Source organism: Sphaerodactylus townsendi, linkage group LG13 (genome assembly GCF_021028975.2).
Source record: "Sphaerodactylus townsendi isolate TG3544 linkage group LG13, MPM_Stown_v2.3, whole genome shotgun sequence".
NCBI lineage: Eukaryota > Metazoa > Chordata > Lepidosauria > Squamata > Sphaerodactylidae > Sphaerodactylus > Sphaerodactylus townsendi.
The window spans coordinates 36738043-36989341 of record NC_059437.1 but is presented as its reverse complement, the minus strand read 5'-3'; the positions used below and the strand labels follow the sequence as shown (position 1 = coordinate 36989341).

General features: G+C 46.0%; 8 protein-coding genes and 1 long non-coding RNA gene across 12 annotated transcripts; 6 read left to right on the top strand and 3 right to left on the bottom strand.

Moving 5' to 3' along the window:
- Positions 1-1046: 1046 nt before the first annotated feature.
- Positions 1047-9119, bottom strand: SELENOM (selenoprotein M). Its single transcript, XM_048514941.1, has 5 exons — positions 8612-9119; positions 6323-6358; positions 4714-4748; positions 3764-3842; positions 1047-2167 (listed from the first exon to the last, which is right to left on the bottom strand). Exons 1-5 carry the CDS (start codon positions 8732-8734, stop codon positions 1973-1975), a joined length of 468 nt encoding a protein of 155 aa, XP_048370898.1. The 5' UTR covers positions 8735-9119; the 3' UTR covers positions 1047-1972.
- Positions 9120-19704: 10585 nt separating this feature from the next.
- INPP5J (inositol polyphosphate-5-phosphatase J) lies at positions 19705-59488 on the top strand. 2 transcript variants are annotated; one of them, XM_048514653.1, is made up of 13 exons: positions 19705-20062; positions 25861-26711; positions 31819-31929; positions 37093-37201; positions 40598-40714; positions 41372-41547; positions 45862-45973; positions 50054-50163; positions 52081-52264; positions 52866-53003; positions 56223-56300; positions 57292-57396; positions 57664-59488. In XM_048514653.1, the coding sequence occupies exons 1-13, from the start codon at positions 19952-19954 to the stop codon at positions 58285-58287; spliced, it is 2826 nt and encodes a 941-aa protein (XP_048370610.1). In that variant the 5' UTR covers positions 19705-19951; the 3' UTR covers positions 58288-59488. The 2 variants fall into 2 exon arrangements, with proteins under 2 accessions (XP_048370610.1, XP_048370611.1); XM_048514654.1 differs by having other exon boundaries at positions 20005-20016.
- Positions 59489-59654: 166 nt separating this feature from the next.
- PLA2G3 (phospholipase A2 group III) lies at positions 59655-70646 on the bottom strand. Its single transcript, XM_048514655.1, has 7 exons — positions 70099-70646; positions 65674-65806; positions 63792-63926; positions 63020-63510; positions 61986-62115; positions 61698-61832; positions 59655-60633 (listed from the first exon to the last, which is right to left on the bottom strand). Exons 1-7 carry the CDS (start codon positions 70619-70621, stop codon positions 60447-60449), a joined length of 1734 nt encoding a protein of 577 aa, XP_048370612.1. The 5' UTR covers positions 70622-70646; the 3' UTR covers positions 59655-60446.
- A 753-nt stretch (positions 70647-71399) lies between these two features.
- On the top strand, positions 71400-80992 carry LOC125442878. Of its 2 annotated transcripts, none has more exons than XR_007246048.1 (3): positions 71400-71538; positions 72097-72184; positions 80667-80992. It is a non-coding gene; the product is annotated as an uncharacterized LOC125442878 (long non-coding RNA). The 2 variants fall into 2 exon arrangements; XR_007246049.1 differs by lacking the exon at positions 80667-80992 and adding an exon at positions 73661-73805.
- A 6192-nt stretch (positions 80993-87184) lies between these two features.
- On the top strand, positions 87185-104310 carry LOC125442469 (2'-5'-oligoadenylate synthase 3-like). Its single transcript, XM_048513836.1, has 14 exons — positions 87185-87519; positions 89229-89514; positions 89905-90077; positions 90484-90734; positions 92852-92978; positions 94270-94307; positions 95104-95174; positions 97654-97733; positions 98042-98251; positions 99348-99633; positions 100142-100323; positions 100746-100996; positions 102425-102551; positions 103526-104310. The coding sequence occupies exons 1-14, from the start codon at positions 87313-87315 to the stop codon at positions 103565-103567; spliced, it is 2331 nt and encodes a 776-aa protein (XP_048369793.1). The 5' UTR covers positions 87185-87312; the 3' UTR covers positions 103568-104310.
- Positions 104311-107839: 3529 nt separating this feature from the next.
- ISG15 (ISG15 ubiquitin like modifier) lies at positions 107840-113510 on the top strand. 2 transcript variants are annotated; one of them, XR_007246058.1, is made up of 3 exons: positions 107840-107964; positions 111337-112470; positions 112877-113510. XR_007246058.1 is itself a non-coding variant. In XM_048514831.1 (2 exons), the coding sequence occupies exons 1-2, from the start codon at positions 107962-107964 to the stop codon at positions 111856-111858; spliced, it is 525 nt and encodes a 174-aa protein (XP_048370788.1). In that variant the 5' UTR covers positions 107840-107961; the 3' UTR covers positions 111859-112566. The 2 variants fall into 2 exon arrangements, 1 of the variants encoding a protein (XP_048370788.1); XM_048514831.1 differs by lacking the exon at positions 112877-113510 and having other exon boundaries at positions 111337-112566.
- Positions 113511-116869: 3359 nt separating this feature from the next.
- Positions 116870-131416, top strand: P2RX2 (purinergic receptor P2X 2). The gene is made up of 12 exons (XM_048514570.1): positions 116870-117266; positions 118596-118731; positions 120684-120755; positions 121656-121731; positions 121963-122047; positions 123948-124028; positions 124361-124499; positions 128186-128316; positions 129141-129231; positions 129700-129765; positions 129857-129934; positions 131208-131416. Exons 1-12 carry the CDS (start codon positions 117136-117138, stop codon positions 131310-131312), a joined length of 1191 nt encoding a protein of 396 aa, XP_048370527.1. The 5' UTR covers positions 116870-117135; the 3' UTR covers positions 131313-131416.
- Positions 131417-136509: 5093 nt separating this feature from the next.
- On the bottom strand, positions 136510-190515 carry POLE (DNA polymerase epsilon, catalytic subunit). The gene is made up of 49 exons (XM_048514808.1): positions 190385-190515; positions 186048-186183; positions 184916-184996; positions 183831-183875; positions 182736-182828; positions 181628-181782; positions 180656-180797; positions 179556-179636; positions 178975-179082; positions 177531-177641; positions 177164-177249; positions 173480-173599; positions 172704-172836; positions 170924-171037; positions 169515-169727; positions 168918-169025; positions 167820-167948; positions 166631-166733; positions 166369-166515; positions 165998-166143; positions 165082-165230; positions 163652-163744; positions 162697-162841; positions 160724-160881; positions 159927-160122; positions 158953-159167; positions 158660-158762; positions 158425-158505; positions 157019-157141; positions 154876-155094; positions 154361-154570; positions 151857-152000; positions 151503-151643; positions 151030-151183; positions 150838-150944; positions 147327-147503; positions 146222-146445; positions 144580-144800; positions 143077-143278; positions 142733-142906; positions 141591-141716; positions 140778-140910; positions 139803-139983; positions 139335-139466; positions 138631-138824; positions 138325-138525; positions 137927-138052; positions 137089-137178; positions 136510-136969 (listed from the first exon to the last, which is right to left on the bottom strand). Exons 1-49 carry the CDS (start codon positions 190459-190461, stop codon positions 136859-136861), a joined length of 6858 nt encoding a protein of 2285 aa, XP_048370765.1. The 5' UTR covers positions 190462-190515; the 3' UTR covers positions 136510-136858.
- A 490-nt stretch (positions 190516-191005) lies between these two features.
- PXMP2 (peroxisomal membrane protein 2) lies at positions 191006-198891 on the top strand. Its single transcript, XM_048513637.1, has 5 exons — positions 191006-191247; positions 194561-194677; positions 195499-195661; positions 196878-196997; positions 198367-198891. The coding sequence occupies exons 1-5, from the start codon at positions 191099-191101 to the stop codon at positions 198433-198435; spliced, it is 618 nt and encodes a 205-aa protein (XP_048369594.1). The 5' UTR covers positions 191006-191098; the 3' UTR covers positions 198436-198891.
- Positions 198892-251299: the final 52408 nt, after the last annotated feature.

Below are 251299 nucleotides of genomic sequence, written 5' to 3'. Positions count from 1 at the left end.
GTGTTCCAGGTCAGGGGGGGCGGATGGGGGTGTGGCAGGGGCACAGGGTGTACGCGTGCCCCAGAAGTAGTTTCCACTTGCTCCACCCCTGGCACTCCGTCTCTAAAAGGTTTGCCATCACTGCTCTAGGGAAAGCTTTATCTGCTGATTCTGGTAAATCTGTAAATGTTGTTAATCCCTCCTCTAGCACTTCCACAATATGAAGGGCCTTTTTAAAGAAGACACTCTTGATTCTCTGGTCCACACAAGCTATCACTTGACAGCTTTCAGGACTGTGGCCCCTTCCACACATGCAGAATAATGCACTTTCAATCCCCTTTCAATGTGCTTTGAAGCTGGATTTTACTGTGCGGAATACCAAAATCCACTTTCAAAGAGTTGTGAAAGTGGATTGACAACTGTGGTAAGACATTATTCTTGGAATGTGGTGGAAGGGGCCACAGGAAGTGCTCCTGGTGGATTCAAGTAATTCCTTTTCCTATCTCCGTGCACACTTTGTACGGACAGAGCCACAATTCTACAGAGTCAGGGTATGGGGTGGTGATGGAATGTCGTGATATGGAGATTCATCACCCACTCTATCCCAAAGGCCTTGATGGAGTAAGCACCAAAAAGCAACCCACTCAGGGCAAAACTGTACAAGATTCATTTCCTGGTTGTTTCCTGATTTAGCCTTGAGCTCCAAAGGCTGGTGAAGAGGGTCAGGTGTCAGAAAGTGTTCAAATGATACTCAGGCTGAAAGGAAGTGGCCTTCCTTTACTGCTTGCACTTCACATATAAGTGACATTCAGAGGGCATGCTCAGTCACTCTGCAGGGTACAACGGAGCTAGCATGAGGAAATGGTTCCTAAATAACCTTGCAATTGAGTTGTCTAGAGCATTGAAGATTAATAGTGACTGGAATAGGGCCTGGAACGGAAAGTTGCTGCAAACCTCAAAATATGAGTGTAATGCCCACCCTACCCCACCCCCTGTGCCCAGCATACATTCATAGCTTGCAGTTGTCTTTAGCAAAGGAATAGCACCAAATCACACTTCCACACCAATGCAGACCAAAGAGGCTTTACTATTTTTAGGCACACCTGATGATGGGGTGTGTGATGCTGCCTATGTTTTCCAGCATGTTCCAAAGCCTGATGGGACGATGTTATCCGCCCTCGGCACCAAGAACTTTAAGCAGAGGGCTTCATCCTGTCCCATATAGCTACGGCACTGCTGCAGGAAAAACAACAACCCAAAACAAAGCAGCTCATTCTCTGCACCAGGAAGGAAAGGTGTTCCACACGCTGCAATTACAACAGAACAAAGAACAGGACTGCCATCTTGCGAAGACCGACAGAATGCTGGGCTGAGCATCTTTTGTGAGAAGAGGAACAGGATTGATACAAAGGTCTGGCTTGCCTCTAGGCTAGGTGCAGCGGTATGACCTACCCCCCACACCAGAAGGGAAGGGGCATTGCTTTTTCAGACAGCTCTTGTTACACTCTCCATAGACTACTAGACAACAGGCAGGAAGCCTGGGCTGTTTGTACTCTTCGCCCACATGCTAAAGATCCACAGTCTGCGACAAAAAAAGGCAGATTGTGGGACTTGTATAAATTAGGGAAGTGTGCGTTCACTCTCTCATTTGCACACAACCGTCTGCCGTTCTTACTGCTTGCAGGAAAAGAGCCAAGTATAATGCCCATGCTTTAAAAGTTGGGAAACTGATTGAGGAAGCTTCTGAAAGTTCAGCAGGTATCAACAGCATAGTCTGTTACCAAAAAGGGCTAGATACTTGAATCCTGTAGCAGTTTCACATTCTTGGACTTTTCTGTGTTCCCATAGAGTCAGCAGACATACAGCCTTGCAAATACTACAACAGCTTCCTGGCGCATTGCTCATCTACACATCTGCAATTTTGGCGCACTGGCAGTCTTCCAAGTGTTGCCATTGCCGACATCCACCCCTGAGGTTTTCTTAAGCAGTAGATCTAGAGGTCTTCTGCAACGCCTTTTCTTTTTGCCACAGGAACTTCCTTAGCCTCCTCCAAGGTGGGCAGGGGCTGGGCAGGGGCAAGCTGAAACTCCTCCGGTACTGGCGAGTCAGGCGACTCCTTCCGGTAGAACCGCAAGTCCAGCACAAGTTGGTTAATCTCTTCCCGGGTCATGTCGCTCAATGGAATTCTCTACAAAATAAACTCACATCAGAGGAATCACCTTTGATCCTTGTCTACACCCATAGTACTACTGGATCTACCTTCTGGTTTGGCCCAGCACTTCAGCTTATAAAATGCTGCCTCCCCAACTCTTTCTGTTTCTCAGAGAAGGTGACTAGACCCACCTTAGCAATGAACAAATTTACAATTCCTGGTTTATTTATTTTTACCAGCCTTCTGCCTAATCAAACAGGAGGAAGGACTTAGATAGGATACTGATGGTTTTAATTCAAAGCATTTTTAAAGTCTAAAAAGCAATCTTTTAAGTAAGTGATAAACACTGATTTGACTAGGCTGGGCCCCTCGCATTTGCAACATACATTTGCAACGTGGATGTCATTCCCCCCGCCCCTCCCCAACCCCCGGTCCAAAAAAAAATGAAAGCTAAGATTGGAAAGGAGCTGAAGCTTGCAACCAGCACAAGACAACCCAGCTCAGACCTAAATTTCGAAGGGTAACCAATTCTATCTCCCATTCACTATCAGTCTTTGTTTTCTAAACTTCAGCCTTGCTTTCCTTCAGGCATATTTTAAGCCAGGAAGTCCCATCTGTCATGTCCAGATCCCAACCATAATGAAATCGGGGTAGGTTGCTCAATGGTTAACCATCCAAAAAGCACCTATACGGCTAGTGCAGTGATGGCGAACCTATGGACGGGTGCCAGATGTGGCACTCGGAGCCCTCTCTGTGGGCACGCATACACAGAGTTCGTCATGTGGGGGGCGGAAAATTACCACCATCACCCCCCCCACACACACACACACAAACATCTAGGCTGGTCTGGGCCACTGAGCACGATGTGCGCGCACCATGGAGAGCAGGGAGGACTTGGCTGGCGGGCCTGGTGTCTGTCCTCAGGGTGGCTGTTGCCTGAGGTGGGGGGCGCAGAGGAGGCAGAGATGCTAGAGAGGCATAGAGTGGTGCATGCGGGACTTGCTGGAGGCTAGAGCAGGTTGGCCCCTGCTCAAGCGTGTGGGGCGGAGGAAGAGGGAGCCAACCGGTTTTTTTCTAAACTAAAACCTCAGCATTCAGGTTAAATTGCCGGGTTGGCACTTTGCGATAAATAAGTGGAGTTTGGGTTGCAATTTGGGCACTCAGTCTCAAAAAGGTTCACCATCACTGGGCTAGTGGTATTAATGTACCAATGTCTCCAATTCTCAATGTACACATACTTAAACAATTACCTCTACTACGTCTTATTTCCTGGGGATGTCTTATATTCGGGGAAACAGGGTAGTAACATAATTAACATATCAACATGGGCTGTCATTCCCCAGTTGTTGAATGACTTTGATGTATACTTTCACAATGGCCCGTTATCTCGCAATTTCCCAGAGCCCTTCGGGGGTAGGGCAGTATATAAAACTTAGAAATAAATAAATACATCCTTTTCCAAAAAATGCTACCAAAAAAATCCTTTTTTGGCTCAGCTGTATCAGAACTGGCTCTCTAGGATAGAGACTAGTAGCCTGTTTCTCCACTCTGGTCTCAATACCTTCCATGTTCCAGATCCCAGCATGATGAAGGCAGAGGATTCCTGGCCCCCACCCCACAGATGGTTCTCACCTCCAACTCTTCATATTTCAAGTTCAGCAGCACGAGTTCAGGGTCAGCTCCGGGGAGATGCTTCATGACAAGGTTGTGGCTGGAAGAGGCTGTTAAGGAGATTTCCTGCCAGGAGGTTGGCCTCCCAAAAGCACAAATGGGCACACCTGTGCCAATGCACACAGGTTTTGATTACCCAAATTTTTTGATGTACGATTTCCACATTCCTGGAGAAAGTTAGCCGAGATTTGCCCAAGGACAATACAGGCGTGTATTGCTTGAAGGAAGATCTACATATTCCTTCAGCCATCAAAGCCTGTGGCTCCTTCCTAACCCTGCATCTCAATTTACAAATCAGGTACAAAACAGAGTTAGAACGTGTCTATTTGAAGAGAGGGAGGACAATGTAGTGGTGTCAGGTTAGGTTCTGGAACATCCAGATTGGAATCCCCACTCTGCTATGGAAGCTCGCTGGATGGGATGGGGGGACTCGCTGGCCAGTCAGGCACTGTTTAACCTACTTCAATATTGCTGTGAAAAAAGGATGAAGGCTTACATGCTGTTTGGGGTCCCCACTGAGGATACGTCTACATAAATGCATGCACAACTTGTTATGTTTGTAGGCACAGAGTAATTTTCCTGCTTCTGATTTTACTGCAGTTATTCTTACAATTCAGGATGCAAGTTGCTAACCCATATCTCTCTTCCCCGTACCTCTCCTCCCTTGTCAATCTCTGTGACGCTGCCCCATCTATCCCACTCTCTCACGTACAAAAATGTGTGCTTACACAGAGAGAAAATACGTATAATTTGGTTCCTGAGTTAACACTGACCAAGTGGCTTCTCCCCTGTCACCAAATCGGCTCTCATATAACCTGAAACGCCATGGCAGTCAGCAAGAGTAGACCAGGGGTCTCCAGTGAAGAATGCAGTTCTCCATCCCTTACGAAAATGGAATTTGGGAAGGATACTAAAGAGGGAGATCTTCTGTGATGAAGGCCTTCACCTAGAAGAAAAGGATGAGCAAAAAAACACAGCCTGAAAGAGCACAGCTCCACTGGGGCCATCATGTTTTTTGGTATTCAAATAACCACTGTGTAAATGCTGTTGACAGAATTTCAAAAGCAAAGACTGATTTGTGCTCCAAAAGTGCGTACAGTACGAGTTTTAGCAGTGTCAGGAACAGGAAGGTCGTTAACACAAGGGCAGAATGAATAAGATCCAAGAAAACAGCAATGAATCAGGAAGAAGAAGAAGAGTTTGGATTTATACCCCACCTTTCTCTCCTGTATGGAGACTCAAGGTGGCTTACAAGCTCCTTTCCCTTCCTCTCCCCACAACAGACACCTTGCAAGAGAGTTCTGAGAGAACTGTGAGTAGCCCAAGGTCACCCAGCAGGAATGTATGAGTGCGGAAACACATCTGGTTCACCAGATAAGCTTCTGCCACTCAGGTGGAGGAGGGAGGAATCAAACCCGGTTCTCCAGATTAGAATCCACCTGCTCTTAACCACTACACCATGCAGAGAGTTGGGGGCAAGTGCGGGAGGAAAGCATTCAAAGAACAAAGGACCCCATGGGAAAAAGTATAGAGAAGGCAAGGTGGGGCAGTTATTGTGGGTAAGTGAAGACTGGCATCTGGATGCCAGAAGCGATACAGCGGCAGCATAGCGATGCAAAGGTGGGGGCATAATCCCATCCAGTCAGAAAGGGAAGTGGATTATTTTGGCGGCTGCGTTTGAACAGCAGTGAGATAACTGGAGACTGAAAAGAAAGGCAAGAGAAAAGAAATCCAAGGAGGGAATGACCGGAACCTCAATCAATAGTTTGGGCAAGGGACGCTCTAGGGAAGGGCCTGTGTTGCATACAGAAAAGTGCCTAGAATATGAGACATTGTTAAAAAGGAGATGGGGGGATTGAAGGCAGCTGTGGCTTCATGCTGGATCAGCAGGATGCAATGTTGGCAGCGGATAAGGAGATGGATGTTCAGAATGTGGCTGGGTGAAAAAGGCAGCAGCATTTTGGGCTGGACTTTTGGGGAAATGTTTCAGTTGCTCTATAAAGCACAATGTGCAGGCCATGGTATTAATCTTACTTCTAAGGAGGATCACATCACATTGCACCAAAATTTGGTACAAACTGAAGCGCATGCAGGCTTTTTCCTCCCCTGCTCTTCCACATGTGGAGAAATTGGGAGAATGAACAAAACTACCTCCCAATTAATAATATTGAGCATTTAAGCAACCATTTTGATTGCTCAGAGTACTTCTCTCTGCTTGCTGTGGGGATAAAATGTGGAATATGTATATGCCATTCTAAGCTCTCTACAGGAAGGGTGAGATAAAAATTGTGGTGAATTAATGGAATCATTAGTCCTCACAACAACCCAGTAAGGTAGGCCATCATTAACACCTCTATTGTGTGTGGGGGAAGGGAGAGGGGTGGCTACCTGGCCACTAGTGAATTCAAGGGCTGAGGAAAGTTCTGACCCAGGGAATTGTCCTGCTTATCCTCCTTCACCTAGCCGCTGGGTTGCACCTGCTGTCACATCAAACTACCATGACGCTTAGGCAATGCTTACCTCTTTCAAGCGGTTCAATCGTCATCCTCCACAAGACTGTGAAAGAGCAGAACACAGCATCAGAGTTAGGCACATGCATACCTCCTAACTCACAGACACACCAGAAGCCACCAGAAGTTCTGTGAAGAATGCAGCCCTTGAGTCATCCTAGTTTTCCCGTCTGATCTTCTAGCCCACCTGTGCCTTTCTCCCCTTCTGCTTTCAATTCTCACGTTGGACGCCATTTTAGTTGGATTCTTCACCCTCCCACCATATTGCACAGTTCACTAAATGTGACGTGTACTTTCCAAAGCACACATTTTTTCCTCTTCCAACTGTGCTGTCTGCCACGTAACCCTTCTGAGTACAGAAATGGATTCCTACTTGTCTTCCCCTCATATTGCAGCCCCCAGTTTCCTTTTTTCCTTTTAAGCATTTTAAATTAGAAGCTATGGCAGGGCATTTTTGAAGGGACAGGGCAGATTCCTGCCGTCGTGATTATTATAGTTCATTTCATTGTCAGTTTGAGTAACGAATATATGACACATTTTTATAATAGGCAGAGGTGGTTGGGAATTCTTATTTACTATATTGTAGTGGAGATAAGGGGGGGGGGTGGCCCAATCAGATCTATTGTACAAAGTCCACACCAATAGAAGGGCTTCTCTCGTCTGAGGGTGGGAACCATTGAGTAGTTGCCCATGATTTGAAAAATTGCTTCTACTTTGTACTTGTGTGCTGAACAAAGGAAGCAAGGGAGATGGTCAGCAACACTTTCCTCCAATCAGATCGCTAATCAGAGAGCGGGAAAACTGCCATGGCTCCACAGTGATATTTCCATATGAAGATATCTGCCCATATCTTCATATCTGCGCATATCTCCCCAGCCAGAGGATGCCATGCGGAACCAGACAAGAAAGAGCCTCTTTTAAAGACGTCCCCTGGACATCTTACAAAGAGTGTGTGGAGTGAAAATAGCAAGTCGCCTCCTGGCAAGACATCCCAGGGATGTCTCTTTTAGGCTTCACGTAATGGATCACAGAGCCTCATTTTCATGTGGGCAATGTACCCTCCTGTCCCAGTGCAGACTGCTGGCTCTGCCAGCCTGGTGTAGTGGTTAAGAGCAGGTGCGCTCTAATCTGGAGAACTGGGTTTGATTCCCCCTTCTGCCACTTGAGCTGTGGAGGCTTATCTGGTGAACCAGATTAGCCTGTGCACTCCAACACATGCCAGCTGGATGACCTTGGGCTAGTCACAGTTCTTTGGAGCTCTCTCAGCCCTATCCACCTCACAGGGTGTTTTGGGAGGGGGGGAAGGGCAAGGAGATTGTCAGCCCCTTTGAGTCTCCTTACAGGAGAGAAAGGGGGGATATAAATCCAAACCCTTCTTCTCTTCTTCTTTCAGGCATGGACTTCTGTATTTGCTTATGTTCCTCTTTACATGGAGGCCACCATATTAGCAGAAGCAGCAGTTGGTAAGGGAGGGGGGGAGGCAGGGGATGCTAAAATCACAGGAAAGAGACTGTCTGCTTATACTCCCAAGAAGGATTATTGATGACAAGTAAGAGCACCAAAAACACTTTAAAAAACAACAACCTTGTTCCATTTGGATACTGTTTTTCTAAAATGGGTCTAATCTATTTAAGCCGGAAGATGAAAAAAAATGTTATATAAGTGCCATTAATAAATCAATGGAGGGGTCTAATAAAACGAGAACCAGGGCAGGCCTCATCTCCTGAGCTTTCCCTATAATCCTGACCTAGTATTTCTATACTTCTCCATTAGTAAATACAACCATGCACACAAACAGTATCTCTCCGAGTGCCATATGGCAGATGTAGGCTCTAGCAGCGAGAGGTGACTTTCACTTCCCTGGTCGAAAAGCGGAGGGAGGGAGGGAGGGGGGAGCCTGAGGATCCGACCGGCCACTTTCGCCCTTCCCACGCGGCCCTCATCTGCGCTCTCTTGATCGCCCTTCGCCTCTCGCACAGGATCCGGGGGGGGGGGGGGGGGCGACTCGCCTCCTTTTCTCCATCTCCGCTCAGCCCTGAAAGGAGGCGCGCAGCAGGGACTCTGGCTCAAGCCTAGGATGAAGCGTCCCTCGTCCAAACCCAATCCCTGCACACCGCTCGAACCCGGGAGTTTTCCCCCAAATCAGGGGTGGGGGGTGGCCACATTGAGAGCGCAGGAAAGGCACTCTGTTCGCGCTCTTGAGTTGCTGCATCCTCTCCGGGGAGTCAATCCCGGGCCGCCTCCCTCCATTCATGGGTGTCTGCATTGCAAGAAGCGCTCCGGGAGGGGCTGGCCTTACCTCCACTTTGCCCCGCGCCAGGCCCTCCAGGCGGCTCCAGTTGAGTTCCAGGTTGCGCGTCGGCCGGGGCAGGAGGAGGAGGAGGAGCAGCGGCAGCAAGGACCCCCACCGCAGCCGCCCCATCGCAGCCGCCACAGGCAGGCCGATCTGGGCAGGCGATCAGACCTCCGTCCCTTCTGCTTCTTCCGAGGGCGGCTGCCACGTCAGATGGGGCGAGGCCCCCAAGAAGGAGGGCCGAGTCCGAGCCTCTCGCCAGCTCCGTGAAGGGAACGAGGCAGGATCCGGGAGGGGCGTCGCGCAGAAGGGAGGAAAGGGCCGGGAACTCCAGCTGCCTGGCTAGGCTGGTCCACGTGGGAACAGCCGAAGCCACGCGGGTGTGCCATCCCGACCCGTTGCAGGCGCATGTAGGCAGGCACTGGTTACTCCAGGTTCCACACATGCAGAATAATGCACTTTCAGTGCACTTTGCAGCTGGATTTTACTGTGTGAAATAGCAAAATCCACTTGCAAACAATGGTGAAAGTGGATTGAAAGTGCATTATTGTGCATGTGGGGAAGGTAACTCAGGGTGCAGACTTTTCTGCCCACGATCAGCGATGGAAGCGGAAGGGATAGGCTCAATTTTGCTGCTGGGCTTGTGTGCGCGGACGCGCCCAGCGCAGGATGTCTGGAGCGCCTGGGGACATTGAGCAAGCAGCCCTTTCGCTTTAATTCGGTGCATGGCCAGATGGTGTCCAGAGCGTCTTCGTTCTTGGGACTGAGGGAAAGTTATGCTGCACATAATCACATCTGTTCTTCCGGGTGACTTTTTTCATATATCCCCTTGGAATACAATATACATTGAACCCACTTGGGTGGGTTGCACTGCCAGGTGAGAGAGCAGGGAGAGCAGGTGACCCTTTTGCAATAATAACACCATCCACAAATTCTTGGGTGAAGTAGCAACACCTATGACAGCCAGCACCGTGTAGTGGTTAAAGAGTGGCAGTAATCTGGATAACAGGGTTTTGATTCCCCACTCCCCCAAATGAGTGGCGGTCTCTAATCTGGTGGACCAGATTTGTTTCCCTAGTCCTACACATGAAGCCTGCTAGGTGACCTTGAGTTCTCTCAGAGCTCTCTCAGCCCCATCTACCTCACAAGGTGTCTGTTGTTGGGAAAGGAAGGAAAGAGTTTATAAGCCACTTTGAGACTCCTTGTGGTTGTGAAGAGGGGGTATAAATCCAAACACTTCTTCACACACATCAGAGTTTCATTCATCAAGCAGCCATTTGGCTGTCCCTCTGTGTCCTGAATGGTACAGTAAATTCAGAACTGGGAATTCAGAACCTCAACAGGAATGCTAAACTTTCTGGAATTTTTCATTTTAAATTTTTTTTGAAGCTGTCCTCACTTAGCCATGCATAGTATTTGGGCAGAGAGAGACAGCTGGACAACATCCAAAATCATTCACAGGTGACTTCAAAGCACTGAGTGGAACACAGGTGTGCAAATCAAGCAAGAACAACAATCGTGGGAGGTTGAAAGAGTAACAGGTTTATCGCTGAAGAAGCTTTCATGACTCTTGAAAGCATTTGCTCAGTCAATCAGGCTTAAGATTTCATGTTGTTTTTGCAATAGCCTCTTTTATACTTAGAAGCCAAACTACGTCAACATTCAGAGCAAGAGATTAACAAAGAGCTGGTATAGGAAAGCCCTTTTGCAAAACTGGAAAATATGCAAACCTTTAACCAGAAGTGGTAATCTCGAGGGGACATGCCCAGTAAGGGTGGCATGGTTCAGGCATTTCCTAGATGTTCATGGGATCATTGCTCTTCATCAGCCCCTGCCAGCATGACCTTGGCCATGCTGGCAGGGGCTGGTGGGAATTGTAGTCCATGAACATCTGGAGCACCATAGGTTGGCCACCCCTATTATAAAGTACCTGGAGCCCAAGCATTGGCTGTTATGAATCCTTTGCTAGAAAAGTCTTCCACGTGAAACCTCCCACTTAAAAATGCAAATACACATGAGCACCTGCATTGCTGTTTTAGTGCCCAGGCATACCTCTGGGAATGGCTGGATTATTGTCACCAGTTCGCCTTATCCTTTACTTTATTGCAAGGCATCTTTAAGAAGCTCTTTTGTCCCATAAAGAACTGTGTCAGTCGTTCACTTCACATACTGGCTGTTTGTCCTAGCATCCTGCCTCCTCCTCCCCTGACTTAACTATCTTGGTTTCTTCTTCTTTTTAAGAATTATGTTTGTGCAATCTGTACTGAGCCACATTTGGCTCTGGAGGCAAAATCTGCAGCCCCTTGCTGTTTGGCATGTCTGCTTCTCATAGGCCCCTTCCGCACATGCAGAATAATGCACTTTCAATCCACTTTCACAATATATCGTCCAAGGCTTAGCCACGGTTGGATCAATGTGTTGAATTGTCCTGCAGTTAGAAGCTCGAGTTACAAGACAGCATTGTTCTCCTGATGTTTCTCATCGCAGGTTTGTGGCTGGCATCTTCAGAGGATCCTCTGAAGATGCCAGCCACAGATGCAGGCGAAACGTCAGGAGAGAATGCTGCTAGAACACGGCCATACAGCCCGGAAACCACACAGCACCCCACTTTCACAATTGTTTGCAAGTGGATTTCACTATTCTGCACAGTAAAATCCAGCTGCAAAGTGCATTGAAAGTGAATTGAAAGTGCATCATTCTGCATGTGCGGAAGGGGCCATACAGGCACATGGTGGTTCTGGCTGGCTGGCTGTTTCGCCAGTCCCACCCATTTTCTGTTCATCTTAATGAAATGAGCACAAGATTACCTGACCCCCTTCCTGCCTCTGGTCTCCATTTTAATGTGCAATTTATATAACTCAGAACAGGGTACACCTGTGTGCCATTTTGAAGTTTTGCTGGCACTAGGAAGGGAGGGAGAATCACCTCTCATGCTGCAGGGAACCATATTTGGAAGTACAGCTCTGTTCTGTGTCTGCCGTCCAGAGCAGCCCAGTTTGCAACTGAGTTTTTCCTTCTAGTGCTCTCCTCTGGGCCCATTCACCTGGTGCCAGGGGAACCCAGCAAGGCAGCACTAACAAGGCACACCTGTATGCATGAGAACAGCTGAGGTGTTTGCAGGTGCCATCAATGGAACAGAAGCACAAACAGCCAAATAAGACTATTGTTCTGGCTGGTCTCAGGAAGGCCATTTATTCCACCAGGACTTACTTTTCCCCAACACTGATTTGAAAAACAAAAACTGCCCATGGGTCAAGAGGAAAAACTGCCCAGGAGGAACACCCCTTTGGGAAACATTCATGAACCAAGTATTTCCACACCGCAGGTCTCAGTTTTACACCCCTTTCCAAGAACCCAGCACCACACAATTTTTTAAATGGTGTCTGTGTAAAAAAATTATGTGTAAAAAGTAAAAAAGAAAAGTAATGAGCTGGAATTATTCATGTCTTTTGTGGAGTGTTTCATCATAGCTGGAGATAATCAGATCTGGTGTAGTGGTTAAGAACAGGTGGTTTCCAATCTGGAGAACTGGGTTTGATTCCCCACTCCTCCACCTGAGTGGCAGGGGCTTATTTGGTGAACCAGATGTGTTTCCACACTCCTATATTCCTGCTGGGTGACCTTGGGCTAGTCACAGTTCTTTGGAACTCTCTCAGCCTCACCTATCTCACCAGGTGTCTATTGTGGGGAGAGGAAGGGAAAGGAGCTTGTAAGCCACCTTGAGTCTCCTTACAGAAGAGAAAGGTGGGGGTATAATAAATCCATCCATCCATCCATCCATCCATCCATCCATCCATCCATCCATCCATCCATCCATCCATCCATCCATCCATCCATCCATCCATCCATCCATCCATCCATCCATCCATCCATCCATCATCCATCCATCCATCCATCCATCCATCCCTCCTTCCTCCCTCCCTCCCTCCCCTCCTCCCCTCCTCCCCCCTCTCCTTCTTCCCTCCTTCCCTCCCCCCCTCCCTCCCTCCTCCTTCTCCTTCTCCTTCTCCTTCTCCTTCTCCTTCTCCTTCTCCTCCTGCTCCTCCTGCTCCTCCTCCTCCTCCTCCTCCTCCTCCTCCTCCTCCTCCTCCTTCTTCTTCTTCTTTACCAGCAATATTCTGAATTGGCTGAACATATCTGTCGTAATGTGGAAGCATATCTGCTTCAGAAATAGTGTGTGTGTGTGAAAGGGAACAGCTCTTCAGAAACCGGTTAGGCACCTTCTTTGCTGACAGGCTGTCCTCACAGAGAGAGCCCTTGAGCAAGCGAATATTTCATTTACTATACTATCCAAACCACCCCCCCTATATTGCTGCTGTGGGATTCTGCTGCAGCTTCTACTAGTATCTCCCCAGTTGTCTTTTCAAGCAACCTCCGGCCTCCTCTACATTTTTTTCTCTCTTTGGCCCGGCCACTCTGGCCCTTATACGCATCCCAGCCTCTCTCCTGGAGTTCTCCTCCTCCTAAACTCCACTTCTGATTCCCCTTGTGACCCTTCTCAAGTGGCCCTCAGCACCAGCAATCCAAAGTTGGCCGGCTGTTGCTTGCATTGCTTTGCTAAGAATAATGATATGGTTGGCCTTCATCTAGGAAGAACACTAAACTTCTAATAATAACAACGTAGATAATAATAAACAGGGACTCCGGGCTTTGCAGCAGCGAATGGATGAGTCACAGAAATTGTGGGTAAATTTAAAAGCAGGAAAGGAGTTGTGAGTCAGATAGAGTGTCGGGCCCAGTGAACGTTCTGTGCCAAATGGTGTCAAGTGAGGGTGTCTCAACAGGGGGCGCTCTCCCTTCTGAGTCACTGTTCATTCCTGCGCAGTGTGAAAGGACACTGCAAATCTACAGATGTGTGGGTGACTGTGCGGCTTTATCTTCTGATTAAGTCCCAATGAGCTGAAACGTGGGAGGTCTTCCAGTATAAGGGAATACATCGTAATGGCTGGTTTATACAAATCTAGTGCACAGGTTTTTCCTAACCTGTACTACTTCAGACCACAGGTGAGAGAGCTGGGTGCTTAAAATTTCTCTCTCTCTCTCTCTCTCTCTCTCTCTCTCTCTCTCTCTCTCTCTCTCACACACACACACACACACACACACACACACACACACACACACACACACACACACACACACACACACACACACACACCCCTTTGCAATCAGAAACAAACGGATCATTATCTTTCATGTATCTTTTAGGTACAAAACCGGTCTGATCTTCATGAATCAGTTTATATACATTTTCTCAGTCTGGTCGCCATGGAGAAGAATTTTTAAAATTGCATCCTTTAACTGCAACCTAGAGCACTACAATCCACACTACCAGCTGAGGATGATGCTACTTTGTTCTGCCGCCCTCGTGTTATATTGTACTCCAGATATAAATTGTGTTTTACCATCTGTTACAACAGCCATGCTGTTGCAATGCCACCAGGATCCACCAGAGGGCGGAAATTTCCATTAAAGCACGACCTCTTATCTGTGTAGGTAGGGAAAGCTGGAGATTTGGTCCTTCCTCCTTAGGGGCTTTACAAAAATATTGATGTTGTCTAAGATCTCGAGCGCTTGTGAATAAATGTGAGAGAGATACTTTGACTTTTTGGAGGCTGGCTCAATGGCTAAATAAGTAAGTAAGTAAATAAGTAAAGGCTAAATAAGTAAAGCTACTTGCTCAAGCCTCAGAAAATAACAGGCTGATATAGTAAAATTCTGTCCAGGGGCAGATTTGGGGATGGAGTCTCCATGCCCCAAATATTCAGGAATTTCCAATCCAGAGCTAGTAACCTTCAGCCCTGAAATTAGAAGGCCAGTCTGCCCCTGAATAGAGTCTGAAGATCAGTTGTAATAGTGGGAGATCTCCAGACCCTGCCTGGAGGCTGGCAACCCAAGCTAGGCTTGGGTGCCCCATCCCCCATTCTTTGCTAAGGAGATGGGGGCTACCCTTTTGAGGGTCCATAACTTTGGGCCCCCTGAACCAAACTGCACCAAGCTTGGGGGGGGGGGGGTGCCATCAGGACAGTCTCCAGATGATACCCTGAAATTTTGGTGTTGATAAGTTCCAAAATGTGCCTCCTGCAGGAACATCCCAGAAATTTGCCCAAGAATCTTTGTTCTGCATTGAGTTTTCTGCATTCCTGTCAATGGGGGTTGCAGGTTGCGGGGAGCACATTTCTGAAGGCACAGACTCAAAACTTTCAGGGTCTCATCAGGAGACTGCCCTAATAATACCCCCCAGGTTTGGTGCAGTTTGGTTCAGGGGGGCCAAAGTTATGGACCCTCAAAACTGTAGCCCCATCTCCTATTTTCTCCCATTGGAAACAATGGGGGATGGGGCACCCCCTTTGGGAGTCCATAACTTTGGACTCCCTGAACCAAACCACACCAAACCTGGGTGGTATCATCAGTAGGGTCTCATGAAGATGCTCTGAAATTTTGGTGCCGATAGCCTAAAAACTGCGCCCCTTGCAGGCCAAAAACAGAAAACCACTAAAAATACCCCAAAACGAACCCTGCCTTTTTGGTGCCCACCACAAGGTGGCGCCCTGGGCAGCTGCCCACCTTGCCCAATGGGCATTATGCCCCTTCAGCCCAGCTTGTTCCTGAACTATTTGCTGCCCAGTCCTCTCCTGGCTGTATCTTACAGGGGTTTTGAACAAATGATAAAAACAATACTGGACATGAAGTCCTTTGAGTACTCTGTATCTCTGTGTAAAATATCAGAGGATACAGGCCAAAGCAAAACTCCCAAACACAAAATACCTTTTAAGACTAGGCTTCATGACAATAGACTGTGCAAGCTTTCGACTTCTCACAAATTCTTTATGAGCCTGGATGTTTAAACAAGAGGAAGGGGAGATGTCTCAGGGCTGTCTGCACAGTATGCCAGTCACATCTCAGTAGATAAACAATGACTGTATGGTATCAGGTAGCCAATATATACAAATGCTAAGGAATACCCCCCAAATAATCCCTGATCACCCATTCACACATGAGTGAAAGCATAGCCAGACTTTCATGGCTCCTCTCCAAAGAGATTCTGGGAAATGTAGTTTGGAGAGGCTAAAGTTTCTCCTGTTGAGGCGCCCTCCTGAAACTATAGTTCCCAGGGTTCCCTGGGATAAAAGAACGAGTATGAAGCTGATTTAAGTGAATGACACAGATATGTCATAAGCCTCTTTTTTTTGCATCAACAGGTTTTTTTAGCACCATATGCTCGCATTCATTTCCTGTTTGCTTTGTACTGTCCAGACAGCTCCAGCCTATGTTCACTTGCTTGTCAAGCAGTCCCTGCTGTTGTATCTTGCACGGCATTTTAAACTGCTAATGATAGCAGAAGAAGCTTTTCATGGCTTGAAGAGAAATGTTATCTATTGTCTGCTAATTTCTGCAAAGCCAGCACAGCAGCGGGGACTGATTAAAGAGGTGGCAGCTCTAGGCTGTAGAGGAGAAAGATGCCTGCATCATGGACAATTGCATTTAGTCTGGGGCCAGGTGCTGGTATAGTGGCTAAGACTGTGATAGCGGAGACTTGGGTTCAGATCACACCTTTGCCACCCTGTGCTTAAGTCAGCCACATTATTCCACCTCCTTGCCAATGCTGACCTACCTTACAGCCTTATTCTAAGGAATGCAGGAAAAACAGTATGTAAAATGCTATATAAATGCTAAGTGTCCTAATGGTGTGACTGTTGTGAGGAATTTGCCTGCAGAAACGGCAGAGCCCCTATGTGGGAGATTTACTGGGATGCAGTTACGTGACAGTCTGCCATGCTGTCACGCTGCTGCCGCTCTCATCAGCGCAGGGGCGGAGAGCTTCTCTGTGGATTGGACCCTGCAGGTGAGATCTTTCTGTCTCTCCACCTGTCACCTCACTTTACCCCTGGCATTGGATTTCCCAAGATAGGCAGGCATTATGACCAGCCAAACAGGTGCAGGTAGGCTCAGGTTTCAGCAACAATATTGAGGACACATCCGGAACTGATCCATCCAGATAGTTTTCTTGTGTGTGCGTTGGGAAGGCACAATATGTGTGCAGTCTCTTTAGTTTTGCACAGCCCGGACACCTCTGCCCCAGCCTACTTTGGCCTGCTTGTCAAGCAGCCCCTGCAAAAAGTATCAGGTGAAGTTTTTCTTGGCGGGGAGATAAATGTTATCACCTGCAAACTGTTGCCGTTTGCACGCGGCACAAAAACAGGTAAGCTGTCTATTGAATAGGCGTCGGTGGATGCAGTTGGGTTTGCTGTCAGGCTGTGGGCCCGAGGTGGGATGTGTGCCAGATCCAAGAAAATTATTCCAGAGGGAATTGGAATTTGGTTCCATCATGGCTGTTCTTTCATATTCTAATCAGCATGTGAAACTTTAGGTGGGTTTGATGATTCTGCTTATACTGGTAGAACCTCCATGTTCAGAAGCAATAGCACCAAGCCCCAGATCCTGGTTGCAAACCATGGGTAGACAGTTGCTTCCTAATCTTCTGGAGAAAAAGTTTCTAGCAGCATTTGACTGAATGATTTTATGAAGCAGAATGCTGAGCGTTATGGCTCTTGGTCTGATGATCTATCCAAGACACTAGGGACAATATCTTCCTATTTTATCCTCATTCTTGAGACTGTTTTACACCAGGCCACTCTTGCAAAGCACACAGGAGAACAGAATATCTGCTTACACAGGACAATTTTATATTTCCTTGCTGCTTACAGATACCAAACCTGACAAAACATGCAATGCTGCCAGGTTTTGTGTAACAGCTATTGAGATACATCACAGGGTGGTTTGTGTTACTTAGCAGGCTTAATGACCAGATAGTTATAGCCTTGTATTTACCAGTTTTATTGCTCCCCTATGCCTATCCCCATTTTATGGTTTTTATAGTCCTTTTAATATTTTAGAGCTTTTGTTCCCTTAGCCAGGAGCCAGCGTGGTGTGGTGGTTAAGAACAGGTGTACTCTAATCTGGAGAACCGGGTTTGATTCCCCACTCTGCCACTTGAGCTATGGATGCTTACCTGGGGAACCATATTAGCTTGTGCACTCCAACATATGCCAGCTGGGTGACCTTGGGCTAATCACAGTTCTTCGGAGCTCTCTCAGCCCCACCCACCTCACTGGGTGTTTGTTGGGGGTGGGGAGGGAAAGGAGATTGTAAGCCGCTTTGAGTCTCCTTACAGGAGAGAAAGGGGGGATATAAATCCAAACTCTTCTTATAATAATAATAATACTTATATTGTCAAAGGCTTTCACGGCCGGAATCACTGGAGTGCTGTATGGTTTCCGGGCTGTATGGCTATGTTGTAGCAGTATTCTCTCCTGACGTTTTGCCTGCACCTGTGGCTGGCATCTCCTCTGAAGATGCCAGCCACAGATGCAGGTGAAACGTCAGGAGAAAATGCTGCTAGAACATGGCCATACAGCCCGGAAACCACACAGCACCCCAATAATACTTATGCTTTTATCCAATTGTTTCATGTTTCCACAATTAATGTCTCCAATTTCTTATCAGTAGATTTTTTTTGGATATATACAATTTTAAAACATTGCATCCTTTATGTTGGTCTATGACCAGAATAGAGATTGATTGATTGATTGATTGGTTGACTGCTCACTCAGGCATAAAATTACAAAAGTTGTGATGCAGTGCAACCACGAGTAAAACCAGCAGGCATAAAAAAAATCCCTGTGGTTTGCAACAAAGGTGAGCAATTGGCAAGTTTGATGGCACACCAATGCAGCTTGGAAATCCAATGCTTGAGGTCAGGGAAAAGAAGGCGAACAGGGACTTTCACCTGCCTGTTTTGCATAAACCTGTTTCTCAGGGAAGCAAATCAAAGGGGCGTGCTGGGAGACAGCAGGCCAATGAGTCTGACCTGGGAAGGGCACTGGGAGTGCAGGCCGGGTGAGAACAGATGTGGGGAAGAGTGACTGGAGAACGTAGCGCTCAGGAGCTGAGGCAACAGGCAGGATTCCTCCCTCCTGCTCTTCTCCAACAGTGACCTAATTTGGAGTATGAATTAGAAAAAAAGAAGAGGGAAGAGGGGGGGGGGTGTCATGGAACTCTGTAAAGTTCTGGGGTACAGGGTTTCAGACTGGGGTCTGTTACAGGCAATCCCCCCCAGTCCTTGGGATAAATTGGTATTTTTCAGAAACCGATGGGTGAATGTCTTCCCTCCCTGCATCTAAGGCAGTCAGTGCAGAATACCAGGGGATTGTCCTGTTCTATTTCCACAACAACCTTGTTTGTTCAGACGGTAGGAAAACAATGCATAGGTTCTGCAAAGTCTCCTGGCAAGTTTCAGCACTAGCATTTTTAAACACCTCTTCTGGATATTTTTTTTTTAAAAAACAGTAACTGCAAACTTTACTCTCATTTTCCTTGCAGTTCTCAAATCTGTACTTAACACACACAAAGCTATCTTGTATTGCCCTCATAACAACCCTGCAGTGTAGGTCATTGCCATTTTATACTTCAGGAGGGCTCCTGTACTTTTAATAGTGTGTTGGTCAGAGTAATGTAGGGGACAGTGCTGGAGTGGAATTTGGGACACCAAGAGTCCATTCCTCACTCTTCCATACACCTTGGGGCTGTCATTCTTTTTGAACTTAACCCACCTTATAGTGTTGTGATGATAAAACGGAGGGAGGGAGACTGCTGTGAGCCACTTCGGGTCCCCATTGGGTGAGGAACAGGAGTTTTTAAATGTCTAAAGAAAGAAACAGGACAGAGAACTTTGGCAAGGGCAGCTTGTCCTGCTCCAGGTTGTACCACCTCTTACGCCAGTCTTAAAGGGATAGCAGTCCGGTCTTTCTTTGGTGGCTCCTCACCCAAACTACAAGGTCAGGTGGACCCCACGCTACACGTGTTGTTTTTTTTAAACTCCCATATCATAAGGGAATCTGGCAACACGAACAGCTCAACCGACCAGCCTGCCTGCAAACTTGATTTTTTTTTTTTTTGGTGTGTGCCTAGTTTATTCAGCTCTTGCATAATTCCGTCTGTTTCTGCTGCTCCCGAAGCTCCACCCCCACTGTCTGTCAACCCCCTTCTGCTTCTGGTTCTGCAATTTCACAGCCAGTATTGCCCACACAGTCCCCGAACATCTTCCTGGCCATGCGGGCTGAGAACTCGCTTTTGGACAAACAAAGACGAGCTTCCCAAGAGAGCTAGGAGGAGGGACCACCTTGCGGGGCTGTTCCTGCACGTGGAGCGCAGCCCGGCCCAGCAAGCCCCTCTGCCGGTCCCGTGATGGGCAGGCTCCTGCGCCTTTAAATCCCCCGGCAGGTTGGAGGGCTCCTGACGTCACTGCTCCCCTGGGCTGCAGGAGGGAGCTGAGCATCCTCGCGAAGGATGGAGCCCGCGCCGCCGCCGCCGCCAAGCAGCAGCACCCGGAGGCAGGGGCTACCCAGGGCCAGGTCAGCCTCGCAGGCGGGGGCGGTGGAGCTCAGCAGCCGCCACCAGGTAATGAGCCGGCCGGGCAGGGCCCGCCTCCCTCCCTGCGGGTGGGCAGCCGGATCCCATGAAGGGCAGGTGGCGGTGCCCGGAGGTCCGATGCCCCCCTGAAGGAGAAGGCGTCCGGGCAGCATGGAGGCGACCTCCCATTCTCCTGACTCCTCCCAGAGGAGGCGATCAGGCTGAGGTTTCTCGCCGGCTTGGGGGTGGCAGGCAGGGGACGTTCGCACAGGGACGGTCGCACAGGGCACTGCCCGAGCACGCTGGGGTTCTTGAAAGTCCCAGAAGAGACGCTGCCGGCGGGCAAAGGGGCACAGCCTGCTTCTGGGGAAAGGGAAGGGAGCAGTTTGCCCACCAGGAGGGAGCAGCGTGGCTGGCGTGCTCTGGTTGGTGCATGGTGGTCTTGAGCACTTCCATACATCCCTGCATCTGTGCATCTGTGGTGTGAGCGTGCAACCGCAGAGGGTGTGGTGATGATGCTCAGGGACCCTTCCTATTTCCCCGACAAGCTTGTAGAAGCGACCCCCCCCCCCCTTGCTTAGCCACCACGAGGGAGATCCCAGTAATTTCAGCAGGCTTGCAGGTTTAAATGTCTCTGGTGTCAATCAGGAAAGACTGGGGCTTCAACATGTTTGCTTCTTGGGATCGGGACACCGAGGGTTGGGAGCCAGCTCTGGTGTTCCTTTGAGAAGTACTACTCAGTTCTCTGCTGTGGTCCAATTATCTTTCCTGATGGGACAGACAGACTTGTAGCCAGAGAACCACTCCCTCCTCTGTGCAGCCATCATCTGCAACGCTGTCTTCCCGCTTGTCTTGGATAGTAATGCTGGTGTTATGTAGTGCCATCCATATATATGAAGCTCCACGGAAGGACTTGTAATTAATACTTCATTTCAGGATTTATCCCCTGCTCTTTTCCTGAATGGAGACCTAAAACTGCTTGCAACAAAATTCTCCCCTCTTCCCTTTCATTTATTTATTTACTTGATTTATACCCACCTTTCTGCTGGGGGGGGGGGGGGACCCAGAGTGGCTTTCATCATTCTCCTCTCTGTTTTATCCTCACAACAACCCTGCAAGGTGGGTTAGGCTGAAAGTGTGCAATTGACTTGAGGTCACCCAGTAAGCGTCCATGGCAAGAATGGGGGATTCATCCAAGGGCCTCTCTGATGATCCCAGGCAACTTTCTGGCTCTCAGATTTCCAAAGGGCTGTGAGTGGGGTGTGTGGGGAGATTGAAGGCGGAAGTCACAGGATTGCTGTGTCCCTGGTATAAGTGATGTGCGCCCCCACTGAATCCCGCCTGGCCTGTGGTCTAAGTGGTGGCTTGCAAGAAAAGCTTTTAAGGAAATGAAATGGAGAAATGACTTCCTGTAGGTGTTCTGGGAGGCAGACTCTCTGACCTCGCCTCTCCCCAGTTGCCACCAGACCAGCTGCTTGGTCTTGCCTGCCTTTGTCTCCTCCATCGCCCTTCTCTCACGGTGAGTTGCTTTCTTCCTTGTGATCCTTGCATTGCCCTTCTCTCCCCATGCCCTTCTCCCTAACCCTGGTAGTGCCAGCTGGGCTGCCAGCAAAGGCTGTGGACTGTTTCTCTGAGTTGCAGCTGGCGCTGTTGAGCCAACACCTCCCTCTGCCTGCTGGTGGCAATGGCAGCCTGCTGCAGGCTCTGTGCCACTGGCCCGCCTCTTTGGAAGGATGCAAAACAATAAGGCCGAGATGAGCATCTACCTGGCCGGAAAGCAAACAAAGAAGGCGGGGCCAGGCAGGCGAGAGGGGAGAGGAGGGGAGGTCCCCTTCTGCAACGGAAGGCTGAAGGAATGTCCTCTAGTTTGCTGCTGTCAGCAACTTAGAGTCCCACTTCCACACTGACACTGTGTGGGAAAGAGGGGAAATGAAGGGCACAGAGAAGAGCTGAGAAATGGGGACTGGGGAGGGGAAACGGTGCCCGCTGGCCTCTCCATTCGGATATGCCTGGCACAGAGGAGGAAAGTGAGGCATGAGACCGAGGTTGCTTTTGCTTACAAGCCTGATATTTTGCTTCATTGAGAAGGCATTTTCTGGAGGGATTAATGAGTCCCCTAAGGATGTATTCTATGCGGTGTCAGGGCAGGACTTTTCAGCCCCAGAACTTGTGTTTGCTGCCAGCTTTTGGGACAAGGAAAAATTGTGATCTGCAGGGGAGTACTTCAGAGCATGTGCAGAGGTGCATTTCCTTTGTCTCGTACAGTCACAATTCAAAGTGAGGAACTCCAGTTCAGAAACTGCCTCTTCTAAGAAGGCTTTGTTTTATTACATTTCAAAGGGGTCAGAGTACATTGTTCTCCCTTCCTCTGTTCTACCATCACAACAACCTTGTGAGGTCAGGTAGGTTGAGAGACAGTGACTGGGCCAAGGTCAGCTAGTTAGCTTTGTGGTAGGGTGGGGACTTGAATCTGGGTCTCTCTCAGCTCAGTGTGGCACCTGGACTCCAACATCATGCAAGCTGAACCTCTGTACCTTCCTATTAAAAAATAAATGTCTGCATCTGGAAAGACTTTTCGCTATGAATGTTCTAAGCTTAATTCATGTACATACTGCTTAGAGAGTAGTACAAGAAACAGAAATGTTCCTGCCCAATGTAGTGTACCGCCTGAATTTAGACTAGTTGCAAGACTCCAGTGGAAAAGTACCTCGTGAGGTAGGTGGGGCTGAGAGAGTTCCGAAGAACTGTGAACTAGCCAAAGGTCACCCAGCAGGAATGTAGGAGTGCGGAAACACATCTGGCTCACCAGATAAGCCTCTGCCACTCAGGTGAAGGAGTGGGGAATCAAACCCAGTTCTCCAGATTAGAACCCACCTGCTCTTAACCACTACACCACACTGGCTTTTTAGAGTGGAGAACTGCTGAGTGTTCATACCCCAATCACCCAGCTATAAACGCTTACAAAATAACTGGAATGATCATTTGTCATATTTTTTACCTCGTGGGAGTAATGGGCAGCATATAAGTGTATCCCTTCTCCCATATTTTCCTCACAGCAACACCATGAGGCTGTTAAACAGAGAAAGAATGATTGTCCCAAGGTCACCCAACAAGTTTGTTGGCAGGTCAAAGGTGTGAGCGTTGGCTTCTCTGGCCTTCTGAACTACTAAAATGGCTGCCAGGGGCTGTGGGCAGGAGCAACCATGCCATGAGGTATGGTGAGCTGATGGGTTTGTGGTGGCAGAGTGGGAGTCAGACCAGACTATTGTGAGGCACAATCTCCTGGCAATGTCTTCTGCTGATATATATTGTTGAAATGAAACCAGTTGAACGATGCCTGTGCAGGAGACCTTTCAGTTGTGACCCCTGTTACTGTGGAAGGTTTTCCCACCTGTTATCTTGTGCCAGCCCTGCCAGGGAAGGTGTGGTGCATTTGTCCTGGCATGGATGAGTTCGCCAATGAAAGATCAAGGCTTTTCTTAGGGTGTGTAGCAAATTATGGCATGTTAAGATAACTTGGTATCCGTTAGCTATTAATATCCTTGAACCTCCCCCTACCACCACCACTCCGGTCTCAGAAATCCAGGCAACTACATTACTAGTAAGAAGATAAGATTATTTTTAATGCACAGATTAAAAAAAAACACAAGTAGAACCAGAGGGTGGCATTTATTCTGCCATAAAAGAGGTGTGTGATATGCGCTTAACCATCTGTTTCCAGGCTGTCAGGCATATTCTGCCCTGCATGGTGTATTTTCCAAACGAAATGCTCAGACTAGAAAAGAATCATTCCATTTAACAGTCCTGCAAGGTAGGTAATTGTTAGCCCAGTTTTCACAAATAGGAAACTGAGGCTGGAGGGGAGAAAGTGAGCCAAGCTTACCTTGTGAACTTACTCAGAGCCTACCACCAGTTTTTGTTTCACAGGCCCAAGATGCTGAACAGTTATCTTGATCATACCAATACATATCTGAAGGCATATTTTACGTGCACCCTGAGGGGAGTCCATGGGGCCCTGGCATTTTGAGAGAGAGGTGACTTTTCTGGTGTGGCTATTTTGAATATTAAGAAGCCTGCAGACTCTCCTGCCCCCCACCCTCCTCTTCTGGCCCTGCCATTGCATGTTGCAGGGAGAATTAGAGAAGAGAGAACCCCCCCAGCTCCAAGGTTCCATGGCTGTTGAGCAGAGCAAGGGAAGCCAACTCCCAGCTCCCAGGAGAAGTTGAACATGGGGGCATGGAAAGTGAAACACCTCTGACAAAGAGAGACCAAGAAAAGGAGTGTTCAGGATGGCTTCAGGTACCACCAGAACTGACATTTTGAAACTCAAGATGCATTTCCTTCCCTATGAAAGTGGGAACCTTTGAATAAGTCAGTTCCCTAGACTATCCAGAGACTTTGGCCATACATGGGGAGGAATTGAATTAACTTGGAGTCTTCCTTTAGGTAGCAGGAAGTTGCCAAAATACCATTGGTCTTATGGCAGGACCTCAGTGGTTTTGAAAGGTTACAACTGCTTAGAATGGCAGCAAGTCCCAGCAAGCTCCCCTTCTAATTGAAAACTGACAAAAAGTAGACAAAATGGAAGGAATTCATGCAAGGCACAATTATCCCACAGTACTCACCGTCGTTGGATGTGATAGCCATCAACCGGCAGAGCTTCTGAAAAAATGCTTGAACTTCTTATAGCTTATGAATTGGAGGCATCCATCCAGTGGTGGGATCCAAAAATTTTAGTAACAGGTTCCCACGGTGGTGGGATTCAAACTGTGGCTTAGCGCCAATGGGGCTGGGCGGGGCATGACAGGGGCGTGGCCTGGCATTCCAGGGGTGGGGCATTCCTGGGCGGGGCTGTGGCAAGGACGCAGCCACTGTGCCAGTCCTTGGGTGGGAAACGAATGTACGCAGGCGTAGGCTGCCACGCACGCCGGTGCACCTCCTGCTAGACTGCTTCAAGTTCTGCGCACTACTGCTGAGGAGTGGAGGAGGGACGTAACTAAGGCAAAAATCACGTGGCAAAATCACCAATTAGTAACCCCCTCTCGGCACACACAAATAATTAGTAACCTACTCTTGGGAACCTGTGAGAACCTGCTGGATCCTACCTCTGCATCCATCCATGCCTCCAGGCCAAGTCAGCTACAACTCCGGACATCAGATTCTGAGCACCATTAATGGTGGTAAGAGTAGAAGACACATGTGAGTTCAGGCACATTATCTGCCAGGAAATTCTCTTGTACAAACGCCATTTCAGTGAGTGGGAGCTGGGAAAAAGTATGACAGCTGATTTCAGTGGGGCATTCACAGGATAATGTCCAAGTGGGTTGGGGCTTGTGCCAGTTAGTGAGGGAGGGGTGTTTTAAACTTGCTCTGGGCAATTGCAGTTGGCCTTAACCAGTCACAGAAGCTCATGTAAACTACTGGTTTTTTGCTCTGTCCCTTTACCACTCAGTCTGAACTGTAGGAAGTGCAACAACTCATTTAGTTGTGTCCTTGAATAAGTTAATTCCAGGGCCATATGAAAGGCCACAAAGGTTTCTGTTCTTTCAGGGCTACATAAATGGGGCAGGAAGCATTTGGGGAAATCTGCAGCTATCCTAAGGAGGAAAATGAAGGTGAGGGAAGGTAACTTTTTCTGGGAAAGGGAAATAGCAAAGGATTTGAAGTAGGCCCTTGTTCAGGTTGTGTAGCTCCTACTGGAGGAGGGTAGGGTTGTCTCCTGTGCTGAATTAAAGAGCGCTTTAGTGCCACCAAAGGGCATGCAGGTCTTTATTGAAGAAAGGGTGCCAGACAATACTTTGTGGCTCACTTTATCTAACAAGCTGTCTCTGTTTTCCTTCTTCAAGATGGAGCCAAATCATCACGGCAACCTGGACCAAGGCCCGTCCTCCCCGGTTGGAACTCAGCCTGTGTCGCCCCGGGGCAGCATTGTGGGATTGGTATCACCTGGTTTGTTCCCCAACCAGCTCAGCTCAGACGGAACTATTCGGTATCAGCCTGAAGGATCCAGTGGCTCCATCAATACTGTGTACAGTGGAGGGAATGTTCCTCGTGGGACTAGGCCTGACTCCCTCTTTGACCCTTCCCATGTGCGGTCACAACCTGAAGGATCTCGCCACTCAGGGCTTGAGGAGAGGGCTGGTGGCAGGCAAATCCAGCCTCTCTCCTTGGATACTAGCCGAGCTCCGCCAGAGGGCTCTGGGGGGACCCAGATGTTTAACACACCAAGTTTACGATCTCCAGTAGAACTGCGTCCACTTTCTCCAGCCTCTGGCAGTTCCTCTTCCCATTCCAGCGTGTCCCCGTCTATGAAACTTAGCCAGTCACCCAGTCGTGGCATTATGCCTGGACTCTGCGCCTTGGACCCGATGACCTCTGCCATCTTGGCCACCGTGGAACTAAAAGACAGCCTCACCAAGGCCGAATCTAGTGATCACATCTGCCTGAACCGGACTGGCTCATCCCACAGACCTATGTCTCTCCCCAAAGCTGTCTCTAGTGAGTACATTTCAGGTGGAAGGGTTGCCCCTTCAAAGTCATCTATGCTGTCCAAGGCTGAGTCAGAGGAATTCATCTCATATGGGAGGACAGGGCACACCTCCAAATCGCTGGATGTGAGCAGCAGCAACATTAATGCCAAAGAAAGTCTTCTGGGAAGATGGAACAAGCCCCAAACCAAGGCAGTCAATGAGTTTCGGTGAGGCAGACTTTGGTGGGCTGTGGGGCAGGGGAAGGGAAAGGCTGCATGGTGGAGAAAATGGGTATGTCCAAGCTAAAGCAACTAAGGCCCTGTCGACGATTTGGGTAGGTTTCACATCAATTTAACTGGGTCTTTCCCCAGCCTCCATTTTATGGAAAAAGTGCTTTCGTGAGGATGCAGAGAACTCTCTGTTAGTATCCTTAACTCCTTCACAAAACTACAGTTCAGAGTCCTTCCCTGTGAGCAGGGAATGTATATTACACTTGATTGTAAGTTATGTAAGCTCCAACCTGTGCATGCAGCAGAATGAGATAGCAGACAAAATAGAATAAATTGCTTCAGAACGCAGAGGATGTGTCTGTTGCATTTTAAATATTATTCCCATGCAAATGCTCCCTGTAAATAAAGCAAAAGCCCAGGGCATCAAGGAGTAAGGTTCTAGACTATCCCTGTAAATATTGTTAAGGTAGCAGTACTGGGAAAAACATGTTCCCTAACCTGCAGTTTGAATTGGTGCAGTCCACTCACTACCTCAGCTGCCTTCTGCTTCACATATAGATGAGGCTGTAGATATGCACTGATCCACTAGTCGATGTGGTTTAAGTTTGAGTAACCTGAAAGGCGTTTGAGTAACTTGAAAGACTTTCTTTTGATGCAATTATGTGGGTGAATGGGTAGGAATTATTTTCTGTGTCTGCAAGTGTCAGTTTTGCATCGGGGTTAGAGTTGCCTGCTCCAGCTTGGGAGATTCCTGGAGATTTTGGTGGGTGGAATTTGGGAAAGGTAGGATTGGGGGGCGGGGTGTGTGTGTACTCCAGTGGGGCATAATGCCATAGAGTCCATCTTCCAAAAGAGCTATTTTTTTCAAGTGAACTGATCTTTGTTGCCTGGAGATCAGTTGTCATAGTAGGAGATCATGTCCAGCTAACATCTGGAGCCTGGCAAACCTAATTTAGACAAGTAGTTAGTTATTCAGAGCAAATTAATCTGGAGTGAAAGAGTAAAAACTCAAACAAAGTGTCCTAGTAAATCATAGAAAAGTGTTCTTCACTCTTGGAGAATGGGCTTATATTATTGTTTATAGTAATTCACTGTGAAAAATCTGGTGTCACAAATATCCTGTGGGGTAGTGGTTAAAATGTCGGACTAGGATCTGGGAAACCCAAGTAGAAAACCCCACTCTGCCATGAAAACTTGGCCCAGTGACACATTCTTAGCCTAGCCTACATCACAGGGTTGTTGTGAGGGTAAACCAAAGAAGAGTAGAACATTTAGAGTCACCACTGGACAGCAAGGCAGGAGATAAATTGAGATAAAAAGTTTCATTATTTTTAAGGGTCTCTTAACTCAGGCAGCAGTTGAAGATGCAGCGTTTGGGAGAAAATCTTTGTGCATGTGTCTATACATGCCCAAGCTTCTTAGCTGTGACCTTGTGTAATTTACCACATGAAATCCACCCCCCCCCTACTTTTACCCCTACTGGGCTCCTCAAACAACACTCTAACTCTTCCACACCATTCTTGCTTCAATGTTAAGGAGCCCCCTTTTTCCACCAGTCGTCTCAGTTTTGCATTGACATCAAAGATTAAAAATAAGTACCTATCATGTATTGTTCTGCTCCAGGCTGAAATGGGAAAGGAGGTGTAATTTGCTCGAGTAGTGCTCTGGGGCATCCAGACTGGCAAGGGGTTGTTCTACCATGCAGACTGGCAAGGGGTCCATTCAGGTAGTGCCCAAAGGGCCATTGCCACATAGGAATCGGTGGTCTGGCATTGGCATATCTGATCCCTGCCAAGGAATACTTCCTCTCAGTGTAGCGAGTATGCTTTAGATGTCGAAGCAAAAGGCTTTTTCCTTCAATCTTGCAGTCTGTCATTTTGCAAGATCCAGAGGCTAGAAACCAGCCAGACTCCCTTTCCAGCTCACCATTTAATTGTGCTAATGTCCCAGCATTTATTGCCATGCTGTGCCAGCAAGCACAGGACAGCCAAGGTCAAATTGTCAGTTGAGCATCCCACTGCTGATCACTGTAACACTTTGCCTTTGTAGGGCACTATTCAAATGTCCAAAGCACTTTACATATATTATGGCTACAGTCCTGACTATGCCCTTGTGAGGTGTGCTGGTACTGTTAGCCTTCTGCTGGGGATTGGGCTAAGTTGTGAAGAATAGCTTGCTCCCAATAAGTTCTGGGCTTGTAAGCTTCTGTTTTCTGACTATAGTACTAAGATGCATTGGTGCCAGTGTTGCTAGGATGGCATGGTGTAAATGGGGCAGAGTCCATGAGGGAGCCTGGATGAAGAAATACAAAATGAATCTAGACCACCATTTGTTTCCAAAGTATGTGGGCACCTAATCACATTGAACTCTGGCTGGATGTGGAATCTGCTACTGTGCTGGGTGGAGGGTGAGACTAAGATCTGGGAGACTCAGATTTGAATACCGACTCTGCCGCAGGAACTTGCAAGGTGACGTTGGCCCAGTGACACATTCTCAGCCCAACCTACCTGTCAGGATTGTTGTGAGGATAAAATGGCAGCAAAGAGACTTATGCAAGCTGCTGTATGGTCCCACTGGGGAGAAAGATGGGATATGAATTAAAACCAATAAATAAAATACCTCTCCTCCAACGACACTGCCTTATACAGCCAGACCATTCAGAATACTTGATTTGCAGCGGCTCTGCAAAGTCTCATGCATAGTTGGGTCTTTCCCAAGACTTGCAACCTGACAACCTGTTACTGGGGTACCAGAGACTGAACTTGGGATCTTCTGCTTCCCCAAATGTTAAATTCACAGCCTCTTCCTTATGGTATGATTCCATAGGGGAAATGCCACTCAATGTAGCATTGGATGCTACTGCTCAGATAGTGCTATATACTAATAATTATGGTTACCAGCATGATGCGGTCCAAATTGTAGGAAAGGTTATGGAGGTCCATAAACAAAGATTATAACTGAAGGGGAGAAGAGATTTCAGCCCCAACTTCCTTCCCTGCTAGCTTTGCCTCACAAGTCTTGTACCTGGTCTCTGCTTCCTCCTCCTCTTCTCCAGATTTTTGCTGACCCTGCTGTGTTTTCCTTAAGCCCCTTTTCCCAAAACACATGTACAGACTGGCGAAGTTCATTTGGAAATACTGTGGTTGCACTGAGTATAAACACGATTATTCCTCCCCAGGAGTGAGAGCTGGAAAAACAAAACATCTCCCCTGATGCACCAGTTTCTTGAAGCCAGTTATGCACACATGCTGAAGTAGTTGTTTGCCCCTGGGGGAGAGGGGAGCACATTCAGTAACTGGAAATAGAAGTTGGGATAATTAGAAATTGGTAAGGAAATGGGTAATTAAGGTTTGAAAAATGGGATGAGTGAAAGATTAAACCTCCCTTCATCACATTGAAGCCCTAATCTGGATCAGTGCAGTGTTTATATTTTCACCAAGAGGCAGAAAAAGCAGTACCTGGTTTATTGATCCCAGAGCTTTTTTGATATGTGGCATGATTTAAATGTCTTTGAAATGTCAGATGAACAGAAGAAAGAAAAATTAAATGCTGCAGATGGAAATGTCATCTGGGTTGAGGGGGTGGGCTCTGAAACAACAAAATGCAAACTTCCCTGCAGTGAAATCTGAGAAGTCCTTGTTACTGATATGTATGTATGTGCCTAGCTGATGAATACTCTTATCAAGCCATGATAAAGAAAGGAAAGATAGCATCTTTTGGGAACAGGTGTTTTATCAGACAGAGGTTAATTAATTGCAACTGGCACTGTGAACTAGGATTTCTACTCTCTTAAAGCTTGTATACTGAAAGTAAAGTTTGCAAAGCAATGCTATCATTAAAAAAATGCTCCAAGGTATGACAGAGGGACAATTATGTAATTAGTCAACTTGAGAGCCAGAATTTAACTAAAGGGACACAAATGAATAAATTTGTGTGTGCTGCATCAAAGCAAAAGGAAGTCGACCTAGCTTTAGCAAGCAGGCTGGCACAGGCCAGACACAGTGCCCCCTAAAGCTAATACACAGTGATATTTGTGGTTCAATGAAAACTCAAACCCCTAGCGGGAATTACTATGCTCTAACCTTCATTGATGACTACTATGCACTAACCTTCATTGATGACTACTCAAGATACACTGTGAGTTACCTAATTAAAGAGAAAAGTCAAGTGCTGGAAAAATGTAAAGCATATGTGGCAATGGTCAGTAACAGATTACAAAGAATGCCACTAGCAGTTCGTACTGATAATAGAGGGGAATACATGGAATATAAATGAGGAATCATTTGACTGAATAAGAAATAGAACATCAGCCTACAGTCTGAGAAAAGTTTGAAAGTCTGTATAAGAAGATAACTCTTGTGGACTTTCTACTGTGGCTTGTGAAGGGATATTGAAATAAGCAATGCCTGGGGGCAGCAAGTGGGCAGTTGGGATAGTGATGTTAGTTCCTTTTCTCCTTTTAAGTGTCATTTTTTGTCTGTCTCCATATTGAAACTTTTCTTGGAGGTTCCACTCCATTTGTTTCTATGTGCACGTTCCCCCCATTCTTCTTGCCCTAGTCCCTGTGGTGGCCATTCTCTTCCCATGGCTGACTTGGGGAGGAGCTTTTTGGAGTGTTTTTGAAGTCAGTAATGGATGCATCAATATACTATCACACTGATATGAACTACACTTTTTAAAAAAGAGTTGAAAAGCCCCTAGTGGTTTGAGGGAGAAGGGTGAGGATCTTTGGTGAGGACTGAGACAGAGAAAATGGCACTGTTATGGCTGAAACCCAGAAAGACCTGGACTTTTCTTATCCACATGGCAGCCGTGTTGGCTCCACTGTGCTCTTTCCTCCAACATCACAGCAAAACAGTTTTAGGAAAGATCACAGGAATGATGGGGGAAAGCTAGGAGGTGCAAGAAAGCATCACAAACATCCTTGTCAGGACTAAAAACTCATGGCCATGGATTCTCTATGCAGTCCTGCATAAAAGGGGCTGCATGGCATAAACCAGCAGAAGGAAGGCCCTGTTGTGCATTAGCTTATAGGTCTATGTTGGCAGTCAAGTGCACCTGTTTCAATTTCTTATTGCTTGTTTCCTGCTGTTTCCTCTTTTAGCATCACTGTGGTAACCTGGAATGTTGGCACAGCCATGCCTCCAAATGATGTGACATCCCTCCTGCACCTCAACACAGGGGATTCCAATGACACCGACATGATTGCCATTGGGTAAGAAAAAAACCTGGGCAGCCAAAGGCTGTTCCTCTCTGGGTAGTGGGAACCCCTTCCAGTTCAGCATCAATGATAGTGGTGTGGTTTAGGAACATGTATAGGGTTATTAGGGCAGCATGAACAGAACCACAAATCTGGGACGATCAAGGGAAAAAATATTTTGTGCACAGGTGTTAAATGTTCCTCTATTTTTAATCCAGAAAAAAATACAACAGTGTTTGGGAAACACTGTAGCATGACAGGTTCCACCCCCACCCCCACCCCCGAGGTTCATTTAGACTTTGATTCCTGGCAAAAAACCATTAGGATTTCAGCCAATAGAGCATCCCTTAAGGCACTGTTGGTATAGTCTTTTTCCCTGGGCCTGCTGGTTCACTTCTTTGCTAGACAGCTTTATTTCTCTTGAAAACACACTGAGGGAGCCTCTTCATCCCCAGAGATCAATTGCTGCTCTTTACCAAAATGCTCTTGCTGTTCGTAACATCAATTAACAGTACCACAAATTCCAGTCAGTTCAGCAGAGAAACCCTGCCTAGATGATGGAGGGAGGGAAAGAGACATCTCTCTCCTCAGGGTATTTCGTGGAGACAGGAAGATGCAAACAGGCTGAGCTGATGGAAACAATTGTATTATGGAAAAGAAGGCAGGCGTCTGTCAAATGAAGAATGCATCAGAAAAAAAAACACCTAGTCAGTGGAGAGAAAAAACACCCGCTTTGTGAATGTTAACATTGAATATTCTCCAAATATTCTCTGAAACCTCAACCATGTGTAGAATATTCACTGAACATTTGCTACAGAACACCAGCCCCCATCTCCTTGTACATCTGAAACTTAAAAACAACAGGATTTGGAAATTTCAAAAATGTTAAATGGAAAGCTTCAAGATTATTTTAAAGCAGAGAAACTTACAGAATATATTGCACATAGCAAGCAGGGATTGAAACCAGGAATCCTTGTTGCTTACTGCTGGCTCCTTCATTTGGCACAAAGTGATCACCTCCAATGCTTTTTTTTTTGCTAGGTTTTGGGTTTGAGGCCTGATCAAATCAAAGCCATCAATCAATGCCACAAACCTACGCTGCAATCTTGTGCATGCCTAAACACTTTGATTTCAGTGGGCTGAGGTATCCCAGGTATATTCATGATATGCATAACGATATAATATGCAGGATATAATATCTCTACTACCTAGGCAGCAATTGTGATTTATGGATATGACACATTGATTTTAAGCGTACATTGATTGAGACTCTGGAGTCTAATGGCCATCAGCCAACTTTTAAAGATTAGATCTGGTTCCCATTTGGTGTGGTCCACTTTTTATGGTCCTGGAGAAGAAATTTAGGATCTAGGCTTTTATGCTCAGCCAGGACAGCGTGGACGGTAGAAAACACTCTCCTCTGCTGGCTGTCAAAGGCTGTCCCATAGCTGTGAATGCCATTTCAGAGAAAAATCTGAGCAATTTTAAATGCCTAGATTCTTTTCTAAAATGGTGTCTGCAGCCACAAGTGGTGGCAGCAACAGGTGTATTCCATGTCTGCCGATTGCATTTTAGAGAAAAATCTGGGCATTGTTAAATGGCCCTCTGTTTGGGCCACTGACATTCTGATTTCCCACCAAATCTAGGCCCTCTGTTTACCCACTGACATTCTGATTTCCCATCAAGATTTGTAGGAGCAGCAGTGGCGTAGGAGGTTAAGAGTTCGTGTATCTAATCTGGAGGAACCGGGTTTGATTCCCCGCTCTGCCACCTGAGCTGTGGAGGCTTATCTGGGGAATTCAGATTAGCCTGCACACTCCCACACACGCCAGCTGGGTGACCTTGGGCTAGTCACAGCTTCTCGGAGCTCTCTCAGCCCCACCTACCTCTCAGGGTGTTTGTTGTGAGGGGGGAAGGGAAAGGAGATTGTAAGCCCCTTTGAGTCTCCTACAGGAGAGAAAGGGGGGATATAAATCCAAACTCTTCTTCTTCTTCTCCTAGATTGCCATCTGGTGGGCAATAAAAATAGCTGCTAAATGCTAAGATTTTTTAAAGGCACTGTCAATGACTGAATGGCACACTGAGAGACTGTTGTCAAGATCAAAAAGGAAAGCAAAACTGGCTAAAGGATGCTTTAACAACACTTCTTTATGCTGTGGATTAATACAATTTACAAACAATCAACAGGCTGTTGTGGGTTTTCTGGGCAGTGTAGCCGCGGTCTAGTAGTTTTACTCTTAATGATTTGCTCACATCATGGTGACATACCTCTGAAGATGCCAGTCATAGATATGGGCAAAATGTTAGGAGCAAAAACTACCAGACCACAGCCACACAGCCCGAAAAACTCACAACAGCCAGTGGATTCCAACTGTAAAAGCCTTCAGCAGCATAAACAATTAACAATAACAATAACAAATAATCAGAGCCACAAATTAATGCATTCATGTCCTGCTACATAGCTATGTGGTCAATTGTCTGTCACTGTCTCTGTCACAGAATGGGACTTGTGGTTTTGCTGTTCCACGCCTGCCTTTCCCCTTTTGCCCAAATGTCCTCTGTCCTTCTTCTTTTTCTTCCTGTTATCTCTCAGGTCTTTCTTCACCTTCTCCTTATGCCATCAGTCAGCTCCTTTCTCACCCGGTTGCTCGCTCTCTCTCTGGCTATTTTTGTGTTCCTCTCTCCTCACCTGCTTCTCAAAGTGAATGACCTAAACAAACTTATATTAGATGCAAAGGAGGAAAAGGCACCTCTAAGACCAGAGCAGAAGAGGACATTTCAGCAGATGCTGCTCTTTCTTCACCATGTGACAAATCTGTACCTCCCCAAATTCCTAAACTCTGCACCAGACTGAAAAATATGGGAGCAGGTGTAGCCTTTAGCCAGATGCTTCTGGTAGCCCTCAGTGAAAATGTCTTTGAAGGGTCTAGGGCAGTGATGGTGAACCTTTTTGAGACAGAGTGCCCAAATGGCAACCCAAGACCCACTTATTTATCGCAAAGTGCGAACACGGCAATTTAACCTGAATACTGAGGTTTTGGTTTAGAAAAAACTGTTGGCTCCAAGGCATTACTCAGGAGTAAGCTTGGTGGTAGTCGGTGGCTTTGCTTTGAAGCAACCGTGCAACTCTTCCAATGGGTGAATCACGACCCTAGGAGGGTTTACTCAGAAGCAAGCCCCATTGCCAGCAACCGAGCTTACTCCCAGGTAAAGGATCGCGCTTTAGTTCTTTGAATGAAAATCAGTGGGGTCTAACAGTGCTTAACAGGGTTACCTACACTGCTTCCCCAAAACTAGGTCTTAGGTCTAATACTAATAATCGAGCTCAGCAGCCCAGGCCAGCTTAGATGTTTGCGTGTGCCCACAGAAAGGGCTCTGAGTGCCACCTCTGGCACCCGTGCCATAGGTTCGCCACCACTGGTCAAGGGCCATGGTGGCGAACCTTTGGCACTCCAGATGTCATGGACTACAATTCCCATCAGCCCCTGCCAGCATGGCCAATTGGCTGTGAAGGCTTATCTGGGGAATTCAGATTAGCCTGTACACTCCAACACATGCCAGCTGGGTGACCTTGGGCTAGTCACAGCTTCTCGGAGCTCTCTCAGCCCCACCTACCTCACAGGGTGTTTGTTGTGAGGGGGGAAGGGCGAGGAGATTGTAAGCCCCTTTTGAGTCTCCTGCAGGAGAGAAAGGGGGGATATAAATCCAAACTCTTCTTCTTCTACAACCTCCATTTTGTGACTGGTGATCTCCAGCTATTTCAGCTGATCTCCAAGCAACAGAGATCATGTTGGATCTCTGGAGAAAATGGCTGCTTTAAAAGGTGGGCTCTCTGGACCTCCCTTCACTACACCCTGCCCTTCTCAGGCTCCACCCCCAAAAATCCAGGTATTTTCCACCCAGAGCTGGCAACCCCATCAAGGGTAGGAGCCCGGCGGGTGAGCGGTATATACCTGGTGGCTCAGGAATGATGGGGAACCTGGGGACAGTTCCAAAACTCTAAGGCCTGGCAGTAAGTATCCTGCCCCTTCTGTTCTACCAGATTTTAGCTTTTTCTTTTGGATACCATGCAAAGGTGGCCAAATTCTCCCAGGAATTTCTTGCCATGGCGACTCTAGTCAGAAAATTGGGCTGGAGACCCTGAGAAGTTCATAAATGCAGCCTCATCTTTCTCCTGACATTGGCCCAGTTCTTCCAAGTTGTTTACTAGCTATGATTTTAAAAGCTGTTTGTTTCTTTACTAGTAAAAATGCTCTCCTTAAAATTAAAGTTATACATTAAAAGCCAGGCCCAGGCACTGCAGGACTGAGATCCAGCTTGGCGGCCTCCTGGCCTTCTTTTGCCTTTAATTGCTCGCGATTTATGCTGGCTGAAGAAGCAGCAGCCTTCGTTTTTTCTCTTTTCTTTGTGGCAGAGGCTGAGCCAGCACATGTGATCAAGGGTTTTCGCACAGAGAGAGAGAGCTGTGGAAGCTTATCTGGGGAATTCAGATTAGCCTGTACACTCCAACACACTGAGCTCTCTCAGCCCCACCTACCTCACAGGGTGTTTGTTGTGAGGGGGGGAAGGGAAATGAGATTGTAAACCCCTTTGAGTCTCCTTGCAGGAGAGAAAGGGGGGATATAAATCCAAACTCTTCTTTTTCTTCTCTGCATGGAGCAAGAGAATTCTGAAAGACCAGGGATTGGACATGGTTCTATATTTATTTTTATTTTATTCAAACTTAATATCCCTCCCTTTCCCAACTCAAAGGCAGGCTCAGGGCTAGATTAGTACCTGCTCTTAGCCACTACAAAATGCTGGCTCTCTCTGTAATGTACATGCATGAAATTTAGCACATGATCACTGGGGCCCTGTGGAGAAAAGCTGCTCACACAAGGAAGTGTGTTTTGAGCTATCACGGGGCCATTTATGTAAAGTTTTCACAAATCTTTAGCCAGAAAAAAACAAAATCATTCCCTTTAAATCGGACTCAAACAAACTGTTGCGGAATAATCTAATGCAGAGCGCAGGGGGCAGGGGAGAATATTCAGCAGTGTGCAGGGGAGTATCGGCACCCTCAAGCAGTGGAGTGAGCATTGAGGGGCCACCACGAAATTTGCTCTCCTTTTTTCGGAATGAAGTGCACAGTGTGCTCTCAGTGTACCAACTGGCTGGTGATTCTGAACTTCTTTGCAGGCTGCAGGAGGTAAATTCCATGATCAACAAGCGACTGAAGGATGCCCTCTTCACCGACCAGTGGAGCGAACTGTTCATGGACGTGCTGAGCCCATTTAATTTTGTACTGGTAAGCACTAATCAAGATCTGGCAGGCTCTGGTGGAAAATGATATGGTGTTTTTTCAAAAATAGAGATAATCCTATTTAGCACTGTCAGCATCCAAAGCCCTCTGTGAACAACAGCAATCCTTAACGAGAGCCTGCAAGGACAGGTGCGATAGGGTTGTTGCCCCAAAATAGCAAATGGAGGGTTGAGAGGTCACCTGGGAGAGGCCCCCTAGTTCATCTCTCAGCCGTAAGTTCCCCAGCTGGGGGCTCATCCACAGATCATTCTCACAATGCTGGAGAACACTGGGGCCATCTTCAGCTGGTTCTTTTCATACAGCTGTGAGAACGTGAAAAGACCTCAGCTGGATTAGACCAGTGGTCCATCTAGTTCAGCATCCCATTTCACACTGTGGCCAACCAATTGACCCTGGGAGGCAAACAGGGCACAGAGCCCGAGGCTATCCCCTGATTTGGCTTCCTGGCACTGGCATTCAGAGATTGACTGCCTCTGGATTTGGTTGGTGCCTCTGGGAATATGTTTTGAGTTTCCAGGGGTCTTTTGTGTGCATTAAGCTCTGGGTGTTGCAGCGCCTACACGGTAGTCTTTAGGGACTGTTCGCAAATGGCGAAATGAAAAAAAGTAGTTCCCTTCTGAATTGATATTGTGAGGGCACATTGAGATCATTGGGAAGACTGAATCATCAAGGGGAAGAAACATCATGGGCCCCTGAATCAGTCTCGGGTCACACAAATTGGGTTGCCAGCTCCTGGCTGGGAAATACCTTAGGGACTGTCTCTCCCCTTATGTCCCTACCAGACTTTTGCGTTCAGCGGAGGCCAATTTACTGGTGGTTCCCGGCCCCTCAATGATGCCGCTGGCCTTTTCTCGAGCCAGGGCTTTTTTGGCCTTGGCCCCTGCCTGGTAGAACGCTCTTCCTTTGACCATCAGGGCCCTGCAGGACCTTGGACAGTTCCACAGGGCCTGTAAAACAGAGTTGTTCCACCAGACTTTTGGGGAGGCTAGTTGCTGATTTGTTTTACCCTGCCATCTCCTGTATGCCATCTTCACTGGTTGCCATTATTGGTATACCTGACCCCTCCCAGGAGGGTGGGAGGTCCTTTCCTCTGAGTTGCCATCTGTGGTTTGGTTCTTATTGTCATAATATGCTAATTATTCTGAATTTAATTATTATGATAACATTTTAATGGTTTTTTTATCTTTGTGCACCTCCCAGAGCCCTTAGGCAGTGGGTGGTATATTAAATGCAATAAATAAATAAATAAATACCTGGAGGAGGTATAATAAATACTAAGGAGGGCACAGTCTAAGGTGGTGAGGGACTTCAATATAATCCACCTTCCCAAGTGGCCATTTTCTCCAGGTGAATTGACCTCTATAGTCTGAAGACCAGTTGTAAGCTACCACCTGAAGAATGAAGACCCTAAGGACCCCTTCTAGAGACTCCCCAGCTGACTCAGGTTTACAGCCTCCTTCTTTCTTCATCCTTATACATAATTGTCTAAGGGATGAAAAGTCTGACAGCGAATGCCCAGCCAATGGGCATGCCTCATTCCATCCTGTGCCAGCCCACCTTCCCCCAACCCAGGAGCCTCCCTCCTGCTGCAGTCAACAAACAGTCAACAGCGGGTTTCCACTCATTGCCCTGCCAAGCCTGCCACTGGCCTCCACATTGCACCCTTCCTCCACCCCAAAAAGCAACCCGGACTGGAGTGGCCGTGCATTGTCCCTCCACCCTCTCCCTGCCACCCCAAAGAAACAGCAGGACCTACCTCACAAGGATGATGAGCCCCGGCCTTGAGTAAGTCCGGCTGGGGCTGGTCTGGGGCTGCTCCCCTGGGGGGAAGAGGGGAGGGGAGGGGTCCCCCTCCCTCTTCCCTGTCTACAGCCTATTTTGTTTTAATTTAAAATGGTCCTTAGTGCTAGTCTCCTTAAAACGAGATCATCAGCTGCTCACGTCCAACAACTAATCTAGTTTAAAGGAGTGCAGGACACCCCCTTTCTTTGCTCTCTTGAAGCTGTCCTCTTCCTTTTCCATTCTGCCAGCCACAAGGAAGCAACCTGAACCTCATTTTGTGCAACAGTCCAGTAACAAGCAAGAAGCAGATCCAAGGAGGCAGGCGCAGGAGGCTCGGCCTTCTCCAGCACATTCTCCCCACTGCTGATGCCGTTTAGAGACTTTCACTCATCACAGGCCCCACTAGGAATTGCTACCATTCCATCTCCCCCACAAATGAAGTTCCAAAGTTAATGCTGCCCTGAGTATGCTTGCATACTTGTTTGCAAGAGTGCAGAAGGTCTTGGAACACTTTGGGCACCCTATATGCACTAATAAAATTTTTCACAATTTTCTTTGGACTTTCCCACCCCTTGGCAGGAGCACCTGTTGTACAGCCAAGCTGCTTTGGATTGGGGTGGGGGGCTCCCTCATCACACCCCTTGCTGCTATTTGCTGCTATAAGCCATCCTGCAAGACCCCTGGAACTAGAGCAGAAGACATGGCCTTTGCTCACCCCCTCCATGAAAATACAGTCATCCGCATACGATGTATCCCACCAGGGTCAAATCCCACCTTAGCTCTCTGGCAGTAGCAAAAGATATAGCCTTTCTCTCATCCCAGGGAAACTGTGGGGGCTTCTCAGAGGGATCACACAACTACAGTTCCCAGGATACTGGGGGAAGCAGAAGCTGCAATGGTCAAAATAGCTGTAATGTCTGTAGCATAGATCAGGCCGATAGCCTGCCTCAGGCTACCCAGTAAAGTTTCGAGCTGTGGTGAGGGTTGAATAGGCTGTTAACAGACTCTGAATCCTTGTGTGCAACAGAATGATTAGGAAAGGAAGTGGTAGACATCTGAGGGGGCAGTGTGAGTGTTGAGTGTTAAAACAACCACACAGCTGCCCTGCAATTTTAAAACCTAGCCTATAATTTAATTTAGAGTGGACTGAACCATGCAGGAGGCATTGGTTCAGTCCACTCTAAAACCTCATCCTGCTGTATTTGGGGTCCAGACCTCAGTCAGGAGGGAGAACTAGTTCTCTGCAGCTCCTTTCAGACCCTCCATACTGGCGTACAAAACTAGGAATTCTTCTTCTGCAGTGTAAAGACAAAACGGCTGCCGTGATAATTTCACCAGAGCCGTGATCTTTGTTTTTCTGGGCCCCATTCCTTGGCATATCTTTCATAATGCAGTAAAAATTTTTTGTGAGGGTCAGCTGCCCCAATGTTGGCAAGAACATGGGAAATGGGGGTGGAATAGTTGCTCTTATCTGTTGCAGGAATTCCAGCAGGGGAGGAAAGCCCCCCTCCCAAGAGTTCTGGGCATAGGGGGGAGCTTGGGTTTGAACTCATTGCTTGACATCCTTAAAAAATGCCTTTTGACCTCCTGCCATTCCAGGTGAGTACGGTGCGGATGCAAGGGGTCATCCTAATGGTCTTCTCCAAATATTACCACCTGCCCTTTCTACAGGACATCCAGACAGACTGCACAAGGACAGGACTGGGTGGCTATTGGGTGAGTGTTTATAAGAACATAAGAACATAAGAACAAGCCAGCTGGATCAGACCAGAGTCCATCTAGTCCAGCTCTCTGCTACTCGCAGTGGCCCACCAGGTGCCTTTGGGAGCTCACATTTATGATGGAGAACCGATACAGCTGTTGCCTCTTCTCTGCAGTTCTTCTTTCCTGTTAGCCTTGGGGCACAGAAGACATTGGAAAATGTCGATAGGTCAGAACAGTTTCCAAACTGGAGGATGTGATGGTGCCACGAGAGGGGGTACTGAATATCCTGGAAAAAAATGGGAAATGCCTCTGATCACATACAGAGGGCCTTTTCCTCTGAACCGAACAGCCAAAGAGATCCAGGGATCCCTTCTTGGGGCAGATGGTGGGTTTTTACACAGAGGGCTGTGGTGTGGCACTTCTGATATTAGAAAGTAATGGACCTCTTTTGTCTCTGTTCTGAGAACGCAGTTCAAACAAGTTTATTTGGGGGCAGGATGGAGATACAAGTTAGCTTTTAGAAGTCCCCTGTACCAGCACTATACTGAGCTCTAGTGATCCCCTGCCCACCTTGCTCATTTTTGCCACTGAATGGAGGAGTCTTGAGCAGTTCCTTCTGCCCCCACCTCTGTCCTTTCAAATCCACCCTTCACCTTTCTCTCCGTGCAGGGCAACAAGGGAGGAGTGAGCGTGCGCCTCTCCACCTTTGGTCATATGATCTGCTTCCTGAACTGCCACCTGCCGGCACACATGGAAAAAGCGGAGCAGCGCAAGGAAGATTTTACCACCATCCTCAACTTGCAACAGTTTGAAGGGCCATCAGCCAGTGGAATTCTTGACCATGAGTAAGTATCCTTTTGCATTCTCCCAAACTTGACTTTGTTGGGGGGAAAATATGTTGGGTAGACCTTGAGCCCCACTTCTCTTCCCCTCCAAGGAGCTTTAGGGCTCTGGGTCCACCCAGTCTTTTGGATGATTAATGAAGGGGATGACAAGGGATGGCACTTACTGAGGTCCAATTAAACCTAAGTGCTAATATTTACCTGTATAATCCACCAACATACAAATTGTCCCAACAACAGACCCTCAACCGATGGACTTGTAGGATTGTCCGGCGCGCCCATTGGTTAAGGGTTCATTGTGGCACTCAAAAACTGCACTGGCCCCAACACAGCGGGGAAGCGACATCTTGTGACCTGCTGCCACGCCTCCCCCCAACACCCTCCCCGTTGCCCTCCCTGTCATCCAACACACACCCCACAGTTGCCGCAGTAGAGAACTGGTGCCTGGCAGCCCACTACCTCACCGCCCCCAGCCCTCCAACCAAGCTGCTGCAGTGGGGAAACAGCACCTGCAGCCAGCTCCTCCCCCACAGCCTCCTCGTTGGCCCGGCCACCCTCAAACCACTTCCTAAGCTGCCGTGGAGGTACCACTGCCCCCAACAGCCTTCCTGTTGCCCTGCATGCCCTCCAACCACCCAGTGGTGGGATCCAAAAATTTTAGTAACAGGTTCCCATGGTGGTGGAATTCAAACTGTGGCGTAGCGCCAATGGGGCTGGGCAGGGCATGACGGGGGCAGGGGCAGGCATTCCAGGGGCGGGGCATTCCTGGGCAGGGCTGTGGCAAGGACGCAGCCGCTGCGCCAGTCCTTGGGCGGGAAACGAATGCACACAGGTGCAGGCTGCCATGCACGCTGGTGTACCTCCTGCTAGACTGCTTCAAGTTCTGTGTGCTACTGCTGAGAAGAGGGGCGTAACTAAGGCAAAAATCACGTGGCAAAATCACCAATTAGTAATCCCCTCTCGGCACACACAAATAATTAGTAACCTACTCTCGGGAACCTGTGAGAACCTGCTGGATCCCACCTCTGAAACCACCCCACCACCCAAGCTGCTGCTGCTGCAGGGAAGTGGTGCCTTACAGCCACTGTACCACTGCCCCCCACCCCACCCCACTGTGTCTTGCTTTATAGAGTACTTACTAAAGCTCAGACACTGTCAGTAATGAACTGTCTGTATTACTGCCTCAGTGGCAGCCTCTGGGCCTGTTTTTTCATTTAAGAAAAGGAACAAAAGAAGTGCAGAACACTGTGATTTTTGCACACAGGGTTTGTTTCCGGCTTTGTTCATGCAGACCCTTCCAGCTGGAGAAGGAGCTGAGAACCTTCTGTAGTCTGTCCCTGAAATATGATGGGTCTGAAATTTATTGGAGTTCTGCATTGCTTTTCTAGAAATTCATTTATTTACAAGTTAAAAAGTGATAGTAGAGCAACGGCATCCATATATTCACCTTTTTCATTTTGATGAGGATAGTTTCAAGCTAGGCTCCATAGATTTTGTTAGCAAACCAGCTCCAAAGCAGAATCCCAGAGCTAAATAGATTTTGCCACACTTTTTTCGTGCTGCTTCAAAAATCATTGCTTTCGGAGAGGCTTGTGGAGAAGGGCAATCCCCCCCCCCCCCCAACCCAGCACATTTGTTTTGTTATCTGATTTGAGCATCTGCCTGTTGGTGTCAATTTTTGCACACATGCAATGACATTTGAGGTCTGGATCTTTAGTAGCTAATGATACCTGAAACTTCTCCCCCAGGCGTGCAGCAGTGGAGCAGGTTGGAAGCGAGCCAGGATTGATAGCAAGGCCGTACTGACCTACATTGCCTCTGAGGGAATAGATCACAAGCACAAATGCTGCATTTCCCCAACGTGCATTCTTGCGTGGCAGTTCTTTGATCCCTTCCCGGGCATGCATCTGCACTACTTGTGTGAACACACATAAAGCCAGATTTTACAAACTGGTTGGGCTGATGTTTCCCCATGCCTCTCTATCCAAGGCCTGGCTCTGCCACCTTTAGCACGATTAACACCAGCAGGAACACGTCCCTCCACCCCTACAACTCCTCTGTTTCCATCAGGTCCTTTCTGTCTCTACCTTCATCCTTCCTTGGGAAGACCTCAAAAGAGAAGACCTGCTTAGATCATCTTGAGCCCCATCTTGTGGCTTCCTGAGTGTCACCAAATCCCAGCAGGACAGTCTCTACTATCTAGGCTAGGGGTGGCCAACCTATGGTGCTCCAGATGTTCATGGACTACAATTCCCATCAGCCCCTGCCAGCATGATCTAAGCAGTAATTCGCTTGAGAAGAGGACCACTATCTAAAGGGCAACACATTTTCAGTAGCTTAGTGGCATTAGATATTCATTAGTTTAGTGGTGCTAGAAAATCAAGGTTGGGGAGAAGATTTTACCATTTGGATCTTCTGCATTGAATCACAGGCTGCAGACTTCCACAGTCCTGGCCATTGGGTTGGAGTGGGAGGATGTCATAAGTGCAGTGCCGGTTCTGCCTCTGAGCCTTTTGCACGCTTACTTTCTCACACTTGCTTTTTCTCCTGGAATTCCAACCCCAGAGCAGTTGCATGTCGGCTGTTGACAAAATGCACCCTTGTGCAGCCTTTCAAAGTAACCCATAAATGGTGAGGAGCAGTGTTGTGCAGTTGCTTAGCAACCACACTTTCTTCCTCATGGTGCAGTGGTAAAGAGCAGCAGACTGGATTTCTCACCCCCACCCCCATGAAGTCTGTTGGGGGCTCTTGGGCTAGTTACAGTTCTCTCAGCCCTATCTACTTCATGAAGTCCCTATTGTGGGGTGGGGGTGGGGTTGTAAGCCACTTTGAGGTTCCTGTTGGCAGAGAAAAAACAAAGTGTAAAAACCAACATGTCTTCTCTCAGATGAGGTAAAATGGCTGACCTAGGAAGAAGAAGAAGAGGAAGAAGAGGAAGAGTAGTAGTAGTAGTAGTAGTAGTAGTAGTAGTAGTAGTAGTAGTAGTAGTAGTTTGGATTTATATCCCCCCTTTTTCTCCTGCAGGAGACTCAAAAGAGGCTTACAATCTCCTTGCCCTTCCCCCCTCACAACAAACACCCTGTGAGGTGGGTGGGGCTGAGAGTGCTCGGAGAAGCTGTGACTAGCCCAAGGTCACCCAGCTGGCGTGTGTGGGAGTGTACAGGCTAATCTGAATTCCCCAGTTAAGCCTCCACAGCTCAGGCGGCAGAGCTGGGAATCAAACCCGGTTCCTCCAGATTAGATACACAAGCTCTTAACCTCCTACGCCTCTGCTGTTCCTTGCTACATTGGTGGACCTGCCTAGAAACATAAGCCAGAAGAAATGTAGCTTTATGTGCCTGGTGTTGTTTCCTTGGCTTCATTGAAACAGAAACTCCTAGCCCTTTCAGTGGCAAACGTATAAGGCAAAATGCTTCAGCAGTGGCTCTCACCCAAACTGCCTTTCAAGAGATAGGTATGGGGACATTGGTGCTGACTGTTGGGTTGTTTCGACAACAGCACCTTAATGGGGAATATTCATCTCTTCATTCACTCAGTTTTAAAAGAGAATCCAGATAATGTGACTGCAAACCGGTGACATTCCAGTGTTTTTCTGCCACTTCAGACCTGATTTAGAGCTTTTAAGAAAAAATAAATAAAGTGCAGTCAAACCTTCAGCCTCTCCAGCGTGGACAGCAGAAATGCTGTTGATGTTTCTCAAGGCTACTGTCCCATTACATTCTGATACTTTGTTTTATAGCCATTTCACCTTAATTAGTTACTTTTAACTTAGATTTGTGCTGCTTAAGTAGTTACTTTTTGTTTGCTTGCATTTTCCATTGATTTACAAGTTGTCCTTCCCTTCCAATAAAGCATTTCTGGTTATGGGCCTATTTGTTCCCATCAACTGGGTCTTCTGGCAGGCTTTGGCTAGCTTACAGCCTCAGTAATAAAGATCCTTTGTGGATCTTCTCACGAAATTTCTGGATCAGGCCAGCTCCTGCTTCCAGCTGCCATCAGCTGGATACCTCCAAGGCATACCAGCAACAGACTTCTCTCTCAGTATTTGTTGTCAGAGGTGTGCTGCATTTGAATATGGAGTCTCCATTTAGCTAAATTGCCTACAAACAGGACTTGACGTTCCCAACTCCTCTTGTTTATACAGCCCCAACACCTGGTGTGCTAAGATGTACTGCTATTGAACATGGAGACTCCAGTTAACCTTTCATGGCTTTGAGGAGTTTACCTTTCTTCCCTTCTGACGACTGCAGTCGCGCTAACAGGTTGTAAAACAGGGATCCAGTGAGCATCACCTTGTCTTCTCTGTCTCCTGAATAGCATTGTTTTCTGGTTTGGGGACCTCAACTTCCGCATTGAGACCTTGGACATCCGCTTTGTGAAATATGCTATTGACAACAACATCCTTCACCAGCTCTGGGAGAAAGACCAGGTAGGGCTTTGTGTGTGTATGCATGTGTGAGAGAGAGTAGTAGATTAATAACAGGTGTGGTGCTTGTGGAAGACTGTGATGGACAGGAGACTGCCCTGCCTCTGAGAAGTAAAGCATCACACCTGCATCAATAAGAGTACTACTCCAGGATCCAGTCCCTTTCCAGCAGGGAGCTGAGGACTTTCTGAGGGAGAATACAGACAGGAAAGTGGTATTGTCTCAGACAATGCTGTCTGTAGCTCTGCCTGGTCGTGTGGCAAAGTGGTTCCACCCTACCTCTGGGAGGGGATAGAATTGTAAGGCCTGGTTCTGGTGACGAGCAGACCAGCTAACTACAAGCATTAGAGAAAATTCACTGCATAATCTCTACATAAATAAATCCCCTTTGTTTTATTAACCTCCTGCTTCAGTGATCTCAGTAGTCCTCCTGTACAATACAAAACTTGCCTCATAGCAGCAACTAAAAGCCCTAAAGACATCTTGTAACTGAAGGGAAGGTTTATATCTCAAAATCAATCCCCCAATTTCATCAGAGAGGCAGCGTGGGTCCCTTCAGCTTCAACAAAGAACCACCCCCACCCTCATCTCAACCATAGCTGGTGTTTCAGAATGACCTGAATTAATAGCATTCTTCTCCATCCAGATTTTGTCCAGACCAGAGGTCTGCAACCTGCGGCTCTCCAGATGTTCATGGACTACAAATTGGCCATGCTGGCAGGGGATGATGGGATTTGTAGTCCATTAACATCTGGAGAGCCGCAGGTTGCAGGCCCCTGGTCCAGACTGAGAATGGAAAGACTCTGCAGGGAGGGCCTGCAGGAGGTGGTTTTATTCTACAAATGAATGGAACTGAAGGTATTAAATTGTGTAGTTTGGTCTCTTATCCATCAAGCCCCTTATTTTTAAAGCTTTCAGTACATCAAGCGCCAACACTGGCAGCAAGTAAGGAATTAGTATTAATAGGTTGTCATCTTCCCCTCCCTCTGACAGAAGCTCTGCATCTTTAATAGTTCATGCAAAAGAGAGGGGGGAGCTCATACATCTTCCCTTTAGTGAGATGGGGGCAAAGATGCCTGATTTGTCTTTTTGGCCTATTACACCAGAAGCATGAAAACATGGCATGTCAATGTCTTGCACACCTCCAGTTTCTGCTTTTTTGTAATGTGGAAAGCCACTCTGTGCCACTATTGGCAAATAATTTGAACTCATCCCCTCCGTCAGCCTGACACACACATAATGAAGGATTCTGAAGAACTCAAAAGCATGTACGATGTGTCATGTTATTTTGGTTGATGCAACAAAAAGGCATTATATAGCTCTTGTTTTTGGATTGGAACATGTCAGGTCTGGATCCAAATCTCCACTGAGCCGTGAAGTCTACCAGCTGACCTTGAGCTAGTTATGCCCAATATTGCCCAATATTGGTCGGCATTGAGAGTGTGGGGGTGCTTTGGAGATCCTGCTTTGGGTGCCAAAAAATCTTGTCACTGTCCTCCCTGAAGCAAGGACCCAGAGGTGTCTGAGTCCATGATGGAGAAAGTACAGCTGGCACTACCTATAAGTGGTCTTTATGGAGCAAGCTGGGGCCACAGCTCCTGGGCTGAAGTCACACTCTGTGTCCAGCTACAGATGTAGCATTAAGTTTTCTCATGTCTGCACCATCTTTTCTGCAAGTGCATGAAAAACCACAAGGGCATAGGTTGACTGAAATAAGGTGTGTTGCATAAATGGTCCACTTTTTACCTGCATCAGAAAACAGGACCCTTATTCGAAGCTTAGTTGGGCATGTTGTCATTTCCTCCCCAGCTGATCTTGCATTTTGCAAGGTTTCACTCCAGCATTTTTGCTCACAGGTGTCTGGAAATCTAACAGAAGTATATAACACCAGTCTCAAGTCTGCTCCCAGGAGCAGTTCAGGTCTTTCCCAAAAGTTGCCTTCACAGCCCTGCTTTATTGTGTGATTTTGTCATCTCGGGACACTAGCTCTGGACCAGTTTCCTGGGGAGCAGTGAACAGGTTTCCATGGCCACCTGCTTTAGTGGGCAGGGAAGACCTGAATGTGACCCCCTTCCCTTAGGAAGGTAATGATTAACCAGTGCTTTAAAATCATTGGGGCATGAAGGGCAGCCCCGGCTCTAGTACACCATGTGGTTATTACTTCTATGTCCTGTTCTCAGAGAATGGGAGGAGAGAGGTGGAGGCGGGGATTGTAGCAAAGAGAAGCAACATTCCAAGTTTTACCCTTCCACCTGAAGAAGAAAAGTAAGAGTTGCTATTCTCTACGGCCGTTTCCGCACGAATGCGGAAGCGGCCGGGTCGGCGTACTTGACACCGACCCGACGACGCTAGGACCGTCCGCACGGACGGTCCTAGAAAGAGCCGGGCAGCCGGCGCCACGGAGCGCCAGCGCACGGCCGACCCGGCGTGTCCCTGGGCCTCCGGAGCGTTGCCGAGGCCTGGGGACATGCCCCCCCGGCCCTGCGCGCCTGCTCCAGCGGCGCAGGGCAGGGGGGCGTGTCCCCAGGCCTCGGCGACGGGCCAGAGGCCTGGGGACAAGGTAAGTACAGGGAACGAGGGGGGGGGGGGAAGCGCCGGGAAGCGAACGGCGGCCTGGGGACGGCATTTTTGCGGTCCCCAAGCCGCCGTTAATGGCCCGTGCGGAAAGGGCCTACCTTTTAAGGAGAGTCAAAGTGACATACAAACTCCTTCCCCTCCCCTCAACAGTCATCTTGTGGGGTAGATGGCACTGAGAGAGTTCTGAGAGAACCGTAATTAGTCCAAGGTCACCCAGCAGGCTTCACATATAGGCGTTGGGCATTGAATCCAGTTCTGCAGATTAGAGTCCACTACTCTTAACCACTACACCACTCTGGCTTCACAAGTGCCCTATGATATTCATCCCAAGCAAAGCCCCACTATCCCCAATATTTATCAGGTTCACCATCTCATTGTTCTTGATAGTTTCTACACTTATTGTGGAAGGACTGAGTTCCTAAGTTAGTGATGTGGGAACAGGGAACGTGAGCATCTTTCTCATGACAGCCCACAAGAACTGCCCCAACTAGGTAAAATCAGTAGTTTCTCTCTCTAAAGCAGCAGCCTTTCATCACACAAATAACATACATGGGTAAAGAGTTATCCAGGATGTATCCCATCAAAGCACTGACTATATTTGTTTCCACTAAAAGATCCAAGTGCGGTCATGCAATCTTTGGTGGAGGTTAAAGCAGCATGTTTCTGCATTTTTAAAAAATTCAGATTCTCTTTCTTTCCCAATGGGGAAAGAAAATGGCAGGCACAACTGTAGAAAAAGGCAAATCTTGCTAATAGCCATCGGAAGCAATATAAATGCTCTTTTATCAAAGCTCTATGTTTAACAGTGCAGAGAATAATGGTTTTAATGCAGGTGGCACTTAAATAAGATCCTTAAATACTAAAAGAGAATTGGAAGGTGTGGGGGAGGACAGAATTGGGCAGGTACTAGGACCCCGGCGGAGCATTCCACTACCAAGAAGATTCAGGAAGATGTGGTGGATAAATTCACACATCTCCTGAGATCTTTTTGTGGAAGGTGTAGAACTGGGCCAGCTTAGGTTTATCATGGTTGATGGCTTGTTCTTTCAACCATATCCTAGGATACGGAAAGCTGACTCCTCCCCATGTTTTGAGACTCTGCACCTGGCAATTCTGGAGTATACTGCTTTTGTACATGGAGGTGGTATTTAACTGTCATGGCTACTATCTGCTGAAAGACCTTCATAAAATGTGGAAATCTTTTCTCTGTCTTGTATCTCTAATATAGCAAGCAAGCCAACTTCTGTGTCCTGTACGGCACACAACACACTGCCTATGTTCAACATTAGACGGGGCAGGACAGACTCTAAGGGCCTGTTCTCACAGCCTTTTCATTACTCCACAGCCGTAAGATACTCAGTTTGCAGTGACCATGATAGGTCATTTATCTGCTATCACTCCCCCATCCCCGGCCCCTGGAACTTGAGATGGTTGTGAGATAGATTGCCCCCCTAAGTATTCTGCGACCAAACCTTAATTCTCCCTCTTTCTCTTTTGCCTATACAGCTGAACATTGCAAAGAGCACATGGCCCATTCTGAAAGGTTTCCAAGAAGGATCCTTGAACTTCCCTCCAACCTTTAAGTTTGATGTGGGAACCAACATGTATGACACCAGGTATGGAGGGGAAGGCCATGCGAGATAACTGTTTTCAGACTTCCCACGGGCTGTTCGTATGCATGTATGCGTGAATGAATGCACTTGTCACTAGACGCTGAAATTAAATCAATATATTCTTTTATGTTCACCTCAAATGCATGCTGACTGCAAAGCAGAGGCGTAGCAAGGGGGGAAAGCGTCCGGTGCACTGGTGCATCCTCCACCCCCGCCCCACCCTGGAATGCCCCCATCATGCCCCTGGAACGTCCTCCCCAGACCCCCACAGGGACATGCTCCCGGTGCATCGCGCGCCCCCTGTCCCCTTGGAGCGATGCCTCTGCTGCAAAGGCCTTCTCCCCTTCCATACAAAAATCTGGACAAAGATCAGAGCAGAGTTGGTTGGGCAGTTCTGGACTTCCCTCTGGAGTGCCTCTGAGGTTGCCAACAAGTGTGCAGAAAAATGCCCTGACCCTTTAATAGAAGCTTAATGGGATGTTATTCACTAGGTGATGTCATCACCTTAGATAGTTTTGTGTTTCTTTCCTATTGGATATTTTGTGCTGTCTTGATTGAATTCTTTTCTAGATGTCATAATCTGTTTTGAGACTTAGCAAGAAACACGGTGTATCAACTAAGCAAATACATTTACCTCCATGCTCCACGGACCACAGGACATTTCTCCAGACCTGTCAGCAGCCTGAAGTACCCCTGACCCCAACACTGCCCATGGTCTTCTGTGCTGCTTCCAGAAGTGTTATTTTTGCAGTATTCTGATTTAGTGCTATGGTGCAAATGTTAGCATGTGTGGGGCTGACCTGAGGCAGTTGTTTCCAAACTGTGAGTCGTGCAAGATTAAAATGCCATGAAAAACACAGTAATTAAATAAGCAACTGTTCTTAAGGAGTCCAAAGCACCCACCCACAAAGAAGGCTGCATTTCTGTATGATTCTGTGCTCTGGCTTCTCCCTCCTTCCAATCAATCTCTGCTGGGGGTAATTTTGATAAGTCTCTCTGTAAGAAATGGTTGGATTGTCAAATCACTCTTACTACAGAGATGGAACAGAATCACTTTCCCTCTAGGGAGGCTGCCTGTTGCATTTATGGATGAGTCAATGTGATGGATTGTTGCCTTCCGCTTTGGAGGCACACTCAAGAAAGACAGCGACTCTCACAGAAACAGAGGTGTGGCTCTCCTGAGGGAGGCTAATTTCCTCAACTAAATATTCTAATTCAGTGATTCTCATTTTGTGGCTCACGGAGAGCCGTAGTCACAATTACCATCAACCAGAGGATTCATACTTATTTCCACCTCCTAGCCTTGCAATTTTCCTCTTCCTGTGATGGCAGATGTTTCATGGTGGGAACCAATTGCCAACCGGGAGCCCCACAGGAGCCTTGCCCACGTCCCTGAAACTTGTGGCATGTCAAAGAGCCACATGTGGCTCCTGGGATATCACTGCTTTAATTAAACATTATTGGTAGTAACCATGAAATGTGCCCCAAACTTAAAAAAAAAATTTCTGAGCTCTCAGGAATTCAGGGAGCACTCCCTTTTAATATGTGTGCTATAACAGGAGCAGCAGTGGCGTAGTGGTTAAGAGCAGGTGCATTCTAATCTGGAGGAACTGGGTTTGATTCCCCGCTCTGCTGCTTGAGCTGTGGAGGCTTATCTGGGGAATTCAGATTAGCCTGTGCACTCCAACACATGCCAGCTAGGTGACCTTGAGCTAGTCACAGTTCTTCTCTCAGCCCCACCTACCTCACAGGGTGTTTGTTGTGAGGGGTGAAGGGAAAGGAGTTTGTAAGCTCCTTTGAGTCTCCTACAGGAGAGAAAGGGGGATATAAATCCAAACTCTTCCTCTTCTTCTTAATCAGCCCTGTTTGGAGGATCTCAGACTGTTGACGATCGACCTGTTCCCTTTGTGTGTCTTACAGTGCCAAAAAACGGAAGCCAGCTTGGACGGACCGCATCCTGTGGAAGATTAAAGGCTTCAGCAACCCAACACATTCTGGAAGGACCAGCTGTGGTGTCCCGTCTGTGTCCCAGCTGTGCTACTGCAGTCACATGGAGTACACAGTGAGTGACCACAAGCCCGTGGTCTCCATCTTTGCTGTGCAAGTAAGTCTGGAACTAAGTACGGTGTGTATGAAACGCCATCAAGTTGTTTCTGACTTTTGGCGACCCGATGAATTAATGACCTCCAAACCTGTTATAATTAATAACCTTGCTCCAGTCTTGCAAAATGAGAGCTGTGGTTTCCTTTAAAGAGTCAATCTACCTCATGTTGATGGACCGTCTTAGGTGTGCCAATTAGGAGAGGGAACATAGCTCAGAGAAAGTTGGATGCTCAGGCAAACTGAATTACAGTTAAGGGCCTTGAATAATTTGTTGCCTCTAAATATACCCCCAAATTGCTAAATTGCCAATTATTGGTAATGCCGTGGTGCCTCTTGAACTTGACTTCAGGTTCTTGAAATGGTTTACAATGTTGAAAAATACAATTTTAGCATCTCACTTCCCGCCCCCTCATTCCTAACATCACTTCCTTTCTTAGGGGGGCTGGTTCTGCCATAGCCCATTCCACGCTGACATTTTCTCACCTGTCCGAAAAGACCAACAGTATTAGCCTCATGCCCAAACGGCTGCATGTTGTCTGAATGGGCAAAGGCCGTGATCTCTCATTTTTATCACCTCCTTATTTTGCCTCTCTCTTGGGCAGTTTGGTTCTAGGATTGATGTGCCCTTGGTGGAGATTCAGGTCTCGGATGAGTGGACAAAGCCAGATCAAGCCGTCATCTGGTATAAGACCTCTCCGACTTACCACCGCAGCTCCTGGGACTGGGTTGCTCTGTATCGGGTAAGAAATCTGTTCAGGGTGGCCAGTTTTGATTTGGGAAATCCTGGAGATAGGGAGGTATAGTTTGGGAAGGGGAGGGAACTCAGGGATGGGGTGTCAGAGGAGGCTTCCCTCCACAGCTGCTATTTCCTCCTTCTTTCTTTCCTTCTTCTGTGGTCAGAGAGCTGGTATTTCCTTTCCTTTATCCTCTTTTGTCCTCAGCTGGTATGACTGGAGTTGTGGGTACTGTTTTATCATCCCTCCCCTCAGGATGCTGCACTGTAAATGCGAATTTTATGATTTTTATGTATTCATTATATTTTTATGTTGTACGATGCCTTGAGCCCCTAGTTTGTTATACATTCAACAAATAAATAAATAAATAAATAAATAAATAATAAATAAATAAATAATAAATAACGTCATAGATGTTCCAAAATGGCCATTTTCTCCAGGAAAACTGGTGTTTTGTAATAGTTGTAATGATCTCCAGCTACCACCTGGACAATGGCAACCATAGTTATTGTTGTGAGGGAATTGCGGAAGGAAGAGCAGCGTTCTAAGCTGCTTTGAGTCCCAACCGGGGGAATGAAAAGTAGGATATAAATAAATGCAATTGCATGAAATTTGGAAAGCTATTCTGGGAGAACTCTTGGTCCCCCTGCAGCTGGCTTCGCTAAGACCTGGGAGACAGAACAGGCTGGTTGCTTCTGACTTCCCCTTTGAGGAATTTTGGCCTGATAACGTTGGCAAGCCAATCCTGTTTGCTTATGGTCCTGCAGTGTTGGGAAAACTGGATGTGTTACTCATGGGGGCACGTCAGAGATACGGGAAGCATCTGCCACGGAGCTGCAGTTTCTAAAATGAGATGAACTGGGGTTAAGCGTGCCTGGGAGGGATCTGTATGCTCAGTAATTAAAATTAAATTCTGACCTAAGGCACTGGGCAATTTCACACCAAGCACAAGTTGAATTCTGTGACCTGGATACATTATGCAGGCTTTGCATCATCCTGGCATTTTTATTGTTTTGTGTAAAAAGTGCTTGCTTTGTTGGCGATAGGGAAACAAACTTTGTGGGAAAATGAAGTGCCCACCAATGCTAGCAGTCACATTCAGTGATTCTACTGGCTTCTTTCAGCAGCCTCTACCCATGTACTGGCCAAACTGTTCACAACTGCAGGGGCTAGATTTTGTTTCTAAATGTGAGATGTTCAGGAATCCAAATGTTGGGCTGTTTTTCTAAACCCCTGAATATCCCCCCCGCCCCATTTACATAGCCTTCTGATTTGCTAGCGCAGCCTTTTAACGTCAGTGGCTTGGGGCTAATTCCGCAAGAGACCAGGTTTATGTCTGTTCTACTGATATGACTTGGAATTAAACTGCTGTTACCTGATTAACTTCACAGTACATTTGCAGTTTCATACTAGGGGTGTTTCAGTCTCTATGCTTTTTATGCCTATGTAATTGGTGGCATTAATTGCTAATCATTATGCTAGCATGCTGGCAGCTGCTACTAGCGCATGTTCAGAATTTATCTGATTGCTAGCAAAATTGCATATGCAGGGGATGCAACATTCTCCAGTAATTTGCCTTCAGTTTTCTCCCTGACCCAGTCTCCCATTTCTGGATATTGTAACATTTTAGGGACTTGTTTCCCAGCTTCTGATCTGTTGAAACCTCTGAAGCACAGTAAAAGTTTTACCGTTTTAATTATTTCCCATATTTTATTAACCAATTACTTTCCTGGGATATACGAAGATTTCCAAAAACATGCAGATGCTATTCTGGTAGCAATGAACAGTTTCCATAACATTTCCTGGTTTAAGGTTTGCACCATTGCTACAGGGCTGTAGCATTTGTAGTGTGCACTGGTAAACATTTGGACTAAAGAAAAGGCATATCCCCTCATTTAATTTTAAGAGGGAGAAACCTGAAGATTTGACAGGTGTAGTATCTCACAATAACAGAACTTACTAAAAAATTCTCCCAGATCTCCACAAAGAGCAAAATCTGCCAAAAAGTAGGATTTCTTCCTGATAAACAGGGACATTGATGTGTATGCTAAAGGAATAATAACATCATTACCCAACTCTCTATGTAATGAGGGAGAGTTGCTAAAACCCTGGGGGAGGAGGGTAGAGATCTCTTGGAATTACAGCTGATCTCCAGACTACAGAAATCAGCTGCCTTGGAGAAAATGACTGCTTTGAAGGGTAGACTCTTTGACATTATACCCCATTAAGGTCTCTCCCCTCCCCAAACACCAACCTCCCCAAGATTCACCCCCACATCTTCAGGAATAACCGAATCTATAGTTAGCATTCCTTGCATGAAAGCTGTCTGAATAAAGAATGCCAATTGAGGTCTGGACCTTTGCCTTTCTGTCCAATGGATTGAAAATATAGTAAAAGTCCAGTGACAGAATAAACAGAATTAAAAGATTGTTTTTTCCATTTCTGGTGGGCTGGCAACTCTGTTAGAACCACTCTGCCTCTCTCCCTGTCATGCCTGAATCTTATATGCTGTTTGCTGAATAATTTAGTTTGCATACTCCAGGGCTGCGCTAAAATAAACTCCTTTTGGAAAGAAATATGTAATTGCCTTAACATAGTTCTTTCATCCAAGCAGCCTCTTGCTTTCAGGAACCATCTTTCAGAACATCTGCCATTTCCCTGTCTTCCTTCCACAGTGGAGAAAAAGACTGTAGACATGTTGTGAGGTTTTAAAACCTTCCATTACATTGTAATGCCTACTGTAGCTGTAGTTGGGGAAAAAAAGAACCCTTTGTGTGTGTATTTAATATGTAATAACAATATCAATGCAACAGCGGAACACCCATCATGATGAAGTGATTAGGCATATACCTGGGAGACCCAGTTTGGAATCCCTGCTGTGCTGTGCCATGGAAGCTCACGGAGTCATTCACTGTCAGCCTAACCTACTTCACAGGGATGCTGTTACAAAGATACAACAGGGGGAGGATGATGTTGCAAGTTGCTTTTGTTCTCCATTGAAAGAAAAAACAGGGTTTATATAAATTCATATTTTGCTCTGCCCCCCCAAAGCAACAGGGCTGTGCTCCCACTCTGGGCCCTCCAGGATGGGTCTAGCCTATTTGGAACAAAAAAGCTGGCAGACCTCAATTCTAAGTAGCCCCCAAGAAGCACATCTATTAGCGGAGCTGATGGGAAACGGGGTATTTGCTGGAGAAGCCTTTTCTTGATTTCTCTTTCCTTCAGGTGGGCTTTCGACATTATAAGGACTACATTGCCTATGTGTGGGCAAAGCAGGAGGACACCGAGACTAACATTTACCAGGTATGGGGATGCCAGAGTCACAGGAACGCTAATGAATGAAGATTGTTTTATTTACTTATTTGTTTGGTTGGTTGATTCAATATCCTGGCTCAGAACAGCTCACAATATGCTTATACAGTACAATTACTCAAAATGCCATATAAAATAATAAAATAGATAATCCAATAAACAATATACAGATGTCGCTAAAAACTTAACCAAAGGTGAAACAATTTACCACCCCCCTCTTGATTGAATAAAGAAGAAGGAGCAAGAGGGAAGGGAAGAAAGGAGGACCTATTACTCCCAGTTGCTGTCCTCAGCTGTAGGCCTGGTGAAACAGCTCTGTCTTGAAAGCCCTGTTGAATTGGGGTACGTCCTGCAGGGCCTTATTTCAATACTGGAAGAAGGATGCACGTTCCTTCTTTAAATGGAAGTGCCCCCTCCCACCCTGTTCTAAATCTGAGCTTCAAAAGACAGCAGATCCCCCGGTCCCCAGGCAGATGTGCAGCTTGGCTTGCTGTCTGTTGGAACGTTGTGATGAAGTAAACTTCATGCCCCAAGTTTTGACTGCCAGATGTAACAACACCCCCCTTTCACAATGTTTTAATCATCTGCATAGCTTGGGTGATGGCTAAGCTATCTGGTGGCTTGGAAGTATCTTTTTTTTGGGGGGGGGACACATTGTTAACAATCCAAATATAAGAATGTAAGAAGAGCCCTGCTGGGTCAGAGCAAGGATCCATCCAGTCCAGCCCATCATCCAGTTTTCAACAGTCGCCAGCTTGATAAATCACTTATTATTAGTTATAAATGAGATACATTAACATTTGACTCCCCATGTTCCTATGGCAGATACGCCACTGCTTCACATGTGTTTTATGCAAGTGGCCACCAGGGTGAGGTGTTATTTCACTGCTCAGTCATGTTAATTCTTCTTGCTGTTGACTGGATTTATGCTGCTGCTCTGTACCCATTGTCTACTCTCTGTCTCTCTCTTTCAAAATCTTAGTTAATGTTTCCAGAGGAGTCTTTGCCTAAAGGAAAAGGGGAATATATCTTGGGCTACTATAGCAACAACTACAGCAGTATGGTGGGTGTGACAGAGCCCTTCCAGGTGAGCATCAAGGAAAGAGTTGACTGGATGGTTTATATGTAGTGCTGATAGTGGGGTTGACGAGGTACCTTTAGCTTATATAGCTACCATTAACACCCAGAGCACTGCACATGTACGTGGGGGGTGATTGTGACATTGCCAAAGAAAGAATAACCTTTGCAGAGCCTGACCTCCACTGACCCATGGAGGAAGGTGTGTGCAATTTAGGGTCCCCGAGGTCTCTGCAAAACTTCCCATTACAATTTTACTCTTATCCTTGGCATTTAGATTTCACTGCCCACCTTGGAGCAGGTCAGCAGTGCCACTGATAGTTCAACCGCGACTTCTGAAGAGGAGGATGACAGCACCCTGGTGCTTCTCGGTCCTAAGTCCCGCAGCCCCAGTCCTGGGAAGATGAAACGCCACCGTAGCCGCAGCCCCAGCCTGGCCAAGTTTCAGGAAATGATCCTGGGGACATCCAGCCGTGACCAGGGTGCCAGCCGCAGCCCATCCCCCCAGGGTCGCCGCTTCAGCAGCATCTTGAAGGCAGACATTCCCAGCATCCAATTCTCTAAGGACAGCTCCAGGCAACGTTCAAAGTCACGGGAGATGGCGCCAAACACGGAGAGCAGTTCAGGTTCTGGGCTTCAGGCGGCCTGGCGCTTTGATGACAACCCCCTGGCGAGGGCCGACCCCCGCAACCTGGGCCTGCTACCAGCTGTGCGCTTGGAGACTATTGACCAAGTCATGGCTCACCGTCGGGAGAGCGCTGACCAGGGCCCACCTTCCCGCAGAATGAGCCCCACTAGTCCCACGGCAGCTCTGTCTAATCTTTTTAGTACCTCCCCAAGTGAGGAGGAATTCCTGGATCCCCAAGATCCCAACAACCACTGTAGAGATGTGGGACTCTGAGAGGACAGAACCAGACCAGCCATTGTGAGTCCACTGTAAAACCATCCTGTGTAGCGAGCTTGCAGTATTACTTCCTCGTGTCCTCGCCAGCCAGTGCTCCACTGTGTGTGATCTGTGTCCCCTGGTGTGATGCAAGGCCCTTCCAGTCTGGGAGGCGCTGCCACTTGTGAGGCTCTGCCTCCTGACTCCGTTCGCCTGATAGTCACCCTGCCCTTCATAAGGGGCTGTACGTTGTGAACAAAAGGCCTCTTCCTTTCGGTTCTTTACCGTCTATCAGTCATGCAGCCTTAAATCCCCACACGATGTTCTCCTTTGGCAAGTCCCCACCCAGTGAAGACCTAGTTTAGCTTTGAGACAAGACCTATCCTCCCAGAGGACTATTTTCTACTCTCAAACCACATCAATGTGCGGATGAGGGTGACAGCTTTTCTCTGAAAGCCTAGAGCAAGTGTTAATCAGTTTGGCTGGAGATAGTTGTTACAACACAAGCTGCAGCTATAGAGAGGGGCTGACTAGAACCCACTCCACAGCTTCATTTGGGAGGAAGTGCTTGAAGAGGGGGTGCTGCTTTCAACTGGGTGAAAAAGATTTGGGGGGCTTGACAGCCAAAGCTGGTGCCACTCAGGGTTATGGCACAGCTTGCTTCCAGAGAGCTGCAGGATCAAACCGACAGGGTGCAGCAAGAGTGAGAGCTGAAAGCAGGCAGAAGCAGGAGAGGCCTACACTGATGAACAGGAAGCAGGCCGCTTTACTGTTGCCAAGGCAACAGTTGCGCTGGCTATACAGCCAGTTTGGGCAGGAATGGTGGTGGTGGTGGTATTCTTATGAGTTTGGTGCTGAGTACCCAATGGGCAGTTTTTGGTGGAGGAGATGAGGTGGATGCAATGTAGAGTGGACCCCATGGGGGCTGTAGGAGCAAAAAGAGTGGCTCTCTTTGTCTACTGTTTTGGACCAAATATGGCTTTGGGGGTTCAGAAGCTTAAAGGAACCGGGGCCAGTTTGATTCTCTGGGCATTGCTAGGCCAATGATGCCATGTACCCAAGGACAAAGAAAGCTGCCCAGGAAACTGGGGGGAGGAAGGGGGGGCTGGTCTCCCCATAGGCAGATCTATGACCTTCGCTGGGACGAATTCAGAGCTGATGCAATCTGTCCTACCTCTTTCTCCCTCCTTTCCAATAAATCATCTACGAACTCACACAAGGGCCCCTGTGTTGTCTGCTTGCTGGGCGCATGGCTGCCACATGTACGTGTTTGTGCATATGCACATGTGAAAAGATCAGAGCATGTGGGCATGATGTATACCCAGCTCTTCATAGTCTGCTTTGTTCCAAATATTTCTAAACAGAGGATTGGCCTGCTACCCAACTCATGAAAATGCTTTATTGCCACACTATTTACATGCCACACTTCTAACCCCTAGCCAGGTCCTCCTCCTAATAAATTATATGGAAGATGCAGAGTTCCTGCCCCTGCCTTCTGCACCAGGGAACTGTTGGGTGAGTTTAGTAGTAAATAACAAAGCTGCAGCATCCAGCAAGACCTTTTCTGCCTCTAAAAAAGGCTTTGATGTGCCAAGAGCTAGGCGTAGCATCACATACAGTACCACCAGGAGGACCCAGGTTTCCTGACTCGCTAAGTACCAGTACGGGCCTCTCCTGATTCAAGTCAAATTGGATTCGTTGACCTCCAGAGATGCCACAATGTTCCAGGCCCAGACATGTGTCCTAGATCGGTCGAAGGCCAGCCTTTGCTGAAAATGGACAAACCCAACAGCCACTGACCAAGTGCTTGGAATCCTACAGTAACCACATCTTGGAGGAAGGCTGTTCCCTCTTTTAGGGTCACGTGCATAGCGGCTTATCCCAGCCTCCACACAGTGCACAGTTTTCTGTCTCAAAGTCCAGGCTTGAGGCGGGAAGCAGCAGGAGAGCACGCATTTCATACCTGTCGAGGTAGTTCCAGTGCTTTGACCCGGATTTTTTTTTTTTTGCTTCTGCTAGTCCAGCAAAGGCAATCCAAAAGTCACACTGAACCCTGTAAGCAGTGCAAATTCCACCAGGGAAGCTCAGTCAATCTTAGGCCTGGTCTGGACATGGCCCATTACTCGGCCTTGCTCCCCCTTTCCCCACAATGTGCCCTTGGAAATTCTGTCTCCACCTCAGCGAGGCTTGGTAGGGTGTGAGGCCTGTGCCAACTGCATACACTTTTCATACAGCTGCCCAGGGCTGCCCAGCAGTGTCCGTTCTTGCCGTTTCTCTTTGGAGGAGGCACCTGGTTGCTTCCGTGTCAGTCTGTTCGTGAGGTGGCGGGCAGGGGCCAAGATGGCTCTGCCTACATCAATGCAACTGCAGGAGAAAATACATCAGGTTAACTGTGCTCAGCCCAGAAGACCTCAGAAGCTAAGGAGGGTCAGCCATGGTTAGTACTTAGACCGTCAAGGTTGTCATGCTAAGTAAGGCAGCAGCAAATTGCTTCTGCTCAGTTCTTGCCTTAAAAAATGCACAAGGAATCGCCAAGAGTCTTTTGTGACCTCAGACCATCCGAAATGATACAAATGCTCTTTTATCAAAGACCTGTGTTTAACAGTACAGAGAATAATGGTTTTGACAAGGCGGTGCTTAGATAAGTTTCCTAAATGCTAAAAGAGAATCAGAAGTCGGTGGGCGGGCGGGCGGGCGGGCAAGCGGGGGGATAAAACTAGGCAGGCACTGGGACTCCGGCAGAGCATTCCACCACAGAGTAGGTCCAGGAAGATGTGGTGGATTAATTCACACACCTCCTGAGTTCTTTTTGTGGAAAAAAGGACAGATCTGTTCCTCCCCTTCCAGGGTGATCCAATGCTGCCATCTAGAGGCAAAAAGGATCAGCATGGATCCAGCAATTAGACATCTCTCAAGTCTTTTTGCAATGCCGGGGCTGAACCCCAAAGCCTGCAAAATAATAAAGAGCATGAATTCAGACACATGCAGAATCTTTTCCCCTCACTGCCAAGCAACTCCAGCTAGTCCCTAAATCGGAGAGATTCCAACTCAAACAGATGATTCACATGCAGTTCAGTGTTGAGGATGAAGCTCAATGTTAATCTGGAAACACAAATGGGGTGTGTGTGTGTGTGTGTGTGGGGGGGGGGTGTTGGTGTTGTGCTGTGTCTAAAGTGAAAAACTAGTCCTTCCAAGTGCCCTGGAAACTAGTTCTGCGGCAGCCATAAAAAAGGTGCTTGCTGAGATCCGATACAAGGCCTCAAAGGCTGCTGCAGAAGCACCCCTGCTCTCTGGGGCTCCTCAGAGGTGCTGCCTGGCAGCCATGGGGCTGGTATGTTGTATCACCTCAGGGCTAGCAAGAGCTCTTGGGCTGGCTTCCCACTGGAGCTTCTGTTTCACCCTCCTCCATACGCGTCTGTGGCACTTACTTGGGGCGCTCTTCCTCTCCCTCCATGCAGCCTGGTGGAGCTTGCAACAGGAAACAGAAGGAGGAGACGTAGTCAGACAGCACTTCCTCCTCCACCTCGTTGGGACCCCTCATCTTGCGCAGGAATCGGGCCAGCCTGGTAAGGAGAAAGAGGCTCAGTACAAAAAGGCCCTCACCAGCATCTCTCCTGCCACCTTCCGTTACGGCTAGGGATGCTCAGCCCCAAACCCCACACCCTCCCCCCTCCCCCCGTGACAATGCCAGGGGCACTGGAAGCAACTGGATTTACCTGCGGGTGCAGTTGCAGTGGAAGAGGGTGCGGGAATCCACATTGTGCAGCTGGTACTTGACCTCATTGGGCGCAATCCTGTACGGGCACTGATCCAAACGTCTGTAGCAGTTACAGCTCTGGGAGGGAGCTGGCGAGGCAAGAAGGCTGACAATTAGTGTCAAGGAACATCAAAGCATCCAGAGCACAAACCACCAAATACCTGAACATCGTATGCCCTTTTCATAACCATACCAGCCTTGTGGGACCAAGCCCAGGCTTCTCTAATCCAGCATTCTGCTTCAAACAAAAACTATCAAGGTGCTCCTGAAAGCTCACAGGCAGGGCATACAAAGCAACAGCTCTCCCCTGCACTTCGTATACAGAGGTATACTGCCTCTATACATGGAGGTTTCATTTTGCTACTGTGGCTCCAAGACATTGAGACTTCTTCTCCTCTATGAATTTGCCCACCTTTTAAAACATTTATTTCTTTTAATCCCCCCACCAAAAAAAGTTAATAATCCATAAATAATTTTTTTTAAAAAGAAAAGGGAAAAAAGATAGGTATGCAAAGTTAAGACAAAATTATAACAAAATTATAACAAAAATTATGTGTAGATCTACACATAATTTTCTATAAATATCCAAAAATAACTCTATGGGCACTTGCCGTCTATATGCCATGTATTCAAATACTGATAAATTTTAAAGGTTTTCATTTGTGGAGAATGAATTCGTCTTCTTTTTACAACAGTGGCCAGCACCACATATTGAGTTAGTAACTTCGTTATGCAATATTGCAACCCCCCCCAACCATAAAAAAACTTATTTCTTCTCAGTCTGCCACTCAGATTCTCGATTGTCGTCAGAGACAACTGCTTTAGATACAGGCAAATGCATTTATTTCAATTTGATTAGAAAGATTTCACACGGCTTACTGTTCAGGCCATTCAAACATTGTATAAAGTTAAACCAGCTTATAGTTCTACATGGTCGTCTCTGAAAATGAATGCGTCCAACCCCATACACTTGGCACTGGGTCAGGAACTCACCTGAACTGCTCGGCTCAGCGGTGTATCTGTGCCCACTGGTGACCAAGAGTGGTTTCTCTGTCTGTAGCCTGTCACTAGGTGGCTGGGCTTCTTTCGGATGGGCTTGCTGGGTGTATGGAGTAGCTCCTGCCTGCAACAAACCTGCTTCTGCTGTGGCCCCAACAGTGGGCAACAAAAGCATTGGGGTAGTCCTTGGGCTTTTGGGAGTTGGAGACAAAGTCCGATTTAGCCAGGAAATGGGGACCTGTGGAGTGACCAAATCCTGCCTCTTGTCATGTTCTGGATCCAGCCTCTCCCTCTTGGCAGCCCCTTGGTCAGGGTGCTTCCGGCGGTTCTTTCGAGGGTGCTTCCGGCCTTTGCCTCTATGTCTCCCAGGATGACGAGGAGGAGGAGATGTGACATGGTCAGATTTCTCACTGAATGGTAGGTTGGGTCCGTATAGGCTTTGTTCAACCAGACGAGCCAAAGGTATCGAGCCATATCTCTTACACCTGGCATGGGAAGGAGACGTCAGATCAAAAGTTCCATTTACCTGTTAACTCCCTGCCATTCGCTATCTCTTAGGCAGCATCTAAGAGACCTCAATGGTCACTCTACAGCAAGATATTTCTATACAGGCAAGATGGATATGAAATGGAGGGTAGGGAACTGTGCTCTGGAATGCCGCTATGCTGGGCAACTCTGGCACTGCCTGTTGGGATGTGCTGACCTTGCACTTCTCTATCCGGAAGAAAGCCCCCGCCCACAATACCCTATAAGAAAGGTCTCTCACCCGCCCCACCAATTCCAATCCACGCAGTCTTCATTCTCCTCCAGGACAAAGCAAGGGATTTCCAGCAGGTTGAAGAAGCTGACGCCAATGAAGTTGGAGATGGTGTCGTTGAGAGTCATCAGGCACTCCCTGAACCTGTTGAGGGCAACGGAGGAAGGAACAGAACTCAGGTGTGTGTGTCACAGGATAATGATGGATGGACATGAAATCCCGGCTCAGGTCCCTGTCCAGTCACCAAGCAACCCTGGAGAGATGGGGAGCTGTGCAGCTGTGCAAACCCATTACCTCCCTCAGACCAGCTGATTTCTCAGGGCTGCTGCAAGGTTCTCTTTTCAGGGTATATTTCTGAGGATATCTTTTTTTATTTTGCTTTTGATTAATTTACAAAGTTATTGTGGAAAGTGGAGACCCTGACACTTTCAGGTGGGCATAATTGCGTGGCCTTACATCCCACACTGTGGTCACGGATTATAGTGATTCTATTCCTCCTCCAAGACACAGTATGAATATAGCCTGACAGCACCTCTGCAAGGTAGGTGCAGCTGAGAAATAGTGACTTGTCCAAAGCCGACCACCGAGCATCAGAGCTGAATAGGAATTTGAACTAAGGACTTCCCCATCATAGCTCTTCTACCACTGTAGTCTCTCATCACAATAAGATGACAGTTATGACACAAGTGGAAAACTGAAGTGCATTATATAGAAGTGTTTGTTTGAAGCACCCTGCCCCAAACATAAGGAAATAATTCATCTAGACAGCTAACTTCTTCTCTAAACAATGCAAGAATCCACCAGCCATGTTTAGGGAAAGTACTCTTAGCCAGTGGCGTAGCGGCCAGGGGACGTGGGGGGTGTCTTGCACCGGGTGCGCTGGGGCATGGGCGTGGTGTGGGCATTTCGGGCAGGGGCACAGGGCACACATTTGCCCCGGACACAGTTCCCCCACACTATGGCTCTGCCCTTAGTCCTTTCTTGGTCACTTACAAAGCTACATTACAAGCACTTTATACCTGGCAAATTGGGTGCCTTTTGTACTTTTGATTCATGTCATGTTTTCAGATTGCCTTTTCCCGCTGGAAACCAGCTCTCCAAATAACTGAGCAAATGTTTTTGTTTGCTTTTAGCCTCCTAGGGTTGGACGGGGCCTCACAGGCTTTTTACACCAACCATCTGTTGAAAGCAGGAGACTCAGAGCATCCCTGACGGATGGCTGTTGGATCTCTGCTGAAGAGGACTTCCAGCAAGGTTGATGTCATTTCTCAGGGAACTGGTTTGCACCGATGAATAAGTGTTACTATTTGAAAGTTTATCCTAATGTTCACTTGAAATCTGTTTTCCAGGAATTTAAGCCGATTACTTTCCCTAGCAGGTGTTGCAAACAACTGTCAAAACAGTAATACACTCTAAAAAGGTTCCTTGGTGGGAAATAAACTGAGTGCTTCAGACACTGAGCAGGGAGCAACCCTGTAAGGTTAAGGAATATATTTTAGGGGAAATCACAACCTGTCTCAAATGGTGCCCACAAACAAGGGCTGGGAGGTGAAAAGGCACATGAAGGACTTGGAATGAAAGCCTCTTCTGTCCTGTCTACTATGCCTAGAGAGATACTCCCTTCCCATGCCAGTGTCTCAGAGGCAGGTAGCTCAAACACCACCTGTGGGACGATCATGCCTAGTATGAGATTCTCTGACTGCAGCAGTTCTTAGAGATCCCTCCCAGCCAAACTGCTCAGGACTCCCTCAACTGGAGATGCTGGAAACTGAACGCAAGACCTTCCGCTGTGTTCTGCCACTGAGATATTGCCTCCTGCCCACGGAGGAAGGGTTCATTCAGGAGTCCCCAAATCATATCCCTACACAAAAAGGTCACTCCCGGTACTCACCGAGCATCACAGTCGCAGTGAGAGATGGTGTGGAATCGGTAATTCCGCATCCCATATTTGTATCCCAGGGCATCGATCTGATTTTCACACTGGTCATGTTCTCGACAGCACACATCTGGGCCCTGGAAAACTCCTGTAATGAAAGGAGCCAGGATCAGACCGCAGGCCTACATCGTCACCCAAAGTCTTTGGCTGTAAGAGGACTGGATATGGTGCTGAAATTCACAGGAATTGTCTCAGTGCATCAGCCCCCTCACTTGGATGTGGATCATGTGATCCTGCAACTGTCTCATGCCATCCTGGCTGTACGGTAACCACCATAAAGCATCCAACAATAAAGCTCAAATGTTTTTATGCACAGCTCAGCGCTCTGTGCTGCCACTTTGTTAGGTTTGTGTATTATGGGTTCAAATCCTGAAAATCAAGGATGAATCTCCACCTACAGTTTAGAAAGTATCCTAATGCTTATCAACAGAGCATCTGACTTGCATGCACAAAGTCTCTAATTCAAGCATCAGTGGAAGGAGTTCCCACTCCCTTGACATGCACAAATCCAGTGTTTGGTTAAAGAGGCTCAAATAGCAAGACTAGGGCAAGCCTCTGAGATTCTAAGCAGCTTTTGCTACCCATAGAAAGCAAAGCAGCATTCACAAGTACCCAAGACTATGCAAGTCTGTTCCACGCTCTTTTGCCCCCTAATTGGCAATTACTGCAGCTGACAAAGTTAGGACAGATGTCCTTTATGCTGCCCCTGGGATTCTGAAGCATCTTGTTCTCAAAGTGTTATTTTCTCTCTCCCCACCCGCCCGTACTACCATCCCACAAACATAACAGGTTTTTTGGGCTAACTGCAACTTCATTCTTATCAGCTTCTGTTTATGCTTGCAAAATGATATCTGAATGCACACCCATCTGCCGCATAAGTGTGTGAAGAGCAGCCTTCCCAGTGGGTTCCACTGGTTTGAGGAACAATGAGAGCGCCTCACTGGTGTGGTTAAACAGCAGCTGCTCTGTTTCCCATGCAGCGGCACACCCTCTTCTTGGAACACTGAAACTGGAAATCCCAATTAGGTAAAAAAAAGGCCTCTATCCCTCATGAGTGCAGAGATCGGAAAGCCAAAAGTCATTCACAGGAGGGGAACAGGTGGCACAGGGACATTCTTGTTTTAAGCAGACTGAATCTTAAGTCTAGAGGCAACATATTTCAGGTGCCAAAGCGACTGTGCCAAAAGAGGCACCAACTTCAACTGACTTTTTGCAATTATTTATGAAGGGGACTTGTCAGTTCATTGTATCTGCAAGGCAATTAACTGCTTTTCTGCTTGCGTGAAAAAACTCCACCAGGGATATTAGCTGAGCAGTGGCATAAAGGTACACAAAGGGGTGTGGCATGCTGTGACTAACAACACAACCCTAAGCAGGTTTTCCAATCAAAGCCAAGTCAAACCAGTGGGTTTAGAATGGAATGATCCTGCACAGGTGTGTGCTGTAATTCTCCTAGAACAGTGGGCAGTGACCGCAGTAATAGTGCTGAGGATGGTCTTTCCAATGTGTGTGCGTGTGCAGCGTAAACACACTTAGGACATCAAGGCCTGGAGATGCAATGCAGTGGTGAGGCTGTGGCTCAATGGCTGAGCATCTGCTTTGCATGCAGAAGGACCCAAGTTCAAGTCCTGACATCCCCAGATAAAAAAAACTGTTCAGGTAGTAGTGAGAAAGACCACTGTCTCAGACTCTGGAAAACCCCTGCCAGTCTGAGCAGACAATACTGATGTTGATACAAGGGCCTGATTCACTATAAGGCAGCTTCATATGTTTATATGTCTCAGTTTATTTTGTTGCCTCAGGCAGCTGCAGCACATGATAGATCGGGGTCCCCCAGGACCTCTTGCAATACCACACAGGATGTTGGATCTCTGCTGTCAGGTTCTATACAGTTGCGAGTAATTTCAAGGGCTCTGCTGCACATCTGTAAAAATGCTGGCTCAAGTGCTTTACTTTTGCAGTCAAGGTGGCCCACGGAAGTCCAGGTAAACACAACAGCAATAGAGCTGCAGAGGTTTTTTTGAGTTGAGTCAGAAAACGTGACAAGCTCTGCAGTTCCCAGGAAGAGAGGGGAGTGCATGGAAAAGGAGTCGGGCAGATGGACTTTTGAAGGCTGTCTGCAAAGATGAATCACACGTGCCTTCCAAGGAGATTACTCACATTCCTTCAATCTGCGAGGCATTTTAGATATTTTTTGTCAGTGCTGACTAGGCTGCCGTCCTAGACTGGTGGAACTGCATGTTTGCTGTCCATGCAGGTTCCTGAAAGCAAAGCCCTGTTATAATATGTCTCTCCTTCAACCTGCAAATTGCTGGGCAAGCTGCTAATAAGCCTCCCCTACTTGGGAATCCTGGCTGTATCCTGGCAGCAGGAAACTATAGTAAAATGCTGCCGCCTTGTGGTCCTGGGTGAGTATGGGCTGAGCCCTGCAGTAACCTAATTGCCTTTTTCAACAGAAGGAAGGGGTTTGTAAGGATCTTTCCTAGTTTATGGATCACCTGGACATGCAAGAATGGGAAAGACCTCTCTGTCCGAGACCCTGGAGAACCACAGCCAGAGTAGACCATACTGGCTCTGATAGACCAAAGGTGGAATTCAGAATAAGACAGCTTTATAGGTTCAGTATCATCAGATTTGGCGGACCACCTGGATCCTATTTCTAACACAGTAGGCTTTCTTTTAAAGTGGCTCTGGATTCATACCCCTGAGCCAGAACGTATTGCAGGGTGCCGATGAAGAGGCATTCTAGCCATCCTTGCCAAACCTGCTACTTTGACTAGGGATGATGAAACACCAGATTTGCAACCACAGCGAACAGCAGACGCTCAAACATAGCTTTGTGTGCCCTTTGTTGGCACAGATGGGCCCACTTCTTGCCTAAGAACATGGTGAGCTTATGAAATTTCTCTGTGGTACCCCTGACAGCTTCCTCCAAGCATAACACAATGAACAAAGTAAAGGGAATTTTCTTTGAACTACTAAAGAGGCGCCTGACAGTCTGGGGAGACCACAGCATCACCTTTCTTCCTGTCTCAGGGCTCTTCTTCTCAGCAGCCCCCATTCATGGACTCTGGCCCCTTCCGCACATACAGAATAATGCACTTCCGATGCACTTTGCAGCTGGATTTTACTGTGCGGAATAGCAAAATCCACTTGCAAACAATTGTGAAAGTGGATTGAAAGTGCTCTAATCTGCATGTGCGGGAGAGACCTCTGAGCAGACTAGGCATATTTTCTTCAGCCTGCCCAGGAGCATCTCACTCTCCACTTGGAATTAATTAACACTTCCTCACCCACCCACCCCAACACGGCTTCTGTAGCAACCAGGGACAGGTGCCATGCCCCTAATACCAAACCTTCAACGTTTTGCAGAAGTGGATGCCAGCAAAACCCGCAGATTGCCACAGATTTGTGTTTGGGAAAGGAAAACGACAAGAAAAAGGGACCAAGCTCTCTCCTGCTGCCAGGGAACGGGGGTGGGGGGTGGGGGAAGAGCTTGGAAGGTGTCATGAAGACAATAAAGGGGAGACGCTGTGAAAAATCTTAGAACAAAACATATTTCATGCCTTTGCAGGCAAGCGGAGGCACGCCACCTTTCAAGTACTCCAGAACGCTTCATAAAGCTTGACGCTTAAAAAGGGGGAGGGAAGAAAGAAAGGCGTTTCAGGTCATGCCCTCAAAGCCTTTTGTGAATGTCTCTCGCACCGGATATTCCAAACAGAAACGGTCTCCTAACTGTGGCCTGAAACGTTAGCACCCCTCCCCCCGTTTGTAAGCATAAGGAAGAATTTTGCTGAACTCGAAAGTCTGCACGGTGTTGTGAGTCAACTGGGGTTGGCTGTCCTGTCGCTTTCTTGAGAGCAGCCTGCTTCTCCGAAACGTTTGGTTCTTAATTTGAGTGCAGCCCCCCGACTTTCTTAATTCAGCCCGGGCAGCTGGGACTTTTCCAAGGGCGGGGTGGGACGGCGGCAACTCAGAGCCTCCTTTGAGATCAGGATTGGCCTCAGTGTAGAAAGGAACATAAATTATGCCACCCAATCACTAGGGCTGTTCCCCTCACCCATATTCAGAATCGTCTTCCCTTACTCCTGAAGGCTGCCAGAGTAGATCGTGAAGGTAACAGGTGCGGGGGTTCGAATCACCCGGAAACCCTCTCACAAGTGCGGGTTGTCTGAGGAACGAGAATGGCACTTTGCACATTCTCAGGGGACCCTTTCTCAGAGTGCCATCTGTTCCTTGCCGCTACAAACACTAATCGGAGCGGGGGGGGGGCGGGGTTTCCCTCTCGCTTATATCTACACGAAGTCGGGTCAGTTGCTGTCCCCTCGTTTCCGTCGGAGGAGCAGGTGGGAATCCCGACGTCCCAGTCCCGCCGCTTACCCAGCTCGGAAACGTTGCCCGCCGAGTTGCCCGCGCCGCACCAAAGCGTGCCCGGCACGGTCCAGCCGCGTCGCACCCGCCTGCCTCTGCCGGCTCCCGGTTCCGCTCGTTGGGCCCCCCCGCCCCAGGCCTGCCCCAGCCGCTCCGCTCCCCGGCAGGAGTCCCGTCGCTCGGCCAAGGCGTCCAGGTCTCGCCGGAGCTCCGGGCCCCAAAAGGCGCGCTCCAAAGGGCCACCCCCGGCGCCGCGCTCGCAGGAGTCCCGGTACCAGGCGAGGACCGCGGGCTCGGCGTGCCAGGCGCACTCCAGCAGGCGCCCTCGGGCGTCCCACGCGCCGTGGATCAGAACCGGAGGGAGCCCGCCGGGACGCCGCCACAGGAAGCTCCGGAGCCGGGCGCGATCCGCCACCGCCGCCGCCATGTGGCACGCGGTGTTCGCCTTGGTCCAGGGACCGCGAGCCGCAGCCAGGGGCAGGGCCAGGGCCAGCAGCAGCCAGGCCAGCAGCGGGGGCCGCACGGAGGGCATCGCCTCTTGCTGAGAGGGGCGGCGGGATGGATGGATGGATGAATGAATGAATGAAGCTCCCCTCCCGCGGCGGCGGCTTTTTACAAGGAGAAGGTCTGGCCACCGCGGGCGCCGCTCATTGGACGGCTGGGGGAAAACCCCTCCTTGGCGGGGACCCGCCCCTCTCCTCTGCCCAAGAACGTGGCGTCAGCCCCGGCTCGTCCGCGATCCCGGTTCGGGGGGCGCGTCTCCTGGGAGCCTCCCCCAGGGTCCCTGGCCGCTGCCAGGCCGCGGCCAAAGTCCTCTGGGGTCCCCCCAAAAGTAACTGTCTTGCTGGACGAGACCAGGAAAGGAGCCGTCTCGTCCGCCATCCTGCTCCTCCTAGCAGGTGCCTCTGTCTGCCGGGACGGCCCGGAAGCGGACAGAGGTCTCTGGAGTGGCCCTTTGCAGCTATAGGGCTTTTGAAAATCTTCACTTAGCGTGGCTTTAAGCAACGAGCACGTTGAGTTGCATGCTGCGAAAACTCCAAGGAGGAGGATTCTCCCTCTCGGTCTCTCCCTGTGCCCTGCCTCTTGCAGTCCAGTCGCTGCAAGAAGAAACCTACACCTCGCCCCCCTATCCTTATAGACAAATAACATGGCATGTCGCCTTGGGGGGTGGTGGTTTGCTGTGGCTGGTAGTCCCCGAAGCCCAGAGCGAGCCCCAACTCCCCGGACAGCCGCCACACCTCCCCGGGCCCTGCCCAGCTTCTGTTCCGGTTCCCGCTCTCCCCCCTCCCTTTCAGAAGAACAGGCCACTTGTTGGGAGTGACTCATGACGCACGGGAAAGGCCCTGCCCCGCAGGAATCGGAAGCTGAACAGGAGGGTGCAATCCCAATTCTGTGCCAGGACACTGTCTTGCCCCACATATCACGGCATACCTGGGCGGGGTGGGTGAGGTAAAAACATACAGTTATGCGTAAGAACAACCTGACCTTGCTTTGTATACTTTTATCCCCCCAGGGAGGGTCTGGGGCTAGTAGGTCATATGTTTTGCACGTGGAAAATCTCATCTTCAATCTCTGGCTGTTTCAGTTAAAAGGATGGGAATGGATAATAGGTGGTGTGAAAGGCTCAGGGTAGTGTGGGGGTGGGGTAGGGGGTCGTGGAGAGCCACAGTCAGACTGGCCAGAGCGATCTGCACAGACCAGCAGTTTGATTCCCTGTGAGGCAGCCTCTGCTTTCTGGGGTGTAGGGCGGGGGGGGGGGGGGGGAGAATCCTGAGAGGAAATTGGCTTGAACAAGTTCAGGGTGGAATGGAGAGAAAAATGGTGGGCTTTAGATACTATTAAAGGTGTTAGAAACTCATCAGGGCGCAATCTGACAGGAATTTCTTCTGCAGAAACTCTTGAGTGTGAATGTTACATGGCAGGTGTAGAGCGTTCAAAGTGTGTCCGCGCAGTAATCCGTACAACTGCCTTTTGAGGTAGTTCAGCATTGTTATCTTCATCTTGCAGATGTTGAGAAGGAAACAGGCCAAGTGAGAGATCATACCATGGCCATTCAAGGAAGGAACATGATCAAGAGGTGACCCCGCGGCTTATGGTGAGTGGGGAGCGGGCCATGGTTCAAAGGCAAGGTGCCCAGGGCCCCTAGAAAATAAGCATATCATCTTCCGTATGTGGGTTTGGAGAGAGAGAAAAGAGGGTCACCTAATTTTATATCTTGAAGTCACTCAACGAAAGATTTCATTCAATGAAAGACAAAATTTATTTTTGTCAAGAAATTCAAGAGAAGACAAGGCAAAATAAAAGTTCACAAACATCGCACTGAGCATATGGAGCTCACTATTGCAAGATCTGATGACAGCTGCTTTGTGTGCGCATGCGTGCGCACCTATGTGTTTAAACACAAGGCTGGGCAATTTTTGAAGGGCCTGCCAAGTGTGACGCACCACACTGCTGAAATAGGACCTCTGGGTTCAGAGGTTTAGCTCTGTATTTATTTATTTACTCCCTTCACTTTTTGTATACCCTGTCTTTCACTACATTTGCAACGGCTTTTTGAGTTGCTGCTTGTTGGCACATCTGATCTAGGATCCTCAATGGTGTGCCATCTGTGAGGACCTGGGAGACTGAAAATGAGGGTTAAAATGGGGATGCTTTACAGACAGGTTGTGGGGCATTACTGGCCCTCAGAAGAGACTTTATTGAGATCTTTCTTTTTGTTTTCAAGCCACCGTATCGATCTCCTCCTCTGCCTTCTCTGTCCAGGGAAAGTTGCTCTGTGCTCAATAGTCTGGTGATGTGGCGGCTTTTGGAGATAAGAACTGATTAGTTATCAGTTTAGGAGTGATTTCTGTTGGCTGGAAGGCACAGCTAACCCTGAGCAACATCTAATTCTCCAGAGACATGGACAGAATTTGCCAGCCTGCTACCTGGAGATCACTGCCTCCCGCCCGAACTTTAAAGTGTGCCACCAGATTGATTGACTGTGAATTCTTATGCCCCCATGCCAGTACTTGTGTTCTCCCCCTTTCCCTCTTTCAGTGGCAAGCAGAATTTTTCTATGCTATAATGTATTTTGGGCTGCAGGGAAGGGAAAGGGCCTTGTCTCCTGAGTGTTGGGAAAATCTCAGGAGAAAACCTAGATGAAAAACCTGTTAGCAAGTTTTTAGAGGCTTAGAATGGGCAGCAGGTCAAGTGAAGCAGTCTCATTTATCATATGCCTTCAGCCTTGCTCATTTAATCACATTCATCCAACAATTTTTGCAGGTGAGAGAGTGGGAAATCCAACACTGTAGATGCCAACAGCTAGGTTTGGAGGTTTAGGGTACAACGGCATCTGAGCCAGACCCGGCTCTGTTAGAAGTGAGAACTCTGAAATTCCATGAAGAACACCCTTAAAGTTCTCAGCTATTTTTAATTCACCTGGTTTTGATGGGGAGTGGAGAACACAGGTTGTCAAATGGTGAACTTGCACAGGACAATGAAATTCCTAGCTGTTGCTCTGCATGATGATGCAGTGGGAAATATGGATCTTTCCTTCATGCCTGAAAAAGGTTTTCTCCTTCCCACACAGGTCTCCTATTCTTGTGGATAAGACCACAGAGGAAAGAAAGCAGTATCATACATTCCTGGAACAGATTTGTAACAAATCCAATCTGGCATAGCACGAGCCATTCCACTGGGCTTAATTCCCCGAGAAGCTGGTCTGATGTTGTGCCTTTCTCTAACTTGCCAAAAGTCTGATCAGGGGCCGCATGAATATACTGGGAAGCAGGCACTGGCCACTGGAAGGACCTGGCAATAACCTTTTAATGAGGTATTACAAGCACGGCCCATTTTGTGTTGTGCATGGCATGATTTGGCTGTGATAAGCCTCCGTCCTCGGAGCCATTGGAAGGGTCTGCCTCACACATACGCATGCAAAGACACAAAGATACTTTTTGGATCAGGCTGCTCTTGATAGACCTGGTTGGAAACAGGGGTATGTGAGTCTTTTCTCACTCACGTCCCTCTGATAGCAGTACAAAAAGGCTTCATGTCTTGGGAAAGTGTGTCTGTTTGCAGTGGCTTGCATGGAAATGAAAAAGGTCACAATGAATTAGAAGTTGTGATATTTTGAAACATTTATCATCAGGGAAGCCTGCAGACATCAACTTCTACTGAGGAACCCAAACAAGTAGCAGAGAATTCTGGGCCATGTTCAAGAGCTCTTGCTACATTCCCGTGAGGTACTGGACAGACCTGTTGGGTCTAATTTTCACCTCACGTGAGCCAAGAGCTGAAAACACACTACACACTCTTTTACAGTGGCAGCATTCCAGGGGAAGATTGGACATGGCAGGGCATGGACCATGTGATTGATCTCTTGTGGAGAAATCCTGGATAAGGTTCTGAGAATCAGTTCTTGCCTAACAGTTGGGTTTCCTGGAATACAGTTGGAATCCCTGTGGATTCAGTGATTTGAAAGATGGTGTACAAATGTTTCAGACAATCCATAGTCATGGTTTTTCCAAAGAAAATCACTGGGGCTCATGTTTGTGTGGAACTGAGATACTTTGGCATGGGGACAGTGACACATCACAAAAGGCTGTGTTTGTCCATGATAAGCACAACAAACTTTCTCTCTTTACCCAGCACTCAAAGATTAAACATGGAAGTCTTCAATTAATTCTGATTTCTCATGCTGTGTAAATAGAGGCACTTTGTTAAACTGAGATTTATTATCCCCCACTAACTAGGATTCTTCTCCACTTAGTTGAAGCACCACCATTCATACACCCCTACAACTGGTATTCGATTAAAGACCTTCTGTTTTTAGTCTCTGTGTACTGTACAGGGGGAGGGAAGAGGAAAAGAGGTGAGCTTGATCAATATCTTGCATCCGTCACAATTAAACCTCGACATTCAAACTAAGTCATGCTAATGCGTGTCCTGAATTCCACAGCTGCAAGTGGGGTCGTGGCTCAGTGACAGAGCTTCCACTTTGCATGCAGAAGGTCCCAGGTTTGATTCTTGGGGTCTCCTTGAATTCCAGTGATGTTCAGATACAGATTTGTTTACATATTCCAGGACTAAGGTCACAGGTGCTTAGGTTGAACCCCAAGAAGAGCAAACAATACCTCCCAAGGAGGCACCTGACCATCCCAACTGTTTTTTTCTTGTATTCCCAAAGCTGGCTTAAGAGAGTTAACAGGGTGAGCCCCTTCCCCTTCCCACTAGGGCATGCTTGACAGCAAAATGAGAACTGCTGCTGTGAGTGTGGAACCAGGGCATGGCTGAACTATGAGATGAACATGAAATGGCCTTGGGCATATGTTCTGTGGATGGATTGGGGCTCTGTACCAATCCTGGTCATGGAGGAAGTTGTAAGTCAGTGCATGAGATTCAATGAAAGTTCAAGTAAAATCCTAGGACCTTAGAGGTCCCGAGAGCATCCAGCTATGAGTTGTCAGCACAGAACCTTGGTAGCCTTGTAAGATTATTGCTCTGTTCTCACATGGGCATCAGTGGGCACCTCATCATGGCAGTGTTCTGCCCTCTAACCCCACGCTCAACTTCTTTGCCTAACCATGTCCCTCCCATGGTACAAAATGGCTTCATGATTCAACTCTTCGTAGCGCATTCTAACATAGATTTCTCCTGTGTGGTGCCTTTAATTGAATGTGAAGTGCACAAGAGCATGCTAGTGAATTGTGGCTTGTGTGTGTGTCTTTTATATTTTATTCTTCATTGGAGTAAATAGGTGTGAAATAACCTGGTTTACACAGAGGCTGAAACCTCTTCTCTAGAAATCAACGAGAAAGAGTTGAAAGGGTCTGGACAGCGACCAAGTGGAGCAGCAAATTTGGAAAGCTGAATTGAATTGGCTGTGTTGAGCAGTTGCTGGGAAATTGTGGCTGGTTCAGGAAGCTCTTTACTAACATCTGTCATGACTGTGTAAATATGCAGCATTTAAAATCATGAACCTTTTCCAGCCTGTAAAGGGATGGTCGATTTCTTAGCAGTGACTGACTTTGAATATTTTCCTGGAAATTGGCAAAACTAAGCTAATTGCGCAAATGTAGCTACTATCAAGTTGTAGCCAGAGGGTGAAGTCCTGGCACAATTCTGTGGCCAAAGAAAGGTCAGGCTGCCTGCGGACAGAATTGCAGAAGCATTTTTTCCCTGCATTTTAAGCAGTCCTTATAGGTCTTTCTTCGAGAAGCTTGAAAGGAAAGATTGGAGGGGGGGGGGGGAGATTATTCTGATTATTTAATAGCTTTTTCTACAGTGCAGTCCTAAACAGTGACACCCTTTTGAACCCCTTGACTTCAATGGACTTAGAAGCATTGCTGAGGATTTTCACTGTTAGTGAGCATTGTCTCCAGAAACAATTAATCTCTGTGTTGTAGACTTTTAAACATTATTTTAGTCTGGTGATTACAAGTAATCTTTGGGTATTACAAAAGAAACTTCATGGTTGGCTAACCCTTCTCAGCCCCTGCTTGAAGATTAATTTTTTTCTCCAGGATGACTGGAGAACTCAAAATGATATGGAAGTTAACTGAAAGTTACATATCGCTGAACTGCAAAGTTTGGAGTCAAATGTTTTAAAAAGTGTTCACAAATTCAGCGAAAGATGCCAACAAAACTGCGGTAGGAAGGTCCTTGTCCTCCTGGACAAATAAAATAACTGACAGAGAACAATCCAAATAGTCATGAAGAGGGAGATTGTGGCCACCTGGGAATTCAGCCGTGTGACCTTGGCTCCATTCCCAGAATCCTTCCTGTTAAATTGGACCTAGCTGGGAACCTCCTTAAGTCATTAGGCGCTAAGTCACACTTCAAATGTCATCTACTCCAGTAGTTCTGAGAAAAGGACACTTTGCAAATGTTCTGCCACAACCTCCCTCCAAATTATCCTGCAAAAGTGCTGTTGAAATGAATGGGAGATGCACAAGAGCTCATATATTCCTTTCCATGGGGCCAGCCAGCAGAGCTGTTTTTCTTAGTAGCCTGTGCTATGGTGAGCCACAGCTCTGCACCTGACCTGGGTGATGCCATAGAGTGGAGGCCAGTGAACCTTGCAGGTTGAATCTCTTCTGAACTGCATTATAAAAAGGAATAAAAGCAGTTAAAAGTTTGCCCCTCATGATCCTGTGGCTGCAGTTCTGTGCTCTGGAAAGTCTTGTCTTCAAACAAATCCAGCTGGTAGCACTGAATTCTTTCCACAATGGTTGCAGTGTGCAAACTAAACAATTACCCACACAGTAGTGCTTTCCTGTGGAAGGTCCTCTGGGCAGAGGGGCTTCCGCACATTATGCAGTCTTTTTTCCAGAGAAAAAACCCCCAAACCAGCATTTGATGTATCAGTATTGTTGTATTGGCACATAGCAATGTCTATAGATTTTTAAAACCCTGCTGTGTTCTGGATAGCCACAACTGGAGCTGGGGAAGGGAGGAATCATGCCGATATGGGGAAGACTGGGAAAATCCTTGGCTTTGCAATCATCTTTCTCAAAACATCACAGCAAAGCAGGTTTGGGAAAGAATGCAGAAAAACGGAGGGACACCCAGTACCATGATGCTGCAGAGAGAAGGGAAACCCCTTGGCTTCACAGTAGTATCCAAGGCTGGCCAGTAATACATGGGTAAGTGACCTAATTTACAAGCACAGGCTTATTTACAGATGGGGAACAGAGACACAGAGAGAGCATGTCCCGGCCCAAGGGCATCCGGAGAGTTCATCACCCAAAGCCCAAGCCTGATTCTGCAGAACCATCAACAGCTGCTCTTCTGCAGCACACAGAGCCCTTGACCTCCTGTGGCCCATAGCAGTGGATCAGGGGTGTCCAGTTGCACTGCAGCCTGTTCCAATGTGGAGGGATCTTTGAAGGTCAAGGTTTGCTTGCGGAGCCTCTTTATCTGCTAATTGGGCTTATCAGAGGAGCGATATCCCACTGAGGCGGCAGGAAGCATCGGCAGCCAGTGGCAGAGCTGAGTCCAAAGTCCAGGCCTTTGGGGATGACATGGCTACTGTGCTGTTTCTCTCGCCATCACCTGAGGTGTCACAAAGGTCCCCCTGCGGCTGTGGCGTTGGCTGCTGAGGGGGAGGAGCTTGTTCTCTGGTTCCAAGGAGAATATACATTTGTTTGCAAACAAGATGGGATCTATCCCTCAAGAGCTGTATTGTGATCTGTAATTGCTTAGAATCCTCTGACAGAAGGTGGTCACTCTTCCCTTTCCTCCCAGGTTGTGTTCATGTGCAGTGTATGTGTATGTGGGGCGGGGGGTCCTTCAGGTGTCTTTGTACAGCTTTCTGCCATGATAAGGTTGTGTCTGTAAATTTTTTGCTTTTCATGCATAGGAAGCCTGTTGGCTTTTTTTTTTAAAGGCAGAAACTTTGCTTTACAACACAGTAAAGGGCTTGTAGGTAGGATCAGAGGTGTATCTAGGGAAAATGTAGCCTGGTGCAAAATCTCCCACCCCCCACCCCCACATCCGTATGAGCGGCTACACACACGCATGCACGCACGTACGGATGCACGCACACACACATATGGGCGGCTGCCTTCCCCCACCACGACCAAACAACTGTTTTTGCACCAGGTCTTCAAGTCAGTGTATGGACCTGCGGGGAAGGAGGAGGGGTGTGGGCACCGATTTTCCACCCCCCACATGCCTAAATGGCTGCAGCCCAGGGACACTTGACCCCATATGTCCCCCTAGATCCGTGGTGGCAAACCTTTGGCACTCCAGATGTTATGGACTACAATTCCCATCAGCCCCTGCCAGCATGGCCAATTGGCCATGCTGGTAACTGATAATGAATCTAATCCCCTACCCTGATGAATGCCCATGGGATCCATGTTGAGTAATATCAACACATATAGCACATATTAGCACAGCCAATTTACAACAGGTCAGCACTGTCTTGAATTTGGGGGCTGTTGCTGGTGCAGAATTGTCACAATGGATTCTGTTTGAATTGGGAAGCATTACTGTTTTGATCATGTTGCATAATCTTTGCCCGCCCCCAGTCCTAGAGTTGTCATCTCTCATTTCCCTGACGTTGTTCCAAAACCTTTGACATCACCTTGGCCCACAGAACCTCGTCCAAGTGATGCAAATAAGGGGGTGGAGGAGAAGCAGCTCTTGATGTCTGAATTGCAGCCTGCAGGCAAAGGCCCAAAATAAACAGGCCGGGATAAAGGTGACAACCTGAAGGTAGATGTTTCAGGAAGGTCACATGCAAAGAATTGTTATGTTAATATTTTGGCCCAGGTACAGGTTGAGATTTAACACAGCTTGGTACTCACAGATCTACTTCAGAACACACAACATTCTACATCCGGACAATGAAAGGGCTCCTCTGGGTCAAACTTTTCTCATCTGCCACCATTCCCTTTTCCATGCAGTTCTTAAAGGGACTGCTCTTGAAATCCAACACATCAGCCCCTTTCCCCCAACAAAAATTGCTGTCCTTGTCAGTGACATCACAACTTGGACGCTTGGTTCTGGGGAGGCCAAGGCGATGGCTACTCCTGTCGACCAACCTTGCATCAGGGACTTTTGGCTGCTGAGGCTGTGGGAAGTTTGTTTTTTTTCCGGGCAGATAACAGAAGAGGCTGTTGTCCTTCAACCTTCCCTTAGCCCTACCAGCTAGCCGACAGCTTGCGTGCTGCAAAACTGAGTAGCTTTCCACTGCAATAGAAGTAAGAGCTCTCCCTTTGCCATGCCCTCAACTCAAAGCACTGCACCCATTGATTTTTTGGGGTGTGTGTGTGAATCACTAAGGATAGAAAAGGCACTCTGCCACCTTAGTGTGAAGAGCACTGTCCAGTGTAACAGAATTCTGGAAATCAAGAGTTGCTTGCATGACCCAAAGAAATGACTTAGCAAAAACATTTCTGGTAGAATTCCTGGAGGGATCAGAACTTGCCTTTGTGACCTGTTCATGAATTAATCGTGCCACCCACAGTGGAAAAAAATGTGTGTGTGTGAGTGTGTGTATGTGTGTTCCTTTGCTAAATTCTGTGTCAGTTTTGCCCCACTTCCAAAACACCTCCAGAAATTTCTCTTTGTTGTGGGGATGCTATTCCTTCAAGTGGTTGTTGAATGTGCACTAAGGGTTACAGTCAGACAGTGGTGGGATTCAAATAATGTAACAACCGGTTCTGGTGGTGGGATTCAAATAATTTAACAACTGGTTGTTTACAAGTACCATTTGAACAACTGGTTCTGCTGAAGTGATGCAAACCTGCGGAATCCCACCACTGGATACAGATGTGCTGATCCACTTTGGAGTGTGACTAGGAGTCAATCCTCTCTCATCTTGGGCAACTTGAGGCTGGATGAAAGATTAAGCCAAGTTGTGCCTGCCACTCTTTGTGCTGGGACTAGCAGTCTTTCTCAGTGTACTAGGAGGAAAATCTGTTGGAGGGACCCACACTGCTGACCAGAGTCTTGGGTATCTTTCCCATCACCCACTTAATCTGATCCTCTTAACTGGGGATGCTGGGAACTGAAACATTGGTATGCAAAGATTTTTCCACCAGGAATATCCTAATGCTCTGTGTTGTTGTTGTTTTAACATCTAGACTTCCAGGTGTAGCTGTCTCTGTTCCGAATCAGTGCTTACAACAGGACTCTGCAACTTCAGTATAACTGAAGAGCTAAACAACGTTAACATGTGAAGGAAGAGATTCATAAGGAGTCAGTAGAAGAAAGCCCACTTGGATAACTGAAGCTATTCGCCTTAACATTACTGATAACTGACATGCTGATTAGTAATCCTTTTAGTTTCTTTGGCAAAATACTGGTTGCTGCAGAACCTATATTAGGAAGTGGTGTACACAGTGGTGGGATCCAAACATTTTAGTAACAGGTTCCCATGGTGGTGGGATTCAAACTGTGGCGTAGCGCCAATGGGGCTGGGTGGGGCATGATGGGGGCGTGGCTGGGCATTCCAGGGGTGGGGCATTCCTGGGCGGGGCTGTGGCAAGGACGCAGCCGCTGCGCCGGTCCTTGGGCAGGAAACAAATGCACGCAGGTGCAGGCTGCCACGCTTGCCGGTGCACCTCCTGCTAGACTGCTTCAAGTTCTGCACGCTACTGCTGAGAGGAGAGGCGTAACTAAGGCAAAAATCACGTGGCAAAATCACCAATTAGTAATCCCCTCTCGGCACACACAAATAATTAGTAACCTACTCTTGGGAACCTGTGAGAACCTGCTGGATCCCACCTCTGGGTGTATATGAGGTCTCACAATGAGTTAGTTATTGTAGGGTTTTTTAAGTGCTTTCTTTGTGCTTTCTGCAGAAGCAGGGCAGAAGCATGTTGAATAAATAAAACACGTGTCTGTGATGAACTCTGCTCTGCTTGAAAAAAAAAACAATTTTCTTTGACGACTTTTGTTTGACTTTGGGCAAAGGCAGCCCTAGCACAGGGCAAGGCAACTTCAAGAATGGTGGGTGGCTGTGACCTCAGGGGGCCCCGTCTGCCAGAGGCTCTTTAGCGCAAGCCCTGTTGATGTGCTCTTGCATAGCTCCCATTCCACAGAAGGTGCCATTCCACCGGGTGCAGCTGATTCAGCCTGTGCAGCATTACAGCCACAAGAGGAGGATGGGGCAGTTAGGGATGGTTTAAAATTACAAGAGCATAATTTTACGCAGCGTCACGCCCTTCTAAGCCTACTGACTTGAGTGGACTTAAAGGGCGTAATGCTGCGTATGATGGAACTGTAAATAAAATAAAAGGCTGCACAGCAGTGGTTAAAAATAACACATTCTGCCTTGCAGGGCTTAGAATCTAAGAAAAGCAAGACCCTTCAGCAAGGGCAAGTGATGCAACAGGCAGGGGAAATCCTCCCTTCTGGTAAGATACAAGGAGCCCTTTCGGGGGCTCGACTTGCAAACTGGCTTGCCTGGCACAGGGGTTGCCCCCTATATACTGACATGTGACCTGACATGCCACAGAGTAGAATGGGAAGGGGATACTTCCTGGCCCCTGATGAACTGGCCAGTGCATTTTATAAATACACACTTGTTATTTTGAGTAGGAGGATTCAGTGTCCTGCAGCAGAAAAGAAACCAGATTGGATCTGACAGAGGTGGGGACTTTGGTGTGTGGGGCACCAAATAAGGTGGAATCTGCCTTCCAGCGTCACAGGGGCAGCGCCCTCCTGGCCAATTGTTACTGTTCCCACTGAAGGTTGAGCATAAGTATTATGTAACCAGAAGGAGCATGTCTTTTATGAAGTCATGTTTTGGCCCTCGTAGTTATTAGTTATGTTTTATTTAAACACATTTAACATAGCAATTAGCAGGTGCTGTGATTTGTTGGAGGCTAGATGAGTGGCAACATTCTTTGCCATGGCAACGAGAGTACCGTGTTTCCCCAAAAATAAGACAGTGTCTTATATTAATTTTTGCTCCCAAAGATGCCCTATGTCTTATTGTCTACTTGGATTTCCAAAAGGCTTTTGACAAAGTTCCTCACCAGAGACTATTGAGAAAACTCAGCAATGAAGGAATAAGAGGGGAAGTCCTCCTATGGATTAAAAACTGGTTGAGAAACAGGAAGCAAAGAGTGGGTGTAAATGGGAAATTCTCACAATGGAGAGATGTGGGGAGTGGTGTCCCCAAGGATCCGTGTGGGACCAGTGCTCTTTGCTCCTATTCATAAATGACCTGGAAGTAGGGGTGGGTAGCGTGGTGGCCAAGTTTGCAGATGATACCAAATTATGTGAGGTGGTGAGAACCACAAAGGATTCTTGAGGAGCTCAAGCGGACCTTGATAAAATTAGGTGAGTGGAGCTAAGAAATGGCAAATGCAGTTCAATGTAGCAAAATGCAAAGTGGTGCACATAGGGGCAAAAAAATCAAACTGCAGATACACACTACAGTGGTCCAGTGCTATCAGTCTGAGACCAGGAAGAAGGGACTGAAGTCTTAGTTGAGTAGTTCCATGGGAATGTCAACTCAATGTATGTAGCTGTGAAAAGGCAAACTCTATGCTGGGGATAATCAGGAAAGGAGTTGATAATAGGACTGCAAAGATTGTCATGCCCTTATATAAAGCCGTGGTGCGACCACACTTGTAGTACTATGGTCAGTTCTGGTCACCCAATCTCAAGGATATTGAAGAAATAGAAAAAAAGTGCAGAGAATTACTTGAGGATGATTGAGGGACTGGAGCACCTTCCTTATGAGGAAAAGGCTGCAGCGTTTGGGACTCTTTAGTTTGGAGAGGAAGCGTCTGAGGATATGATTGGAAGTCTATAAAATTATGCATGGGGTAGAAAATGTTGACAGAGAGAAATTTTTCTCTCTTTCTCACAATACTAGAACCAGGGGCATTCATTGAAAATGCTGGGGAAGAATTAGGACTAATAAAAGGAAACACTTCTTCACGCAACGTGTGATTGGTGTTGGGAATATGCTGCCACAGGAGGTGGTGATGGCCACTAACCTGGATAGCTTTAAAAGGGGCTTGGACAGATTTATGGAGGAGAAGTCAATTTATGGCTACCAATCTTGATCCTCTTTGATCTGAGATTGCAAATGCCTTAACAGTCCAGGTGCTCGGGAGCAACAGCTGCAGAAGGCCATTGCTTTCACATCCTACATGTGAACTCCCAAAGGCACCTGGTGGGCCACTGCGAGTAGCAGAGAGCTGGACTAGATGGACTCTGGTCTGATCCAGCTGGCTTGTTCTTATGTTCTTATGTTCTTATGTTCTTATTTTCAGGGGATGTCTTATTTTTCTGTGTTCTGTTCGTCGGGCATGCTTGCAAACAAAAACTTTACTACTTCTTACTTTCGGGGGATGCCTTATATTTCGCACTTCAGCAAAACCTTGACTACGCCTTATTTTCAGGGGATGTCTTATATTTGGGGAAACAGGGTATGAAATTCTCTCCACAAGGAGACTCATCTGTCCCGTTTGTCTTCCACCAGCAGAAGAGCAGCATTAAAAATAAAGAGCAGCATTAAAACGAAAGACTCCAAGATTACAGCAACTGATGCTCAAAATGATTTCAAACAGCAGTTGTAAAAATGCCAATGATAACAAAAGGGCACGTACAGAACAAAACTATTTAAACGGAAGGAGAGGCCGCTGTCTGTAGTGGTCAAAGCTGGTCAATCAACATCTAGCTGGTGCCAGAAAGTCATCAGAGTTGGAACTAGGTGAAGAATGGGAATTCCAAAAACCAGATACCATAATCAAGAAAGTTCTATTTTTTTAGTAGCTATAGACCAGGGGTAGGGAACCTGAGGCTCGAGAGCCGCATGCGGCTCTTCTGCCCTTGCACTGTGGCTCCACGAGCCGAGCCGAGCCGCCAGCCCCATCCTTTCCCTCCCTGCAGGCAGCAGGGTGGGCGCATCCATGCGCTTCTCAGAATGAGCGGAGTAAAAGGTTAAAAAACCCCAATATATATATAGTATTATCTTTATTTTAAATGTCAAAAATTATTTGCGGCTCCAAGTGTTTTCTTTTCCCGTGGAAAACGGGTCCAAATGGCTCTTTGAGTGTTAAAGGTTCCCTACCCCTGCTATAGACTCTTTGGCTCTGAGGACACGTGCTGGGTTGCCAGTAGGTCTGGAGGAAAAGTCCTGTCTCTTTAATAGAGACTTGAGTTGTGGCAATGGTGAGCAGAAATTTTTCATAGCATGGAAATAAGTAACATCAACTGGTAAATAGTACCCTATTAAGCCCCTGTTAAAGGGACAGGACCTTTTTCTCCAGCCTAATCAGCAGCCCCAGGTTGACAGCATCCAGCCATACTAACTATCAGCCCACCTGCTTCTCTTGCCGTCTCTAAATCAGGCAGAAGAGAAGGCTGGTGTGGAGGTCATTGAAGCAGCCCACTGGGAGGACAAGATTTCAGCACTCCTTTCCTCCTCTTGAGGAAGCACGCAGACTCTCTGCAGGAGGCTCCTTGTAACCTAAGGAAAGTCCTTCCAGGGTTTTCTGTACTAACTCAAGAGTACCTGCCAGATCTCAAAGAGGGAAAGCTGGTTCATCTGTAACAGCAAAAACATCTTGAGGTAACTTTAGAACTCCCTGATTTATTGCCCAGCGCTTTTTACAGATCTGGTTTGCAGTTTTTCTCTAGCCCAGCTCCTGCATTACTAGCAGTAGCTTGAATATGGAAACTAAGCCAGCAGAGCTTTTACTGTGGAGGAGATAAAAGGTTTGGAAACGGCACCAGCTTAATGACTGGATGGCCAGCCTGCTGTTTGAGACACAAGTGTAGGACCAAAAAAAAGTGACAACTTTATATACAGACAATGAGCTGTGCTGTGCAACCCCATGTGAGCCCAAAAGATACTCCCCACCATGTTTCAGGAAGGCAGCTTTATTAATTAACTTCCTGTGGTGAAATTTTGCTTCTTTAGTGTTTTCACTGAAATACCCATTTGTCTTATGTTGGATTGTGTCCAGACTGTTCCTTTATAATGCAGAGTTGCCTTGAATTTCATCTCTACCATCAGCTGTAGGAAAGAATATACATCAACCTATAAGATTCCCCCCCTTTCCACATGATGTTTTTTCACAGGGTGTTTTAATTGCATTGCCTATATTATAAGCCCCCCCCCCTCCCATTGCCAATTAGCTATTTGTGATTGATTTTCAATCCAGGAAATCATGTCAGGAAGTGTGAGGGGAGGAGCTTTGTCTGCTAATTTGTGTAAGAACATAAGAAAGAGCCTGCTGGGTCAGCAGAGTCCATCTAGTCCAGCACCTTTGAGAGCTCACATGCAGGATGTGAAAGCAATGGCCTTCTGCTGTTGCTGCCGCCACCGAATATCAACTTATGCAGATCACCTGCTAATTTATGCACACCCAGAAAATCTTGTGAGTCTCTACTACGGCTTTACAGGACTCACATCTAGATGCAGCAGGTCACTTTTTAAAAGGTGTGCAGCAAGGTGTGCTGATTTTCCCTTGATCAGCTAGCAGTTTTTGTGGTTCTGCCGAGGACTGCCCAAGTGCTAGGAGAAAAAGAATATGCAAACGAACGTGGGCTACAATCCACTGAGAAGATTTACTGAATGAGCTTTATGTAAATGAACCGGAGTTTCGAAAGGGGGGGGAGGGGGGGAAACGACGATGACATACTGTCACCTTGTGGCTGAATGGTGAAATGTCTCATCCCGAGGCAGTCTCCGTGGACTCTGTGGGATAACAGATTTGTTCTAAGATTTGGTTGCAAGATTTGAGCTACATAGTTCCGTCCATTACACAAAGATGTGGTGTTGGAAGAGAGTTATATGGATACTGTGGACCACCAAATAGGCACATATGTGGGTTCTAGATCAACTGAACTCTCTGAACTCTCCCTGGAAGCTAAAAGTCTAAACTGAGACGATTGGTCACATGGAAGAATCGCTAGAAAATAACGCTAGGAAAGGTTGAAGGCAGCAGGAAAAGAAGAAGTCTGGGGTCAAGGGAGCCACGGCTCTCAGTTTGCACAAATCTAACTCTGCTTCATAGAGGGGCTCACTGGGAAAAGGCACAGCTCTAAAAGTGGGCTCAAACGCCAACCATGTGGCATTTCTCAGTGTCTTCAAGGATCACACAAGGTCAGGACAAAAAACAGAAGATCTTCCAAGAGATTGGGAAGAGGCTTGAGTAATTCCAGAAAAAGAATGGGGTGTGTGTGTGTGTAGAGAATAGGGAATGTATAAACGTAACTTTTTCAGGGACCAAACTTATTTGGCTCAGCTTCACACTCCATTCGTACTTTCTTGTACACTTTTGAAGACAATTTTGCCGAAACTGGTTTTGGAGGGTATTTGCCTGTTTGTACTTTTGCAGTTCCTTTCCTTTCCTCTTTTGTGTCTACAAAGAGTTCAAGGACAGGGAAGGTGTCAGTTGGGTACGCAGTCCGGGGCAAAGGCGCAGAACCCCCCTGGATCCATAGGGGCTTCCTCGGTGCCTTATAGTTCTGCATAACCTGAAGGACCGAGGGTGTCCCCTTGGGGAGAGGAAGCTAAAGGGGCAGCGGGGAGGGCGGCAGCGCCCCCACCTGGTTGCTTCTCCACCGCCAGGAGCCCTCCCGAAGGCGTTGGCCGCTCCCGCAGCCACAACGGAGCGAGGCGCGTTGGCAGAGAAAGGGACCCATCGAATTTCTGCCCGAAACCGAAACCGCTCCGAAATCGAGGAAACGAAAGTCAAGGGCGGGCCGAGGTGGCGGTCGTTCTCTTCTCTCTATCCCTGCCACTTTCGGGAGACGGAGATGTTCTCTTCTAGCGTCGCTCCCCCTATGGACCTCTACGGGACCCCCACCAGAAACCTGCACGACTTCGTCGTCGTCCACCTGCAGCCCAACCAGGAGTTCTTGACCCAAGCGCGCCAGGCCATCAACCTCATCTGCACCTTCCTGAAGGAGAACTGCTTCAAAGATGCCGCTTCGCCCCGGCCCCGGGTCCTCAAGGTGGTCAAGGTGGGTGCGTGGAGGCTTGAATTTGTGTGTGTGGGTGTCCAGGACTGGGGTCGTCCCTGGCGGGGAAGGGGCATGTTGCTGTGCCAGTCCTACCACTTGTTGACCTCAGGGTTTGGGCTGGATGGGGCTGGCAGAGGGAAATTCGTATCCAGGGGCAGTTAACCATGGTTTGCCCCAACGACACTTCAGAGGTTCATGCATTTTGGAGGAACTGGGAGCAGTGAAGACTTGAAGGAATTAGTGGAGCAGCCGGGCGGGGGCAGGTAGGGAGGTTTCAAGGACCTCTTACACTTTTATGACACTTTGCCACTAAACCCCAGGATATGCCGTTTGATTCCCTGAAGGATCCCCAAAGAGGTCTCAGAAGAACCATACAATACAAGGCAGCTACTCTGGCAATACTTCCAAACCCTCTGACGCAGGCATACCGAGAGAAAATGGTGCCTGGGGCAACACCTGCCCAAGCGCTCCCCCACCACACCCCACTTACTCCTTGGGGAAATACTAGAGGTCCTGGCATGGAGGGAGCCATTGGCCCTCCCAGACCTCCCTATCAGGCCCAAGGATGGCCCCCACTCCTGCCAGGGAGGCCAGGAGGGCAGGAGGCCTGCTGGCACGGCAGGCAGCTTGGCCGGTAAGCGGCACCACTGGGCGCCAGCCTCCTGCTCTACCTGACCTCCACAGGGTCAGAGGACGGCCCCCATGCCTGATGGGGAGGGCAGGAGGCCTGTGCCTGGCAGCTCACTCCATTCCAGGGTGCCGATTGCCGACCAAGCCACCTGCTGTGGCTGCAGCCCTCCTGCTCTCCCGGCCTCCCTGTCAGGCCTGAGGACAGCCCCCATGCCAGACAGGGAGGCCTGCACCCAGCATCTCCCTCCATGCTGGGGCTGCGCTTGCTGGCTTCAGCCCGCAAGGCACTGCACCACAGGAGAGGCCAGGCACAAGGACCTGGCTGGTGCCTCGTGCCCCTCCCTTCATGTGGCTCCATGGCGTGCACCCAGGGACAAGTGTCACCACATGTCCCCGTGACCCTCCTGAGCAGCCCTGGGCAGTGGCTTCGCACCCAACCCCCAGTTCTTATTTTCAGGTCTTTCCCAACTCCATTCATCCAGTCTCCCTCCCCTGACCTTTGGCAAAGGGGTTTGCATGTGTGTCTGGGTGGCTCCTCAGTCTGTCCTTGCAGGGCTGGTCTTCTCGCTGAAAGGCCTACAGAATTCAAGTTTGTTCTAAGCCCCCTCCAGTCTTTTTGGCTGCCTTCGCATAAAAAATAAATGTAATGAAACCCTGTGGAATTCCTATTGGAGGCATGAGGAGAAACACCTCTCCCAGAGGGGCATCACAAATATCTTGTGTCTCACAGTTAATGATTACTCAGAATGTCTTTTTGTGAGTATGCCCATGCGCAGGAAAGAGCTGTATATTGCAGGGATCTCTGCACTTGGCTTTAAGAAAAAGTACGGTGCATTCTATCCTCCTTATACAAACACACCAACTTCCCTGATCACGGAACACAAAGTGGCTCAACACAGCAAAATCCCAACCACAGCTCATTACAGCTCCCAGTGGAAAGATCTGACAACCCTTGTAGACTTACAGATGGGTGTGCACAGGTACTCTGTTTGTCTCCCTGCCTTTGTGATTCAAACCTTCCTAGCTGGTCTTTCCTGGTCATGCTGTCCATCCTCATGGTATACAACTCTCTTTTGCAGGGAGGCTCATTTGGAAAAGGCACGGCTCTAAGAGGGCGCTCAGATGCCGATCTTGTGGTGTTTCTTAGCAACTTCAAGCAGTACAAGGACCAGTTGTTAAACCGGAAGGAGATGATCCAGGAGATTGAGAGGAGACTCAGAGAATTCAAAAACGAAGAAAATAATATAGATGTACAATTTGAAGTATCTAAGCGGCAAAATCCACGAGTGCTCAGCTTCACACTCTCTTCTGGCTTCCTCAGGGATTCAATTGAGTTTGATGTGTTGCCAGCTTTTGATGCTCTCGGTGAGGCAATTTTCTCAAGGGGTGAAGTCTTCTTCCCAACTGGAATAGGGAGGAGCGAGATAAAAAAGTTTTTTCCCATTATCCTAAATTTGCAAATCAGCTTAGAATCCCACTGATTTTGAGAAAAAAATCAACTCTAAATATTTTGAATAAGCTTAGGTTTGGGGCCTGTGCCTACAGAGGTGAGAATGATTACCCTCTGTTTGTTAGGCTGCTTGCTTTCTGGGTCTTCTCTCTGCCAGGTGAAATGCTTATTTAAGTGACATTTAAAATTCAAGATCACTTTTCCATGTTTGATGACATGGAATCATCTTCCAGGGTCTGACAAGTCATAAAGAGGCATTTCAAAGCTACCTGTTTCATCCTTTGCCTTATTGCAATCTTTCACAGGCCACTATATAAAAGGCACCATGCCTGATCCTCAGGTGTACATTGACTTGATCAAAAGCCATCGACCGGGTGAGTTCTCCACTTGCTTCACAGAGCTGCAGAGGGATTTCATCAAGGACCAACCAACTAAAGTGAAGAGTCTCATCCGCCTGCTGAAACACTGGTACAAAAAGGTATAGCAGCTTGGCAGGACTTCTGAGGCCCTGCAAGACAGCAGATCTATCCCCATATCAAATGGAAGGGAGGGGGGATAGCAGAGAGAGAGATGACCATAAACTTCTTTGGCTGCTTTCTCCCCACCCCTCTCCCATCTCAAATACAAGTTATACAAGATCTGATCGTATGTCTTTCAGAAGATTATATTGTCTGATCATCTTTAATTCCTTTTACAAAACAAAACAGTGATCTGTCAAGTAGTCCTCTAAGAAATAACATGAGTTCTATTATGGTTCAGAACCAAACAGCCCCAATACATTCCCTGCATTTCCTTTCTTCTGCTCCTGTTCTCTCTGTAGAAATGGAATACAAACAGAAACCAAACTTTTCATGTTTTGATACCCCCAACTTTTTTCCTCCTAGTATGTCTATCTGGAGAAAGCACAGCTCCGAACAGGGGAGTCACTGCCCCCCAAGTATGCGCTGGAACTGCTGGCTGTCTATGCCTGGGAGAAAGGAAGTGGACAGACAGATTTCGATATGGCAGAAGGATTTCAGACAGTGTTGCTGCTCCTTCAGCAGTACAAGCAGATTTGTGTATTTTGGACCAAATTCTATGATTTTAAGAATGAGACTCTGGCGTTGTACTTACGTAACCAGCTCAAGAAACCCAGGTCAGTCTTTCATAAGCACCACCATTTTGTAGATGAAAACATGCAACTTCCTCTGTGTCTGTACTTTTCTCCTAGCAAGAATCTCTGCCAGAGGCTCCGCAGTGTCATGCATTGCAGAAGGCTGTTCTTTTCCTGCAGTACTTTGTATGAACTTTGCAATAATGGGTTCTGCAAAGATTGGGATTGTGCATTTGGCAAAAGATATGCAGTCGTCAATGGCATATCTAAAATTGACAGGTATGGCAGGTGCTCTGTGCCCCATTTGAAGAGGGGTACCATCCCTTCCTGCCTACCCACTGCAGCCATGCTGTCCATGCACATCATCATGCTCCACCCAGGACTTTGCAAGCCCTGCAAGACATGCTCCACCTACCGTCTGGCCCCTTGGCACCGCTCACTGATGGCATCAAACCTGCCCCACATCAAGCTTCAGGTAGAGACCCCCACTGCCCTGAGATAGCAACAAGGTGTATGGCCTTGGGTACCCAAGGGGGGCGCCAGTGCCATGTGAGCACTTGCCATAGGCACTGTTTTCCTGCTGCTGATGGTAGACAGTGGCATCAAGTCACAGCTGACCTATGACAACTCCATTGGGTTTGGAAGGCAAGAGACCTTCAGAGGTGGTTTGCCATTGCCTGCCTCTGTGTGGTGGCTTGGCTTGAAGTAACCTGGGCCGACTCTTTTTAGTTTCCAAAATCTGATGTGATTAGGCTGTCCAGGTCAGGGTGAAAGACATGCTAGAAAAACAGTGATTAATCTATATTCCATACTTGTGGGGTAACAGAGTTATGCAAATATTGACTGGGGGGTGCTGCGCAGGATAAGTGCATATATATTCAGTCCTAGCAATTGGCGTGTTACATATTTTATGCCCTTTCTAGAGACTGTTTTCAGTGTCTGTATTGATACAGCTCCATTACAGAACTATGTACCCTCAAGAACGCTTTACAGATATTTTTAATGGATAAATTTTTGATCTTCCTGGTGCTGTCCCTGGCCACCCCAGGCCTCTGAATTGGCCTAACTGAATGACTGTATTTTTTAATACAATCCTGTTCTCATTGGAGGCATTTAGAATATTTGTTCCAATAAACCCCTGTGGCACAATTTTTTTCTGCTGTTTTATATGATAGCTAGTGATTTTACATTTTCTTAATATGAAATCCTTTTACTTTTAATGATATATATCACTGCAATTCTAATTTTGTCTGGTTTCATTATCATTTTATAGGAGACTGTTAATTAGTTTTTAGCTACAAACTTCACCCATTGTTAATGTATGGTGTGCTGTACGAAAGTGGGTATTATTCATGAATATATTGTTTTAAGTCTTTTCCCCATTTTTTCCATACAAGTTCCTTTCAATGATTGTTGCATTTTTACCTCGTAGGGATTTGAAAGATAATTTACAGTAGAAACAGTTTTTTTTAGGAAAAGTCCTGAAAATAATTCCTTGAAGCGGGTTTTGTTTTATATTCTTTAGTGAAAAAGGCATTACATTTTATGTTATGGTCATTTCATTTATGCTGCAAATTCTATAGGAATATCCTATTTTTACATTTGGAGCCCTCTGCAGAAAACTATTAAAGCTGATACTGTGGTTCATACATTAGGATTATCTTGACCTTGTTTTTGTATTTTTAATATAGTTATGTTTTGGTATTAGAAGATTCCTTGGAGGTCTCTCATACAAATACTTGGCAAGGTGAAAGCTGTGACTGGTCGCCTAGCAAGTTTCCATGGCAGAGTGGGGATTTGAACCTGGGTTTCCCATGTCTTGTCTGACACCATAAACACTACACCATGCTGGCTCTCTTGGACCTTTGTAACGCCTGAAAATGCTATTCCTCACACAACCCAACACATTTGTCTGTTTTATCTTACATTTAGTAAAGAGAATGTGTAAGTGAGGGGTGTAGTCTGGCTGCTATTACAGAATGCTTAGCAGTATTTTAAAGGTAACGTTCCTATTTAACAGCAAATGGAAAAAATTGGGACCTAGCTTGCTTATGGTCAGGTAATGAGCTTCATGGTGTCTGAGCAGGGCTGTATACAGTGGTTGCCTGGTCTTGTGTGCAACCCTTTAACCACTGTGCCTCACTGTTATTGAATTACAGACCAGTCATCCTGGACCCAGCCGATCCAACTGGGATTGTGGGCGAGGGAAGCCGTTGGGATCTGCTTGCAGAAGCAGCTAAAAAGTGCCCTCATCAGCAAGGCTGCCTCTCTCATTGGAATGTGCCGGTGAGGTCCCAGTACATTGAAATACTTCCTCTGGAATTTAATGTCTGTGTGGGGCTGCAGTTATCTGCTCCCTGCTTGTGGGTAGGCTTCCAAATGTAGCAATTACAGTGAATTGACACCCTCTCACCAGAACCTCCTCTGGTGTTCTCCTGCTTTTATGTTAGTTATTACTCCTGCTGAAGGGTTCATTTGTCCACAAAGCTCTCCCCAACCAGAAACAGAGCACACACGCCCCATTGTGCAACAAAAAGGGTAACGCTTCTACCTTATGCAGGTGTGTGCAGAATTGTTCTGCTTGTACCAGAATGGAGTTGTAACTTTCAAATTACAACTTCAAGAGTGGAGTTGACCTCACTTGAAAATCCGGCCTTGCTTTTGGGAAAACTCTGGCTTTATTCCTGGATAGCAGGAGGCTGTGATGGTGACCAGAGGTGCTTCCTGTCAGTTTAGGCTCTTTGCTTCCTGGCCACAGTAACACTCAGACCAGACTACTGCAATGAACTCTCTGAAGGTTCCAGGAAATTTCCTGATTGCTACCTTTGGCTTACTGTTGGATTCTCAGCATAGTGATTGGCTGCCAGGTGGTTTCTGGTTGTAAATCTAAGTCCTAATTTGGGCCTTTAACCCCTAAATGGTTTGGGACAAGCACAGTTTTAGATTCCAATCATGTAGCTTGGCCAGGAGTTAGCAAGAGAACTGCATTGTCTTGTATATGCATTTCTTATGTGTTGTACAATTTATGATTGATGAAGGCAGTTTGACTGAAACCACTTGGGGGGGGGGGTCTCTTTTAATGCACAGTATGCCCATTTGTAGTACCTTTCGTTCCCTTCTCTGTCTTTTTTCCCCTTTCCCTTCTATGTCTGTCCTTTCTGTCATTTTTATTTTCTGTCCCCTGTTCTTGTTTGGCTACAAACTGTTCAAAGACAGGAAAGGTATCAGTTGTGTGTGCAGTAGGGTGGGTGGGGGGGAATGCCCAGAACAAACCTTGATTCCCAGTGCCTTATTTGTAAATCTGCACAAGATGAAGGCCTGATGGAGTCTGGGATCTTCTTGGGGAGAGGAACAAAAGGAGGGGGGCTTGAAGCACCTTTTACCAGATTCTTATCAAATGAATTCCAGATGTCTCCAAGGATGCTCCCTGTTTGCACTTAGGAGGAGGACTTTTTGAATGGTAAATGGCAGTAGTGGTCTCTACACAATACAGGACCCCATTAGAGGTGATATTCTTACTGGCTTCGTCAGTGAATGATGAATCAATCAGATGTTTGTGTTTTTATTTCATTGGTAGATGGCCAAGGTGGAAGAGCAGTCCTATTGCACCATACTGTGAGGATTCAATACGCACATTGCTTTCTGGTGATCTAAGAAATGGTGAAACTAATTGAAGGAAAAGATAACAGAAGAGAATATGACCTTCTTGATTTCTAAACACCTGGTACTTTCCTGAAGATCGGGGGTAGGGGAGCAGTTGATTTTGACAAGACATGCACCGTGAGGCTTCTGCTGTGGAGAAGATTTCTTGAACAATTATCTCTAGCCAGCTTATCCATATACTGTTCACATGTACAAACAGAACACATCTGCCTGCCACATCCACACGCAAAATAACCATTGATTCTCTTCTCTTTCCAGTGTGCTTTTCCTTTTCTTTCCAATGCCATACAGACCCATGTGCCACTTGCCAGCAGAGACTAAGACAAGGAGTAATGAATTCAAGATACAATAAAAAATTCCACCTAAACATTAGGAAGAACTTCCTGACAGTAATGGTTTTTCAACAGTTGAATACACTGCCTCAGAGTGTGGTGGAGCCTCCTTCCTTGGAGGTTTTTACAACGGCTGGATGGCCAACTGTCAGGAGGGCTTTTATTGTGTGTTCCTGCATGGCAGGAGGTTGGGCTTGATGGCCCTTGTGGTCTCTTCCAACTCTATGATTTTAATGTTTGTGCACTGTTTTTGTGTCACTTAGCATTGTGTATTGCTTACCTTGTTAAAAGTAATGTACAACAGAAGATCTTGCTGCCATTCTTCGTCAACTCAGATAATCAGATAAAGATACTGTCCCAACTGCAGTAACCCCTTGTGGTCAGATGAGTATAATGTGGTCTACTTATGGTGGCAGGCTGCCCTTGAAAACAGCTCAGAAACTTCAGTTAATACAAAATGTGTCTGCCCAGTTGCTGAAGGAAACTGGTGAGTTCTTCCATATTGCTGAGAACTTGAAACATCTACAGTGGCTGCCAATTCCAAAGTGCTGGTTTTAACCTTTAACCCCCTAAACAGCCGGAGACCAACATATGTGCTGGATTATGTCTGCTGGTATGAGCCCTCAAAAGTGCTGCAATCCCAGGACTGGGGGAGGTTAAGGTGGTCCCTTCACATCCTCGAGCTATTCTGTTACCACACCCCCACAAACTTGTGAACATACATTCAGATTAACATGGGGCAGTAGACTGCGTGTTTGTGGTGGGCGTGGCAAACTGGGATTCTTTGTCTAAAGAGGTGGCTGTGAATAGCAAGTTTTAAGTAGGAAAAGGATGACAGAGACCTGATTTAAAAGACATATAAAATGTATGGAGGGATTTGATGAAATAGTGGGGAGGGTCCTTTAATAATGGTACTTAACCAAAGACATATTCTTTATCCCCATTAATATAGCAACAATCTACAACTCCCAATTTGGAGCAGGAATTAATCTGAAGGTGTACGTTTGTGAAAATGGGTTCTTTTCAATAAACAAAAGATTACAACATGGGTGAAAAGAATACTTGGCAGTAATCAATAAAAAACTATAGAACTGAGTAAGTGGCAGCAGGGAACAGGGGAAGTGTGACAGGAAGGGAAGGCTTTGATAGAATTGTAATTCAGGATTACAAAAGCTGGAGATATGAAGCTGAGTAATATATTTGGCAAGTGCTTTGGGGACAACAGGAAGATTTGAACAAGAGTCCAGACTGTCACAAGGTTTTTAACATCCAAATTCTGTTAATAGTCAGCGACTGCATATCACGTAGAAGATAATACAGGAAGAGGCACCTTCTTGTTCTCCCTAGTGTGGTTGGTTGCTGCCATCCTCTTTGCCATATGCTGGAAGCCCTGGCAGCAGTTCTCATCCCAGGCTGCTCTGCTGTTCTGCACGAGACTTATTATGTATTTACTGTGTTGATATGTAGAGAAAAAATAGGCAGGTGCGTACAGAACATGGTGAACAGGGGTGAAGAAGGAAGAAATATTTCCTTAAAAAGGCAGGTGGAGAAATGGCCCCCCACCAGAGGCTTATCGTGTCAGCTCCCTGCTTGTTTTCGGTCTCGTTGTTCCCACCTCTGGATAGAGTTGTTGACCTATCTTGACTGGGAGACCTACCTCATAACAGTGTAAATTGCAGGGAAAGGAGTTTGTAAGCCACTCTGAAACTCTTCACAGGAGGGAAAGGTGGGGTATATATCCAAACTATTCTCCTCAACCTCTCTGTTGTATTTTAAACTCATGCCAATAAAAGGTGGAGGATGATGATGATGATATATCCAAACTCTTCTTGGGCCTTGCTTCTGTGATTTTCAACAGCAACTTGATGGAAGGATGTTTATATTCAGGTGTGAGGGGAGGAGCTTCTGCTGCTAATTTGTGCTGATGAACTTATGCAGATCACCTGCTAGTTTGTGCATACCCAGAAAATCTTGTGGGTCGGAAGGGCTTTACAGGACTCGCATCTAGCTTCAGCAGGTCAAGCTGTGCTGATTTCCCCTTGATCAGCTGGCAGTTTCGGTGGTTCTGCCGAGAGCTGCCCAAGACGCTTGAGTGGCAGGGGAAACAGAACATGAAGGCAGCACCTTTTGCAAAGGAACATGGGCTACAATCCATTGAGAAGATTTGCTGAATTAGCTTCAGGTAAGGGGGGGGGGGGCACAATGAGGACATACTGCCACCTTGTGGCTCGATGGTGAAATGTCTCATCCCGAGCCAGTCTCCACTTTCTCTGTGGGATAACAGACTTGTTCTGAAATTTGGTTTCAATTTGAATACCGTCCAGTACACAGAGACGTGGTGTTGGAAGAGAGTTTTATGGATACTGTGGACCACCAAAAAGACACATATGTGGGTTCTACATCAAATCAAGCCTGAATTCTCCCTGGAAGCTAAAAGTCTACACTGAGACAATCGTATTTTGGTCACACGGAAGAATCACTAGAAAATAACGCTAGGAAAGGTTGAAGGCAGCAGGAAAAGAAGACGACTGGGGCCAAGGAAGCCACGGCTCTCAGTTTGTCAGGATCTAACTCTCCTTCATAGAGAGGCTCACTGGGAAAAGGCACTAAAAGTGGGCTCACCCGCCAAACCGTCTGGCCTCTTGGCACCACTCAGTTTCTTCAAGGATCAAATAAGGTCAGGACAAAAAACACCCCCCCCCCAAAAAAAAAACAACCCCAGAAGGAGATCATCCAAGTGATTGGGACGAGGCTTGAGTAATTCCAGAAAAAGAATGGGTGTGTGTGTGTATAAACGTAAATTTTTCAGGGACCAAACCCATGTGGGTTCAGCTTCACGCTCCATTCATACTTTCTTGTACAATTTTGAAGACAATTTAGCTGAAACGGGTTTTTTTTTTGGGGGGGGGGATATGCCTGTTTGTACTTTTGTAGCTCCTATCCTGTTCTTTTTTGTGGCTTCAAAGAGTTCCAGGACCGGGGCCAGTTGGGTGCGCAGTCCGGGGCAAAGGCGCAGAACCCACCTGGATCCATAGGGGCTTCTTCGGTGCCTTATAGGTCTGCATAACCTGAAGGAGCGAGGGGGTCCCCTTGGGGAGAGGAAGCTAAAGGGGCAGCGGGGAGGGCGGCAGCGCCCCCACCTGGTTGCTTCTCCGCGGTCAGGAGCCCCCCCCCCCGCCTCGAAGGCGCGCCTGCCGGGCGTTGGTCACTCCCGCAGCCACAACGGAGAGAGGCGCGTTGGCAGAGAAAAGGGCCCATCGAATTTCTGCCCGAAACCGAAACCGCTCCGAGATTTGGGAAACGAAAGTCAAGGGAGGGCCGAGCCGGCCGCTCTCTTCTCTCTTTCCCTGTTAGGCTCGGGTCTCCTCTAGCGCAGCTGCCCCCATGGACCTCTACGAGACCCCCGCCAGAAACCTGCAGGACTTCGTCATCGGCCACCTGCAGCCCAAGCAGGAGTTCTTGGCCCAAGCGGGCAAAGCCATCGACCTCATCTGCACCTTCCTGCGGGAGAACTGCTTCAAAGATGCCGCTCCGCCCCGGCCCCGGATCCTCAAGGTGGTCAAGGTGGGTGCGTGAGTGGAGGCTTGGATGTGGGTGTGCGTGTTGAGCACTCGGGTCATCCCTGGGGGGAAAGGGGCATGGGCAGAGGGTCCGACCCTTTGTGGACCTAAGGCTGGATGGGGGTGGCAGAGGGAAATCCATATCCAGGGCCTCTGGGTCTTGGCAGCCCAGCCAGGCAACCGTGGTTTGCCCCAACGACACTTCAGAGGTGCATGAATTTTGGAGGAACTGGGGGCGGTGGAGACTTGAAGGAATTAGTGGGGCGGGGGCAGGTGGAGAGGTTTCAAGGACCTCTTACACTTTTATGACACTTTCCCACTAAACCCCAGGATATGAAGTTTGATTCCCTGAAGGATTCCTGAAGAGGCCTCAGAAGAACCAACTACTCTGGCAATGCTTAAAAACCCTCTCACCCAGCAACCCTAGGCAGTGGCTTCGCACCCAACCCCCAGTTCTCATTTTTAGGTCGTTCCCTGCCCCGTTTATCCAGTCTCCTTCCCCTGACCTCTGACAAAGGGGTTTGCGTGTGTGTGCGGCTCCTCAGTCCCACCTTGCAGGGTTGCTGGTCTTCTCATTGAAAGGCCTACAGAATTTAAGTTTGCTCCAAGCTCCCTCCATTCTCTTTGGCAGCCTTCGCATAAAAAATAAATGTAAGAAAACCATATAGAATTATTTTTGGAGGCATCTCTACCAGAGGGACATCACAAATATCTTGTGTCTCACAGTTAATGATTACTCAGAATGCCTTTTAGTGAGCATGCACATGCGCAGGAAACAGCTGTATATTGCAGGGTTCTCTGCATTTGGGTTTAAGAAGGAGTACAGTACATTTCTGTCCTCCTTATACAAACACACCAGGTTCCCTGAGCACTGAACACACAAAGTGGCCCCATCTCAGCAAAATCCCAACCTCATCTCATTACTGTTCCCAGTGGAAAGGCGTGACAACCCTTGTTGACTTACAGAGGCATATCCCTTGTAGACTTCACAGGTACCCTGTTTGTCCCCCTGGTGATACCTGATTTGTGATTCAAACCTTCCTTGGCGCTCTTTCCTAGTCATGCTATCTATCCTCATGGTATACAACTCTCCTTTGCAGGGAGGCTCATTAGGAAAAGGCACAGCTCTAAAAGGGTGCTCAGATGCCAACCTTGTGGTGTTTCTTACCAACTTCAAGCAATACAAGGACCAGGAGGTAAACCGGAAGGAGATGATTGAGGAGATTGAGAGGAGATTCAGAGAATTCCAAAACAAAGAAAATAATATAGATCTACAATTTGAGCTGTCTGAGCGGCCAAACCCACATGGGCTCAGCTTCACACTCTCTTCTTGCTTCCTTGGGGATTCGATTGAGTTTGATGTGTTGCCAGCTTTTGATGCTCTCGGTGAGGCTATTTTCTCAAGAGGGGTGAAGTCTTCTTCCTAACTGGGATGGGGAGCAGCAAGATAACCCCCCCCCATTATCCTAAACTTGCAAATCCACTTAGAATCCCATTGACTTTGAGAAAAATCAGCTCTAAATATTTTGAACAAGGTCAGGTTTGGGGCTGGGGAATTGCCTAAAGAGGTGAGAATGGTCACCAGTGGCGTAGCACCAAGGGGACAGGGGGAGGTGCATGATGCACCGGGCACGTGCGGGGGCATGGCAGGGACGCAGGGTGCACACGTGTCCCCGGGCTATGTTCCCCCTTGCTTCGGGTCTGATGGTTTCCTTCTGTTTGTTAGGCCTGCTTGCTTTCTGGGTCTTCGCTAGGCCAAATGCTTATTTAAGCTACATTTAAAATTCAAGATCACTTTTCCAGTTACGATGACATGAAATCATCTTCCAGGGTCTGTTGAGTCATAAAGAGGCATTTCAAAGCTACCTGTTTCATCCTTTGCCTTCTTTCACAGGCCAGTACAAAAAAGGCACCATGCCTGATCCTCAGGTGTACATTGACTTGATCAAAAGCAGCAGCAGCCATCCAACGGGTGAGTTCTCCACTTGCTACACAGAGCTGCAGAGAGATTTTATTGCTGGTCAGCCAACTAAACTGAAGAGTCTCATCCGCCTGCTGAAACACTGGTACAAAGAGGTATGTATAGCAGCTTGTCAGGAATTTCCCAGGCCCTGCAAGACAGCAGATCCATCCCCATATCAAATGAAAGAAGAGAGAGAGAGAGAGAGAGAGAGAGAGAGAGAGAGAGAGAGAGAGAGAGATTTATAACCATAAATGTCTATGGTTGCTTCCCCCCCCTCCCCATCTCAAATACAAGTTCTACAAGATCCGGTCATCTTAAGTAGTTCCTTTTACAAAACAGTGATCTGTCAAGTTGTCCTAAGAAATAATATGAGTTCTGTTATGGAACTGAACCAAACAGCCCCAATACATTCCGTGCATTTCCTTTCTTCTGCTCCTGCTCTCTCAGTAGAAACGGAATGGCTAATTAACTCTTTTGAAAACAAACAGAAGCCAAACTTTTCATGTTTTGACATCTTGAACTTTTTTCCTCCTAGTACGTCCATCCGTACAAAGCACAACTCCGAAAAGGGGAGTCACTGCCCCCCAAGTATGCGCTGGAACTGCTGGCTGTCTATGCCTGGGAGCAAGGAAGTGGAGAGACGGATTTCGATATGGCAGAAGGATTTCGGACAGTGTTGTTGCTCCTTCAGCAGTACAGGCAGATTTGTATATGTTGGACCAAATTCTATGATTTTAAGAATGAGACTCTGGCGTTGTACTTACGCAACCAGCTCAGGAAGCCCAGGTCAGTCTCTCACCATTTTGCAGATGAAAACATGCATGGAATATGCTGCCACAGGAGTTGGTGATGGCCACTAACCTGGATAGCTTTAAAAGGGGCTTGGACAGATCTATGGAGGAGAAGTCGATTTATGGCTACCAATCTTGATCCTCTTTGATCTGAGATTGCAAATGCCTTAACAGTCCAGGTGCTCGGGAGCAACAGCCGCAGAAGGCCATTGCTTTCACATCCTGCATGTGAACTCCCAATGGCACCTGGTGGGCCACTATGAGTAGCAGAGAGCTGGACTAGATGGACTCTGGTCTGATCCAGCTGGCTTGTTCTTATGTTCTTCTGTGCCTGTGCTTTCCCCTTTTCTCCTAGCAAGAATCTCTGCCAGGGGCTCCACAGTGTCATGCATTGCAGAAGGCTGTTCTTTTCCTGCAGTACTTTGTATGAACTTACTTTGCAATGATGGGTCCTGCAAAGATTGGGGTTGTACTTTTGGCAAAAGCTATGCTGGTAGTCAGTGGCATATCTAAAATTGGCAGGTGTGGCAGGTGCTCTGTGCGCCATTTAAAGAGGGGCACCATCCCTTCCTGCCTCCCCACTGCAGCCATGCTGTCCATGCACATCGCCTTGCTCCACCTACCGTCTGGCACCTTGGCATCACTCAGCCACTGATGGCATCAAACCTGTCCCACACCAAGTTTCAGGTAGAGACTCCCACTGCCTTGAGACAGCAACAGCCAACACGAGGACCGTGCCCCGGGTTCCCAAGGGGGGCACCAGTGCCATGTCTGTTCTTGCCATAGGCACTATTTTCCTGCTGCTGGTGGTAGAAAGTGCCATCAAGTCACAGCTGACCTCTGAGAACTCCTTCGGGTTTGGAAGTCAAGAGACCATCGGAGGTGTTCTGCCATTGCCTGCCTCTGTGTGGTGGCCTGGCTTGAGCGTTTCTTTGTCTTTATATTTGAATGTCTTTATGTTTTGGTATTGATTAAAAGATCACAGTTTCAGTATTCCTTGGAGGTCTGTCATAGAAATACTTGCCAAGGTGGAAGCTGTGACAGGTCACCCAGCAAGTTTCTGTGGCAGAGTGGAGATTTGAACCTGGGTTTCACATGTCCTAGTCTGAAACCATAAGCACTACGCCATGCTGGCTCTATTGGACCTTTGCAATGCCTGAAAATTCTATTCCCACAATCCAACACTTTTGTCTATTTTATCTTACATCTAGCAAAGAGAATATGTAAGTGAGAAGTGTAGTCTGGCTACTATTACAGAATGCTTAGCAGTATTCCTATTTAACAGCAAATGGAAAAATTGGGACCTAGCTTGCTTATGGTCAGGTAATGTGCTTCATGGTGGCTGAGCAGAGCTGTATACAGTGGTTGCCTGGTCTTGTGTGCAACCCTTTAACCACTGTGCCTCACTGTTACTGAATTACAGACCAGTCATCCTGGACCCAGCCGATCCAACTGGGATTGTGGGCGAGGGAAGCCGTTGGGATCTGCTTGCAGAAGAAGCTAAAAATTGCTCTGCTCAGAAGTGCTGCCTCCCTCATTGGAATGTGCCGGTGAGGTCCCAGTACATTGAAATACTTTTTCTGGAATGAAATGTCTGTGTGGGGCTGCAGTTACATGCCCCCCCCCCCCATCTGTGGGTAGGCTTCCAAGTGCAGCAGTTAGAGTGAATCCACACCCTCTCACCAGAACCTCCTCTGGTGTTTCCCTGCTTTTATATAAGTTATTACTCCTGCTGAAGGGTTCATTTGTCCACAAAGCCCTTCCCAATCAGAAACAGAGCACACACGCCCCATTATGGAACAACAAGGGTAACACCTCTGCATTAAGCACCTGCGTGCAGAATGGTTCTGCTTGTACCAGAATGGAGTTGTAAATTTCAAGTCACAACTTCAAGAGTGGAGTTGAACTCACTTGAAAATGAAGCCTTGCTTTTGGGAAAACTCTGGCTTTATTCCTGGGTAGTAGGAAGTTGTGATGGTGACCAGAGATGCCTCCTGTCAGTTTAGGCTCTTTGCTTCCTGGCCACAGCAACACTCAGACCAGACTACTGCAATGCACTCCATGGAGGTTCTGTGAAATGTCCTGATTGTTATCTGTGGCTTACTGCTGAATTCTCAGTGGTACTCTGTGGTACTGGCTGCCAGGTGGTTTATGGTTGTAAATCTAAGTCCTTTAACCCCCTAAATGGTTTGGGGCCAGCACAGTTGTAGATTCCAATCGTGTAGCTTGGTCAGGAGTTAGCAAGAGCATTGCATTGTCTTGCATGTGCATTTCTTATGTGTTGTACAATTTATGATTGGCGAAGGCAATTTTGCTGAAGTGTGTAAGTTGCTGTTAGCTGTAGTGAAGTCATGAATTCCAGATGTCTCAAGGGATGTTCCCTGTTTGGACTTAGGAGGAGGACTTTTCAAATGGCAATAGTGGTCTCTACATAATGTAGGTCCCCATTAGAGGTAATATTCTTACTGGCTTTGTCAGCAAATCATGAATCAATCAACTTTTTGTGTTTTTATTTCATTGGTAGATGACCAAGGAGGAAGAGCAGTCCTATTGCACCATACTGTGAGGGTTCAATACGCACATTGCTTTCTGGTGAACTAAGAAATGGTGAAACTAGTTGAAGGAAAAGATGACCAGTTGGAACTACACTGTTGAAGGAAACTAGTTGAAGGAAAAGAAGAGAACATGACCTTGATCTCCAAGCACCTGGACATTTCTTGAAGCTCGGGGGTGGGGGAGCAGTTGTTTTCAACGAGAAGTGCACCGTGAGGCTTTTGCTGTGGGAAAGATTTCTTGATCAATTATCTCCAGCCAGCTTACCCATGTACCTGTCATAGTGGTTCTCAAGCTTCCTAATGCCACGACCTTTTAATACAGTTCCTCATGTTGGGGTGACCCCCAACCCTAACATTTATCCATTTTGCAGATGGAGAACACTGATGCAGAGAGTCTTAGGCGACCCCTGTGAAAGGGTCGTTCGACCCCCAAAGGGGTCGTGGCCCACAGGTTCAGAACTGCTGACCTATCACATGTACAAACAGTACACATCTGCCTGCCACATCCACACACAATATAACCATTGATACTTCTGCTTCTTTCCAGTGTGCTTTTTCTCTTCTTTCCAGTACCACACAGACCCATTTGTCAGTTGCCAGCATGTGCGGACGGTTATATGTACTTCTAAATTGTAGGAATGTTCATGAACATTCCCTGCCCAATAAAATCAGAGCACTTGAAGTCCAAAGTGATGGAGTTTTTCAAGAACTCTTCGTTTCATTTACTTCAGGTTCCTTTTGTTGCTTTTGTTTATTACTTGCGCATGCATTTGTGGGCGCATCTGTGGAGACTGGAAAATATAATTTCCCCACAGTTCTGTGCTTTAATTTGGTGCTTTGTTTGTTTCCCTGCATTTTCTTAAAAGATGATACAAAGCTGGCTCTGATCTGCACTAATGGTCAGGGAGCTGCTGTCCCCTGCAACAGCTGTGGTATGTTCGCTTTTCTGCTGGAGAACGTGAGTAGCTATGCCTGCAGCAAGTGCAAGCTGGTTGCTCCCTTGGAAGAGAAGATCCAACAGTTTGAGGCACAAGTATCTACTCTTTAGCGCCTGTTAAGCAGAATGAGGATCTCCTGGACAAAGTGGAGCAGATGGCACCGAGTGGGGCACAAACCAGGGATCTCTCTGAAAAGGATGCAGCTCACAAACACAGGAGGGGGGCAATTGGAGGCATGTGACACATTGAAGTAGAGGTACCAGGAAGCATTCTGTGAGTTTGAAGCTACAGAATATATTTGAATTTCTCTCCCTTGTCAGTGAGGATAAGGAACAGGCACAGGAGCAATGCAACTAGTCCTTGGAGAGTGTGCAAGTGACTGAAGGTTCAGCCCATGGAATGGCCCCTGCAAAACCTCAGAGAAGATGTGTGGTGGTGGGAGGGGACTCCCTGCTGAGGCAATTGGAAGCAGTGATTTGCAGGTGTTACCGCCAGGAAAATAAACAAAATATTTTCCTGAAGTCAGGTTGCCTGGCTACAATGGCTCCATGCCCGGACGCAGAGACTTGTGTGGTTCAGAAGCCTCCATAAGGTTCACAGAGAACACATATGTATGTTTGTGCCAATGCTATACAGTTTCCCTCTTGTTTATGCCTTTCTAGGATGTAATAAAAGCCCCTTTTAAGTTGAATTTATGATGTGCCTGCAGTTTAGGATGTTAGTTTAGTTAGGTTCTTCAGTTAGTTTAAGGTTTTGTTATTATTAGAGTTAAGAAAGCCATGCCAATAAGTATCTGTAAAGTCTTGCCCATAAGTATAAGTACATGTGTTTATCCTTTAAGGTTTCCCTAATGTTTAAGTTTAGAAATGTTATTTTTGAGATTTGTGTCTGATGGCCAAAGCAGTGGCCAGAAAGGTTGATATTAAGGGACAAGGAAGTTAGTCCTGGAATTCAGTTTGGACCAACACCCAGGTAATCCCATCTTCACCAACAAAAGGGCCTTTTGACTAACAAAGGATGTCACCCTGTTTTGCTATTGGACTGTTTGAAGTTTTACTCTCAGGATCCAGAAGCTCATTGGACTGTTCACATCTTTACTTTCAGGATCCAGGCAAGAAGGTGCAAGCTTTTCTGCTGGGATTTGATCTCATCAGCATGTGCAAAGGGATTGTTTTCTCCCTTTGGCGTTCTAGGATATTTTCTCTGTATTAGATGGAAGGAGACCGCCCCCTTCCTGGGTTTTGCACTATGGGGGTGGGACCAGGGGCGTAACGAGGCAGCCCTGGGCAAACTGTAGCCCTGGGCAAAACCTGAGTTGGATGCCCCCCCCCACAATGGGCGGCCACTCCACCACGACCAATTTTTTTTTGCACCAGGACATTGGTGCCTGCAGGGGGTGCCTTTTTAGACATATCAGCACTATAATTTCAGGATATCATCAGGAGACTGTCCTTATGCTACTCCCCATGTTTGGTGAGGTTTGGTTCAAGGAGTCCAAAGTTATGGACTCCCAAGGGGGGGTGCCCCATCCCCCATTGTTTCCAATGGGAGCTAATAGGAGATGGGGGCTACAGTTTTGAGGGTCCATAACTTTGGCCCCCCTGCACCAAACCTGGGGGGTATCATCAGGGCAGTCTCGTGATGAGACCCTGAAAGTTTTGAGACTGTGCCTTCAGAAATCCCCCCCCCCCAGCCTGCAACCCCCATGGACCGTCCACAATACAGAAAACTCAATGCAGAACAAAGATTCTTGGGCAAATTTCTGGGATGTTCCTGCAGGGGGCGCATTTTTTGGATGTATTGGCACCAAAATTTCAGGGTATCATCTGGAAACTGTCCTTATGGTACCCCCAAAGTTTGGTGCAATTTGGTTTAGGGGGTCCAAAGTTATGGACCCTCAAAGGGGGTGCCCCATCCCCCATTCTTTGCTAAGGAGATGGGGGCTACCCTTTGATGGTCCATAACTTTGGGCCCCCTGAACCAAACTGCACCAAACTTGGGGGGTGCCATCATCTCCAGATGATACCCTGAAATTTTGGTGCAGATACATCCAAAAATGCACCCCCTACAGGAACATCCTAGAAATTTGCCCAAGAATCTTTGTTCTTCATTGAGTTTTCTGCATTGCTGTCAATGGGGGTTGCAGGCTGTGGGGGCACATTTCTGAAGGCACAGTCTCAAAACTTTCAGGGTCTCATTAGGAGACTGCCCTAATGATACCCCCCAAGTTTGGTGCAGTTTGGTTCAGGGGGGCCAAAGTTATGGACCCTCAAAACTGTAGCCCCCATCTCCTATTAGCTCCCATTGGAAACAATGTCCCTAACGTTGGAATCCCTAAACCGAACCTCACCAAACTTGGGGGGTAGCATAAGGACCGTCTCCCGATGATATGCTGAAATTTTGGTGCCGCTAGCCTAAAAACTGCGCCCCCTGCAGGCCACAAATGGAAAGCCACTAAAAATACCCCAAAACGAACCCAGCATTTTGATGCCCCCCACAAGGTGATGCCCTGGGCAGTTGGCCACCTTGCCCAATGGGCATTACGCCAGTGGGTGGGACTGCCCCACACCTCCTTTTTGGGTTACTGGGGAAATGTATAAAAGGGGCTGATGCACAGCCGTGGAGGGTTCCTTTTTGCTGAGCTGTGCCAAGAAATCACTTGCCAATAAAGAACCTCCCTGCTTTTGAAGAAACTCTGGTCTCCTGCACCTTTCCTCCTTGCCTTGCTGTCATGAGCTGAAATCACTTGAAATCACTCCTAGAAATCACTTTATGTTACCGGGTCAGCGGTAACACAGGCTTGATAAGATGTCTCAAGAGGTGTACTGTCTTCTGGGGAAAAATCCAATTCATTCAACATAAAACATTCAATGCCTATGCTGTCACAAGGTTCTTAACATCCAAATCGCCTTAATGGTCAGTGTCTGCATATCTGGTAAAAGATAATGCAGGAATTGGCACCTTCCTGGCTTGGTTGCTGACATACCCTGATTTCTCCCAAAGAAAAAAATCCCTTGGAAGCCCTGGCAGCAGTTCTCATCCCAGGCTGTTCTGCTGTGCTGGAGGGCATTTATTATTTATTTGCTGTGTTGATATGTAGAGGGAAAAATAGGCAGGTGTGCAGAGAACATGGTGAACGGGGGTGAAGAAGGAAGAAATCTATCCTCCTAAAAACGCGGACGGACAAATGGCCCACGGGGGTGGGGGTGGAATTGCGTCAGATTCCTGCTCGGTCCCCCCCCCCCCCTTCAGTTTCTGTTTCTGGGCTGAAGAAAAGGAAACTGAAACCGGGAGGGGGGGCGGTAGTTCCAAAGCAGACTTGCCGCGCTGTTTCATCGGAGGCTCCTCCTGCTGGAAACATCTGGAAAACCGCGCGGGTATAAAAGGCAGCGGCGCGCAGGACCCAAGCCAGACGGCTGTTCCTTGGGCGACTGCAGACAACCAGCCTCGCCTCCTCGCCCCTCAAGATGGTAAGACGGCAGGGGCATCTCGCAGGGGGTGGGGTGGGGGTTGCTCCTGTCCTGGCGGAAATCCCTTTGCGCAGAGCGATGGTGGTGGCGCAGGAGGCGATCTTTGCCCATCAAATCTCTATTAAAAGCGCGAGTTTGAAGGCTAGTTGCAAAGTGGATAGCGGGGGCGGGAAACGACTTGTTCTTTACACCATCAAGAGTTCACTCCTGTTACAGGATCTTTCGAGGCATGAAAGGGGGCGAGCTGTTCTTGATCTGTAAATATCAAACGTTAAAAAGGGGGAGGGAGAGGGCAGTATTTCAAATTCCTCTTGGTATGAGTGCATTGCTGCTGCGCTGGATCACAGAGCTGCTCTCTCCCAGTGGGACGGCTCTTTGTGGACGGTGGGGGTCCTGGAGAGCCCTTGACCCCCCCCTAGTCTTCCACACCCTTTTGCTCTTTACAGAGGTGCTCACACTTCTTGTGATGGGGGACAGCACTTTACACCTTGTCCCTAACCTGTGTCAGATGTAACAATCATGGGTGAATTGTGGGTTCTCCTGAATTAAGGTCAGGACCACAGTGCACACTGAAAATTGGCTGCAGCCTTCCTCTCTGTGCCACTTTTCCAGCCTGAAACAGCCCCAGGGCACTATTGGGGAAAAGTCAAGTGTTTCAGATTAGGGAAAATGGGAGTGGGGGTGGGTGGGTGAGGGGGAATCTCCTTTTCCATGGGCAATATGGTCCAGGTCCTAATTTGGCACAGTACATGTAGAAACTGAGATGAACCCACAACTCAGATGTGATTGTGTTTAATCAGACACAAGGTAGGGACCCAGACCATATTGCAGCTACTTAAACAGCAGGCAAGACCTGCTCACAGTTGGAATCACAGGCAAAACCTTATCTTAAAAAGCACTTCACTCATTCAAAAAACAAACAAACAAACACATGGGATTTTAAAATCCGTGCTCTCCAAATTTCCCAACCTGCTGCTGTCAGAGGAAAGTGGAGCACCTACGGATCAGGAAGGGTCTTCCGGACATCAAACGGACCCTGTGCTCTGTTATGTTAATGAGCCTTTTGGTTCTTTCCCACTTAGGATTTCCCACATTCCTTTGAATTGCAACTTGTACCAAACTGAAGTGCACCCCAGTGCTGGCCTCTGGCGCTATCTCTTTATGCCGGCCTTGAGACCTAACAACTGAAACATTCCTGTCTTGCTTTACTTTGCCTTTGATGTGGGGTGTGAAAGGGGGGAGGGGCAAAACTTGGGAATAAAAGATTGTACCCAAGTCAGTTCTTTAGCACTGACTTCTTGGGCCATACCGGTGTCTGTCAATCAAGGCTACTGATTTGAAATTTAGAGTTGTATATTGATCTGCAGATCTGGGGCTTGACACTACGCTTGAGACAATTTCATTTGGGGAGGTGATCCCCTTAGCCCACCTTAGTAGTGTGAAACTGACTATATAGATATAGACCATTTGCTTCCTAAGCTTCCTCTGACCAGTTAAATAGGCAAAGAGATCTAATTGTAAGTGTCTGTAATGTCCTTGAGGCCTAGCCCCTAGGGCCGTGGTGGCAAACCTTTGGCACTCCAGATGTTATGGACTACAATTCCCATCAGCCCCTTCCAGCATGGCCAATTGGCCATGCTGGAAGGGGCTGATGGGAATTGTAGTCCATAACATCTGGAGTGCCAAAGGTTCGCCATCACGGCCCTAGGGGATCATTTGGGAAACCATAGCTCATTCCACACATGCAGAATAATGCACTTTCAAACTGCTTTCAGTGCTCTTTAAAGCTGTGCGGAATAGCAAAATCCACTTGCAAACAGTTGTGAAAGTGGTTTGAAAACACATTATTTTGCATGTGCGGAAGGGGCCCATGTTAGGCGTGTGCCTAGCTGCTCCAGTTTGACAGTTGGAATGAAATCCACTAAAACACCCCAAATGTTAACAGGTGTACTGAGTTAATAGGAAAAACGCTGCCAGTCACCTGCTTTCAAGAATGAAAGCTCCCTGCATCAGATACCCATTTGTCAAATGTAACTAACAAAGGAAGCTTGGAAGCTTCTGTCACCAAAATCATTCTGTTCACTAAAGTTCTACTGGACTTGAATCTAGTTGTTCTACTGCAGACCAGCCTGACTACCCTCTGAAACTATCTTCTCGAATGATGCAGCAGCAGGACCTGATTTGGGAAAGGTTCCCTGGTTTGAGATGCAAGCCAGGGCAAGTCTGGACTTGTCCTCCTGCATGCGCATCAAATGTTTTCACGCACTTTTGCCTCTGAGAACTGAAGGCCACCTGGCCCGTTCAGATAAAAGCAAACTGAATTATATGCGATCGCTGTAAATTAATACTTCACATTTTAAAGTCTTCATGACAATGCCCCAGTTTCAGATTTAGCTGGCTGGGGAACTTACTTATAAGGAATTCCTGCCCTGTTATTTGTGAGGTGCGACTGCAAACATGCAAAGAAAACAATAAGACCTTTCTGGCTTTAAGGGAGAAAGAAGTAAATTAAAATGCCAAAAACCTGTGTGTCCCAGCCCATCATGATGGGAATTGTAGTCCATGAACATCTGGAGAGCCACAGGCTGCAGTGATTCAGATGCAGGGGCACTTCTAAAAGCATCTTTAAAGTGCTTATACAGTCCTGCCATCCTCAAAAAACGTGTCAGTGTCACAAGGACTTCTTCAGAATATCTGCAATGTAGGCTGTATTGGTTAGACCTTCAGGGAATCCTAGCCACTGTTGCATGTTGAGTAAGGATTTTTGGCACCCTCGTCAAACTACAGTTTCCATGATTAGGGGCACATAACCCAGTATCAGTTGGTAATATAGATATCCTAAAACTGGGCATATTGGATTGTTGCTGTCACCATGCTTGCAGAAGGAGGCAGAACCCTTCCCAATGAAATAAAAGTCACACTAATTGCTCTGAATTGAAGCTATTCCATAGCATAGACAGTAGGGGTGGTTGGTTGTGGTGGGTTTTCCAGGCTGTGTGGCTGTGGTCTGGTGGATCTTGTTCCTAACATTTAATCTGCATCTGTGGCTGGCATCTTCAAAGGTGTATCACAGAGGAAAGTCTGTTACACACTGTATAACATACTGTTACAGTGTGTAACAGACTTCCCTCTGTGATACACCTCGGAAGATGCCAGCCACAGATGCAGGCAAAACGTTAGGAACAATATCCACCAGACCACAGCCACACAGCTCGGAAAACCCACCACAAAGTTGAATCCAGCCGTGAAAGCCTTCGACAGTAGGGGTTGTGTCTCATCTGAATTGCTAGAGCATGATGTTGTATGTCAACCTCTTATTAGCTCTCCAAATTTTCCTATCCTAAGATGTGTTTTGCTTTTGCTTTCCCTTAGGCCTTGTCTTTGAATGTGAAGCTGCTGACAGGACAGATGTATTCCCTGAGCATCCACCCAAGTGAAACCATCTGGGATCTCAAAATAAAAATTGCCCAGAAATCAGGGGTGCCACCGTATCAGCAGAAACTGGCATGCCAGGACAACGGTCATATCGACCTGCAGGATAAGGCCCAGCTGTCTCAGTTTGGGCTGAAATCTGGAGATACCATCATGTTGGTGGTAAAAAATGAAGAGGCCATTACCATCTTCGTGAGGAATGACAGAGGCAGAACCAGCCCGTACCAGGTTCTTCCTTCGGAGAAGGTGGCTGACTTCAAAGTCCGGGTTCAGCGACAAGAGAACATCCGGGCAGAACAGTTCTGGCTGACTTATGATGGGAGGCCTTTGGAAAATGACAATCAACTGTCAGATTACAACATTGCCCCGCACGGCACCATCTTCTTGAACATGCGTCTGCGGGGTGGCTGCATTGGCCAAGTATCCCTCCTGAGCTTAGCTCTGTGTTTTTCTGATTTTTAAAAATCTTCTTAATGCTTAGGAGGGGGGGCACCCAGTATTGTCATTTATTGCAGAAGTGATGCCTGTAGATTCCAGTATCCTATCGCGCACATGCAGCCTACAGTTGCATGCAAATATCTGTGAACAGGGAGTAACTATTCCAACCCTGGCATGAGAAGACGGTCAGGGGCTCTCTAACCTTCTCTTAAAGCCACACGCTTGGAGGCATCTCAGAAACATTTTCTTTCCTTCTAGGGCTGAAATTGACAGACAGCCCAATCCAGATGGGAGGGGGTGGCGAACAGGCTGTAGGAGTAGTATGTTTGCCCACCCTGCCTGTGTAAGTGGCACCCAAGCCAACAGAGAGAGCAAAGATGCTGGAAGGTGGTGCATAGAGCTCTGTGGCACCCAAACCTGGAAGAGCTCATTGCTGGGAGGCTATACCAGTATGGGAGAGCACACTGGTACAGCAGGGGACGGGACGGGGGGCGTTCTCAGGGATGGAGCAGGCTTTTGCCAGCTTTCACTGGGCTTCAAGCCCGGGAACATCCCCCTCCCTGGCCACAGACTTACATCACTGGGAAGTGTGGTATAAACTTGTTTGCTCTATGGGGTTGTGTGGGTGGCAGGAGGGTTTATGGATCCCCTCCCCTCCCTTGCATGCCACCCCTCCCTCCCCTCCCTCCCCTTCCCTTGCATGCCACCCTTCGTTCCCTCACCTCCCCTTCCCTCTGCTAGGGTGGGTGGGCTATGTCCAGATGCTGGACCCCTCCCTCCCCTTCCTTGCATGCCACCCCTCTCTCCCTCCCCTTCCCTTGCATGCCACCCTTTGCTCCCTCCCCTCCCCCTCCCTCTGCTAGGCTGGGTGGGCCATGTCCAGATGCCGGACCCCCTCCCTCCCCTCCCTTGCATGCCACCCCTCCCACTCCCTCCCTTCCCTCTCCCTCCACTAGGGTGGGCGGGCCATGTCCCCATTACCTGCTTGTGTTGTATTCCGGAGGAGCCTGATATCGGACCCTCCTGATATCGGTGGCAGGAGGGTTTATGGATTTTCCTCCTTTCTGAGCCATCCAAAAACCTCCTGGAGGCTTTCGTTGTGCCTTCCCTGGCACTGTGGATCCCTCCCCCCACATCTGGATTGGGCTGTTAAACTTCTTGCCAGTATTGTCTCTCTTGTGGGACCTGAAGCAGAAGATGAGCAGTACTATTTCAGCTTCTTTCTTTCTGTTATCTCTGTACCAGCTGGTACCAGCTTACCCTTCACCCTTTTCTCCTTTCCAAAGAGTGACTGCTGCCCAATCATATGCAAACTGGGGCCACTCAGCAAGCTAGAACTTGACTGATGGAAGAGCATATCTGCCTCAGGACCCTGTCTGTTCCTGCAACTTTGTGTCCTCCCAGGTGTCCTCCCAGACTTTGGACCTTTTCCACAGTTTGCAGACCACTGCCTAGGAGAAACCTCCTCAAAAACCAAGAGGAGGGGCTTAGTTCTGAATTTTTCTCTTGCAAACCAAGTGTTTAAATGTCTTCATACTCCCTGTTTAGTCCTATTTAAATGCTTCAATATTATTAACTCTGTTGATGTTTCTCCAATACTGCTGGGTCTATTTCTATGTTCTGTTCAAAGTACTTTTATCAGTATTGTACTAATAAAAAGAAAACCTTCACAAAAAGACAGTGTCTGGCACCCTTTCTGTTCACACATATTTTTGAGATTTCTACCGGTTTGCAGTCTCATCACTCAATCCCATTGAGTCATTTTATGGGTCATGAGATTGTTGGATAGTTTGAAAGGTTGCTGCTATTGGCTGCGTTCTGAAGACTATATCCTAAATAATTTTTTTCATGTGTTTGCTCAAATTCCTCACAAAAAACCCTAAACTCTGCAACCAGAATGCAGTTTCCAGTTTTCTTGCTTTTGCACAGTGCATTCTCTCTCCTTTTTTTTTTACTTTAAAAGATTATTGTTTGATAGTCCGTAGGAGAGGCAAGGGCAGCTGCCAAATCCCTGGCCTCTTTGATCACAGGAAATTTCATCTGGCAATTCCTCTGGCTTCCATCCAGGTGCCATAATTATGAGGACCAGGAACTTACTTTCAAAACAAAACAGGAAGCCCAATATTGTAGCCTGTTCCACATACTGCAGCCTTTGCATAACCCTGACAACCTGTGTTACCATCAGCTGCAGTAGGAGTGCTCGCTTTCCTGTGGCAGGACTCCTTTCCTTTCTCCTGCAAGACAATTTGAAATTCTGTGAGAGGGTAGTACCCAACATGTACAGCTAGTGACAAGAAAAGCTTTTTCTTAATTTTTTCAAAATTTAAAGTTCTCTGTGATTAGCCTTACACTTGGGCCTCAGAGCCGCCTAGGCTATAAAGGAAGCCATAAAATACAACTAGGGCAGTGGTGGCGAACCTATGGCACGGGTGCCAGAGGTGGCACTCACAGCCCTCTCTGTGGGCACTTGCGCAGAGTTCATCATGTGGGGGGTGGTGGAAAATCACCCCCACACACACATCTAGGCTGGCCTGGGCATGATCCTTTACCTGGGAGTAAGCGTGGTGGCTGGCAATGGGACTTGCTTCTGAGTAAACCCTCCTAGGATCGTGATTCACCCATTGGAAGCATTGCACAGTTGCTTCACTAAGCTTACTCCTGAGTAACGCGTGCCTTGGAGCCAACCGTTTTTTCTAAATGAAAACCTCAGTATTCAGGTTAAGTTGCCGTGTTGGCACTTTGCGATAAATAAGTGGGTTTTGGGTTGCAATTTGGGCACTCGGTCTCGAAAAGGTTCACCATCATTGAACTAGGGGGTTACACTTCTCCGCTGTGAACTCAAGCCCATTCATAACAGCCGCAGTATATTTTCAAATGCATGCCTGTGCATAAAATGGGGAGACTGCCCCCTGCTGGCTGTTCTCCCACTTGCTTGGCATTGACCAGAACTGGGGGTGGGGGGAGGGGGGCTTTTCCATCAGGGTTCCTGCTCTGTGGTGTGCATGCACAGGAGAAGCTGAGAGAATCCCCCTCACTGGAAATGTTCAAGAGGCACCGCAAGGCTTGCCCAATTGCCTTTGATGGAGTGTAAACAACAGGCATCTTTTGGGTTGGCAGTGAGAGGTTCAAGGGTTTTCTTTAATTGTTTGGTTTTAATTTGTAATGTTATTTTATAACTTTTTTTGGGGGGGGGGGTGTCAGCCACCTTAAACCAAAAAGAAAGACGGGGCATGAATATTTTACTAAATAAAAGGTGAGAGGAAGAGGTAGGATCTTCCGGCTGCTCTTATTCCTACAGCTTATCCCCAAATCCCTAGGGTTCCCTCCGGCTGCCCGCTTGCAGGTGTGTTGTGGAGATCTCTCGGAACCACAGCTGCTCTCCAGACTTCAGAAATCAATTCCCCTGAAGAAGATGGCAGCGTCAGAGGGTAGACTGTTGGAGTGAGCAATTCGACATGCCTGGACAAGGAGCGGGCACTACATCGCTCTGAGTGTATACAAGTGTTCGCTCCTTGAATGGAATGCCACTGTGAAGGCTGTTTGGAAACTTCATTTGATTCAAAATGCTGTGGCCAGACTGTTGTCAGGGGCTGGTTACAGAGATGGTGTCACGCTTGTGCTGAAATATCTCCACTGGGTAGTCCATGTTTTTTAGACACAACTCAGAAGTGCTGGTCCTTGTCCCTGCTGCCCCACCTGCCAGTTAAGACCCTCTTTCCAGCTCTGTGTTCCCATCTGAAGAAAGGAGGCCCCTGGCAGCCACAGTGGTGGGACTTCAGCTCAGAAATACCTGCTCTACTGACCCTTTGGCCCACAACGCTTCTCTTTACCGAGACTGTTAACTGTAGGTCCCCCCCCCCCTTTTAAAGGTGATATTTAGGGTCTACTTCTAGCAGACAGTATTTAAGACTGCTGAATGTTGGCTTAATGTCTTGTTTCAATGTACATAACGTTGTGCTTGTTGCCTTTATGATTTTTATTTATTGTTTACTCTGTGAGCTGCTTTGGGAAGGTTTGTGAAGAGGCTATATATGAAATAAAGATGCAAAAAAGGGCTTCATCTTTAAAAATATGGCAGCACCCCGAATGTAGATATCTTAGGTGTGTACAGAGTGGCACTTATACAAAATGTATTGTCTGTGTGCTACATGTGGAAGTGGTAGAGATGCTTGACATCACTTGGAATAAACCTACTGCGGTCACAGCTCTTAACCACAAAACAGCTGCAGCGACTGCACTTCTGCGTGGTCAACCCTTGTTTGCAACTCAAAAAGGATGTATAGACCTGTCAGTATCATTGGTACAGAGGTGTAGCTCCAAGGGATGGGGGGGGTGCGATGCACCAGGTGCGTGCCCCTGTGGGGGCATGGTGTGGCGGGATGGGGGCGTTCCAGGGCGGGACAGGGCAGAGGACGCATCAGTGCACTGGGCGCTTTCCCCCCTTGCTATACCTCTGCATTGGCATCATAGGTGGAACTTCCATATTCAGAGGCAGTCTACTTTGCAGTATCAGGGATTAGTTGCTGTCTTCAAGTGCTGCTTGTGAGTTTCCTGGAAGCACCTCCTTAGTGCCTGTTTGAAACAGGACACTGGTAATGATGAGCCCTGAGTCTCCTACTGGTGCTGTGCTGTTGGGGAGATCGCCTGATTCCCAAACAATTTGGCCTGGGCAAGAAACTCCTTCCTAACTGTGATGAGGAGAAAAAAAATCCAGTCCTGAGGATGAGGCAAATTTGATCCACCCACCTATTTTTAAAAAGTGTTGATGGGTTACCTCTGTGTGCCACCCTGTCTATGGTTGTGCCAGTTCTTGGTACCCAAAGGAGGTGCTGGTGTTGACCTAAGATGATGTGTGTGTGTGTGTGGGGGGGGGGCAATTTAGTAAAGGGTTGGAGACAAATGGTGTGTATTTGTTTGGTGGAGATACACTGACAAGCTCTGGCCACAGGGGGCACCCCTGCCACAGGGATGGGCAGCTATTGTCTGGCTGTAAAGGAATCCTCCAGCCTCCCAGCTTTCGAGCAAAGGTGGCTTGCTCATTGCAAGGAGGAAAGCCTGGGAGGTGCTTCTGCAGATCTGCTGAGGAAGGTTTCCTTGGGATGAACAGAATGGGGAAATAAAGCATGGGTATGCTCTTGCTAAAATGCAAAGTGCCCAGTGAGGAGGTCATGCCATAGCTGTAGGGCAGGGAAAGAAGGAGCAAGAAGACCCTGGCTGTGCCTTTGGACAGAAGATCCCAAGAGGGGTGTGTGCATCTGCCTGGACTTCCCTTGCCCCATCCCCTAGACTGGGGAAGGACCCATGATGGGCTGCTGGGATTTCTTCTGGGAATTCTGGAATTATGAGACCTCCAAGGTGATTATTGTGAAAAATCGGCAGCTGGGAGTGATCTACAGACTGGTCCAGTTACTTATCCTGGTCTATTTTATTTGGTGAGTGTTCCCCTGAAATCCTTAATGGGCAGAAGCAAGCCGTGGGTCTGGACTATGTGGGTCTGGAATTACCCCTAAGGGGAGGGGGAAGTAATTAGTATTCATCAATGGAAGACAGAATGCATGGACATATTTATGTGTGTGAATTTGGGCTTAATTTGTGTGAATGAAACATGTGTGTGTGAATTTGGGCATTTGTGTGTGTGAATTTGGGCTTAACTTGTGTGAATGAAACATGTGCTGTTCAAAGTCACTTAAGTAAAAGAGCAAAGTCCCTGCCCACAAGGAACCTCCATTTAAATTATGTGTTTTAATTTAGGTAGACTTGTTTTTATATAAATAAGAAATCTGCGGTATGGAGTGGCCTCTAATGATTTATCCTCTATAACTGCCAATTTTTCATTGTTAAAGTTAAAATACCAACCAAAAGCATATTGCTGTAACACGTCTGCCTTACAAAATGCTGAAATACTTACAATTGCAAATGCCCGCACCTGAACTGCGCCAAGTTGTGAAGTCTGATTCTCAGTATGACAGCAAGCCAAAAGATATACAGCTGCCATTTGTCAGTTCAATATCTGTCAGCATGATTTATACCTGAGGAGATGAAGCCACTCCCAGAAAATCCCAAGTTTAGTTCTGGTTATCTCCTAGTAAAAGATCTCCGGAAGCTGGCTTTGGGAGGTACCTGCTTAAGATGTTTGAGAGCAGCCGGCAGAGTCGGTGGTGTAGACCGATGACCTGGTTCAGTCTTCTCATCCCTATCACCCTGACATTTCATACAGCTTCATTTGATCCAGACTCTTGCATATCAACTTATATTCAGTTCCAGTGCTTCACTTTTGAAGGTGTGAAATGGGCCATTCATATAATTTGCATTCTGTTCAGTTTGGACAATCTCCTGGAGTTGCTTTTCCTGACTATGTGATGCTAGCAGAAGACACAAGAATATTAAATAGACTTTTCTGTCCTACTGACTGATCTTGCACAAATTGAACCAATTCTCTATTCTTCTGTGGTCCAGTAACTCTCCACGGTAGATGAATCCAATGACTTGATTTTAGCAGGAGGTTCCATATTGTTAAACCCCATAGTGTATTTTAGAAGTTAGTTTTGAACTCTATTACAATGCTCCCGTTTTGTGGCTTGGTAGGGATCCCCCCACCCCTTTGAGGCTGAGAGGTTAATTGGGTCAGAGTTGGAGCATGTACAGAGAGCCTTCTCCATTGGCTAGCTGCAACCAATTACATCTAGTCTCCCTACAAGCCTGACATGAAAGGGAAAAGTATTTGACAACTCATTTTTTAAAACAATTCTCATTTATCACAGGTATGTGTTCATCATCCAGAAAGGTTACCAAGAGAGTGAGTCGGGCCCTGAGAGCTCAGTCATCACCAAGGTGAAGGGAGTCACCCGATCAAAACATAAGGTGTGGGATGTGGAGGAGTATGTGAAGCCACCAGAGGTGAGGAGAACATGAGAGCACTCCTACAGCCAGGGAAGATCCACCCATAAGCCTATGGCCAGTGGTTGAGCCCCTGAGCAGACCCTTCAAAGTGATCTAACAGATTCTGGGCAAAGTTAGGAAAGGATCCTTCCGGATGCTCTGCAGAGCCATTGATGGGTTGGGGTGTCTTGCAAATCTGGTTCTCTCTTCCTCCACGTATTCTCAGAACAACCCTGTGATGTAGGCTAGGCTGAGATGAAATGGCTTGTCTAAGATCTCTCAGGAAGTTTAATGGCAAATGGGAATTAGAATCTGGGGCCATTTATGAACTTGTGGCCTCCTTTGCATTAAGCATATGTTCCCTTTGGATTGGATTCTCTGTAATGCACATATTTTGCCCTCTTCTGAACTCACCACTCCTCAGATCAGAGAATCCCTATGATTTCTGAAACCAGTTAAAGTGCAACTTTACTTCTCCCTTCACAGAAAAAGAGAAGGGATTCTGCATGTATTTCACTTTCATCAGTTTTTTTTGCTCCTCCATGCATTCCCCAGCCCACCCAACAGCAAGTCCTCCAGCTCTTCGAGCCAGCAGTTCAGAGCAATTGGAAGAGCTTTCTTTCTGTACAATTTTTTTTGATGCTGCCAGTCTAGCATGAGGGCAATAGACCATTGAAATCAACATGAAATTTGCAGTGTCCATCAAAGTAATGATAGACCCTAGATGGCACAAAAAAGGGGATGGCAGACAACCTCCTCAGCAGGAGGTTGCAATGATAGAACAGGTGAGAAAATGACTGCTTCACTTGGCGAGGGACTCTTTGTAGCGAGAGAGTCCCATTTAAACAGTCTGTATATTCTTGAACTGATATGACAAGTAAGCTTTATGTTTCCTCCTTCTCCCTTTCTCCATCCCCCAAGAGAGAGGAAGCAATGGAACCTGAGCCCACCCTGGTGGGTTAGGGGGCAGAGCATTTTGGCAGGATCTAATGGTGGCATTCAGGAGTGACTTAGCCTCACTGTAGGATGTGTCCATTGTTAAGATCAGTAGATGGCAGTGATGGTGAGCTTCCTGGGCTTGGTGTGTCAACAATTTGGAAAAAGGTCTAACTTGACTCTGCCGGTGTGTCACCCCTCCCCTCTAAACAAAAGAGAAAAGGTTCTTTATATATTCATTTTTTTTAAAAAAATAAAAATGCAGTCCAATCATATGTGGTGCTATGTATTATATAAAGAAACATGAACGGGGCCACTTGGCATACTACCTGTATTGCTTAATAAACCCTGTTCAAAGGAGCCATAATGCTCGCCAGGTTTAATTGTTATGCCTTCTGCCTTGTTACATGGCAGATTTAATAAGCAAGAAAAGGCTAAAAGATTGTGCCCATGTAACGATGGCTCAGTTGAATCTCTGGTCCACCAATTACTTCACTGTCTCAGATTCAAGGAAATCAGATCCAAGTATGTGAATCTCACTCCTTTACATTTACCCGATCTTCCCGATTTAATTAGATTACACTACTTGTTGGACAACCCTGATCCTTCTCTCTGTATGATAGTGGCAGACTTTCTCCTGGAAATTACTAAATGCCAGTAGATCTCCTTCGTCCTAACATGTATATCCTGTATTGTATATGCTTTTTAATCTGTTTTTATTATTGTTGTACTGCTGTCTATGCCAATAAAGGCTTGCTTATGCTATAAAGAAACATCCAATACTTACAAAAATGACTCAAACTCAAATAGGGAGAATAGATGTTGTCAGGTATTGGTGAATGCTGGTGTGTCACCCAAAACATCAAGGTGTGTCACTTTTGATATGCATGCCACAGGTTCACCCTCACTAGTATACAGAATAGTTGAGCTGGGTCAATTGAATCAGTGGCATGACAGCCACCCATGAAGTGGCCAACTCACACACACAGAAAGGTTGGTTAGGTGTCTTCTCTTACCCGCTATCTTCTCTGCAGGGAGGAAGCGTATTCAGTATCATCACCCGTGTCCAAGTCACCCCTTCACAGACTCAGAAGACCTGCCCTGAGGTAGGAGAGCCAAAGCCAGATCTGAAGACCACACCTTGTCCCATTTCCTGTCTTTGGTTTTCTACTTCCTGTGGTCCTGTTGTCTGAAAGTTAGTGCCTCCTTGGAAATGCACTAACTGTCCTAAAATTTCTCTGGACAACATTATCACATTTTTCTTTGTAGGATGTATTTACTAATCTGGCTTCTTCATTCATTGTTCAAACTTCCCCCCTGCTGCTCTTTAATGTTTCAATTTAATAGTGTGCATACTGTGTCAATTTTCTGTTGATTACTTTTGAAAGGGGGAGAAGGGGGTCCTTTTAAGAACTCACCTCTCCTCCGACTGCATCAAAGTGATTTGGTTACAGCGTGTAATTGTTTGAATTCAATATAATTTAGGTGGAGAAGAGTAGCTTCTTTTAGTCATTTCAAAAGAACTATGTCTGTATTAGCTGTATTATTCACAAAGGATACAATCAGTGGTGGGATCCAAAAATTTGAATAACAAGTTCCGATGGTGGTGGGATTCAAACAGTGGCGCCGCCGCACACATGCACCTCCAGCCTATTGGGCAGGGAGGTTGCTTTAGTAACCCCTTCTCGGCACTCAGAAAAAAATAGTAACCACTTCTAGAGAAGTGGTGAGAACTGGTTGGATCCCACCTCTGGGTACAATCCACCATGAACATGACGTTTTGCCTGCACGGGTCCCTTTGAAATGAATGGGAGTTGAGCAAGAGCCCAGTTTGTCTACCAGAGAAAGAAAATAGTCAGACTTGAACGTTCTTATTGAAGCCACCACAGATTTTGTAACAAGAGCTGATGTGTAACCCAGAGGCCACGGTGGGATGCCTTTTCCTGCCCCTGAAACACAAGTTTTTAGCCGTCTTCTTACTATGCTCTCTTGCCTGCCCTCTATAGAGCACGAAGGTGCGCAATGCCATGTGCCGCTCTGACAGTGACTGTGTCATGGGTGAGATGGACATGCTGGGGAATGGTGAGTAACTGTATGATCACTTCAAGATCTGCTGTAATGTAGCAGCTAAGAGGAATGGGCTGGCTGGGATATCCTTCATGCCTCTTCTACAGATTTACTAGGTGGATTTGAGGATGTCACATTCCCTTCTGAGTCCTGTTTGCAGGAAGGGTACAATAATGCCTTCTGGACTAAGAGGAGGCTGTGAGATAGTCGGCTTCCATCTGCGCACTGGCCTTTCCTTCCTTGTAGGAGCGAAGACGGGTCGCTGCGTCCCTGCCAATAAGACCTGTGAGATAATGGCCTGGTGCCCAGTGGAGAATGGAGCAGCTGCCAGGTAATTAGAGGCACAGCAGGGAATTCTGGGTGGACTAAATGGGAGCAGAAGTTCCTTTCCAATGGATACTTGGTTGGAAGAGCAGCAGTGGCATATTGGTTAAGAGCAGGTGCATTCTAATCTGGAGGAATCGGGTTTGATTCCCTGCTCTGTCACTTGAGCTGTGGAGGCTTATCTGGGGAACTAGATTAGCCTGTGCACTCCAACACACGCCAGCTGGGTGACCTTGGATTAGTCACAGCTTTTTGGAACTCTCTCAGTCCCACCCACCTCACTGGGTGTTTGTTGTGAGGGGGGAAGGGAAAGAGATTGTCAGCCCCTTTGAGTCTCCTACAGGAGAGAAAGGGGGGTATAAATCCAAACTCTTCTCTTCTTCTTGATTCTGAGTTGCTCTGTCAGTGAGAAGTGCATTGAGAAGCCTCTTCCACTGGAGGTAGACGGGACTTGTAAAGAATGTTAAGAGTCTTGGTTGCCTTGTGGTGAGTAGACAGTTACCTCCAGCAGACAGGTTTTAATTTCAAAAATCTGCTTGGGCAACAGGATGACACAATAAATAAATACAATACAATATTATCAAAATGTGTATTTACTTCATGTACACATTATACAAAATAAATGACTAGTTAAAAACATAGATTCTGGAAATTAGATCATTACATATTCCGCATAAATATCACAAATAACAACACAGGTGTTATTACAGTTGGTGAATATATCAAATGAACTGCAGAACTATACATATTTCAGATCTTAAAGCCTTTCTCAGTGGTCAATGACATAACATTCCAGACACATATTCAGCAGTCAATGTACATATCCACACCAGGAGTTCATTTCTGAGAATTTAATAAACAAAAAAGGAGGAAAATAATTGCAGTTATAAATAATTATTTTCTATTTATATAATATAAAAGGAAATCTTTATATTTGAATGAGGGGGGAAATGTTTCTGTCTCATCAGGTGTGCAATGGATAAGGATTTATGAAGTAGAAATGTTTTAACTAGTCATTTTTATTTTGTATAATGTCTACAGTAATTAAATATATATTTTGATAATATTGTATTGCAGTTAGCTGGGCCCTTATCAAAATACCATTCCTCTGCCACCCTGTTCTTTCATCCACTTATGTCCACTGAGAACACCAATGGGGTCTCATAGACATTCTCCCTACCCTCCATTGGTCTCTAATACCAGAGGTGAACACATAGAGGAGAAAAAGATTTTGGCAGAGAGACTGATGGGGTGGATGCCCCTTTGGTGCTTTGAATTGCAGCCCACCCACTTTAGACATGACTGGGGCAGATGTGTGTTTAGAAGACAGCCACCCTCGTCTGTATATTTGGGCTCCTTTCTTTCGCTTAACTTGATTACCAAGCTTTCGTGAAACTCCTGTTCATTTTGTTGGGGCTTTCTGAGAGGCTTAGTGTCTGTGATTTAGTATGAAGGGGTGCTGATGGTGTTGATGGAAGGGATCCTGCCTAGGGGAGACAGTCATTTGGAATGTCAATTTGCCCAGTGAGAGCTAGTTGCTTAGGTTAAATGCAGATAACCTCAGTAAATTAAATCCGAAGTTAATTGATGCAACCAAAACAAGTGACTGAAACTAACTGGGGTCTGCTCGGAAATCTGGTCTGGGTGCTCCCTGTGAGAGTCAACTGCAATAGGAGTTTTCTTATGCCCCTTTGCAGCTCCAGCTCTGTGACCTGGAGTGACATCTGAATGCAGCTTTAGCATCTCTTGGGATCTTTCTCCTGGTCCCATCCAAGCATATGGAGGGCCAGATTTTGCAGATATTCCTAAGAGCATCAAGGAGCTGAGCTTTCATTACTGGGAAGGAAGTCTGTGTGGCCCTTTCCAGCTCTGTTTCTTACTTAATATGTGCTATTTTTGTTTGCTAGTGAGGAGCTGGGGAAGATGGCACCAGAGTTCACCATCCTCATCAAGAATAACATTCATTTCCCTCGCTTTCGTTTTTCCAAGTAAGAACTTCCAAGTATCTCGTACTGTTCCCTGTGGGAGAGGTGTAGGGGTAGGGTACCTGGTCAAGGTTACTGGTCATACTAATGTGAAGGAAGCTGGTCTGAAAACTAGAGGTGAGTGGTGACTTGGACAAATATTTACAAATTGACTATGGAGTGGATGTATGCCAATAAAGGCTTGTGTGTGTAGGTTCGTGTGAACTTGCACCATGCGTTGTGTGACTATGGAGTGGAAACCTGGCTTCCTTTAATCAATTTCTTGTAAATGTTTGTGTGAATGGGCCCTTCAGATCAGTATTGGCCTTTCTAATCCTTGCTCTGTCTCCCCCAAGAGGGAACATCAAGGAAAACAAAGATGGCTACCTGAGGAACTGCAACTTCAATGAGACCACAGACCTTTACTGCCCCATCTTCAAGTTGGGCTTCATCGTGGAGCAGGCAGGAGAGAACTTCACCGAGTTGGCTGAAACGGTATCCATTGCTGATTGGAGTTGCCCTCTTTCTGGTCAAGCCTTTTGACTAAACTCACTTGCACTATCACAAAGGTGACTGCTAATTTAGGCAGTTTAAGATAAAAATTAAACACGTTTATGCAGAAGGGTAAGTATACCGTGGTACTTCCACTTGCGGAGGCAGTATACTTCTGGATATCAGAACTGGTTCCTCTATTTTTCCAGCAACAATAGCAATCAAGCTTCACCATTCCTTCTGGGGGATATGTAACATGCCCCCTTAGCCAGAGGACACGTTTGTAGGATCTGTTCCTTTAAATCCTTGCAGCACATTGCTTGCAAAAGAGTCTGGGAGATGCCTCTTCTTTCATAAGAGATGCCTCTTTTTAACTCCAATACATAATTTCCCATCCTGACCTGGATGGCCTAGGCTAGCCTGATCTTGTCAGATTTCAGAACCTAAGCAAGGTCAGTCCTGGTTAGTGCCATCTTGGATGGGAGACCACCAAGGAAGACCAGAGTTGCTGTGCAGAGGCAGGTGATGGCAAACCATCTTTGTTAGTCTCTTGCCTTGAAAACCATACTGGGTTGCCATGTTGGTTGCAACTTGATGGCCCTTCATATACACACAGATGCTTCTCCCCTTTGACATATTCTGGGCTTCATTTTGGCAATACAAAACAAAATCTAGAGCTGAATACTCAGTAAACATGAAATTCCTGGAACTAGTGAATTGTAGCCATGTAGTCAGCTGATCTATGATGGCATCATGAGACGTAGCTGGAGTCTCTTCCGCACATGCAGAGCAAAGCACTTTCAGTCCACTTTCAATGCACTTGGAAGCTGGATTTTACTGTGTGGAATAGCAAAATCGACTCTCAAACAATTGTAAAAGTGGATTGATTCTGCATTATTCTGCATGTGCGGAAGGGGCCAGGGTCCCACGTGTTGCAGCTAGTTGAAGGAGAGGTAGAACTACTATAAACACTTGTACATATAATCAGCACTGAGGGCAGCTGCAGCAGTCACTTCATTGTTACCTGTTTTGTGAGAACAGCAACACATAACGAGAAGACACTTTCTCTGCTTAATTAGCATCAGTTTCTTCACAAAACCTATCCAAATTTTCCAAGGAAAAATTTATTGTGTGTGCAAATGCTATTTCCAGCTTGTCCTTTTGAGCCACCAGAGTTTTGTTTTGTCTTATTCTCACTTCCATTCTTCATAGATTTCAGTTTTTGGAGACCTGCAGGGGACAGAAATGACCTAACGTAATTGAAAGTATTTATAAGCCCACTTGTCTACCTCCCAGGCAACTGAATGACCTTGGACCAGCCACTGTCACTGTTTCACGGCTAACTAACCTCGCGGGGTTGTTGTAATGGAAATAGAGGAGGGAGTCATATTCACTTTTCTGAGCTCCTTCCAGGAAGGCTGGAATAACAATAAACAAATGATGGTGAAAATTGGTTGTGGTGGGTTTTCCGGGCTGTGTGGCCGTGGTCTGGTAGATCTTGTTCCTAACATTTCACCTGCATCTGCAGCTGGCATCTTCAGAGGTGTATCACAGAGAGAAGTGTGTTACACACTGTGTCCCACAACAACCAGTTGAGTCTGGCTGTGAAAGCCTTCGACAATACAGTGCTGAAGATTGTTCATGTGCCACTAGCAGGATCCACCCCAGATAAGAACGTAAGAACATAAGAACTAGCCTGTTGGATCAGACCAGAGTCCATCTAGTCCAGCACTCTGCTATTCGCAGTGGCCCACCAGGTGCCTTTGGGAGCTCACGTGCAGGATGTAAAAGCAATGGCCTTCTGTTGCTGCTGCTCCCAAGCACCTGGTCTGCTAAGGCATTTGCAATCTCAGATCAAGGAGGATCAAGATTGGTAGCCATAGATCGACTTCTCCTCCATAAATCTGTCCAAGCCCTTTTTAAAGCTATCCAGGTCTCTGCCTCCCCATATTTAGAAGCTTTGTCTAAAGCAGGGGTCTTCAAACTATGGCCCTCCAGATGTTCATGGACTACAATTCCCATCAGCCCCTGCCATCAAGGCCAAGTGGCAGGGCTGATGGGAATTGTAGTTTATGAACATCTGGGGGGGCCATAGTTTGAAAACCCCTAGTCTAAAGCTTTGCAGATTGGTGTGAGGTTGCTGCCCCCTCCCCTTCAGAATAGCCCACTCCTGTTGCAGCTGTCTCAACTCAACTCCATTCAATACACCTTCCAAGCCAGGGCCTCTGCCAGCCGAGGCAGTTGCATTTGCCAATTCCGGGTAGCTGGCTGGCCTTTAATTGCCTTTCTTTTCACATCAATCAGCCCTAATAGCTCCCTCAGGATTGAGTATATTATCAGTTGCTTCAGTAAAGTCAGTCTCTCAGCCATACCGGCAGCTCCAAGCTTTGTAATTGACAGAAGAGGTCAAGGGGCTTCGGGATGAGTTCTTATGGGCTCTAGGCTATTACTTAACCCAGTGAGGTTCAGATGCTTTCTTCCTACCTATATGTGAGAAGTCTTTGCAAGATCTTTGGAGGAGAGGAGGAGTGAGACGTAGTGCATATGCACTGGCAACTCACCCTTAGAACAATAGTTTTGTTTTCAAATTGGCAGGTAGAGGCAGGATTATAAGGGGACAATTGCTCTGCTTAAGTGATGTGGATTCCAAAGCAGCATCAAGTTGACTAAGATCCCAGTCCTCACATGTAACAGTCCTGGGCATGTCAGCTGCTTCTACTAGCCTGCCACACCAGGACTAAGGCAGACCTCAGTTTTCCACAGTTCATAATGCAAACCTCCATTTTCTATCATGGCCTGTGTTCTGTGGGTCCTGCAGGGCTTGTGTAGGGTTGTGCTAACAAACAGGAGTTCCATTTGAGTTTCTCAGCTGAGGCTCCAATGTGGCTTGACTTGGCCCAGTTTATCTAGTAACTGGTCTTGCAATTGTCAGTGGCTCTACAGAAAGGATCAGGGAACTCACACTTAACAATAATCATGGAGTCAGTTATGGTTAACAAAGACTCATTAAGTGTATGTTTAAGCAAAGGAAGTCTGCAGTCCTCATGGCTGAGGAAGAGTTTATAAAATGTTGGCAGTTTCTACCAAAAACTTAGGAAAGGGGAAGCCTGTCAGAATTTCATAAGAAGCTTATCTACAAATTGGGTCAGGGCTCTTCTGACCTCTCACCTGCCTTGCAGCCAGGCTGCAGCAGTGGGGGACTTATTTCCCTAAGCTCTACGGGACCCAGTTCAGAATGGACCTATGGTACAAACAGCAAAGGGACTTCAGCTGAACCAAAAGCAGAAGGGGGCCATTATTTGCCCTCCTGTGGGACTGTATGTGCACTAAATATTACAGGAAGTCCTGTGCTCTGCTGCAAAGGATAACTACAGCTACCTTCTGGTCAGTTCTTAATTCATTTCTTATTCACCACATGTTCTTCCTGTGCCTTGGGCTCTGCTTCCTGCTCCAAGTCCCAGGACCATCATGAGGCAATAGACATTTGCTCATAGATGTTTCACGAATCCAAAAGTGTTTCTTTCTGAAATGTTGATGAGAAAATGAATATTCCAACATATTCTTGGTGGGTCATTAATGGTTCTATTAATGATTGTGCTGGCTCTTCTTTGGTTAGAATGCTAAAACACATTGCCCCGCGAGGCACAGGCATTGCTGTGGTTGATCCTTCACCCACCTTCTTTTCCTAGGGTGGTGTGATTGGAGTTATCATCAACTGGAACTGTAACCTGGACTTGCCTGACTCAGCATGTAATCCCCGATACTCCTTCCGTCGGCTTGACCCCAAGTGGGCCCAGGCTTCCTCCGGCTACAATTACAGGTAACAGTACTCTCCCTGGCAGGGTCTGCTCAAGACATTTGGTTGCCCCAGGGAAAAATAATGTTGCAGCATCATTATCTATGTCTTATTGTTGGTGTGTTTATGAGATTATACACACTGAGTGAGTCCCTGTTCTGTGTGTGCCTCTTGATTGAGACTTAGGCAAAGATGCAGTTGGCAGCCTCCTCTAAAAGCAAGAAATTCTACTGGCTCTCTGTAGCGGGGGAAGTTCCAGGTAGTTCTATTGGTTCAAAAACCGAATATATGGAATGCCTTTCATTTAAGATCAGTCTGAGTAACACAAAACACTGAGTGGACTTTTATTGGTCCAGAATTCATCATTAGGCTGGATGTTTAAAAAGGGAAGGGGGAGATTTTGGGTCATGGTCTCAAGGGCCTCCACCTGCATCCTAAGCAGAATGTCACATAATGGGTGTCTTCTCAGTCAGATATTGGGTTGCACTTTTGATCTTTCTGTAAAGAAAATAGCATAATGGCTGCCTTCAGCTGCAAATAATCAAACATCTAACACCAAAGGGTAGATGTTGGTCCCTTAACAGGCTGAAGGCTGAAGAAAAACATCATAGCTCTAATACTCAACAAAGCTCCACAAAAGCTCCCCAGTCCGCTCTCCAGTTAGCAGTCTTCCTTGGTCTGTCATTTCTTAAATTCTAAGGTATCTATGGGGGTGGAAAATTTTAATATTTTCTTATTGTCTGCTGGAGATGAACAGAGGACTGTGCAGGGGAGGGAGTTTGGTGCCAATAATGAAATTGTTTCAATCCACCTCGGCCCTAATCTCTCACCCCACTTCCGGCATCCAGGTTTGCCAAGTACTACCAGTGCAGCGGGAAAAGCACTCGCACCTTGATCAAGGCCTATGGGATCCGCATTGATGTGATTGTGCATGGCCAAGTGAGTGACGTGTGGGCCTTTCCTATCCCCCTACCCGCTTGCCATTTTCACAGCTATGGAAAGAGATGAGCCTAGGGCAGTGGTGGCGAACCTATGGCACTCCAGATGTTCATGGACTACAATTCCCATCAGCCCCTGCCAGCATGGCCAATCTGAAGTGTCATAGGTTTGCCACCATGGCCCTAGAGTTACAAGTGCTTTGCAGGCAACAAAGATCAATCCACCTGGAGAAAATAGCTGCTTTGGAAGGTGGACTCGATGGCCTTATATCCTATTGAAATCCCTCCCCCCCCCAAACCCCACCGCCCTGAGCTTCCGTCCCCCCAATCTCCCGGTATTTCCAATCTGGAACAGGTAACCCTATATGAGACTGTGCCACACTCCAAGGGTTTCCTGGTTGCAGGGATAACAGTTGCCTCAGGGTTCACACTGCAGATGCTGATGGGGATCTCTTGCTCTTTTCACCAGGCAGGCAAGTTCAGTCTTATCCCCACCATCATTAACTTGGCCACGGCCCTGACATCAGTAGGGGTGGTGAGTATTGGTGCCCCTGCTGTTCCTTTGTGCTGGGATGGAGGTTTTTCCTTCCGGGAGCTGATTTATACCTTTTGTACCTCCTCTCTAGGGCTCCTTCCTCTGTGACTGGATTTTATTGACCTTCATGAACAAGAATGAGGTTTATAGTGCTCGGAAGTTTGACCAGGTACTGAGCTGCTGTTCGCATGCCGGAAAATCCGACTCAAGATATTTTACATTTCCCGCCTTGGGGCCTAAACAAACACCCCACCCCAGACATTCTTCTGCAAAGATCCCAAGAGCTGTACAAGAGCATCACTGTGCTCTGCATGCAGTGGCTTTCAAACAGGGAACCGTTTTACTCATCAAAATGTTGACCATTGAACCCCACTTCATAGCAGAAGAGTCTAGGGTACATACACAGCTCTCACGGGGCACCGTCCAGGCCATTGTGGGTCTCTGCTGCTCTACCTGAACTTTCCTGGAAGCAGAGCCACTGAAAGGGAAGGGAGCTGGCATGCTTGTCACTCTGGACACACATAAGTGGGCCCGTCATGAAATTTGTTTTCATATGATATTGGATCTGGGCAGCGTCTGTGTGTGTGTGTGCGGACAGAACATATTTTTGTCTGGAGGCCTGTAGTGACTCGTCTGTTGGAAAAGCATTCCATGGATGCACATTACAGAGAAAATAGAAAGCACAACAGTTATCTGTAGAATCGGCAGCTGCAGGTTGGGAAATACCTGGGGATTTTGGAAGATGGACTTTATGGCAATCTACCCCATTGAAGTCCCTTCCTCAGCAGAGGAAATTGGGACTTGGGGAGGGACATCAATGGGTTAGATTACCATAAAGTTCATTTTCCCAAGTAGCCGTTTTCTCAAAGTCAACTGATCTCTGTCATCTGGAGATCAGTTGTGATCCCGGATCTCCAGGCACCAGATGGAGGCTAGCAACGCTAATTATCAAATATTATAGGCTCTCTGATGGCCTTGCAAGAAATCCCAAGGTTACCCAGAATAGTTTGAAAAGTCTACTTTAGATCTGATAAAGAGAGTGCGGTAATAGAATTAACTCTGTATGTGTGTGTGTGTATGTGTGAAGGGCACCATTTCAGCATGCTAATCATTTCATTCCTCCTCCCCCACACACTAATGGTTTAGTTTAGACCAGACTCTACCTGGTACTTTTATTTTTTCAGGAAGGTTTTGTTTTTCATTCTGCAGTAGTCCTCTTCCATGGAATAGTCTGTTTTATCTGCTACAAAATGCCCAACAACTCTTTTTGGGATGGGTGCAGACCAACCCTTGGTCTTGAGGGATGGAAAGATCAGGAGGTATAAGCCAGTATTAGCTTACCTGGTCTTCCTTTCCCACTGAACTGACTCCCCCTGTTGCCAGTCTGGGACCCCATCCATCAACATCACTAACTACCCCTCCTTTCTTCCACCTCTGGCCAGATGTCCAAGTGTCCAAAGATGACCCCGACCACAGAATTCAACACTAGCACTTCCTGTACCCCGGACTCCTCGCTTGCAGATTCCAAGGCTCCCATTCACCTCTGAGCCACGGACCCGGCCTCCTCCTGAGTTTCCAGGCCTGCTTGTGCATCTGATGGACTTATTTTTTTTTTCTGCAACTGCTCCTGCTGTAATAAATTTATTAGCCCTCATGGTACAACAGGTCTCTGTCATCTTCACTATAATGGACTAAAACAGCAACGCTTGTGAAATTTGTGTGTGTTTTTTTTTTGCAGCATACAAGGTGCTTAGGCATGAGAGTTTAATGGATCTGTCTATAGACCTGGCTTTCCATTTAGCCAGATTCAATATAGACAGATGATGAGAAACAAAGCAAACAGTCATTTCCTCCTATGCAGGTTGCAGCAGGTAGCTCAGCCACGTAGCACTGTCAAGGTCCAATAGCACACAGATTGGCATGCAAACAGAGGCTGCCCAATGTGCCTCAGCATGATTCCTGTCAGTCTCTTTCCATCCAGAGTGATTAATCTGATGCACTTAGTTATCACCTAAAGCAAAGGCACAGAAGATCATCAACTTGGCATAATCTCTTTCACTGGAGGTAAGGTCATTTTCAGGTGAATTTATGACCCTAGCATTAGTTCAGGTCTGTGCCTCAGCTGTTTAGTGGACTAGTGCAATTCAGTGAATTGGCAATCCCTGCGCAAGCGTCTCGTTGTCTGCTCCTCCTCAGCGGCAATTGCCAGGAAGAAGGTGGGGGGATTGTACTGAATACACCTGGCAGGTAATATGTGTAATGCATGGACCAGCCTTGATCATTCTTACACTAAAGGTCCTGACAAGGCGATATAATGTAGAATCAGAGCAGGACTTGGGTACTTTTCCCAGTTATACCAACCTTCTGCAGATGCAGGAACTTTCTCTTACTCCTGCCAAAACTCCCTTCTTCACAATCATTCATGGGCCAGAAGTCTCTTATTTGCATTTGGGCTATTGAGAGCATTTTGCTAGCTGCTCCCTCCCCCCACCCATATCACCTTCCTAACCCCCCCCCCCTTTGCCATGCTTGCTTGCATGTCCCGTGGATGGTGGTTGCACAGCCTTGCTGCTGCTAAGTGCTTGCAGGACAGGCTAAGTCAATTAGAAATGCATTTGGAGATAATAGAGGAAGCCAAGCAGGCAGATTGATGTTCCTAATTTGATTGCCCAGCTCTTCCCACTCTAGAATAAATCCCAGTACATTTCCAGCTCCCACTACTCACCAATGGGCTCAGGCAGAATTTCTTGTTGCCCCCGCCTGGTGCATCATCAACTAAGAGAGGTCTTCTTCTGAGTCTGATGGGTGAAGTAGGGTGCTGCTATTATAGGGTGGAAGGGCAGTGACACCATAGGATATGTGGCAAGAGGAGCACTCCTAGACCCAACCAAACTCTGAGGTCTTTAGGGGAGAAGGGATTTTTTTTTTGTGGAGTTGCAAGCATTCTGCCTGAGAAGACCAAGAAAATGCTTGCAAGCCACTGGGTTGAGAGATAAAAAGAGAAGAGGGCCTTTGAGCCACAGGGGATTGCTTGGATAAGAAAGCAGAATGTAATGGCAGAGTAGACTAAGACTAAGAGCCCTTGATCATTTCAGCATCAGGATCCTGCTATTAGTCCACTTCACCAGATAAGCTTTTGGCAATCAGGTAAAAGGGAAGCCCAGGTGTACTTTTTAGAGCCGCTCAGGAGAGGGAATTCTGGGTAAATGCAACTTGTTATGGAGAGTTAAGAAAAGCTGCGACTACTGAAATTTCCCTTTCTACGCTCTCCTCAGAGGCGAGGCTTTGGTTCTGGTTGCTCTGATTTTGCCTTTTTAAAAAGCTATAATAAAATTAATAGTGGTGACGTTGCTGCTGCCAGCCTGGGTTGGGGCGCTGCCTTCTCGTAGACCTCAGCTCAGCAGTGAAGAGCAACAATGCAGGCAGCAATCTACGCAGATACTCAAACGCAGAAGAAAAAGGCATCCTGATTTTATGGTCTGGAAAATTGCCTATCTTCTGAAAAGGAGGAGGAGGATTTCTTCCTCTATGCAGAATACTTCACACAGCCTTGCTGGAATCTCCTCCTGCAGTCTCAGAAAAAAAAATAATAAAAGCCAGGTGGACAATAAAAAAGCCAAACATTAACTGGATCATGTTGCTTCCACAATCCAATTATATTCAGATTGCTCTCCACCTCTGGGACAGATTTGGTTTCATTCTCTTCATCAGGGTGAATGATGGTCATTTCGGCTTCACCACTGTCCTAATGGGGTCAGTAGCGATGAAAGATGCTGTAGTCAAGAATCTGCTGTTGCAAAGGCAATACCGGATTCAAACTGGAAAGTGAGTAGTTTGGGAGAATGCTGGGAAAAAGGTATTGGAGCTGTTGGTTTAAAAAATCACTAACGTCTTGGAGTCTGTGGGCCCTCTGAAAGGAAGCAATTAGACTTCTGCTTGAAAAAAAAGACTGCATGGGCTCGGGATGAGTTGAGCAGTTATAGGCCAGTCTCTAATTTACCTTTTCTGGGGAAGGTGAAAAATCACGAGCGGGTGGAGCAGCTTTGGGAGTTCTTGGATGACACATCTGCTCTTGAGCGGACGGATGATTGTCACTTAAAGGTGGAATGGTGTTGATGTTGTTAGACCTGTCTGTGGCCTTTTGTACCATTGACCTGTCCGTCCATCCGTCCGTCCGTCCGTCCGTCCATCCATCCGAGTATGGAGTTGGTGTTAAGAGAATAGCCCTTCAGTGGTCTTGTTCTTTTCTGTCAGATAGTTTCTGCTGGAGGAGCAGAACCAGCTGGGATTTGTTGCAGGTAAAGCAGAACCCACAAAGTCCTGTTCTCTCACCCATTTAAATATGAAGCTGCTGAATGACTGTCTGGAGTTTTGGAGTTGAGCAACATCGGTATGCCGGTGACATCTCACTCTACTTTTTGTTATCCAGGCCTTCAGAGGTATCCATCTTGGGTCTTAACTGGTGCTTTGAAGCCATGGATATGTGGCTAAGGCAGAAGAAATTGAAATGAATCCAGATGAGATGCTGGTCAGGAAAGCTGAGGTTCTAGAGGGTTTGGATCCACTGGAGGAACCGGGTTTGATTCCCAGCTCTGCCGCCTGAGCTGTGGAGGCTTATCTGGGGAATTCAGATTAGCCTGTACACTCCCACACACGCCAGCTGGGTGACCTTGGGCTAGTCACAGCTTTTCAGAGCTCTCTCAGCCCCACCTACCTCACAGGGTGTTTGTTGTGAGGGGGGAAGGGCAAGGAGATTGTAAGCCCCTTTGAGTCTCCTGCAGGAGAGAAAGGGGGGATATAAATTCAAACTCTTCTTCTTCTTGTTCTGGAGTACAGTTGGCAATTTGCAGAGCAGGTTAAGACCTTGGGGATGCTTACAGAACCAAACTCACTGCTTAAAAATCAGATTGGCATGGTGACCAAGAGTGACTTCTATCAGCTGCGTATGGTTTGCCAATTCTTAGACTCATCTGATGTGGCCACAGTGATCCATGCTTTGTGGTACCCTTGAAGTTTGACTGCTGTAATGCACTGTACTTTGGGCTGCCCTTGAATATGCCACCAAACTTCCAGGTGATTTAGAATGTGGCAACTAGCTTACTGTCAGTGGACTGCTGACAAGAGCACTCCTTGCCTATCTTAAAACAGCTATACTAGCTGCCAGTTTGTTCCCAAATCTGATGCAAGATGCTGGATATGACCTTTAAGGTCTAAAGGACTGTCTCCTTCCATATATCTCTGTGTGCCAAACTATGGCCATTGTGTTACCACTTATTGGTTTGTCTCCCGCTTAAGGGAGACTGCCTGGCATCAGTCTAGGCCCGCGCCTTCACCCTAGTAGCTCCCACTTTGTAGAAAGGACTCTTTTAGGAGGTGAGTGGGATGCTCTTCTTGGGAATTTTAGGAGATACTGCAAGGCCACTTTATTTGCCAGGGCTATTAATGGAGTACAAACTGCAGGTATCTGGGGGGAGGGACTTATTCAGGGTTCTGTTTTGTCGGCTTTAAACTACAATAACCATGATCTGTAGGCTTCTTTGAAGTATAAGGAAATGTGGGATATAAATGTGGAGGAAGACTCAAAGGTATGCTTAGTAACTTAGTCAACATGTAAGTTTCCAGCCTTTTCATACTCAGGTCCCAGTCTCCAAAATCAGATTCATGGGTAAACTTATTTTTACAGCTTCCACTAGCTCCATGCTGTACCTCGCTCGAGTGGGTTTAGAAAAACAACAAATAAGAGGTTTATCAAGCTCCTGTTGGTAGCTGATGCGATGGGACTACTCTAATGCATGAGTGAGACCTTTTCTTGCTACTGTTGCTTTCCCCTTTTCTGTCCAAGTAACAGTGGTTGAGTAATTGGTATAATCCACTTAATATCAAGACATGATGCAACTGCAGGGTCAAAACCCAGGAGTGAGGAGAACGAATGTATGCCGGGAGAGCAACGGTAGTGCTGGAAAAGGCGAGTGGGGGGCTTTGCTTCCCTCCCCTCTTCGACCTGATCTGCTCAGACTTTGCAACGATCCATTAGGAGCACTAATGACTTATTTACTAATGCATGAGCAGAGAAAACTGCCTTGCTGTTCCCAACATTCAGTGAGGGTCCAGGAGGGATGTTGCTGCCCCCTCCCCCGATCGATGGGATGATGTGGGAGGGGGTGGTGGGAGGCAGCACTAAATGAGCCTCCGAGGCAGAGCTTCCAGATAACCATAAAGGCTCTTGACACCATTAGAGGTGGATTAACTCTCCCCCGCAAGCTTCAGACTGTAGCCTTTTCCTGGGAGGTTTCTCTACATGTGGAAGAGCACAGAAAGACTTGATGGTGAAATAAGTCTTCAATTGCTCTTGCTTTCTGAACAGAGCGAAACTGTTATTGACACCCTGAGACCTTCTGATCTTACAGAAATGCAACAATCACACAGCTGTTCCCTTAAGGGCTCTTTGGCAGGAAAGGGAGATTGACCTGAGTTGCAAAGCTGTGTTGTGTCGACTTTCTCTGCCCAGTGCAGTACTGTCTGTATATCACGGAGCGTGTGTGTGGGGAGGGAAGCCCCCACACTGCTATGATACTAAATTACTTCCAGGGCACTGACAGGAGCAGCAATCTCATCCCACCAAATGGAAGCTCTTCACTGTTGCGTTAAGAGGCCACAGGCTAACTTCAGTCCTCTGTCTTAGAAGAATGAAGGAAAGAGACTGGTTTCAGTCAGCTCATCAGAAAAAAGATTGGTGGTTATTGAAAAAAAAAAGATTGTTTATGATTTATTTAAAAAACCCAAACAGAAATACAATAAAAATTGGGAAAGACAAAGACACCCCCGCCCCCAATTAAGGCATAATTTTCCACACAGGGATCCTGGAAGCAGCAAGATGGGTGTGTGTGTATTCTGGACTGGTTTTAGCACAGTTTGGTTCCCTGTTTCCTCTTGAGCCATTTGGGTTGCTTGCTTCTTCTGTTTCCCTGAAGCATGGAAAGAATTTCAAGTTTGTAAGAGTCTTCTGGCCTGGGGCAAAGCCCACCAGTAGCTCAGGCTCCCCAGGCCATACAGTTTAGGGGTGCAGCTGCAACTTTGTCTGACAGTGTTCTTATCAGAGAAAATGAGGGTTCATCTGTAGCAGCCATTTAATGGTTTCCAGCAAGAAGGCCATGTTGTAGTGCTGGGCAATGCTCTGGAAGATCTTCAAATGCTCCATGAAGGTCTGTGTTGGAAGGAGAAGAGAGGTCATATTCAAACACAGAATTAGAGAAGGGCCTTAAGCTAAGCATGAAAAGAAGGGTATCCACACCTAGGGAAATGGAAGGAGGTAGCAAAATGTACCTTGGTAGGCAAGAGGAGGTCAAAGTCCCCAGCACAGCTGCAGTACACGGGCATGTGGGTGTCCTTGATGCCTTTGCACTTCTGGCACACCTGGAACAAAAATGGCACTTGGAAGCAGAGCCTTTGCTTGCCTGGAAACACCCAATAAAGCACCTGGCACACTTTTGTGGAGCAAGCTCAACAGCTATCCCTGGCTCAGAACCACAGAGTCCACGGAATGGAAGGCTGCTATCCCTCCCTTCTCCCCCAACTCCCAGTGACAAATGGCAGGAGGAAACAAGAGGTGCTTCTAGAAGAGAACAAACAGCTAATATTTGCAAATGTCTCAAGCAAAGGAGCCAGGTCACATTTTTCAGAAAAGGGAGGTAGAATGAAAGGAGAACCTACTTTGTGTCACCAGATCCTTCCTGTTTAATGGTGCAAGACCCTAAAGATCTCAGCACACTGAAATATTTTATTGCATGATAGAACTGCCTGCAATTACTGGACTTCAGGCTGCAGGTACCACAACTGCAAGACTGAATGCCCCATTTATTTTTTAAAAATAGGGAGGGAGAGAGGACATATTTCAGAGAGAAGCATGCTCAGTAAGCATTGTTCTCAATGTGCCAGTTTTCTATCCACAGTCTGAAGTGATATCACTTGGGAACAGTTTTAAGTCTATGATGAGCTGTTGGGTCTAAAAGCCTTCCAAGAGGACCACTGCTGTTAAACACACTGAAGCTGGGATAGGTTGCAGTGATTCAGTACTTGTGGGCCAAGATGAAGCCCTCTTAGGCTCATTCGGCGGAGTTGTGAGGCTCTACAATCTCCTGTGAATTGGGCTATCCCTCCTCACCAGATCCTGAAGCATGAAGGCCATCAGCTTCTTCTGCAAGGCTTCCACCAGAGCCATCTCTATACCCTCAGAGTCGTAGTGGGCTTGGCAGTTGGAACATACCCAGTTGGGCAGAATGGAGCCATCCTGGAAGGCAACAGGCACAGATCGACAAAAGTGAGTAGCAAGTCAGGTAGAAAGTTACTGAAGGCCCTGGGCTTGATCCAGGGTTTCAAGGTTTTAAATAATTTTTTTTTTGCCTCTGGAATTGTAGGAGATGAATTACCTGTTCTTACTGACAGTGAATATGATCCAGCCACTGAGGAAGTAAGTTTGAAAAGAGAGAGACAAAGCCAGGAAGATTAAGTCATTTTGGGAGGTTGGTGGCAAGGAGAAGACACCACAGTGACAAGTGGTACCTGAGAGAGGGCTGGGTCCTTGCAGAGGTCCAAATCCCTGCAGAAGTTGCAGTTCCTGCAGATCACCTCTGGGAGAACGTAGGAGCGACAGGGGTCCTGAAAGTGGGCCTCTTCTGAAAATTCACCCACTTCAATTAAGCGAAGGAGGTCTCGCTTCAGCTTGCTCACCTGGTTGGTGATGTTAGTGTCTAGAGACAATACCTGGGAGGTGGTGGTGAGAGGTGGGCGGAGAAAAAGATAAGATATGAGCCACCTAGCTCAGGTCAGAGTGGGCTGCAATCTAACAAACCCTGCAACTTTCCTCACCTGACAGACACATTTAATGAACTCCAGTGCTGGGTTGTTGAACATTAGGTATGAGCCAGGAAGGGCTGGAAACATCTCAGAAGGTTCCGTGGTGCGGCGAGAGCCACTCACTTTCTTCTGGATCTTCTGGGTGATGGTGAAGAAGCTCTGGGTAAGTTCATTGGCAACATATTCCTGTGAGAAGGTGATCACGCCTGAGGGAGGGGACAGAGACGGCACATACAAAACAGACACACCACAGATACCATGTGACTTGGTGGACAGACCCACGCCTCCTTCACATGCCAACTGACACATTCTCATTTCTACACTCATTTCTAGGGCAGAAAGGCCACCTTGTAACAATCTTGTGAAATAGGCTAATCAGTACCCCACTTAACAGGTGAAAAAGAGCAACACGTCAAAATAACAAGAATTTTTAAAAGTATTTATATGTTTTTTAAAAGGGGGAAAGCAATGAAAAGGGGACTTAGCAGATAAAAATACTTAGCATTTACTGCACAAGCCATGATCTTTAAAGGTAGGTACTATTATTTATTTGCATAGAGGAGATTGGGCAACTGAAGAAGGGTTTCCTTAAGCATTTCTATGAGTTTATGGCTAAGCTGGGATCTAAGCCAAGGTTCTCTAGTTCAGAGATCTCACTTGCTATACTACACAACAGCTTATGCAATGTGTGGGGAGGGAAGCAGTCTGGCACTCACCAGGCATAGCACCTGGCTCTCCCCTGGGCTCCTGGGAGATCTGGCTGTTTGCCCGTCTTTTGATGGGGGTGTTCCCAGGGGTGTTCTGCCGCATTTCTTCCTTCATGCTGTGGTACACAGCAACTATGTAGGCTAGGAGAGAGACACAAGGTTGGTAAATGGAAAAGCAACAATCCCTCTCCAAAGGAGAAGCAGGGACCGCAGTCCACTTCATGGGACTGCAAATCCTGTAGGCTCCTGCAGATACAAACACAGTCTTTTCCAAGGGAAGCAATTGCTTCAGTGTAGCCAAGACCACTTGAATTTGACTAGCCACATGGAAAGACTAATGCAATTTGAATGGCTTTTCTGAGCAGGCAGCTGGATTGAGGTGGGGATAAGGATTCTTAGTCTTCTGATGGGGCATTATTTTCCCATGAAGATGGGAAGCCTTGGGCCTCACTCACAAGAGACTTTGAAAAACCTTACCAGAGACAATCATGAGGAAGTAATTCTGGCAAGAGGCTGTCTGGGGCAAGTACTGCATGATATTCCAGTTGTTTTCCAGCTGTTCTTCTCCGCCATCTTCTTCTGCTCCTCCTTCTTCGTCCTCCACCTCTTCCCCTTCACTGCTTTCCTCATCTGATGCCTCCTTCTTGCCTGTCTCCTTCTGCAACGAAGGATTTAAAATCAGTACCTTCAGCCAGTGCTGGTCTCTTTTATTCTGAAGCCTTCTTGATCTCTGGAAGGATTAATTCCTCCGGTCCCTGCAGTGCACAGGCAGAAAGGCCTGCATGCATTTTTTATTTGTTAAATTAAATTTACATCCTGCTCCCCCCTAACCACAGTTAGGTTCGAAGCAGCGTACAACATATACAGCATATAAAACCAGACAATTAAATAGGTATTTAAAACAGGTAACAATATCTAACGATGGCATCCAACAAGAAAATAATCATACCAGAAGGGGGGAGGGTTGATGTTCTATATTCCTCTAGATGATATTCACAGTTTATGTCCATGGTAATGGTAGATAATGGCTAGGGGGCTGGTGGAACGAAATGGAATAACAGGAACCAAAGGCCCGGTGGAACACCTCCATCTTGCAGGACCTGTGGAACTGATTAAGGGCCCTGGTGTCTACTGACAGAGCTCCACCAGGCTGGAGCCAGGGCCAAGAAAGCTCTGATTGAGGCCTTAGGACAGGGGTGGCCAACCTAAGGTGCTCCAGCTCCAATTGGCCATGCTGGCAGGGACTGATGGGAATTGTAGTCCATGACCATCTGGAGTGCCATAGATTGGCCACCCCTGCCTTAGGACCAGTAGCAGATTTCCATCAGAAGAGTGTAAAACTCTCTGCAGGCAATATGGGGAAATGAAGTCCCTGAGATATGTTATATGTATATATATATAACTCGTATGGGCTCAAAAACTCCCAGACACCCTTCTCTGCTGGCTTCTTACCTCCCCACAGTGGACACTGGAAGGCACTTTGCCCTTGATCCCACCGTAGTTGGCTGGATCCATCCAGAGCAAGAACTCCCAGCAGCGTGAGAAGGAAATTGTCAAGGAGTGGAAGATTTCCTTTGAATGGATGCTGGAAGAGAAGGGATAGCAGTTACCAGGGAAGTGTGCTCAGATGGTCTCTCCCAACCTTAAATAGGTCATTATGAAAACATAAACTGAGCAAAACCCACAAATCGAATCCTCTAAGAAGCAGAAGCTTTACTGGATATCAAACTACATTAACCAATATTTTGTCCCTTATTGAAAAAGTCAAAAGTTAATTATGTAAGAGCTCATGTACCATCAGTGGCTCCAATGGGTCATTTTTCTGTTTCACCAGTCTAAGAGGCCACTGTTCTCTCAGCCTTAACACACACTCCCCTGCAATCTGCTATATTGCAGTGATATTGATCTACTTTAAAGGGCTATTGCAAGGATTACTGAAAGAATGCTTTGAACATAATACCAATAATAATAAAACTGTCCATTTGGCATGATTTGTTCTGGAATATCATGGCATGGGGATGGGGTGGTGTAAAGTACATAACCTGAACCACAGTCTACTCTATGTCTATCTAGGTTGGGGTGGGGGGAGGAAAATGGGTGCCAGGCTATTCAGGCTCAAGAAATACTACACATCCCAGGCTGTGCAGAATTCCCAGAGTGCTTTCCTTTCAAGAGCTTGGTGTTGGAGAAAGCAGCAGGAATTCAGTATTCCTGGGCAACTTCAAAGACCCCAGGTCTTCAGATACTGCCCTTGAGAAGTCACACCTGTTGGTGATGTACTCTACATAGGAAAGGGCATCCTCAATGCGACGTTTCTTGGTGCACAAGATGATGCGGTTGAAGTTGGCATAAACCACGGAGGAGCCAAGACGCTTGAACTCTGCCACCAATCTGGGGGAAAGAGCAGGAAGTAAAATCAGCAGTCATGGATAAACTCATTCATGTAGTTCTAAAATTCATAGCTTGCCTCCTCCAACTTCTCTTTATCGAATTGACCAAAGTAGTCAGCATCTTGCAGCTCAAGTTTTAAAGGTGACTGCAATGAGACAGGATTGTGGCTGCGATCACTTTCTTCTTCAGAACAGAGATGCTATTTAGTGAGCGACAGCAGAGGCATGGGGAAGGTCTTCGCTTGGCCCAACATATTTGTCAGCTGAAAAGTCCCACAATCATCACAATACAAAACTCGCAGTAACCAAACAAACAGAACTGAAGCTGGGTTGGGGCAAACATGAGCATTTTTTCCACAAATGCTTAAACTAATGTACAGAATTCACTGCTGCAAGGAACGAAGGTAGATAAATTGAACATTGTTGTATAGAAGAGGAATACCAAATGATAACAGAGGAAAGCCACCAGCTTCATACCTGACTGGTAATGCTCCAGAGGTTTTCAAATGATTTATTTTAAAATCTGAATGCTGTAGTACCGTGGTGGCGAACCTTTGGCACTCCAGATGTTATGGACTACAATTCCCATCAGCCCCTGCCAGCATGGCCAATTCAGGGGTTGATGGGAATTGTAGTCCATAACATCTGGAGTGCCAAAGGTTCGCCACCACTGCTGTAGTAGATGGTTTTTTAGTCTCATCCAGCCAGCTAGTCTTATGGAGAATGAAAGCCTAAGAGAACACTATTTTGGAAGGCATAGATCAGTGGTGGCGAACCTTTGGCACTCCAGATGTTATGGACTACAATTCCCATCAGCCCCAATTGGCCATGCTGACAGGGGCTGATGGGAATTGTAGTCCATAACATCTGGAGTGCCAAAGGTTCGCCACCATGGGCATAGATGGTACCAGCTAGGTCTTATGGTACAAAAGGAGATTCAGCTAATTAACACCTAGCTGTATTTGCCCTTTTATACCCCTGTAAGTACAGCTCTTTGGAAGGTGAGGGTGGACTCACTGTAAGAACAGCTTCTTCATCAAGTTGTGCAATGTGCGGTGCAGGGCAGGGTCATACAGCAATGACGTTGGTGAGCGCAGCCAGCGATAGAAGTGGATCACTTGGTTATCAGCATAGACGTTGTGGTACTGTGTGATCTCCTTCACCCAGCCTACCACCATGCTCTTCAGGATCCTGTGAATGCACACAAAATCTTCCTTGTAAGGCACACACTGAGCCAGAAGCTGCCACCACATCTTTCTGGCCTTCAAGCTACCTTGAACTTGAGAAAGAAGGGTGTTCCCCTGATTCTGCCACTGATAATAGAGGTGGTGCCCTGCGAAAAATTTAACCGTGGGTCATACCTGAAAGTGTGGGAACAAAGAGCCGTTTCATCATAGCTAGCTGGGGTGCTGGCCTGGTTCCCTGTGACCATGTCCTCCAGCGATGCCTGCTGAACCACATCAAAGCTGATGCACATGCTGGATGCCCCTTCCATGTCATTGATGTGGTGAGACTGCAAGATGGTGTTCACGGCAAGGCTTTGGATATCCAGCTCAACACACACTGCAGAAGTGCAAATTTATATATATATAGGCAGATATATATATATAAAATCTGGCCTCGGGGGCAGGAGGGCATGGGACCAACTTGATTCTACCCTGACTGTCAAAATGTGCATCCCACCTTCATTCTAAGGAGGCACTGGTGTGAGAAGGGCTGAAACTGTTTCCCCCACTCTGCATAGCTGCAGCAAAGGAAAAACCATCTCTACCATCTCTAGCTAGTCAAATTAGCTAGGTAAATGCTAAGCTTCCCTTTTGTTAGGTAAACTGATGCCAAAGCGCAATGCTGCCAAGGTTGTGTGCCACCTTCAAATCAGCTTCTCTTTTTTGTTCATTCTGACCACTAAAAGCTGGTATGTTGTCTTCCTGCAAACCAGACTACCATAACTTGTGAACTTCACCATCACTGGAGATTACTAAGGACAAGTGAAAACATAACCTATCAACTGTCCACCCATACACTGATTCATGAAGACTGGTAGGTGCTCAGGAGTACTCATATGCAGTTTAACTGTACACTGCACCAGTGTACAAAGGAGACACAACCTCCTTTGAAATCTGGCCAGGGCTTCATGCTCACTCTGAATTTTACCCCGAAAACAGACCGATTTTTCTTTAATACACTGAGCAATATAGAACAAGATATCATTCCATTAACTTCAGAAAATGATGATGGTGAAAAATGCCATCAAGTTGCAGTCGACTTATGGTGACCCTAGAGTTTTCAAGGCAAGAGGCATGCAGAGGGGGTTTGCTATTTCTTTCCTCTGCATCATGACCCTGGACCTCCTTGGTGGTCTCCCATGTAATATTAACCATGGCCGACCCTGCTTAGCTTCTGAGATCTGGCATGATTGGGCTAGCCTGGGCCATCTAGGTCAGAAAATATCTCTGTGTTATCTAGTGATGCACAGAAGGGGAGCACATGGCCTGTTGGTTTCAGTCTCCAGACAATACATTTTAGACAACTGCCTCCTGTTTTCTGTTCAAACACAGCTCCCTCCTACCAGCCGGAAATAATTCGTTCTACCAAGATGCTGTGAAAATGAGTCAGTTGCTATCAGGCTCACATTAAAGTTACTGCTGAATCAGATGGATTTTCCTCTGAAACATGGTGCAGTGTGGAATAGGACAGCAAGCAAGACAGATAACTTGTTCAGTCTATCAGACATAGAGAAATGGGTCAGAGTTTTGATGCTTAGAAGGTACACAGCGTTTGGACTGTGGGAGAAACTGTTCCCATCACAGTCAGAGTTGGTAGTTCTAGTATAAGCAAGGATTTCCTTGGCTGGCATTACTCACCTGTGGAATAGCAGCCAGGGTGATTGATCTCCACAGAGACCCTCTCATCAAATTCCATGACCAGGCGGCTGTCATCTGCCTCTTTGCCCCCCAAATCTGGGCGGGAAGTGGGAGAAAGCCACAGGAGATGGTTATGGCGGTGGAGGTGGCGGGAAAAGAACAGGTCTGTGCCAAAGGTGGAGATGTCATCAGGAAGGTTCCCAACAGGAATGTGATAGTACCTAATCAGAGGTGTGTACATAACAGAGAATACACAAACATCCGCTGAAAGCAGGAACAGAACACAAGTTTGCCAGCTGTCGACTAGGCTTCATTGTTGGGATCCTCATTCAAGCCCTGGAATCCCATATAGCCCAAAGCACAAATGAGCTAACTAGGACTGTCTGTGCTCACATACACAAAGGAACAGATGTGCAACATCAGCTCTCATGATTGGCAGGCAACAAAAAGACCCTGGATTGGTCAGGTCTGGTATAAATGCAGAGGAACAAGTGACTCTTTGAAGCCTAACTAACAACATTTATTCAATCATAAGCTTTTGTGAGCCAGAGCTTACTTTCTTCAGATGTGGTGGTATCACACATTCATTATTTTAGTCACTTGTATGAATGTTAGTCTATGTATACTTATGTAGTTCCATAATCTATTTGAGGCTCAACTGATGGTCAGATATTGTGCCAAGAGTCCAGAACTGATGCTTAACAAGATATTTCATCCATGTAGCTGGAAAAATAGCAATTTATTTATTTATTTATTTTTTAATCACGATCAGTTGTAAAATTTAGCATGAAAATCTTGAGAGTTTTAATGAGTGATTATCAAGATGTATTCTAGTTCACCTGTTATTACTCATAGGAATTAATTGGCTTTAGGTTCTAAGGTTTTTACTTATAGGGTACATTTTAGAAGAACAAACTTCATTTTCTCCATAAAATTTGCCATGTAAGAACCTTGTCCGACCAATTGGTCCATGAAGCTTGATCACTGTTGTCTGCTATGACTGGCAGTACTCTTAGATAAAGAAGCCACAGACGTCTGTTTTAATTTGTTACAACATACCAACGCGTCTGCACCTCTGGCTTAAACACAGAGGACCTCTAGAGCAGGGGTCTGCAACCTGTGGCTCTCCAGATATTCATGGACTACAAATTGGCCATGCTGGCAGGGGCTGATGGGATTTGTAGTCCATGAACATCTGGAGAGCCACAGGTTGCAGACCCCTGCTCTAGACTTTTTGCCTGCTGCTCTTCAACTCCCAATCTGCTGCTCCTTGCCTGCTGCCATTCAGTCTCAAGGAGCCAAAGGTAAGCATGTGAAGCTCACTGAGTTAGACCACCGGTCTATCAAGAACAGTACAGTACAGTACAGTACAGTTTACTCATGATCTCAGCTGAAGAAATTTACAACACCTACTGCCTGATCCTCTTTCATTGGAGTTGCTGGGGACTAAGGCTGATTCCGCATGGGCCAAAAACAGCAGTGTGAAAACGGTATGAAAATGGTGTAAAAGGGTTTTAAATGGTGTAAAAGGGTTTATACTGTTTTCACACCGTTGTTTTTGACCCATGCGGAATCAGCCTAAGCCTGGGACAATCCTGCATGGACAAGACCTGAATCATCGCCTGACACCGCCAGTGCCTACCTGCTCATTTCAAAGGCCTGAGATAGGCATGTGTCCAGGTTGAGGTAGTGCCGGATCATGCGTCTGGCAGCGTGGCGCTGCCAGTCCAGGACTCCATAGTTGATGTCATCAATTACCTGGACAGGAACCAGCGGGAACTCCTCAAAGACAGGCATCCCAAGTACCAACCTCTTCAAGTCCCAGTTTGACTGCACAGCAATCAGAGTGGGGCCTCTCCGCTCATCCTGACATGCAGAGAGAAGCAACACTTAGATAGTGGGAGTGGAAGGGAAAGGAACATTCTGTGAACACTGTGTTTCAGGGGGGATGGGTGGTTACTGTCTGTGTGAATTCTTTCATTTCTTCTCACAGGTGCTTATCTCTGTGTCGGCTTTCTGAAGGCCAAGTGCTCGCTGTTCTCATAACTGTTACAACTGCTGACTCGGGGGCGGAGGGAGCGTGCTTTATACTGTGGAAAGTTTGATTTGTGAATCAGAACTTTCCTTGCTATGGTTCCTGATTCATCTTATGTCTTCAATAAAGAAATCTTTGTTTCATACAAGTCTACTTATTGTCTGGTCAAGTGAGTCTTGACACATTCAGAGGCAAAGGGGGCAAATAAGGATTCTTGTTCCTCCAAGGAAGGAAACGTAAGTCAGGGGCTCAACCTTCTGAACTGATGGCTGCTTTCCTTGCCCTTCAACAGTCCTGCGAAACTTGCCATGACTGGCTTACACCCCTATGCCCCAGAATAACACAGAACACTTTTAATATACTTCCCAACATGCTCATGGAGTGAAAGTGAGATTCGGTAGGCCAGGAACAGGGGAATCTTATTTATTTGGGAATTTTAATGTCACTTTTCTCCTATGAATCGAGACTCAATGTGACTTGTAAAAACAAACAGCAGCAAACCAAAAACAGCAGCCGAGGTAGGGTTTAGCAGATGGAGAAACTCCGTCTGTCTCCTTTGGCAAGCAGAAGCACGCAAACAACTTTGCTGAGAAGTGCCTGTGGAAGGCTGAAGGAAAGCTCAACTTGGACAGCTAAGCCTTTTGTGAGATCCTTCTTGTGAGGCTTTGGACTGGAGCATGAACACTTGGCAGAACTGAAATCTTAATTTTACCTTGTAGCCCAGCAGAAGACGCTGAATTGCCCTGTAGACTGTCTTGAGGTCCGTCTCAGCCCGCACTTCAAAAGTGTGCTTTTCTGGTGGAAGCAGTTCTTGGCCGACCTTCTCCACCATAACACGGTGGTCTGCTGAGTACATGCTGGTGAGGTTTGGCATCTGGTTACTCCGGACCTAATTCAATCATGCCGTGTCAGTTTTAAGGGGAAGAATGACACAATGGAATTATTTGCAGGTGATTGTAGAGAACCCTTAAGCAAGAACTCGAGAAATCTGCAAGTACATCAAAAGCAGGAAGCCAGCAAGGGAAGCAGTAGGCCCGTTAGATGACAAAGGAACAAAGGGTGTGCTAAAAGATGGCAGGGAGACTGCAGAGAAGCTGAATGAATTCTTTGCATCTGTCTTCACCCAAGAGGAGGTGAGGAACATTCCTGCACCTGAACCAAGCTTCTTAGGAGGTGAATCCGAGGAACTAGCGAAGATAGTGGTAGACAAGGAAGAAGTTCTGGCAGCCATTGATAAACTAAATGTTACCAAATCCCCTGGCCCAGATTGCATTCACCCAAGAGTTCTTAAAGAGCTCAAGCATGAAATTGCGGATCTTCTCACTTTAATATGCAACTTCTATCCCTGAAATCAGGCTCCATCCCTGAAGACTGGAAGATGGCCAATGTCACACACCAATTCTAAGAAAGGATCTAGGGGACTCCAGGAAATTACAGGCCAGCTCAGTTTGACATCTTGTTCCTGGTAAATTAGTAGTGAATCTATCATTAAAGATAAAATTATAAAACATGTAGAAAAGCAAGACCTGCTGAGAAAGAGTCAGCATGGCTTTTGCAGAGGCAAATCCTGTCTTACAAACTTACTAGAGTTCTTTTGAGGGGTGTAAACAGGCATGTGGACATGGGGTGAACCGGTGGACATTGGTCTACTTGGATTTCCAAAAGGCTTTTGACAAAGTTCCTCACCAGAGACTGTTGAGAAAACTCCTTAGCGCAATGGAAGCTGAATAAGAGGGGAAGTCCTCCTATGGATTAAAAAACTGGCTGGAGAAACAGGAAACAAAGAGTGGGTGTAAATGGGAAGTTCTCACAATGGAGAGATGTCGGGAGTGGTAAGGTTCCCCAAGGATCCGCTTTGGGACCAGTGCTCTTTAACCTATTCATAAAATGACCTGGGAAGTAGGTGGGTAGCGTGGTGGCCAAGTTTGCAGATGATACCAAATTATGCAGGGTGGTGGAGAACCACAAAGGATTGCCAAGAGCTCCAAGTGGACCTTGATAAATTAGGTGAGTGGGCTCAGAAATGGCAAATGCAGTTCAATGTAGCAAAATGTAAAAGTGATGCACATAGGGGCAAAAAAATCCAAACTCTCACATTGCCACACGCTTAGCAGGGTCAGTGCTATCAGTCACAGACCAGGAAAGGGATCTAGGCGTCTTAGTTAATAGTTCCATGGGAATGTCAACTCAATGCATGGCAGCTGTAAAAAAGGCATTAAAAACTCTATGCTGGGGATCATTAGGAAAGGAATTGATAATAAAACTAGCAAAAGATTGTCATGCCCCTCTTATATAAAGCAGTGGAAGCGACCACACTTTGGAGTACTTGTGTCCAGTTCTGGTCACGTGATTCCTCAAAAAAAGGATATTGAGGGAGATAGAAAAAGTGCAGAGAGAGGGCAACAAGGATGATTGAGGGGACTGGGAGCTAACTCCTTCCCCTATGAGGAGAGGCTGCAGCGTTTGGGACTCTTTAGTTTGGAGAGGAGGCGGCTGAGGGGGGATATGATTGAAGTCTACAAAAATTATGCATGGGGTAGAAAATGTTGACAGAGAGAAATTTTTCTCTTTCTCACAATACTCTTCAGAACCAGGGGCATTCATTGAAAAATGCTGGGGAAGAATTAGGACTAATAAAAGGAAACACTTCTTCACGCTAGAACGTGTGATTGGTGTTTGGAATATGCTGCCACAGGAGGTGGTAGGTAATGGCCACTTCAACCTGGATAGGCTTCTTTAAAGGCGCTTTGGACAGATTTCTATGGAGGAGAAGTCGATTTATGGCTACCAATCTTGATCCTCTTTGATCTGAGATTGCAAATGCCTTAACAGACCAGGTGGATCGGGAGCTAACAGCCGCAGAAGGCCATTATGGCCCTCACATCCTACATGTGAGCTCCCAAAGGCACCTGGTGGGCCACTGCGAGTAGCAGAGAGCTGGACTAGATGGACTTTGGTCTGATCCAGCTGGCTTGTTCTTATGTTCTTATGTTCTTATGCTATAATTCCTGCTTGTGGACTAAAGACAATAAAAATGGGTGCCCAACCCCAACACTGCAGTTCCATCAAGACAGGATGCAACAAAAGTTCTAAAAAAGGCGGAGTCTACAAAAGGATCACAAGAACAGAGAGGGACATGCAGACCAAACACTCACGCTATCCATGGCTCCCTGGCATCCCCTGCTGACTACTCATACTGCCCTGTGCAAGACTAGCACAGAACACTTCAGTGCCCTGGGCTAGAAAATCCAGATATAACCTAATTCATAGCCTGTTTAATAACAATGGGGCAAAATTCACTGCAAAGTTCTGTACAAACATCACTGAAAGGAATGAGAATCTGCTCTTGAGCAACTTGTATTTATATCAGTGAGGTGTATGCAGGGTAATATTCCAGGGGGCTGCATTGCTCAGAAGAGGTTTATCTCCTACTCAGCCTTATGCATCCTCTTTATGACTACCTCTGAGCTCAGGGATTCTAACTCCTGAATACCTTGGGCCATGGTTCTACCTTACTTAATGAACTCCACTTCATATTGAAAGAAAAAACTGGGGGAGGGAAGGAGTGTTGCCTGTGTGTATCTCAATCAGAACTCCCTCACCGATACCAAAAGAGAGGCTCAGAGATCTTTGGAATACCAATGCTATGGAGGAAAGCCGAAGAACTCAAAACTGCTTCCATGCAGCAGCCCCAAGAATGATGAGAGAGGTAATATTAAGAGAGTTCACAGCGCATCTCTCCATTACGAACTGAGGCTGGTTTTTTCCTTGCTTTGAACTGAACTGACAAGCACGTGTTCAAGAAAATAAAATGCTGCTTTAGCCAGCCTTGACTTTCTCTCCCTTGTTTTAGGTGGTCTGTCTGACATTAAAAACATACGGGGGCGGTGGGGGGGGATTGGCATGAATGTTCAAGCATTTATCCATTAATGCGTCACCTCATTAATTTTTTAAAAGCAAGTCAAAACGGCTCCAGAGATTTAGGGGAGGGGGGAGGTTGTTGGTGATATCTGGAGAGGGCAGCCAATCAGCATCTTCTGTTAAAACTTATATAGCCATTTCCCTCTCCCAGAGTTCAGTCCTAGTAAGGAAAGGAACATTTGCCCTGAACACAATGAGGACTTTCCCAGAAAAGTCTAAACATTTCAGAGCAGTCTTTTTATCCTCTGTTTAAAAAAGAACTAGCTACAAGATCCTCCTCTGCCTTTCCTCTGAGATCTTACCGTGTCTACCACGAAGACAGACGCTTTGCGTTGAAAGGGGATGAAGAGGCCAAAAAGTGCCTTCTTGCCTTGGGAGTTGTGATATAGATAGATGTGTTTGATAGTTCCTGTTAAAGAAGAACAGAGTCCCATATTAGAGCAGGAGGGGCATTGCACTTGGCAGAGCCCTCAGCCTTCTGGTTGCCTTCTTACCTGGCTCTAGGTAGCTGAACTGGGCCAGAGAGCGCATCTCCAGGTGCTCCAGGTCAAAGGTCTCAGTCTCCCGGCCAGTAAGATGCCTAACTAGATGTTTGTTCACCATGCACACGCAGCCCAGGCGAGTCAAGCCTCGCATTATTAATGGCACCTGAGAAAGAGGAACCAGAAGTTGAGCATAGGTGACTCACAGCAGGGGCCTCCAGTTACTACTAAGCCTGCACATCAGTAGTGTGACTCCAGCTGGCCAGGTGGAACACATGAGACATATGAAAATATATGGGGAGACATATGATAGTTTTGCGGAACAGTTGAAAATAATCTGAGGAGGCTCTCTTCCTTTGGTATAGATACACACAAGCTGAAATTCTTCATTCCAAACTATGGCTCTTCTTTGGAAAAACAAGCAAAACTGTTGCCTGATTTCCTACCTCCACCACCCTTCTGTATCAGATAAGCCAGGGGGTTACCTGGGTCTCATATACACCCTCTATGTCTGGGGCAGAGAGACTGGCATTTATTTCATTGATGTGCTCCTGATACATGTCCTCAGGCACAGAGTATTCATACAAATTGCAGACAGGGTTCAAGCGAGGAAGAGTTCTGTTCACCTGTCAAGAGAACAAAAGGAATCAGGAAATGTTTGATGGGTGAGCTTGTATGTTTCAGGGGCAAAGAGGAACTCTATCATGCTCTTTCTTGTCACCCTGAGGCAGCAGAGGAAGAGATTTCCAGAAAGCTTGGACAGAGAGCCTTGAAGTCCTGTTCCCACTCTGTCCTTCTTCGGCCTACAATTTGTGAGCAAAACAAAGAGACCAACACACCTTTCGATAGACTGGGCCCTCTTCTGGTTTAGGGATGCGCTGGTTGACATAAAACATACGTGGGATGTTCAGCTTAAGGCAGTGCAAGTCGGTCCCAATCAAAGCCCATAGCTTGAACAGGCCTGGCTGGCTGGTCTCAGCAATCTGGGTGAGATAGCAGGTAGGAAAAAGAGGGGAACTTTTCAGACTAGGAGAGGAAAGGTTAAGGGGTGATTTGAAGGGGTGATTTGCGATCTCTTCATCCACAGAAATTTGTAAATGGGAAAGGAATAAGAGACATATAAACCCCTAACATAAATACACTGTATGTCATCAATGTTGTACATTTTAGGAAATACAATTAACTGATAACACAGGAATGAGCAGCTCTTTGATTCACACAGAAATCTTCACTAGGCACAACCTACTTTTCAAGGAGCAAAAAAATGTGAAACAAGAGGAGAGATTACCACATACTTTGAATCCTATAAATTAAACCGCTCTGGACAAAATGAGCCTGGGACACCATAATCATAGCTTCTAGCTATCTATTAAGACCTGGTCAGTAAATTTTTTAAAGCATGTATAGGCTCCTGCTTTTTGGGGGGTTGTATACTGAGAGAAGCACTTGGAAAGCAAGAAGAGGACACTCAGGGTAAAGAGGGTTTCTTTATGGCTCTGCCCCTTGACACAACTCCTGGTTTTCCTAGTTCTCTTGCTCAGCTGCCCATAGTCCAGGCCTTGACACTCATGAGACCTTAACTCGGACTCGGTTCCTGTCATGTGTCATGCGTGTCATGAGCAAAGGTTGGAGACGGCTGGCTGACAGCCGATTTCTTAGTCACAAATGGACACCACAAACTTTCTGGGATCCCCAATCCTACAAGGTCATTTGTCTGTTCAGGACCAACAAATAATGCCCAACACACTTCACTGTAGTTCTCGACTGTTAACTAAGCGGATGCAATGCCCCCAGACAGTTCAGGCACCAGCAAATTGCCTTGCCCAACTAAGCTGTTTGCTCAGATTGCTTTAAAAGCAATGTCCAATTTCCAGATACAAAACTCAGAGGCGGAAGCTATAGTGAGAGCTGCAAGGCAGCCAGCGTGGCCTCCAGGGAACACCCTCCAAGAACCGAGCGGCCAGCCATCAGCAGATAACTGAGCAGTGGCACCGAATCTTTGTTTGCCTTCAGAAGCTTCCCTCACTGTCGTGTAGAAGCCAGCCAGCTGCAATAGGATTTGGGAGATTTGGGTTCAAATCCCTGCTCTGCCGTGAAAGCTCACTGGATGAGTTTGGACCAGTCTCACACACATTCATTTTAGCCTATCTCACAGGATTGTAAGGATAAAGCACAAAGAGGAATGACTGAATAAAATGCACTAAGTAAATGTGCATTTTCTGTGGGAGGAGTGACTTTTTAATGGTACAGGGGAAGACTGGGGCATAGAGATGGAGGATTTCTGAGGGGTCTTTTGTCTGCTTACTCAGGAAGAACATTATTACTATTACCTTTGTCCAATGGAACTGAGAAGACAAGTTTAGTATATCACTATTTATGATAGCTAGCCTTATATAGCAATTATTGGTAGCTCAAAGCTCTTTCCTGTACATTATCATCAATTACCCTTACAGCAAGCTCAGTAAAATAGCCCTGTATCTTTATTTGTATTTTTTATCCCACTTTCCAGCCAAAAAATGACTCTGAAAGCAGTCCACGAAAAATACCACACATGACAGTATGACGAAAAAAATCCTTGGTGAAAGAATTCTCATCTGGCTGCTTCCTGTTCTCCTCCAGAGTATCCTCATATTGCAGACAGGAGGCCACGGACATGGTTTGTCTGTAATTCTTGAATGAATTCATGACCAGAGTGAAGTTAAAACTTGGGATTTTCTCATTCACAAAAGACTCTGTCTTGTGTGGGGTGGGAGTTGATATGCTTATGGGAGTCAGTGGGGTAGCGCCAAGGGGGTGGGGGGTGCGTGATGCACCGGGGCATGGCGTGGCAAGGGCGCAGGGCACACGCTCCAGCCCTGGTGGGAGTTGCTTGTTTGTGATGCCAAGATGCAAGAGCAGAAGGAGAAGCCCCCTCCCATCATTCATCTGAACACATTCCAGAGAAGTGATGGCTACTCGCAAGTAGGGAAAGGGAGTGGACACAGCTTGGGAGCTGCTGACAAAAGGCAAAGGAACAGAGAGGCTGTGGAGGAATCCCCCTTCAACTCTATCCTGAAGAGAAAGAAAGGAGAACAAAATGGGGTCAACCCACTTCGCTTTGCCTGAAATCCCAAAGGCCTGCTGGGAGAACCAGAGAATGAATGCAGTACAACCAGAGCCCAGCCCCTATCAATCTACCATGCTATATTACAGTAACTCTAATGTATGGTTGGGAAAGAGGCTCATTTCTGTCTACCCAGACTAGGCTTGTCAACATGATGTTACTCTCAGAGCAGGCCATCTGCACCCATGCATCCCAGCTCTCACTCCTCTCTTTGCAAATGGTTTCCCCTACATGACTTGCCTGTGCAATCTGCCACGGCATGTCCAAGATGCTGCGTGCTGTCTTGCGCAAGTAGCTGTTTAGACCTCTGGAGGGGCCATCCCGGATCAGCCCCCCACCCAGGACTGCCTCACCATCTGCCAACCGCCGCCTTTTTCGGCGTTCGAGGCGCTGCCGAGCCTGGAGCTCCCACTTCTTCTTGTGGTACCGCAGCCAGACTAGGTGCTCCTCCTGTGGGGAGAGAGGTAGAGAGATGAAGCTGTTAGCCAAACTCTTTAACAGTCCTAGTGTAGAAGCTGGAATTTTGAAAACTATGTCAGAAGGGCAGACTCTGACACATTACAGTGTGATCACACAGTGAAATAGGAATAAATCGACCACTGAAATTTATATAAGACCATGGCAAGCACCCAGAGACAGAACTGGTAGTACGTCCTTCCTTTACTCAATATCAATTATCATCATTGCTCTAGGGACAAGAAGAACTTTTTACCATCTGGCTGCTATCCCACAACCGTGGCAATAATGTTACTTGCCTTTGTGGTGCCAGTGGGTGGGGGTGGGCCCAGAATCTCCCTCCAGGATTGGGTTAACTCCAGATTCTGGGATGGAAACTGGCTCTCCTCAGCTGTAGGGACACGTTTGCGTTTGCTTGACAGGGGAATCTTTGGCTGCAAAGACTTGGCAATCCCAAAATCTTCTATGTCAGCAGTCTGTGTGCATGGAGTGCCATCCTGTGGAACGTTGGCAGTGACCTGAATGGGGGAAAAAAACAGCAGCAACTTTGATTTAGCTGGCAGAGAAGGCAATGAAGGAGTCCTCCAGGCTTTGTTAATCCCTGTTTCCCAAACAATGGATCCACACTCTCACCTCTGTATCAGCTTGGAGGCAAAACACGCACATGAATCTAACAAAGCCTTGTCTTTCTAAAGAGCATCAGGAGGCTGCAACTTGAATGAAGAAGTGGTGAAAGTGGGAGATGGGCTATCACCGGCTGTGTGAGTCTGGTATCAACAACAGGCAAGAATAAGAATGGTAATTTACCCACCTGGTGACAGTCAAAATGGACTAAGAGCTGGACTGCATAACAAGAGCCATTTGAACCTGTTTGTATCTTTCTGTCTCCACTGGAGGAATCAATCTGCCACTCCTTAATTCCAGAAATCCAGGGGTACAACATGATCCCAGAGCTGTTTTAAATCTGTGTGCCTGCTCAGCGTTTTGCAAAGGATGCTGATGAGTCCTGCTCTTAAGATTGCCACTCAAGGTGCCTGCTCTCCACCTGCTTTGGGCTTTTTTTCTTAACATCCAACTTAGTGAAGAGTTCTGGTAAACTCCATAGCTTGCATTCTATTTTGTGTCAGTTTTGGTTGGTTCTAATGAAAGGTGTTAACGTTGATCCCCCCCCCTCGCTTTTGGATTTGACTTTGGATCAGCGTGGCAGTCTACAATTTCATAAGAGCTGGACTGACTTATAGTAGGTCACAAAGGTATTAGAAATTAAAGCAACAGCGGAGAGAAGTTCTCTCTTCTTTACTGGGGAAGAGGAAAGGACAGAAGAAAAAGGCCAGGCATGGAGGGGCTTCAAGTGGATCAGATGGGCAAACGCAGTATTTGTTATCAGCCTAACACCTGTTAACTAAGCAGGGAGGGGCTTACTAGTCCTCTGGAGCTCCCCTTCAGCAACAGCAGCCAAGCATGTTGTTAAAAGGAAGGATTCAACACCTCTCCAAATAGCACATCTACTCGTTATTGCTTTCGTGCTGGTGCCATTTTACTTATGCCTTTAACATCTCATTCATTATCTCACTGCTCTCAGACTGCTAGGCACCAGCTTCTGCAATGCTTTTCTATCTATCTATCTCAGGTCATTCGTAGTTCATAAGATGGGCTCCTTTTTCACTGCAGCAGTGGAGGTCTCATAGTATCACCATGAGCTGGACAGATAATGGACAACATTTTTTGCTCTCCCTCCTTTAACCATTGCCAAGGTAAACAGTAAGTACCCATTTAGAACCGGCGGGCGGGCGGGGGGGGGGGGGGATCGGGGGAGGAGAATTTTAACTACTACTTTCACAAAATTGAGCTGTCCTGGTCTTTAAGTCTAACCTTGGAAACCTCTGAAAGGTTCTGAAACCTCTGAAAACAATGGAAGGTTCTATGAGAGTCCTATTACTGCAAAGGAGGCAGAGACAAAAAGTGGATGAAAGAACAAGAGGATCTCCTCTTGCTGGAACTGACCAAGCAGGAGATCATTCATGTAGCCTGGCCTCCAAAGCAAAGTGGGAGGAGTAATCCACTTCATGGAAGTGGAAGCAGAAAAGTGTCTTGAGAGCTTGTAGGTGAAATGGTTCCAGTGTTGGGCAAAGTCCAGGGTGTCTGGATTCAAAATCTCACTCAGCCATGAAACCTGGGCTAGCCACTCTAGTTCTTAGCCTATCTTGTCTCTTAGAGTTGCTGTGAGGGTAAAATGGAAGAGGAGAGAAACATATGCATCACTCAGCTCCCTGGAGATCAGATAAAATGCTATGTGAAGAGCCTCCCCAGCACTCTCACTCAGAACTTCATAATGTTGAGGCTGCTTTTCATTTAAAGAATACAAAAGCAACACAGCTATTATGCATACATGCATGCAACGCACAGTTTGCTCTTTAGAGACTTCAGCCATCTTCTGCTTACCTGCCTCTTGCCCTCACTTGTGAACAGCTCACTGATTTTCTTCTGTTTGTAGATATCATTCTTCTCCAAGAGTTTCTTGTGCAGCCAATCAGGATGGCGGACCCGAGGAACTGGATTCTTCACCTGCCAGGAAACTGTGATTACTTTCCTGGCAGGTTCTGCCAGTTATCCTTTGCTTTTTCTCACCCTGTCAGGACCGTTCCGCTGATTCAAGAGCAGAACAAAGTGAGTGCCACTAAGAATGCATACAAACACTTCCTAGTGGTCTGGTATTCTCTGGTAATCTTGTGCTTGTCAAGTCTCACATGCCAATATTCGGTTCTTATCCTAAATCCTACAGAACTATTTTATGAAAGTGTAGACAGGGATGGGAATATATTATTCTTTCACACAAGTGGAAATTGGTACAGTATCTGGAGGACCCCAGAATAACACAGCAAATAGTTCAAGCTTTTAAAAAGTTGGAACCTGTACCTTGGTTGTTCTTGCAGCAGAGTTGCCAAAGTTATGTTAGACTTCTATAGTCTGCCTACCCAAGCAAAACAACACAAGGTGTCCAAGTTCTTTAACTGCAAACTGCTAAACAAGATTCAGAATAAGGAGGGAAAGCACATAATTTGCTTAACAGGATTTAATTAGAATGATTTTTCTTTGCATAGAATTTGTTTTTCTATGACACAGAATACTACAAGCTGACTTTCTGTCTTTGGCAGAAGCAAAGTTAATTGAGTACAAAAGGCATTCCCTCATGGTTGGAAGCCACAACCTATGTTTCTTTTGATGTGGCCCCCACAACCCCAATAACTAAGTGGTTAGAAACTTGGACGACAAATTCTGCAGCAATTGAGATTTATGCTGCGCAGTTAATGGATGCTGACTATAAACAATCCTGGCCATATCATTAAGGCAGCATGAACAAAGGATAATGTATGACTATGCATCAATCCACAGCCCCAGAGGTACTCCCATGAACACGTGGAATTCTTATGAATTTGGGCCGTGTTATTCTTACTCTGCAGAGGCCAGCTATAGGCATGGCATCCTGACCATTCTGAAACAAGTTGGAAAATACTTCTGGGTGGGAGAGCTCAGTTTATGCATTAAAGTTTTCATGTTTGCGATAAACGACTGGATCAGGGCACCAGAGTTTGACAGGACAGCTTATCGTATCAGCAGAGGCATAGCTTAAAGGGGACGGGAGGTGAGTGACGAACTGGGCGTGCACCCCTGTGGGGGTGTGGCGAGGGCGTTCTGGGGGTGGGGTGGGGGCGTTCCAGGGCGGGGCGTTCCGGGGCTAAGGGACGCACCAGTGCACTGGGTGCTTTTCTCCCTTGCTATGCCTCTGCGTACCAGGCGCTTCTGAAAGCCCAGGATATCACTAATCATTTCCCCTGCTCCCCAGTCACCTGCTGCAGCGCTGCAGGGATAGTGATAATTTTCTGGATGGTGCTGCCCAGTCTCTCAATGTAATAGTCCCAATCTAGGATCTGCAATCAGATAGAGAAAACTGTGGTTAAGAACAGAGAGAGTGAAGAAACGACAATGTAGGAAAATTACTTTCTGCATGAGTGCCAGCAACAGTGAGCATCCCTGAAAACCCTGGAAAACAGCAGCTGTGGATGAACGTCTCTGTCTACTTACTGTTCGGATGTCAAAATCCTGCAATGAAGGACTCTTGAGCCATTTTCGGAGATAATGCCTTCGTACTGAGAGCTCTGCCTGGAAAATGGCTAGTGGGATAGCCCTGGGGAAAACAAACAACACATCACTACTACTCGCCCAAAAGTGGTCTTGAAGACAAGCAGAGAGCCACTCCAGGTTTTTTCATCCTGTCAATCATCAGGAAGGTCGACCTCGGCTCCTTATTTTGGCCTGTGTTTCACCCTTCCTTCCTCAAAAATAAAAGCTTTGCCCCTTTCAGCTTCTTGATATACCTCTCAGTGACAGGGGAGCCTTCTGGTTTCTTAGAGATAATAAATCGACAGCTCAGGCCTGCATCCTTCACCATCTGGTCCCCCAGGAACTCAGCCAGGCGCTTAGCTGTGCTGATAGAGGTGGATTTTTGCTCCCCATAATCCTCCAGTTTCCGTGACATGGATCGGTTTTCAGAGATCAGTTCAAACAGCTCTGAGTCAGGCATGTTGGCAGCCTGTAAAGAAAATGGTAGTAAATAGTTGTCAACAATTGCCAGCTTCATCTCTGAGACTTGCAAATATTCCCCGCTGACAGCAAAGCGGGCCCTGGAACACACAGGGCACTTCATTGACTCTTTCCCAGCACTTTGAACCCCCTCCCTGCAAGGCAGGGCTGCTACCCAAGGCTGGCAATTCTGTAAGGAGAGATGTTTCAGTCAAACTCTGAGACTAACCCAAAGGGGAAAAAGCAAAACAACAGAATGAAATCTGGCTAAGGAAAACAGGGAATATTCTGCACATCTGCAGGTTTACTATGCTTGTGTACAGCTGGGAAAGCATTTGAGAAGCAGGAGTATAGCTCTAATTCGACATAATTTCAAATGTCCAAGCTCTAGAGCTATTAGTATGCCAGTCCACCTTACTCTTAGCTACCACTGCTTATTAAAAATGATATGGGGCAGCCACTGAAAACATCAGCATCAACAACAATATTCCTGCTCCCACCATGTGCAGTTCAGTTCACTCAGTATCTTATGATGTACATTTCCACCTTTCTGCACGTGGTGATCGCAGATATATATTGACGATGGGGGAACTGAACATTGTAGTGAGATGATCAAAACAAGGGAGGGGGGCAGCTCTGCTGACGTTATCGGTCAGATATTATCTGCAGTGTTGCTCTCTATTACCCTCCACTCCAATTCAAAGATCCTGTGGAGATCTGATTTCTTTAACAGTGTCAAACCTGTGGATTCTACTATGGCATAACTCACCCTACTGTAAAGGACATCAAGCCAATAATCAGCCACTTTGGCAACCGATGCGTAGACCTCTTCCAGTGTGGTGCCCTTCAAAAAAGCTTCGAATACGGATGACTGGAAGATCTTAACCAGCTGCAACTCCCCACGTCGCTTTACTTCGAACCCTTTCAGCTCAGCAAGGGAGCCATCTTCATTGAACACAGCGTATCTAGGGGCGGGGTGGGGCGAGGGGGGAGGTTATACACATCAGCTTTCATAAGCAAGCCTGGAATCTATCCCCATCACCTGTCTGCAACCACTTGTACTTTTTTGGGACCTATATTAGATTCCAACATTTTTAGGACTGGAAGCACAGTCCGCTTGAAGTTCCTACTTAGCAGGGACTTAGGAGCAGCAGTGGTTAAGGGACTTAGGAGCAGTAGTGGTTAAGAGCAGGTGTACTCTAATCTGGAGGAAATGGGTTTGATTCCCCGCTCTGCCACCTGAGCTGTGGAGGCTTATCTGGGGAATTCAGATTAGCCTGTGCACTCCAACACAAGCCAGCTGGGTGACCTTAGGTTAGTCACAGTTCTTCTGAGTTCTCTCAGCCCCACCTACCTCACAGGGTGTTTGCTGTGGGGGGTAAGGAAAAGGAGATTGTCAGCCTCTTTGAGTCTCCTTATAGGAGAGAAAGGGGGGGGGGCATAAATCCAACTCCTCTTATTATTATTTAATATTTCAGCAGTGATTGTTCAGCAATAAGTCATGCCATTTTCCAGTTCCTGCTTTGTGCCAATCCCACTGTCAGCCACTCTTCCCTGGCTTCGTACCTTTTCTTCAGCTTCTTGCCCTCTTCCTTGGAGGCAGGTAGAATCATTGCCAGATACGGCCCATCCACTTCAAAGAAAATGCTGTTCTCTGAACGACTAACGTATGTGAGTGAGGCTGGGTCCACCAACTCCTGATACTGATCATTTGTAAACCCTTCCTGTTAGTACAGAACAATAGACTTATTCTCTTGCAGTTTCAGTAAAAGAGTAAAGGTAAAGGTGGGCAAACATGGAGTCATTACTGACCCAAGGGGTGACATCACATCACAAGGCTTACCTGGTAGACTATGTTAATGGGGTGGTTTGCCATTACCTTCCCCAGTCGTCTATGCAATTCATTTTGATGACCTCAGAAGGAGAGAAGGGTGAATCAACCTTCCAAGGGGATGAAACTCGGGGCATGAGCAGAGCATTGACTGTAGGACTGCAGCTTAGCACTCTGCACTACAGAGCTCCTGACTTATTCTCTTGCGGATCTAATGCTACATCTTAAATAATTTTGCACTGGAGGCTTGGAAATACAAGGACATGGAGTGAAATCAAATAGTCTCAGTTCTCATCACAGGGGATTGGGGATAAGGTGAATCACTCTTTGGAACCACAGGACATAGTCCTGTTTGGCTGTTCTGCCTCTCTCTTGCGGGGAAGGGGGTGAAATCTACATTTACATTTAGAAAGACTAGAAATAGTCAAGACTGCAGATTCTCTGCCAGAAAGAGAGTGTGAATGCAAACATCAGAACTCCAGCCACGGGCCCCAAATGAATTATGCAAACTAAGCCGCTCTAGATACTTCTATTTTATTTCTTCTTTTGTTCTGGAAATATCAAGAAATACCACTGATACATTTAAAGTTTTTAATCATTTAAATGATCATTTACTCTTCTTTCATAGAGCTTCAGTAGAATTCTAGGTGGTTCCTAAAAGACCTCACAGGGCCAAAGCTGCCTTATTATACCATCTACCCTACTGTGAATTGCTCTGGAGCTCTCCAAGGTCCCAGACCTTTCCCAGCTCTGCTATCTGGACTTCTTTTCACTTGGAAATGAGAGCGATGGAGCGTGGACCGTTGCATGTAAAGAACATGTTGTGCCACTGATCTTTCCCAAACTAATCTACTTATCTTACCCACTTAAAATTCTCCAGTGTGGTGAGACTACTCATTCTACGGGTATCTGTGTAAAAATTACAAGATAAATGCTTAGCCAGGATTCTGCTGAAACTCAGATGGTAACCTAAAACCACTTCCTGTAGGTCTACTAAGAGCTCTTGATCAATTTTTCCCAGTATGCCTGGGTGCGCAATGACCATTCATAGAGGAATAGTGAATAGCCAGAAAGACAATTGGACCTTCCTAAAACAAAGGCAAAAGGAAATCAAAGGTATCAGCTTGGAGTCATTTCATACAGGTGTAAAGGGATTGGCTGCTACAGCAGTTGCATGAGAGGACACTGTTTTTAATGTAAAGGAACAGAAAGGATTCATTAAAAATGGTATTTGGAGTTTCTTTTCATTCTCCTGTGTCCACATAAAAGCCTAACTTTTCCTACATGAATTAAAGTACAAATAGAATTGGATTTGAATTGCCACAAAATGCAAGATTCCCAAGGCTTCTTCTACTTACAGGGTGATTAGGAGTAGGTAGCCAGGAAAAAGATGGGGTTGTTAACTTGAGGAAGAGTCTTTAAAGAGGTACAGAAAGAACCAAACTTGCATCTCTCTAAAAGTTTATTGCAGTGGCTGAACTAAGAAGGTTCTTATTTCTGATATGAGGGTGATAGAAAGTAGCTTCAGAAGTGAACTCCTCCTCATTAAGGTCTAAAGACCTGGGTCAGCTTGAGGAACTCCACTTCCCCCCTGGTCATTTTCTGAAGGCTTGCAAAATGGCAAGGTATTTGTTTTCAGGTCAGCAGAATTGGCTTCCCAGGTATTGTGTGGCTTTCAGGTTACTTACTGAGACAGAACCCTCCTCACCTTCACCATAATGTTCAACATTGCGCCTGGATATGAGATTGTCACTTTGGGCTTCTTGGCATTGGTTGACTTGACAACAAAATTTTCTGGGAAGCTGTTTGGAAGGACGCACCAGATTCCATCAGTGTCCAGCTCCAGTGGTCTCCTTGAAAGGATGAACAGGAGAGCATTTACAGGTCATGATCAGAGGCCACATTACAAGAATTTACTGCTGAAAGAACTGAATGCTGTTGAAGGTCTCTGAGAAATGGAGAGGCATTATTATCATTATATATAACCCGGCCAAAGTGGGTTCAGAGCAGCTAACAATATAGATAAAACACAATTTATCAAAATCATAAAATAGAATAATGAAACTCATATAAAGATGGTGCTAAAAATAAATCAGGGTAGGCTAATATTCCCCCACCTTCTAATCTGAAGATGGAAAAAGGGGGGTGGTAAGAGGGAGTGAGACCAGCTAGCTATACATCTCAACTCCAGTGCTGTCTTCAACTATAGGCCTGGCAGAATAGCTCTGTCTTACAGGCCTTTCGTAATTGGAATAACATCCTCCGGAGACAGGTGCTGGATACTCTTCATGTCCATACAAGAAGCGTGCTTCTTTCTTTTGTACAAAACAGAAAGGAGCAGGCCTTCAAGACAAAACCTTTCTGTTATGGATGGTACAACTCTATGCAACAGGAGAAAAAACACACAAGCAAGAACCAGCTGTTGAAGAGACATTCTCACACTGGAATAAAGTATCATCACACTTTTGGACCAATTAGCTCTTCATTGGAATTCTTTGTCAGTGATTTGTTGTTTTTATAATATTTGTGGTTCTGGCAATATGGCCTGGGCATTTGCTAAATAAAATAGGGGAATGTAAAAAACAACAATATTGTATTCATTTGCTCCAAAAGAATGCTAATCCCAGTTAGCTCCTGAATGCAATTCAAGTCAGGGCGCTCACCCAATTTGCTCAATTAGCTCCCTGGCTTGCGTGATGATATTTGCACCTGTGAAGCAGACAATTCCAGCCATCTCCATGGAGTACCACCGAGCCCTGTGAGAGGAGTACAGAGAACATAAGAAGAGCCCAGCCTTATCAGATCAGTGGTCCATCTAGTCCAGTATCCTCATAAAGTGGCCAATCAGTTGTCCCAAAGGGTCAACGAACAGGACAGAGAGGCCAAACCCTCCCCGATTTTACCACTTAGCAATGGTTTTCAAAGGTTTATTGCCTCTGAATACGGAGGTTCTCTTCACTCACCATGGCTAGTAGCCACTGATGCACCTATTCAACATGAATCCAACCTCTTTTTAAAGCCTTCTACACAGGTGGCTGTCACTACCTCCACTGCCAGTGAATCCCACAATATAATTAGTCAATGAGAAAACCAGTATTTCCTTTTGTCTCTCCTGTACCTACTGCTGATCAACTTCACTGATGTCCCTGAGTTTCAGTATTATGACAGAGGGAAAAACATTCCTTCTATCCACTTTCTCCACCCCACACATAATGCTATGAACCTCTACTATATCCCCTTTAAACTTTTTTTCTGAACTAAAAAATTCCAGACTCTTCTCCTTTTCCTCACAGGAACAGTCCTCCAACCTCTTGATCAGCTTTGTTGCCCTCTTCTGTACTTTTTTTTCAGCTCTGCAACACTGTTTTTGAGATATGACAGCCAGAATTGCACAGACACAATATTCCAAATGAGTCGGCGCTAAGTCATTACACAAGGGTATTACAGTATTGGCCATTTTATTCTCAGGAGGAAGACTGATGGGAAAAATAGTTTCTGCCCTAGACCTTCCACTGGGCAAACAATAGTTGGTTTATCAAAAGAGTTATTGTAAACTATCTTGAGGATGATTCGAACCAAAAAGTACCCAAAAAGCTGGCATAGCACAGTGGCTATGAAATGCAGCTACAAACAAGGAAGCCTACAATTCAAAATTCATCCTAAAGGCATATCTCTGCAAGAAAAGGGACTAGAGACATTTTTTTTAAATGAAAGTCATAAATTTAGAGAATGTGATAGTTTTTCATAATGATGTTTAATTGTAAATGTAAGCAACCCTGGAAAAGCCCGTGTCGCCTGGCAGTGACTGCTGCCAGGAGACTGATGTAGGGAAGCTGCAAGGTAACTATGGGAAGATGTGCCATGGGGAAGCACTGATGCTGTTGTGCTGTACTGGCAGCTGCAGCAGCAACAGAAAAACCCAAAGGAGATGCTGTTGAATAGGTGACCAGGAGTACATTAGACCGAATACTTGGAAATAAATCTCCTTTTCTCAAGAAGCCAGCAAGTAATTGTGAGGAAGATGATGGCACATCTATGGTTATTTCTCCCTGCTAAAAGGGGAGAACATTCATGTATTTCTGCTCCCACTCACCCTTTGCGCATGACATAGCCATAAAAGGAATTGAGAATGCACTTGTGCGCCAGCTGTAAGGAGTCATACAAGATCTCCATATTCTTGCAGCGCTTTACTTCAGAGGCGTCACCCATCTCCACAGCTGCAGCCAGCTTCTTCTTCCACACCTGGAACAGCCAGATGTAAAGGACATGCAAACTGGCCAAGCCACAGCCTACCCTCTAACCACCCTCAACGATAAACAGGCAACCCAATCCAGGTGAGGTGTGTGTGGAATGGGCTGTGGGAATGGTGTAGGCCTGCAATTATGGGTTGGCCCACCCCACCAGTGTAAGTGGCACTTATGCCTGCGGGAAGGACAAATAGGGTGGCAGGTGAGTGATCTGTGGTGTCCAAACCAGAAGTGGTCTCTAGTCCCAAAGTTGCACTAATGTAAATATGGGTGAGGCGGGCTAGGGGCATGAAGCCAACCTCCCTTGACTTCCACCAGGCTTTTGGTCTGGGAACACACCTGGTACAGGCCAGTGACTTACAGCATGATAACAGGTGGCATAAGTCATTATTTCCTATGGAGCATTCTGAGGGGTAGGGCTCCCCCCCCCCCCAACTGCTTGCTATACGGTCCAGAGCTCCATTGGAGGTGGTGCAGCGCCAACTTCACTGTGCCCTCTCTGGCCACTGTGGAGTGACCCACCATCTGGATTCTGCTGTTCATGATTTATAATGTGGTTGTGTACAAAGTTGTGGTTTATTGGCATCATCTCTGCCCAGGATTCAGAACCTAGACACAGCAGACCCAAATTCTCTACCTGCTCAGACTCTCAACAGGGCTCCTTCCACAAATCTTTACAAGGACAGGGGCATCCTCTGATAGGTCTCAGGACACAAAGGGCTCTATAAGGTCACTGTGGGCATTTTGGAAAACAAGGAGTACCTTGTGTAGTCCTTTGAACTCATAGCGACGGTCCCTGAAAGCTCGCACGGTGTCTACATAGAAGGAGTTTTCCCGCTGGCAGATGGTGGTGACACGCTCCTCCACTTTGGTCACATGGATTTTCTTGTAGGCCTTGCGGCAGTAATCTGTTTGAGAGTTGAGTATGAAGAGCTTAGTCCAATAACAAACAACTCCCAAATTGCAGCAGGGGAAATCACTTCTCACCGTGACTGACTGAGGTATGAGAGGCAGCATGATGCACACTGGGTCACAGCTTTCCAGGGGACAGCTTGAGAAAAAAAGCTTTAGCACTATCAGCCAATGAAATCCCACATACTTATCCCGGCATACAGGATTTAAAAGGCTCTTACCTGCTAAGCGCTTCTTTTCATATTTGGCTTGCTCCTCTCGAGATAGCACATGGAATGCCCGGGGTGGTCCATCAGGGAAGAGAGAAGGGAACTTCTCTGACTCTAGCTGCTGCTGGATCCGGTGGTACTCGCTGCGGCTTGCTGGCACTGCATTGGTGGAGAAAGACAACCATGAATAAATCTGCACAGCTGGAGAATTTAGATGCAGCAAAGGAATTGTACTTAACCAATTCCTTTGGATGAAGCAGAGACTGACACTCACTGAATTCTCCTCTCCACTGCCAGGTCATCCTCCGCTGACAATTAGCACCTGGCTTGTTGAAGTCACAGGCAGCACATGTGACCTCATCTACCATAGCTGATGGCTGAAAAGAAAGCAGAGACAGGAAAATCTGGGTATGACAGAGGAAGCCACAGAAGTTCTAAGAGCAGATAAACAAGGATCTCTGCATCAAGCCAGCACCAAAGGATACAAAAGTAAGAAGTCTTTTACTAAATTCTGAATTAACTAAATTCCCAATTCATGTTAGTCTGCAAATGAGGAGCCGTCTGCATCAAAGCCTGTCTACATCTGTAGTACTTCCACTTCAGAAAGAAACATCAAGGAAGCAGTGGCTAAATAACTCCCTTCCAGCCAGGGTGACTGGGAAGTTAAAGTGACTTAGAACAAGCCAGGCTGAGTGGCCCCTGCAGTGCTAAGAGTCAGCGCTGCAGGGGTCACTTGGCTCAGACATGACCAACAATGGGTGCCAGCATACCCATCAGCTCCTCCTGCATGCTGCAGTCACCTGAGCTGAGAGGCCCCTGTTGTGTTAGAAAAGCTACTCACAAACATCCTCCTCGTTGCCAGTGGCCTCCAGGGCAGTAGGAAAGTTCCTGCAACTTAAATGGCCAAGCTGCCTTTGTTTTTCCACACTCACTCATTTACACAGTTCCAACAGAAAAGAGTTGCCACCATTTACCTTCTCAAAGGCCTTGCACTAAAAAAATAGCAAGCACACTGCAGTGTGGACTATTTCCCGCCCTCATTTTTCCTGGTGACAGCAACTGTTGCATGAAATAGGAAGGGGAAGAGCAAGGAAGAGGCCACGTGAAATGGCAGTGTGAGCTGGGAAGCCATTAAAAGCGCAATACCTATTACTAACAAGGTGATGTCTGAAGTGGCCCCTAAGAGACTGAGTGACAGTGTTGCACTTCTCTGGTTCTAAGCACAAGCTGCAGGTAAGAGCCTAGTTCTTTCGAATGGCAGGATAGCATGAAGAATCCTGCCCTGAATTTGCATCCCAAGATCTTGAACCACCAGAACAGAACCTTATGCCCTGAGAGGCAGGCTTCTTTCCTGTGACTGCCAACACCAAGTGCTTTATCCAAAACATTTCCTTTCCTATGGCAGAATACAATGCAAACCAAAGGAGGAACTCCTTATTTCTCTCATAAGCTATGGTGCTTACCTGCAGTCTGTTGGTCAGGATGATGTTGGGATACATAGCTCCCACATCCAGATGGTAGATTAGAGGACACTCAATCCTGTTGGGAACATCCTTTAGGGAATTCAGCTTGACTTTGATTTCATCACAAACCTGTGACAAGAGGAAATGGTGTAAAAACAGATGAGACAGATTAAAGCAGCTTGGAACTGCCAAGGATACCTCGCCAAGCCTGTCATGACCAGTTTGTGTTGTCCTCTGAACACAGTAACAAAACATACATCAGAACATAGACAACTGTGGGCTGCCTGTGGCTCTCCAAGCAGGTCAAGAATATGGATAGCAGAATAAGCAATGTTGTGTGGTGGTTAGGATGACAGACTAGACCAGGGAGACCCAGGTACAAATCCCCGTCTGCCATCAAACTCACTCGATGACCTGGAATAAGTCACACCTTCTCGGTCCGACTTACCTGAAAATGTTATTGCGAGGATAAAAGGAAAGAGGGAAAAAGCACATACACTGCCTTGAGCTCCTGGAGAAGTGCAGGATAAACATGAAAACTAAGGTGCTGATGAGTGGTCCAAGATGGGGAAACATCCACAGAAGGAAAAGTACAGCTCTGGGGATGATCATGTGATGAGAGCCAGGTGGATTGAATAGGACTGTAAACTCAGTATAGTCTCAGGCTTAGGAAAACTGGCAGTCCTTTGGGGGACAGCAGGGTTGAAGGCTGGACACAGACAGTGTTTGATGGTGGTTGCTGCTCACAATATATAGCCATCCCAGTGGAACAAAAGAAACATGGTCTTTTATGCTATGGGAAGAAAGGCCTCTCTTAGCTCATTTTCAACTTTCTTTAGAAAGGCTCCAAAGCACCAAAGACTCTTTAGAAAAAAGTTTCAAAAGCACCAAACCTCTTTAGAGAACCACTGCCCCTGCCCCCATAATGAAATGGTGTGGAAAGAGAGTGGAGGATAAAGTTACCAGCAACTAGACAGAAAGGGATGCTATATGATGGTATTAGGGGGACCATGTGTAGACCAAGAATCCAACCACTGCCATTTCCTTTTCCTGTCCAGGGCCAGGTAATGCTAGTTACCTGCATAAAAATAAAGTTACCTCCTGAAAGTTGGTAACCTGATCTAGAGGTACGCCTTCTTCTTCCTCAATGGCATGGCGCATTGTCTTTTCAACACGTTGCAGAAGGAAGTCAAAGGCAGCAGGATTCTAGAAGACACAGGAGCATGAAGTTAAGCATTATGTCTGTGTCAAGAATTGCCAGTGCAGTACAGATCCATGCTAGAACACTTGCATAGTACAGATCGGTGCAAGCAGAAACTAAGGCACTGGCTTGAAGGGATATTGATCCTTCCAGTAAGTCTTAATCACTACACAGAATGACTATAAGCAGCCCAGGCTAACAGACAAGAGACAAGAGAATAAATGTAGCCTGGAAGATAGAAGCAGCATGTATTTTCTCTGGTGAAAAAGAGGCAGGGCCATCTCCCCCAAGAACTGGAGATTCAGTCCAATACTGAGCTTTCCTTAACCCTGAGCCCTGTACCAGTGGTTAGGACTATATGGCCCATTCAGCGCTAAGGTTAAATTACAGCCAGTGTTGGAAATTATCCAGTGGCGGAATGGAACTTTGTACACGCCCCCTTCCCACTGCCCCGATCCCACAGGTCTCCAAAAATGCTGCTCCAAAGCTCCTACCATCTTAAAGCGGCAGGGGATGTCACTGCGGAAGACTCCGGATTCCAGTGCCTCCACGTGGCCCCCAACATATGTCTCCGAGTCCAGCACATGCCCGTCATTGGTGAGCTTGTTGAACTCCTGCTCTTGCTTGTTGGGGAAGATGATGTTGGCGTGATATGCCTGAACCATGAGCAGAGCTTCACACAGTGTCCCGGAACCCTTTCGCAGCACCTGGAGGAAGAGGAACATGAAATATAGCAGAAATCTCCTACTTATAGAATACCAGAAAGAGAAGTTGGGAGGCTCTTTCCAGCCTAGGACTTAAAGAAGCTTCTGAAATCAATTTGAATAAGAGTCACTCTCTCAGTCTCAGAGGATTCCATAGAAGAAGAGTAACCCAAACTATGCTAAACAAAACATCTACGAGTTCTGAGTGAGGAACTGTGCCCATCTTTACAGAGCAAAAAGGAAGGCAGGTGGTCATCCCCAAATGCCAGAGTGGTTGATCTATTAATCTCCAAAGTGGATGATGAAAGAATCAGTCTGTTCAAGATCACTGATGTAAGCTGGCTGTGCATTAATTTATACTGTGACCAGCCCTGAGCCCTGTGGGGATGGGGGGGGGGGGGGCGGGGATATCAGGCCAATAAATAAGTAACTGTGACATGTACAATGCTGTTGTGCCTTGCTACTTAGAGGGAGCCAATGCTGAAGGACAACACAAGTCAAGCTGACTGATACAACAACCCCACTGGCAAACCTCGGAGCAGGGAGGCTGACAACCAAGAGGGCAGTTGTGACTTAGCCCATCTCCTCCTCCCTGATTACCACATATACCTATATCGTAAAAACCAACTCCTGTGCGTCCTTTGAGGAAATCCAGCTGGTATTCGATTGTCTAAGAGACCATGGTTTTCTGGGGAACATTTGCAACAGCTGTCTCACAACATGACAGATGTTAATTTTTCAAATAATTTTAAAAATAAAAATCCAGCAGCTGGGGTGAAAATCACTATCCTGGCAGTCAAAAACCACCACTATGCAACGAAGAGGCTCAACTGCTATCATCCATCTTGACTGTGGTCAAAGATCTCAGCAAGTTGCAAACCATATAAACCACAGTTAGGTCACCACACGTGATAGTCATGCACATGTTTGCATGAGCAATTATGCAGACTGACATGCCACTTATTAAGGCACTATTTCATGCAGAGAAGTTCTTCCTGCCTTGATTGAGATCTAAACTTTGAGCAGCAAGGCATCAGTAATAAATGCTGACATGAAGAGACGATTTCACACAGAGGCATTTTCAAGTGATTAGATTTCAGTAAAGGCCTCTGCTTGTCTGGCTGGGCTCCTTTACTGTGTAATTGGCATGACAGTTTGTTGGCCCTACCAGATCAAGACTGAAGCTCCAGCACACTCACCTCATCGGGCTCCATTGGAATGATGGTGCACAAGGCAAAGATGAAAGGGTGGACGTACTTCATGTACATGTAATAGGTAGCAACAGCATCAGACACTGAGTAGGTGGCCAGAGTCTGGAAAAGAAATTGTACAAAATCTAGGGATTTCAGACTACATGGCGGTAAGCAAGACTTGGAGCACTTTTTAGTTTTTCTGCCCCAAAGACTACATAATGGTTCTACAAAACAAGATGTCAAGACATCCTGTTCATCTGCAGCACTGACAATGAATGGACAATCCTTAGCTACATGGCGCTCCATGTCAGCCAATGGTGGCTTTTTGCAGCAAGATAAGTTTTTGATGCTAAATGCTGATTTAACAGTTAAAAATGTATGCTGAATCCAATGATAGCCAGCTTTTTGAATGCATATGCCACTAGTGAGTCTTAAAAAAAGAGCTAGTGTACCTGTTTGGTACACGCTACAGTATATGTATAGCTGCTCTGTGCCTTGGTATGCTCTTGTTTACTGATCTGAAAAGCAAGTGACAGTATGACATGTCAAGGGCAGGCAAGAGTATGGATTACAGCATGCCACAGCCAGGCCCATATTCCTTCATTCTCCAGTCTAAATACTTGTAGCAGGTTGGTCACCCAGTGCTGACTAAACAAATTCTGCAACCCAAGGCTGCCGTGTCCAATTTGGATTAATTCTAACTCTGCTCACTCTGCCCACTTTGAATCAACTCTAAGCAGCTACTCTTTCCTGCCTGCATACCCTCTTAAAGAGCTTGCATTTAAAACAGATAATAATAAAAAATAAATCCAGAAGTCAGACCATCATTTTGGTTGTTTAAATCAACAAACACGATGGCTGAACTCTTGTGAATGTTCTGGAAGACTTGAGCGGTTTCCCATCACCATAGCTAATCCTCAAAATTGTACCATCTGCAAAGACTGGGGGAAGAGGAGCAGAACCTGCTGTTGTTCACCCTCTTGGAGTGAGCTGGGGGATGGATGGGCTGTCAGAGCAGTGAGGAGAGGAACAGGAAGGGGAGGGAGTAAGTGAGATGCTCCCTCTCCTCTGAGTTTAGCAAATCTCTGCAGAAGGGTTGGGATATCAAGCAAAGGGGATTGGATTCCCCCTTTCCTCAGGTACCAGGGGCCCCTTATTATGGTATTCTAAAAGAACCAAAGGAGGAGTGATCCTTATAAGAAAGAAAAACTCCCTACATACAGGAGACCTTATACTGTGAATTTAGAAACCTGAATTTAGAATTTGAGTAAATAAAGCAACTCTGCCAAAGCCCAGAAAGCAGTGAATATATAGAGACAGAACAGAGAACACCCTCTAGCCATTTGAAACTGAGTTCTAGGTCAGTTGCTATTACGTAGTAATGGGTTGTGATTTGGCAAGGTCCTGATTTCAAATCTCATCTCTGCCATGAACTCACTAGGTGGTTTTTGGCAAGCCATTCCTGCTCATACACCCCCTGCCAATTCTGAAACAAAACAGTTTGTTGGAAGAATTACAGCAAAGTAATGTGTGTAAGGTACTTTGACAAGTATAAGTGCTACTTAAATGTTAAGTATTATTTAGTCTTTAGTAGAAGCTACTGAAACAACTAGCTAGATTGAATTAAAAACAAAACAAAACCCATCGAGATTCCACAAGAATGCACAGGGGAGGCAATGACAGACATGCAATTCTGGGAGAGGATTTTAGCACCCCTTCAAGCACTGTCTGAATTGGCAGAGTTGGTTACATCACACTGGTCAACACAAAGAAGGGACGGAAGCACCTGAGGCTCTTCAGTAGCCATCCGGCACATCTCTTCAGGATCCAGCTCCACAGGGTCATAGCCCAGCTTTGCTTTGGCCGCTGCTTTCAAGTTGTGGCTTCCCACTGGGAGGTAACTGTCTCTCTTGACCCACCTATAGACAGAAGCACAAAACCAACAGGTGGCAGAATGGCACATATACAGAAAGTACTGGCCAAAGAGGAACGGAACAAAGCCAAATTAAGTGTAATTTGGAGCAGGATTCCAAATGAGAAGCTAGGGCATGCTCATCCAGTCTTTCTTCAAGGATCAGATTTCCCCACTTTCTCATCTGCCAAGCAGGCCCAAATGGCTGCTGACTATTGAAAAAGGTTTCTGGAGCCCAATGAGCCTTCACAATATAAATAGTGACTAAGAATACATCTAACTGTCTGGTGCACGTTTGTGCTGTTAGGAAAAATTGGTCAGTGAGTTTCCTAGGGATGCTCTTCCACTGTTACCACTCTTTTGACTACGGCCCCCATGATGAGCTCCCCATCAAGCCCAGGATTTACTGGAAAATTGAAAAGTGTTGAGCTAGGAGAACACTCAGAAACTAACTCAGAACAAAACTCAGTCCAGAGACACAAAGTACAGAAAGCATTTTCCAGTTTAGCAGACAAAGAGTGCAACACTAAACAGTTGCACCCTTCAGAACTATTTATTGCCTTCAATGGGCTTAGAAGGGAATAGCTGTCAAGCCCTGTGCTGCAAGCCCCAAAATGAGAAAATGCAAGGGGATAGAAACCCCTCAGTACCTGAGACAATCCATGTGGATGCACTGAGAAGCTTTGTATTCCCCTTGGCTGTCCTTCTGGAATCCAATCTCCTGCTTCATGTTCATTCCATGAACGGCTGCTCTGGTTTCCACAAAGGGCCTGGGGATGATGGACAGTTCAGTCTCTCTCCAAAAGAATTACTAGGCAAACCAGGGGATTATTATGGATCTTATTCTTCTGCATTACCACAAGAATCCTAATGCAAAACTCAATACTGAAGGGTCAATACAGTCTGATTTATAGAATACAATTTTTGTTTCTGTATGACCAGAGGTGTAGCTCCAAGGGGGCGGCGGCAGAGGGTGGTGTGTGTGTGCGCGCAACGCTCCAGGCATGTGCCCGTCGGGATGTGGTTGTAGGGGTGCGTTAGCGAACCCAGTAGAGCTTCAGAAAGTGCACAGGAATGCCTGCGCCATCTGTCCCCACCTGGGCTCACACGTATGCACATCATGAGATCCCCCAGACACCCGGGTCACAAGATGCCTGAATGTGGATTCGACCCAGACAGGAACGTTTCTCCCTGCACGTACGCAGCCCTCCGCTGAGTCATGAATTGCGCAACTTTCTCCTGCTCTCCCGCCTTCCCAAACCCTTAATAAAGGTGCCAGGGACCCCAGCTCGGCAGACTAGCCAGATCAGCCAGATCAGCCGCTGGCTTCTCTCCACCAGTTTCCTGACATCACTCAGTCTCGTCTCTTCATTGCATCGCTGTAACGACTTAATGTGGTGAGGGTGTTCCGGGGGCGTTCCGGGGCAGGACTGGGGCAGAGATAGAGGCATAGCTACAATGGGGACATCCGGGACAGGGGCACACAAAAATTTGGGCTCATTTCTAATTTTGGGGGGTATCTTTTAGTGTTTTTACTTTGTCGGCCAGCAGGGGGCACAGTTTTTAGGCTAACAGTGCCAAAATTTCAGGATATTGTCAGGTGACACTCCTTATGATACCAGCCACATTTGGTGAAGTTTGGTTCAGGGGATCCAATGTTATGGCCCCCCCAAAAGGGGTGACCCATTCCCCACTGTTTCCAAGGGGAGATAATGGTAGATGGGGCTACCATTTGAGGGTCCATAACTTTGGACCCCCTGAACCAAACTTCGCTAAACCTGGGTGGTTTCATCTGGAGAGTCTCCTGCTGATACCACCCAGGTTTGGTGAAGGTTGGTTCAGGGGGTCCAAAGTTACAGACCCCCAAAAGGGGTGTCCCAATCCCCCACTGTTTCCAATGGGAGCCAACAGTAGATGGGGCTACCCATTTGAGGGTCCATAACTTTGGTGGAGAGTCTCCTGAAGATAGCCTAAAATTTTGGTACTGTTAGCTTAAACATTGCTCCCCTGACATGCAACCTCAAATTTTTCCCAGGTTCTCTGTTTAAATCCACCCCTTTTGGAGTGGATTTAAAGGGAGAATGTGGGCTCGCTAGATTAAAACAAAAATTGAAAGTATTGTTGAAGGCTTTCACAACCAGATTCAACTGGTTGTTGTGGATTTTACAGGCTGTGGGCCGTGGTCTGGTAAATCTTGTTCCTAACGTTTCGCCTGCATCTGTGGCTGGCATCCTCAGAGGTGTATCACAGAGAGAAGTCTATTATAAGAGAAGTCTGGACACAGTGTATAACAGACTTCTCTCTGTGATGCACCTCTGAAGATATAAGCCACAGATGCAGGTGAAACATTAGGAACAAGATCTACCAGACCACGGCCATGCAGCACAAAAAACCCACAACAACCAACATTGAAAATGATGCTATTTGGGGGATGGGTGGGGAATCTACCCTGAAACAGCATCACTTTCAATGTTGTTTAAACTGGGGAGCCCTGGGTGTGTTCAGATTTGTGTGTTGGGACATATTCTATAATGTGATGGTGACTTTGAGATGACCTGGTGCAAAAAATGTTGTTTGGTCATGGTGAGGGAGGGTGGCAGCACATATGGGGTGGGGGCTCAAAATTCAGATTTTGTCCCGGGCTCAATTTTCCCAAGCTATGCCTCTGGCATTAACCCTAACTTATTATCTTTATTTAATCTATTCAATCTAAAATTGTTCCCAAAAATGTAACAAAAACCTGAAACCTAAAACTGACCATAGCCCAATTCTCAGACTACGCCCTAGAACTCAGCGTAACACTAAAGCAAGTCAGAGCCCTTGCCTTAATTCTAATTTATTAATTTAATTTAATTTACACGGTCAAAAATTGTTCGCAAAATAGTAACAAAACCCCAAAACTAAAAACTCAGCATAACACTAGGGCAAATTAAGGTTTTGGGTTTCTATTACAATTTTGGGAACAATTTGTGACTGAATAAATTAAATTAATAAGTTCAGTTTAGGGTTAAAGCAAGAGCAGGGAAGTTCGGGCTTCCCTTAGGCCTTATGTTGTGTTCTAGGCTGAAGTCCGACAACAGGTATAGAATTCAACATAACAGTAAGGCAAACCAGAGCCCCTTTCCTTAACCCTAACCCTAATTTCTCAATTCTTATTTAATTTATTATTATTATTTATTTATTTATTAAACTTTTATACCGCCCCATCCTCTAGGGGCTCTGGGTCATGAATTGTTTAGTCATGAATTGTTCCCAAAATTGTAACAAAGACTCGAAACCTAAAACTGACCATAGCCCTACTCTTGGACTGCGCCCTAGAACTCAACATAAAACAAAGGCAAGCCAGAGCCCCTGCCCTTTCCTTAACCCTAACCCTAATTTTACATTTTTAATTCAATTTATTTAGTCATGAATTGTTCCCAAAATTGTAACAAAGACCCGAAACCTAAAACTGACCATAGCCCTACTCTTGGACTGCGCCCTAGAACTCAACATAACACAAAGTCAAGCCAGAGCCCCTGCCCTTTTCTTAACCCTAACCCTAACCCATTATTTTTATTTAATTTATTTTTTCTTATAATTTTGGGAACAATTTATGAATGAAAGCATTAGCATGACTTTCAATGTTGTTGAAACTAGGGAGAACTGGGTGCGTTTATATTTGTGTGTTGGGGCATGTAATGTGATGGTGACTTTGAGATGACCTGGTGCAAAAAAATGTTGTTTGGTCGTGGTGGGGGAGGGTGGCCAACCATATGGGCTGAGGGGCGCAAAACTCTGATTTTGTCCCAGGCTCCATTTTCCCTGGCTACGCCTCTGGGCGGAGGACGCACCGGGCACTTTTCCTTCTTGCTACGCCTCTGTGTATGAGCTGTCTCAGACATGATCACATTCAAGTCTTCTGAGGTGTTTCTGATCCTAATATAATGGCCTGGTTCTGTACCACTGAAAGTTCTTGTAATATTAACTTCAGCTAGCTAAAGCAGTAGCTTTTAAACTTCCTGCCTTAAGGGAGTCCATTCCTCATTTACTGCTCTCACAAGAAACTATCAGGCACCCATGTCTGTGCATTGTGCAGAATTCTTGAATTAAGAGCATGACTTGGAAGAGACACAAAAGCCTCCTGCAACTACACAGTGCAGGGTGGGCAAGTGATTCTTCCAGGAGACGTGTGGATCATTATTCACTTTCTCATTGAGGATCCTCCATATTACATTCCAATTCTTAGTAGTTTGTTTGAAAACCACAAGTTAAAGCAAAAACAAATGTAACTTTAATCTTTCCAAAGGCTGAATGCTCATGAGGTACAAAACCTGACTTCAGCCAGTTCTCACCAGTCAAAGAAGTCTCCATTGTAGGTCACCATAATGGTGGGTTTGGTCTCTTGAACATGCTCGAACCACCGTTGAATAAGATGGGCCTGATTTTAAAAAGAAGAGCAGTCAAAAACATTTACAGTTCAATGTTGTGAGAGAATGACATGCCTAGTCTACTTCTCTCATGCCTGGAAACATTCCTGTCAGGGAACCTTAGTGTCAGATGTATACTTTCCCATCACAGCCCTGCAGGAATCACAGTTATCCACGATCCAATGTAATAATTCCTCCCTCCTCCCACTCCATTTCATTGGTTAGTGGCTCACAGGGAAAAAAGGGATCGGAGGTACCAAAGCACATCATTTCCTCAAAGAAACCTACTTACCTCATCTGGTTCATTAAAGACACAGAAGGGACCCTCATACTCTGGTTTGGGAGTAAACTCAAAGTCTTCAATGTCCTCAGAAACAATCTCCCTATTTGTGATCAGGTAACCCTGGAAGGAAAAATGCAGAAAGGAACTGGAATGGCCTGCTTATGAGATATTCTTGGAAGCAATTTGTGCCCCAGTCAACTCAAAGATTAACTCTGGTTTGTGTTTCCTTCCAGTGGCGCTGAAGTACCAGAAAAGCCCAATTCTTGTGGAAGAGACATTCTTAACATCAGCTGCAAGCAAGAATCTGAATGGATGCTCCATGAAACAAGTAAACTGAACTCCAGCAATATCAAATAAGAATATGCTAGTTAAATTCAAACATTCCAGAACTTTGAGGAACAGGTTCGCTATAAGCAGCAGTAGGAACTCTGGAACCTGTACATATAGATACACACATACCTCCTCTTACAGACATGAACTGCTGCTGATATAAAACAATGAACAACTAGAGATATAAGACAGTGAAAAGGATCCGGAATTAAGTAGTTTTACATTGTTAATCTTCCTACAAATGCATGGACTGAAGAAGTTAAAAGCACCTGAATCTGCTTATTTCCCTCTTTTCCCTCCACCTCTTTTCCCTTTTGTGTTACTGCATAACCAAGACCGTAGCAATTGTTTTAGACTATAAACTATCTTGAGCTATATGATGAGTGTAGCAGGGAATATTGGGTTCAGTTATGAGCATTGGAGAAGGCACAAGCTACCTATCTGAAGGAGTATTTATTTCCTGAACAGTAGACAAACAAGAAATGTGAGACACGTTTTTACTGAAATAAAATTTTTATCACAACTGTGTCAGTGTGTACTGTGTACACAACAGGAGGTGTGGAAACAGTATGGAAACCTGGCCGCACACGAATGCGATGTTGTGTGAAAATTTCAAAGCAATTGGTCCAGTAGGTTGGGAGATTACCTGTCAGCAGATAGATGAAATCTTTCCTTAAAATACACATAACAAATTTATCAGTGAATGAATTTGTTAGGAACAGTAATTTACAATGAAATATTCTTCTACCTATTTGAAATCGTTTTAGTATTTAGAGATGCTCCACACTTTTCTTGTTGGTGGCCCATTGTGTTGATTCACAGTTTGATGTGGTATTAGTATATAAATCAAGCATGTGGCAGGAGAATGTTCTACCACCATACAGCAGAGAAATTAGGGGATTGCAGTAAACCCAAATAAACATACCTGTAGACCAGGGATAGGGAACCTGCGGCTCTCCAGATGTTCAGGAACTGCAATTCCCATCAGCCTCTGTCAGCATGGCCAATTGGCCATGCTGGTAGGGGCTGATGGGAATTGTAGTTCCTGAACATCTGGAGAGCCGCAGGTTCCCTACCCCTGCTGTCGACATAAAGCTTTAGACCAGTAAGCAAGTACACATACCTGGCCATCAATCATGTAGGAGATCATCATTATCTGGTCGGTTTCTGCATCAGGAAACTTTAAAGGGAGTTTAGTTGTCTCAATGTCAAAAGCTAGAACAACAGGATCCTGGTGGGAATCAAAATGTTCACATCAATATCAGTATAGAAACAACCCTCCTTACAAATGACTTCAGGGCCCTTTTCTGGGCATCTTCAGAGATAAGGAAGTCAGCAGTTTGCCAAAAAAAAAAAAAAATAAGGCCTTTCAGTGGTGGGGCCCCAGTTGTATAATATTTTGATCAGACTCATTTGTGAGGGGCCACCACTTCTAGCAGTCAGGCGCCAGATTAGTTTCTTCAGCTCACCAAGGCTTTTATGCATGAAATGTGGCTTCCATGGTTTCATCGATTTACCAGTAGCTGTCATCAGCTATGTGGATTTGTATTCATTTCTCTACTATTATCTACTACTTTATACTTACCTAAAAACCTGTAACTTAATTTTGGATGTATTATTTTTAATGTTTGGTTTGTTTTAATCTATGAGCAAATATGAAAAATGAAGAAGAAAACAAAATTAAATAAAAACGTAAATACTCACTGGTCGCTCTACCAGGTCATCTCGGCGGGTTATTTCAGGAGGAAAGCTGCTGCCACGATAGCGGATGTTGTACCAGTGAGCCTGCCAGAGGAGGAGAGAACCAGGGAAGTTGCAGAGGGATGGGTTTTACTATGCTCCGCCCCATACAGTCATCATGTTATGAAATTTGACTGACATATTTTTAGTTTAAAACATTTTTATGCTGCCTTTCCTCCCAATCAGGCTCCCCAAGGTGGCAAACATTAAAAAAATTAAAATGTTTGAACAATAAAGGGTAGTTTTAAAATTATAAATTAATTCAACAAAAACTCATAATGAACAGGACAAATATGGGGTAAGAGACACAAAGGAAGCAAAAGGGACAATTCTCAGAGAGTCAGATTAACCTTTGCACAGAAAAAAAAGAGAAAATGGTTGGGCTTCTGTGAATGGAACAAACTATGACCCAAAGGCAGGAATGCTTATGGGCAGAGAAAGCGGCTTCTGCTTCTTACCGTTGGGAAAGGAAAATGTGGAAGTGAGGGTTTCCTGAAGGAAGTGCCAGAAGCACTGCTTTGCTGCCAAAAATTACTGTGTGGTAGAAAGAAGGTCCATGGTTTCCAAGCAGGGCATTCTTCCCAGCGATCATGGTAGTTCTTTTCACAGGCAGGAATAGTATGGAGAAGTCAATAGCTAAGAAGCAGTGTGCTCAGACCTGGATAGCACCAGGATAGCCTGAGCTTGTCAAATCTTAGAAGATAAGCAAGATCAGCCTGGGTTAGAATTTCAACAGGCAACCTCCAAGGACTACCAGGGTCGTGACGCAGAGGCACACAATGGCAAATCACCTCTAAACGCCTCTTGCCTTAAAAACTCTACAGGGTTGCCATAAGTCAGCTGTGACTTGACAGTGCATGTGCACGACCAGTGTACACATTTTGTATGCACAAGGTCTCAGGTACAGTTCCGAGTACCTTCAGAGCAGGTAACTGCCTCCTTTTTAAAATGATTTAGAAACAGAACATTGTGTTGACCGAACATTTCTAGAAACTACTTCTTAACATCCTGTCTCTAGCAATCAAGGAGAAGTATATCTTCCCCAGAAGCAAATCTTCACTCACCACATGGATCTTCAGATCGATGGACAGACGGATATGGTAGGGGACATCATACTCCCGCATGTCAACAATATTGTCCATCTGGTCTGTAGTCTTCTTAGAGGGTCCCTCCTTTTCATTGGCCAGCTTGCTCCCAGTCAAAGCACTGCACAAAGAAGTGGCCACCTCCATCAGGCACCTGGTCGTGGCTCTGAACTTCTATGAAGAATTTCTAATCCAGTCTAAACTGGCTCAGCCTTCGTCTAAAAGGGATTAAGTCTGCCAGGATGGTTCAGTTTGGGATGGACCTGAATACCTTTATTGTAACATAATCAAGGGACCCAGACACTCTAGGTGGCATGCCTGAGCCTTTGCAAGTTTTAGCATTTCTGTCACAGAAGCCAGGCAATTTATTTTCCCATATATGTGCTTCTTGTATCCAATCTGTACCAGTGCATCTTAAGAAGCAGTCAAATGAAAATGGTGTTTAGGCTGCCATAGTAATATATGAACTGAATCCTTTGGCTTTGAGGCTCAAGAGAAAGAATACTGGGTTCACTGTAAAATTTCACTTTACTCAGGGGAGGACGACACTAGAAGCTGGACAAAAACTGAGAAAGTCCTCTCCCCAGCAGAAGAAGCCTCTGCAACTCAAAGGGGACGGCAGCAGCCATCCATCACAAGAACATGGCAAGTAGCACTGCCTCCTAACAGGATACATCAGTCGAGGCAGAAGCACAGACATTAAAGCCAGCAAGCATCAATTTATCAACCAGCTGTATTAAGAGAAAAAAGCTGACAATATCTGCAAATGCCAGAAAAGCAAAATCCTTCCCAACATAGATGACTTGTTTATAACAAAGCCAAAACTCAGTAGCGACCATGCAACCTCTTCAAGTGCAGACCACAGAGCTGTCTACCATACTGAAGGCTTGGTACAACTCGGTTCAAACAGAACTCTGCCAGGATCTAGGACCAGATCTTAGGCTACTCTACCTGGCTAGCATGGTGGTGTAGGTATCTGTTGCGACATCCTGTTCCTGGTTCTTCTTCACAGCAGGTGAGATTTCTCTACGCACTTTTATTAGGTCATCCACTGTATTGAAGGACAGCTTGATGTAGTTTCGCTTCAGGCCAACCAGATGATTTGGCTACAAGAGAAAGAGGCTGTGAAGTCTGAAAAGGAATTCACTGAGATGGAGAAAAGAATTAAGCAATACAGTAATTAGCCCTTTATCTTGCAATTATGGGTATGATTAGATCTGTGCCATCGAGAGGAGTTGATGGGTGGAGTTAAGACAGGGGTAGGGAACCTGCGGCTCTCCAGATGTTCAGGAACTACAATTCCCATCAGCCCCTACCAGCATGGCCAATTGGCCATGCTGACAGAGGCTGATGGGAATTGCAGTTCCTGAACATCTGGAGAGCCGCAGGTTCCCTACCCCTGCGTTAAGAGAACCAGGAAAAGCTGCAGCAGTCCATTGAGACCAGCAAGCTAGCTTTGGGGTAGGCAGATAATGGCTCCTTGCATGTAAACAGAAAATGTGAGGAGATCCCTCTGCAAGCCCACTGTGCACTGAAGAGCCCCCGAAGAGCCCTGAGGTAGTGGGCTCTTCGTCTAGTGGGCGTTCTATGTGTAGTGGGCCTTAATGTATCTGGCTGCTTCCTATGGAAGAATAACTATGTCAGAGACCATTTTGTATAACTGATTTGAGATTAAGATCCAATTTTGCTTGCACTTATATAGTTGTAAATATATTTTCAGCTGTCAGCTATCTTTTGGCAGAGTGTTTTAAACTGTCTTGGGCTCAGAAACAACAAAAACCAGAACAGAAGTCTTATACCAATTTAGTCAGGAGAAAGGAAAAAAACAACCATGCCAAGCATGTGGTCTTCTAATGCACTACTGATCCCTAACCACAAGCAGTGACTGATGCAAGTTAGGAAGAAACAAAACAATAACAGTTCCTGGGAGAGTTCTGTGGGCCTTATGTTAAGATACTGGATGCTACAGGCCATTGGCTGCCTGAATCATCCCTCCAGCTCCCTACACCGAGCAACTATCCCAGCATCTTCCAGCAAAACCACTGAAAGTGTTTCTTACCAAGTCAAGATCCTCTCTGGGTACAGTGTCAAGTTTTGCTATTTTCCCTTGGAACTTCTTGGAAAGGAAGGATGACACTTCTCGGTCACAACCCTAGAAAGACAACTGTCCATTAGAGGAGCTAGGCATAGTTTTGCCCAGGAGAACAAGAGCTTTCCAAGTTTTTATCCCCTGAAACTTTCCACAAATGTGCTGCAGAACCCATCATTCAGTCAGTTTTTTTCACAGTCATAGTCCAACACAAGATAGATAAAATACAACCAATTAAAAATAAGATATATTAAACAAATATATATATATATATCTAAAATAATCTGCTGAATTAAAAAAGGGAACTCAGGAAAGGTACAGGAACATAAATGTTAAAAGAAAAGAAAAAGCTTAAAAAAGAAAAAGGGGGTAGGCATAAGGGAACAATGAAACCGACAATTAAAAGACTGTAACTATCAAATCACTGTATCATTGAGCCTGACTCAGGACAGACCATCCTGCATTCAAAGTTCTTATACTCAAAACCTGGCAACACTACATCTTATACTACGATTGGTATCTGTAAGCAGCAAGGAAGTACGAAACTGTCTTGTGTGACCTGAAAATCTGTACAGCAGTGGTGAAATAAAACTAGTATGTATATTTTTATAACATTGACATTGGAGAAACACATGTTCTATTGTTTCTATTTGTCCAAATTCACAGGAACATTGTCTCTTGTATCTATTGCAGAAGCTTGTGGGGCACTTTCTAGATTGCAGCATCATCATGTGCATCACTAGTCATACCTAGTGGACTTCATCTTGCTCATTGAAAGTAAAACTTAGAATGCACCTAATGTCTCCTGTATTTAAAACACCATAAAGGCAAGTCTGGCAGCAGTGGGTGAGCAGCCTTTCATAGTTCAGCCTGACTGACTTTCAAGAGGAGGAATTTCTGATATGTTTCCAAGGAGCTGTACTTCCCATGGCCCACTGGAACACTATGACAATGCAGGATCCTGCGCATTAGATTAGAACCTCTGAGCCTGATGTGCATGCATACACATGGAAAGAAACATAAATATCCTCCCTGTAAGATGTGGGGCAAAAAGTTCATACCAACCTTTCGAGTTGCAATATAGAAGTATGGCCTATAGGGTAATGCCACCTGGAAGACAGCAAAGATTGTGAACCACATTTACACACACTGAACTACAAGAACATCATCAACCAGAAGGACATTTCCCCTCATTTTTCATCAGCTTTACAACATCCATCTTTTAAAGATCTGTTAAAACACTGTTTGCTCCTCCATGAATGAAAGAAAGGTGTGAAACAGCTGCTCTTCTCATTCTCCTCAGTTTTTCATGGAACAGACAAAAACCTAATTGATCAGAGAACACCACCTAATTGCTAAAGAGAAGAAAGGCAGAATTAATCCCACACAGATACCAGGTAACTAATTTAGAAGGCACACATTCATAAAAGCCTAGATGACAAATCTTCTTGGAAACCTCTTTTCTTCAACATCATCATTTAAGCCTCATGAGAAAATTTTGGAGCCTTCAGGAAGCCTTTTCTTTACTTATGAATGGATCCCAAAGAACCCTTCAGCATGTTTACCAAAGACATGCTAGGCAAAATTCTTGGATTCTCTCTGTTTAATAAAGATATGAGGCTTTGCTCAGACCTGTTGCTCTCTGCCTCCAGCCCACATGGAGTTGCATCCTAGAATACATTACCTACAATTATACACGGCAACAGAAGGCTAGTAATAATTGCCGGGCTATGGCTACACTGAAATTTTATGGCTCCTTTTCACAGCAATAAATGACATGATGAGATAATTTGTTTCAGCATTCCCCTATGGGAGAAAAATGACTTTTAGCTGGAAATTCATAATCCCTCCTCTTCTTTTTTTGCTATACGCTTAGGCAGAGGGATGCATCCAACATCACTTTCAGAGCGCCAGCCTCCCTCTTTTTCTTGCCAAGCCCAATACAGGCTTCTGAGGAATGGCAGGCTCCACGGGAAAATAATTTGCAAACTACTGCCATCTAGATTTACATGTGATGATAGAATTAGATATTCACTAAGTACGCCATCAGTTACACATTTCTTCAGAGTGTTCCTTCTAAAAAATTCAGCAAGTTCTTTAAAAGGCATACATTTCACTTGCCCCATTCTCCTTCTTAAACAGTTACTCACCTTAAACCTGCTCCCATCCTCCTGGATGAAATAATAATCCACAGCACTGACCAAGCGCTTATCTTCATCCAAAATTTCTGTCTGAAACAGAGCATTCAGCCAATGAAACAGTTTTATTACTCTCCTGTCCCCAAAGATCCATCACTATATTTCTCTGAGAACCAACATAAGAGAAGAAAGATTAATAGACTCTTGAACACAGAGGGTTCCCCCCCCCCCACCCCCGGTACACCTGTTATGGGGTCTTGGGTTGTGGACAGTGCCCACATCAAATGCTCTCCATTAATCTTAAGTAATGCCCTTTTAGAGACTTTTGCCTCAGAAGCTTGTGATATCATCACAACATTCCTTCCAGGTGAAGACAGGCATAACTAACAGTTATTGACCTGAGGAAGTCCTACTTCTTCACAAAATATGTTTTCTTCTACTGGGATCACTCATAGGTAAGGTCTTTCTTCAGTCAACCACACTGAATAGTGATTTTCAGAATCACACTTTTTCAAGGAAATATTGTCGAAGGCTTTCACGGCCGGATTCAACTGGTTGTTGTGGGTTTTCCAGGCCGTGTGGCCGTAGTCTGGTAGATCTTGTTCCTACACACTGGACACAGTGTGTAACACACTTCTCTCTGTGATACACCTCTGAAGGTGCTGGCCACAGAAGCAGACAAAACATTAGGAACAAGATCTACCAAATCATGGCCACACAGCCCGGAAAACCCACAACAACCAATGCTAAACTTAATTCATCAGTTATACATAACTATATAAGTACTGCTATTGCAGTGAAATGACTCTTATTAACTTATTTTCCTGTCATGTCCCATGTTTGGATGCTAGTTCTCTTAGGCTGATTCCGCATGGGCCAAAAACAGCAGTGTGAAAACGGTGTGAAAATGGTGTAAAAGGGTTTAAAACAGTGTAAAAGGGTTTATACTGTTTTCACACCGTTTTCACACCGCTGTTTTTAGCCCATGCAGAATCAGCCTTAGCTTGTGGGAACAGCAACTACTCTTTGGCTTCCCCTTCACAGCAATCACATGAAGAAAGTCAATTCGGCATTCAGCAGAAAAAGTTTCAGTGAAACTTCACAGAGGAGACATTAAAGGAAAAGGAAAAATAGAGGTTCATACTGGATGCATGTTTATCAACCAGCCTGTTCTCTCGGCAGGTTCCTTCATCCTTTCAAACCCAAACTGTCCATCAATCTTGTCTGTCCACTGGCTGCGCTCCAAGCGCCTCAGGGCAGAGAGTGAGGAGCCGTCATCACTGTGGCAAGAGAATGGAAGAAACATCAGTGCCCCACTGGCAAAATCACAACAACAATGGAGACAGTAAACACCAAAAAACCCCCCCAGCTGTAGCTAGTGTATACAATCATTTCACGGAAGTCAGAAAAGCTGGGAAAACGCATGCTGCCAAGGAAAAGGTTCTGATCATTTCCCACCAAAAGTTTCTTCCCTCTGACTGATTGAAACTGGATTATTTAGAATTACCTTCCAAAGTCACATTTACATTTCACTCATCAGCACAAGACTAAGGATGTGAATCATGAAAAAAAACCTGGTATTTTTCAGATTCAGATATCAGGGAGCCAAAAAACATTGGTATGCTCTGTTATTTGGGTCACAAGGACCAGCTTGGTATTTGGATCCATTTCCTCTACCCACCCACCCCCACCCCGCGTTTTTGATATAATTTGGCTCCATTATTCTTTATGAAGAATCTTTCCAGAGGACTGGAGAGGCTTTTTAAAAAGTTAATAGCATCAAAATTGCAATGATGTTGGTGGTGCCTATTCACTAAATAATCCCTACGTTTCAAGTTAATCGGACCAAGATGTCCAATTTTTTGGCCCATGAACCAGATGCCCCCAGCCATCTATCATTGTTTTCTATGAAGCAAATTTCAAACTTTCTCCAGGGCAAACAGTCAAAAGCTAGCTAAGCAACAGCTGGCCAAAAGCCACCCAAATGCCCAATCCAGAACCAGCAAATCCCATTGGAAGTACAGGACAATGCAGCAGCCTAATACAACCAATGTCAATTCAGAGAATCTTCCCAGCTAACCCCTTTCAACAGGGAACACTATTCCAAGCCCAAGAAATGTCACATTGGAGAATCCAATCCAATGGAGCCCAAGAATCTAATGCAAAACCACTTGAGCAAAGAAAACAATGTTTCACCTTACAAGACCCATAGATCTAATTTCAAAGCACAGAATCTAAGCCAAGCCAACCTTGACACTGATACCAAGCCCTGGCAAGAAGACACTGACACACACAGCACAATTCAATAAAAATAGTCTTGAGGTTCTTAAAATGCTGGATCCCAACATTTCTGGTTACTCATGAATATTTCTAGGATTTGTCAGGACCTATTTACTTCTATCCCAGAAAATCCAAGATACCACCTGAACACCCTGATATATCGGGAAATAAATTATCTTTTTCAAATCTATATTCCAACTGGAAATACCTGAATGTACTTCTCTACCTAAGCCTGCCCCAAACATATTTCTTCCCAATCTAGATAACTTCCTTATTTTATTGTATTTGGAAGTTTCCCCAGGATCTGGGATGACATATTCTTTGATCAGTCAGGTACTCCTGTCATTCTCCTCAACTTTCCAAGCCTCAAAAGAAAATAATCCTTCGTTTTTGAGCCTGACAGTCTGTCATATTACTGATGCCAGAATCCTTCCCTAAATAATTTGAGCAGACATTCAAGTGTCCCTCAGTCACAACATCACCACATAATTTCCTGTCTAGACACTTAGACCACAGTCTTGGGAATTAGATATCTAACTAAACCTGCATGGGTAGTCTGCTATATTTAGTTCTACCTCCCCTCTTGAGTGCAGTAACTTGCACAGTGTGTGGCTTTTTGGACTAGTAGGGTAATGAGCAGGGACGTAGGTATAGATTTTTTCCGGGAGGGTTCGGGGTGGGAGTGTGGCCCTAGGGCCTGGCCATGCCTCCACAAGCCCCGCCCCTGGCCTAGCGCTTATAAAAGCAGCTGTCTGAGGCTGGGGACGGCAGACTCCCCTGTCCCCCACCAGCTGGGTTTCCAGCCGGCAGCTCCTTCTGCCCTCCTCTCTGGGCAGAGGCATAGAGGGAAAATGGAGCCCAGTGCAAAATCTGAGTTTTGCGCCCCCGCCCCCCGGGCAGCCGCTGTGATGCTGGAATCCACCCCCAAACAGCATCACTTTCAATGGTGTTTACACTACCCAAATTCTCCTTTTAAATTCACCTTAAAGGGAGAATCTGGGGTCCCTAGTTAAACATCATTGAAAGTGATGCTGTTTTGCGGTGGATTATCCCCCACCCTGAAACAGCATCACTTCCAATGTGGCATAGTGGTTAAGAGCAGGTGCATTCTAATCTGGAGGAACCGGGTTTGATTCCCTGCTCTGCCACTTGAGCTATGGCGGCTTATCTGGGGAATTCAGATTAGCCTGTGCACTCCCACACACGCCAGCTGGGTGACCTTGGGCTAGTCACAGCTTTTCGGAGCTCTCTCAGCCCCACCCACTTCACAGGGTGTTTGTTGTGAGGGAGGAAGGTCAAGGAGATTGTAAGCTCCTTTGAGTCTCCTACAGGAGAGAAAGGGAGGATATAAATCCAAACTCTTCTTCTTCTTCTAAACTGAGGACCTCAGATTCTCCCTTTAAATCCATGCCGAAGGGGGTAGATTTAAAAGGAGAATCTGGGGAAATTTGGGGTGCCTGCTGTCAGGGGTGCAATTGTTAAGTTAGAAGAACCAAACTTTCAGGGTATCTTTAGGAGACTCTCCTAATGATACCACCCAGGTTTGGTGAAGTTTGGTTCAGGGGGCCCAAAGTTATGGACCCTCAAAGGTGTAGCCCCCATCTCCATTAGCTCCCATTGGAAACAATGGGGGATGGGGGCATCCCCTTTGGAAGTCCATAGCTTTGGACCCCCTGGACAAAACTTCACAAAACCTGGGTGGTATTAATAAGAGACTCTCCTGAAAATACATCCCAGGTTTGGTGAAGTTTGGTTCAGGGTGTCCAAAGTTATGAACCCTCAAAGATGTAGCCCCATTTTCTATTAGCTCCCATTGGAAACAATGGAGGATGGGGGCACCCCATTTGGGAGTCCATAACTTTGAATCCCCTTAACCAAACCTCACCAAACCCAGGTATATCATCAGGAGAGTCCCCCAAACAACCCCTGAAAGTTTGGTGCTGCTAGCCCAAACAATGCACCCCCTTCAGGCCAAAAACAAAAAAAACCCTAAAAATGTTTTAAAAACCCATAAACGGAGGGGCGGAGCTTCAGTCATGAATGCGGAAGGGGGGGGTTGAACCCAAGAACCCCCCCCCCCTTACCTACATCCTTGGTAACGTGGGAGGCTTCTGGTATTAGGTACTGGTATTTTCAGTGCCTGATACAATTTTGATTGCTTGAGTTCACTAATTCTCCAGCCTATCATTTTGCATCATTTCTCTCCATGACATTTTCTACTCCTTTTGGCGTATCTGAATTGTCAGTGCTCCTCATAAACTTGTAGAATCTTTTAAATTGGGTGGAGCATTTCCTTTAGCACATGAAGAAAAAAAATTGGCTGCAGTAAGCATAGGCACAATGTTGATTTACTTTACCAGTTTTTGCTCACCTTTTTCTGATAAAGGATTCAATGCAGCTCAGCCTGGAAATTGGGCTGGATTCACATTAGCACACTTTTTAGACTAGAAATGGCAACACAGCCACCAGTGCTTATGCTGACTCCCTATTTCATTCATAGTGCCAAAATAGTAAATGAAGAAGCAAGGAAAATGCCACTTGGCACATAAAAGCAAGTGTGGTTTAGTGGTTAGAAAACTAGTGTGACTAGTGATTAAGAATGCTGGACTAGTATACGGAGACCTAGATTCAAATCCCCAGTGGTGCCATGGAAGCTCTCGGGGTGACCTTGGAGTAGTCCCTATCTCATCCTAACCCACCTCACAGGGTTGTTGTGAGAACAAAATGGAAGATAGGAGAATGATATAAGCTGTCTTGGGTCCCTGCTGAGGAGAAATGCAGGGTACAAATAAAGCAAACAAACAACTAGGATTTGGGAAGCACAGGTTTGGATTTCTACTCTGATACGGAATTTGCAATATGACCTGGGCCATTCTTAGCCTAACCTATCTCACAGGGTTGCTGTGAGGACAAAATGGCAGAGTGGAGGATGCATAAGCCTCTTTGGTCTCCACTGGAGAAAGTGGGGTATAAATAAAGGACAGTACTTGACACAAGGACAGTACTTGACGTATTGACTGATGAACCATGATGGGCTCCAGCAAGGACAAGGTCCCCAGAACTGAGGCGGGGCAAATACTTCACACATGCTCAGGGACCAAGAAATACTGGCTGACTTCAAGAATGTTTGACAGCCTCAGGTGCGGGCTAAGACTCTGCACATGCACGGCCGTGCCCATTCATCCCTCCCGTTCCTCTCACCGCGGTGTCTCTTCGTCGGCATCTTCCCTGGGGGCCTCCCCCTGGCGGCGCCGCCAGCCGCCCTTCCTCTGAGCCATCGCAGCCAAGACCTGCCCGCTGCTTCGGGACCGCTCAGAGTTTCGCGCGCTGGAGGAATCCTCGCGAGACGTACAGGAAGTCTCGCGTGATTAACCATGACGTACGAACAGGCCTGTCAAACTAAGATAGTTTTTATGTATTATCGCCAATCACGACTCGGTTTCTGGGGCCGCCTTTCCGTTTCCCATCCAATCGGAATAAAAGTCACCGCCCCCTTCCGTATCCCTTATCACCTCAAGTGCTTGCAGGCATGGCCCGACAGTTTTTGCTCGCCAATATCTTTATTTACCTTGCTTTTTTGTATGAACGCCTGCAACATTCTTATTGGCCAATAGGTTTCAATGACAAAATCAATCTCTTCTCGTTCTCCTCATTAGAGCCAATGGGTGGTAAGGTGTCCGCCCCTACTATCCACCCCGCCCACAAACACCATAGCTCCGCCCCTCATTGGGGAAAGTGTTCTCGTTTTCTCAACATGGATTTGCCTCTTTCTCTTGCCCCGCCCCCTTATCCAGTGTATTCCACTTCCCTTTTCCTGATTGGCTAATATTGTGGGTAGATGTCACTCTGGGGTGATGCGGAGTCGTCCGAAGGGACCTGAAGAAAAAGACCTTTGGGTATAAGGAAGTTGAGCGCATGCTCAGTGGCTGCGCTCCTTCCACTCTGTTCTGTGCGATGTCTCCGGTGCATTCCAAACTCGAATCGGGGCCACTGCCGCAGAAGTTGCTTGCGCGTTACTTGATCCTTCTGCGCCTCTACCCGGTGCTCACTAAAGCCGTGTCCAGGTGCGTGTGAACCTTACCCGGGGCCACAGTTTTGAGTTTACTACTTGTCCGGCAGTAAGCCTGGTTGAACTCAGTGGGACTTACTTCCGAGTAAGCATGCAGCCATGTCCTGATTGAATCCCAAAGTTGCAATAGTTATATACGCTTTGGTGGGAACAAGGCTCGCTGGACGCTATGGGCTTTATTTCCTAAATTTACTTAACCAGCTGGTTGTTGTGGGTTTTCCGGGCTGTGTGGCCAGGGTCTGGTAGATCTTGTTCCTAATGTTTCGCCTGCATCTGTGACTGGCATCTTCAGAGGTGTATCACAGAGAGAAGTCTGTTATAAGAGAAGGCTGGACACAGTGTATAACAGACTTCTCTCTGTGATACACCTCTGAAGATGCCAGTCACAGATGCAGGTGAAACATTGGGAACAAGATCTACCAGACCCTGGCCACACAGCCCGTAAAATCCACAACAACCAGTTGAATCCGGCTGTGAAAGCCTTCGACAATACTTAACCGGTGTTTTCCTTTCCCCCTCCTTCTCCATCGGTGATTTATGTTGAGTTCCTGTCTCCGTTGTGTTGAGAAATGCGGTGTCTGATTCTCTGTGACAGCAACTTTCCTATCTTTTGTGTGCTGTCACAAAATGGGCATCTTCCATTGGGTGTCCCACCCTGCAGCATCAACCTAGTGCACTGTAAAGTCCAATGAAGTTATTCAGGCCATTGGGCAGTTTCAATCAACAGAAAACAATAATAAATTCCAGTTATCCTATGTAGGTTTACTGTCATGAAAGCCTCAATGAAACCCACACTTTCAACAGGGCTTAATTTATTATTAAATAGTTCAATTGTAAGCTTATGTATTTGAGAAAAGTCCTGTTGTATTCAATGGGGCTTACTCCTAGATAAATATACATAACAGTCTTAATTTATACAAAACATATATAGCCTGATCGCAAGCAGGTTTACTCAGTAATAAGACCCATTTAATTCCAAGGGATTTAATTTCTTGGAAAAGTAATGCTGCAGCTCTAAGTAAAATTTGCAGTTTGAACTTAAGCATATTTATTCAGAAGGGAGTTCTGCTGTATTCAGTGGGGCTTAGTCCCCAAAAAGTGTGCATAAGATTAAAGTCTTGAGGTCTTCCTCTCACCCAGTTCCACACCTGATTTGCTATGCTGAATTCAGGAGGATTTAGTAAAATTAGCTAGTGTGGTGCAGTGGTTAAGAGCGGTGTTTCCCCACTCCTCTGCATGAGCTGTGCACTCTAATATGGTGAAGCAAGTTTTTTTCCTCCACTCCTACACTTGAAGCCTGCTAGGTGACCTTGGGCTAATCACAGTCCTCTCGGAACTCTCTCAGCCCCACCTACTTGACAATGTGTCTGCAGTGGGGAAAGGAAGGGAAAGGAGTTTGTAAGCCACTTTGAGATCCCTTGCAGGAGAGAAAAGAGGGGTATAAATCCAAACTCTCCTTCTTCTACATGGAATTGTCCCAACAGCCTGACTCTGAAGCATGTTGGGTGGATCAGGTGCTGTATTATGTTAAAGCAGGTACTATGGCTCAGTGGTAGAGCATCTGTTTGATATGCAGAAAGACCCAGGTTCAGTCCCTGGCATATCCAAGGGGATCAGATGATGTGAAATATCTTTATCTAAGACCTTGGAGAGCTGTTGCCAGTCTGAGAAGCCAGTATTGACCTTGATGAACCTCAGGTCTGATTCATGTGTTCATGTTTACTAACAAGTAAGTCCCACCAAGCTGAATGGGATTTACTTCCAACCTAAGCATGTGGGGTGGGGAGTTATAGCCTTATGGTTAGCAGCCTATTTAGTTGAAAGCAAGTTTCTTCAAAAACATGAGTCTGGATTTGTTGCAAAGAGAATTGTTCTTGGAACTTTGAAAGCTGGCTTTTACCACAGATTTCATAGATTTGAATTGATAAATAATTAACTTCAGCAAAAGTGAGATAACTGGGATTTTTCGTAAGTATTCAAGTTGATCGGGCAAGCTGTCTTCCAATGTTTTACCAATCAGGGTTCAGAGTCCAAAAGAAATTATGGTGGCTAGCCAGTGATCACTGTGCTCTATAAGTACCTCAGCCACCTGAGATCTAGGTGTCACTGCCCTAGCATAATCAGCTCTTCTTCTCTAGCCTGACTACTTGCTTTTACCCCTAAAGGGGTGGATCCATGGCGTTTTGAAATGATACACATTTGGAAGCAAAATGTTAGCAATATCTCTGGTTATTGCAAAGTGTGTCTTAAGTATTAGCAGGTATAGCTCCTTAATTTTTCCCACAAGCAGAAGCTTGTTCCTAGGAGATGCTTCCAAATGCAATACCTGTGCTTGACAGGTACCTGTGATGCACTACTGTCTTGAGATGTGATCTCTTAATCTTTCCTCTGTGGGAGTTTGAGGCATTTTGGCTCTGCTGTGGTTTCTTGCACATGAAGAAATTGCTTCACTTTCTGCTTTCTTAAGACAGAAATGGGAGTAAACCTGTGGGAGGAGGTGCAGATCAAGAATACCAGAGGTTGACTGGTGAAGCTAGAAAGTTCTGTTCTCCTTTGCACTTTGGAATTGTTCCTGAAATTGGCTGTATGGCTAAGTATTTACTTCAGCTATCTGAGCCTTGCCAGTGACGGGCTTTTACCCACACTAGACGGGCTTTTACCCACACTGGCATACTGCAAGGGTTAAAAATCCAATTTCAGGACAGAATCTGTGCTTGCAGTTTGAATGCTGTTGAGACACTGGGCCACACCTTGTTTTATTGTTCTAGTTTTGTATCTTTAAGAAATAACTTACTTTTACCAGTACTAGACAAAAAACCGTGTTGTTTGGATTTGAAAAAAATTGTTTACCTGCTAAATAGTAATAACTATAATGTAACTGGCAACAGCCAAGTTTTTATTTGTAATTAAAATAAGTATGAATAATCCTCTTCGAGCTGAGGATGAGCCTAAGCATTACTATTGTTTGTCTTGTTTCCTGACCTATAACTGAGCAATGTAACTTTATAGTTAATGCCTCGCAGAGTGAGCTCCATCTAGCCCACTGCTGTGTCTTCTAACTGGCAGTGGCTCTGCAGGAGTGGAGATCTTTTTTGATCATGTTGCTTGCAGTCTTGAAGATTCCTGCAATACTGGGATCTTCTGAATGCAAAACATCTACTTTATATCTGTGCTATGCTCCTCTGTTTTCATATGATGCATTTTTACGGCTTTCTGTGGCTGGGACTGAGCACTAGAATAGGATGCTTACATGGCCTTTTCGGTTTTGGCCCCAGACACTGATCTCCTCTCAACTTCTTTCTCTGTAGTGCCCTTCTGTCAGCTCTCGGGAGCCTGCTGTCTCAGATCATCGAGCAGAGTCGGAAAAAGAAAGACCCTTCGAAAAGTTTTGACTTGGGCGAGCCTTTGAGATTTGCCATCTATGGGTAAGTGAGTGGGTGGCAAGGAAAAGGCTGCACCTTGGAAGATGTGAGCAGACTGCTGATTGCAAAAGCTTCTGCCAAAATCTTATCAGGATCTAATGGGCGTATCTGTGGCTGGCTTTGGGGAACAGGCAACTGCTGCTACTCCCTGCAATAAAACCTGGCTAATTCACATCTGTATGTGACCTTCTCCTTCACTTGCTGCCCTTTGGTTACCTGAGACACCCCTCCAGGTGCCAGCCTCTCGGGCACCTTTCCCTTCTATTCTCTGTCTACCAAAATCATACAACCATTCCTGTCTGTCTGTGATCTTCTTTCCCCATCCCTTTGCATTGAGGTCTGTTTTGAGCAGTTCTGCCAGAAAGTTCTGCCTCTGGTTTTTAACTATCAGTTCAATCTGCGGACTTCCTATTTTGTAGCTTTTTCTTCTGCCTCTCCACCTGTGGGTCTTCTTTCACACCTTCCCAGCCCTTGTCCTCTTGACCTGCTGTGGATGCCTCTGTTCCCCCATTCAAGCCAATAGTATACCACCCCTTCTTTGCCTCTTGCTCTTTGGTAAATTCCCCCCCCCCCCCCACACACACACTTGTATTGACCTCTCACTTTCCTCACAGAATCTGCACTGCTTCCATTCCTTGCAATTTAATCCTGAGCTGCCAGAATGTTGGCAAATATTTCATGACATCATGGCAGCTCAACCAGTCACCTTCAGAGAAATGTAGGTGTTTCTGTTACACTAGCAGCCAGGCTCAAAGTGAACATGTTAATTTGCTACTAGGTCAGTATGAAAAGATGTGCAGACTTTTCTGTCCTTGGTTTGCCAGGTTCTTGTTCACAGGGCCACTGAGCCACTACTTCTACCTGTACTTGGACCAGCTGTTTCCACCAGATGTGCCTTTTTCCACAGTCAAGAGACTCTTTCTAGACCGGGTCATTGTTGCCCCAGCCTTCCTTTTGCTCTTTTTCTTTGTCATGAACCTGCTGGAGGTAAGTTCTGGCCTTTTAGCTTGTGGCAATAGGACTGGTTCACATGCAGTGGTTTATCCTTTGGTGACCATAGCTCATACAGGCAAGCCCCCACTTGATTCTGGCACCCTTGGAGCTCTCCAGTATTGCTTTGCATAGCCTGGGCCCAGCACTTTTCAGAGAAATTAGCAAGGCTGTTCACTGGGGGCTGATTCAAAATGTGTGCCTGCATGCTACTCAGTGATCACTCTTGAGTCTGCAGATAGGTTCTGCTGAGTGTAATATGTTTGTGATCATGCCAGGCAACCTCATAAAATACTGTCTTTGGTGTCTGATCTTTCAAGGTCAGCTCTCACATTTTCTGAAGTTGCTGGCATTGAGTATAGCTATACAAGTGCTTGTAAATTATGCCCAGGTGTTGAGGAACTTAGTGAGAAGCTCATGCTGTACCCGTTGGGTGATAGATAAACAAAAAGTTGGATATGATTTCCCCATCCCCATCCCTATATCTTATACCCAACAAAATTCTAGGTTTCCAGACATTGTGTGTCAGAATGGATGGATTTCAAGTACCGGTACAAAATCCATATGTCTTGTAGTCATCACTTTAATATAAGGGGATCAGCAACTGAAATCTCCTGAGCTTAACCTGATGCCCACCCCTTTTTCAAGTGGGAGGTGGCAGAGATGTGCCACAAGTGGCACTCTTAACAACAGTGCTTGTAGAACCAGCGTGGTGCAGCAGTAAAAAGCAGGTAAACACTAATCTGAAGAACCAGGTTTGATTCCCCACTCCTTCACCTGAGCAGCAGAACCTTATCTGGTGAACAAGATTTGTTTCCCCACTTTTGCACATTCCTGCCGGGTGACCTTGGACTAGTCACAGTCCTCTCAGACCTTTGTCAGCCCCACCTACCTCTCAAGGTGTGGGGAGAGGAAGAGAATGGAGTTTGTAAGCCCCTTTGAGGTTCCTTACAGGAGAAAAAGGGTGGAAGGTATAAATCCAAACTTCTTCTTCTTTGAGACCAGGCTGTTTTAAGAGCTGAATGTGTAGGTGTCAAGCCCCCTTTAGAAATAGGAAAGTAAGAAAGGATTGTTGGAACCCAATTGCTGCAGTAAAATAAAATAATAAACATGGAAGCACTTAATTGGGGAGGGGGCTCTGTTATTTGCTTAAAGGGCTCTCAGGGTGGGGGAGGGAGTGGTGTGGTCAGCTGATGCCATGCTTGTTTTTCAGGGGAAAGACACTTCAGCTTTCACGAAGAGGATAAATTCTGGTTATTGGCGGGCCCTGAAAATGAACTGGAAAATGTGGACACCAATCCAGTTTATTAATGTCAAATATGTTCCTGTGCAGGTGAGTGTTCTTTTCTTCCCGTTTTGTAGCCTAGAGATCAGATTGGAATGTGTTCCTTCCCCATGCGGCATGTTTAATTCTCATGTGCTTTCTAGCAGTATGGCGTCGAAGCAGCTCCTGTGCCAACTGCATGTGTGAATTTGGCCTTTAAATCAGCACTCTTATTTCTGCCTTTGAAGACAGGGTAACAGAAATGGGTGGTGGTGGTGGTGGGGGGGGGGGGGGTTGCAGCTTGGCCCTGGCCACTGCCAAGTTGCCCATGGGGGTCTCCTCCAGCTGTAAAGTCGTGTTAGTTTTTTCCCCATCACCCCACAGTTACAGTAACATGAGCTTGGCTAAATCAGACCAAATATATTGTGTCCAGCATTCTGTTTCAAGCAGAGGCGACCTCTGGGGGCTCAGGATCAGAGCATGAATGCAGCTGCCGCTGCCCTATCATAGCTTGTTGTCAGCATATCTGTTGTCAGGGGTATACTGCCTTTTTACATGAAGGTTCCTTTTAAGTTTCATGGTTAAGAACTGTTGATGGGCCACTCTTCCATGAAGTGAGAGTCTTCTCATCATTACTATACTCTGTGCTTCTTAGGTTATGGAAGAAATTGGCCATTCTGAAAAAAAAATGTCTTGGGGTTAATGTGAGTTCTGTTCTTATGAGAGGGGAAGAAAGAGAGGTGAAAATTCTATCCGTTCAAAATTTTATACTTCTGTCCTAATTCCCATTACTGCACCATTTCCATTAGGTATATGCATCAGTCCACAGACCTTGCAGAATGGGGCCTTCCCACTCTCTCTTCTTCTGCAGCCCACTGAGTCCCCTCCGTCCTTGAAATTTTGTTTCTGGGGGTCAGTGAACCCACAGGAACTGTGTAGGGACCAAAGGGTGTGTGTGTCTGCAATATAAGTGAACTGGCTTTAATTGCTGTTGTCTCTTCTGCAAACAAAAGTGCCTTTCCCTCAGAGGAACTGCCTGGGAACGATACATGCCAGAGTATCTTTTTTTTAATAATCTAAAAAAATCTCAGGTGAGTTAGCCCATCTTTTTATGGAAGAACTGGGTGGTTATTAACCCCCCCCCCTGATTTCTAGTCTTCATCTGTGTTCTTCCTATGATTCTTTGGTGAACACGAGTGGTTCACACTTTACAGATGGTAACAGACAGTGAGACCTAACCATTTGCCAAAGGTGTGTTGTGGCCATGTGGAGAATTGAACCTAGGCCTTTCCTGCTACCAAAGCGACCCAGAGTCTCCTGGGCCTCCATCCCTGCTTGAGTCATTGGGGACAGTTGATTTGGAATAACCCTGAATGAACTACTTTGTCAGCAAGCTAAGTTCCCCCCCTTTCTGCCCTTGGTTTTCTTCTCACTTCAGTTCCGAGTGCTGTTTGGGAACCTGGTGGCCCTCTTCTGGTTCGCCTATCTGGCCTCTGTCAAGAAGTGACTGTGTGCGAGTTTGGGGCCAGCAGTCCCCCCCTGGTGGAGAAACCCGACCTTTGCACTTGGTGGGAGGAGGAAAGATGGATCTGCCCTGCAAGGAACGGTTGCTGCTGCACTCAAGGAGTTCTGTGACTATTTTCTACCCGTTGTGATCCAAGCCGCTGCTTTCTTCACACACTTTCTGGAGCCTGGTGAAAGGGCAAGCTCCTTTTGAGTTAGGATTCTCACCATGTTTATTGTCCCAACAATCACACGTAACTCTGCTCTAAATGTTTTTTCATTTATTTTAATGTTGTTTCTAATTTTTTAGCTGAGACAACAAAAGGCAATAACACTTTTAAAAAATGGTGCTTAATAAAACTGGTGAAACTGTGTCCTGGGAGTGGGGAAAACCACTCAAGCCTTTAAAAAAAAGATTTTGAACACTAAAAAGAAATAAAATTTTAAAAAATCTTTTAAATGGTAAACAAAATGCCTGATTTCAGCTTGGACCCATGGTATCTTATTTCCCTAGAGTGCAGGATTCAATTAAAAACAAGGCTGTTCGTACTCAGCTCTCAAAAATAGGTTTAACAGTGCAATCCTAAACAGAGTTACACCTATCTAAATCCACCGAAGACAGCTTGCTTAGAAGCGAGAAACTCTGTTTCGGATGATTTTTCAAAGTTCTGTACCAAAACTGAATTGTATGTAATTGCATTTCCACCTCTACAGTTCTCTATCTCTAAACATGTGTAATAATGCCCGCATCATGATTCACCATGTAGTCCCTTTCCTGGGCCTTAAACAGCTAGAGATGTTGTACCACTTGTAGAAAAAACCTTCAACTTCTTAGCCAAGGTGAAAATGAGAACATTGCTCCTGTTGGAGCTGGCTGCAATCTTTTATTTATTTCTTTGTGAATATTTGTATTCCAGTTGTTCAGAGCTGATCACAACAAAGCAAAGACATGCAAATATACTATAAATATGCAATGAGCAATTAGCAAAGAAAAGCCAGTTCCTCACAGAGCAGCCAACATAATATCACAAAATTGTTGACCCCACAGTCTGATCTATAGAACTGCAACCACCACCAGAAACCAGAATTTATTTATTTATTAGGAATTTTTTTGGCCAACTTTTATTTTAAAAAGAATGGCCTTGGAGATATTTCTAATGGCTGGTATGGATTCCTCCCCCTCTCAGGAGTGGGCAGCACCAGAGAGGCCTCTCAGACCTGTCGATGGGAAAGGTGTCAGTTGCATCTGAGGCACTGAGAATGGAGCTGTCCAAAGCTATCCATCCATCCAGGATCAGTTGGTTGGAAATGAATGTCTCCCAGTTCTGATGAGCATCTGACCTCCCTTCTTCTGGTCTGCTTTGCATTGAGTGTACATGTCCTTTGGGTTGGATTCTCTGTAACACACATGTTTTCCCCTCTCCCAAACTTGCTATGCCTCAGATCTGAGAATCTCTGTAGTTTCCGAAACCTCTGAAAGCACAACTTTTCCTTTCACTTTGTAAGGAAAGTGAAGGGAGACAGCATGACTGGCATTGGCTTTTCCTGCTCCTCCTTGCCTCCCTCTGCCCACCCAACAGCAGTGCCTCCCACTCTTTGGGGCAGCAGTTCAGAGCAATCATAACAGCTTTCTTTTATTTTAACACTGCTGGTCTATTGCTAAAGCAATCGATCAGTGAAATCTACATGAAATTTACATGGTCTAGCAAACTAACACTAGGCACATAGAACACATACACAAAAGGCAGCAGAGAACAACCTCCCCAGGTGGAGGTTGCACAGAAAGAACTGGTGGGGAAAATGGTGAATTGGCTCATCTGGGGACACTTCACAGCAGGAGAATCCCATTTAAAAAAGAACAAAAATGTAGGAAAAACCCAGTTTAAAGCTGATGCCCTCAAGATAAGCACTGTGTGCATAAAGGGTATCAGTCTTTCTTAAAGGAGCTCAAGTGTCATATGTGCTTCGTTGTTTTATCTTCATGGCGCACCTGTCAGGTGGGTAAGGTTGAAAGGGCATTGCTAGCCCCAGCATCACCTAGGGCAGGGGTAGGGAACCTGCGGCTCTCCAGATGTTCAGGAACTACAATTCCCATCAGCCTCTGTCAGCATGGCCAATTGGCCATGCTGGTAGGGGCTGATGGGAATTGTAGTTCCTGAACATCTGGAGAGCCGCAGGTTCCCTACCCCTGACCTAGGGACTTACTGAAGGATTGGAACCCAGGTTTCCCCAGTTTAACCTTTTACCACTCTACATTTGCCTCCAGTATTCTTGCTATGTTGAAAATCCTTGGAAGTAAAATCAATGCATCAACATCAATCATGCAACCTAGAAAAGCGTTTCAAAGCGAGTGTTGTTCTGTCTAGACAAGATTGTTGCTTGCAGTGTTTCTCTTTTCACATTGTATCAACTTCCAACATGTTTTGACTGCTGATGTCACATGTTGGCGGATAATGGAAGCTGTGTTAAACTGTTTTTCTCTAACTTTCTGATTCTGCCAGAGAATAATCTCATTTTGTTACTGTTCCACTAAATGTAATGCTTCATGGATCTGATCGCATCTTACTAACGGAGCCTTTTTTAAAAAACAGCCCTGTTTGAAATTGGAAGCCATCCTCGATAACTCAGTTCCTGCCAATCAGTCGATCCATGTGGGTGAGGGAGACCCAAAGAGAGGGGTTAGTGGGTGTCAGAATGCCTCCTTGAACTGTTTGGGGATTCATCTCTGGCTGCTGGATTCAGGGGGATGACTTAGTCCTCCTGTCTGTAAAATGGGAGCGCTGCTGTGCCTCTGATGTGTAGTTCTCTCTGAAATGTGTACTACCTTTTTAGCCAAAGTTCATTCCATTAGCGCAGGGGTAGGGAACCTGCGGCTCTCCAGATGTTCAGGAACTACAATTCCCATCAGCCCCTACCAGCATGGCCAATTGGCCTGCATTTCAATTCACTGCCATTAAAATAAACCATGAAGCTATTTGGAATCAATGGGTAAGGAGGATGTTGGGAACGAAACTTGTGAGCTCAGTGTTCATGGGAAGGATATTGCTTGCCATGGCTTGTTTGGCTGCTAGCTTGATCTTGATGCAGTTTTGGGAAGCCAACCACTGTAGTGGCTAGAGTACTGGATTACGACTGAGTAAACCTGGGTCCAACCCTTGCCTGGAACCCAGGCCATGAAGTTTATTGGGTGAACTTTGGCTACTCCCTCCCTCCCTCAAGTTAGCCTACCTCACAGGATTGCTGTGTAGATTAAATGGAGGAGAACTAGGTTTGAACCCTTGCTCAGGCCATGGAACTCATAGTGGGTTTGCTTTTGGCTAGTCACGGGTTAACCTTCCTTGCAAGGTTGTTGTGAGGGACGAAATGCAACTCTTCTATGTTCCCTTGAGCATCTTGAAGGAAGGTAGGGATACAGCAAGTGGATGTATAGTGGCATGAGGTGAAATCAAGCTTTAGGTCCCAGGGATCATGAACAGAGCTGCTGAGGAAGAGGAGAAGAGAAAGAGGAGTGTGGATTTATCTTCCACTTTTCTCTCCTGTAAGGAGGCTCAGGGTGGCTTACAAGCTCCGTTCCCCTCCTCTTCCCAGTTCCCACAACAGACACCTTGTGAGGTAGGTGGGGCTGAGAGAGTTCTGAGAGAAGCCCAAGGTAACCCAGCAGGAATGTAGGAGTGCGGAAACATGTCTGGTTCACCAGAAAAGCCTCTGCCACTCAGGTGGAGAGTGGGGAATCGAACCTGGTTCTCCAGATTAGAATCACCTGCTCTTAACCACTACACCATGCTGACTCCTAGAGGAGACTTAGAGGGACATCGCTTCCTGGAACCCCTGGCATTCTGATCAGGGTGGAGGCGTTGAGTTGGCCAAGTAATGGTATTGTTCTCACACAATGTTTGGTTTGAGTCTGGGTGAAGGTGAATACTTGTCTGAGGGGCTCTAATCAACATCACCCACGCCCCATCTGAGGAGCCAGGAGTGACTGTTCAGAAAACCTACAAAGCTGCTTCTGTCCAAGACAGCTTGAACATAGTAAGCTCGGTGGAAACAACAAAGTTAGGATGGTGCCTCTCTTTCGACCCTGCCTATAATGAGATCACCCCTTTATGCACCCAGACTCATCAAACACCGAGGGTTAAATGCGGGACAGAGCCACGCTGCTGAGAAAGCGGGAAATCGTTTCTGATGCTCTTCAGAAATTCTCCTGTGGCTTGTGAGACTTGAAGAGATGCTATTAGCCAAACTGACCACCAGGTGGAAGCGTTACTTTTCTGGCAGAATTTGTGCATTATTAGGGAAATCTGTCTGCAAGGACTGCAGCGAGAAGCTTTCCTAGTAGAGAAAGGCTTCGTCTGTCACATTTTGGTATATTCTCCTGCTTTTGAAGGCACAGGAGCAAGACCCTTTATTAAAAAGTGTCCACTGGCCAGTCCTGCTTTGGGGTGCATTTGCTGCCCTTTGTGTTCTGCTGATGCCCCACAGTGACTGTGCTCTGAGACACAAAATAGGGGGGGGGGGTTTCCTTGAAGGGCTCATTGTGAATGCCACTAAAGGCAGCCCAGTGGGAGAGTTAAGGCTCAAACCTGCTAACCTGCAGGCTTACCTGTGCCCTGGAACTGTAGGCACAAGTCTGTCCCCATTAAAGTGACCTTCAGCAAATCATTTGCTCTTCCTCCCTGTTTTCCATCCATTCACTGGGAATGTTAATGGTCACTCACTGGGCAGTTGAGAAGACAAACAAGGGAAGTCAATCAGCTGCAGAGAAAACAATTAAAAACAGCAACAAGACTTTGGAAAGCCAGCATGGTGTGTAGTGTCAGGAGTGTCAGACCAGGACCTGGGTTCAAATCTTCACCCTGCCACGAAAGCCTGCTGAGTGGCCTCCCATTAATGGCTCTCAGCCTAACCCACTTCACAGTGTTGATGTGAGGCTGAGGTGGAGGAAGAGGGGGAAAAGCTGTCAGTCATTTTGGGTCTCTGTTGGGAAGAAAATGGAATATAACTACCTTTAAAACAAACCACAGCTGAACACCACTGCAGGGAGGCCCAAAGGAAACTGGCGGCTGTCTCTCCCCTACTGCTCCGCCCACCACTTCCAGATGATGCCACCTATACAGCTGCCTTCAGAAAATGCCCTTAATGGTTTTTCGCACCACAAAGAAGGAAGAATGAGTGAGAGAAAGGACTTGGAAAAACTGCCTCTTTCTGTTATTTGTGCACCAAACAGAAGCATTACCTGGTGTCAGAAAATGGATTGAAAATGTCCCTATTACTTTTTTGCATAGAACTGAAAGAGATCTTGGCAGTTCTCCAGAAAAAACAACTCCTATTGGCCATGGAAAGGGGAAAAGGCTTTCTCTGCTACTTGGGGAGTGTTTATTTTGTGTGGATTGATAAAGGAGGTGGGAAAAAAAAGACTTTAATGCTATTTTAGCACGTTCCCCCTTGATGCACAGAATGCTAATGCACCAGGTCCTCACTACGATAAGAGCGCAGCCTCTGTAATGGAAAAGCAAATCCAGTTTGGGGCTGGCTACAAAAGCCACATCACAATTCGGAGCAGCACAAGAATATCCGAAGAGCTGATAATTGAATTAGAGCTGTTCACTAAAGGTTGTGGTGGCGTCAGCTTGAGGGGGCCCATTGTTCTCCAGTGCCAAGACTCTTTGCCCTCATGGCAGGCTACTTGGTGAAGGAATTTGGCCTCTTCTGAGGATCCCTGACCCTGCGGCTTTCCCTGCTTTCAGCTCTACACTTTTGCTGACTGAGTTTGTCATGAGCACGTATGATGCCTCTGCAGGTTTGCCCCTAAGCCTTCTCAAAGGGGCCAGAAGACTGGAACGCCTGTGGGGGAATTCTGGTAGATACAGCTTCTTGTGTCCAAGCTGCATCTGCTGAGCCATCTACAAAATTAGAAAAGCCATAACGGAGCAGGTCCTGTCTGGCCCTAAGTATTGGAATGGATACTGCCAGAAACCAGAAGCTTCAAATAGTTTTTTTCTTGTTTGCTGCAGCCTTTGGCTCATTGACTGAACAGACATGTCTGCATCGTTTTAAAATCTCTGGGTCAAGGTCTGCCTTTCTATTGGGCTCTTCTAGACTTCCTTCCAACCAAGGTCCACTGCTGCCCTTTAGTTGGCCTTTCCCTCTCACAGAGGGTCCTGCTCTAGTCATGCCAGTCCATGAACATCTGGAAGGCCAGAGCTGGACACCCCTGCCTTAAATCTTTCTACTGGGACCTTTTGACAACAACAGACCATGTACCTGCTGCATAATACTATCTTTTAATAATTACACTTAGAATCCCAGACTAGAGAGGTCACAGGTCCCACAGGCCCCATCCCAGACTAGAGAGGCTCACAGGCCCCACCAGAGAAAAAAAGGGGTGCCTGAGCCACTAGAGGAAGTTGGCACGTGACATGGCAGGAGGGCACACCAGCCCAAAAGCAAAGGGGAAATCTGCCATCGCCACCTCGCCAGCAGCACAATAAATTCAGGGATCCAGACCCGCCATGTTTCTTTATTCCTTTCCCAATGTCTGCCATTTTTTCTCCCTTTACAGAGGCAGTCACTAGAGAATCAGAAGGCTCTTGGTCACCTCGGAATAGAGAGAAGATGCCACCGCAGGCAAGCAGCTTCAGTGTCTGCAAGGAGGAGGAGGAGAGAAACAGATTGTGGCTTTCTCGGCCAAGATATTTGTGTGCAGCTTAGGGAGGCGGCCCTAGGATTTGGACTCTTAGGAAACATCTGAAGGGCCAGAGTTGGATGCCCCTGATCTAAGGGTTGCCATCTTTTCTCCTGGCCCTGCTCTGATGCTATTAGCAGCAATCTGACACGCAGAAAGAAAGTGAAACTTTTGCCTCCCTACCAGAAGGAGCTTCACTTGCTGCCTGTTCTGCTGAGTCAGGCTGTCATTAAGGAAAAAGGACAAGATCCAGAAATAAAATGGCCACTTAGAAGGGCAGTGTTACAGGTGGGAAGGCCGAGGGCTCCCAGGGTGTGGGAATCTCCATAGGTGGGATCTGGGAGTCCCCCCAGAGTCTCTAGACCAGTGGTGGCGAACCCATGGCACGGGTGCCAGAGGGTGGCACCTGTGAGCCCCTCTGTGGGCACGCGGTAAACAGAGTCCTTCCTCACCCCCCAACACACATCTAGGGCTGGCCTGGGCCACTGGGCTCGATTATTAGCATTAAACCTAAGACCTAGTTTGGGAAGTAGTAGGTAACCCCAGAAGCACTGTTAAACCCCACTGATTTTCATTCTACCTGGGAGTAAGCTCGCTGCTGGCAATGGGGCGGATTCACCCCGCTGGAAGAGTTGCACGGTTGCTTCAAAACAAAGCCACTGACTGCCACCAAGCTTACTCCTGAGTTATGCGTGCACGCCTTCAGAGCCAACTGTTTTTTTCTAAACAAAACCTCAGTATTCAAGCAAATTGCTGTGTTGGCACTTTGGCGATACATAAGTGGGTTTTGGGTTGCAATTTGGGCACCCTCGGTCTCAAAAGGTTCGCTCATCACTGCTCTAGATCTATAGAGGTCACTTCCTCTGATGGCAGCTTTGGCTAGTGAATTCTTTGGCATCACATCCCTCACTGAGTTTCACTAAACTACACTCTCTGGCGCCACCACCAAATCTCCACAAACTGAGGCTGGCAGCAGCTGAGAGGCTACCAGGATATGGGAGCCTTGTGTTCTCTTTCATCCGCTTCTCCTACTTAGGTGACAGTGACTGGAAGCCTCCTTTTTTTGGGCATTGTTCTGCTCTGTATTGATGTGTCAAGAAGATTTGGTGAGGCCAGGAAAAAGGCAGCAGATATGGTTCATGTCAGAATGACACATGAGCTGCATTTGCATTTGGGCCTGTCTCTTTGCTTTTTAAAAGGGAACACTAGCTCCATCCCCCCAGATTCTTCTTTTAAAAAACAAGAACAATTCCAAGGTTTGACTCCCAGTAGGGGCACCCTTTGGCTTTGAATTCAACAGCCATTTCCGCGTTTCAGGTTCTGAATATTCCTCTCAGTGCACAGAGGTCTGGATTCTAGAGGGGACTCTCATCCATCACTGCCAAGATGTCAGCTGAAAGTGGACCAAAGGATTGGGTCCCACAGGTGGCTGACAGGGAGGAACTCCTCCACCTTTAGCAATATAGATGCCGTGCTGCCTGTGTGTGTGGGGAAACACTGCATGCAAGATCATCACGTGACTAGAGTGACCTGGCCAGGGGATGTTCAGCATCAGAACTGATCTCGCTTCAGCCTAACCTACCTCACAGAGATGTTCTTGGAGGATCAACAAGGAACAAAAAACGATGTAAGTGAGGTTCTTGGAGATAAGAGTGGGATGTAAAAATGGATGCAGACAGGTAGCAGAAAGGTCGCCAAGCTCTACCATATTCCTAGAGATGCAGAGGCAAGCAACGGGCTTGTTCCTAAGGACCAGCAGCTGGTCTTGCCTTTAGTTACTTATGAGTAGTACCTCATGTTTCTGTTGCATTTATGATTTTAGGTGGTGAGTTGTTGGGATGCTTGCAGCTCACCTTCCAAGTGATGCTAAAAAAAAGGAAGTGGAGGTGGCTTTTACTGGGGATGTGCATAAGTGTGCTCCTCCCGATGCACTCTGCGGCAGTAAACCAGGCTTTCCTCCACTTTCAGAAGTGCTCAGTGGTAGCTAGAATCTTTTCCATGTTCTGCCAAGTGTGCTGCTACCACTTTGGAATTAGTCAGTCAAAATCCCAGCATTCTAGGGTGTTCAACTTACGCTTCAGATACCATGGATTGTTACTCTTTATCAGCCCCGTTGGCATTCGTCATGCCAGCAAGGGCTGATGGGAATTGTAGTGCATCAACATCTGAAGAACCAGTGTTGGACACCTCTGCTTTAATTCTTCTTTACCCAGTGTCTCCCTGAAATCCAGCTATCCATTTCTTTCCATCTTTAAGGAATTTTGGACTCTGTTTTGTACCAGTTTTGTTGCTGTATCAGAGGAGGTAAGCAGGAAGTGAGATCCTGCAGAAAGCTTCAGCATTTCACTCTGAAGATGCTCAGAGGCAAGCAAGGTCTTCCCAAACTTTTCTGTGCTCCTGCGAGAGCCCTGCCCCTTCAGCTGCTGTGGTATGTAACATAAAATAACTGCAAAGGCTTCCATTTCAAAAGGGTGCATCAGGGGCGTAACGAGGCAAACTGTAGCCCTGGGCAAAACTCTGAGTTAGAATATGCCCCAAGGCCACTCCCACCACGCACCAATTTTTTTTTTTTTTGCACCAGGTCATTTCTAAATCATCACATTATAGAATATGCCCCAACTCACAAATCTGAGCACATGCTAATGGGCCATGCAACACAGCAGAAATAAAAAAATGCTTTTAAAAAAAATTTTTTACTGTGAAAAGTGCTTTGTAAAAAATAACTTTAGGAAAATACAACAACAATACACTTAGTCTTTGGGAAATAAGTTCTGCAGGAGACAGAGGGTGCTAGTTCGAGGTGGTGGAAGAAGCTCCTTAGATGGGACCCCTTCCTTAGCTGGTAGTCAGATATCCTCCCTTCCCTCGCATTGAGGATACCGGGAGGTGGGGGTCTCTTTGTATGGGTGATTTGATCATTAGGAATATATAGAGAGTTGGGTTTGTGGAGAGGCATGATGACCGCGATGGTGACTTGTCACCCTGCCTTGCGGTTGGCTATGGATGTCACGCTTCTCGCCTAGATAGGGCTGTTAGACAGTGCTGGGGAAGCGAGAGTCAGCAGTTGTGGTCCACATGGGCATCAATGACATTGGGAAATGCAGCCGGGAGGTTCTTGGAAGCTAAATTTAGCGCTGCTAGGAAACAGGTTAAAATCTAGGACCCCTGAAGGTGGTATTCCGGGGTCCCAAATGCTGTTCCACGCCAAGAGTGGGCGAAGCTAGGGTGCCGGAGATACAGGGTCTCAAATGTGTGGATGAGAAGGTGGTGGGCAAGGCAGAGGGTTTCAGGATTTGTCAGAACTGGGGAACCTTTTGGGACAAGGCAGGCCTGTACAAAGGACGGGCTTCATCTTAACCAAAGAGGAACCAGGTTGCTGGCGCCAACATTAAAAAAAAAGGTGGCAGAACAGCTTTAAATTGATCCCTCGGGGAAAGCCGACAGGAGCAGAGGTGACTTGGTTCCCATAGAATACAGTATCTAAGTGGGGATGCAGACAGAGAGAGAGGTTTTTTCAAATCAACCACTATACAAGCAAGGAGCATAGCAATGTGATAAGTGATAGTCTACAAAAGGCTAGAGGGAAAACACATAAATCCCAGGTTAGGGGACAGAGACAGAATATACAAGCAAGTCTCTATGCTAATAGGTAGAAGCCTCTCAATCTAAAAAAATGGGGGGGAGCTGGAGTACAGAGTTTTGAAGTGAGGACATTGATATAGTGGCATCACAGAGACATGGTGGAATGAGGAGAACCAGTGGGATGCTGTTATCCCAGGTTACAGGCTCTACAGGAAGGATAGGACAGGGCGATTGGGGTGGGGTGGCTCCTCTACATCAAAGAGAGACATAGTAAGCCACATAAAATAGACAATGGTGGGGAGCTGGATTCCTCTACAGAAGCACTGTGGATATCAATATCAGGGTGAAGCATAAGTTTAACATTAGGAATATATTATCGTCCCTGGACCAAAGTGCACAAGAGGGATTCTGAGATGGAAAAAGAAATCAGAGAGGCCAATAAAAGCAAAATGTAGTGGTAATGTATGCATTTTAACTTTCATCCCCATATAAACAGGAAAAAAATGCATCCCTGTGGTCATAGTAAGGAGAGAACATTCCCTTGATATGCTAAATAATTCAGTGACTTAGAGCAGATATTGGTGGGAACCAACCAGGGGAGAGGCGGGGATCCTAGATCTTAATTCACATGTGGTACCCAGGACCTGGCGAAGTCAGTGTTGTTGGAGTCGATAGGGAACAGCTTAACCATCAATGCTGTCAGATTCAGTATCTCTGCATGAGGAACAAGTGACAACTACTAATGTAAAGTTACATTTGCCTTCAGAAAGTGGGAAAATTTCAAAGATGAGGGGGATAGTGCGCAGGGAAGTTGAAAGGGAAAATCAAGAGAATCAAAACTGTCTGGCAAGATGCTTGGAGGTTATTTAAAATACAGTCTTCAAAGCTCAGCTGGAATTGTGTTCCGTAGGGTTTGGAAAGGCAGCTTAATAGTCCAAAAAGAAAGCCACTCATGGTTAACAAGGGGAGGTTGAGGGAAATTATTAGGGGAAAAAGATGTCTTTAGAAAATGGAAGTCCAACTTAATCCGATGAAGAATATCACCAGAGAGAACACAAATGGTGGCAAAAGAGTATAAAGTTAGCTGTAAGGGGAGACAAAAAAAGAATTCGATGCGAGGAACGCATGGCTTCGCGAACATCACACCAGTGTAAACAAACAGTTCTTCTAAGCACATCAAAAAGCAGGGAAGCCAGCTTTTAGGAAGCGGTAGGTCTGTTAGGATGACAAAGGAATAAAAGGTGTGCTAAAAGATGACAGTGGAGATTGCAGAGAAGCTGAACAAATTCTTTGAGCATCTGTCTTCACCCAAGAAGAGGTGGGAGGGGAAAATTCCCTGCACTCCTGGAACCAAGCTTCTTAGGGAGGGGAACTGATGGAACCAGCTTAAGATAGTGGTAGACAAGGGGAAGAAGTTCTGGCAGCCATTGATAAATCCAAATGCTACCAAATCCCTGGCCCAGATTGTGCATTCATATCCAAGAGTTCTTAAAGAGCCTCAAGCATACGAAATTGCTGGATCTTCTCTCACTTTAATATGCAAGAGCTGATAATTGAATTAGAGCTGTTCACTAAAGGTTGTGGTGGCGTCAGCTTGAGGGGGCCCATTGTTCTCCAGTGCCAAGACTCTTTGCCCTCATGGCAGGCTACTTGGTGAAGGAATTTGGCCTCTTCTGAGGATCCCTGACCCTGCGGCTTTCCCTGCTTTCAGCTCTACACTTTTGCTGACTGAGTTTGTCATGAGCACGTATGATGCCTCTGCAGGTTTGCCCCTAAGCCTTCTCAAAGGGGCCAGAAGACTGGAACGCCTGTGGGGGAATTCTGGTAGATACAGCTTCTTGTGTCCAAGCTGCATCTGCTGAGCCATCTACAAAATTAGAAAAGCCATAACGGAGCAGGTCCTGTCTGGCCCTAAGTATTGGAATGGATACTGCCAGAAACCAGAAGCTTCAAATAGTTTTTTTTTCTTGTTTGCTGCAGCCTTTTGGCTCATTGACTGAACAGAGTTATGTCTGCACGTTTTAAAATCTCTGGGTCAAGGTCTGCCTTTCTATTGGGCCTTCTAGACTTCCTTCCAACCAAGGTCCACTGCTGCCCTTTAGTTGGCCTTTCCCTCTCACAGAGGGTCCTGCTCTAGTCATGCCAGTCCATGAACATCTGGAAGGCCAGAGCTGGACACCCCTGCCTTAAATCTTTCTACTGGGACCTTTTGACAACAACAGACCATGTACCTGCTGCATAATACTATCTTTTTAATAATTACACTTAGAATCCCAGACTAGAGAGGTCACAGGCCCCACAGGCCCCATCCCAGACTAGAGAGGTCACAGGCCCCACCAGAGAAAAAAGGGTGCCTGAGCCACTAGAGGAAGTTGGCACGTGACATGGCAGGAGGGCACACCAGCCCAAAGCAAAGGGAAATCTGCCATCGCCACCTCAGCAGCACAATAAATTCAGGGATCCAGACCCGGCCATGTTTTCTTTATTCCTTTCCTAATGTCTGCCATTTTTTCTCCCCTTTACAGAGGCAGTCACTAGAGAATCAGAAGGCTCTTGGTCATGCCCCGGGAATAGAGAAGATGCCACCCCGCAGGCAAGCAGCTTCAGTGTCTGCAAGGAGGAGGAGGAGAGAAACAGATTGTGGCTTTCTCGCCAAGATATTTGTGCAGCTTAGGGAGGCGGCCCTAGGATTTGGACTCTTAGGAAACATCTGAAGGGCCAGAGTTGGATGCCCCTGATCTAAGGGTTGCCATCTTTTCTCCTGGCCCTGCTCTGATGCTATTAGCAGCAATCTGACACGCAGAAAGAAAGTGAAACTTTTGCCTCCCTACCAGAAGGAGCTTCACTTGCTGCCTGTTCTGCTGAGTCAGGCTGTCATTAAGGAAAAAGGACAAGATCCAGAAATAAAATGGCCGCCTTAGAAGGGCAGTGTTACAGGTGGGAAGGCCGAGGCTCCAAGCAGGGTGGGAATCTCCAGGTGGGATCTGGAGTCCTCTCAGAGTCTCTAGACCAGTGGTGGCGAACCTATGGCACGGGTGCCAGAGGTGGCACTCAGAGCCCTCTCTGTGGGCACGTGCAAACAGAGTCGCCCCTACCCCCACACATCTAGGCTGGCCTGGGCCACTGGGCTCGATTATTAGCATTAAACCTAAGACCTAGTTTTGGGGAAGCAGTGTAGGTAACCCTGTGAAGCACTGTTAAACCCCACTGATTTTCATTCTTTACCTGGGAGTAAGCTCGGTTGCTGGCAATGGGGCGTGATTCACCCGTTGGAAGAGTTGCACGGTTGCTTCAAAACAAAGCCACTGACTGCCACCAAGCTTACTCCTGAGTTATGCACGCCTCAGAGCCAACTGTTTTTTTTCTAAACAAAAACCTCAGTATTCAGGTTAAATTGCTGTGTTGGCACTTTGCGATACATAAGTGGGTTTTGGGTTGCAATTTGGGCACTCGGTCTCGAAAAGGTTCGCTATCACTGCTCTAGACTATAGAGGTCACTTCCTCTGATGGCAGCTTTGGCTAGTGAATTCCTTGGCATCACATCCCTACTGAGTTTCACTAAACTACACTCTCTCTGGCGCCACCACCAAATCTCCACAAACTGAGGCTAGCAGCAGCTGTGAGAGGCCACCAGGATATGGGAGCCTTGTGTTCTCTTTCATCCGCTCTCCCTACTTAGGTGACAGTGACTGGAAGCCTCTTTTTTTGGGCATTGTTCTGCTCTGTATTGATGTGTCAAGAAGATGCAGGAGGGCCAGGAAAAAAGGCAGCAGATATGGTTCATGTCAGAATGACACATGAGCGTATTTGATTTGCATTTGGGCCTGTCTCTTTGCTTTTTAAAAAGGGAACACTAGCTCCATCCCCTCAGATTCTTCTTTTTTAAAAACAAGAACAATTCCAAGGTTTGACTCCCAGTAGGGGGCACCCTTGGCTTTGAATTCAACAGCCATTTCCTCCGCGTTTCAGGTTCTGAATATTCCTCTCAGTGCACAGAGTGTCTGATTCTAGAGGGGACTCTTATCCATCACTGCCAAGATGTCAGCTGAGTGACCAAAGGATTGGGTCCCACAGGTGGCTGACAGGAGGAACTCCTCCACTTTAGCAATATAGAGAGGCTGTGCTTGTATGCCTGTGTGTGTGTGGGGAAACACTGCAGGCGCAAGATCATCACGTGACTAGAGTGACTATTTAGGATGTTCAGCATCAGAATCCGATCTCGTTCAGCCTAACCTACCTCACAGAGATGTTCTTGGGAGGATCAACAAGGAACAAAAAACGATGTAAGTGAGGTTCTTGGAGATAAGAGTGGGATAAAAATGGATGCAGACAGGTAGCAGAAAGGTCGCCAAGCTCTACCATATTCCTAGAGATGCAGAGGCAAGCAACGTGGGCTTGCTCCTAAGGACCAGCAGCTGGTCTTGCCTTAGTTACTTATGAGTAGTACTGTGTTTCTGTTGCATTTATGATTTTAGGTGGTGAGTTGTTGGGATGCTTGCAGCTCACCTTCCAAGTGATGCTAAAAAAGGAAGTGGAGGTGGTGCTTTTACTGGGGGATGTGCATAAGTGCCTCCTCCTGATGCACTCTGGTAAGGTAACCAGGCTTTCCCTTCCGCTTTCAGAAGTGCTCAGTGGTAGAAGCTAGAATCTTTTCCATGTTCTGCCAAGTGTGCTGCTACCACTTTGAATTAGTCAGTCAAAATCCTGTTAATTCAGGGGTGTTCAACTCTGGCGCTTCAGATGTTCATGGACTACAATTCCCATCAGCCCTTGCTGGCATTTGTCATGCCAGCAAGGGCTGATGGGAATTGTAGTGCATCAACATCTGAAGAACCAGTGTTGGACACCTCTGCTTTAATTCTTCTTTACCCAGTGTCTCCCTGAAATCCAGCTATCCATTTCTTTCCATCTTTTTAAGGAATTTGGACTCTGTTTTGTACCAGTTTTGTTGCGATCAGAGGAGGGGCAGGAAGTGAGATCCTGCAGAGTTTCAGCATTTCACTCTGAAGATGCTCAGAGGCAAGCAAGGTCTTCCCAAACTTTTCTGTGCTCCTGCGAGAGCCCTGCCCCTTCAGCTGCTGTGGTATGTAACATAAAATAACTGCAAAGGCTTCCATTTCAAAAGGGTGCATTGATTTTTCTGTGAAGAGAAATCAAAGAGAAATGAAAGAGAAATCCCTCTTTTAAAAGAGAATAAGTCAATAATTACCATATCTAAAAAAAAGTGAACTTCAGAAAAAGAAATAACAAAGCTGCTTTGAAAGGTAGGTGCTCACTTAAAAGGTCTCAGGAATACCCCTAAACATATAATGCCTTTTGGGTGCATGAGGCACTTTATATCCAACTGTTATTTAACAGGGCCCTTACTTGCTTTAGGTACCAATACCTTGCCTATTCTTGTGTAACTTTCTGTTTTCTGCTCATCTTGCATTTGATTTTGTGATGGTCCTACTTTACCTATCTGACAACAGTTGGAAGTAACATTCACCCACTCTAACTGATCACCATTTTTATTTGGTGGTATTTTAAATTGACCTCTCTTTGTCTCTTGCCCCTCCCCCACCTTTCCATTGTGAACATAAAAGCACCATCCTAATTGATGCACACTTTAGTATGTCTGAAGAAGTGAGCTTTGAGTCACCAAAGATTATGCTAAAACTAGCAGTAAAGCCTGTGATACTAGCAAATAAATACAATGGGCTCAGAAAATTGTTGGTGGGCCAAAGGTGCTCACTGTGTGTGTGTGGGGGGGTCAGCTCCTCTTGCCTTTCCTCTTTCCTTGGTCCCACATCACTAGTTCCCTCCTCCTCCACTTCCTGGATGCCTGCATTTGCACTCAAGGGTTAATGGCGGCCACTGAGGGGCCCCACAAGCTTTTTCTTAGCATGAGGAAAAAGATACAGAAAGGGGAAACAATAAGGGGTGAGATGGTTTTTAGGAAACAAATATCTGCTAGCACAAGAGTTAAAAGCAGCCTCTTTCTCAATCCTGTTTCAGTCTCCCGTGGCTGCTTTTCTCTTTAAAGAAGTTGAAGAATCACAGAATTGCCTATTATGTGTACCTTGTCCCTGGGTTAAGCTCAATTTAGTTCAGAGTTCAAGTTCATTGCTTTCATTAGCTACAATTACAGAATGCATAATAAGCCAGTGAATATTTGCCAATGAATATTCAAGCAGCAGCACAAAGAGATTCATTCTGTAACCCTTCCTCATTGTGCACACAGGCAAGCTTGATTACTGGAAGTCACAGATGTCAGTGGCTGAACAGCTTGCCCTTCCTCTGTAGTTGTTTGGAGACTGGCAGTGGAGGGCAGGAACGGAAAGCAGAAACACAGTTTCCAGTGTGTACAGCTGGAAGTGGAGACTAGAGGCCTGCAGTCCCAAGAGGAGAATTGAGTTCCTCCTGACCTCTGCAACCCCTGGCCATATGCATACTCCTCTATACTTCCCCTTGGCTTTCTCCTTCCATTCCTCCCTATTTTGCTGGCTGGTCTCTCTTTCTAGTCCTCCGTTCAAGAGCAATCAGCTTAAGGTTTGCCAGGTTACAGTTTTGGATTTAAGACTCTGGTTTAGGGCTCATTCACGGGACCTCATTGTTGTAGGGTGCAATCTTAGGACTATCAACTGGTTCACACCCTGGGGGGCTTCCTCTAAGACTTCTCTGTGTACCTGCTTGGGGCATCTGCTGCAAATATTAACAACAGATGGGAGGCAATAAGTTGACCTCTATGGCTTGAGCACATGGGACAGCTAATGCACAATCCATTTCCATATCCATAAGGAGAGAATGCTGCTAGAACACGGCCATACAGCCTGGAAACCACACAGCACCCAAGTGATTCTGGCCGTGAAAGCCTTCGACAATACATTTCCACATCATTTTTGTGCGCAGTGTATCATCCACCTCTTCAAAATCACCTGATTGTAAGGACATACATTCATAGGTTTTGGGATGTTGACCCTGCTACAGAGTTGTAGTGAGGGGGAACTGCACCTGGGTCACATGTGTGCCCTGCGCTGGAAAGCCCCGGAATGCCCCAGAACGCTCCCACCCCGCCCCAGCACGCGTCCTCCATCCCTGGGCGCTATGCCACTGCCCTGCTATTGTCCTGTCATAAGTGTTTCTTCTTGCTCTTTCCTCTTCAGAATCTGAGCAATTCAGTCAATGGCAACTGGCCTGAGAGGGAACAAGAGAAAGACTCAAACAATCAGAGCAAGCCAGAGAATGGCTGCCTGAGGGCTCTCTGTGACATTAAACCTGTGAATAGGGCCTGTATTTTTTTGTCCCAATGGGGCAAACAGGAACACTGTGTAGCTGTTTCAGGTCAATAAATGTCATAGCCTTCCCACCTCTTATGTCATGATCCTGATCCAAATCTGGGTCCTGTGGGCCTGCTATTTGAAAAGGAGGGAAAATACTTGAGAGTTCTGTTGCTGCCTCTTAGAAGGGGTGAGAGAGGCATCCATCCTTGGGGCCTTCTGAGAGCTTATGGGGCACATTTGGAGTGTTATATGTGGAGGGGAGGGCTGAATCCACCTATGGATTTCTGTGCCACTGGCTGTGCCAGTGGATTTGCCTTCCCCAGAACACTTACCCCAGCTGAGGGGCAAATCCATTTGTGGGCAGCTGCTGCAGCCCTCTATGGTGGCCAGATGCACTCCTGCACCCCCACTGCCTCTGCTGGCATAGCAGGGGCATGACGGAGGCATGGCTGGGGGGGGGAGCGACATTAGTTGGCTTCCACCTGGCCTTTTGTCTGCCAGAACGCTGGTGCCAGGGGCTTGGACTTACACCACCCTTTGAAGTGGCATGAGCACATACAGCCCAACGGAGGGCTGTTTGGCAGCAGGGAGACTTTTTTTGTTTCTTGCCTCCCTGCACCATTGAGAACCCCTCTTGGAGGCAGCAGGGCGGGGCTGACGTGGCCCTGCGTCCCGCTGCTGGAGGCTCCGGACTGGGCTGCCCAAGTGTGTTTTAATTGTTTGAATAAGTGGTTATTTTTCTATAGTATTTGTTCTTGTTACCTGCTTTGGGTCCTGACGGATGAAAGGCAGAGTCTATACATTCTCTTCCAATAAAGAACAAACATCCCTTGAGCATTGGAAATCAGCAGTGGCGTAGGAGGTTAAGAGCTTGTTTATCTAATCTGGAGGAACTGGGTTTGATTCCCAGCTCTGCCGCCTGAACTGTGGAGGTTTATCTGGGGAATTCAGATTAGCCTGGACACTCCCACACACGCCAGCTGGGTGACCTCGGGCTAGTCACAGCTTCTCTGAGCTCTCTCAGCCCCACCTACCTCACAGGGTGTTTGTTGTGAGTGGGGAAGGGCAAGGAGATTGTCAGCCCCTTTGAGTCTCCTACAGAAGAGAAAGGGGGGATATAAATCCAAACTCTTCTTCTTCTTCTTCTTTAGCCATCCTGTTAAGCAGAGATTTCAACAGATCCCATCTGCACAATCTCACGCATATCTTTTAGGCTTTCGAGGCTTTCAGGAATCTGAATTATGTGGCCAGTTCCATGTTCTGAATTTTCTGCATGCCCATGAAACTGCAGCGCACAGGGTCCCTCCAGTACGGGTGAACAGCCACTGCCCGATTCCCTGGAACCAAGTCTGAACCCCAGAGGGCCTGTGTTCTGCTTGCAGGTGAAGCTGGCATGGCAAAAAGTACAGTGTGAATAGGGGGGTTAATCTGCCTAAGCCCAAACTACAACTTCTACAAGGATGGCATCAAAGCCATATGCTAAGCTTTAGCTTATAATCATCTTTGGTTTTAGCAGGAAAGCTGGGAAGAGAGGCCTTTTCGTGTTTATTCTACATAAGAGGATCTTGGTGCTCAAGAATATACAGGGTTCCAAATGTTGGGGGAAAGAGTAGTGTTTGATAAGCTTTAAAGATTTGAGTGATAGAATCAGCATCTGTGCAGCCCAAAATATCTTGTTTAAACCTCTGTAGCCTAGTATGGGCAGAGCATGTGATCAACGACACCAAGATGCAGATTCCGTCCTGCTTGACAATTATTCACATAAATATCAAGCTGTCGCTTTTCCATCGCTGGCTGTTTTGCTCTGTTTGGCTGCTTTTGCCTCTCTTTTGCATGTTGCATCCAAAGATGTGAGCATCTTAGCTTAACAAGTAGCTAAAAATGCTTTGCTGTATTATGCCAAGGACCCCTTTAGGTCAATAGTTCTGTATATAGCAATAACCAACTAGAGGTCTTTAGGAACAGATAAGCACAGCAGGAAGATGGAGGCGATCATATGCTTGTGCCTAGTGCCTGGGATTCAGAGGTATACTGCTTCTGGATATTGCAGTTCTATGTAGATATCACAGCTGATACTGTATCCATGAGTTAATAGATGACTCTGGGGGATATCTACGTTTACTGTGGACTAACTCCTTTCTACATAATTGGCACATCAAAGCACTTTCTTTTTTAGTCATTGATTTTCTGCCTCTTGCTCTTAACTCTTTGTCTGAAAACATGATCTATTCTTATTGTGTGTTTCATCTGTATGTTTTATCTGTAAGTTGAGAGGCAGTGTGGTGTAGTGGTTAAGAGTGGCAGTCTCTAATCTGGTGAACTGGGTTTGTTTTCCTCGCTCCTCCACATAAATCTGCTGGGTGACCTTGGGCCAGTCACTGTTCTCTCAGAACTCTCTCAGCCCTACCTACCTCTCAAGGTGCTTGTTGTGGGGAGAGGAAGGGAATGTGACTGTAAGCCACTTTCAGACTCCTTGAGGTAATAAAAAACAGCATTTAAAACCTACTTTTCTTCTTCCTAAAAGATTTATTATGAAATGCAATGTTCAAATATATGTTTTAAATTAATCTTGGGTAAGACTTGTTAAAGGCCCTGTTGAAACTCCATTGTCTTCAAAGGAAAGGTGAAGAAACACTAAATTCTCTCCCAGTGAAACAAGACTCAGGAGTGTTTAATTTTGGTTGTGTTCTCTATCTTTTACTTTTTTTAAATAAATCTGTTCCTAATGTGAATTACCATTTCTGTTGGTGCAGGTGGGGGTGGGGGTGGGTTTTCTATACAAATCACCTCTAGAGGGCAGTGTAATCCATGCTCAGAAACTCAGAACACTACTTGCCCAGCACCATTGGCTATGAGTTCACCACAACATCTATCATTACATTAACTGGGGATGATGTTTTAGTAACTAAAGTACTGGGCCTCCACCTTGCAGCCTACACACATTACCCACCTCTTCAGATATAGCAGCAACAATCTGAGCCCATTGGTTCACCCAGTCCAACACTCCTTATTTGATCGCTAGTGAATTTACAAGGTCTCAGAAATGGAGAACCATCTCCTTCACTTAACGTGTTTCTTTTCCCTGTATCTTCTTCAAGAAACTCAAGTGAAGTAGCAGACACGCTGAACAAGTATATGGAATATGTAATGGGTTGGATTGGGGAGGGGGAGGTACAATAAATTGAAACTCAGTCCAGATAAGAGGAGCTATCGGTTGATAATAGAGATAATCAGGGCATGTCTTAGATGGTTACACTTTCCTCAAAGGAATGGATTTGCAGCCAGAGAGTGCTAACTGTCTGCCCTCTTCAGATGGACCTTCAGGGCTCCTCTGCAGTGGATAATACCTTGAGCCGATTTTGGTTGGCTGACTAGCTGCATTCCTTGCTTGAAAAGTGGGATCTGGACACCACTGTCCATGCCCCAGTCCAGGGGTCTGCAACCTGCAGCTCTCCAGATGTTCCTGAACTACAATTCCCATCAGCCCCTGCCAGCATGGCCAAGTGGCAGGGCTCATGGGAATTGTAGTCCATGAACATCTGGAGAGCCGCAGGTTGCAGACCCCTGCCCTAGTCATATCTAGATTGCTGCCATGCACTTTGTGTGAGATTGCTTTTGAAGATTTGAAACTGTAGGACCTCTAACTGATAAAATGATATAGAAACATGCCTCACTAGTTTGGAAAGAATTTGATTGGCTTCCAGTTTGTTTCCAAGCACAACCCAAGGTACAGGTGCTTATTTTAATGTCTTAAGTAGTCTGTGAATACAAAAACACACAAAGGAGGAGTGGTGGAACTAAACAGAAAAAAATACAAGAACCTACTATGCCAGACTGCAGGCTACAAAATAAACCAGCATGGCAACTAAATAAATTGATAGCGTACACTTCAGTGAAATATCTTAACCCATAAAAGTGAGAGCTGCAAAATATACAGCACATATAGAACATAAAATGTACATATTACATGTAAAGGCAAGAAGACAATTCATCACACATGTGCAAGCCACTGCCAGCCAGCCAGCACAGGAAAATACTAGATGAAAAAGAATGCATGAAACCTGTCACAACAGTCTCAAAGCAGAACACGTGAGGCGTTTTGGATTACAATAAGAAGCAGGTAAGTCTTGGGTAGGTAGTAGATGGGAAAATCTGGAGCTCCCCATTTTGTTGTCAAAAACAGCTTCATCAGTATTCAGTAGACTCATGGTTTGCCCAAGCAGGGATTCATATGATCGAGCCAATGTCGAGTATAAAGAGGCTTGTAAAAGTTTCCCCAAAGTAAGATGAGTGGCCATAAGAATCAGGCCCTTTTCTGTGTTTCCATCTTGCTTATGGAGGTTCATCCCTACACAAATTTGCTGGCCACCTAATCTGTTAAGTGGCAGGCATCTGATGAATATATTTTTCATTCTGTTAGAAATTGGCAATAATTATGAGTGCAGACTTTGTAATTTCATCTAGTGTTCGAACTACTGTCAAGTTTTAGCTTGTATTTGTATTCATTTTGTTGTTGTGTGAATTGCTCAACCATGGTTGTGAGGCAACATTCCAACAAATATTTTGACCCACAAATATCCAAGAGAGTCAAGGAGAGCCAAATTGGTTCACATCTTCCTAGTTGTGCCCATAGTTCGATTTCTTGGCCATGCTATACGTGCTGGAATATTCAGAAGCAATAAAGAGCCATCAGTGTGCAGGCTTGTTTATGGAGCAACATGAGGAAAAGGAAAGGTCTCTGTTGTAAAGACACGAATCCTCTATGGAGTCATGTCTCTCCACACTCAAAAGCCTGGGGCCCTGGCCAAAGCAGCTGATTGGTTAGTGCTCTGTAGTATTTTCATACATCCTGAGCTATCTCTGAATAAAAGACAAGTTTGCTAAGCCCACCCTCCCACTGCAACCTCCTCCAGCCCAGTCAATCACAGTAGAGAGCAGCAAAAATGCAGCCAAAGAAACAAGCAGGGGAAGAACTGCAGAGTCAAAAGTCCCTCTGGTTTCTGGGCTTTCCCATTAGCCACCAGCATCTCTTGCTGATTATAGCTCCAAGTGTCTCAAAGACACTCTCCAGCCAGGCAGCCATGGATGGGGATTCTTTTATGTTCAGATCTTGCAATCCGTTTCATGTAGTGGGACAGGATCCCCACAATGCACCGGGGCAACATCATTAAAGGCGAGAACTGGGGAAAACACAATGGAGCTTGTTTAACAAGATCACATTCCACCCCCCACCCCTATCTCTCCTGTTCTCTTTCCTGCATCTCATATTGTAGTTCCTGATAGAGAAGTGTTTTGTTGGTGGAGAAGGAGAGCAAGCATTTCACAGCCTGCCAGGCCTCTCATCAGTTAACACTGAGATGAATCCAGGGATTAGGTTGGTCAGGTACCTGTTCTCAGACCTGCCAGAGCTGCCAATTTGGAGGGGGGGGGGCTGTCAGCATGTCAAGGTGGAATTTGTACGTAATGGCTCAAAATGTGACTCTATCCCATGCCACTGCTGGATAGAAAACTGAAGAGATCTGTTGATCTCTCAATCAGGGCACTTGTTGCTTAGGCAGCCAGATCCAACATAATTACTTGCCCCCCCTCACTAACTGACTAGCCCAATAAGGCCAGAGGAGAAAACTATACTCATTGGTAGGTGAACATTTTTAGCACATGTGTGCAGAACTTGGGAATTATTGCTGGGAGTATTTTAGGCAGGATATGTTCAAACAGCATGACATATCTAACATAAGTTAGAAAAGAAACACCTGTAAAACATACTAGCAGAAAACTAAGTTCATAAAAGGTTATTTTAGAATAAAAAGTTTCCTGCATCACTGTCCTGTGTGTGTTTACTCAGCCCAGCTGAATTCACTGAAACTTATTTTCAAGTAAGCGGGCTGTAGCCTTCAAATAGGGAAGAAGAAGAATTTGGATTTACACTCAATTTTTCTCTACCTTCAAGGTGTCTCAAAGTGGCTCTCAAACTCCTCCCTCTTCCCATAACAGTTATCTTGTGAGCTAGGTGGGGCTGGAAGAGTTCTGAGAGAACTGTCACTAGCCCAAGGTCACCCAGTATGTAGAGAAATGGGGAAATGAACCTGGTTCACTAGATTAGGGTCCACTGCTCTTAATCACTTACCACACTGGGATCAGAGAGACATTACTATTCAGGATTATTCAGTTTTTGTCATTATTTGTCATTATTTTATCCTGTCCTTTGTCCAAAGAACACCAGGGGGTGTACGTGCCCCTTCCCCATTTTATCAGGACAATGGCCTTTGGATTAGCCTGAGAGAAAGTGTCTGGCCCTAGGTCAAAAAGTTGTAAGCAACCATATCCACCCATGCAAAATACAAAAAACAACAACAAAATCCATGTAATGCTTTCGTTTCGACCAGCAAAAGCCCAAATCACCTGTTGAATTTCATGATAGACTTGGGATTTGACTGCAGTCTCCCCTGTCCAGAACTCCAATCGTTACACAATACTAGCTCTCCGGGTAAATGTCTGCATAAATGAAAGTGTTACTTTCTTTTCTAAATATTTTTTTTCTGAGCTTGGTGAATGACTTCTAAAGCACCTCACCTCTGAGAAAAGTTGCCTTTTGGAGAAGAGGAGGAAAAGACCCGAGTCTCAGCTAGTAATAAGTGCTAATATCTCATCTCTATGGAATATGATTGTACATGATTTGCAAAGTGGATGTTCTTCAGTGTTGCCCTCTCCCTATTTGCATATCATAGCTCATCCTGAAAGTAGATTCTAGTCTACTGCCTATCAGGACCTTGGAGAGCACTGGTAGGGGATGCTCCAATAAGTTCAACACAGTTCTTTCTTTTCTTCCAGCTGCCAGATCACAAGGCCTTGAGATCCATGCTGACTCATTCTGGATATGTTTCAGAGGCCTTGATAGATCGATTTTCTGACCTTTCATGGCTTTTCCTCTAACCTTTCAATGTGGTAACTTGAGTGGCAATAAAACAGTGTCCAAGTTAACTCTATAGATTCTGATTATGCCATGACTCATGCATGGGTTTTCTTTGCTGAAAGTGCTGTAACATTTGGCAGTGTTTCTCAGAACTCTGTAATATTTGTTTTCTGACCATAAATATATGTTCTTCCTTGTCTTGATCAATGCCATAGCACAAACCCTCTTGACCTGAAAACATTACTTCCATATTAGATTGGCTAGGGCAGTGGTTGACTAGTGGTGAAGGGAAGGAACCTAGTGTGGATTGATGGTCCAGAGAAGTTTCTGGGAAAAAAATCTGTCCATCACTTGTAGAATTTCTGATCCAGGTCTTTAATGGTAGCTTCTCCTACACTAAGTCTACTTGGATTGGTGCTAAGGCTTCCTATGCTTATGCTTGTAAAGCTGCTCTTAATGGTACAAAGTGGATCTAATGATAAAATGTGGCAACCTTGTTTATTGCTATGCCACAAGAGTACAGCTATGCCACAAACCTATATTAGTTTTATCCTCTGTCTAATGGGAAATGGCTGACTGTCCTGTGGAAAGGTAAATCTACAAAATATGGGCTTCCAGACTACAATGTGGGCTAGCCATAGGTGGGGTGGAGTGAGGGGAAACTACACCTGGAACACGCGTGCCTCCTGTGCCCCTGCTGCAGTGCCCACCCTGGAATGCCCCTGGAATGCCCCCTCCACGCCCCAGCCATGCCCCCACCCTGGGGCGCTCCTGGGGCATCATGCCCCCTGTCCCATGGGTGCTACGCCACTGGCCCAGGGACAATACACCTGGGAACTCCTAGATTTGCATAAAATGCTTTGATTTTTTTAAAAAATAATGTACTGATTTTGTAGTACAACTTCTCCAACCTAATTGTTAATATTTAGGGGATATTAGTAATAATTTTAAGTGAATTTAAAAAGCAAACCTGTTCAGATGGCATTTTTTATTTTACCCCAAATGAAACAGGAAAACATGGCAGCAGGCAGAAGAAAGTGAGGAAGGAAAGTTGGAGACTTATGCCTTTTCCTTATTTCTCTCCTGCTTTTGCTGTATCCAGGGGGATATTACCCACATTTCAATTTTGCATCTGCCGTATGTGAAATAAACCTGTGCTCACTGATTTCCAAAGGTTCCTGTTTCACTTGCAATATTTTCTCCCCATAAAAATGTATGCCTTTTACTGTGTTATTCGTATGTCATTTGTGTATAAACAACATGTAAATAAAAGCATGAAAGAAACTGCCAATGCCAGTAAAAAAACAAAATGAATGGAAATGGGCAACAATTAGAAATTAAATTGGTCTTAGTGGTTCTTGTTTGTCTTCCCTGCCCCTTTCAGAACATGAACCAGTTTAAGTAGTATGAAGATAGTCAGCGACTGGATCCAACCATCCTCTATGAAGCTTTTCTCCCACTTAAGTGGCTGTTCCTTCAATGGAAGAACCACTTAATTTGGAGGAAGGTTCCTTGGTTTGGAGGAAGGCTTCAGTCTTGAGCCAAAATGAAAGGTAAGGCAGAAACATTTAAATAAACAAATAAACGTTGCTAAGTGGAATAGTAGAATCCACCTTGGTGGATCTGCACAGACCAGCCATATTTAGACAGCTGGGAACCAATAGAAAGGTTCCTTGTTGCTGCCCAATCCCATTATTACATTCTCCAGATGTGAGGGAACCAATGAACCATGGGATGTTTCCTCAACAATGCACTGGCTTGTGTGTGCTTCAGACTGGAACCTCAAGCTGTCCAGCAAATATGATTACGTTTCTAGAGGAAATGATGTAAAAGCCCAACGTGACTAGTTTAAGATACTGCAGTGAGTCACAGACACTGCTGGGAATGGATGGCAGCCAGCAACCCCCAAACACTCTGTGCTGTTAATTACTTTATCTTCCACCCCTCTTCTTTTAACCCCAAGACAGTTGGCAGAGATGCTGTCAAAGGTTTTCCCCAGATGCTTGGAACAGTGAGAGCTGGTGAAATGCAACTTTAATAACAAGCTCAGTTTCCCCGAACAGAGAGGCAGCTGGGGGAGTGGGGGGGGGGGGAGGAAGAGCAAATAAGTAACTAATGGGCGAGGGAAGAGAAAGAAAAAAATATGTATCTAAGCATAATTTTTCATGCGTTGGGTTGTCAAAAGCACCCCCTGCTCATATTCATGATATTTAAACAAAGAACTTTTTTGAGTGGAAAATGACACACTTTCCTCCTGGAAGCCATTATCACCAAATATTTTTATGCTTCAGATTCTATGGTGTCTGAACAAATTGTTTTCCTAATTCGTCAGTCATATTCCAGTGCTTGAGATTATCTTGTATTATTTGCTTTATCAGACAATATTTCCCCGCTTAGGAGGTGGTGTTTTCTGTGGAATGTTTTGAAGGTCTCCACTTTTTTGGAACAGAAAGAGCAGGAGAAGATTCATAACAGAAATTTCCTTTCATAAGAACATAAGAACAAGCCAGCTGGATCAGACCAGAGTCCATCTAGTCCAGCTCTCTGCTACTCGCAGTGGCCCACCAGGTGCCTTCGGGAGCTCACATGCAGGATGTGAAAGCAATGGCCTTCTGTGGCTGTTGCTCCCGAGCACCTGGACTGTTAAGGCATTTGCAATCTCAAATCAAAGAGGATCAAGATTGGTAGCCATAAATCGACTTCTCCTCCATAAATCTGTCCAAGCCCCTTTTAAAGCTATCCAGGTTAGTGGCCATCACCACCTCCTGTGGCAGCATATTCCAAACACCAATCACACGTTGCGTGAAGAAGTGTTTCCTTTTATTAGTCCTAATTCTTCCCCCCAGCATTTTTTTCAGTCATAGACCCAAAGAGCACACAGGATAATTCTTAGTCACCAATATTTTTAATTGGTTCTCTTCTATCGCTTGGCCAGTACACTTTTCAAAAACGCCTTAATTCTAATTAATTTCCCCACGTGTTCATGGCTTCCTTTTGATGTGGAAATCCAACCTACCCACCTCACTTTCCACTTGATAAAGGGGAGGATCACTAAGAAATAAATGTGCAACTGACTAAAAGGGGGGAGGCAGATAAGCCATGGGAGTAAAGAGATCAAGGATGAAAGAATGAAAGCATGGAGAAGGCTACAGGATAGAGTTGACAATCTCCAAGTGGTAGCTGAGATCTCTTGGGATTACTACTGATTTCCCGGATACAGAGATTAGATAACCTGGAGAAAATGTCCTCTTTGGAAGGAGGACTCTAGGGCATTATGCCTTAATGGGAAATACCTGGGGATTTTGTGGCAGAGTCTGATGAGAACAGGGTTTGGGCAGGGGAGGATCATCAATGGGTATAATGCCATACAGCCCATCTTCCAAAATTGTGATTTTCTCCACATGGACTGATCTCTGTTGCCTGGAGATTAGTCGTAATCGAAGATCTCCAGCCATTACCTGGACATTGGCAACCCTGCCCACCCCAAAATCTGTTCTCCCCTAGCTTCAGCTCAAATCTCCAGGCATTTTCCAACCCAGATCTGGCAACTTTACTGATTGTCTGCATTCCACTGGTCACAAATGGTACAGGCCTGGAATCAGGTGTGATCCAGAAAGTCCACCCTGCAAAGCTGCCATCAGTTGTAATTCCCCCCTACCCCTGGAGGTTGGCAACCCTAGCTATGGCTCAGTGATAAAGCAGTCCACTTGCAGAAGGTTCTGTCTTCAGCTAAAAGGATCTCAGGGTCAAACTACATGGTATATCTTTGAATGAGCCTGGTTCAGGCTCCTCAGGCCTGACTTGCTTTCCCTATAGACCTCATTGCAGCTGAGGGGAATATTAGGTTTAAAGCCTGTAGGAATTCAATTTGGCTTGAGATTATGGCACAAGGGAAATACTGTTACCGCTGCTGCTCGGGTAACAATAAGTGATTTCAGCTCAGCAATTGTAATGAGGTGCAGGAAGCCAGCGTTCTTCAAAGCAAAGGATTTTATTTGGAAGTGATGGTCACAGCTCGGGCAGGAGAATCGCGCTCTTGCAACCAAGTGCAAGAACTTTTATTTCCAAACTTCAAAGGGGCAAAGGGGCAGGTAAAAGGGGAGGTGAGGGGGCAAGTCCCTCACCAAACACCAATAAGAAAACAACAATACAAAAGCAAGATACAATTACAACTTCTGAATGGGATTACAAAATCCTGCTGTCAAATGTCTTCTCGCGGGATCTCGCAATGGTGCTGAAGGGAGAGCAGATAACAGTCCATTCAGAAAATCCAGGTGGGCTCGCTACCGCACCCAGCCATCTTCTTTATCAGATGGCTGTTCCCTTCAGTAATACCCTGAGGCTCCTGCCTCTCCTTGTTGCAACAAAGAAAAGTTCAAACTGTCCAATGGTGGTCCCTGCACGTCTTCCAACAGCTGGGGACCTCTGGGTGCTGGCAACAGATTCGATTTGCAAGTCCAAAGAGGGTCTTTGTCTTTGTTAAGGAGTCGGCTGGGTGTTGGTCTAAGCTGCATTCCGGAGCCAACTTTCTTGTCCATTAATATCAGCTTTTACAGGCTACTGCGTTTGCTAACAGACACAAATTTCAAAAATAACATTTCTAAACTTAAACATTAGGGAAACCTTAAGGGATAAATACATATGCTTATAGGCAAGACTCTCCAAAACTAACAATAACAAAATCTTAAACTAACTGGAGAACCTAGTCAAACTAAAATCCTAAACAGCGGGCATATCATAAATTCAACTGAAGAGGGGCTTAATACATCTTAAAAGGGCATAAGCAAGAGGGGAATCATATAGCATTGGCACAATCATACATATACATTCTCTGTGAACCTTATGGAGGTTCCTGGACCACACAAGTTTCTGCGTCCAGGCATGGAGCCAGTGTAGTCAGGTAACCTGACTCAGGAAAATATTTTGTTTATTTTCCTGGGGCGGTAACAATACGATCTCCTGCCTTCCCTCTTGCACTGTTTTCCTGAATAGAAATGGCCCTGGTGGGGCAGTTATTTGCATCAGTTTTGATCTGCGTGTGAAACATATGGTGAACCCAGACCCAACTTGTTAATGGTCATGTTGTTCACTTGGACCATCAGTTAAAAGCTCTCACGTAGTAGAGAGCCAGTGAGTTGTAGCAGTTAAGAGTGGCAGACTCTAATCTGGTGAACTGGGTTTGTTTTCCTCGTTCCTTCACATAAAGTTAGCTGGGCGACCTTGGACCAGTCACAGTTCTCTCAGAACTCTCTCAGCCCTACCTACCTCACAAGGTGTCTGTTGTGGGGAGAGAAGGGAAGGAGTTTGCAAGCCACTTTGAGACTCCTTACCGATGAGAAAAGTGGGATATAAATCCAAACTCTTTTTCTTCCAGATGTTGGGAAAGACCTTTCTGTATTGAGATTCCAGAGTTGCTCTTAGGTAGAGTGGGCCATACTAAGCTAGATGGACTAGTGCTCTAATTCAATAGAAATACAAAGTGCTATTTCAGCACATTTTGTGAAATGCTTACGTTATTACATACCAGTTATATCTTATTATACACCAGCAATGGCAATGAATCTCAAATACAGTTCATCAACATAGATAAGGAATCCAGATAGCAAACACAATCATTACAGGAATCTGGTATGCATCCTGTTTTCAGATAGATTTCTTATTCAGATTCATTCAGAGATGAAGGTCAATACATTTTCTGTGTAAATGACAGTGAGAGGCATTAACACTAATTACTCATTACAAAAAGCATGTTGAAAACATTACTATGGAGAGAAGCCTCAATTTGGAGCAGCTGCACAGAATAATGTGCCTACTGTAAGCATTTACTCCCATTTTATCATCTATTCCTCCCTACAGATTATTCTCTATACAAGTTCCCCTAATATTAAACCTGCAAAAAATGGAGGGTGTTATTCCTATACCCTTAAAAAAAGGGAAACCTCACCTGTCTATGTTTCTATGGAAGAAGGCACCATCGCTTCAAAAAGTAGAGGTAAAAATCTGTGACTGAAGTCCCTTTTAAAAAGGCTAAAAACTCTGTTAAATGTGATATTGTAACAAATATTATCCCTTTTTGGGGACTCCTGAAATAATCTTGAGAGCTAATGTGGTGTAGTGGTGGCTGACTGTAATCTGGAGAACAGGGTTTAATTCCCCATTCCTCCAAATGAAGCCTGCTGGGTGATCCTGGGCCAGTCACAGTTCTCTCTGGGCTCTCTAAGCTCTTGTGAAGGCAGGCAGTGGCAAACCACCTCTGAATCTTTCTTGTCATGAAACCCCTGTGGGGTTTTCATAAATTGGCTGTGACTTGACAGCATTTCCCATCACCACCACTCAAAGACCTTGGTCATTCCAAGGAACTTTCTTTCTACTGTAGCTGGTTCAATGATGTTCTCTTGTTATTTATAAGTTACTCCCTTTAGAAGAACATACATGTTGGAAATTATTGAGACATGTCACCCAGTATCAATAGTTTTTGGAAGCACAACAATCAAATGAGAAATTCAAAGCACATAATATAGATTGCAATTTTAAAACCAACCAGACACAGATATGTTGTATAATTTACGACGTCTAATAAAATGAATACTGTATTTGCACAAAGCAAGTTAGATTGAAGTGTTCCTTTCAACATATAGTAAGCTACTTGGATTTAGTAAGCTATCAACATATAGTAAGCTACCTGGATTAAACCAGAGCTGACAACCACACTTCTGGCTAGCAATTTGAGAAACAATATCAAGAAAATCTGGTGATCAAAACACCGAGCTGCAACAGGGAGAGGACAAACAGTCCATATTCAGCCTTCGAAAAGTTCTATAGTAAGTTCTGTTTGTATAGACATACGATCAATATCTGAATAGGTGAAAAGCTCCCTAAAATTCTTTGTTCTCCTGAATCCAATATTTGGGAAATCATTAAGCCTTGAAATTTTCACCTGCCAATCTTTATGTATTAGTTTGTGTGGTTTTGGATAGATGCAGCTCTAGTCAGATTTGACAATACCTAGTCAGATGGAGGCCTGACAGGGTATAAGGCACCTTCCTGCGTTCATATCAGAAGTTCAGGAACGGATGGTATACAAATGACGGAAATAAATGCGTGAAGTAAATACTGTTGTGGTTGTTATAGAAGGCAGATTAGTGTCAGGAAGCTTTTTCAGCTTGTCAGACTCCCAGGTGGGATCCTTCAGATAATGCATCCTTCCATGTAGTCTTAGCTTTCTTCATTCATTAATATTTGTCGAAGTGCTTGGAGATCCACCCACGGAGGCATCAAAGCCGCGCAATTATTATTTTATTATAGGCAGTCTGTGTAGCACGTTGGGAGCCTTTGAGATGAAAGGCACCCTATAAATGTAGGTTATTTCCCATAATGGAGACGAATATGCCAGGCAAGAATGAGTGACAGCTTTAACACGCTATCGACAACCAAGCCTTTTAAACGAAATGTTCCCACGGGGGCCGCCACAGAAAGGGAACCATTTTGCTCGGCAATTGAGATGCAATATCATTTCTTAAACTTTGCAGAAAATACCTGGTGGGGGAAAAAATCAGTCTGGAGCAGAACAAAGCGGCCTTCTCTGCATCTGGCAAGAGGTGTGTAAATGATAATCTCCCGTTGCTGTTTGCTGCAGAAGGAAGATAGCTCAGCGGAGAGACTGACTTGGGAGGCCTTTGCGGGAAGGAATACTGCCCTATCTGCATTCTATCCACACAGCCCTGCTCAGAAATGTCAAATCCTTTCCACAAAACAACCTCCTTGGCAAGCAGAAATGCTATCTACTGGTAATCGACTGGAACCGCCAAACCTTTGCACTGAAGGACTCCTGATGAGGGTTGCCAACAACCAGGTCATGGCTGGAGATCTCCTGGGATTACAATTGCTAGAACTCAGTTCACCTGGAGAAAATGGAAGATGGACAGTGTAGCATTATATCCCACTTTGGAAAGTGGACTGTACAGCATTATATCCCACTGAAGTCCCTCCCCAAACCCTGTCCTTCTCAGGCTCCACCCCCCAAATCTCTTTTGTATTTCTCAACCCAGAGCGAACAACCTGACTCCTGAGACAGGGAACACCCCAGGACAATTCCAGCCTTAACCACCTCTGATACCATTGTTTTGTCTCAGTTTGTGCCTCTTTGAGATCACTTGGTGTGAAATACCACTGCCTGCACAAACCCAGAAATCTGAGATTCAATTGCTTCAGCTCTTTCTGCTCTCCCTCCCCAATTTTGGCACTCCCTGAAATCTCCAGGACCAATCATGTGTCAGAGGAAAAAGAAATTCCCGTGGTTTGTTTCTTGGTGCAAAGTATCCTCTAATGGGCCACTCAGGGGGAATCTTGGTCTCTTCAGAAGCCATCATTTTGGGGAGTTTTAAAAGAAAACTGCTTGGTTGCTCAATTAGGTTTGATTGGCCCCTTATTGTGTAATTTGATCTCTCTCCACCTGCCGTTGAAAGAACAAGAACCTCTCTCTGCACCATGGGACATTTCTTTCAACTTTGCAGCCTTCCTCGGCAGCTTGTTGCTTGGAGATAAAAATCATTGCATGAGGCTAGGAAAGCAGACAAACTTTTCAGTTCTTGAAATTCACGAAAGCTAATTCAGTGTTTTCAAACTAGGATGTCCAAGCAATTCCCCCCCCCCCCCCCGGCCCCTTCTCCCTCTTTCTCAAGACTGCAGAGAAAAATCTGCAGATAAGAAGCAACATTGCTTGGTTTATTTTCTTCTCCTTTATTCACATCTTGAGAACCTTTCAAGTGGGAACACTGTTAAAATACTTTGTATTATTGCAGGTCTTCATTCCACCCAGCAAAACATACTTCTTTTGTTCGCACAGAGTCAATGCTGCATAGGGGTGGAAAAATACAAACCCATATAGTATCTCTTTCTGGCTGTGTCTGCAGGCAGGGGTAAAGGGGAGTGGGAAGATTTGATAGGGTGACCTTTGCTAGGAAGGGAGCATTTGTTCTTGCAGAATATTTCAAAGCTGGAGAGAGAGAAAGACTGGGAGCGTCTGTGTGTTTGGGGATGTTTCAGATGCTGCATTTCTATATATCAATATCCTGGATAACACAACCACCCTAACAATAGCTGCAGGCAATGTGTTGCTCATGACTGTAATTTTAATTGCTGCCGCTCACTGAAGATGCAGTATTCTCAGCAAGGAGACTCTGTGCTTTTTGCATGGTTAAAAAAACAACAGAATTACATGTCTGGTGGTGGTTTGCTCATGAGTGGGGTGTGTGGGAATTCCACTCATCATTTACTTATCCTAAAGGCATAATGGACAGAGAGGTTCAAGTGCTGTCCAGCCTCCCCACCCCCACCCAGTTAACAAAAAGGCAGCAAGCACTTGGGGCTGGCCTGTGGCTATAAACTATAGTAAGGGAAGGTAGAAAATCTCAAAGCTATGTAGCTGGCAGTCACATTTGGATTGGCTTCCTTGGCTCATCTAATTTCTAGAACATGAAAGATGCTGGCATGTATTTAGAACCATCTTTGGTTCCATCCATCCATCCATCCATCCATCCATCCATCCATCCATCCATCCATCCATCCATCCATCCATCCATCCATCCATCCATCCATCCATCCATCCATCCATCCATCCATCCATCCATCCATCCATCCATCCATCCATCCATCCATCCATCCATCCATCCATCCATCCATCCATCCATCCATCCATCCATCCATCTAGTGATCCTAGATGGGTTGAGAGTAGGGAACTATTGTCAGGCATGAAAGCAATTTTTTACTGATGTTATGATGGTTTACTATAGAAAGCTAAGGCACATAGAGACAAGATGGCTTTTCCCAACAGTGGTTAACAAGATTTTAAAGTCAGAATTATGGTTTGGAAATATGAGCATTTAACTTTTGCTCACCTTCTGGAAACTTGGGGGCTACATTACAGTCATTCTGTGGGGTTACCAGAAGCTAGGAAGGTGTGGATAATACTTGACCTTTTAACATTTACTGTAAGGCAACTAGGTCTGACCTTTGAAATGGACTTTCAGCTTCAGCACTCACCAAATAAGAGAATGAATGGGCTTAAGAGTAATTGGAAATCACATTGCCCATATAATAACTGCTTGAACATCATTTGAATAATTAGGATTACGTCCATTAAAGTTTGTGGTTAAAGGGAATAAAATAATGTTTGAATCACAATATCAGTTAGACTCTCTCTCTCTCAGGTGTGACATAAGAACATAAGAAAGAGCCATCTAGTCCAGCACTCTGCTACTCACAGTGGCCCACCAGGTGCCTTTGGGAGCTCACATGCAGGAAGTGAAAGCAATGGCCTTCTGCTGCTGCTGCTCCTGAGCACCTGGTCTACTAAGGCATTTGCAATCTCAGATCAAGGAGCATAATCAGGAGCAGTGCTGTGACCCTGGATTTGTTCTAAAATGATTATTATTTTAAATTTCCTCAGATATTTAGAATAATATTGTGATGGAATAGTACTGAAAAACTAGCAAAATCACACATGACTGTGAAAAGCATCTTTGCCTTTAGATCTCCTGGAGGGAGGACAGGAAGCCATACAAAGGTGCCAGGATGAAGCTTCAAAGGCCTAAATTACCTCGCGGCCTGAACAAAGTTTTCCTGAGAAGGGGAAAACAAAGGTTTTGGAATTCCATCTTGAGACGTGGTCAGAGAAGCATCTCTGGGCCATGGGTTCCCGGAATGGGGACAAAGAACCAAAAGGAATGTAACCAGCTGAGCAATCTCTACACGCATTTTTGTTTTATTTCTTTGTTTTGAACTTTTACAATAAATCCTTGAGCAATCAGCAGGTCTAGAGTCATTAGGAGGGAAAAGGACCCGAGATGAGGTGGGATAAGAGTAGCTCTCCCAAGCTTAATCTCAGCCTCAGTTGTCATAAATATTCGTTGAATATTATTTTGTCCTCGAATCTCCAAAAACGTTTGGCCCATTATTCAGCACTGGGTGCTAGGCATGGCTTTCCTTTCCAGCTGATCTTAAGAAATTGTTTATGGTGTCATCTAATTGTTCTCTCTGATTCCATGCTTCATAAAAGCCACTTCCTATTAGGGATGGATATTGTTTATTGATGAAATTATTATTGAAAAACTAAAGAAAAATATCCCATTTGTTACTGTCATCATGTTAATGAAAACAAACAGGGAAATTAACAACATTAATCCATATTAGTTAATATTCATTATTCTGGAATGATACCATCTGGTATATGGACCTTCCCAAACTTCAGAGGGGGAGGAAAGTCAGAAGTGAGTGAAACTGACAGAGAACCTGTCTAACCATCACAGTTGGACTGGCTTACAAGATAAGAGTTTTTCCTGATAGTTAAAATAAAGTGCTCTGTGGCACAGAGTGGTAAGCTGCAGTACTGCAGTTAAGTGACCTGAGTTTGATCCCCATGGAAGTCAGTTTCAAGCAGCCAGCTCAAGGTTGACTCAGCCTTCCATTCTTCTGAGTACCCAACTTGCTGGGGGTGAAGAGTAGACAACTGGGGAAGGCAATGGCAAACCACTCCATAGACAAAGACTGTCTATTATATGTGGTGATGTGATGTCACTTCATGTGTTGCCAGACTGATCTATGGTGGACCAAAGTGACCCTGTTTGGAAGACAGGTAATTGATATGAATTTTGGAAAGGGCCAGAAAAAAAGTTCACCAAATACACTTCTCCCCATGTTGCTACAATCTGTTATTGACAGCTTCATTCTTGTGACGCACTTATCCCCTTACAACAATAGTAAAAGGGGACAAACAGAACAGGGCTACCCTCTGTACTCGTGTGATGATGACTGCTTGTCAGGGGGATAGTATTTATGTGACTAAGATGCATTCCTACCTCAATGTAACTGCTTGAAACAACTAATCAATGCTGCTAAAAGATATATGTAACCAGCCTGCTATATGTAATAACTGCCATTTGGAACATTCTTTCCTTGATCTGTACTTTATGGATTCACACACTTTGTAGATAACTAGGCTTCCTCTGACACCCTAATCTCATGAGAAACAGATTTAAAACCATTATCTCATGAGGGCAGGAAGCCAGATGGCTCTCTCATACTATCTGCCACTGACCTTGGGACACCTTAGCTCCGGAGACTGTTTTTCACAACTTCTTGGGAAAATGTGAGTGGAAACTTGATACGGGGATGAAGGGGATGGCAAGTGCCAGGTTTGTCAGAACTGGCTTTGCCAAACTTTGGTGCTTTGATGCCTCATCAATAAATGCTACTGATCAACAACATAGAGTTTGTTTATTGGCTTCAGGTTCAAGACCTAGCACTGCTACAACACCAGCCCTTATATTGGCTGTACCTTATTGAGAGTCTATGTTCCCCACAACAAATAACCACGGCCATTCCCAGTGTATCCCTTGCAACTGTATAGCCAGCCAGGAATCACAGCATTGCTCCCGATTATACTTCCGCATTAGCTATGCATGGTAGACACCAGCCAACACACGCTGAAATGGCATCAGGACATCTCACACCCTTTTTCTGTATGTTGCCAGGAAGATCGCACGGCACTTTTCCTAGCATGGGTTTCTGTGGCAACTTGAAGCCTCAGGTTGAAGGGCTCCCTGGTAATCTGAATACAGCCTCAGTACTTGGAAAATATCCTGTTGCTGAGGAAAAGGTGGGGCTATACGGGGAAGGAGGGACTGTCATTTTAGTTACAGCACTCAGTCAACCCCGTGACACCGTGGCATGAAGGTCTGTGCACAGAGTTTGCAGGCAACTAGCCTGCTGTGGACCTATAGTTCAGTTAGGAAGCCCGGCCTTACCTTGCAAGAGTCACCCTGAGCTCCCAGAAGAAACATCTGGGAAGAACCACCCACGTACACGTCTTTTTAATTTATTTCAAATATTGGTTACCTGCTTCTCTCCAAAATGCCCAAAGTAGATTACAACAAAACAAGTCATAAAATGTAATGCATTAAATCCAATAAGATCAATATATTAAAAGATAGAGCAGCATAAATGCACATTAAAACAGCAGTCGATCAATACAAGTAATTAAAACAATTTAGCAGCAGTCAAGACAACCCGCAATTAAAGGCAATTCAAAGGAAAAATGTTATCTGGCAACAAGTTTGTGCAATAGGTTAGGCTGTGAGATATTGACTCTCCTGCGGTCACCTGGTGAGCTTCAAGGCCAAGTGGAGAGTTAAACCTGAGTCCGCCTCTTCCCTTGTAGAAATTTTTCCTATCCCCAGAGCTCCACTGGTGCAGCTCCATTGCTCAGACCATTCTGATGAGACAGCCTGTTCTCCTCTAGGGCAACTTGAGCTCTTTTCTCAGGGAACCCACCAATTCTCCATGCATACTTAACATCCACAGCGGATTCAAGTGTGGTTGTTTACAGGCTGCCTCTGCACCTGCTGCCAGAGGAATCAAACACGTATTGTTACCCAGCTTATAAGCTAGGTAAAAGTATCTGCATTTTACAGGGGACCCTGTGCAGCTGGTCACTGAGGCACCTGTTGGTTTCAGCTTGCTGGACTATTGTGGGTTGCACAGGCAGAGGGGCGTTATGACATCTTTGCAGCTGTCCAGTTGTGCTTTGTGTGTGGGCTGGGTACAGTGGCATCTTGGAGCTGTTTGACCTTTGCCATGAGTCGATTGATGCTTTGGTCATGTAGCTATTGTCAGTGTGCAACACAGTCATTGGGTGACGACAGAGTTGCCATGAGTCCCATGGTGTGTTGGTTGATGTAGGAATGTAGCATCTCGTTCCTATTGATTTGCAGCTGACTTTGTGGCTGGGATTTCCCAGAATGATAGAACAATGGCATTAGTAGGGGCTAGCATCATGGGACCACAGAACTGCAGTGCCCACGACTATATAAATGGTAAGTCTTTGTCGGGAGGGTGTAAGAGGCACAGCTGTGGTTACTGCCTTGTCAACCCCACTGCCTGAGTTTGAGCCAAGTAGCCCCTCTTACACCACTGCAGGGTCTATTCATCTTCCTCCTGGGCAGTTTTAGCGACTCAGCATGCCCTTATCCCCCCTGTGATTTTGTACCTAATCTTAGCTAAAACCGGCTGCCAGTTTTTATGCAAACAGTTCGTTCAGAAACACTTGTATAGCCCTTGAAAGTATTTTTGGTTCTTATTAGGTAAGATTACATCTAATTACACGTTTACCCAATTCCTTCTTTAGAAATAATTTGCTTGATGATTCATGACTTTTAATACTGGGGATACCGCCAGATGCTGAAATGTGGGCCTTTTAATCTCCTGATTTCATTTTAATTTGCGTACCAAACATTAGCGGGCTTTAAGAAAGATATTAACCTTTCCAGTCTACAATGCTTATATCTCACACTCAGCTTGGCACGAAGGTACGGATGCGCTTGAAAGCAAAAGGACTGGTAAGCATGTAAAGCTGTCTGCCAAGAAGCATGTGTATTGATTGAGTTTCTTTTTCTCATGTACAAGTAATTTGCTGGGCATGTGAGGTCTGAGGGTCAGAGATGAGGCCACTATAGCCGATATGGATCCAGACAGAAGCTTTACATAATCAGCCAGATAGATGAAGGAGGAGGGAGAGAAAGCAGCATATCTTATCAGATTTTGGAAGCTCAACAGGGTCGGTACTTGGAAGGGAGATCATCAAAGATGACTCAGTGGCAGGCTAGCTGTGCTTCTCACAAGCCTTAAAAGACCCTTGTTGGGAGTCACCAGCAGAGCTGTGACTTGATAGCACTTTACACAATTCCTCAGGTAGTCTCCTGGGAAGGGGTGCCAACTCCAGGTTGGGAGATTCCTGGAGATTTGTGTTAGAGAGGGATAAACAGTGTTTCTTCTGATGAAAGAGCACCAACTTTATTTCAGCACAAGATTACGGAAACCAACAACAAAACAGTAAACAAAAAAGGCTGTTAGCATCTTGAAGAGGAAAAATAGTTGAAGAGGCATCGGAGGGGAGGGGCTAGTTCCAGAGGGAACAGTTCTCAGTAAACAACCCACTCCCTCCGAAAATTGTAGACATTCTAGAACACAGGTGTCAAACTCATGGCCCTCCAGATGTTATGGACTACAGCTCCCATCATCCCCTGCCAGCATGCTGGCAGGGGGTGATGGGAACTGTAGTCCATAACATCTGGAGGGCCATGAGTTTGACACCTGTGTTCTAGTCAAATTAGGCTTAATTGATTTTTCTAACAATATGGGTGTGGTGTCTAGGGAGGGGAGGGACCTCAGTGGGTTCTAATGCTGTAGTCTGAACATCAGTTGTAGCCCTTTGTATAATCAAAGCTAAAGATTTTTTTAATTGGCATGGATGGATTCAAGGTCAGCACTGCTGCTTGGTGGTCACTAGCTGCTGCTGGTGGGGCTTTATACCTAATCTTCTTGGACTGAGGCTGGACAGAGGCAAGCAGTTTGGGGTGTAGCCAGCAAAAGAAATCTATAACTGATAGGGACTTCTACCAATCAGTACAATTCCGTAGTTGTTGTCACCAAAGATAAAATTCTTGATAGGCTTGGGTTTATACCAGTGGTTCTCAACCTTCCTAATGCCGTGACCCTTTAATACAGTTCCTCATGTTGTGGTGACCCATAACCCTAACATTTATCCATTTTACAGATGGAGAACACTGATGCAGAGAGTCTCAGGTGACCCCTGTGAAAGGGTTGCGACCCCCAGGTTGAGAACCACTGGTTTATACGGTGCATCCCCCAACATTGGCTCCCTTTCTGGGCATGGGGCTTTGTTTGATAGAAGCAAAGACTCCAGTTTCCTTGAATTGCCCTGTTCTCGCTGGCATTGCAACTGCTGGAAATAAGGACAAATATGTTGCCTGCATTTCCTACAGCACAGGGAGTGGAGCAGGCTGGAGAAGGGAAAGAGGCAGGTGGACAGGGAAATGTTTCGCCTGCATGCCCATCCTCTTGAATGCCAGCCCTTCAGCTTTGTATGAATTATGCATGGTGTTGCACTGCAGTCAGTAACACACTCAGAAAGACAGGCAGATGCACAGGCAATGTTACTGGTTGAGTAGTCTAAAGGCCAAACTGGAAATGATGGGGGTGGGGGAGGGATATCCACATGTCATTATTTCAGTGTCCGTGTCGAAAGCAGGCGGTGAATGGAACTAGTTTTAATCATTAATGGATAACATAAGAGAGAAGCACAAAACTCTGCTCCCTCCCAAGGCTTAACCTGATGTGCTCTCTTTCTCTCAGCATTTCCCCCAGTGATTAAAAAAACTGACTAGAATTACTTCAAGTGCCTAAAAAGGCAGAAGCTATTTATAAAGTTCCACTGGTGAAACTTGGGGGATTCCAGAACCCAGGCTTGTTATTCCTTGCATTAATGTGACAGCTTTCCAGAAGAGGGAGTCCTTGGCCTGTTCTGGGCTGCACTGCAGAGCCAGAATAGGGGGCCACACAGCTACCAACTCCTACAGGAATCATCTGATCCGATGGCCCAGAGGGTTTAATCTGGTTCCACAGAGCTCCAAATCTGACTGAGCAATTTGTCACTTCGGCAAAGAGACAGCTGTTCTTGGATGGCCACGCCAGAGTAGTGGTTAGAGTGTTGGACTAAGATTCAGGTTTGAATCCTCTTCCAGCCATGTCCATCTGTAACCAAGGCCCCTTCTGCACATGCAGAATAATGCACTTTCAATCCACTTTCACAATTGTTTGCGAGTGGATTTTGCCATTTCGCACAGTAAAATCCAGCTGCAAAATGCATTGAAAGTGGATTGAATGCATTATCCTGCATGTGCAGAAGGGGCCATAGAATCCACCTGGGGAGCTAAAGAGTTGGGATATAAGGGAGAAAAGGTGCAATTCTCCAGGATTTGTTGCAGAGCCTGAAGCTGTAGGTAGTTCACCTTAGAAGGACTCCAAGTTTTTATGAAGAGAAGAAGAGGAGTTTGGATTAATATCCCCCCTTTCTCTCCCATAGGAGACTCAAAGGGGCTTACAATCTCCTTGCCCTTCCCCCCTCCAACAAACACCCTGTGAGGTGGGTGGGGCTGAGAGCAGTGGCGTAACTAGGCAAACTGGAGCCCTGGGCAAAACCTGAGTTTGATGCCCCCCCCAGGCGCGTGCCCAATGCAACGCGCACCCCCTTGTAGCTATGCCCAGTGGCGTAGCTAGGCAAACTGGAGTTTGGCGCCCCCCATGGGCAGCCACCCTCCCCCACTGTGACCAAGAAATGATTTTTTACACCAGGTTTTTTCAAAGTCACCATCACATTATAGAACATGCCCCAACTCACAAATCTGAGCACAGCAATAAGCCATGCCACACAGCAGAAATAATTTTTGAAAACATTTTCAAATGCTTTCAAAATGTTTTATTACTGCTATGAAAACATTTTATGGCGTTGTATCCAGTACCCCCAATTGGGGGAAACAGCATCACTTTCAATGTTTCAAAGGAGAATCGGCTCCCTAGTTTAAACAAGTGATGCTGTGAATCCACCCCCCAAACAGCATCATTTTCAATGGTGTTTAAACTAGGGAGCCCAGATTCTCCTTTTAAATCTACCTTAAAGTTGGAGAACTCGGGTTCTGAAGTTTAAACAATACTGGGAAGTGATGCTACTTTTGGGGGGTTGGATTCTCCTCCACCCTGAAAACAGCATCACTTTCAATGTTTAAACTTTTCAGGGACCTCAGTGATTCTCCTCTTTAAATCCATGTCAAAGTGCTTAGGGATTTAAAAAGGAAAATCTGGGGAAATTTGGGGTACTTCGCTGGCAGGGTAGACAGGGGTGTAAATTGTTACTAGCAGCACCAAACGTTCAGGTTATCTTTTTTAGAGACTTCCTATCGATAATTACCTAAGCTTGGTGTGAAGTTTGCGACTCAGGGGTTCCAAAGTTGGCGGACCCTCAAAGGTGTAGCCCCCCATCTTCTGTAGTTAGCTCCTATTGGAAACAACAATGGACATGGAGCACCCCTTTGGGAGTCTCATAGCCTTTGGGACCTCTCGGGACCAAACTTCACAAAACCTGGGTGGTATCAGTAAAAGATTCTCCTGATGATACCTCCCAGGTTTGGTGAAGTTTGGTTCAGGGGGGTCCAAAGTTATGGACCCTCAAAGGTGTAGCTCCCCCATCTCTCAGTTAAACTCCCATTGGAAACAATGGATGATGGAGCACCCCTTTGGGAGTCCATAGTTTTGGACCCCCTGGACCAAACTTCACAAAACCTGGGTGGTATCAGTAAAAGATTCTCCTGATGATACCTCCCAGGTTTGGTGAAGTTTGGTACTGGGGGTCCAAAGTTATCGACCCTCAAAGGTGTAGCCTCATCTCCTATTAGCTCTCATTGGAAACAATGGGGGATGGGACACCCCCTTTGGGAGTCCATAACTTTGGTCCCTAAACCAAACCTCACCAAACCTGGGTGATAGCATCAGGAGAGTCTCCAAAAACATCCCTGAAATTTTGGTGCTGCTAGCCTAAAAACTGCACCCTCTGCAGGCCAAAAATGGAAAAACACTGAAAATACAAAAAATCCCACAAACAAACCTGTGCCCTCCACAGGGCTGCGCCCAGGGCAACTGCCCACTTTGCCCAATGGGAGGAACGCCTCTGGCTGAGAGAGCTCCGAAAAGCTGTGACTAGCCCAAGGTCACCCAGCTGGTGTGTGTGGGAGTGCACAGGCTAATCTGAATTCCCCAGGTAAGCCTCCACAGCTCAAGTGGCAGAGCATGGAATCAAACCCGGTTCCTCCAGATTAGAATGCACTACGCCACTGCTGGTCATATATATGAACTGTATATTGATATGTTGGAACCCTTGAAGAGAAGAACAGACAGCTCAGCAAAGGCAAAGCAAAGCTGCAAGTCTATCCATCTCTAGGAGACCCAACTAGACAAAAGCCAGAAAAGGACTTAGACTCTGCTAGTCCGTTTGAGCACAACGGGCCTAAATTATTATATGCTAATTATTTTTTAAAATATTTGATTGCTGTTCTATATGTGATTTTTCATGAAAGGAAAAAGAGAAAAGAAAGAACAAATTGGAAAATTGTTTACTGTAACTTTTGCAAGTGTTGAGTGTCACAAGGTGGATCACACTGTCAAAAGAAAGGGAACTCTTTTTGTTTTCAATGGAGAATGGTCTCTCTCTTGGAATTTAAGTTGGGTTACAGATGCACGGGCCTCTCTGTCTTTCAACCTCAGTATTCTCCAAAGACGGTTGTTGTGAGCATAAAATGGAACTGGGGAAACGATGTTATAATCTTCTTTGAGCCCATTGGGAAGAAAAGTGTGTGTTTGTGTGGGTGGGTGCATTCCACCATGCTGTATTTGATTGGAACATTTCTTGGTAACAAAAGTCACTTTCCCTTTTGCACCAATAAGCATTTGCCGAGAGTTGGTTTGATGTCAGTGGTTATTTTCAGCTATTTCCTGTTCCCTTTATTCCTTTTGATGTGTTAAAATATGTTTTGGCAGCCCTCCTGGTTTCTAAGGTATTCAGTCTGTGTCTCCTGTAACAAGAGGTCTAGCTGGTTTCTGAGCTTTCATGTAGTACAAACTTTAGCTTTACTTTAAAGGGCTGGATGGGGAGGGGGCAGGAATCAGGGAGTAAACAGGGGCTGAACAAGCTTGGAATTTATTAGAATCCTGGAGGGGTGCCTCTTGGACAAGTGATGTGAAAAATCAGGCAGATTTTTTTAGGAGGATGGAACAGAAAAGGGGGTTAAAGAAGGGAGGGAAAGAGGTTACAGGAACATTTAGGCTTATTTTTCTTAGGCCCTTTCCCCACTCACCGTTTGCTGCGCGCTACTCTCGCCGAGTAGCGCGGGGTCCACCTGCACTCCCCACTACAGGGGCAGCAACAACGCAGCCGCCCCGACTCTGCTGCTCTTGCGCCCCCTCAGCGTGGGTCATTCTGGCGCTGCTCAAAACGGCGCCTTTCGATGACCCCGCGTGGAGCGCGAGGCAGTGGGGAAGCCCAGGAAAATGACCCTCGCGCTAAAAAGGTCCTGGACCAGACGAAACCGACGTCATTTTAAAAGTGGGGAAACGGCCTCTGTCACAAAGTAGGAGATCAGCCAGTGAGTATTTGAGCTAATGTGCTTTCTAAAATGGATTCAGATAGTGCTGTAACAAAAATTCACGGGAATTTTGTGCAGAAATGTTATATTGGTCATTTCAGTTTGTTTCATTCTTCAATAATTGCATTAATTTTCTTTTGTATAATGATTTATATTGTTTTGATTCTTTTTAAAAATATATTCTCCCTCCCTCCCCATTTGGTTCTACTGAGAAACACTTTTCCAACAGTGGCTTCTTTGTTTTCAACTCAATCTGGGATGGTTATGTGAGTGATTTTGTTTTCTCCCAGAATTCCCAAGCAGGAAGCAGCAAAATGATTTTTTTAAAAGCAAAAGGGGTCTGTGCATGCTTGGGAAGTTAAATCCTGCCCCCTGCTTTAGTTTGCTGCACTGGGCTGGTCATCCCAGTTGATATCTGGTATCAGAATGCAGCTGGAAGAAAAATTGCTTCAGGTATGATAAGAGGAAGCAGGGTTTAGGTCCCCTTGCTCTATGTTTGGTGTTGAGAGCAAAGTCCTTAATTATGCCCTCTCTCCAGCTACATCCTGTCTGCCTGCCAGTTAGTAAAAGGAAAGTATTCATCTTTGCCAGCTCCAGCAGACGATGCTTTTCACAAGCACAAGGGAGCCTGGGTCTCTCCCTCTCTCTATCCCCCAGAGAGCCCTGCCTACCTGAATGCCAGCAAATCCAAAGTATTGGTCTTGGTTGTTCTGCCTGTTACAGGGAGGGAACCCAGAGCCATTGGGCACTTTTGCACATGTTGAATATTGCACTTTTGTTCCACTTTCAATGCACAATCATTTTGCAAATAGATTTTGCTATTTCACGAAGTGCATTATTTGGCATATGCTGGAATATATGCATTATTTGGAATATGCTGCCACAGGAGGTGGTGATGGCCACTAACCTGGATAGCTTTAAAAGGGGCTTGGACAGATTTATGGAGGAGAAGTTGATTTATGGCTACCAATCTTGATCCTCTTTGATCTGAGATTGCAAATGCCTTAACAGACCAGGTGATCGGGAGCAACAGCCGCAGAAGGCCATTGCGTTCACATCCTACATGTGAGCTCCCAAAGGCACCTGGTGGGCCACTGCGAGTAGCAGAGAGCTGGACTAGATGGACTTTGGTCTGATCCAGCTGGCTTGTTCTTATGTTCTTATGGCAGGTGTGAACACACTATTTGTCTCTATTCCCATCCTATCCTGTGCTCCTGCATTTGTTTAGCCTGAGGTACAGTCCCTCCCTAACACATGCAACTTCGGAAAACAAAATAGCTCCCACAAATGGGTTTATGTAGATCCAGAAAGCAGTAATCATCAGTCCTGTTTTGTGAGCACATCTGTTAACTGCATCATTACAGTTCCCCATAACTAAATCCCACATCTCTTCTTCTCCTTTTTGCCTCAGTAGGGGGAAAAAGCTAGCAAGTATTCATGGTAAAAGTGGAGTGTGTGGGGAATTCTATCAGCAAATGGACCAAAATTGGGCCAAGGGAGGTTTGACTGAAAAGTTTTAATATACCACACTCCCTTTGGATATCCTTCTTTAAGCTTGGTGGTGTTTTTGCTGTATTGGGAACTGTATTGCATCAACAAAGCTGGGAAGATGGGCTTCACATGCCCCCGTTTGTGGCTTGTTTACTTGAAGGCTTGCATATGGCTTCTGCCTCGATGGAGGTGCGTTAAAGAATCATAGCCACTAATCACTGCTCGCTCTTTCCTCTTTATTTTTTAAAATTCGAGTTACTCGCATTCATTTTTCTATTGATATTTATGTGCTACTTTTGTGCTCCATTTGCTTTTTATTCTTTGTTATCACCCGGCTTCATTCTCAGTGCTGCTTACCGCTCAGGGGATCCCTTACAACGACAAGATTTTCCTCTCACTCTTTGAATTATTAAAGATAACATTTCTGTCAGCCTAGGCCCTTGATTCTATAGGCAGAGATGCTTCCTTGCTGAGTGGCAGGCAGATTTTGCAGGGTCCTCTAAAAAGGCTCCTTTGGGTAACTCAGTCTTTGAGGTTTGTGATTAATTCCTTACGTTCCTAGAAATGTTTCTGGGCCTGGCTTGGCTATTTCCAGTTGTCTCTAGCTTCCTTATGCTCACAACTGGATTGACCCCATTTTGTGGTATTTTATATGGGGATAGTAGTATTGTTAGAGTGAGTTTTTAAAGAGACAGCTTTATATAGTGGAAAGAGTGCTGGACCCTGACCTGGGTCACTTTTGCACATACAGAATAATGCACTTTCAATCCCCATCCAATGCACTTTGCAGCTGGATTTAACTGTGCAAAATAGCAAAATCCACGTGCAAACAATTGTGAAAGTGGATTGAAAGTGCATTATTCGGCACGTGCGAAAGTGTCTCTGGATAGCTCAGGCTGGCCTGATCTCATTGGATCTCAGAAGCTAAGAAGGGTCACCTAGAAATTATTTGGATGGGGACCTCCAAGGAATACCAGGTTCATGATCCAGAGGCAGGCAATGGCAAACCATCTCTAAACATGTCTTGCCTTGGAAACCCCACCAGGGGTTGCCGTAAGTCATATGTGACTCAACGGCAAAAAAGAGAAAAAAAGAAAAACGAGCTGGACCTGAGAGTCCTTCATTTGAATTCCTGCTCTGCCTTGTAAGCTTGTTGGGTGACCTGGTGCCAGTTACTCTCTTTCAGCCTGACCTTCTTTGGAGGGCTGTTGTTGTGAGGATAAAATGGAGAACAGGGGAATGCTGTTGTCAGCCACACTAGATCTCCGTAGAGAAGAAAAGCATGGTTTAAACATCTGAATAAATAAATTGAGCAGCAGATAGCTATTGATTTCGGAATTATCCACATGGGGATTGTTCAGTAGTTCTGAATGATTGCTTTTCCACAATCAGCTCAAAGCAGATTTGAAACTGGGGCGCCACAGTAGCATTTAATATAGCCTTATATTTTCCCCTAAAAATGGCTAGGCATGTCAGCTTATTTGGTAATTATTCCTGTAAGGTTCCACTTCTCTCTGATATTTTCCTTTTGTTTCATTTTTACACATTATTTCCTGTTAATTACTAACCATGGAATTTGTCAATCAGTTGTTAATTATCATTTCTTGCATGAGTAGGCAGGAGTGTGTCTATGCCTGTGGGAGGGAGAGAGAGGCAAACAGACAGGCACACAGAGGCATTTTCCACACAACCAAAATAAAAAATGTTTTGAGGCAGGAAATGAACTGTTTCCTTGGAGGAGTTCTATAAAGTTTTTAGGCCAGAACATTTTATATCCAGCCTGAAAACATTTTAAACGCATTCTTGATTTTGGCAATTCTTTAGTTGAAATGTTTTCAAAATGTTTTGGCTTGCTGCGCATATCTCTTTAAAATGTTTCTCACGCCTCTTTGCAGTCTCTGGATTTCCTCAAGGGCACAATTTTTTGAGCCCACTCTGTTGTCTTGCTTGCTTTTCTTCAACATTTTTAAAATTTTTGCAGGGTGATGGCCTATGAAGAATTGCAACACGAAGCTTTGAAGCATCAAATCCACAGAGAAGTAAAACAAACAAACAAACCCCAGAACAAGCACAAAATGGTCCAGGAATCGCTTCAAGGGGATTGAGTGTGAACAAACCTAGAAGGGGGAGGGGACTGGGAGGGGGAGGGGGCTGAAAACATTTTGCAAATGTTTTGTAAACATTTTCATTGACTTGTGTGGAAAAAGTCACAGTCACATTTTAGGCAAGACTTGTTTACATATTGCTGTTTATTATTGTAGTTTCATAATCACACTATAGAATCAAGGGGGAGGGGGAAGGGAGGTTTTGCCTGTAAAATGAAATCTTGTTCTTAATTCTGTTATCCCTCATCAAGACCTGAGAATTGATAAATCAGTACCGTGGGTAGATGCAAGACAGGACAGGAAATAGTTAAGTGGGTAGCACAGTGAATGAAGGCAAATTTAAAGGGGCAATAGCCCTGAGAAACAGTAATTCTTTGGACTGTCCTTTTTATGTTTTTAAAATTGCCAAAAATTAGATTTGAAAAGAAAATGGGAGGGACAACAGGGAAAATGCTGGTATGCAGTAGTTGCTAAAAATGTTGTCTAGAATTTCCAAAAAGTAAAGAATGAACCATGTAAATTCCAGACTGAATGGTTAGTGTGAAAGCATTCGCAGATCTTGACTAAGCTGATGTCCCTGAGAGTCTTGACCTCAATTTTTAAGTACTTTTTTGAATTATATTCTCATGGTTATGAATGCACTTAAAAATATGAAGGCAGGAGAACTGAGAACCTCTTGTCCAAACCAACTTTTCTGCCAATGCCTGCATTTATGAGTGTTTATAAACCCTTTGGCCCCAGTCACTCAGCTGATATTATTGTGCCCGTCTGTGCTTTGCTGACTGGGGGAAAAAGGCTCACTTAAGTGTAACAGCCATTTTGAAAGAACTGCAGATGTGAGCAAATCACTATCAGTGTGGCAGCAAGAGGGCTGCTGCTTATTTTACAACGGAATACTTTCCACCCCCCCTAAAAAGGCTTAAAATGTTGGAAAATACAGAGGAGAAGATAGCCATTGTATGCCTGAAGGAAACAGGGAAACCAGTGTTGACTGGGCCTGATGCCAGTGGTTTCTTCCTCAGCTGGCCCTCATGACTGTGATGTCACTTTGACAGTTGCCAAATGCACTTCTGTGGGCCTAAGTTTTTCAGATAGTTATGACCTGACTTGGATGGTCTAGACTAGGCTGATCTTGTTGAATCTCAGAAGTACCTTCCATTGTCCCTGTGCACCATCTACAGCCACCAGGCAGCCATCTATTGACTATCTCACCATTTAGTGTGGCTCATCTGGCATTGACCAGCGCCTGGGACTTTTCTATCATGGCGCTGGCTCTGTGGAATGTAGGGTTTCCAGACCCTTGCCAGGTCATCTAGCCCAATGCAGGATCAGCCAGCCTAGAGCATCCCTGACAAGTGTCCATCCAGCTATTGCTTTAAGACTTCCAGAAAAGAAGAGCTCATAACCTCCCTAGGCAGCCAATTCTGCTGCAGAAGTACTCTCATGGTGAACTTTTTTTTGCTAATGGCCAACTGGTACTTTTCTGTCCATTAATAGCCATTATTTTCTGTCCATTAATAGCCATTATTCCGAATTCCAGCCTCTGCTGCTGACAGAAACAACTCCCTGCCCTCTTCTAAGTGACAACCTTTCAAAGACTTAAAGAAAGCAATCATGTCGCCCCACTTTTCCAGACTTAATATTCCCAAATGAAGCCTTTCCTCATAGGGTTTGGTTTCCAGGTCCCTGATCATCCTCGTCCCTCTCCTCTGCTCCTTCTCCATTCGGTCCACATCCTTTTTAAAGTGAGGCCTCCAGAACTGCACACAGAACACATCTTCTTCACATCTGCTCACTTTCCCAGTGTGTTCAGATCTCGTTGAATTCTAGCTTTATCTTCTAGGATGTTCGCTACCTACAACGATGTTTAGCATGTTTTTTTTTTAAATCCTGTATTTTATGTAATTTTGCATTTACATAACTTCATATTGTGTAAAAGCCTATAAGCTGTACAGTTGCAAGCACCCGTTCATAAATGGCATGGAGTTGATGAAGAAAATCCCTTTTAAAGCAAACCACTGCTTTTTTTGTGTACTAGAAGCTTGACTATCTTCATGCCAGCTGTTTCTTTGTTAAAAGCAAAAGGGAGCAGCGAGGCACATCTGCTGTTCATTGCTTCCACCACGAGGGCAGAAGTGGTGCGTCTGCTCTCTAGATGTGCCTTGTTTAACACATCAGGCTCCCATCCGCCTGGGAGAAGCTGCTGCAAAAGAGGGAAAGGTCCCCTTGGGTCCAGATATCATCTTTCTATAAGGAGATATTTCAGAAATCATACCCCTCCCTCCCCCTCATCATCTGAACTTTTCTCTGGATTTTGGTTGCAAAAACTACTTGATGTTGCACTTGCAGAGTGGCACGGTTGAGTTAGTAGTTTCCTTTCCGCCACTGCACATGTGCAGTTTGCCCCTCCTCACCCCACTTCTAATTACCACGGTGTGCATAAGCACAGAAATATGTTGATTAGATCACAGAAGGGACCTTGCTACAATGCAAAGAAAAAAAATTGCATGGTGTTGTAACTGAAACACTCATGAACTTGTGCACATTTGTAACTTGAATATTCCATTGTGGCAAACTATGCATGTGCCAATTCCAAAATTACTCTAAGAAATTATCTGATTCGAACTGGGAGGCAAGCACAGGGGAAGAAGGAAGTCGTGTGGAAATGTATCCACAAGCCACCTGGCATGACATTCAGGAATGTTATTGCTGGGGATCAGTACTCTGTGGCTCGTCCCTAGCACCCAACATTCAAAGATGTTCCAATCCTGAACATGAAAGTTCCATTTGTTTGGGGAGCAGATGATCTTATACCTGAGAAATGTGTTCTCAGTCTCTAGCAGTGCCTTTATCTACCACCGGAAAGTAACATGTAGCCACTGGGGACTCACTGGATTTTTGTGTGTGTGTGACATTGTATATACTATGGCTGAAAAGTGCAGGGATCTGTTTGCCTTTCCTGTCTTCAGGCCTTCATATCTACATTGTGCCTGTTCCAGTAGTGATGCACAGCCAACTAAGGAGCTCTTGGTCTTCATGGTTTTGTAGCAGTGCTGTTGAAAAGCAAGAAGAGTAATTCACAGGCCAAGAGGAAAAAGGCAGCTCCTCAAAGCTTTTGCCTCTGTGGCAATTTAACTGTCATGACACAGGTATTTGCCACTAAGGAAAAAGAGAGTGGTATTTGGGGGTGGGTAGTTTGTTCTCATCTTCTACAAGTTCCAGTATTGTTTCAAAATAGAATCCACTCCCTTCCCCTGCTTGGGTACTCCCCAGAAGGAGAAAAACTCTTACACCAATGTTGTCTTACCCCTGTGTTTGTTCTCCAAGTAAGAATGTTAATTACCTATAAAACAGGGACTGTTTCTCCTATCTGCCTGGTATTTGGCAAGGAGGATCCCTTGAGTGAGGGGTACCAGCCATGATAATTTTGTGTAAATTTTGCTGGGAAGGGGGAATTACATTTGGGAGTGTGTTTTCTGTTGTAACCAATGGAATAAGAAACAAATATGACATAGAAAACCAATGTATGGTGGCAAACAGAGAGAAAACAAATCTAGTTTTAAAGAAAGAAAATCACTGAAAAAATGAATTTATGTGAAAATCACAACTGAGCTAAGATGTTGGTGATGTGCATATTTATTAACATTTTAAACTTGCTTTAAAAAGTACATGGAAATGAACCCCCCATTTACCATTATCCAGCCTTGGTATTTAAGCTATTTTTGGGGTGGTAGCAACAGACGAGGTTCTTGCATTTCTGATTGTCTTTTGCAAAGGGAATCTGGAAACAGTGTGCTAGAATTTGATTGTATTGTTTCAGTGTCAGATGCAAAGCACATCCCATACTGTGTTGCAATGAAAAGAGGAAAAGAATTGCCCAAGTATGCTGTTTTCAGCTGTATCTTGTGTAGCACATAATGTTTAGATTCCCCCCTAAGCGCAAAGAAGAACAGGCACTCACTATGGCCCCTTCCACATATGCAGAATAATGCACTTCCAATGCACTTTCAATCCACTTTGCAGCTGGATTTTACTGTGCGGAATAGCAAAATCCACCTACAATTATGCAAAATCCACTTACAATTATGAAAGTGGATTGAAAGTGCACTATTCTGCATGTGCGGAAGGGGCCTGTACCTCATCACCCAGCAAAATACCAACCAGCCAATTGAACCACCCTCACTCTTCTCAAAAAACAATTTATTTAGCCATACACATACTTAATGGAGAGAACTACTTGACAACGTAGGATGCTTCCCTCAAAACCTGATAGCATCCTTGTCTATCTGCATGGACAGCTGAAATCACAAATAATATATAAATCAGGAATGTTCAACTTATGTACTTTGGGGACTGGTCTTTTTTTCCAGTGGCCAGATGTTTTTATTTTTGCTGCACTAACTTACCACCTATAAACATTAAAATGTAGGGTCTCCTTCTTACAGTGGAGATTTTTGTTCGTTTATTTTCAAGACAAACTGTAGGCAACCTCTCTCTTTTTTAAATCCACACCTTGATTCAAAAGTAATAAGACTATGAGGATGAGAGGGTGAAGGATAAATTGCTTGCATTGAAACTGACAGCTTTACTCAGAGAATTAAACAAGTTCTAAAGATCTGAACATTCCTGTTTCTACCCTATCAGGTGAGGTTCCATGAACCTTGTGGAAGAACCCTCAGACCAGGAAGGTAATCAGTCTTGACAGAGCATGAGTGCAACTGAGTGGCCAGCAGTGGTTTTTATTGACTATTCCCTACAGGCTTCAGGCCACTTAATTTTAGTTAT

Bases quoted from the DNA above. Each gene is read 5' to 3' on its own strand.
- INPP5J (XM_048514653.1), top strand. From the start codon at position 19,952: ATGGAGCCCGCGCCGCCGCCGCCGCCAAGCAGCAGCACCCGGAGGCAG. The intron at 31,930-37,092 runs GTAAGAAAAAAA...ACTTCTTTGCAG, and splicing joins ACCGACATGATTGCCATTGG to GCTGCAGGAGGTAAATTCCA. The intron at 37,202-40,597 runs GTAAGCACTAAT...CTGCCATTCCAG, and splicing joins GCCCATTTAATTTTGTACTG to GTGAGTACGGTGCGGATGCA.
- PLA2G3 (XM_048514655.1), bottom strand. From the start codon at position 70,621: ATGCCCTCCGTGCGGCCCCCGCTGCTGGCCTGGCTGCTGCTGGCCCTG. The intron at 63,927-65,673 runs GTGAGTACCGGG...TGCCCTCAACAG, and splicing joins CACTGCGACTGTGATGCTCG to GTTCAGGGAGTGCCTGATGA. The intron at 63,511-63,791 runs GTGAGAGACCTT...TTCCCATGCCAG, and splicing joins GATTGGAATTGGTGGGGCGG to GTGTAAGAGATATGGCTCGA.
- PXMP2 (XM_048513637.1), top strand. From the start codon at position 191,099: ATGCTCAGTGGCTGCGCTCCTTCCACTCTGTTCTGTGCGATGTCTCCG. The intron at 191,248-194,560 runs GTGCGTGTGAAC...CTTTCTCTGTAG, and splicing joins CTCACTAAAGCCGTGTCCAG to TGCCCTTCTGTCAGCTCTCG. The intron at 195,662-196,877 runs GTAAGTTCTGGC...CTTGTTTTTCAG, and splicing joins TTGTCATGAACCTGCTGGAG to GGGAAAGACACTTCAGCTTT.
- LOC125442469 (XM_048513836.1), top strand. From the start codon at position 87,313: ATGTTCTCTTCTAGCGTCGCTCCCCCTATGGACCTCTACGGGACCCCC. The intron at 87,520-89,228 runs GTGGGTGCGTGG...TCTCTTTTGCAG, and splicing joins GGGTCCTCAAGGTGGTCAAG to GGAGGCTCATTTGGAAAAGG. The intron at 99,634-100,141 runs GTGAGGCTATTT...CTTCTTTCACAG, and splicing joins GCCAGCTTTTGATGCTCTCG to GCCAGTACAAAAAAGGCACC.
- POLE (XM_048514808.1), bottom strand. From the start codon at position 190,461: ATGGCTCAGAGGAAGGGCGGCTGGCGGCGCCGCCAGGGGGAGGCCCCC. The intron at 169,728-170,923 runs GTGAGTGTGCTG...CTCTTCCTCCAG, and splicing joins TTCCAATGGAGCCCGATGAG to GTGCTGCGAAAGGGTTCCGG. The intron at 141,717-142,732 runs GTGAGTCCACCC...TCTTTCCCCCAG, and splicing joins ATGAAGAAGCTGTTCTTACA to ATTGGTGGCAGAGTTCAAGC.
- P2RX2 (XM_048514570.1), top strand. From the start codon at position 117,136: ATGATGGGCTGCTGGGATTTCTTCTGGGAATTCTGGAATTATGAGACC. The intron at 117,267-118,595 runs GTGAGTGTTCCC...CATTTATCACAG, and splicing joins ATCCTGGTCTATTTTATTTG to GTATGTGTTCATCATCCAGA. The intron at 128,317-129,140 runs GTAACAGTACTC...TCCGGCATCCAG, and splicing joins TCCTCCGGCTACAATTACAG to GTTTGCCAAGTACTACCAGT.